The sequence below is a fragment of the Polistes fuscatus genome, unplaced genomic scaffold (assembly GCF_010416935.1).
Source record: "Polistes fuscatus isolate 324 unplaced genomic scaffold, CU_Pfus_HIC Scaffold3, whole genome shotgun sequence".
In the NCBI taxonomy this organism is placed as follows: Eukaryota; Metazoa; Arthropoda; class Insecta; order Hymenoptera; family Vespidae; genus Polistes; species Polistes fuscatus.
In genome coordinates, this window is record NW_025113107.1 from 14,314,457 (window position 1) to 14,595,770 (window position 281,314).

Consider the following 281,314-nt stretch of genomic DNA (forward strand, 5'->3'; position numbering starts at 1 on the left):
TTAACCAATGTCACCGGGATGATAAATTATGCGAATTAATAAAGGTCCTACTGTACATACATCTCGAACGCACGATCAGATAATTAAGACGTCGGATAAATGTGGATCGGTTAATCGAGATCTTACTGCATATACTGGGTAAGATAAAAGTCGCTTTCTTTAAAATAACTCCAAACACAAACTATATATTTATTTTTGCATTTTTATATATTCATTTTCTGCATGTCTTTCGCATAAATTGTTCACTCTTTTGTACAATAATAAAAAAGAAAACATTTGACGAAAATATCGTACTAAAAGTTATACTTAAAATATCAACTAGATAGCTATCTGCTGTTCGTACAGCTGCAGTTGCATATCATTGCATGAAAAAATTGCTAAAATTAATAAATCTTTGGAGAAAGTGACTTTTATCTTATTGTATATCGTTATGTAGATACGAAGTGATATAGAAATCGATTATGTAAATATCATAATTACGATTATACGTTAATTTTTATTTAACAAGGAAATTGACTTGTTAACGAGTTTAAAGAAAAATCGAACTCTATTTCGACTATATAAATATATATAGATTAAAGAAGGAGAAATAGTTATAAATATTTTGTATGAAAGACGTAAACTTTATCTTCTTTTTTTTTTTTCTTTTTTTTTGAGTAGTACACGATCAGAAGATTCTACGAAAGAAATTTAGCAAGAAACATATATATATATATATACGTATTTATTATGTATACAAATTTTTGTTCGAAATCAATGATACTTTTTAATAATAATAATTATTGTAATAAAATAATAATGTTGAACGCTACGAAAAGTTATCTTCATTTGTTTTATAAAATAATCTTTTCTCTCAATAAATCGTGATGAATAAATTTATATTATATTTCGTAATAAAAAGTAAAAACCTATTGATACATTTTTCTTTCGTTTCTTTTAATTTTATAAATCTATGGATCTATCGATAATAAAGATTTCGAGAAAATATGAAACATAAAAAAAAGAATATATATATCTTTCTCAACAATCTAAGAACATTGATAAATGTTACAAATATTATAATAAATGTGTAAAAACAAAGAAAAATCATTGTGGAATAATTGATTTCGTTTTGGGGATAGGAAAACAAAAAGAAAAGAAAAGAAAGGATGAAAAAATGCTTATGGGATATCTGTAGCATTGAAATCCATCAAATTGTTAAATATACGAAATAAATTGTATAATATTTTCATTTAGAAATTTATTTTTCGTTGCGTGAATTATTTCTAATTTAAATTCCCTTTTTATCATATTTTATATTTCTTTATACTGTCTTGTGAGATCTTTCCATTCGTTAAAATATTCCAACGCTGGAAATTTCCCCGAGTCGAATGGCACTTGCACATTCGTGGAATTAAAAAAAAAAGAAGAAATTAGTTATAAAAGATTTGTGTTTTTCTTTAGTTTCCTCTTAATTCCTCTCTCTCTCTCTCTCTCTCTCTCTCTCTTATATTTTTCTACAATAATTCTTCCATCTAACACAGAAAGAAAGAAAAAGTGGTAGAAAGAGATATGGAGGGAGAACGTGTACGTAAACAGAATTATTAATGAGACGAACCTTCGATTGGAGGATTGTATGACAAAACAAAGGAGTATTGGTAGGATTTAGTAGGATCATCATTGTTTTCAATCCCACCTTTACCTGTATATTTCCACTACTTGTATACCGTTAGGTTCATCCTTCGACAAACGTAGATATATAAAGGCGGTTGGTCACTACGATCTCTCATGCTATTATAAACCATTGAATCTTACGAACTGTCGGGTGAGTTACATTTTTCTTGCTCCTAAGATTTATTTCTAATAACAATTTTTATATATATATATATATTTCTGTTTGAGAGATAAAACTAACTGTCACTAAATTTCTTGCTTTTACATTTTGTTCTTATCAAATAAGTGTGTATATTTTGTTCGTTCAATTTGACTTTTTATTAGATATAAGCTTTGAAAAACAAATATTTTCTTCGAATTTATTTTCTTATTTATTATATATATTTATTCAATGTTGTTTGAATATTGATAATATTTGATGAATCAATTGTACAAAATTTCGTTATAAAATTCATTTATAAATCTTGTAACGATATTAGTTAATTTTTGTTCCTTTAGCAAATATGAAGACAACGTTCCTTTGTATTACCGTCTTGGCGGTAATCGTAGTTACGTTGGCAGATGAGCCAAAATATACCACGAAATTTGACAACATCGACGTGCAAGAAATTTTGCACAATGACCGGCTACTCAACAATTATGTCAACTGCTTACTCGATCAAGGTCGCTGCACTGCTGATGCTTCTGAATTGAAAAGTAAGTTAATCGAATTGTTTTTATTTATTCCTATCTATATCATTTATATATATATATACATATATATATACATTTTGTATTATCAATGTATTTTAGAATCCTTACCGGATGCTTTGGAAACCGATTGTTCCAAGTGTTCCCCTAAGCAAAGAGAATTTGCAGAAGAAGCTATGAAATTCTTGTCCCACAACAAGAAAGAAATCTGGGAGAAACTTCTCGCCAAGTATGATCCTGATAAGAAATACAGAAATAAGTTTGTCGATCAAGCAAAGGAAGCTGATATCCAGATTTAAGGACAAATATCGAAGAGAACGATTCTTAACGAAATGCCAATAATACAAGTGTGATGATAATGATGCCAGGATATATGATAGAAACTATACATTTATTCAAATATATATGATTTACTTATATACATATGTAGATATAATTACTTTGTAAATTAACATTGGAAAAGTTTGTTTGTTAATTCTACTCAAATTCGAATTGCGTTGTTGCGTGGATGATATTCAAATTGTAATAATAAATAAATTCTCATTTGTACGTATATATCTTTTTCTGGACATTTTTTTAACGAGGAAATCATTAACTTACAAATGCAAGATCGAGACACGAGAATCTTTAGTTATTTCTTACATCTTATTATACACTATGTGTTTTTCTACTATTTATTACGCGAAACATATAATTATCTAATTAAAAACAGTGTTGCTAAGATAAACAAGTTGTTTGTCGCTTTTGCGAGGATATTATGTGAGTGTACGATGAAAAATGTGTAATTATTATTATTTATATACATATTACATTTAATAATATATATATATATGAAACAAGTAGTTAATTGCAAGTTCGAAATTTCGAAATGTTACGTTCTGAAGATAATTGCAAATCACTGAAATCGATGAAATAAATCAAGCCAGTTACTAAATTCACGTTAGATCTAACAAATCGATTTATTCGTGACGAGTTAATTTAAGTAAATAATTTATTTATATATTCTCTCTCAAATATTTGATTATTATCGTAGAATAATGGCAGGACTAGAAAAAGTGAACAGAATCGGACGAACGATCGAACATTCGCGCGAACATATATCGAAACGTTACTCGAAAACCTGTCCAATTTTTTATCGCATTTGCTATGATCCTCATGGTACTCACACGATATCACGTACTTTGTTAGGATTTTTAATGGGGTTTATTCTAGGTTTCATTTTTTATCGAACCATAATCTTCCAATTACGATTCGATCGTTACACCACTGTCTATCTTGGAAGTATTATTATCGTTATATTATCTATCGGTTGTGCCACTTCTATTCAGGTAATCGTTTAATCGTATGATATAACATTAAAAACAAATGTAATTAAATTGAGAAATAAAATCCAAAAAGAGAAAAAAAATGATTTTAATAGAATAATTAAATAATATTACTCATATTCTCTTACATTTTCTCGAATAATACGTTATAAATTAACTTCGATTTATGCTAATGAACTGAAAGAAATAAATGCGTAAGACTTCATTATCGTATGACACATCTTCTCTGTAAAAAAAAGAAAAAAGAAAACAAGAAAAATATAAAAGAGAAAAAAGTTTGACGTAGATTAGATGTAATCATTTACAGATAAGATGCATTTGCATTCTGACGTTTCCTGCATTTTTCGGGCGAGCAGGGCGTACCCTTTTGAGAGCACTCGTCCTCGGATATATAATCGCAGGACCTATTTTTAATTTGACGTACAATGCGAAAGAAGTGATAAGGAGTTTTGCTTGTACAGCTAAATTGACGCATAATTTGACTAAGACTCGAATCGATCTGATGTTCGAGCCCTTTCATCGAGCCATTTTAGAGATGAGGGGGAACGCCGGTGAGTTAAAGGATGCTTTATCATCGGTGAGAGATCTGATGAGTCCGATAGTCGAAGAGATCGAAGGGGAGGAAGAGATGATGAGGTTGAAAGAAGAGAATGATTACCTCGACGAAATTCAAGGGGATTCCAAGAGGAGCGAGGAGATCGAGGAGAAGCGGGGAAAGGAGATGGGAGATGCTAAATCGGAAGCCGAATTTTACTCGGCTAAATATAAAATGAAAGTTGAGTCTCGTTGCGAGGAACAACTCAGTCGAGGTGCTGGAAGATGTAGGTAAGTTTACGATTTTTCATACCTAATTCTAAGTAATTCATTTAATTATGTTTTTCATCGTTTCATTTGATTTTTTTTTGTTTTTTTAGAGACATGTTTGCTGACGCTTACGACAAGTGTTATTACAAGGTTACCGTTTTTGCTGCCTGGTTATTATGCTGGCCAATGAAGCTAACGTTCGTTTGTAATCTTGTTCAAGCGTTAGGAGGAGCTAACATTTGCGATCCCGATGGAAAAGTTGATACCGGTGTTGGCGACGGTTACGTGGCATTGAAAAGTATAATTTTTAACAACAATAATTATACGCTATAATTATTTTATTATTTTTCTAACGATTTTTCTCCCCGTCAGATACTAGAAAAAAATTCGGCAAAAGTATAAAGGATGCAAAAATTCAATACAAATTAAATATAGCGCCACCGAAATTGGATATTCACGATACCACGAGTGCTGCCAAAGCCATGATCCACGATTTCGATGCGAGAAGGAAATTGTTCGAATCGGTGATGACGTTTGCCAAGAGATGCTTGTCTTTAATATTCCTGAGTATTATTTTGAACGCACAGAAATATCACGACAGATATTTGACCGATATTGAATTCGATAACATTTACGTGACTCGTTATTTTCGAAAGATCGATGCTAGAAGGAAAGCACGAGGCAGTGTTACTTTGTTACCTTTGAAGAAGCTCGAGAGATTGAAATTCGTCGATCCTTACGGTTTAAAGGCTAGCAAAGTTGAGAGCCGACACATCGTAGGAGAAACAGCTAAGCTTTTTTTGGAAATGATTTTGACTACGAGTTTCGTATTGATAGACAGATTATTCTTCGAAGCACTCGATTTGATTCGCCGTCATTCGCGATTGGAATACACTCAAGTAAACAACAATTCGATTTATCTTCAACGAAAAACTACGAATAATAAAATATTCAATGATTTATTATTTATATTCGTTTGACAGGCTGGTCACCACGATCTGAGTTTGAAGATCCAAGGTACTGGTGTAATAGCGTCACTTATCAAACATTTGATTAATGGTTTTAACGTGAAGAAACATACGAAGACTGTCATTTCTAACGAACCGTGTCTACCAAGACCAACCGAATTACCAAATAACGTAGTCCTTCAGATTTACGCTACCTTTCTAGCTATTTTCATTTTAATTTATACGTCCGCTTATACACAAAGAATGCGCTTCTTCGTCTGCTCGTTTTTTTATCAGAAACGACAAAAACGACGAATACTTTATTTATACAACGAAAGTTTACGTCGAAGGCTCGGCTACGTGGCATTTACCAAAGCAAAAATCGAATCATCGGCGAGGACGCGTAATTTGGAATTGGAAATATCCATTTCCATGGCTATGAGGAAAAGATGGCCGAAACTTTTCGGCTGGCTTATATTATTCAAATCGGCTAGGGAAAAATGTTTGATTTGCGGAGAGGTTGAACCACGCAAAGGTTTGAAATTTCGTCGTTGTACAACTCCGGGTTGTCCTTTCGTGTATTGCGAGGAATGTTGGAAGGATATTGGCCAGTTCTGCTATGCCTGTGCCGATGTTTCCGATGTTTCCGATGATACTGATTTGGAAGACCAAACAACGGATGAGTCAGAGTCAACGGAATGAATAAAAATGAGTCGTTATATACTATTCACGATCTTTATAAGTCGTTGAAAATAACCGAGTCGATACGATTTCAAGTTTACGTCGAGACAACCTCGAAGAATCGTCTTGGCATACTACGAGATATCGAAACATTCAAATTAGATTCCATCCATTAGATCCATTAACAAGCCAGCAAAAATATTCCTACGTGTATGCTATTTTATCGTTAACACTCGTTTGAAACTCATTTACAACGTCTATTCCTATTTGGTCTCTTTTTCTTTAGTTTACAATATATACATTATTATTATTATTATTGCATAGTATTAATGGATTTTATATCGTCGAGGAAAAATAATGACGAAAATAGAAGACGTTCTCAGAAAAATATATTATCATTCATTTAATTATTTTTCTAAACGCATATCTCACGTCTCAAGGATTTCCTATTTAATTATAAATGTTATAAAATAATAAAAGAATGGAGTATCTCTAAGAGAACTATCAAAAGTTTCGATCATTTCGTGTTGTATATTTCGAATAATTTATATTATATAATCTCGGAATTTGCCTATCGTCGAGAATATTATTTTCATGGATTTCGTGCGTCTAACGAACCATGCCGAGTACTATAAAAGACATTTTGAATAACGATGAGTTTACAGAAGGTACAAGTTAGTCGAAAGAATTTCATCAGTTATATTATCTTATTCGAAAGAAAGAAACGTTGAGAGAAATGTACGCAATAAATAAATTCATTTTCGTTATCTTTCTAACGTGTATCATCTTCTTCTTACAAATTTCGGCAAGAGAAGATGAAGAGGCGTCGGAGGAAACGAAGAAATACACTACCAAATACGATAACGTCGATATCGATGGTATTATGAAAAACGAGAGACTGTTAAAGGCATACGTGGGTTGCCTACTCGATCGAAATCCTTGCACGCCGGACGCGATGGAATTGAAAAGTAAGCAGAAATATTTAACATCGTGTATTCGGAATTTTGATTTCCTTTTTTTTTCCTTTTATTTTTTTTAATCGAAAATTTGATGCAAAATAAAAAAAAAAAGAAAAATACAGTGACAAATGTTACAACATTAATAACAACGTTATAAATATTCCGAAAATCTAACGTTTAATTTGAATTACGAATTTCGAATATTTAATAATGTCGCCAAACAGAGAGAAGTAGGAAAATGCAACGGAATGAAAAGAAAGAGTGGAATGTCTTCATCGAAAGATCGAAATGCTTTGAGTATCGTCGTAAAAAAAGACGTTTAAGAAAAAATGTAGGACGATAGAACTTCTTTAGGCACGCGTTGGATACAATTTTTATGAAAGCCATTACGGTGGCACGGAGCACACAAAGACGGACGGACAGACGGACGGATCAAGAAACGTTGTTTCTCGATCGCACCATTCTTACTAACATTTTATTCTTTTTTTATCCTCAATAAATTTTATTCCATTCCCTTTTTTATGCTCTTCCATATCCATCTTTCATTTTAATATCTCTATTTTCTTTCTTCCTTTTTTCTTTTTTCTCCAATTGTTTTATATATTGAGCAAGCAAATACGTGCAACGATTGTTTTAATATTCGTTTACGATGCATTATTAATATCTCTCGAGATCGATTACGACGATACGTAATTTATATTAATGACAGAAGATTGGACAAATCGCGACACATTAAACGTAATTTGTTTGAGAAAAATATATTTTTGTGCATTGTAGGAAATTTACCGGATGCATTGGCGACAAATTGTTCGTCCTGCAGCGAAACGCAAAAAATTGCAGCCGATAAGTTGTCGCATTATTTGATCGACGAAAGACCGGAAGCTTGGGGCCTCCTCGAGAAAAAGTACGATCCCGATGGCGAATACAGGAGACGTTACCAGGATAATAAATTTAACAATGTTTATAAACCCGATAATAAGGAAGAAAACCAAAAGGATTTCGACGAATCGAAACCTATATCGGATTCTTAACATTATCACGAATCATTCGATACGTTGAAATCCTTAAATCTTTGATGAACGATTTATTTCTGTAGACACTCGTAGGAACAAATCATTGATTTATTTTTTGACGCGGTTGCAAGAAAAAAAAAAGCACGCGTAATGTAGCTGTTAGATTTTGAAAGTTACAATTTAAAACATATATTTCGATTTATTATTACAAAATATATGTATCATAAGAAAAAAAATAACACGAATTAAACCACCGTATAATTAATTAATCATATCCTTCCTAGTACGTATATGGAATATAAAAATATTCAAGTGACAAAGTAACGCGAACATATTTCCTTTTTTATTCGTATTTATTCTAAAAAAGAAAAAAGAAAAAAGAAAAATAGAAAATAAAATAAAATAAAATAAAAGAAAAGAACTAAAAATAAATAAAATAAAAAAAAAAAAAAATTCGAAGGACGAGAGAAACGATCCTTGATTGGCATACACGATGCTTATTAGACTTTGTTACATCTATACGGAATAAAGACTGGATTTACACGATTGTAAAGAAAATCTATGACAATGAAAATAGCGTTGCGCAAGAAACTTATTCGCTGAGAAGAGAAAACAAGCTCGTGATTCATAATTGAACTCGTATACGACCCGACGTTTGAAACCTAATGATGTTTGCCTCGTCATCGAACAATATATCTATAACTTTAGTATCTACCGTAACACATTTCTTTTTTACCTTCGACCGATTATTTTTCTATTATTCAACCTTCCTAGAAATTCATCGGAAGGCCGTTAGAACGTAATTATAAGATTGTTAGAATATCATTAGGCCTCTGACAAGTTAATTTTTAATCAGAGATAATATGTTCATATCGTATGATAGCAAACGATAAGATCTATCTTATTTCAATACTTTGTGACTAATATATAAATAGAAAAATAGAAAATTAATAGAGAGTTCAAAACGATATCCCCTATTATATCCGAATATGCCCGTAGATTTTACGAGTAGAGATGAAAAGGCTAGGTTTAACCTAGGTGGGTGGTCAGATGTTTGGAACGATCTTTTCGGAGCTTCCTAGAAATCGAAGACCTCTGTTATGTCTTTTATTTTGTCCTTGAAGAGGACAGAAACTCCTTGGTCCTGTTCATTGATTCCAAGTTTGGAACTATTTGAATAGCTTGTGAGGCTCGTAAAAAGATGAAAGGAGTCCTTTCTTCAAATTTTCTCTCCATTGTATCTTGACGGAATGACGAATGGAAAAAATAGTTTACGAAGTTATTTTCGAACGAACACATAAATCGAATTAACGACTAGACAAGTTCTAATAGAGTTGTTCCTCCTAATACTCGAAAATTCGAATTAATCATTTTTCGGAGTTAATATTATTTTTCTATTACATATTTACAATATATTTCTAAGAGAAATGAATATATACAAATGAATTGTTTCAATTGAACGCATAACTTTGTACTTCTGACACGAACGTTGTTCTCGTTATACAATAGTCGAATAAACGAAATCTATTTTCTTTTTAATTATAATACAAATGACCAAACTTGTGTACGATTTTGTCGAATCGATGATTTGTAGAAATATTCGTTAAAATCATTCGTGCGTTCGACGTAAGAATATTAACGCATATTAAAACATTTATATATACACACATACATATATATAAGTATAGGTATAGGTATAGATAGACGCGAATACGGAGAGAAGACACGAATACTCGTTCCTCGTATTATATCCTTTCACAGATAGAGGAAAGGGAAGGGGGCAGGAAAGGAAAGGGGGTGGTTATGAAGGAAACAGACGAAGGAACGAAACGAAGGAACAAGCACGTTGGGTGGTCCTGCCCCGCTGTTTATGGGGCACTGCATCTGCTGGCCCCGTATAAACCTCCCTCGACAACCTGTGTGGTCCCACCTTATGTCCGACTTTACATTCGATTCACTACTTGCTAATGGTAGCTGCATTAGCATTAGACCGTGCCGGACCCGCTCTCCTCCCTCCCCACCCCCTCGCCGATCTTCTTTCTCTCTCTTTCTCTCTTTTCCAGCATGTATTCCACGCTTCCTGCCAAATACTATCTTCTTTCTATCTTCAGATTAGAATTTGTTCCCGTCTTATTGTATTCCTTCTTTCTTTTATTTAATGTCACCTAACGAGTCTATCGATAACAAAATGGTAATCGATGTTAACCCTTTCCAGAGGTTAATATCGGTATGTATTTTCTTTGATATAGATAACAATCTTAAATGTATCATTTACATGCATTGTTGCAAACTTCGATGATAGTTTGAACTCGACTATTATTTTCAAGGCCCAATAAACATGGAATACGATGAAGGAATCAGCTCGAGTAAAGATAAATTAGATTTTTCGTCGATTAAATGGCTGGTCATTTCTTTTCGTCCAAGCGAAAAAAGGTCTCCAGTGCAAAAGATTAATATATAACGAAATTTAATATCTACGAGGAAGTAGAAAGAGATTTTTATAATAGATCAAGCAGATTTTGGAAACCATTTCGTTAAAATCATTTCAGAATCATGCATATTATGTTCAAAGACGTAAACATTGTTTTAGACATTTTTGTTAAAACATAAACGAAAAAAGAGGAAAATTTAAAAATGAAAAAAGGAATCTACTATTACCGAAGATCGGTAAAATAAGAATCTACCGTAACCGACAAACTAGTATACATAAATTATAAATATAGATGTTACTGGAATAGTGGGAAATCAGGCAATGTTAGCAATACCCTGGCATTGTCCTCAATAAAAAGCGTCTTTTGACAATGTAGGAAACAGAAAAATTTTTTCGAACTTTTCCTAAGCATTAAAAATACATTATCGGACAACAGGCACACGCAGAAATACATCCCCTCCCCACAATCAATACAATATATATTAAATAATAAATATAATAAATATATATTAATATACATTAAATAATTACGTAAAAATGCTAAAAATGCTAAAATATGAGCGTTATAATCTTAAATTTTATTGATCAGATAAATTATTCCCTTTATACACATGCTCAACGTTCGGAAGGTCCTGTAAACAACTTTCACCAAAAGAACTTTAACAGAGGATAATGACTCAGTCTAACGACGAATTTCGAGGAGGAGGGATCACAGAATGTATACTCCGAGCTTTTAGACAACAATAGGCGCTTGCATCGATTAATTAACAATTATTTTAATGCACTAATGCACTTTTCTTATATTGCAGCTAAATTTTACCCTCGAAGTCCTCACTGCGCAGGAGCATTAAAATTATTACTTAAAATAGATAAAAATACGAAAATCATAACGTTTTAATCTTAAATTTAATTAAATAGATTTATTATTCTTTTTATACACATGCTCAACGTTCGGAAGGTCTTGTAAACAACTTTCACCAAAAGAACTTTAACAGAGGATAATGACTCAGTCTAACGACGAATTTCGAGGAGGAGGGATCACAGAACGTATACTCCGAGCTTTTAGACAACAATAGACGCTTGCATCGATTAATTAACAATTATTTTAATGCACTAATGCACTTTTCTTATATTGCAGCTAAATTTTACCCTCGAAGTCCTCACTGCGCAGGAGCATTAAAATTATTACTTAAAATAGATAAAAATACGAAAATCATAACGTTTTAATCTTAAAGATTATGTATTAGATATATGACACCCTTTATACACATGCGTAACGTTTGGAAGGTCTTATAAACAACTTTTAATAAAAGTACTTTCATAAAGGACAACGTCTCATTTCAACGGTGAATTTCGAAGGGGACGGTACATAGATCATATATTCCGATCTTTTAGACAACAATAGACTCTTGCAACGATTAATTAACAATTATTATAATGCATTAATGCACTCTCTTTATGTTACAGCAGTATTTTACCCTCGAAGTCATCACCGCGCAGGAGCATTAAAATAATTACACAAAATAGATAAAAATACGAAAATCATAACGTTTTAATCTTAAATTTAATTAAATAGACTTATTATTCTTTTTATACACATGCTCAACGTTCGGAAGGTCTTGTAAACAACTTTCACCAAAAGAACTTTAACAGAGGATAATGACTCAGATCAACGGTGGATTTCGAGGAGAAGGGATCACAGAACATATACTCCGAGCTTTTAGACAACAATAGAAACTTGCATTGATTAATTAACAATTATTTTAATATTTTAATGAATTCTTATTATAATTAAGATTGTTTAAACGCATATATATTTATTTAAATATTACCTAACTTTTGACGTACTTTGAATATTAATTAATTTCTATTTTATGTTATAATAGATGAAAATTTTACCCCTCCCCTCCGAAGTCATCACTACGCAAGAACATTACAACAAATGTACATTTGTTTAAACAATTACATAAAAAATAAAAAAATATTAAAATGAGAGCGTTATAATATTAAATTTTATTGATTAATTTTATTGATTTTCTTTTATACACATGCTCAACGTTCGGAAGGTCTTGTAAACAACTTTCACCAAAAAAACTTTAACAGAGGATAATTACTCAGATCAACGGTGAATTTCGAGGAGGAGGGATGACTGAACATATACTCCGATCTTTTAAACAACAATAGACGCTTGCATCGATTAATTAACAATTATTTAAGATGTATGCTATTATATATAATTGCTTAAACATATACATACATTACTTTAAATGTTACATACTCTTCTATTAACGTATTTTGAATAAAAAATAAATTTAATATGAATTTATTTTTTGATTTTAGATGACTGTTTCTTCAGCTCGGTTTCTTTCTTGGGTTGAAACATAATTATAAAATTCTCCTATTACTTAGATTGTTTTTCAATCATTGTTACATAAAATTTAATATCAAACGTTTATTAAAATTTTATTATTTTTTTAGAAACAATTGAATGGGTAGCGGGTGGATTCCTTCTTCGCAAAGGGCGCCATTTGCTAAGAAAGAATCTACTTCAGGGATGCGACCCTGCCCACGCGAGCCTTGATTCTATCTTTCTCCCAAGGATAGAATCATGTCCTACCCTTAGCTTTTTAAAGTGAAACGCCCTATCCTTTTTTTTTTATTTTTTTTTATTTTACTTTGCTTTTTTTAACTCGCGATTTTGCAAGCATACATGCATTTAGCATAGGAATCGAAAGCGATCGAAGGAATAACGTGCGCGATCGGTTAGACGGTTAGGTCCACGGCTATCTGTTAGACAGGCTTTACTCGCCTGCTGTTAGCTTCTAATCGATCGTGTTGCGTTGATTTCTTTGTTTCGCTTAGATTTCTCGTCGTATATATTATTTCTATCGGGTTTTAATTCGCGTTTTGGTATGCATCGATGCATTTAGCATAGGAACCGAAGCTACACGTACCCAATTGGATGCGTGAAGTGGAAGTTCCTCGTAATATATTTTTTATTATTACCCGTTTTCTTAACTTCGCGATTTGGTGTGCATCGATGCATTTAGCATAGGGACCGAAGCGACACGTGACTGGTCGAGGTACCCGGCTGGTTGCGTGAAGTCTAAGTTCCTCGTCGTATATATTTATTTTATCGCGTTTTCATTCGGGTTTTAATTCGCGTTTTGATATGCATGAATATGCACGTAGCATAGGAATTGAAACTGCATTGTATGGGATGTCTACCAAGGCCATTGGCACCGGTGGCAAACTGTACGTGCAGCGTAAGTTCCTCGTAATTAAGATTAGAATCAGTGGATTAGTCCAACCGGTGGGATACCACTTAAAAAAAAAAACGTAAAAAGTTTCACTTTAAAAAGCCTACTTTTCCTCTTCTTCCCTATCCCTTTGTTTTTCTTGTTGCAGGTTACATAGGAGGAGGACCACACGAGGACCAGCCGAGGACCAACCGAGGACCAGCCGGGGACCAGAAGAGGACTCAGTTTTAATAAAGTATTGTGTAAGATAATTATTTGTATAATTACATGTATAATTAAATGTATAATTTTAATTTGTTTATTATTATTCCCTTAGCATCGCACGCGTGTTATATTTATTTTTAATGTATTTTATTTGTTCATAGGTTCCATGTTATTTCGATTTCATTCATGTTTCACTCTTCGTTTATCATTTTTTTATTTGGTATTCCAATTTTTATCTTCATTCTCGATATTAAATTTAAGAATTTTCCGAATTAAACTTTTAGGGTTGGGCCTAAGAGTGGGTCTCATTAAAAAACGTTCTCGGGGTGATCATTTTCTTTGGTTTCCATTTAATTCGGATGGGGACATCTTCAGGATGCACATCCCGGGTCTTCAGAAGCGGTTACCTCCACGTGGTTAGACCTGGGCAATGGTATTTTACTTTCAATATAATGTTTAACATATTTTATATGTTATACATTCCATTGCAAGTAAAATCTAGCCAAAGACCGCTTACCATAAACATTATAATTGTAATTAGTTTCTTTTAAATCCCGAATTAATATCATATCCTTATTCCTTTCCTTGGTTCCTTTTATTCATTTAATATACAGAAACTAATTACCTTATAATGTTTCTTAATAACTTTTATGTATTCATTTTCTTCTTTTTCTATCTTTTTTACTTTTATTCATCTTTATTATTATATTATTAAATATAACATAATTAAGTTCATTTGTGAAATCAAATGATCGTCGGTATTATAGAAACGTGGAAAAGACAAGGGTTGATTTTATTAAATATCGAATAATATAATACACAAATAATAAAATATATATATATATTTTACATTGAAATTAAGTTAACAATAGATTCATTTAAGATTCTCTTTGATGAAATAATTCTTACGGTCTATCCAATGAAATTAGTCGATCTCGATTCCTCGAGAGTTCCACGAGATTGGTTGTGTTCATCGATGGTAGGGTGAAAAATATTTGTGCGCCCGAGCGTACTACGGGCTCGATCGGTCTCGACCAAGAAAAGGCATCGATTTCGCCATTGATCAATCGATCTGTACCTCTCGGATAAGATGCTGTCGTCGTCCAGGTCCCATCTTGCTCGTCGTCTACCATCAGCTTGGACCACACGCGTCGTGTCGCCCTGTCTCTCTCTCTCTCTGTCTTTTTCTCTCTCACTCTCTCTCACTCACTCACTCACTCTTGCTCGCTTTCTCCTTGTAGTCATCACGATCTATCCCGCATCCCTTCTCTTTGGTTCAACGATCTTCAACGAACGAAACTCAAAAATCCAAATGAGAACATTTCATATATTCTAATATAACTTTTTATTCAAATATCTTTCAATAAATATAGAATAAATTGTATTAATGTAACGATCATTAAAAAATTAATATTTCCATTGAATACATATATATATATATATAATAAATAATACAAAGTTGAAGAAATATAAAATATAAGTACATTTAATCATGGAATCTAAACAAAATGTTATTTCGTCATTTATTTGAAACGAAAAAAAAATGAGAGAAATATTATAGGCGAGAAGTGAGTTATAGGGCCTCTTTCAACGACACAACGCGACTTGACTTTTTTTTATTTTCTCTCTCTCTCTCTCTTTCTTTCTTTCTTGTCGGAAAGTCTGACGCCTGTTGCCGGGCAACATGGCGACGTAAGAAGTTTACGTACACGATAAGTGGACGATACGCGCTTGTATAAAGAGTTTCGCCTTCGTGGAAGGAGGATGGAAAGACAAGAGGGTGATGCGCTTTGTCGAGAGGGCGAACAGAGGGGAATGGATGGGAAGGGGAGGGGAAGGGTGGGGAAGAAAGAGAAGGACTCTCCTCTTCTACCAGCAGCAAAGAGAGAGGCCACCCACGTCGAGGGCGCAAAGGCGATATTTAGCGGAAGGCAAATCTCTCTTGGGCCACCCACGTTGAGACTTCTCCTCTCCCCCTCCTCTGCCCCCCTTCTCCATAGCCTTCTTCCTACAGCCCGAATTCCGAGCTACCTTATTTCAAAGAAAAGAAAAAGATAAAGAGAGAGATTTTACGAACGATTTATCCAATTTGTTTCATATTTTGTCAGAGGATATAATGTTTTTGTTCTTCTTCTTCATATATACAGGATGACTCAATGCATTACGGTTCGCCTGACAAATAAAATAATAAGAGAATGACTCGATATATATATGTAGCGTGACCAGGTAAAAAAGGGGGAGGATTGGAAGTATGAGAAGATAAGCTATTCATTATTATTATTTATTAAGGAATAATAATATTTTTTTAAGGAATAAAAAGAAAAATATTAAAATATAGATATCAGTCCATACTAAATATAACAGAGATATATCGAATTACTTTATGGCACGGTGACAGCACTGAATCCCGCTCGGATCATTTAAGTCAAGCAGCGCTGAGTACGATTAGTACTTGGATGGGTGACCCACTTGAGACAAAAAAAAAGAGGAAGTAGAGAAAAAGAAGACGACTTCATGCCGTAAATTTGAAATCGTTTTGCCGCGCATCGTGTTGTAAATACCGACACAAACTTCGGTGGTGTCGCTCGGAAAAAAATCCCAACTCCCAATCACATTTTCCCAAACGCGCCAAAAGAAGTTATAATCTTCAAAAAGAAAAAACAGAGATAAGATTTTTGTAAGTACTCTCGCAAGGACACACATTTACGGTCATCCTCGTCGCATATCCTCGTTGCATAATATGTTGCGTACGTGTCGTTGGTGTGCGGTGTTAAATAAAATGATATATCGCGTCGAAAGTGTACGGTCGTGTGGTGGTCGGTCGCGCGTTTACGTTACGCGTGGCTCCGTTTAATATCGAGGTTGTGCCTGTGTCGGGGACCACCCACAGCGAAGCCGAGAGACCACCCAACGCGCCGCGCTATTATAAGGGGCCGTCTCCACTTCGCACTTTACCTTAACTCGATACTCTTACCCTTCCTTAACCCCTTCACGCGAGCGCAAGCGTGCGCAATCGTGCGCAATCGTGCGCGAGCGTGCGCGGCCCCGAACACCGTTCGCCATTCACCCATCGTTTCATTCCTTCCGATTAACCTTCCGCGTTATCCTCGATTCACCGATTAACAACGTCCCCCACCTAACTTACTTTTTTATTAACAGCTAATCAATTGCGTTGCCTTTTTCAATCAGATCATTCGTTTAATCGTCTAACTATTGACGGTAAAGTATGATGATAAGCAAATCGATATTGGGGACTTTCGATGTTCGAGGAAATAGCTGAGAAAAGTTAGATGCTCGTTCTCATTGAGAATCTTTCGTCGTGGGGAGTCGCGATCCTGTCGGTGGACAATGGGATGAAAAATAAAGCGCTGGATAGAGGCTCGGGTTAAAGGCTCTCGTTGCGTTGCGTACGACCAACGCACCGTCCTCTTTCTCTCCTTCTCTCTCTCTCTCTATTTTTTTTTGCCTTCCATCCTCGTCCTTCGAGCAGTTTTGCCACACCTCCTCCGCCCCCACCCTTCGGCCTGGTCTTCCCTTTCTTCCTCTCATCCTTCTCGTCCCTAGTTCAGCATCATCGTCTCACGGGGATTCAGCTAAGTCAATTCCACATCGCTAAGGAAAGGCACAGAGGCGTTGGTGACTACTTGGGTGGTCCTCGTCCTACGCAAACAGAGCGAACGACTAGCAGGTAGTGCTGCTAGTGCTTTGGAAATTTACTGACTTTCTTCATCTTTGGACGGACGAAAAGGAGACAATGAAGGGACGAACGAACGGACGGACGGACGGACGATGCTTCCTCGGTTCCTCCGAGCGAAAATTTGAACGGTCAGAAATTTATGAGAACGAAAGATAAAATTGAAATATTGAGGATTTTTCAGGAATAGAGTTGATTCGGTAGGAAGAGGGTAGATAAATAATTACAAGTTTTCCTAATAAGGTGGCGTCGAACTGCAAAGGAACCGGTGATGCTTCCTGGGATACTTCCTCGGATGCTCCCAGGCTATCGCGATTCGTTCTCCACGGATTTACGATCCGGATTCGGGACATTTACCGATGTAAAATCAGCGCCCCTGGACTGGCCGGTACGCGGACTGGCCATATTGCTTTTCATTATGGCCCGCGGTGCCTCTCGAGACCACCGACGTCGTCGCAATTAGTAAGTCCGATCCCTTTTCTCCTCCTCATCCTCTTCTTCCTCATCCTTCTCTTTTCTACCATCCGTTCGCTTTGACTCAGCCCACTATACACCTCGGATCTACCGTACGTAGTAGTAGGCTCTCGTCCATCTCGTCGAGATTGTTTTAGAATTAATGATCTATGAGGGAAATACACGTCCTTTTAACGACAGCCTCTTACCTTCCACTCCGATTCCAAATCGAGTATGCATCTTGATCTATCGCAAAAATCTATTCGCGTGTGTAGATATATCGTAGTACCCAACGCAACTCGTTAACGGGGGGGGAGGGGGGGATTAGAAAGTTTTTATCGAGATAATTGGATTCGCTCCTAAATCTCTCGGATAGTTTAAACGATAATATCTTCGATCCAAAGAAGAATTTATAAAGAAGGAAATAGGAAAAGGTGGATGATAATAATCGGAGGATGCCAATTTCGATTGACGTACGATTCATCGATTCGAATGATCACGGTAGAATAATAACGCGTTCGAAACGAGTTTGACAAAGCAAAAGAGAAATTAGGCTCGATCGTGCGAGTTAGTTCTACGTGGGCGTTTGCGTCAAGATCTATCGAGGAAGGATAGATCGCGATAGATCGTATGGCTTTTACGTACTGGCAACGTTAGTACTTATCTACCATGTGTCGTACGTTTTACGATATATTGCGTTGCCTTGGATTAATACCTCACCGTGGGCGTTACCAACCGAATACGGAGACTCTCCTTCGGGAACAAGGATCCACTAATCACGCGAGCTAACGGATAAATCAAAATGATTCCTAACGTTGCTCCTTCCAAGATTTTCTCTCTCTATCTCTCTCTTTCTTATTGTCAAATTCTTCACAATAATTAGAAACTGATAAAAGTCATCATTTTTATATTATTATTCTTCGAAAAGTACGATTATGTAATTCATTATGATTTTTTAATTTCTTTTCTTTTTCTTTCTAGTAGTAATAGTAGTAGCGGAAGAAGAAGAAGAAAAAATTGCCGAACAAGAGTAAAGGGTCTCTCTTTGCTTTCGATCGTATCTGTGAAATAGAGACAAACGGTCGGATGAGTGAACGGACGGATGGACGGACGGACGGACGGACATGTATGCCGCATTCCGTGTTTATTATTTTGCCGATGGGTGGTCCCGAGAGAAGTCCCGAGAGCTATCCTGGTGGTCGATAGCATCTCTCGCGTCTCTCGTGTGCACGCACCGTTGAACGCAACCCCGATACAAGCAAGCAAGCAAGCAAGCAAGCAAACGAACGAACGAACGAACGAACCAACGAACGTGCCACACCGCGTCATTTTGCGTAAGGAAGTAGTCGACTTCTTCTTCTTCTTATTCTTTATCTCTCTCTCTCTCTCTCATTCTTTCTTTCTTCTCTTGTTCTTTTTTCTTTCCTTTCTCTTCTGCTACAGTCGAAGTCCTGGAAAGAGGGACTAGTCTCGCACGCGTATGTATACGCGCATGTGTTAGAATATATCTACGTATTTTCTTGTTAGACGTGGGCTGGATATTCAGTCGTGTGGGCAGTTTACAAAAAAGACGAAACAACACTCCTGGTATACTTATATTCTTCGTTGAGTCGCCCTCGAGGCTTAAGCATGATCCAACTTTTCTCTACTCCCCAATCCTCATCTGCCTCATCGTCGTGTCGCCAATTTGAAACGTCGTTCGCTTTTAATACTTAGCTTCGAGCGAAAGAAGATACCTCTGGGCTTGTAATGAAACTCGCATTAAAGAGCACGCAAAGGTAGATAATTGTTCGAGTAGCGAGCACTGTAATAACTTATATCCAACCGGGGCTATCTGATATTTTCACCCTCTACAATGTTACATTTCTCTCGCGTTTTTTATATCAGATCAAATCGGTTGATATTGTTTATCACGCGTTTGAGATATCCAAAATGTATATACGTTTGTAAGCATAGTAGCTGGTAGTGTGGGTATTTGTTCGAACAACAAAAAAACAATTATGTGCAAATGAATCAATCGGAATAATTGAATACATTATGAAACTTGTTAGAGATTAGAAAAAATGCATAAGAGTTTAAAGTATGAAAATAAATTTTTGATTTATGCGCCTGAATAGATGCAACACTCCAAGCATAGAAGTTTGCGGAGAAAAAGAGTTAGACGGGCGGATTTTCTCCTAGCGATTTCACCTAGCGATATCTCTTTCTCCTTAGTTCGAGCCACCCCCTACCGCGGTGGCATTACGCTCCCATTACGCTCCCATTACGCTCCCATGTGCCCCCGCAGTCCGCGCTGACTCACCCGCTATCTCCCTCTCGCACTCATTAAGTCGATACCGCGTCGGCAAAGATCAAAAGCCCGTCTTCTCTGGTGGACCGCTTAATACCGGGTGGCGAGTTAAGAGTGTCGTAAAAATTATTAACGGTCGCTCCACACGGTGCCTCGTCGGCGATCCGCCGTGCACCGTGCCGAGAAGAGCCGTCTTGGGCTGGATCAAAGGTAGACCACGCGGTATCAACCAATCTTTTCATCTTCCTGTCTTTTCCTTCCTTTTCCTTCCTTTACTTTTATCTTACCAAATAAGGCGGCAACATTATTCAAAATTATCGCCTAATATTGCCTTTTATCGATGGAATACGACGATACCGACAAGAGGTCTCAATTATCTCTGCGACATGCTTTCATAAATATCCTACAAATAGTCTTTCCATTAATTATAATATCAAGAATTGATCATTTTTCTATAGAATATTAATTCTTCTCCGGAAGAAAGAGATAAAACCGACTGCATTCCATAGCGTTAAACGATATCAATTAATACGTTTGATCGATCGATATCAGACATTTTCACCTTATCGCTTTTCGTAATCGGAGTCCAGTATATGTATATCATTCGCGTTACTCTCGCTTTCCCCTCCTATCATTGGACCCCCCATCTATTACTGAACCGTTGGCGATTCAGTGCTTCGGTTTAAAACGAAATGCCGCGAGCGTGTATCGACGATATGCAAGTTCGGAGTGCAAAATTATCTGCTGTTTGGCGAACCGGTGCTTGGCTCGTTGTCACCGTGGGTGGTCGCATGTTCCTACGTGCGTTAACTCTTTCGATCTGCCAACTCCCCCCTCCTTCTCCGTCTTTCTAAACTCTTTTCGGAATACCTCTATTTTTTCATCTAGTTTATTTTTATCTTTTCTCTTACGATCTCAACGGAGTAGCAGAAATGGAATATCGCCATTTTGAAACCAAAAAATTGCCGCCATTTTTGTCACGCCTTTTACGTATCGCGGAAAATATAACCAATTAACTGCTTACGAAAAGCGTTTGAGGTATACCGCAAAAGCACGCGATCGCTTTACCGCAGGAAACCCCCTTCCCCCCTATTCGTGCAATATTCCAAGAGAAAAAGAAAAATAACGAAAAATATACTATTTAAATCGCAAATTAATTTCCGACGATTTTATCTATTAATATTGTTGAACATCGTATCGTGGAACATCATCGTTAGGAATCATCTCATTTCCGGTAGACGATCTTGATTAAAGGATTTCAGTCAGGTTCTTGTTAAGGTCCGATGAATTAGTGAACTTTCTCTCTCTCCCTCTTTGTTTCTTACATCCTTTTCCTAACCTTTTCTATCTCTATCCAACTCGTTCTAACATGAGCGAGACGCAGCGTGTGTATAAAGCTTTCAGAACGGCGTGGAAGAAACGACGACGAAGAGGGTAGAAAGAACGAGAGAAGAATAGGAAAAGATGCCAGCGTGGGAGAGAGAAAGAAAGAGAGAATACGAATGAGAGGGAGGGAGAAAGACGAAAAGACCATGCCGATTCCCCCGCCCTCGTGCGTGTCGCGTAAGGAGCCGCGTCTCTGTGTGGGTAATGTTATTGCTCGAGGGAAAATGGTAGCGCGTGTGTGGTCCAGCGTCGAGCTCCCCTCGACCGATCGCATGGCGCATCGGCGTATCCTAGCAACGGGGAACGCCACTCGTTACGACCAATCGCGGCCGAGATAGCATACCTTCGACCATCTTCGGCTATACTCGGCTCTGATGTCATTCAGTCGCTCACTCGCGTATCAAGTTATCAATGCGCTTTTCCCAAATATTTCTTTTCTTTAGTTGAAATTGTTAACTGGGGAAGACGATAATATGACTTACGTTATCTGGCGTATACAACTTGGAAATAATCCTAAATTAAAGAATTATGTACTTTGTATAGATTAACTTTTACAGCAGAATTTCGATCGTTGGTAATGACGTTTGAGGCGAATACGTTTAATTAAAAGGATCGCGACATGCGATCGATAATCGGCATGATTATTCATCGACAAGTTGTAAAATATAAACTTGAAACATTCTTTATAATAGGATAAGTAAAAAAAGATTAGGCAAAGGGGAATATCGGTAGTGTTGTAAATAGTATTGGGTATTCGATAGAAGTACGTACGGTCCTGTGTATTCTCACGGCCGATCACGCTCTGGTGCTGGAGTGGGGACGACCCATCGCTATGGCCGGCGCAGGCCAAGAAAGAAATGTGGCAGCGGATTTCGTTTAGTACGGACTTAGACTGCTCTAAGCGGCGGTCGTCCACCTCGGTATCTGGTAATAGTAACGACGAGGACGAGGAGGACGACAACGAGGATCACACGAGGAAAAGGAAGAAAATCAGATCCCGGGGGAAGAATATTACTTTAGCTGGCAGAGAGGAGGTGGAGGCGAGAAGCATCAAAAGAAAGAGAGAAAGACGTGGAGGGATCGACCGAGAGGGGGAAGAAGAAGAAGAAGAAGAAGGAAGACGTGATAACTCGGTGGTAGAGAGAAAAAGATAGAGATAGAGTGTCCGTCGGTGGACCGTGGAACACTCTCGTTCTTGTTCTTTCTTCGCCTGCTGTTGACGATACGAGAGGCGGGCGCGTGCCACTGTTAAGAGAGTAATCTTACGCCTATGTGCGTGAACCGGATGTTCCTTGGCAGAATAAACATAGTTACGAGTTTGTTTGGAGAATTAGCATTCGAAATAAATAAAGATAGTAGTAGGGTGTTGTTGGATAAAGTTAGCGAGAAGCACGTGGTGTTGTTCCGTATATCTCTGTTGCGCGCGCTCCGTGTTTCGCGCGAAAACGAGCTGCGGATAGCTTCACGGTGGTCGCGCGATATTTCAAAACAGTCCTCCTCGCGTGTGCGCGCGCGCCGCACGGCTCGTGTCCGTGTGAATCGAGACGACGAATCCCGACGACGGCGAATCCCGACGGCGGCGAATCCCGAAGGCGGCGGCGAATCCCGACGGCGGCGGCGACGAAACCCAGCGGCTAAGTCCGAAGGAAGGAAAGAGAAGAGACCCCGAGAAGGAACCCGCGAGGGAGGGAGAACAACAGAGGAAGAAGAGAAGGGTTAACGTAAAGAACAACCGGGAGAGGGGGAGTGCACAAGCCCAGGGAGGAAGAAAAGAGAGGTGCACGCTCGTATTTACGCTCGGGCAGCGGTACGAGCAGCTAATCTATATGCGGGAGCAAGCTCTTTCTCTGCGTTCCTCGTGCGACGACGAAGACGGCGACGACGACGAGGACGAGGACGAGGACGACGACGAGGACGACGACGCCGACGCCGACGACGCTGACAACGCCAACGTTTCTACTTTTTTTTCTTCTTCTATTTCTTCGTCCGATTTTCGTCGAACTCGATTTTATTTATCTGGTGTTAACGCGCGTGTGTTGTTTTCCGTTCTCTACAAAGTGCAACCTGTTCTACGTATAGTGCAAAACTAATCAACAAATAAATTATATTCCAAAGGGTTATATACGAGGAAACAGATAAAACAATAAGTGAATATCAATTTAACACAAGGATTTAGTGAAATATATTATACGTTTTCGCGCGGTTACGTTACGTAAATATAAGGTCGTATTGGCGGGAATTTCAATCGATTCGAACAAAACGACGCATTGTCGAGGTGTTCTTTTTTTTTCTTTTTCTTTCTCCAATCAGCACCGAACTTGGTCGAAATCTCGTGTAAAAGGTGAAGGTGTGGGTAGAGTCAAGGTGGTGAGATAGTGGTGATAGATAGTGGTGACAGTGGATATTTAAAAATAGTCGAAGAGTGCGAGAGGTGTTGGAGACGAATGCATGACGGATCATGGTTTCTGCGTTCGGCCCAACAGGGATCCTAGCGGGACGGCCTTCCGTCTCGCAGACGTCGTCGTCCTCTTCCTCGTCGACGACGGCGACTACGACGGCGACGACGACCGCGACTACGACCTTACCGTTAAATGGAAATCCACATCGTTGCGAAAATTACGCTAAGGCCGTCGCCGACAGCAACAAACGACGTCACCAATCCGATCTTTACGTTAGGCCAAGCTGGACCGACGCTGCCATCGCTTTGGATCAACTCGAAAAGGTTTTATTAGAATTTTTATTTCAAAACAAACCTTTCAATTAATTAACTCGCGCGTAAAACTTTTCATTTTCTATTTCTTTCTCTCTCCTCTTCCTCCTCATCTTCTTCTTCTTCTTTATGACGTCTTTTTCCTCGAAATGTCGGAGATCTAGAAATGAAGATCTAGAAAAATAGTAAAAAGTATCTAGATATATAGATAATACGTTAAGAGCACATCACCGCTATAAGAAAAAAAAAAAGATAAGGATATGAATTCGATGCAAATTATATCGGTCGTTTACCGGAACGGCGCCGTTACCTTTCCACGAAGGTAAGCGTTACGATATCTTGGATCGACGATTAAAGCGGGCCGTTTGAAGAACCGAATGCGCCTTTCGAGATCGTTCACCGAGAACGAGCAGCAACAACTAAACTGCAACAGCAACAACAGCAACAGCAGCAACTAAAGCAACTAAAGCAACAGCATAGCCTAACAACTGCGCACCATCATCAATAGCAATAACAACGGTAGGAGCAAGAATAGGAAGGGTGGACGAGTGCTGGAGCGTAGTACGAGAACCGAGTATAGTATTCTTATTTTACAAAGAAATACGAAGAAAAGAAGATAGAAAGCGCAATCCCTGGGTCCGCTAGCGCGTCAAGAAAAGAGAGAAAAAGAGAGAGAGAGAGAGACTCTCGACTAGCTGTAAACTTTCACACACGCTGGTGGTCCAGTGAACAGTCTTTCGTCGACGTTTGCGGCTATTGGACTCTCTAAGAAGAGAACCTAAGAAAGAAAGAGAAAGAGAAGGATGCGGAAGATTGGCTCGAACTGCTCGACTTCCCGTTCGGGATTTAACAACCGATTCGAGTGAACTTGTCCTTCTTTTTCATTTTCTTCTTCTTTTAATATAGAAATTAACCCTTTGCACTCGATACGATTTCGACCAAATTAAGTAGACATTTTACAGGTACTTTTTAAAAACATTTATAAAGGAACAAACGTATAGAAATAATAAAATATCATCGGTTTATTCATTTATATGTCGAAAAAGAAACAAACTTTGATAAATACTACGCTCTGTAATTAGTTTTGCTTGAGTAGACGCTTGAAACCGGCCCGGGCGCCGTATCGGCGCCGCTCGAGTGCAAAGGGTTAATAAGAAATAGAGAATAGGCATCATAATTTCTCATCAATTCTTATCTATTTGTCTAAATCCTTCAAGGAGTTCCTTCTTCCTGGTTTATCTTATTTTTCTCTCTCTCTCTTTCTCTTTTTCGTGGCAAGAAAGATCGACGAAAATGTGTACACGGCGTGCGAAGCGGGAACGAAGCGTATCGCCTTTCGAAGGAGTCGGGGTCTTCTTTTCTCTCTTTCTCCCATCCCACAAACGTCTTTTACGATGCTCGGACCTCCCTGAAGCTGAGGAGGCCTCCACCTCCGCTCGACTTTTCTTGGAATTTTCTTCGAGCAACGAAAACGTCCTATTACCTTCGTCTTCTTCTTCTTCTTCTTCTTCTTCTTCTTCTTCTTTTTCTTATTCTTCTTCTTCCCTTCTGTGTGTGGTTGCTTTATATTTTCCGAACGAATCTATCAAAATTGCGATTGAGACATCCTAACCTCACCTTTCTCTGATCATTTGTTTCCCTTTTTCTTCTCTCTCTCTCTCTCTGTTTTTTTTTTTCTTTTCCTTTCCAGTGAATCGTAAAACGTGGAATTTTGTGCGTCTTATTCTCATTCAAGTGCATCCTCGTAAAAATGATATTTTTTTCATCGAGTCATTTTGAATCTTTCTACATTTCTTTGAACCCTTTTCCCGTGTTTGGAGCTTACGCGCTCGTTGCGTTCCATCAGAAATTGATAAGATCTAGGAGAATCGTTAAGTAGAATGAATCTCGTTTCTACGTTCCCTTCCCTTCCCTTCCCTTCCCTTCCCTACTCTTCCCTTCCCTTCCCTTCCTAGGATTCCAATTAAGAATTTCTTTCTTTCTCGAATGGCGGTCCGACGTCGCGTTCTTTCAGGGAAACCAGTTTCTTTTCGATTCTGAAATATGCATTCGCGACATCTCCGAAAATCATTGCTGCCGTTGATTCATTTCTATTTCGTAATATCGATCAACGACATTGCTTTATTTTATATCAAATTTTTCTAAATAGATCATTTAAATTAAGACATTTATACAAATGCGATCATTTATATTTTTCATCTAATATGAGACCTTGAAAAAATAAAACACAAATTATCGTTCCATTTAGAAATGATCTATAAGACTGGTAATGCAATGTTCCTATTAGTACATTTTGTATCAATAGTAGTATTCATAAGGGATGCTTTGAAAAATTGTAAAGCCCCTTAAACCCGTTCAAAGAACTTTTTAGTATATAAAACGTATATATATATGTTCATACGCGTATAAGGAAAAGAATATGCGAGAATGAGAAACAGAAAGAGAGAAACAGAGAAAGAGAGAGGGGGGGGAGTGGGGGGAAAGGATAAGTCGGTACGTTTTATAGAGGCAGGCATTTAAATACGTTCGATCATTCAGAAAAAGAAGAAGAGTATGAAAAGGAGAAGGAAGAGAAAAGTAAGAAAAATAATAATAATAATAATAAGAAAACGATAAAGATGTAGACTCTCTTAGGATAGAAGATGACTTTTCTCTCTTTTTCATAGTTAATATGTTAGGCCACACACAGATCAACGTTTGATTGCCTTCGAGTTAAGTTATCCGTATTTGAAATGAGCAAAACATTTGCTCCTGTTTTAATCGTTTGCTTGTACGATTGCACAATCTTTACTGGACCAGTAGCCAACAGTATTTTAATGTATCCACATCTCTCTCTCTCTCTCTCTCTCTCGCTTTCTCTCACCTATCCGAGAAAGGAAGAAGAAGAAAGACGATGATGCGTATCCAGAAAAGAAGGAAAAAAAAAAATCAAATTCGAGGTCGTTGCTCCACTTTTTTTTACACCCTTGGAGAGTTTCTCGAAAGAAAGCCGTGCTTCGTATTTCCTCCCCTCTCCCCCTTCTCTCTATCCTTTTATATATATTTCTCTTTGATCTCCTCCTCTCTCTCTCTCTCTCTCTCTCTGTTTCTCTTTAGGTTCGTGACTCGCGTTCATCGCAGATGAGTCAGTCAGTTACGGGCACTGGCCTTCCTTCTCTCCTTCTTTCTCTCTCTTTTTCTCGTACACGCGTGCCGAGCCAAAAACACGTCAGTCTTCGCGTATCTCCTTCTCTCTCCCTCTCTCTCTCTCTTTATCCTTCTATTTTACTTTGTTCTTACCAAACTCGATGATACATTCAAATCTAATTCGCGAGTTTGTCTTATTAATCATTTTTATCAATCTTTCAATAATATTTTATCATTGCATCTGAAGTAACGTGAAATGCACAAATGTAAAAAATAAACAATGCTCGATCAACCTCGTTGAAATCGTGATTAACTCGTAATATCTTATGTGATGATATGGGGAAAGAAGAATTGTTTAAAAAAAAAAAGAACATTTAGTTATATTGACCAAACGAGAAATTTAAAAGTGCGGGGGGGATATTCGAATTTGTTGTTTACGTTCACTCTGCTGTACTGTGCTTCAGGCACTGACCTCGACCCCTTACCGTTCACTCGTATGTTTGCGATGATGTAGCATGATGCATACATACATTTGCGCGTATGCATGATACCGAATCATTCAACACTTTTATTACTTCAATTGAGATAGAATTTCATGCATTTTGTATTCTTTTTTTTTCTCTTCTCGTTGTAATTTTTTTCATGTTTTTCTGCTAAATTTCTGATTTATGCACTTATGGGTGCATTTGTAATTTCATAATTGTGGTGGTTTCATTTCTGGCAGTCGAAAAGCATCGCTTTAAAGCATACGTACACACACACACAGAGACACATATACACACACACACACAATGCCGACCATTCACGCATGTTGCGCCGCGACGCGACGCGCCCTCTTGGTCGAGATTAAAGGGCACCGACACGACGTGTGAGGCTTCAAACACACTAATAATACCTACCAGGAGAAAGAATATCTAAGGGAAGTATGATACCGAAAAGAGATAGAAAAACGTACCTACTTTCATCCCTTTTAACCAAGCTTTTCAAATTGATTTGACATGAAAGGGAGAAAAACGACATTTCCTTCATTTTCATCGAGTCAAAAGAAGATAAAAAAAAGAGAGAAAGATGTCCATCAAAATGGAAAACACTTCTATCATCACTTTTCGACACAAATTCTTTAATAGAAATGACTTTATTCGTTCCGGTACAGGAACCTTCATCCTTCATCATTAGTCTTCAACTTTTTCGGCATTTTTCAAGGAAATGGCATCAGGAGTGTTCAACACACTTTACCAAAATCTCTCTCTCTCTTAGTGTCGGTTGTGTTGTAAAAGCACGGAAACGAAATATAAGTAATCGATGCGTAAACGAAAATTCTTTTGATCCTTGACAAAGGATAGTTGTCGCCCGCCCACTTTCGATGAATAAAAAAAAGTTTTTTTCCGCCTATTAAGAGAAGGAAGGAGGAAAAAGGAAAATGATAAACGAGACCTATTCGCCTTCCATCTATTCTTGGTTTTGTTCATAAGTGCTGAAAGAGAGTGAGAGAGAAAGAGATTTCGATTTAAGGGTAGCAAAGTAGGATCCTTCGCGTTAGTTGAATCCGAGAGAAGGTTTTCCTTTCGAATAGACATCGCCGTGGAATTCTTGGGCCGATTAGAGCGCCAGTCGGATCGAGTTTCTTGCAGACACTTTCGAGCCGTACCTACCGCAAGAAGCTATTCGTTTATCCCAAGGAGTCGCGTGTAGTATGCAACAGCACTCTGGGGTAACACAACAGAACACCAATTGCACGCGCGCACAAACACAGACACAGTCATCTTATTTGACTTTCTTTTTCAAGCATATTCTACGAATAAATAGATATCTTTGGAGATTGTGTTACTGAGAAAACTCAAACGATCTCAAATATTTATTTGTAAATTTTATTTTTAATTCGCGCGCGTGCGAATACCGTGCGACGAAAAGAGAACTCAATAAACTATATAAAGGCAACTAGTTTGCTCTCTCTCTCTCTCTCTCTCTCTCTCTTTTTCTTATTTGTGTTGCGAGTAGGATAAAAGAGAAGGGAAGAGAAGAGAAGAAGAAGTGGTTGAGAGGTGGCGGGAGGAGGAGGAGGCCCTCTTTTTTCCGTAAGTGGTCCCCGCGGGCTTTATGGGGCTTCTCGTGCTGGACAGTATCTACATATTACAACCTCGTGGCGCGGAGACCACCGTCGTTGACATAAGATCCTGTTATGCTGTCTGCTATCTCTCCGCGCAGTTTGTGTCGCGCCATAAAAAACATTAAAGGTACGAATAACATAAATTCGTTAAGTATCCGAGGCTCTTTCTTTCTCTCTTACTTTCATTCGAAATCTCTGGCCGTAACGTTCGTCATCTTTCTTTTATGCCTTGTTATACCTCGTTATGCCTTGTACGACGCAATGTTCGTAAGCTCGTCTCGTAGCACGTGTCCTACCGTATCCTAGAAGAGAGACGAGTTTACCTTTTCTAAATCGTTCAAAGAAAAATTCGAGTAAACGGTTATTATACTCGAACGAATCAATGAACATCGTTTTCTTTATTTAGCAAAAAAAAAAAAAAACAGATGATATCTCTCGAAACCGATGGGTGGGCATTTTCCACTTAAACTAAGAAGCTTGGAGGATAATTTGCATCTCATCTGGATAGGAGAAGGTGAAACAAGGAAGAGGAGGAAATAAAGAAGGATGGAGAGTGATTTTCATCGGCAACAACCCCCCCCATTCTCATCCCCCGAGGCCATGTGGTCGACGGCGGATTGTCCATGCGTCTAGAGTTACTCGGGCCCATGCGCCCGCGGCACCCGAGTTAATTGGCTGGAAAACCTTGCTATCCGATACCCACGCTGCTACCGCCCCGAGATACGTAAACGCGCATAATCCAAATTTTCGTTTACTTATGCGCCATTATATCTTCGCGATTCCAAAAGAAAATCTGACCAACGAGCAAATTCTTCAAACCATCCTTCTTCTTATTATTATTCACCCTACATTTTTTTGTTCCCGATCTCAGGAGCAACGAGAGTGTTTGCTTACCCCATTCCGAGCACGTCTTATTTAAGATTTTCCATTTGAGGAGGATTTGAAGAAAGAGGAAGAAAGTTTCCATCGCGAGCCCTTTTTCTCTATCTATCTATCTCCGTCTCTCAGTATAGGCCCGGTAGAGATAGGTATTGTTGCGGGTGGTCCACGATGCACATTGTCAGACCGGCCACCAGGTACTACAGCGCAACGTTGCCGCTCGCAATGTTGCTTGCGAGCTCCTCTTCTTCCTCTTTTGTCTTTCTCAAACACCCTATATTTCCATCCCTTTTCAGGGTTCATGACCTATGTCGTAATTCCTAAGGATTACTATACTCTCGTATATTCTTCTTCTTTCTCCACCTCTTCCACCTACTCCTCTTCCTCTTCCTCTTCCTCCTTCTCCTCCTCTTCTTCTTCTTCATCTTTTTTCTAATTCTTCTTGATTAGTTTTCAAACTAATTTGACTCGTCGTTGGAAACGACGTCATCATTTTGTACTTGGCTGTCATCGTCAGTTAAAATTGTTCTTTGATATTACGTCGTTAAATCACAAATAAGGGACCTAATTTTGGGATACAATAAATAATACGTCTTTCTTTCGAGGAAGCAGCAAGCAAGCAAGCAAGCAAGCAAGCAACGTTGCTGCCGTTGCACGTACAACAGCCACGTATAATGCGCGGCCCGCCACTTATCATCGTCAAAGCCCACGCGGCCAATTTAAAACGCTCTGGCTGCCGTTCCACCTCACCACCACCCGTCCTCTTCTCTTCTGCCCACCCTTCCTCTCTCCTTTTTCTTGTGCGTGCCTTTTCCCCGAAGACTTCCACCAAAAAATCACGCGAATTCATCGTACTTCATCTTTGGCTACCTTAAACCCATTTTCGAATTTCAAAATTATTATTCGATTTTCATATTTTATTCTATTCGACGTTGTCCTTTTCGTTTGAATCGATGACTCGACGATAATCTAACGGAATTTCGTTTATTTTTCAGGGCAAGGCGGAAGGACAGAGGTCAGTAGTATGGATCAGGGCTCGATTGCAGGACCAGCTGAGTCAGCTCGGCTACTTCCTGCAGAGGCACGCGGGGAAGGTCCTCTTCGTTGCCATACTCGCTTTGGCAACCTTTTGTGTCGCTTTAAAGTCGGTACAAGTACACAGCAAGGTCGAACAACTTTGGGTTCAGGGTAAGTCTCCGCTACAAAACGGTTAAACTACTACTATTCTACAGGGGCTGATTTTATTATCGGCCCGTAAGGATAAATGAAAAACTAAATGGCTTCCTCGAAAGGAAAAAGAGATATAAGAGTATTAGGGGGTGGTGGGGTGACAAAGGGTGACTCGGTGGGGAGGTCGGAAAACAAAAAGAAAAAAAAAATCAAAAAGAAGAGTAAAAGTTATAAGAGAGAGAGAAGACCACCGAGACGAAATGAAATATTCCTTGACTCTGTTTTTGTCTCGCACACCCACCACACGGTACATTAGTTACCCTCTGGGTGGCCCTCTATATTTATCTGTGGCTCGAACGTTAATTTGAACACCCGTTGCTAGCTCATATACCGCGGATAGATGTACAGAGTGTGTTTCATCGTATGAAAAAAAAAAAAAAGAAAAAAAGGAGAAATTTATTTAACGAAATAATCAACGTTGTTGTCTCTCCAATAAGGATTCGCGGTAAGAAATAAAACGAGTTGGAGTACGTAAATAAAAATCTAAGCGAGAGAGAGGTGTCGCGAATGGGGTAGATAAGCGATCACGATTCGAAATACGTGTTGTTCCTCGAGAAGAGAGAGAGTGTCGGCTCGATCAATGAGGAATTCAAATAGTAGGATCATCATCATCGGTACCGGATATCCGGAAGCTGACCACGGGGACGACAACGTGCAAGCTGATGAGTCTCGAGAGCTTCGAGAAGATATGCGGGCGTAGTGTTTTTTTCGTCTCTATGACGATGTTACCTCGTGTTGTTTCCTTCGAAAACTAACTTCGTCTTTTTGTCCCTCTCGAAAGAAAAAAAGGGATAGAGGAAAGTTAGTTACCCTCTGGGGACAAAGCGTAATGATTCTATCGGCCGTGAAAGACTGGATTGAGTGAGGCCTGTGTTCTCTCTAGAAACGCGTTTAAGTTTATGGCAGGAGCAGAACGCGTAAAGCATTCTCCTGAATTCGCAACGCTTTGCCGGCGCAATCACGAAGCGTTCTTACCTCACCGATACACACGCAAACACACACACAAAGCACATCGGAGCCTTTTTCTCTTTTCCCTCAACGCCGATTGTAAATTCGAGTCGCGAAGCTTTACGTCGCTACGTGCGGTCCTACCAACGCCATTTGCAACGAAATAACAAAAAACAAAGGCAAAATTCGACACAGAATATATAAAAATATGTAAGCTTGGGGGAAAAAGCTCTCGTTTTAGTTCTCCGCGGTGTTAGTTTCGTTTCGTTTCGTTCGTCTATTTCGATCTTCTTTCGATTGGCTTTATTTACTCGCACCAGAACGATAAGTTGCTTTAACTGAACGAAGATGTGAATGGCACACACGCGGCATATCGTGTCTCTCCTTTCTCTTTCTTTCCTTCCTTCTCTTTCTTTCTGGTCTATTTTCCTCGGCTCTTCCTGAACGCATCCGCATGCAACAGAAGGCGGCGCTCTGCTTATACTACTCCGTAGGTGGATAAAGAAAGAGAGAAAATATACGCATGCTCCCTTTGCCCTCACCTTCGAAGAACACTCGCCAGTCGGATACAGCATTTTTCACGAATTCTTACCCACACCTTTCTACAATTTACCTACTCTTTCCTCGATCATTTCTAATCGATCTATTTTCATTTTCATCGTAATTTCAATCACCCAAATATCCCCTATAAATTGAAAACCGACAATTTTCAACCATTTCCTATTGCTAATCAATCGTAATTATGCTAATAACGATAGCGAATGATTTATTTTGGAACGGAACATTAGCTTCATTTTTGCATCGTATCAAATGTTGATCTATTATTATACAAAATTTCATTGAAATAGTTAAATTACAATAATTTATGAGAAAGGAGTATTGGAAACGTCTTACCCTTCTTGGAAGGACCTGTATAGGGCCAAGGAGGCCGCAGCTTTGGCGTGATAAGGACAGACAGAGGACGAAGCCACGACCGTGCACGAGGGGCCGGCTGACTGCTTACATCTTCATTAGGCCCCCATGCCTTGGAGTAAGAGAAAGAAGAAGAAAAAGAGGAAGAGAGAGAGAGAGAGAGAGAGAGAGAAAGAAAGAGGTAGGAGCAAGATGAAGGAAAGGAAAGAAAGAGATAGATGTAAGGCCACAACGGGGATATAAGAGAGTCAGAAGAGCGTCGTCCAAAGACCCACCAGGAATCTGTTGTTGTTGCTGTTCCGACGAACGGTCGTCCCGACCGTCGGACGGCCGGACGGACGGGCGGACGGACGGACGGACGGCTGCATAAACAGAGGATCTCATCTTCTCTTTACTCCCTACTGTTGTTGTACTACTCCCACGTACATACACGTGATTTCTTGACCACTACTCGAGCCATATTGAAATGGTGTTTCCCCGTGCACACATATGTGTGTGTGTTTGTACGACCAACGCATTGCTTACTTTAAAAAGGGTCGCCCTATATAACTTAATCGAACCGATCTACCTTATTTAAATTGATTCATTCGCGACGTTTAAACTAGTATAAACAAAGTTAAGCTAGCAAACTCGAATGAAAGATGATATCGCGAATCTTACCGTTAGGAATGGGAGTAGAAATGCGTCATGTCGTGTACCGAGAAATAGGTCTCGTTGAGAAAGGCTAGACGGTAGAATACACGGATGAGAGCCACTTAGATTGGACGGAGCTCGGTTCCGGTGAATGGTCGCGGTGGGTGGCCCGATGTGCTCTCTGTGTGCGCCAAGCCATCCCAACCAGCCAACCAGCGGTGGGCCTGCGTGCCTCAACGACTGAGCCAAGTCTCCGAGTTCTGCCGAGAGAGCTAAGCCTACTTCGGATCCCCCAGTTCCTACCCCAGTTCCTACCCCAGTCCCTACCCCCAGTCCCTACCCCAGTCCCTAGTCCATCTCTTTCTCTCTCGCTCACGCGTATCTTCCACGTGTTCTTGCTCTCCCGAAACTTGGTCGGCCGTTCAGTGAGAGGAACGAGAGCCACCAGAGAGTTGTTAGTCTTATAGCGAGTAGTAGTAGTAGTAGTAGTAGTAGTAGTAGTAGTAGTAGTAGTAGTAGTAGTAGTAGTAGTAGTAGTAGTAGTAGTAGTAGCAGCAGCGAACCGAAACAACCAACAGCCCTTTTCTGGATCCTTCTACGTCCTTCTCTCCGCGTCCCTCTTCTTGCCCTTCCCTCGACGGACATCAACCCCGAAATCGTATTTTCATTCGCGAGTTTTCTCTTTTCCATTGCAGCTTTCTCTAATAGCATTTTTTGAAAGAAAAAGAAGAAGAAGATACGAAGGGTGGGAGTATAAGTTGAAAAAGGAAGATCGACCTGTTGCGCGAAAATCCGTGCCTTCTCTTTCGCGACGTTTAATTGGCAATTAGCGTGAGGTACGCGCGCGCGCGCGCGCGCGCAAGGTAACGCCGCCGGAATACGAGGCACCTGGAAAACGCTCGTCTACGTACTTACACAGGGGTTCTCCTTCTTCCAAAATTTTCTTATTTTTTTTTTCTTTTTTTTTTTTTTTTGAAATCTTCCTCTTTGGTAAAATCTAATACTCGGTATTTGTAATTAATCGATGATTAAATTTGTGCTGTTTTCTCGATAATCGTTAGATCGAAAGAATTTCTGAATGGTCTGCGTCGAGGTTTCGTATTACAGGACATTCGGGGGATAAAGTCTTAAAAATAACCTTCCTGACAAGCAAGAAGACGAGATGCGAAGGGTCACGCGACTTATACGGTCGCTCTCGACGAGTATAGTTGCGTCATATGGGAAATTCTCTATAGGGAGAAGACGCCGTACTCTTCTACGGAACGAGCACGTGGTGTCTTTATAGACATTTTCACACACCATAAAACTGTCCACGCGTACGCGGTATGAAAAATATCATATAAAAATCCGATATCGTGGGTCCCATTTGCAAAAATTGATTTTTCATTAATTCGTAATTTTTTTTTTTATAATTGTTCATCGATAAAAACATAATCCATAATAAGCTACGTTTCGTCGATTAATGGAATACGTTAGAAAAGAACAAAAAAATCCGTAAGCCGAGTAGGAGACTTCAATGCGTTTGTCCAGGACGAGCAATGATTTTTCGCGAGGGTGGAAAACGCGTTTCGGTGTTGTCCAGCACCACCGGATCCGCCTTTCGTCTCGTAATATTACAAAATTAACGTGTAACCGGTAATTGGACAGAAGTATCCCTTTAACGATTCGACCGGTCGTGTCTCAACTTGTCCGTCTTAAGTGGCTTCTCGTTTGAAATTTAAGGAGTTTCGCTCCACCCCGTCACCGTTTGCTACCGTTCGCTTGCTTCTCTGCGAACATTCGGAAAAAAAAAGAAAAAAGAAAATGAAGAAAAGGAAAGAGAGAGGGCAAAGAGACCAACAGGGGTTGGAAGATCTTTGATGAAGATCGAGTCGATCTCTCCGATGCGTGCACCTGCTTTCCTCCTCTTTTTTTCTTCCCTTCTTCCTCCTCCTCCTCCTCCTCCTCCTCCTCCAGCTCTCTTTATTCGATTCTTTCTTCTCACCGAGCACGCGTGTGTGTTCTTTCCTTTCTTTCGACTCTTTTCCTCTTCTTCTATCTCCCCGTGTAAGCCCTTCCTCTGTTGATTCAAGCCTCGCCTCGCGGCCACCATCAAATTATCGTTAAATATCGGTTGTTCATTCTCGGTACGGGAACGCACGAGTTTCTTTTTTCTCTCCGTTCTCCTCCTCCTCCTCCTCCTCCTCCACTTCCTCTTCCAATTTCTACTCCCATATAAAACGTGTCTTCTTCGTAAATTTTTGTCTTCTTTTCGTTTCCTTCTCCTCTCTTCGTTAATTTAATTAGATTCGTAGAGAAAATATTTCGCAAGAGAGAAAATAATCGACTAGTGGAATATACAATGTCGTCATTTTCGTGGAAGGATACTATCAAATGCGAAAAGTATCCCTCGTATTTCCTTTTCGTCGATTACCGGAACGACGAGTTCAGTTGCCCGGTCGGGCGTCTATTGCTTTTGCTCTTTCAACAGCAACATCATCCCCCATTTTGGAATACGAAGACGGGGAAATAATTACAGAGAGCCCCGGAGTCGATAAATCACTGCCCTTTCCTTCCTCCCTCCTTCCCTTCCTCCCTTTTTACTAACTTTTCCTTTATAATAATAATAACGAATATTTTCCAAACTTATACGAGAGGAAAGTAAAGCAAAATTACAAAATTATTATAGATTATCGTGAAAAATAAATAGACACAAAATTGTATACAACAAAATGAAGGGAGAAAGGAATGAAAAAAAGGTAATTGGAATAATTTAATCGAATGGTTGATTGGAAAGGAGGAAGTTGAGAATCACTGAGAAGCGAGCACAACACGGGTGGTCTACGGAGGCTGCGCCGTGGCGGAACGAGCAAATACGCCGTCGGCATTTTTGACGGTGAAATCTGACTAGGTGGGGTCTCAACGTAGTCCGCGTCAGCCGTCATCCTCGTGCCCTTCGTCCATTACTTTCAGTCTTATATGCGTATCTTCCAATTGCCTCTTCCACCTCCTCCTCCTCCTCCTCCTCCTCCTCCTCTTTTCCTACTCTTTCTACCTTATCCAGTCTCTTCTTTTTCTCTTCTCTTTCTCTACTTCTTCTTCTTCTTCTTCTTCTTCTTCTTCCTTTCATCTTTCACTCCATCGATCGGTCTCCTGACCAAAGAAAGAGAGAGAGAGATAGAGGGAGAAAAGCCTTTTCGATGAGCTTTGCTTCTTTATTTTGCAGTAGCCAGACTGGAAACACGATTTCATCCGTACGTATGTACATATTCCGGATGCGGTTCTCCAGCTAACGGAATTTTATTTACTGGAGTAATTCGACTCGCGTCCGTGATTCCGAGGATCTTCCCCCATTGATTTTCTTTTACTCCTCTCGCACGATCAATGACGATTTACGTATGACAAACGTTTCCACGATTTTCTTCTTATTTAATAGTAGTAGTAGTAATCGTTATTGTTGTTGTTGTTGTTGTTGTTGTTGTTAAATAATTAGTATACAGCGAGTTACGTATCTCGATACCAGTTTACATTATTATCAAAGGGATAACTTGAAAGATACTAAAGATCTTCCCCCGATCTTGCAATTATTTCTATCTCCCGGCTACGATCATCGTACGTTACTACTACTACTACTACTACAACTACTACAACTACTACTGCAGCACGATCAAGGGATGCTCGGTCGGTCGATCGAGCTCGCTTGATTGGTGATTAGCTTTTAAAAGCGGCATAGCCTATTTCAATATCTTCGCGATCGTTAACTTCGTATCCTCGTCGTAAAGACGTTATTAAATCTATTTACGATGATTTACGACGAAGGCTCGTAATTCCCAAGGGAGTTACCGACTAATTACAAATCGTCGTTCGCGATCTATCGAGGGTGTGGGTGGTCGGGGGGCTTCTCAACGTCGCACAAACGCATACACGCGTATTTTTACACGCTTAAGTGGCGTGATTTTAGAAATAGATATTTTCGAATGATTTTTTTTCTTTTTTTTTTTTTGGGGTGGGGGTTTCTTCTATTCTTTTTTGAATTTTCAACAACATCGTCGTTTCTACGGCTGCTTCGAGGAAAGCTTTTATTGGTACGCTGCCAACGGGAGGGAGAATTTTTGTCGGTATATATATATATATATATATATATTCGTAAAGTCAAAGGAACGCGCGTTACGACACTGGGACGCGTGTCCCAATGTGTTTCTCTTCGAGGAATCGTCGTCTACTCGGTGCATATGTACATACATAGATCTTTGGCTTTGAAAAGTTCAAGCTTGCACGATGACGTTCTTTCGAAAACTTAAGAAGTACAAAAATTGAACGAATACTTTAGAACAAACGAAAGAAAGAATATGTTTTAACTATATTAAGATATTATAAAACATTAATTGGCACTTATTGTTAAATAGACGTCATTCTGTTGTACACTTTCAGAAGGTGGAAGATTGCAAAAAGAACTACAGTACGCTTCGGAAGCATTAGGCGAGGCCGCACCGTCGACGCATCAGCTCGTTATCCAAACCCCAAGACATCCCGGGGCAAACATCCTACATCCTGCCGCGTTGAAAGAACATTTGGCGATTCTCAAGGCAGCTACTCAGACCACCGTACATCTCTACGACATGTGAGTTTTTCCTTCCAACAATTTTGTTCATCGATCATCGCACGAATTCGCGGTTACGCAATAATAATAATAAAAACGCATTTGATGATCCTTGCCTTCTCGTACATCCAATGACAAAAAGCCACGTGCGTGTCGGATAAGCGAACGAAGTTTGAGAAACCGCAAAACCGTTCAACCACTCGATAGAAGAAGACTCTCTTTCCTTTTACCTTTCTTTTTGAGAGAGAAAGAGAGAGAGAGAGAGGTGAACCATTTTTTCTACCGCTTATCGGCACGTACGTGGCCTTTTAAGAGTATGCAAACTTGTATTCATGAATGCATGTGTTTCGTGTCGCTTGCAGCACGTGGAGACTGAAAGACATGTGTTACGCGCCGAGCATACCCAACTTCGACATGCACTACATCGACCAGGTAATTCAAATGACAACCACGATAAATGTATACGCGTAAGCACGAGCCTTTTCTCTCCCTCTTAAACACAGACACACACATATACATACATACACGTGCACACCCCGAATACACGCATACTTATTCACCTATTCACGCCGAGCCTAAGCCACCTCCTCCTCCTTTTCTCTCCCTCTTCTTCCTAATCCTTCTCTTCACTTTCGATGATCAATATTATTGCATAATCTTTAACAATAGCAGAGATCTTTTTATATTGATCTCACGTTGGATTATTCCTTTAATAGTTTATTTTGGAGGATAATTCTAACTCGATATATCGAACATCTTCAGAGGTATACGAAGAAACAACCTAGTATACTGACCATCCTATTAGAGTTTCCAAGAACCCAACAGGTGGTCCATCCTAATATCTTTGACTACTTGGAAATCTAATACCACGAACGTTCTATTTCTCGGATTTGATCAAAATATTTCTTAGCTAACTACGCAAAGTCACATTTCTTTATTTTTCTTATTGTTATTTCAGAAAAGAGTGAAATATCGAACGATTATTTGCTTTCAGATCTTCGATAGTATTATACCATGCGCGATCATTACACCTTTGGATTGTTTTTGGGAAGGAAGTAAACTTCTAGGCCCCGAACATCCCGTTCACATACCGTAAGATCTATTTGAATTATTCTACTAAAAGAAATCATCGTATTTCCAATTTCTAAACGTTCCGAAATATTCCTCGTTTAATTCGACAGTGGTGCAAAGACGAACAAGCCCGTTCAGTGGACCAATCTCAATCCGTCCGGTATGTTGGACGAGATGAAAAAACTGCAATTCATGTTTCCCTTCAAGACGCTCGAGGACTACATGAAGAGGGCTGGGATAACGAATGCCTACCAGAGCAAACCCTGTCTCGACCCAACGGATCCCGAGTGCCCGGAAACCGCACCCAACAAGAAGTCGCAGCAGGTAAAAACAATTTTACTTATGTGTGGGATTGGAATTGAAGTTTTTATTGGTCTCGCGCGAACAAATAGATTCTATTCGAGAAATTCTCATGAATTTTTCTTAGATAAATGAAATATATAGGGAACAAAAAAAAAGGGGGGTACGTGAAGAAAATGGGGTCGCTTAAGAAACAAAACGTTAGAAACTTAGAAAATCTTCGCAGGAACTCCTCGTATGTACGTGAGATTTGTTGTTAGGAACGTCATGCCGATACGTTTAATATTCAACTACAGTGGCAATCGTTTGCGTGCACGTTCAGCAGAGTGAGAGGGTGAGGAAGAAGGGGGGCCGGCTTCGACTCGCTTTGATATCGTGCGGGTATCTTATGCGGATCCTCTTCATGATGTAGACTACTACAACTGGAGGGAGGATATATATAGAGAGAAAGAGAGATAAAAAAAAAGAAAGGAAATAATGAATATTTAATTGAACGTCCACACAGATATTGGCCCCCCCGTACGGTGCGAACGAAATAGACAATTTTGTTCGTACCTGTACATTATTCACAAAATAAATTGAATATTATAAAATATATATATTTGATTTGATCGTAGGAATGAATTTTATACGGGTTAAATGATATTGGTCGTTTTTTGAAGAATCACGAGGTCTCATATACATACATACATACACACACACACATACATTGTAGATTCGAATAGGCCGCGGCGGCCAGGAAGAGGAGACCGGTGCGCGCCGTGAATGAAATGATTTCCATGCGAAATCAGCGATGAGTATGCGAGTCGTGTGGGTAGCGCCGCTACGAGCATTAAAATAATAAAATCGAGAGATGTGCGTCATTATTGCGCTACCCTGGTGGTCGTACGAGGGACGTTACGTACCCGATCGTTTCGCTATCGTTAAATTACTCGTCGTTGCTCCTCCGTATCCTGCACATGTGTTATGCATGTGCCTTCCCATTGAATTTTGTTTATTTCATTTTTTTTTTCGTTAGAGAAGTAGGTAGTAGTAATGGTCAACGATTACAATTCAATATATTCCTTCAGATTTTTTCTAACATTATTTATATAAAACAAAGTTTGTCGAATGTATTACGCGATTAACGTGTCAGTCATATGAGCTGATTTTTATTTTCATAACACGTCGACGTATCCGTACTTAAGATAATTACATTTAATGGTTAATATGGGAAAGGGGGGGTCCTTGGATAAAAATGTTCTCCGAGGGAGATTTTCTCTCAAGTAATGAAGTATCTTTTGTAAGATTTTCTCGTGACCCATCTCCCCTCGTTGTTTGGTATGCCGACGCCATAATATCCGGTCGAATTTCTCGCTATGCGTTGACGCCCTAGATTTTCCTTGAGATTTTAAATGTAGGACACGTTTCGTTCCAGGAACCAGACATAGGAGTCGAACTTACCGGCGGTTGTTACGGATTCGCTGCGAAATATATGCACTGGCCCGAGGAGTTAGTCGTGGGAGGTGCTAAACACAACAAAACTGGTCACCTAACACGAGCAGCAGCTTTGCAAACGGTCGTTCAACTGATGGGCGAACGAGAACTGTACGATTTTTTGGCTAATACCTACAAGGTACATCATATAGATTGGTCACAGGAAAAGGCTTCTCATGTGCTAGAAACCTGGCAAAGAGAGTTCAGTAATAAAGTGAAGAAACATTTGGAAGAGAACAATACGTCGTCGTACAATTTGTATGCCTTCAGCTCGACGACGATGAACGATATACTTGGAAAGTACAGCGAAGTGTCCGTTTTGAAAATTTCCATTGGTTGCACTATGATGGTGAGTTATATGATTATTTTCATTTCTATCTAAGATTATGGAAAATATATTAAAATTACATTAATACGTGTATTTTGTTACAGGTTTTATACGCAGGTATAGCGTTATTACGTTGGAAAGATCCAGTACGTTCTCAGTCTGGCGTAGGAATAGCTGGCGTGATGTTGGTCGGTGCAACGGTTGCCGCTGGTTTAGGATTTTGTGCCCTACTTGGGATCCCCTTCAATGCAGTCACCACGCAAATAGTCCCGTTTCTAGCGCTGGGTCTCGGCGTTCACGATATGTTCCTATTAACGCACACGTATGCAGAGTTATCGGTGAATGAAGTGCCGAGCGGAGAACAGACCGGGGTCGTTCTCAAGAGAACGGGTCTCTCTGTTCTCTTGACCGGCTTGAGCAACGTCTCGGCCTTCTTTGCTGCGGCCTTGATACCGATCCCCGCGCTCAGAGTATTTTGCCTTCAAGCAGGCATTTTGCTTCTCTTCAATCTTGCTGCCATGTTACTTGTATTTCCCGCGATGGTCAGTTTAGATCTAAGAAGACGTAGATCCGGTCGATCGGATATCTTGTGTTGTTGTTTGCCAGCGAAAAACGACAAAAATAAATATCCCGGGAGGAGAAGTAACGGCATGGCTAAACAAACCGTAGCGAGAGCTATACCGCCGGAGAGGCGAGAAACTTGCACGCAAATTTTGACCTCTCAAAACGCTCAGAACGAGTCTTGGGTAGGCGGTAATATCATGGACATCGACTTCGACAAAAACTGTACCGAGGAGGAATCCTTGACCGGATGCAGTCAGGACGATTGTTTCAGTTTCTCTTTGACGAAATTTGCTACCAAAACTTATGCTCCGTTCGTGACGAGACCAGCGACTAAGGTTTTCGGCATGTTCGTTCTAGCTATCGTATTCGCTGGTAGCATTTGGCAAGCGATGAGGGTCAGCGACGGCTTGGAACTTACCGATTTGGTTCCTCAAAATTCCAACGAGCACGCCTTCCTCGCAGCTCAGGCCAAACACTTTGGATTTTACAACATGTACGCGGTCACTGGCCGAGATTTCGAATATCCGAATAACCAAAAACTCTTATACGAGTATCACGATGCTTTTATGAGAATAAAGAATGTCATTAAGAACGACAATGGAGGTTTACCGGAATTCTGGCTTAGCCTCTTCAGAGATTGGCTGAAGGGATTGCAGAATGCCTTCGACAAGGATTACAAGAATGGTTGTATCACGCAAGAAAGGTGGTACAAAAATGCGAGTGACGAGGCAATTCTTGCCTACAAGTTGCTCGTGCAGACGGGCCACGTAGATAATCCGATTGATAAAACGTTGATCACGCAAGTAAGACTCGTCGATTCCGACGGCATCATTCATCCGCGCGCTTTTTATAATTATTTAAGCGCCTGGGCTTCCAACGATGCTTTAGTTTACGGTGCTTCTCAGGCCAATCTTAGGCCTGAACCAAGACAATGGATCTATACCAACGATCACGAATTAAAAATACCGAAGAGTATGCCTCTGACCTACGCCCAAATGCCATTTTATCTTCACAAACTTACCGACACTCAAGAGATTACGGAATTGATTGGAAGCGTAAGAAAATTGTGCAGAAAATTCGAAGAACGCGGCCTACCTAATTTTCCATCGGGAATACCTTTCTTATTTTGGGAACAATACATGGATTTGAGAAGTTGTTTAGTCATAGCGTTACTTGCTGCGCTTGGGGCCAGTATTATCGTTGTCGGTATACTTCTTTTGAACATATGGGCTGCGCTTTTGGTGGGAACTGCTCTCGCTGGTGTGGTTTTACAATTATTTGGACTTATGGGACTTTGCGAAATTAAACTGAGCGCCGTTCCTGCCGTCCTCCTCGTTGTCAGTGTCGGTATAGCCGTACACTTTACTGTTCATATTTGTTTGGTAAGTACTACAGTATTCCATTTAAATAATATACTGTCATTACACGAATTATTACGTTTCTCATTGCCTTTCTCGTCGTTATAATTTTAGAGTTTTGTTACGAGCGTTGGCAGTAGAGATAGGAGGATACGTTTGGCCTTGGAACACATGTACGCTCCCGTTGTTCATGGAGCCTTCACAACCCTATTGGCAGTAGTCATGTTAGCTTTCTCGGACTTTGAATTCATTGTACGATATTTCTTCCTGGTACTTCTCTCTTTGATCGGAATCGGCCTTGTCAATGGACTCTTCTTTTTTCCAATCTTATTGTCTTTGATCGGTCCTTCGGCCGAGATCGTACCGAACGATCATCCTGATCGCATATCTACGCCGACGCCACCAGCTTCTCCGATCATTAGAAGATCCAAACCACCACCGCCACCCAGAAGAACTCATAAAATCGATAACGCGAGACTCCACGCGGAGCCATCGTTAACGACCATCACCGAGGAACCTAATTCCTGGCACAGTGCGCAAGAATCGTGTATTATCGTCCAACCCGAATTAAAAGTCGAGACGATGTCGACTTGTGGTAATCAGGTATGTTTCTTGGAAATAAATTCACCATTTATTTTAATATATTCATTCGATATTTCGGCTTAATAATATTTTATTAAGTCACAAACTCTCTTTCTCTCTCTCTTTCTCTCTCTCTCTCTCTCAAAATATTTTTCATTGCTTCGCGTACTATTATGAATGTTTTTAAACCCATGAAAAATTGCTTAACACGACTTTACCATTTGACTTAGAATGCTAAATAATCTCTTTCTTTTATTTCTATGGATAGAAATATCAATGCTCCCCCTGATAGCATGCTTAACAAGTGTGTTTTGCTTTTGTTTGACTAACAGAATTGTAGCGGATCAGACACAAGCGGATCTAGTCGAACATCTCCTGTGCCATCGACTTCTCACATCACGACAAAGGTTACTGCCACAGCTAACATAAAGGTGGAAGTTCATACCCCATTAACCAGTAAGTATTTATTCCAATAGTTTTCTTTTTTGTGTTGTGTGTGAGAGAGATAAGAAGAAATAATATCATTATCGAACGAAAGATTTTAATTAGAATTTAAAATTATTGTAGGTGGAATGGATCGTAGCGAAAAATGCCAGCACTCGAGCACCAGCAACCGAAGGAGCTCACGCTGCAGTGCGAACGTTAATACAGGCGAGTCTTCCGGTTCCAATACTGAATCGGATTTTGACCCTAATCCGAACAAACACTAATAACAAACGTCGAGAAGATCAGCAAATGCTGCTAAAATACCATACAAAGCGGGAACATACAGAAGGCTGACTAGAATAGACTTTTTACTATACTTTTTTTTCTTATTTTTTTTTTTTCTTAATAATAATAATTCTTATTATTATTATTATTTCTTTATTTTCTTAAAGCACAGAAAGTATTATAGAAAATGAACAAACGGTGAACTAATTCACTATCCATAATTGCTTGTTGTAATATGCAGTAATCACGTACATTGTATATAGATGTTTTCATGAGTGCATTTATATATGTTTATATGTATAACGCATTTAGAGTACAGCAGACTTTTGTTCTTAATGTACAGCATTTTCTGTTTCTTATAGGAAGACACCTGCTTTATTGAAAAAGGTACATTCATTCTATAGTAACTATTAAGACAAAGAATTTTTTCCTAGAAAATATTTTTAGATTTATTCAACGAATATTATAACGTCGGAATGAATGTGTCTCTTATGTAGAACGATGTACATTAATAAGACTTTTTGAAAATACCTGCTCTCTCTCAACTTTTTAATTTGCCGTAATTTTTCTTATAAAAAGTATCATTGCGTAAGCGCAATGTTCATACGCATGCGAGGACACTAGGAAGTACAATTAATTTTATACAATGAATATAGAATGAATTTATTTATACAAACAAAGATGTTTATACTGCTAATTCTTTATTTTATATCTAGCATGGACTGAAATTTCTTTTTTCTTTCTTTCGATATATATATATTATAATAGTAAAAACTCAAATACAAAGAGTCGATTAATCTTTTACTGCCTTTACAATAGATGCATGCACCATCGTATTTTGTAAAAACAAACATGGTACAATTTTCAGTATTTTAACATCTCGTTAATCTCGTGCTTCGTGCGCAACCATTACAGTTGGAAATATATAATGCATGTTTTTTTAAGCAACTAGTTAAGTGAAAATTGGTAAATAATAACTATGTCATATTATTAAGAGCATAAGCTTTTTTTATATACGATCATGACAGAAATGATTTTTTAATGTTAAACTTTAATCCATCATTTATATTCCCCCACACAAACCTCAAGAAGAAATATAAAATTGAACAATTTTAATATTTATTATATGATGACGTTAATGTGCTGAGTGTATGTGACATGAGCGGTATGGGATATATTGAAAACTATTTATTATTTATTTTATATCGTCTGTCTGTCTGTCTGTCTCTCTTTCTCTTTCTTTCTTAATATCAGAAGTATTTAAAAGGATATACTTTGTACAATGTCTACTTCATATTATTATAAATTGTAAAAATACACATAATTATTTATATCAGTCTCTTTATATATTTTTATATATAAAAATTTAAAACTTAAATTAATTATATATATATATATATATATACAATAAGTATTTTTATTTTATTCATACCTTTTAATGTAAAAAGCTGTAATATATTATAATATAACTAATTCCTATACGTGACATTCTAATTAATTATTCATCGGAGTATGTACAATATGGAATAAATTTCGATACAAAGTTAATTTGTATGCGGAACGACTATAAACGCTATATGCGTAAATATCATACTTTATTTAAGAAGATCAGCCTAATAATCGTGAAAAAATTCATTTTACAAGATTGGAACAAAATAATCAATGTAATTTTATTATGCGTGTTATTACATCATCTCTAACGATTAAATACTTCAAACAAAAATTATATATTACACAATGCAATTATTTTTATGTATTAAACATAAAAAAAGATTATAATTAAGTGTATGTTTTTTAATCATTTTTTGTACATAAAATCGAAAATAACGAAATAACTTAGCGTTTTATTTATTTTTTATTAGCATTTTTCCTAGTATTTTAAGAATACCTCAAGGATAAAGTTTTTCTTTTTTTTATCGTTTACAACTATTTACAACAAACAAAAAATATACACATTTCGCGATAAATAAATATGTATGCATGAGCACGTAATATATCAATGCAAGTATCTTTAAAATAAATTCTCCAAAATATGTTTACTACGCTGACATATACCAAAACGAGAAAAATACATTTTTGAAATATTTAAATAAATTATTTACTTATCTTATTTTTATTCTACGAATTCTCTTCATTTTTTATTTTCTATATATACGCATTTTTGAAATATGTATGTTAAATGTATCCACAAAGAAAATAATAGATTAATGTTATTATTTATTTATTTACTCGTTATCACATATATATATATATATATTTGGATTTAATAGTAATTTTTTTTTTACAATTCAAGCTTTAAACCCTCAGTATGGCAATAGGGAGGATTGGCTTCAACTGGTACATAAAAGGAACCTCTATTTGCGTACTTCTTTGCATTTAAACCAACGCACACACAAGTTTCTTTTGTGCACTGCGAAAAAGGACTTACATCCCTAAAAATTAAAGAAATTTTTTTACATATCTTAACATAAAATGATAATAACATACATGTATATATCGCAATGACAGCTGTTATCAGAAAATAAGTGCCAAAACATAGGAATCTATTTCAAAAAAACAAACTTGACTTTTAAATCTCGGAAGTGACTAAACCTAGCAAAAAAAAAAAACTGACGTCATATTATACTCCCAAATTTTTCATGCATCTTTTGTTTCATAAACATTTCTGCTACTATCATACTTTCGGAGCTATCTTGGTGGCAAAAATTAGTGAATCACCATGTATAACGATCATTTTACTTGCTTTCTATTACAGAATCTATAATAAAACATGCAACATTTGATAGAATACAAAATACTTGCCAATAAGTAGTCCACGGCGTTCCAATTAAACAACATTCACGTTTTACGCATTCAGTAAAGTATTCTACGGCTCTTGCATGAGAACAGGATTCGTCTGCAAAGGTAAAAATTAATCGACTTTTGTATTATTTTGATATATCATTGTTTGAAAATTATTAATAAATATTAAACCTTTGCATCAATAAAATAAAATATATAGGTACGTACCAATACCGCATCCAGGCTGATGTTTTCCATAATTTATATAGAAATCAACGGTACCGAGTAACGTCATTGTTCCTTTTAGTTCCGATGTGTGTAAAATTTGAACATATTCAGCGTCCGTTTCACAAATTCTATCCGAACATTGATTCCATCTGAAGAGAGGTCCAGCTGGATCAAGCCCGATAATTTCACTGTACTTTCCTAAATTTAATTTTTGAACTTGTTTTCCTGCAAAACCAGAAACCTGTGCGCCCAAACTGTGCCCAATTACTCTTATATTTGACATCGGCACTTTATATTTATTTACCAACATCTTGGTAAATCTATCCAATGGAATAAAATATATATATTACATGTTGATAATATTAAAGAATACAATTTTGGAATATGATTATTGTCACTTACTCAGCAACATATTTGCCAACGAGACGTGTATTTTCAACAGCTTTGGGATAAGCAAGGTACTCGATAAACGGAGCTCCACCATCGCAAGCACCCTTCTTCCAATCGAACGAGATTACAAAAAAGTTATCCTGATAATAATTTGTAATTTTTTATTAGTGAAAAACGTTTTGATAATCCCACTTTTTATGTTCATACTTTTTCTACTAAAGCTCTGCTCAAGTTATACAAAATTGTATCGTTTGGAGTTGAAAGGAAACCATGTATAAGAAATGTAACTGGACGCGATATTTGAGCTTCTTTAAATGGATCGTAGCTCGTTAAATTCCGTTCCAAAATATAAACACCGTATGGATATTCCCTAAATTATATGGTTAGTTGATAATTGAATAATGTCTATTAAAATAAGAACAAATAATCGTTTGATTGTTACCTTGTGTATAAGATAAATCCAACCTTATTAATGTTAAAGTTACAATTTGGAATCAAGCTTTTTGATTGTAACGAATTATTTTCTGGTAACGACGAATTACCTACGAAAATGATCTTTCAAAATATTGTACACATGTATATATAAATTTTGAAATGAAATGAAATTAAATTCGTTTGATAAAAATGAAAGATTGTTTACCAGCCGCGTTGCAATAATTTAACACTTGTACGAAACATATTAACAATATCAAGTATTTTAGATTCATCTTTTTCGATTTTGATCACCTGTAAATACGGAAATGCATACGTAAAAAATACGAAAAATCTTGACTTTGGAATACTGGCAAGGGAAATAACTCTATTTCTATTTATATTATTCAAAAGCGCTGTAACTGAAATATTATATTTGAGATAAGAAAAATTTGGTTAATGCATTTGTATAAAATATATAAGTATCGTAATAAATATCAAAATGTTGACAAAAAAAACAAGAAGGAAGTGGATGTTATCTAATGACATAACTTTTTCTATTCGAATATGCAAAAATGTCCTTACGTTTATCGGCAAAAATTTACATTTTTTTTATAAATACACTTCCTAGACGAGTCATTCTTCGTAAATTTAAAATCGTTTTAAATTGTTTATTTTCCGTGCTTATTTACATTAAAAATTTTCTCTTTTTACCTTTATACAAGATGCATTTTATTGATATTATTAATTCAAGCGAAAAAATAAATATACTAAAATGCAACATTTTCTTTTGTTTCTATTTGATTAACTTTAATTAATTTAAATTAGGTCTGCAATAAAATACTTCAGATATTCTAACTGATAAGGAAACTGTTTGTTTTTACACTGTTATGTAAATATTACATTGTTATTGCCAGAATTCATTCGCGTATAAATTTCAAGCAAAAAAAAAAAACATACTTAAAAAAATATAATATAAACTTACAATGTTAATATTATTTCTGTAAGTATTGTATAATATAATGATTATAATTAATCAAGTATTTCATATAATCAAGTGTTCAAATACGTGAGAGCCACTGTATATAATTAATTTATTTATCTGTTAATAAATATGCATTTCGATGTATAACAACTCTTTTTATAATTCAATTTTAAGGCCTTTTTTATAACAATATGGAGGTAAATAGGCAGTTGCTGCATAAAATGAGCCTCTAGCAGGATAATTCTTTGCGTTCAACCCGACGCAAACGCAAGTTTCTTTTGTGCATTTAGAAAGTTGTAAAGGTTTGCTAAAAATTACAAGAATTTTTCATTATAAAATCAATAGAAATAAATCCTTAAATATTAAAGATTATTAAATACCTCCAATAACTAGTCCATGGTGTCCCAATTAAACAACAATCGTGTTTGATGCATTGCGTAAAATATACCACGGCTTTTATATGAGAGCAGATTGGTTCTACAAATGATTATTAAACAAAAATTATTAATAAAAGCGAGCATATATCTTCTATAAATATTTTTATTTAAATTTTGATCAAATACCTTTCAAACATATAGGTTGACCTTCTCCATAATTCACGTAGAAATCAACGGTACCAATCTCTTTGTATGTTCCGTACATGGTCGATGTATGCAATACTTGAACATATTCTGCGTCTGTTTCGCATAATCTATCTGGACACTCATTTGTTCTAAAAGATGGCCCAGCAGGATCAAGACCGACAATTTCGCTATATTTTCCTAAATTTAAATTTTGAACTTCTTTTCCCGCAAAACCTGCGATTTGTGCACCCAAACTGTGCCCGATCAATCGTATATTTGACATCGGCACTTTTTTTTCTTCTACGAGTATCTTAGTAATCCTATAAAAATAAATCAACAACAATAATATATATATTGTGTATTAACATTAATAAAACAATGAAATTTTGCGACACATTTTTCGCTACTCACTCAGATATATATTTTCCAACCATACGGGTGTTTCTGACGGCTTGAGGATAACCAACTAAATTCAAAAAACTAGATAAACCGTTACAAGCACCCTTCTTCCAATCAATCCCGATTACAAGAAAATTATCCTGAAAATAATATATATTGTAATAAATTAATCGAATAAATACACTTTTCTCCTAGTAAATGTTTTATTATTCTTATTCTTTGCAATTATAAAAACTTACTTTTTCTATCAAAGCTTGTGCCATGTCTACGAAGTTATCTTCACTCATGGTTGAAATAAAACCATGTATGAGAAATACAACTTGATGGGATATTTGAGCTTGATTAAATAATTCGTAACTTGTTAAATTCCATTTCGTGAGAATAGTGATATCTTCTTTATCCCTAAAATATACAATTGTTATTTCATTGTTAAATTATATTTTTGTTTAAATTCTCGTTACATTTTCTATAGAAAATATAATCGCTTAGATATGGAATAAAATCAATAAATAATCGTTTGATTATTACCTTGCGTAGACGTAAAGCAAAACATCATTTTCATGAAAAGTGCAATCAGGAGTCATGTTCACCCTTTCCAGCGTAACATTTTTTCCTAATATCGAATAATATAATTGTAAGAAAATAATGAATCTTTATATTTTTCAATTTTTATAAATTATACATTTAATTGTATACACGTTTATCATTTAGTAAAAAAAAATGAAATTTAAATTCGATCACAATTTTTATTTTTCAAAATACAAAATGGTTTACCATCTGCATAGGAATCGTGCAGCATTCCCACAAAACATATGAATAATATCGAATATTTCAAATTCATCCTTTCTGATTATTTTTTTTTTTCACTGTAGAAACAAAATCATACCGATTTTAAAATAGTTCAAACGCAAATAATTTCTCATACTATTTATACTATTGAAATGCAATAAAAAAATAAATATTATTAAAGATAAGACAAATTTCGTTTATATATTTTCCAAAAATATTAAAATAACGTGCAGCGAGAGAGAGAGAGACTAGAAATTATCAAACGAAATAATTTTTTACACTCGGAAATGTCCTAGAGTTTATGCATGTTCAAAAAGAAACAACGTTTATACTTTTATTGATAATAATTTACATTTATCACGTAAATTCAAAGTCGTTCGAAATGTTTTATTAGTTAAACGTGTCCTAAACGAAACATGAGATATATAATAGTATATCAAATGTATAAAAAAAATCTATTTGACTGTTCATTTATTCATTTAATATTCATTAATAGATACATTTTCGTGTACTTTTGTTTATAATTAAAGTTTAATGCCCTCGTTATGGCAATAAGGTGCATTTGCTTCAACCGGTGCATAAAATGCACCTTTAGAAGGATAACTTTTTGCGTTCAATCCAACGCAAACACAGGTGTCTCTTTTGCATTGAGAAATTGGTTTTGGAGTGCTAAAAATAAAGAAGATTTATAGTTATATTATTAAATAAAGCAACAATAATAATGTGTATAGAATAAATATATACTGATCATTTTACATTGTTCCCTAACGGAATCAACATTACTAATTGTAGAAAATTGAATAATGTAAAATACCTCAAATAACTATTCCATGGTGTTCCAATTAAACAACATTCTTGTTTTATGCACTCGGTCAGGTATTTCACGGCTTTCGTATGAGAACAGGATGGGTCTCCTAATGTAAAAATTATTAAAAAATAATAACTAATAATAACTCCGAAATCATATAACAAAACGTTGGATATAATCGATTTTTCATTTTAATAGAAAAATATTACCATTGCAACCAGGTTGATGTTTTCCATAATTCACGTAGAAATCAACTGTACCAACATTATAATATACTCCTAATATGATCGATGTGTGTATAGCTTGAACATATTCTGCGTCTGTTTCGCAAAGTCTGTCCGGACATTTATTTCTATGAAAATACGGTCCAGCAGGATCAAGCCCGATAATTTCCTTATATTTTCCTAATTTTAACTTTTGAACTTCTTTTCCAGCAAAACCTGAAGTATGGGCACCCAAACTATGACCGATCAATCGTATATTTGACATCGGCACTTTATATCTTTCTACGAGTATTTTTGTAAAACTGTAGAATAAATTAGTGTATGATCAAATAAATATATTAAAATAAAAGTATTTGTGAAGCTTATATAAAATTTAGTAATATATGTTTTATGCTACTTACTCAGCTACAAATTTTCCAACGTGACGTGTGTTACCAACGGCTTCGGAATAACCCAAAGCATCCTTCGTTGAAGCAAAACCATTGCAAGCACCCTTCTTCCAGTCGACCGACATTACCAGAAAATTATCCTGAAAATAATATTATAATTCGTTCATCGCGAGAATACTTTTTTCCAACAAAAAATTTCTTTTTTAATCATACTTCGAACCGAATTATGAAATCTTACTTTTTCTATCAAAGCTTTAGCCATTGCAACGAAATTTTCATTATTCCCAGTTGAAAGGAAACCATGTATAAGAAATGCAACTTGATGTGATATTGTAGGCTTTTTAAACAGATCGTAATTCGTTAAAGTTTCTTTCTTAAGCATAATACCATCTCGCATATCCCTAAAGTATACCAGTTTTTATTTCATAACTAGTAATATTTTTTGACAAATTTTACTTACATTTTCTTGAAAAATAATCAACAAAATCGCGTACGCATATAGAATCGAAATTATTACCTTGAATAAACATAAAATACAATATCTTTCTCATTAAAAGTACATTCCGCAAGCATGCCTCTATCCAAGGTACCATTTCTCAGTGTCCTCAAATCTGTCCAAAAATCAAATAAAATTCATTCTAACGGGATCTCTCGATTAATTTGTATAAAATGTAAAGTAATTTACCAGCCGCGTAGCAATTATTTACCACTCCGATAAAACATATGAATAATATCGAATATATTAAATTCATCTTTTCGAATTTTTTTTGTTATTTATACTGTAGAAACAAAATCATACCGATTTTAAAATAGTTCAAATGCAAATAATTTCTCATACTATTTATACTATTGAAATGCAATAAAAAAATATATATTATTAAAGATAAGACCAAAAATTCAGTGTTTTTATATAATTTGTATAAATATTAAAATAACGTGCAGCGAGTATAGATATTATCAAACGAAATAACTTTTTACATTCGGATATGTCCTAGAGTTTATGCATGTTCAAAAAGAAACAACGTTCATACTTTTATTGATAATAATTTACATTTATCACGTAAATTCAAAGTCGTTCGAAATGTTTTATTAGTTAAACGTGTCCTAAGCGAAACATAAGATATATAATAGTATATCAAATGTATAAAAAAAATCTATTTGACTGTTCATTTATTCATTTAATATTCATTAATAGATACATTTTCGTGTACTTTTGTTTATAATTAAATTTTAATGCCCTCGTTATGGCAATAAGGTGCATTTGCTTCAACCGGTACATAAAATGTACCTTTAGCAGGATAACTTTTTGCGTTCAATCCAACGCAAACACAGGTGTCTCTTTTGCAATCCCTAAGAGGTTCCCCTACACTGAAAATAAAAAGGATTTTTTAATAAATCGTTATATAAAACAATAAAAATATTTAAATTCAATCGACATAAAAAAAGAAACTTGATAATATTGAAGAATATTAAATACCTCCAATAACTAGTCCATGGTGTTCCAATTAAACAACATTCTTGTTTTATGCACTCGGTCAGGTATTTCACGGCTTTCGTATGAGAACAGGATGGATCTGTCAATGTAAAAATTATTTCAAAACTATTGCATTATTTTTATCGCAATGTATAAACATTTGTAACAAAAAAAAATGATTACTTCAAATGTTCATTCAATGAACTTATAATTTAATATATACGTACCAAGAGTACAACCTGGTTGATGACTTCCATAATTCATATAAAAGTCAACGGTACCAATCTCCGAATATTTTCCTAATACAGCTGACGTATGAAAAACTTGAACATATTGCGCGTCTGTGTTGCACAATCTGTCTGCACATCCTTTCGTTCTAAAAGATGGCCCAGCAGGATCAAGACCGATAATTTCGCTATATTTTCCTAATTTTAAAATTTGAACTTCTTTTCCAGCAAAACCTGAAGTATGGGCACCCAAACTATGACCGATCAATCGTATATTTGTCATCGGCACTTTATAATTGTCTACGAGTTTCTTGGTAAATCTACGATAATAAATGAGAAAAATTATAATAATAATAATAATATTGAGAAAAGAATATAAATATTAATTAAACCACGAAGTTTAAATATATTTTTCTCGCTTTTTACTTAGCTACATATTTCCCAACAAGACGTGTATTTTGAACGGCTGTGGAATAACCAGCTAATCGGCCGAGATTGCCACGATTACCACAAGCACCCTTTCTCCAATCGGTCGATAATACGAGAAAATCATCCTAAAAGTTATCAATAATTTATTCATCAAGATGTAAATATTGTAATCATTCAATTTTAACATAATGAAGTTTTACTTTCTCTATCAAAGCTTTCGCCATTTCGTGGAAATTTTTATTATTTCCAGATGAGAGGAAACCATGTATAATGAATACAACTGGTTGCTTTATTTCTGATTTTGTAAATACTTCGAAAGTCGTCATGTTCCGTTCCGAAATAATAATACCATCTCGTTTTTGTCTAAAGTATATATAATATTTTTGTCAGAAAGTTTTTTTCTATAGAAATAATCAACAGTATTTCTTACATATTGAGTAAAAGTAATAAATAATCGTTTAATCATTTTACCTTGTATATACGAAGAACACAACATCCTCAGGATTGAAAGAACAATCAGGAATTAGGGTTCTTTCCAACGTGACATTTTTTTCTAACTTCGAATAATCTATGAAAATAATGAATCTTTACGTTTTTTCCAACAAAATTTATTATCTTTTCAATTGTACATTTGTATACATTTATCAAGTAAAAAATTCGTTCAAACGCGATCTAAATTAATTTTAAAAAATGCAAAGCAGTTTACCAGTTGCGTAACAATTATTTAACACTTCCAGAAAACATACAAATAATAACGAATATTTGAAATTCATCTTTTCTAATTTTCATTTATTGTAAAAACTAAAGCAAACTTATTCCGATTGAAGAATATTAACAATACAAATAAATCTAATACTATTTATACTATTCGGGTACATTAAAATAAAAATATTACGATTAAGATAAGTCTCATATTAGGTTTATTCATTTTTATAAAATATAGAAATAGTAAGTATCGAATAGATATCATATAACAATTGAATTTATTATATCTGAAAATGAGTCAGGGTTTGATCATAAAGAAAAAAATAGTATCGATATTTTTATCGGCAATAATTCATGTTTTTCTCGTAAATTCGCTTCCTTGTGAAGTGATTTTTCGTGAATTCAAAATCGTTTGGAATTTTTTATTAGCTGAACGTGTCTAACAATAAACCTGAAATTTTATTTTTACTCTATTACAATGTACAAATATTCTCGATATTATGTATTAAGAAAAATAAATACGCTCGTGTACCACGAATATAGACAAAAATGTATTTTATTTTAATTCAAATAACTGTACTTTTAATTTTTTTTTTATGTTTTTCATCTTCTGGATGCATAGGCGCCATGACTTGAACAGTAGAAGCTTCCTTATCCGAAATAATGAGAAGACAAAAAAAGTGTTCGGACGATGATTTTATAGCAATCACGTTTTTGATATAAAATTTATTCATTTCCGCTTATTTTTCGTTGTCACGCCTTTTACACTGTTATCTCCATATTACATTTTTATGATTAGAATTCGTTCGGTCGAACAGTGAACAATATACATGTAATACTAATAATGCCGATAGAAGAAAACTTATTGCATATATAAAGAAAAAAACATTTTGTGTCTAAATAATAGATCATCCAGATATAATAGTATTAGAATTCCAACGTGGAAAGATCTATCGCGATTTATAAATATATTCGAAATATCAAATGTAAAAACATTATAGCTAATTGAAAGTATTTGCTTTATTATCATTATTTTGTGCATAACTTGACGTTTTCATATCTACTGTCGTTTTATTTTTGGACAATTGAAAAGATATGCATTTGCTTGTAACCTATCATCATTATGTACTCATTAATGTTATCATATTTAAACGAGCAGTATACGCATGTACATTTGAAGATAAATGGACAATCGTACATTTGCATTAAATACGCAATTATATTGGTGCATACTCCCTTCAAAAAAATATTTTTTTGAAAAATGTATTTTGTAAGATATATGAAACAAAAATACATATTTAAATAATTTATGCGACTTCAAATTATAGCATCAACTCTCATAATTTGTTCATCTTTTATTTATAATAATATTTTTTACATATGTAGACAAAACGAAGATACAATAACTAATACAATAATATTATTATTTATGTAAATATATATATATATATACATATACAAATATTTCTATGTATATAATTTAATTACTTATTCGTTATTACATGTATTAACGTTTATAAAAACTTCCTTTTCTAATTAAAGCTTAACACCTTTGTTATAGCAATAGGGAGATTTAGCTCCAACTGGTACATAAAATGAGCCTCCAGCAGGATAATTCTTTGTGTTCAATCCAATACAAACGCAAGTTTTTTCTGTGCACTTTGAAAGAGGAGTCTTTTGGCTAAAAATCAAATTAATTTGTTGCATATATAATAATATAATATTTTCGATATATTTATATTATTTATAAACTAAACGCATGACGACCATTCCACTTTCATTCTATACAAAAATCAATATAAAAAATCACCATAATACTTACTAATAATACTGCCACGGTATACCAATTAAACAACATTTATGTTTTATACATTCGGTAAGGTATTCCACAGATATAGAATGAGAGCAAACCACATCTGTAAATGTAAAGATTATTAAAAAATTATATGTTCCATTTGTTAGTGAAATAACAAAGTGAATAATATAACAGACTTTTGTATTATTTTTGTTGCAATGTGTGAAAATTATTGACAAAAATGAATATTAAAAGCGAACGAATAGTTTCTTTTACATTAGATAATTTTATTTTAAATTCTTATCTTCATTCATTACACCTGTTATCTAATATATACGTACTAAGTTTGCAATGTGGTTGAGAATGTCCGGCATTTATATAGAAATCAATGTTTCCTAAACGCATGTCCGTTCCGATTAAGGTAGTTGTATGTAGAATTTGAACATATTCTGCATCTGTTTTGCAGAGTCTGTCCGAACATTTCTTGTTCGAGAATAAGGGCCCAGCGGGATCAAGCCCAGTAATTCGCTTATACTTTCCTAATTTTGAATTTTGAATTTCTTTCCCTGCAAAACCTGCAATGTGTGCGCCCAAACTGTGTCCAATTATTTGTATGTTTTGTATAGGCACCTCATAATTTTTTACGAGTATCTTGGTAATGCTATAGAAAGAACAAAAATAATATTAACATGTAATATAACGCAATTAATATGTTACATATGTAAGAATACATTATCGGGCAACAAGTACACACAATAAGATTCTTCTTTTCCACAAACTATTGTTGATAACATAATAGGGAAAAATACAAAATAAACAAAACAATTACGAAAAAGAAAGAATTAGTAGGGATAAAGACAACAATGTAATTCTCAATTTACACATATTTCTTTTTCAAGTGTTATATGAAAACAATAGTCGATCCATCTTTGACGCGTTATATATAGGATTCTACTATATTTAAATATTATATTTACTATAATATGTTTTCCGTTACTTACTTAGCAACATATTTGCCAACCTCATGCGTATGTTTAACGGCTTCAATATAACCAGGGTATCTAAGAATAGGTAAGCCGCCATCACAAGCCCCCTGTTTCCAATCGATTGAGATTATAAGTACATCCTCCTTAAAATGATATATATTATAATAAATTCGTCAAAAGTACTTCTTTTTTCGTAATAAATGTTTGAATAATCATACTTTTTTTAACATAGCGTGTGCCAAATTCTCGTAATTAGAATTATTTGGACTTGAAATAAAACCATGTATAAGGATTACAACTGGATGTATTAATTTATCTTTTCTAAATACGCCAGAACTCGTTAGATTCTTGGTCGTAAGATTAATACCATTTTTATCCTTCCTTAAAATGTACAATTATTCTATATATTTTTATTTGATACTCTAATAATAACGCTTAAAGAAAAGAAAAGGATATTGATCTATTATAGAAAATACCGATACGTTTTTAATCTAAATAATCATTAACATCATGCATAAATAATCTGTTAATCATTACCTTGTAAAAACAACAATCGAAAGCATATCAACACCAAAGTAACAATCTGGAATAATTTGCTTCTTTGATATACCATCTTTTGGAATTATTGATGGAAGCAACGAATCTTTTTTCGAATGGGATAAATTGTTTTTATGGGACGACGTATTATCTATGAAAATAATAAATTGATATTTTTAAAGTAATCTATTAACTTTTGAAAAATTTCTTAAATAAAATAAAATTCTAACATGAGATCAAAATGATTTTTAGAATATACAAGACAATTTACCATCTGCACAACAATTATGCAGTATTCCCACAAAACACGCAAATAATATCAAATATTGTAAAATCATCTTTTCTTATTTTTATTTACAGTTAAAAACAAAAACACATATCCCGAATCAAAAAAATTTTGGCAGGAAAAATATGTTTCCTATTACTATTTATACTATTCACAGAGACACTACAACTTAAACATTGCAATTAAGATAAGGACGTATATAGTTTATACATTTGTAAAAAATGTTTAAGTAATGGATATTGAGTACATATTATCTAACGACGAAATTTGAAATATCCAAATTGTGTTAATCATAAGCATTAAGTTTATCAGCAATAATTTGTTTTCCTCAACAAGTCATTACGTTGGAAAATTACTTCCGTGCATGATTACTCCACCATTAATATAAAATCGTTTGAAATTTATTATAAAAACTACGCATCTAAGTTATAAGAATATTACTTACAATTAGATTAACTTAAAATTAAATTTTGTTCGTTTCAAATTTTTAAGTAAATCTTGTACATTATTCTGGAGTAAATATTTCTTCGTTTATTTTTAACATTATCTTGCTAATTTATAAAACATTGTCTAACATATTTAATACATATTTTAACCATAATAATAAATATTCTTAATAAATATATATTAAATCTTATTATAATTAGTTTTTAAAAAAGGTTCATGCAATACTTTATGTAGCCTTTCTGCTTTTAAAAAACTGAACCCAGGACATAAAGCTAAAGTATTAGTCGACGCATTTACTATATCTTTTAATGTGCCAAACGTTGATAAAAGTGTTGTCGCATCTGTTTTGTTAACAGACCTAACTGTGGTAAAAGCATTGGCCAACTGAAAATTGACAGAAGGAAAATAAATAGCATATTTATGTCATACTATTGATAATAAATAAAAAAAAAAATCCAAATAAAAAAAACCATGAAACTATATTTACTTTTTGATAGGGAGCAGTTCCACTGCGGTCCATTATTATATCAGGCGGTTTGTTCTCATAAATTTTATAAGTTTCTATAATTTTTCCTGCATCCTCCACATTCCAAGCTAACATCAGCGTTAAATCAGCGAGGATACACATTCGTGTCAAATGTTTTAAGGCGTGATGTGGATCCGCAACATCTACCTGCATGTTTGACAAATTAATTATCGATATTAATGTAGAAACAAATAAAAAACATAGATCAAAGATATTTTAACCTGAACCAAGAGGACTCGAAGATTGTACGCATTGCCTAATGACTTAAGACGGTCATGAATGTAATCCGGATTCAATTGATGATATCTTATGGATAAAAAAAGAGCGCACGTAGTCCTTCCCATCACATAATCTGGTACAATGTCAGAATATTCCCAAGGTATATTGACTATAAATTTCAACAAAGGATTCCCTTTCTGTAAATATTGACATAATCCGTAATTACTTTTAATTATAAAATCATATAATGAAATTTCCTAGATAACCTTACTTGTTTTGGGCTGACAAGGATAGCATTAGACCGTACATTAATCTTCTTTGTCGATGGTCCTGCATTTTCTGTAAGATAATCAATGAAATGTGTGTATAAAATGAGATATTGTTGATGAAATGAGAAAAAATATTAGATTTACCGGGAAATTCATTAGCTTTTACTTGTTTGGATGGAAAAGTATTTTGGTCATTGGAACCCTCTCTTTTATTGTTCATTATTCAAAAAGATGCATATCGAAGCACATAAAGATCCTAATAGAACTTAATCCGTGTTTATTTCTTCGAATAGGAAAAACAATTTAAAATTGTCAAATTAGAAAAACAATAAGAAGACCGGTATGTTATTTGGGCACAGTAGCGCCACAAAATATAACCCTACGATGAAGCGAATTAAAGGAATATTTGTATCAAAATAGAAGAATGAAGCTAGGATTAGTCGTACGTGTACCCGTAGCCGCGTATGTGCTGTAACATTTGCTATGGGGGACCTTGAACCTTATTCGGCTAATTAAGACAAATATCTCTCTATCAAATTCGTATCGTAATGTTATTTTCCTCGTAAATTATCGAAAATTTCCAACTCTATTAAACATATGGGACCGGAATTTTCAAAACAAATTATTTCATGATTCGTTTGTTTTCAAATCGTCTACTTTATTTATTAATAATATTCTAAATGTAATTGTAGAGCAATCATCGAGCCGTTTTTTTATTTTTATATTTATATTGTTTAATTGTTAATTTATTTATATGCTTGATTTATATTTAAGTAAACAATTGTATATTAATGAATAGATTTCGAATATTAAGTTTATATTATAATTCGATATTTAATTGATGCTTAAAATACGTAAAAACATGTTTCTTGTTTGCGTAACCGTGGGATTAGTCCTGTTAGCTTCCAAGTATCGTAATAACGTGTTTCGAGGCGTCAAAAACATATATTCCGGTATAAAACGTAAAGATAATAAGTCGAACAATAAAATTAAAGAAGAAATAAAAATAGAAGTAAAGCAAGTTATTCTAGCTGACTCTTTAGAAAAATCCGATTACGCTGTTCAACGTATTAATTGGTGAGTACAAACATCCGCAACCTTCAAATAATATAATACATTGTTTTTCTTATCTTTTCTCTCATTTCACTGAATAACCGAGCCTCTGTTTGTTTACACTTTATCGTTCGTTTTCCTTAATCTCATTCAAACCTTTCTTCTTTTTTTTCCTTCAAATATTCATTAATTATATTTCAAATAATGTTATCTCTTCTATATTATATTATTTTTATTCGAATAATATAAATGTAATAAAATGTATACTTTTTCAGCAATTTATCTGGTGGTATACTAGGTTTCGATTGCGAATGGGTAAACGAAGGTCCCGTTTCTTTACTTCAACTTGCAACATATAATGGAGTATGTGCTTTATTTCGTATTGGTAAAATTGGATTCATTCCTCCAAATTTGCAGGTATATTTATATATATATAATTATCTTGACACAATAAAACGAATGATGTTTCAAACGATAACGATATATGGATGTTTTCTTAGAAATTGCTGTCCAGTAACCGTATACTTAAAGTTGGCGTAGCCTCCTTCGAAGATGGACAAAAAATAGAAAAAGATTATGGATGTTCCGTTTTAGGAACTCTCGATTTAAGAACGTTAACAGATCGTCTTCAACTTCCTACTCCTAAAAGTTTAGCAGCGATGTGTGTAGAATACCTTGGAACAAAAATCGAAAAATTAATAGAAGTAAGATGTGGTGATTGGGATGCGGATGCTCTTACTGACGATCAAGTAGTGTATGCTGCTTGTGATGCCATGGCATCGGTTCTTATTTATCATCAGGTACATATATATATATTTAGACAAATTACAATCAAACAATTGTAATGACTTTTTCTTGTTTATCTAATAGGTAATGCAAGAAGCCAAACAAAAATTATCATTTTTCGAAAAATTGGTAATATATTTTTGGAAAATTTGGTCTAGAGATGAAGGTGTGAGATATCATGGTTTACCCACAGGAGTAATCAATGTAAGGTGGGTACATTTTATTTTTCCAAAGCAGAAGCATTAATCCGCAACAGAATAATATGCATTAAACTATTTATTAATTATTATTTGTATATATTTACCGCGATGTTGTATGTTCAAGGTTCAAGGATCAAAAAACATTTGTTAACAATAATTATAACACTACTAATGTAATCAAAGAAGGATCGAATGCAAATGCGCATGAAATTAATAGCATACCCATAAGAAAAAAACCATTATATCATAATTGCTATTTACAAGCACCAGATGGAGATATATTGTGCACATGTGATCGCAAAAAAGCAGAATGGTATATCAAGAAAAATTTAGCTGATATCGTCGAAGAACAACCCTTTACAGTGAGATTAAAATTTGAACCATCGGGACGTGCGTTAGGAGAAGTTGGTCAATATTATACTCAAGTTAAAGTTAATCAATGCGTAGTTTGTGGTGCTTCGGAAAATTTTATTCGAAAAAATGTAGTACCTAGAGAATATCGCAAATATTTTCCATGTAAGTTATCATTCGATACAATGATGCAATAATGTACATCAGCGATGTCAAGCTTTTGTATAGAAACACGGATAATGTGTTTAACTTTATCGATCTATATTCATATATGCTTATTGAATTAGAGTAAATGCACCTCAATATGTTAACAATATATTTATATGCAATGAATTATTTCTAGTGGTAATGAAGGCTCATCAATCTCATGATGTATTATTATTATGTCTACCATGTCACGAGGTCAGTAAAAATCACGATCTGCAGCTCAGAAGAAAGCTTGCAGAAATGTGTAATGCACCTCTGTCAGGCCCGCTCACTCATTCCAGTTGGAAAAAGTTACATTGTGCTATTAAAGCTTTACGCAAGGAAACAATGTTACCGCTACAACGACAACAAGAACTTGCAAGTATTGTTCTAGAATACACAGGACAACAAGAAATAACTCCAAATCTACTCAATTTATTAGACGAAGAATTAGAAAATGCTCTATCTCAACCCAGCAACCAATCGAAACAACCACCGCATGGCTTAAAGGTATACATTATTGTTTTTGCTTTTCGATAAAGAGAGAAGTTAATAAAATAAATATAAATATTACACAATATACGTAATTACAGGTAGTCCAATGGTTCGAAGAAAAGGAAGGCGGTCTTGTAGAATTGGAAAAAATGTGGAGAGAACATTTTCTAACCACCATGAACCCACAGCATTTACCAAATTTGTGGTCAGTACGGCATAATCAAGAACGACTAACCATTCGTCAAAAACAAAATAGAATAGATCCGGAAGATGCAAAAGCGGCAGGATTAATGTATTAAGATTTTATAAACGTACCTGAAAGGACTCGTATAAGAGCGAGTACTTATATCCAAAAGACTATCAAGAAAACAATATATCTCTTGAATATGAATCATTTCATACAAACTTCTAGATATTGTTTAACTCTAATTAGGAATAATTTTACTTTTTTAATACCTGCTATATTTAACGATGGTGTATTTTTATGAAAAACACCATGAATTTTTGAGGTATTTGTATATCTATAATTTATTTATATAGATCTCTATTAAAATAATAAGCCTAAAATATAGGTTTTCATTGAATAATATGTATGTATCGTGCCAAATAGAATAACCTTTTAGAATTTCTTTAGATACGAATATAATTATTTATAAGGTCATGTCTTCTACGTAACAAACAACAAACAACTCGTACTGTTTATCTATTTCAAACAATCACAGAGTTAAAAGTATTTATTAATAGTATTATATATAGCATATTATATACAAATAACTATAATTCGACGAGAGAATTTATATTTATTATTAGGTAAGTATATATGTACTAGAAGGATTTGGAAGCTTCTTGTTTAGTCGAATTATTATTCGAAAGTGGCGGTTGATATTTCATTTCTTCGTCGATACGTTCTTTTGCTCTTACGACTTTGGATTGTAAATAGAATGAGCCGCCTTTAGATCTGTCGTTTACTTCCATTAAATATTTGTAATTTTGTTCGATTAGTTCGGTTTGATCGGGTCGTTCGACATTAAGAATACGTAGGGCCTCGTTCAAAGTCATGCCTGTACGAAGGTTAGACGCTGCATGTCGTGCACCTTTTTCACCTCCGCCAGCTTGTCGTGCAGCCTCCTTACTTGCTGCTAATTCTTGACGTATTGCACGTGCAAAAGCTCTACCGACAACTTGTGATCCACTAATAATAATTTGTATTAAATATTTTGCCATCGTTTCGCCGCATTTAACTAAACATTATACGAACTTAATTCAACGATTCAAACTATTTCCGTTTGAATTTAATGGCGCTACTCGCGTATTGCGAGCACACGTGTTTTTAGTAACTTGGAACTTATTTTTCACTAGAAAAATTTGTAAAAGTAATAACATTCAAATGATTTTCGATATTTCTTTGGAAAGAAATGTCTATTTCATTTGTAATTAATATCTTCTTCTATTAAAACACTCAAATGTATACATGTATATACATTCAATATGTATCACATATTTAAAATGATCGAAGCAGAGGAAACAGTTGAATGTCTTGTTAACATTATTCTATATATACGTATATATGACGAAGTTGAAAGAATACAAATTGTAGAATCAAACAAATAAATTAATCGTAATGTGTAGCCGATTGAATATAAAATAATTTCATCGGAAATCGAAAACGAAAAAATTAATTTTCCCGCTCTAAGATAAATCGATAAAATGTTAAATGTATCGACTTGAGTATCGATAGTAAGCTCGCTTCGATTATCGATAGAGTATCGAAATCTAACGTTATCCTTCACTCTAGATACTTGGTATATTATTTGCGCGTTGAATTTTCAAGTTCCTTAACCTTTCGAATTAATAATGATAATTGTTAAACAATATTAGCCTAATCATTGTTTACAAATAGAGATTCTAAGTACTCAATTTTTTGTCGCACAAATATAATAATAAAATTTAAAAAGTGTGAGTATATTTAAGTGTTCACTTAGCTGATAGCTTCTCTTTTATGTCAACATAATTGACTGCCGACTGGATACGCGTCCTATTTTGAAATCTAATTTGTTCAATACTTTATACGATTAAATAACCATGTAAGATTTTTTATTAAAATCTAATATAATAGTAAACGTATTACCTTATCATAAAATGATCACACATGTCACGTAGTGTGTTTATTATTCCTTATTGTAATAGAATTACAAGTGTGTGATCGAATTTCTGTGTACAAAATTTAATTACCTAAAACTTCTTAGTATAATTGTTTGTTTGATTATTGTATTATAAAAATTAATTCTGCACGTATATAAACAAAATGAACACAATAGTTTATGATGATTTGGTAATAACATCTCTCTCTCTCTCTCTGTGTGTGAGTGTGTTGTGGCAGAGAGAGAAAGAGAGAGAGAGAGAGTATGTATAATCTCTCTTTAGATGTTAAATATTTATTGAAATATTCTTTGTAGGCTATTTGCAAATAAATATTCTTTAAATCAACTAAATCTTTGGATATGCAAAAATGCCTGGTTGCGCAGCAGTTGGCTGCAATAACCGTAGTGAAAAAGGCTATATTATGAAATGTTTTCCTCGTGATCCAGAATTAAGAAAAATTTGGCAAGAGCGTGTAGCTAGAGCCGATTGGGAGCCATCAAATAATTCTTTTCTTTGTCACGTACACTTTGAACCTCATGAATGGTCTGTGGCACAAAGTGGTAGGATTAGATTAAAAAGAAACGCTATACCATCTATCTTTACTGTAACTTCTACTAGAAAATCTCCTAAAAAGCGAAAGAAATTAATTCATACCAAAAACGAGAACGATTGTGAAGATAGTCAAACTATGGAATATTTTGAGATTGATACCGAATGTTCCTCCACTGGGAACCTTGAAGGAAAAGATTCTGATTTCCATGATACCGATGAAATTTCTCAGTCATTGACATTTGAAACTTCTGATAATATATATCAAGTAAGGAAAGTAAGGAATACTTATAATGATAATGTACAAGATAATGTGTCAGATCATGTAGCTACAAATAGCGCTCAAGATGGTATCATTGTAATTTCCGATGAATGCAATACAGAAACAGATCATTTCGTAAAGAAAAACAATACCACTATGCACAAAAATGAAAGTGATAAAATGAGTAGTAATATTAACGGCGATCAAGATCCTGCGTTAAACAATTCTGAAAGTTTATACATTAAAGCAGAAGTTAAATCTGAAAATATAAGTAGCAAATTTGAAGATAACTATGACGATATAGAAGAAAAATTGAAACAAATTTGTGATGGAAGGAGCGCAAACGAGGAAGATTATTCAGGAAATAACAGAACCAATTGTACAGCCAAAACACAAGATGATACAGAAAGAAATGCGGAAGTAAGTTTAAGAACGGATTACAAAGAACCTGTCAAGCATGAAATAGGAGATATTCTTATTGATAACAGGGAAAATGTTGAAATTATTTTTGGTACTGAAAGTGGGGACGAGAAAGTCGATACTTCTCAATCCATTTTATGCATTAGTAATTCATTTACAAAGACTCATGAAATTACTGATCCTGTGTTAAATATGGACGATATTGTTTGCATCAAAGAAGAAAATAAAGTCTTTAATGAAGACATAGAGGAAAATTTTGGTAAAGATGAAGTACATGTTATACCAAATATGAGAGCAGCTATGAAACGTAAAAGAAGAACTAGAGAAGAAATAATGAAATCTATTAAAAAGTCCATTGGTAGTACATCAGAGCAAGATGTAGGTTTTATACACAATAGCGATATTTCAGATAACAATACAGATAAACAAGTTGAATTCGATGTGAAAACTAATAACAAAAGTAATATTAAAAACAACAATAATCATGCAGAAATAGGAAAAACAGAATTTACAATAAAAGTAACTGGTAATCCTGATGATGTATGTGATGTTGTTCAAGAACTAACGGGGCAAGGTAACGCAAAACAGAATTTTCAAAGAATTCATAACTCTTGTGAGAAGCTTAATCATAAATCTGTAGTTACATCTGTTATCAAATTAAAGGATTATCCTATAAATTTATCTAATGTTGCAAAAGAATCATGTAATAATCATGAAGATTTTACAATAAAAAATAAAGATTTCTTTTTACGAAGAAACCCTTTATACCTTAATAATACTGAAACAGTAAATAGAGAACATTTGAAAATAGAAGCGGTTGGCGATATTCAACAAAGGAATATTTTCACTGATTCTATGCCACGTTCTATATTAGAGAAAAAAATGTTAAATTTATACAATAGTTCTCCAACAAATTATAGTAATAATAAAATAGAACAAATATTGGGTAATTTAACTGCTCATGACACATTTTACGAACACGAACAGTTACAACAGAGATCGAAAATGCAAGAAGAAATTATTCAAAAATTAACCAATCAACTAATTGTATTTAAAAAAATGGAAACTAATCTAAGAAAGCAAAATAAATTATTACAAACCAAGTCGAAAGAAGCTGAGATGTTAACAAGTAAATTAAACACAAGAGCAACATCTACGCAGTCATTAGCAAATAATAAAAGAAGTCTAGAATCGAAGCAAAGATTAATCGAAGAATTATCAAGTAGAGTGAACTATTTTGAGGTAATAAATAAGAAATTAATGAAAACTATTTCATTAGAATCTCAACAAAGAAGGAAATTAGAAGGAAACATCAAACAAAAGGAAGATCAAATAAAAGAATTGAATTGGAAGTTAGAGAAAGCTTCGAAATATCTTGAAAGGGCAGAAAAAAATACAAACACTTATAAACGAAAAATGTTAAATATGCAGACGGTTATGAGACGAAAAAAATTATCAGATGAAAAAATGAATTGGTTCAATGAACTGCTAATTGACAATAGTAAAGGAAAATTTTCGGAAAAAATTTTGACAACCGCTGTGGCAATTAGGAATAATTGCGGAAAGGATGGCTATATTAAATTAATCGACTTTGGTTTCCCCTTACCACCCTTAACAGCTCTGAGAAGATTTCTTAGTAATAATTTGACAAAAGAGCAAAGCAATAACGAAACAAATCGAAATATTTTAAATAAAAAAGAACAATTAAAAGATGTCCAATGTTTAAGGAACGAAATGGAAATAGATACTAAAGATTCTGGTATACCAGAATCGGATAATAAAGCAACAGAGTTGTTAAATACTACAGAAACGATAACTGGGACTGTACAAGATATTTTTAATGAAAATAACGATGGTGATGACTTTACTTCTCATGAACTTAAAAAGCATTTTATGGAAGAATTAAGTGCTGTCATGTAGCCACATACATATGCATATATATTTATGTATATATATGTATAATATTCAATCAATCATTTTCTCTTTTTTTTTTATCTCATTGCAGATTTATAGATGTATGGAAAATATAGATTTTAATATTTGAACATTTTTGTTCCTTGTCATTGTACAATAACCATTAAGCATTTGTGAGTATTATTTATTGTAAAATGCGATCATGAGAATAATTTTAGATGTAAATAATGTGTATAAACAGTCTAAAATTTACATGTTATGTCACCTGTATGATAAATATGCATTTTATTAGCGAATCTTAGTTAATTAAATTGATACTCTCAAATATCATCCATTGTATGTTAGTTATATCCCTTGTATGAAACGCGCAAGTAATTATCGTCAACTAGTATGAACTAGTATGAACATTTAATATATTAAAGTAAACTTTCAACCATATATGTGGTTTTTTAATTAAAAATTAAATAAAAACGTTATCTTTTCTTTATGTAGACAAAAGTTATTGTACTCCGAAAATACAAACTATCAAAAAACACAGTGTTTAATGTAATTCTTATGGGATTTGTAATTTCTTTTTAGTACAATAATAATATAGTTACAATGCTGTATCAGATTTACCTCTGTTTTTATTATTATTAATATTATTATTATCGTTGTTAATATTATTATTACTAATTATCTTCTTTTTCTCTTTTGGCTTAGTATCTTTAGAAACACTAGTTTTATCACATTCACACCAAGGTGTACTAGACTTATCACACATCAAGGAAATATTGAGCACGGTCAATGGTGTGCCTGCAATAGTCATTTTAATTCTACTTATTATTTTATACGAAATATTATTTAAACCAGTTTCTCTATCTCGTTTTCTAGTAACTTCCCGCTGATTATAACACTTTACCATATCGCGCTTCCTATGATTTCTATCGTGAATATGCCTGAAATAATGACAGAATATCACTTATTCGTGAGATCTATTAATTTATTTAATACATACCAATATAAGTATGTACCGAATATATATATTTATCATTGTTAATATAATATTAAAACATACTTGAACGTATTATGCGTTCCTGTAGATATATTTTGAGGCCGAGTAATAGTTAAACCAGCTTCTTTCAACCTAACGTAAAATTCATCATCCTCTAGACCCCAACCCCAGTATTTATTTGACATACCATTAACCTGCCTGAAATGCTCTCTACAAAAAATTATAAATTTCTTTTATATTTACATTGTCTATGTCAACACACACAATTATAATATTAATCATTATTAAAATATAATTACCTTTTAATAAGTAATATACCACCAACAAATGTGGAATAATGATACCGAGGATGCAAATCCGGAGATGATATATGATAAGGACCTTTATTGGGATATACGTATAATAATTCATCATTTAATGGCAATAAATCAACATCGTGCATGGCCATATAATGAAAATCTTTACTGGTTTCCAAAAAACCAACATTAATAAGGGAAGCTCGATTAAATCTGTATCTGTCAAACTGTAACATACGAGAAATGATTTAATTTTAAAATGATTCTTTAACAAAGTTTTCATATTTTAATTTTATTTAAACTATATACCTGATTCAATACAAATATATGATATTCTATATCCTGCTTATATAAAAACTCTTGCATATGCGTTGCAAATGTTAATAATTCATCAAAACGATCTCTGAACGGTACAAGAATAGCTAGCTTGTATTCCGACCGTTCGGTCTTTCTATTAAATTTGGCATTTTGTTTGTGGGCATTATATTGCTTCATTGCAACATCATTTTCACATTTGCATTCATCTATTATTTTAATGAAATTTATTCATTTCTCCTTTTCGCATTGAATACGTATTATATGCTAAATATTATCGATAAGTTATATACTTACCAATATTGATCGGAACAATACTTATCAAACAGGACATAACAAAGGTAACGAAGATACAAATAATAATGTATTTGAATTTAAAGTTCCTCCATACAGTTTCCATAATAATTCAGATAATTGTTAACTTCATTTATTAACGAAATATTTATTCCTTAATCCACTACAGTAGGTTGAAAGTACATTGACACATTTTCTCTTCCTTCGATTAATCAATATTTCATTCATTGAATCATAAAATTTCAAATATTTTGTAAAATATGCTCACACTTTTGTTATCCATCGAATTCATTTATCATCAAATCAATTCCATTTTTGGAGTTAAAGTTTAATACGTATTTCTTCATGAAAATAATGTTTGAAAATATATAAGTCTACTTCTCTATTTTACATTTTCCTTTCTGAAGCATTTTGATCGTCTGGCAAGTCAAATTGTTACATAAATTAATTTTGTTGACGTACGTCAACAACGTTGTTTTAACGAGTATTGTTTGTGTTTAATGTGAGTTTCTTGATTTACACCATACGTATAATCATTCTTTGTCCTTTCTGTAATCAATTGATTCATTATTAATGCACAACGACGGACGTTTTAATAAATGAAAATCATTCCCGCCGTTTTGTCGAAACTTTAACAATGACAAAAACACACCGACTTAATGGCCACGGCCATATTGCATGTCACACAGACCCAAATAATCTTACCTAAACAATCTACATATACCTAGATAACCAACCTCACTTTGTATATACAAAATAACAAATTTTACAATTTGAAATAATTCCTTTGATTTTTCATGCATTACATATTTCCTAAGAGGATATCTATTCTAAATAAAAACATTTGACGAAACTTGATCTTATTTTTCGATAATCAATATTTCGTAAAAATCGATCTATTTCCATCGATTTATCTCGATTATTTATGATTGGTTTAATCACACACGCGATATTTATTCTTTTAAAATATAGAATTTTTTTCTCTCATAATTAGTTTAACATCGCAAAATATCAATGTCCAACTGTTTTAATTTTTATCCGCACATGCAATACAGTTAAATATATCGTATGTATACAAACTCTTGACTCTACTTGATTAGATTAGTGGAATATTTCTACTATCACCTATAACAAGTACTTATTTCCAAACATTTTTATGTTTAATTTAACCAAAGTTAATATCTAAACATATACATAACCCTTCTACTAAATTCTTCAAAATTTGTTCTTTTTTTCTATCAAAAAATTATAAATTATCTTCTAATATTTCATTGTTTTACTTCTTTTCATTTTCCGTAGCCTCTGTTCTAAGTGATTTAATCGGCGAATACAATGGATCTTGCAGACACAGAAAGTTCCAGTGATTCGGACGATTTTCAAATGTTGGGTACATTATTTTTGAAAATCTTTTATATTAATAATTTATATTTTTCTACATATATGTGTATAAACATATACTTGGTTTTGGTTATTAATGGCATTTCCAAATTCACAGAAAGATAATGCTTTAGTAATGTATTCTTAACTTTTCTTATTTTATCGTTTTCCTTATTTTGATTGGTGTCATTGAAATGGAAAATAATGATTGGTGTATTTCGTATAAAATAACTTTTAGATCATAAATTTGCTCATGTTTTACAATTTCTTCATCCAGAAAACCATGGAACCGAAGAAGCAACAATACCGTCAGAGAATACTTTTGACTTGGCTCTTCCAATCTTGCACTCCGTAAGTTATTTTTCTTTTTCTTTCTTTCGCTTCAACATTATTATTTGAAACATTATATTATTATTTGTATGTTAATAGTACTTAGGAAATAATCTAAAAGAACTCAGAGGGAGAACATTACTGGATGATGGAATTCACAGGAATTTACCGTTATTAGTGAAGCATTCTATTATTTTATTTCCTGGACAAACATTACCAATGAAATCAGAGAATATAGAAGTTATTAGAATGCTACAAAATTGCATTCAAAAAGATCGCATATTTGGTGTCATATGTTTGAACAATGGCAAGGTGGTACGCGTAGGTACAACGGCTGAAGTATATGAATATTATGATGGAGATTTAATGGTATCAAGTTTTCGATTAAAAGCTAAGGGTAGACAGCGATTTAAAATATTAAGTATTGTCATGAAGGTTTGTTAAATTATATTAAGAATAATATTTAATCGTATAAGAAAAGATTGTATTGAAATATATTAATATGTATGTACGTATATGCATTAGGGCAACGATATGTTTTCCGCAAACGTTAAAATATTACCAGAAGTTATTTTGAATCATCCATTCTCGGATTGTCGTTTAACTTCGTTAAACCCTTTTCGAGTACAACCGACTAATGAAAAAGAATCAAAACAGCAAGATTTTGTAGAGAGAGTAGAGTCTGTTATAACTCCATGGCCGTCATGGGTATACAAACAGTATGATCCTGTGAGATTGTCTTCCAAGATACGCAATCATTTACAATTTCTTCAACAACGTTAGTATTTTTACTTTAGAGCAACAGGTTACAATTATTTGTTAATTTTCTTCTTAAGTCAAATGTTCTAATGCTATATGTATTAATACTTTTGTAGGAGGTAGTAACATACCTAAGGATCCAATTGAATTATCATTTTGGGTCGCGCAGAATGTATTGGTTGATGACGATGAAAGAATTGATTTATTAAATTATGATTGCGCTATTGCAAGGTTACAGAGAGAAATCAAATATCTTATTGAGGTAATATAATTAAATTTGTATATCAAAATGGATGCGTAGAAAATATGCTCATACGAACTATTATACGAAAGAGAAGTTATATTTTTCAGGATAGATCTTTTGTTTGTATACATTGCGATAATTTCATTGCTCATCAATCGAATATGTTTCCAATGAGTAAGGAAGGACTTCAAAGTACATATTGTAATGGCTATGGTGTCATATTTGAAACAATAACTGTCTATCATGCGGAAGGATTATTGCTTAGTATGGATTCATCCTCAACAGTTTATAGTTGGTTTCCAGGGTGAGGAGATTAATATATATATAAACATGATTTTTTTTTTTTCTCTAAAAGATTATGGAATTATTTAAATAATTTATTTATTTCTATAGATATGCCTGGACAACAGCAAGTTGCCGTAACTGTTCTTCTCATGTAGGTTGGAAATTTACAGCGGTAAAAACTAACTTGAAACCTAAAGGCTTTTGGGGTTTGTGTCGTAGGGCACTGAAAAATAAAACAAATAAAAAAGCAGATGATACATTAGATATTGGCACCTTGTCTGATAATAATTAAGAGAATTTTTTATATTTCGTACAAATCGTTGATGCTATAACCGGATTGTTGTCATTGCAGTAAAACTTGTTACTTAGTTGCATTGAAATATCTTCTAATGAAATACAGTAAGAACCATCAAGAATGTATGGTAAAAAATAGAATGCACTTTAACAGAATAATATTAACAAAAAATTGTCTCTGGGCAGAAGTACATATACGCGTCATCCTTAATACAGACTTATGGTAATAGAATGTACATATTGCATGGAGAAAAACTGAAATAGATCATAGCTTTACCATTATCTCCCTGGTTCAGATTAACCGTTATGCGTATATGAAAAGTAATATCTTTATACTTTTCATAATCAATATATAGATTACGAATTATTATACTCTTTTCACATTGCTATTTTACAAATAGATACAAGATTGTATAATACCATGTTATTTCCTAAATATACAAAATTCTGTGCATATAAAATAATGGATAGCGATATAATACCATATATAAAATAAGATATTTTGTTATGCATATTAATAAATAATAATAACATATTAATAAATTTAAATTTAATGTCATATATAGTATTACGTATAGTTTTTCATTTATAAATGAAATACACTTTACATGTAAAAAATGTAATATTTATATTTTCACTACATTTAATGTGGATGAATTTTGTGCTAAGCTTATTGTGTAACTTATTTTGAGTATGTATAATACATATAGTACTTTATATACAAGTTAAAAATGACTATATATAGATAGTCATAGTAGTAGTATGTGTATATATATATATATATATATATATTATGCATAAATAAAAAATAATAAGAAAATCAATGAGCACAATACATGATATGGATTATTAAAGGAGCAGAAGGATATAGAAAATTGAATATCATGTTTGTAATCATTTTTTGCGCATATCGTATATTTCTTGATTACCTTAAATCAGTTAAATTTATAATAATCATATGTTCATTATTTCAATCATTCTCTTGTATATGTATCGTGTTGTTATTCACGTTAAGGCAGCAGATATTTAAAATAATCTGCCGTTAAAGTAAATCGTTCAACATAGCAATTTGTATTGTATTACTATCGGTCAGATACTCCAGATATCGAGTTTGTATTTATACACCTGTGATCTGAGATATGGCCCTTTTATATTAATTTTTGTTGACAGTCGCACAGTAGTTTTCTATATATTCCGTATGCGTTAATTTTGCTCTCATTCTTCAAGATAATGTTATTACTGCATTTTTTCTTTTATATGACTTTGTATATGCGATTATAAATGAAATTTACATTGATTATAAATCCAGTACCATTTGTAATTAAGCTGATAGACCTGACGTTTAATTAAATATTAAGTTAATGCCTTTCTATTATTCAATCAGTAAGTAATAAATTACTATTGGCTCATATCAATGCTTATATGTCTCCATTATTTAATTAAAGATCTAAGCAGTAGTAAAAATAAATCGTACGAGATTTTATTAATATTTCAAATCTGTTCAACTTTCATTTTAATAAGCTTCAGTTAATAAGAACCAAAGTTTCTCCAAAAATAATTTCATGATTTTATAATAAGATTCAATTAAAATGTAATGATGTTGGTGAAAATTGTAAAAAATATACTTTAAAAAAAAAATTAGAATGAATTAGTTTAATTATTAAATTACTTATGGTTTGTGTTTCATAAGTGTATTTAAGATTTGACATATGATAATAGAGAATTAATATTAAAAATTTAATATGTATTAAATTTGTTACTAATATCAGAAAAAATAAATAATATTCATATCAAGAGTTTTTCATATTATTCAACAAAATGATGAATTCAACTATTTTTTTGTTTCCCATAGGAAATGCTCATACAGCAAGATCGCAGCAACTATACAATTAGCTGAAGGCAAATATAAACACATTTTAAAGAAAACATACGTTACAGACTGTCCATATAATTTCTTTTCTGGCTTTCATTTCATCGGATACGAATATTTCACCATGTCATTTGTAGACTTGGTGTGTTCATAATCTTTATAAATCTGTAATATAAATATATATGTTCATATGAGATTTCTTAAACAGATATTTCACGAAAAAGAATTTAACCTACTCTCAATCTCTGATGTCGTAGAGATTAGTTTGGTGTGCGGCTGTGCAGCTGTGTTCGCTTGTTGATTACTTATTTGCCCTGTAGTTGCAGGCGCACCAAAACCCGGCGGTGGTTGCATTGCCCAATGCTGAGCTGGTGCATTCTGTTCCTATTACATAAAATTAATCGTAAGAATTAGCGAAATGCTCATTAAATACTACACATCGCAATATATAGAATTGACAATAATTCATTTCATATATGTATTTTATTTATAGCTGGGTAACCTGTTGCGCATTGTGAGATACTGTGTGAGAAGGATGTACATGTGGAAATTGCCATGTGCTAGTAGTTTGGAATGAAAGAGGCCTAGATGAACTAACGATAGCTGGATCAATTGAAGTCCAATCTGCGATAGGCCCAAAGTTGTTCCATCCCCCTTTTTGATGCAATGCTTGATGATGAAATTGCTGTTGTTGTTGTTGGCTACTTATCTCACACCAATCTTTTAACGTGTAAATAGTATCGCCTGCGCATTTACCGATACCTACTCCAATAACAATAGGAATATTTCAATAAAATGTATGAAAGGATTAAATATTTTGATAAATTAGAGATAAATTTACCTTGCGTATTGAGTAGAGGATTTCCATTTGGAAGATACGCACTTTGTTGCGATGGTTGTGTTCCTGCAAATAACATACCAGATGAATCATTTATGAATAAAATTTGATTTAAATTTTCAGATAAATATGTGTACACAATAAAAGCCAATTTTGAATGAAATTTCACCGATAAAACAATATTTATCGTGTTTCAATATTTAATTCAATGTTCCATGTATTTCACAAAAGAGAAGAAGTTTAACATAGTTCAAATTGATTAATTGCTCGTGATCTTGGAAGTGCTTATTTTGAAAATGTTCAATCTGACAATGAGATTATATACTAATATTCTACAACTAAACAATTGAATAATTAATTCCTTGCTATATATACATTTTTAATTTCTTTTTCCTTGTTTCTTTTTGTAGCTACGCTTACCATTAAACTTACAAAATGTATTATTTATTTTATGAAGACATTATGTATTCATAGGTATGTAAATTCACGCACTGTGGGCTATGATTCCAGATGTTGGAAAAATTGGAGAAACACTAACCCGTGAGGGCATTGTTTGTAGGGGCAGGCCGCGGTATACCAAGACCAAAAGAGTTCATGTGATTTGGGGTTGCACCAGGAAAACCTGGCGGAGGGAGGCGACTGCGTTGTGCCAGACTAGCAGCTGTTACGGAATTCTGAGCAGGACTCTGTGTACCGCTTTGAAGAAGATTCTGCGGAAGACGAGACAGGAGGGAATGCGATTGTTGAAGAACTTGCAAATTTTGCAAGTGTTGCGCTTGTTGCTGCAGATGTGCTATATGTGCAACCTGAAATGATAATTACCCATTTCTATCAACTTAAAATATATTCTATGCAAATATATACAAGGTGTAAAAGAATAACTGGGAAATATTATATTTGCTATAACTCTTTATATGAACTTTTTTGTTTTGTTGATGTGTTAAAGCCATCATATGTTCCACTTATTCCGTTACACCCTTGTGTGTACTTTTGTTACCTGTGGAAAGTGCTGCTGACCAATATTCGCAAGACTTTGTTGGTGTTGTACCCTACTTTGCTCTTCTCGTTCCCTTTGTTGCTGCTGCTGCTGCTGCTGTTGCTGTTGTTGTTGTTGTTGTTGTTGAAATATTCTTTGTTGTTGTAACTGCATTTCGTTTTCCATTAATTCCGCAAGAGCCTTTTGCGTTTCGTGAAAGGGATCGAAACCTAAATCATCGTCAGCTTTTACATCAGATCCAGATTCATGATGATTTTGAACTTCTTTTAAAGTTGCATGTCCGTTTTGCTTGATATATTCACAATTTTCTTGATTCTGTTGTGCCTTTGAAATATTCAATGTATAGTTAGTTACCTGCTTAGTATACCTGATGAAATATTAAAAATATTATACAATCAACTAATTCACTAACTTGCATAGCAAGCCTTTGTTGTAATGAATTTTGCTGAAAGTCTGCCATAAACTTAGATGCAGGTGAATTAACAAGCAAATTTGTTTGAAAGTTGATCGCAGATTCAGAAATCGCACTATACTGCGAATTACTGTATGCTTCTTCCTCTACAAAATCTTCAGAGTTGAAAGTTACTCGCGGTGAATTAGAAGGACTAAGTTTTCGTACAGTATGATTTAACCGCGTTGACTCAGGATGAAAACCGAATGCTGCTTGCCAATCTTCGCTCGAGTGAACTAAGGGTAAAGAATCGGGAATGGAAGCCAAGCCTGTACTCGTCCAATCCAAATTTGTATTTCCTACATGAACAACAAGAAAAAATATATTACATTTTAAGTTAAATCATAGAAAGGAAATAAATAAATAATGACAAGTTTAATTCTAGATAATCATGTATGACACCTGTATTGAAAGAGTTCAATGTACGTGCCTGCTAAGGAATTGGATGTGACAGAGGCGGCTGTAGATATTTTTTGGAAGGTATTTGTACTGAAGAAACTATTATTGTCCGCCTGAAAGATTGACCGATGATTAAGTTGCATTTGAGACCCATTATGCAGCCCAGGTGGTGGCTGTTGATTGGCACCTTGCGATGAATTTGTGCTAGCAGGTGATGAACCTAGACACGATACGCACATAGCGCTACACTACGAGACGCGATCAAGATGTCATTTATTTACTGATTATCAGAATGCCAGAATAAACAGCCTCTAATAACCTTTTAGTCATCGAAATTAAAATATACATACACGTACCCAGAAATTAGTATAGAATCTCTTAGAATAATACCTACCACTCTGCCATTAATTTTTCGTAACGAGTGCTAAAATATGCACATGTATGTCATACAATTTGTATTATTTGTTTCATTTATCCAAATGGAGAAGGGACAGAGATAAACATTCTTCTGGGCAAGTGTTGCAGAATTTAATGTTTCTTATGAAATTTTGTAAAAAGGATTAAGTTAAGTGTATACAAAAATACAACAAACAGCTACTTCTTGTTTTCAAGAATTCTCTTTATTTTGGCATATATCAATATCTATATTAGTTCAAGATTCACAATCTGAATTCTTTGCAACTCATTATAAATATTTCGTCTATTCTCGCATGATTACTTATATGCATTGTATTGTGTTTTCGTATAACATTGTATTAACTTTTGATAATTACATGATGAGAAAAGCTATGTATCATAATACTTATAGAGATGTCCAATTTTAAGGACTATAAAATTATTATTTTTTCTTTTTTATTAATTCTTTTTGTTTTTATACGCAAAGGTTTATAAATATTATAACGGATGAGAAAATATATGAGAGATAATCTACAAACATGCAATTTTTAAAACATTTATAACAAAACTATTAGCACTGTCTTCATTTTAAAGATATTTTATATAAATTTCCTATGACTGTCATTAATGGCAAAGCATCATATCTTATTATTGTAATTTTTGGGGGATGACTTTAATGTTACACATCGTATAACTCTATTACTATTTAAAATAATATATTTTTAAAATCAAAGATTAAAGCCTGACTGTAATTATATATCTTAGATTTACCTGTGCACACGTACATTCACTTTCATCAATTCAGTGTAAAAGTAGATGGTCGATACATAAAGAAATGACGACGAGTATAAGGAACTCACCTAAAATTGCAGCACCATTGTTCTCCTCACTCGATTCCACTAATTGTTCCACTTGATGATTTACATTAGACTCTTCTGAACTTGAAATTGTACTAGCTGGTGTGCTACCTTCTCGTTGTTGATCCGTTTCACTATCCGAATGTCGTCGCTCCCCATTTTGAACTATACCATTTATTTTAAGTTCATTAGATGGTTGTTGTGCCGGTTTAGAAATTTTGTTAGATTGCTGTTGCTGATGTTGTTGCTGCTGTTGTTGTTGCTGCTGCTGTTGTTGTTGTTGTTCAATCTTACACTTATTGCCTAACTTTTGCAATACATCACTATTCGTTTCGGCTGAAAAATTTCTTATATCCTTCTGACCATTCACTTGTGGTTGCACATTATTTTGTACACTAATCGAGCTTGATTCAGAACGTGACGTTGTTCGAGTACTATGTTTCTCTTTATTTTGACAATTTTTATGTTTATTTCGCGCTGCTTGTGCCTTACTTTCACTATTACTTTTGCCTCTGCGTAGACCCATGCCATTTTCCCCTTTATTATTGTTATTTTGTTGATGCATAGAACCTCCGGATGATATATGTGTTTGTTGGGTGGTAAGACTGCTACCATTAATTATGCTATGTTGCTGTGAAGTTGTTTGGGTAGGTGGTGATGATTCTTTACAAGTCATTTGTGTGTCTGTAAAGTGTAAATAGATATGTGAATGTAAATTGCAATTTTAAATAATAAATATATTCTCTATAAACGTTTTTTAAATGTTAATATTATAAATTATTGTTATAATATTATAGAAAATTCTTACTATGGTTTGAGGGGGGGGGGGGGGTGGAGGGGGGGGGGGGGGGGGGGGAGGGGGGGGGGGGGGGGGGGGAGGGGGGGGGGGGGGGGGGGGGGGGGGCGGGGGGGGGGGTGGGGGGGGGGGGGGGGGGGGGAGGGGAGGGGGGGGGGGGGGGGGGGGGGGGGGGGGGGGGGAGGGGGGGGGGGGGGGGAGGGGGGGGGGCGGGTGGCCCAGGGCTGTAAACGAAGGGCCAGGCTTCCTTGGCTGTGGAAGTTGTGTAGTGTCCATTGTCACGACGTAGGTGCGCTACTTGTAACAGGTGGCGATGGTGTTGGTTTTCTGTATAATTAAAACGTTAAAATTTAATTTTACATATATATCGTATAAATCTGTTTATCATGAAGATAATGAATTTTTATGTTGTTACCGCTGCAATGCCGATGCATGAGCATGTAAAGATTGAACGAGTTTGCGCTCATATTCCTGAGGTTTTCCTTGATGCATTTCCTCTTTTGTAAAAGAAGCCTCCTGGTCCCCGAGATAGTGTAAAGACATACAGTCCTGGTTAGGACACACCTGATTACGCATAAAGGGTGAACAGTAGTTTGTTGGACCCAATGACGTCTTTATTGTCCGTCCGTCCACAACGATAGTATTCACAGCCTCTATAGCACGCAGAGCATCTTCCTAACGCTATTGTTAGATTAATTAAAGATTCAGTTTTAATAAGTTCTTAATATACAATATATTGGGTATTATAAATAATACGAGGATGTAGAACAAACATAACATTGATAGGTGACATAGGCCGAAGCACTAGGGCCCTGAGACCCGGCGTAAGAAGTGCTCTGATTGTTCACAACTTTATGGATCTTACCATACTTCCCAAAATACTCGTGCCTCTTTAATACCTACAGTAAATATATATTGCTATTATTTTTTATTACGTCCATATTAATTAGATGTAATTATCCATTTTTTACAATAAAATAACTTACATCCGCGTCCGCCAATCGCATTGGTAATCCTACTACGAATACTAAATTTTTTTGAACTACTCTCACATTTGCTAGATGTTTACGATTTTCAGTAACCCTTTGTTTACGCTGCTGATCTTTCAATCTCTTTTCTGCTTTTAACCTAGAAAAGAATTTTAATAGTCTCATGTACGCAGTTATGATAATAGAACACAGAATACCTTGCAATTTCTTCCTTAGTAAGAGGCTTAAAATCAGCGGGGTTTTCGGAGTAGGCCTTCCGGCACGCAGGACATAAGCCATTTTCATCCGTTCGTATTCTATGCCAACAAAACCTGCATATTTGGTAGCCACATGTACACGGAAAGAAGTTTAAATCGTCAACCTCCAATGGTTCCATGCACAACGGACACTCTACAGCGTCCTCTCCGCTCTGATTCAATACTGACATAATTTTTGCTATAACCACGTTCGTCCAAAAGACAACAATTAACAACGTATTTCTTCTGACGTCGAACCTATACAAAGAATGATATTATTAACTAATAGTATGATATTCAATTAAAAAATATTATCCACATATTTATAATAAAAGCGATATATAAACTTATGCCTATTCTCTATGTAATTTAGTGTTAATTAAATGAAAGATATTTCATCGTACTAAATGAGATGTTGAAATATGGTTTGAATTAAAAATGCACCTTCTGTATCTCTCTTCGAATAATGCACATACACAAAGAGTTTCCACAATAGAGATATTAACTAAGCTTCCTACTTTCCTTTATGTTCTACTATCCTTGCACAATCTGAAAAAAAATGATGACACGTCAGATTAACCTCGTAGAAAATTGACGAAGACGGATAAGGTCGCGAAAAGGCGAGTGCCATGGAAAGTGTTGGCGTATTTCGAGAAAAAGAAGCTTCCCTTTACTACGTCACCCGTATGGAACTATTTGAATAGCGAAATAACGAACGTTTAAACGATTTATCATTTGATTCCGGTTTTCGTATAATTTGTGTTAAATGGAATAAAAATAAAACGCACTGCATAGTGCAAGTCCGACTGGGTAGATTTAGAAAAATAACTTAGGTAGATGTTAAAATCGAAAAGATATATCCTTTCGATTTTGCGATGGTGTAAGATAAAATGTAAAAGAGGTGTCGTTCCTGAAGCGCCAGAAACAAAAAATCGAAAAGGTTCGTCTCCGTTTGACAGGAGTTGTCACAGACGAGCGTTGAAGAGAACAAAGGACGCTCAACAGATTATGGGAGAGGCTAGAACGAAGTACTTTGACGTAAATCCTATCGTCGACGAGCTCGATATCGACGATCGAGATGATCGTTTTAGTGACGTAGTAGTAGTTGAACTAGTCTAAAAGATGTGTAAAAAGACTTTCCTTCCTTCCTTCTTTCTTGCTTGCCTGCCTGCCTGTCTTCCTTCCTTTCTTTCTCTATCATCTCGATATTTCTATCTTTTTCTTTCTTTCTTTTTTTTTTAACGTAATAGTTTGGGAGATACAAACCGTAGGAGAGGGCGACAATCGAACGAAACAGCTGTTGGTGGCGTTGAGAAGAAACGACGAAACGTCATTAGCGTGCGAGTGAGAGGTACTACGCCATCATAGTTACGGATTTGCCTGAAAATCCGTCTAAATCTCTAGTGGTGGGGCATGACACGTTAATTTCGCGAAACCTTCTTTACAAGAATTCTCGCATACGCAAGGACGCGACGTTCTCTAATGTTTCGCGACGTAGACTTTCAGGGGAAAAAAGGACAAGTCCAAAGAAAAGAGAGACCAAACGAACAGAAGAAAGGGGGCGCTGAGGGACGTCGAGGAAGCACCACCAGAGTGGGAGCTGGGAAATAGGAGGGGGAAATGGACGTAGAAATAGAGAAAAAAAGGACATTCGCTGCTATAGCTTGCTATCCCTTTCTAACTTATAATCGTAACATGGTCCCTCACCCTCTTTCTCTCCCCCCTGTGTCTCCTCTCTCTCTCTCTCTCTCTCTCGATGTAATGAGTGGGAGAGAGAAAGAGACTTTTATGTCGATTAACTCTCTCTCTCTCTCTCTCTTTCTCTATATGTAATGAGTGGGAAGAGAGAAAGAGACTTTTATGTCGATTAAACAGCTTTCCTTGGCACGTTTAACTTAGAAAAAATGTACAAGGATAGGGCTGATATTCGATGTGGGCACCAATTCAAACGATTAGCAAATAATGTCCGATTCGATAAAGAAAATATTTGTACGAAAGTAAAGATAGGAAAGAGATTGATGCTCCTCTTTTTCTTTCCATCTCTTCCTCTTTTTCTTCGAATAGAGAAAAATAATAATTGCATAGGTCACAAAATAGGAATCGTTCGATATTCTAGGATAACCACGAAGGAATAATCGATTTAACCTTAATCTTATTCTTGGAGAGATAATCACTTATTTTTCAACAGAGCTCGCGCGTCGACGATTATATCGCGTCTTTCCACATAGCACTCGCCGATTCTCAATTAATCGCATATACATTCACTCATTCGTAACAATATTTCGCTTTTTCCTTGCTTCTTGTTTACTTACGTTTTTCAACTATAACACTAAGAAATCTTTCTTTTCTCTACTGGAAAATTTGGTTCTAAGCTTCCCGAAATTTGGTCAAACGCGCACCACGATCGCGCAGGAACGGACATTACATGCTACGACTACTAGAGGGATCCCGACCCAAGTGGACGAACCAACAAGGTGGAAGAGGGAGGGCTAGGGAGGAGGAAGGGTTATCAGAGCGCATGTCGAAGAGACGCAGATTTACTCTTTATAAATACGTAAAAGGCGTCTTTTTTAGTATTGGTCAATATCGACGCGCCCTTCCATTTGATTATTGACGTTCGCGCAAGTAACATCAATCTTATTTTATTATGTATTTCCTTTAATTCTTTACATTTGTTGCGCGATTATCTCTTATAATAATATATACGATACGTTATATCCTTGTGTTACTTTTTATATTTACCGCTTTGTCAAAAAAGTCATTTTTAGTTACTAGAGTTAACACATGTCTACCAACTGCATTAACAAGTATCCCTGCATTCCAATCGAAAATAAATACTCTTTCATGCGTGAAAGAATGTCTTGTAGCATATTTAAAAACATCGTTTGACAGAATCGTTATATCAGTATCTTACTAATTATAATTAGATCAAAATTACATAGCAATAAATTGTTGAAAACAATTTATGTATATAAAGCATATAAATGTTCGGGTAATCATTTTATTATTGTTCTCTTCCTTTTACTCGATCCAACCATTTTTGATTCTTTTTTGGGTTTATTCGGAGTAGCAACACCTAACAACGGATGTCGCGTTCTCAATTTTTCAGGGAACGGAACGCCTACGTTATCTAACAATATGGGTTTACCTTTTGGTATAATCGATAGTTTTCTTCTAATTGTAATAGAGCCTGCTGGTTTTATATTAACTATAAAATATTTAACGATTAGTGTATAATATATTTAATTGTGTTATTTTCTTACTACTTAAAATAAAGTAAATACCTGCTTTATACGGCGAGTTTGTTTTACTGGTACTAAATACACAAGTAACGTCATGCTGCATGTTTTGTTTAATAGCGCAGTATTTTTTTTGCTCTACTCTAAGTTTGGATTTATCTCCCAATGTCAAGGTCTGCCCGATCAATTTGTTGGTATCTACCTGGAGAAATATTCTAATATAAATGACTTACTGCCAAAAATAAAAATGTAACACATGAAATATATCTTACCGTTTTAGGTATATTCAAGATCCAAATATCTTCGCTGTCAGATATATCATCCAAAGTAAAACTAGAATTAGTTTCCATAGTTAAATTTTCTTCTTTTATCAAATCTTCAAGCTAAAATATGACAATTTATTGATATGAAACTATTTTTTTATTAGATTCTACATATTTATAAAGGTTGTAATGTAATACTTATATACATTTTGTGGTCTCGATGATGATGTGACTGTTAATGCATTTAGACTTGCTTTAGGAACTGCTTCATTTTTGTCAATATTCCTGTTGGAAGTCTCTTCGCTCTGTTCCTCTAAATTTGTTTCTTCACTATTTGTAACTTCTGATTTCTTCAAAATACCTTTTCTATGTACACCATTAATAGAAGTGCTTTTTCTGGCCGAACTACTTTTTGTATTTATTTTAATAAATTTATTGTTTTTATTTAATTGCAGCTGATCATCATTTCCTTTGCTTTCAAATAAAGCCATGGATTTATTCAATTGTGTATTTAATGTTGTAAGAGGATCTTCGTTCTCCCAATCAAACATTTCAACCATTGTAATGATTTAATTGATCTTTCAACTGATTTAACTGATCTTTCAATAATTACATCGAATAAATAATTGTACAGAATTTATGATTCAATCAAACGTTGGAATACTTACAATATTCGATGGTTATATTCCAGAGTAGAGAATAAAATGTTTATAATTTTTACATTTCGAATATATACACAAATTTAGGTTAAGTTCCATGATATGTACAGATTAAAAATTGTTAATCAATATTCTCTATTTGATATATCGATGTTACAATCGATATAATTAGTATGTTAAAATAAATCGATTCAAAATATTTTCTCTAGAGATATTAAATTTTTATCAGATAGATTTCTATTGGTTTTTACCAAATGCAACACAACGACGCAAATTATTTTCTTTCGAATCGGTGATTGAAGTAAACAAACCGCAATATAGATGGCACTCTTGTAAAATTTACTAAAATATATAGATAAGAATTGTAATTATACATAATGAATATATATATAATCTGATAAAGCGCAGAGAAGCGCATTCAAAGTATATACTAAACAAAAGCAAATAAAGTAATTTCACGAGAAACAATTAAAATCATTTTGAATAAATCGAAGTAGGACAGAAAACGTTGATAAGAAACTAATCACCAGTATAATGTCCAATTTTGTTTGCAAACCATTTAATTTTTCAAGATCAGAATTATGGTTTGAATGGATATGTAATTTGGAGCAGTTAATGAAATATTATAATGTGGAATCAGAAGAAGTAAAAATAAATCTCCTTTTTTATAAAATGGGTCCTATAGCGAAAGAACTAATGATGGAATTGAAACCAAATTTTGAAAAAGAAATGTCTTATGAAGAAATAAAAACTGAGTTTACTAAATATTTTAATATTAAGACTCCACACGTCATAGTCGAACGACAAAAATTCAACAGTAGAGTAAAACAACCTAATGAAACAATAGATGCTTTTACAACTGATCTACTTAAATTGGTGGGTAAATGTGAATATGGACTATTGGAAAATTATGTTTTACGAGAACGTATTTTACATAGTGTTGGATACTGTACAACATCAGCATTGATAGATGCTATGAACGATTTTGCTATAGACGAGATTATATCCAAAGAGAAAAAGATTAAGACGTAAGGAAAAGACAGTATTTCTATTTAAAGTAGCTTAACTGGAAATAAAATCAAATTAAAACGAAAGTTAATTAGAAATAACATTGTACAATCGTGGACAAAATGTCAGTAATTAATAAGTTTTTAAAATCATCATTTCCATAGATAGCTACTTCATCGTAGTGTATATAAGAACTGACAGAAATAAAGATGTCAAAATAATTTGTCGACAAAGTAAGACGCACAGACCTGTGGTAAAACAAGTCTAATATATAGTTTAATGATACGATTTGTTCAGTCCGATTAAATTGATGAACAAATTACGTGTCAAGTTAAATAATTCGAAGAAAAGCTTCTGCTTTCGTTGAAATTAAATTCTTATTATTTTTTCATTACAAAATTTGTTTGGATTTAATTTTTAAAAATCTTTTGTTATTTGTATTTTTGTTTAAATCGAAGAGACTTGTTAAATTATTATAAATTATAAAAAATGTTATTTTATATAATTATGTTTAACTATTATATATATATAGTAATTATGAAAAGAACATTGGCTTAATTAAGTTATATATTTACAATTATTTAAATGAATATGTTCATTTATGTTTATATTATATCATGTATCATTTATACTTATAATATAACGAAATATTATATCTAATATACAGTACAAAAGTAGAGTACAATTAAGTAATGCATTTTTAGGAAACCATGCTAATGCAATTTTCAACACCTGTAAATTCTACTGCACAGACAATACAAGTATGAAATGTATTTCTATTAAACATGCAGTCTATTTATATTAAATGCGTTAATCGTTATCTAGGTCCTATTTAGCTCGTATTAAATAATTCATTTGTTTTGCTATCAAATATATTATTATGGAAAATGTAATAGCATATTTGATTTAATAGTAAACACGCGGACACACGCTTATAGCAATGACTGAACTAGTGAAAGAGCTCACGTAACATTCCTCTGGAATTACATACATATAGTTATTCCTATATTTTTCTCATCAATTCCAGCTTATCAATTTTCAGTTTATCTACTAGAACGAAAACATTTTTCATAATGATAGAAATTACAATAAATATTACTTTCTATTGCAATTTCTTTATTTTTTTCTTTTTCGTTTTCTTTCTCTTTTGTTGCAACGAACTGAATCAAATAATTTTTTTCCTAATAGATTTTCTATGAATATTAATTAAATGAATTATAGAGATATAAAATATCAATTTGAAAATAAAAAATAAAAAATTTTACCAATACTGCAATTTATATTATCTGGCTGAAATATCAGTTAAATATAAACCACGTTTATATCACAATAAGCAAAAAGTTATAAAAATTAGCATTTCTTTTATTGTTACCGAATGGTTTGAGACATATGTAATGGTGTAAGCATTAATTCAAAAGTGGCATCTTTCAAATTTGCCCCACGTAAATTGGCTTCTTGCAAATCTGAGCCTGATAAGTCGCAACGCTAAAATGTACATTTAATTATAATAATAATAATAATAAATCAACTAAACAATAGTAAGTATTTTACCTCTAAATTTGCTCCAGCCAATACAGCCGATCTTAGATCACAATTTCGTAAAATAGCATTCTTTAACGTGGCCACTCTCAGATTAACTGCTGGCATATTACTTCCTTCAAAATCCGCATCTCGAAAATCTGCCCCCTCCATATTTGCAGGTAAACCATTAGGATCTTCAAAATTACACGAACGTAAATTTGCAGAAGCCAAGTTGGCACATGGCATTCTTACGCATGAAAGCAGTGCACCTTTAAGATTGGCACGTGATAAATTAGCTCGTTCAAAACAACATCCAGTTAAGTTAGCGCCTGCTAGATTACAAGAATCCATAACAGCATACTGAAAGAAATAATTATATAATAAGCACGAAATACGACTTCTCCATTAGAAATTAACTATTGTGGTAAACAAACCTTAAAATTAATATTCCTAAGATCCAACTTGGAAAGATCAGCACCTGAGAAATTAACACCCTGAAATCTCAATTCAGAAGCTGGCGATGTAGACATGATCGCTTTCACAACGTGTTTGCGGTTTAAAGTTATGAGACCGTCTCCTGGAGAATTTTTTTCATTGGCCATTTTTGTAAGAACACTTATAGCATTTTCCATTCCATAATAATGAGCCTCTGCTAACACACCTAAAATGAAAAGTATAGCAAATAGAAAATATATATATATATATGTGCTCGTCCGCGCGTATGTGTGTTCTGTATTTGATTGATTAATAAAAAAACATACCATCTACGTTAACATTAGAGTTTAATATTATAAGATTATGCCTTAAGAAATTCAATAATGGTTCAAAATACACAGGACTTCTATCAATTAAGAAGGCACCCGTGTGATCTTTCAAACTTGGCTTTAATGTATCATCAGACTTTTGCGTTCTTGTAAACATTCTATAAAGTCAACATTATATTTACAATCACATACTATTTTATATTTGCATTATGCAATGCAAGTAGGATCATACAATTGAAATATATGAAATTATTCAAACCTGGCTAGCATACTCATCGGTTCATTTCTTGTTAATGTACTTCTCGTAGTAGTAAAATATTTTCCACCAACATTCAATGTAATCCATTCTGAATCTTCATTCATTTGATCATCGTTGGCAACTTTATTTTTATAAATGAAATCTTCTCCGCTTGAAACATATAATATATCGTCATCTCTATAAAAATAAATTCAATGTAAATAATAAAAAAAATTAACAATTAAGAAAAGCAACAACTTTTTAATGTTTCAAACTATAACTTAATAATTTTACCTGATCAATTTAATATCATCAATTTCTCCACCTTGCGGAGTAAAGATTCTTTTAGCACTGATTTCAAATTTTGTACTAGCAGCGGACAATAATTCTTCTAAAGAATGCGTAATCATAAATACCTAAAACAAGTAAGACATCGGAAGTAAATCCAAAATTCGTTGCTCTCATTTAACTATAATACACGTTTACATAATGATTTTCATATATTTCTGCATTAACAACAAATTATTAACATTTAAACTTATAATTTGGATTCGTTTATCAGCAAATTAAAATATAGTATTTTGCGGAGATTTTGTTAAAAAAAAACAAATCATAGTTTTAAACGAAAGCATTTGTTGTAAGAACGTATATTAATATTTAAATGAAATTTAAAGAGAAATATAACCTTGCCGTTGACATCGGTACCGTTCACAAAAAGTATCACTCTCTTCATAGTTTGGCAATGAGGAACTTTCGTGGATTGAATAAAACACCGGTAATCGCCGGTGACGTTTTATCGACTAAATTATATTTACATAATCTACGGATATATTAACATGTTTTTATCTACGAAAGCACGAAGTAAGGGACAACAAATTCGCGTAATACTTGTTTGACAACCTATCAACACGAATATACACGTAATAAGAGCAATTTTTTCGAGGATAAGTTCAATACAAAAGTTTTCAAATTACTGTACATAGGATGTTCAAGATTGACTCACCGTTCAGGATTACGTCATCGTTTGCTCAATCGAATAATTTTAATTATTTTCAAAAATAATAGTAAATATTTGGATCATCGTGCCATACAAAAGTTATCTTATGTTCTATATTCATAAACAGTTACATGTTTACGGATCTTTTTTAAGTTTTTTATAATTTTTAACAATATGGAATAAAAAAAAAGTAATTTAGAAAATTGTTATGTGGTTTCATTAATTGATATAAATAAATAAAAATAAAAAATAAAAATAATTGTATACAAATAACAGTAGCAATTGATGAGAATCTATAAATGTTTTCTATGTAGAACTCTTATTATTTATTCTACGAAAGTTAGAATATGCAATATCTTTGTTCCTGTCTCATCATACATGACAATAAATTTGAGAAATACCTTTCAGGCTGTTGACCACATTAAGCTCCAACACGAAGATCTTTTATTTCTTCCTGTATATCTCTCTTTTTTTGTTACTTTTCAAAAGATACATAAATGCTATTTTAATATTATATAAAAATGTTTCTTAATTATTATATAGTAAAAAATAAAAAAAAGACTTAGGATCTGTATATACATTTAATGTATCATGATAAATTAATAAATATTTTTAAATATATATATATATATATATGTGTGTGTGTGTTTGTATGTAATAAAGTATATTGTTTCTGTAGAAACTTAATTCCAGCTGGCTGTATAATTTCAACGCTTAAATTTCAATAATATATTAATTTTACTTAATATAAATTTCTAATATGACGTGTAAGACTGGTTGTATCGCGTTTAGTATATATCATAATCCTAATAAATAGATTAGAAACGTTGTTAAGTGTAAATAAATTACTTTTGTGAAATAAATTATATACTAAACTATAATTATATATACATTTTACATAATGGGAAGCATATCAAGATTTTAAAAAAGAAGTAGATTAATATTTTGTAATTCATATATACATATATGTTTATATATATTTATATGTGTATGAAGTATTATTTTTATTTTCCGACGGTTAAGAACCTCTTGCAAGGAGGAAAAATATTGTTTACTTACTGTTAATTGCAAGTGTATTAATTTAATTTTAAATATCAAGGCCTCGTGCATACTGCAGCAGTGATTAAAGTTTAGAACGATATGCTAAATAAATTAGCAAAATTGTCCACGTTTGTATTATTCCTTAGCCTAAATGAATTAATGAAATCGCGTCGCTGCTCCAGTATGTATGCCATGTATAAACTAATTAAAAAACAAAAAGGGAAAAAAAATAAGATAAATTGTAAATATGTAAATTCCATTTTAATGGGAATTCAAATACGTATTATGTGTGTGTGTTCTTATGAATATCTAGATATATCAATATTATTCGATTATTTTTAAATTTGTATATATGTACATGTTAAATGAAATTTATATGAAACATGTAGCATACATGCTAGTAATACAGTAATGAAGACTTGACAAAAAATTGGATCTTCGAAAGTCTGACCTTTACGAACAATGGAAACATTTTATAATTACATGCAGATAATTAATGTAAGAAATAAGGGACATTTATATTATTTCATTTACTAAGGTTAAAATAGTGTAGATATATTTAACATATCTTGTGACACTCTTAGCTTTAAAAATTGCTTCTATGTGAATGCCAAGTTGGATGTACAATTTATTGACATTAGTCAGCAAAAGAGTTTTTCATAGTTTGAAGCATTAAAATGAGGAATAAATTGTTTTGTTTTTTTTTTTTTTTGATTTAATACATTTAGTGAATTAGTTGCAATTAATATCATGCTTTTACAAAATGGATTTATTTTTCTTGCACATTTACTTCTATGTAAGTAAAATAATATAAGTATAATAATATATGTAGAATTTTTAGCATTTTTTGCATGTACATTATGTAGATTGATTTTTAATGGATATCTATTTTGCAAAAAGATTCTTCACTTTTTCATTTTGTACAGAATTCCCATTCAGACGAAGATAGAAACTGTACAATTCAAAGGACCAAACGAATGTTTGGCACAGAGCATTTTTTTTTCGATGAATCAATATTATGTACATCCATATGCTCATAATAACAAAAGATTAATTTGTCTTTAACTGTGTCTTTACCATATCTTATATTAAAACTGTCCAACTGGCAGGATTACACAGAGATAAGAGAATTTTGCTATAAAAAAAACATAGTTTATAAATGTGTGTGTTTATAAATGTTAAAATTTCAGTTTTTCTTATTTTTTGATTTTTTTTTTTATCTCTTTGCACTATAATCATTTTTGTAATTTCTCTTCTCAGGCAACTCTGACTTCATTTTCTTCTATTTTAATATCTTAGGCAGAAACAATTGTTACAGTTATTTAATCCTTTGCACTCCTCAATCACCTCCGACATAACAATATTTAATTAACAAAATGCAATGTTTCAAATTCCTTGTTTAATTAAATATGACATAGATATTATGAAGAGTATATAACAAAACAAAAAACACATGTATTTTTATCTATCAAATAATCGAACAAATTAAAGAATTATTCTTTTTTTGTTTCATCAGTGCCACGTCAGAAGTGATTCAAGAGTTTTAGGGAAAATTAGTATTGTCACACGCCAGCAATGTGAGTGCAAAGGGTTATATTTCTTTCTAATAATTTCACTTACAAATTAAATTATAAAAGAAATCTGTGAGCAGTAAAATTCACTTATTATATTTATTAGAAGCAAAGTCTGTAATTTATATACTACCATCAAATGTAGTAAACATGTAGTACAGTAGCTCATGTTACTCCGATGATGTATGTCAGTATTGGCAGCTTGACAGACATATATTTGCTTATCACTTATCTTCAGTTAGACAGCTCAATTGTTATTCGGCATATAGGCATAAAAATTTGTTTTTTTTTTCCTTTGGATATATTTAGAAGATCAAAATCACATTCGCGCGCATGAATTTCGTAATCTCCAGTATTTGAGATTGTATCACGAAGTGCACCAATCTGGTGTATAATTTTGTTATAGACGAAATGTTATAACTCGTTGATATTTAAGCTATGGATTATTGGATTAGATATTTTACAAAGCGTATCCACTAATCGATGAATGGACGATCGTTTACGCTATAAATGAATAATATTACTGACTAACACATCAATTTGCTTAATTTTATATTAAATACATTTACAAGTTCACAATAACCTGTGGTTAATAAGAAACGTAATGAGAATGCTATTTTTATTATAGCTCTTTGCAGTGCTAAATCTCTGCAGGAATGTATGCATCATTTTATATTACACTAGGATGATTAGATTTGAAAATGCCAAGTTCTGCTCATAAATGCAAAATATAGATCATTGCTGTAAAATCTTTGAATTTGGAATGGTTCTTTGTTTGCACACACATTAGTAAATGCATCTTATTTGTAAGATTTTGTAATTATTTCTAGCAGAAATGCCTTAGCACAGCAAAGAATTTTGATATTGAATTTGTTTGAGAAATACCTTTCTACTTACACCCCCAGTGTAATGGAAACGTCATTAGAAATAGCAGCACTATGAAAAGCAGCGAATTAGAAAGTTATAACAAAGAATGTATTAAAGCTGGTTATCTTGCACAATATAAAAAAGAATGCAAGTTTTCAGACCAGCATTTGTCTGTATAATTTTCTTGGCAAATTTGACTATTTGTGTAAAAGGGTCTCTTAAATAAAGCTATATATATTTAAATTCGGAGTACTGGACGCATTAAAATGCATTCGATTATTTATATCTAAGAGTAACGAGAAAGAGTACAGGATACTAGTGTAATTACGTTGCATGTCTCTAAAGTATGTATAACTTATATTTCTCATGATTCTTTTGTTATGGAACACTTTATTGCACAATAGCTGCAATTTATCATTACTAGATTAAACATCCAACTTTATATCTTTTGTACCTTTTTTAATTTTATTAAATGAATTCAATGACACTCTTTTGATGCACCGACTTCCACATGAAACATAAATAATTACATATATATACGATCACTCAAATATGTGCGTGCCTCTATGCGGACTCGAATGCAGAAAACTCGCCTGGACTTGACTGGATACCGAGACGAACGTTATTTTTGACAGTATTCGATGCGATACAAGCGAGAAAGAGCTAAGGGTCCGAGTAGATCCAGACATCCTCCTCAATGGGGTTACACGAACCGACTCTATGTCAAGAATTAAGGTCAGTTGTTGCCAATAAATCCCAATATTACATTTCGATTGTAGCTTATTGTTAAAAAAAAAAACAAAACAAAACAAATAAAATAAAATTAAGAAATAATGTTATCTGTTTGTGTAATCGTGTAATGATTTAATCGAATACCTAAAGTATGACTCTAAAAATTAATCAAATTCCCAGCTATTTGTTCAATATAAAGATTCATATATACAGTTCTTATGTGTTTACATAGTATCCACTCACTCTTCCTTCGATTCTACTCTTAGGTTATTTCTAGAATTAAGCAGCTGCTAGCTTAAATTACTAGAAGTAGATATGTGCAGCTGACGTTTGCCACACCTTTGGGGGTGTGATTGGTCCTAGCTGCTGGTAGAAGCAATAGGGCTGACGGGACTTAAAGGGGTACGTGCTGAATCCCTGAGACAACCGGTCAATGTTATGATTAATTTGCGACTTCCTGCATTATCACGATGTTCACAAAACCAAATACCTTGCCATGTACCAAGAGCTAACTTTCCATTCGTAATTGCAATATTTATAAGCATCATTTCTATATCATCTCTTACATCAGGATCCCAGCTTTCATTTAATGCTAAACTAGCTGATGTATGAAGAACTAGTATAAAAAGTGAACATGATTGTTTTAAAAATTTTGTTATATATACATGAAAAAAATAGATTAAAAAACCAAATAACAGTTAGATATAATTAAAGAAATAAATTTTGTTCATATACTTCCTAAAACTTCTTTTCCTGAAAATATCATATATACATACTGTATATGTGCATGACTTAGCAATAGATAAGATATTTAAAATAACCTAATAACTATTTATTGATTTTTTAATATTATCTCAAAAAATAAAAAGCAAAGCTGTAACACACAGCATAGAGAACATCTTTTATACTTTAATATATATTTGAATAAAATTGATTGTGGTATATGTCATGTGTTAAGTATTTACAGTTAACAATATTTACGAATTTGTATATATATACACATATATATATACACACAAATAGATTATAGTTGACACACAATTATAGTTCATATACATATATATCTATAATGTAATATACGTTGTCTATGCATATGTATATGTAGACACATAGAGATTATAGAATAGTAGAAACGTCGTTAGGAGAAAGAAAATGACTTACTCTGTATATGACAAAGACCAACAGAGAACTGATATAGTTCTGGAATTTGTTTTAAAATTTCTTCGGTAACAAGATGTATGCCACGATGCTGTGGTCTTAGCTTAATATTAGTTTGATACCAGGCCGAACCAATTTGAATACCTCTATTTGATGAGGCCATGATATGGTAATTTAGATGGAAGGATCGCACGTTTAAATGGAACAGTGAAAAACTTAATCTAGGATGTTGTGTAAACTGCAGTCAGTCTGTTCGAAGCCGAAAGTCACGATTGTACAGTCAACTCCATTTGAGAAACACTACATACGTCTCGCATCGAAAATTGTTTGATTATCCACAAATGCGGAAGAACCACATCCCACGAAACGTATAAACGTTTTTGATTGTCTAACTTTAGATCTGTTTAACACGTTTCTTCGCAAAAAAACGTGATATATAACGATTGCCTTGACGAATATTTAAAGATATATCCGTGTTGCGTTCACAGACTTGTATCACAGTTTAGCAGTCGGTCGACTCTATGTCTATATCCTCTGATAGTCGTGCCGCCGGAAACCGCCATTATTGACGCGTACAACCCCGACTCGGTTACCTTTAGATATACCACTTGGATATGTTCAGATAAACTGACTTATCGGTCACCAGTATTATATATCGTTCATAGAATATTCTTCGCGGAATTATCCTTCATAGAAATATCCCTAAAGATATATAATATGCAGTCTTTGACTGGACCAATTCATGCCGGATATACAATTGGATTTGACAGGCGCGATGATAATATGACTTCATTCTCAATTTATCTGTTTTTTTTTAAATATTTTTTTAGATTTTTATTATTCTTGCCAAATGAATGCACTTTAATAGACTTTATAAAATTAATCACATATAAGAAAGTTCTTTTGTTTTAGGGTGGTTATACAATTAATATGCAAATTTAATTACATATACGCTTATTATTTATGTTACACATTATTGCATTAACATGTTATAAAGATATAAAATTAGACGTATAGAAACACGTTTATTAATATATTGTATCTCTTATACATTTGATGTGGTATATTAATATTGATTTAGATGAGTATCACAATATCCTAGAAAGTATATTTTTTCGCTGAAATTTACGTAATAACATTTGCATTCGCGGTCGAGATTCAAATTTGGATCACTAAATCCGCAAGCTACAATCGCGTCATCTACATCTATCTCTTTTCAACTCTTTTAAAGTCTTGTTGTAGACTGTTTTATAAATTATAGTTGCAATTTTTACAAATTAAATAGCTTATACTTTTCATCGGATCATTAAGAACAATTATACAAAATTGCATCTGGATGAGACAAAAATCGGCGAAATTTTAAGAAAATTACAAACACAAAATAAACCTTTTATATTAACAATAATAATTGTTATTATTAAATGAGAGATGCACAATACGTAACATAAAATAATAATATATCGGTTAAAATAAATATTATGGCACGATTATATCTACTCGTAAAAAAAATACAAAAGAAATTTAGGTAGAAGCATAAATCATGAAATACTTACCAATAATATATAGCAAATTGAGATAATTGCATAATTGTAAAATATCATCTAATTGTATAATGTTATATTAAAAAATTACGTATATTTTTTAATTATTCATAATTCGTCTCGATTTTTCAAAATATTGCTTCCTTGATTGTCAAAAACGATCTTTGAATTTTCTGTGTCACTTATATATCCCAGATCACCCGTATAATGAGTAGGATGTATCAAAAGAGGATTTGTAGATAGCACTCTCAAATTACGTACTGGATAATGCTTTTTCCAATCCTCTCTTATATTGAAAATAAAAACATAAAAACATGAGGTAGAAAATGATCTTTTTTCTATTTTAAATAAACATTCGGCTTACCTTGGATGAGCATTTGATAGAATAGGAATATATTCATCAACAGGTATTATATTTTGAAGTGGTTTAGCCTCAACAAGTTTTCTGGCACCAGTAGCTGATAAAATATAACCGAGAGTCCAGTAGCTATATGCTGCATTAACCAAATACTTAGAACCTTCTACCCACGATTCATCTTTTTCTATTAATCTTTTTCTTCCTATGTATCTATAAAGTACCAGTAATATCATAGCAATCATTTTCTAAGAGTTACAAAATAAACATTTTCTACAAGTATAAAGAATTCTTACATTAAATCCCATTGGATCTTTAATGTACTCAATTCGGATAGAAGAAAATGCAGTTTCTGTCGAAAGAATGGCTCAAAACTAATGTCATCTTCCAGAATCATAACCCGTTGGTATTTATTATTTAATACCTGATTATTTGATTATTATCAGTAATAAAAGTCTCTTCATTTTATTAGCCTACTATAAAATCCCGTTACGTTACCTGATTCCAGATATAATAATGACTTAAAAAGCAACCAATTTCTCCAGTTGTCATAGGTCTACGAAGAATTAAAAATACATGTATGTAGAATATTTTCTGTTTGAACGTATTTATGATGTTTTACTTTTTAAAAATACCTTTTATGGTAAGGATCTTCATATTCTGCCATTAATTTCACATTCAATTTGTTCAGATCTTCTTCGCTTAACTCGCTATAATATCAGGATATAGGTATTCGGAAATATTCAAATAAATAAAATATTTTATCTCACACATAAAAAGTACACTGTAATAAATGAAATTTACCTGCCATCCACTGCATTAAAAGTTTCTACTTTCGCGCCGAGTTCTTCAAAAAGACGATACATTCTAGTACGCCTCTCTGATCTTCTTAAAAGATTAATCATATAAATATTGTCCAACCCTAGAGTATCCTTTTTTGGAAAAGATATGAATCTTTTCATACTATTCGATATTGATAAATGATCTTCTGCTAAAATCATTTTAATAAAAAAAGAAATTTAACAAATATAAAGATAATAAACATAATATAAAAAACATCAATTCTGACATACACAACATTTGTAATTTAATATTTGTTAGCCTTTGAAGATCTTCTTTAATTGTTTCATCTTCTCTCAATGGTACCATGATGTATCCATATAATTGATCGTTACAGATATACAATGGGACACCTGCATATTTATGTAATTCTTACATTATTTGCATATGTGTAATAGAAATGCGAGCTCAATGATTTACCTGATTTATTAGCACCAACAGCAAAAGTTATAACATCGTCTAAAGGACCATCATATTTTGGTAAATTTGTAAAATTATAAGACAATAAATCTGATTGTACCATATTTAAATTAATAAGAACAGCACTATGAACCATGGGAACATTAAAACATCCTACATCTTCGCGATATAAAATCAGCTGGTACTTTTCTGTTCGAAGATAATAATAGTCATCGGTCATACCAGCCCAGAAGTTACTGTATAACCCATCTGATTTTAACAAAGGAGCAACCACAACTTGCTCTTTTAATATTAAATTTGTTAGAGTATTTGGATCCGTTAAAAAAGTATCAGCATCGATCATCTACAAATTTTTAAATTATTATGTTAAATTTGATTATCAATTATGAACAATCAAAATTACCCAAATAAAATCAGCCCATATCCTTCTGGCATAATCCAATGCTTCTTGACGTAAATTAATGACATGTGTGAATCGAAGAGGTGACCAATTTGTACTACTTGTTTCATCTTCAAATCCATTAGAATTGTCATCTATAAACGTATCGATAGTATGATAGTTTTCTGATTCTTCTGCTAACCATGCTCTCAATATCTCACTTGTATTATCAATATTATTATCGCTACGGATCCTATAAAGGATAAAAGAAATATATTAGAAGCACATAAGTGGTATACTTGATTCAATTGTTTTGGAAAATTTCGATTAATTTCTTTAATCATTTTAAACACAAACTTCATATCTTTTCTAAAAATCATAACTTGACTATAGTACGTCTCTGACATAAACACAATTATACATCGAAAAGTAAGGTTAAAATGGTTATATCTTTGAAAAGAGAAGTTATTTTTATCTTACCATAATTTTATTCGATTTTTAGGATAATTTTGTTGTTCTAACAAACTTAGAAAATATGGCAATGTATGAGCTTTATTTCTAATTAAAATTGCTATCAGTATTGTCGGCTTTTTCACACGTTCGGTACATTGAATGAACCATGTGTAATCAGATATCAACAAAAAACAAATGAAACATCGAAATATTGTTTTATTGAACATAATTATCAATGTAATTTTTGATAAATCACATGGAATAACACATTTACAAATTGTTGATTATAATAGCGGATGAATTAATAAATATTAGTAGCGAACGTGTTAAAAGACTACTTTTATTCTCTTTCCTCCTCTTTGACTCTCTCTCCTCCTACGCCCCTTTAGCTTACCAGCTATGATCAGATAAAATTGAATATTTCGGAATAGTCTTCTAACATCTTGTTTTTGCTCTTGTTCAGTTCTGCTCATATCAATAACAAATTATACCATTATTTGCATCAAATAAAACATTCGAATAAAATATTATCTTATATTTTTTTAATACAAATTTTCTTTCTTTACAAAGTGTTGACATATTTCTTGTATTTTCTTAAAGAAAAATCCTATAAATATATAAAATATTCACTGTACAAATCCATTAATTTTTTCCTGATTCTGTGATTTCAATTGTATTCTATGATTCTAATTCTTCATTGGAATTACATTTCGTAGAACTTTTTGTTTCAGATTTGGATTTTTTCTTAGTTGCATAACTTAAACTAGTTTTATCAAAATCCAATGGCATGATACCCAAATCACCGGTGTATCTATTTTTGGCTATCTATAGTATCAAATGAAACAAAAAAAAAACAGAGAAGGATTTATGCTTTCTGAAATTTTCTTGTGAATCAAATTAAAATTTATATATATTCTTACTTGTAAATATTTTTTTCCTCTTATACTAATAAGCCTCTTGTCTTGTATAATGAGAACATTATCAGCTTCTTGACTTGCTTTAGCACTTCCAAAAATAGATGAAGTTGTTAGTTCTTCGTCGTAACGTTCTTTCCTTGGATGAATTACAAGTGTAACGTGGCAATTGTATTTTGTAGCAAAGTTTCTAAATGCAGAAATTATTTTGTCTTGTCTCCAAAACCTACGTACAAATAATGGAAGAGTTGAAATCATAGTTTTAATTTTATCAATATTAATGAATTACCTATCTATGTGTTTGGCTTCGTCAGAAATTCCCATCATAAACTGTACATTGTCAATGATCACATGAGATATGTCATGTACATACGTTGCATGTTCCACTGCCTAAACACGTAACAAGTAAGTACTTCGTTCAATTATTATCTACATAAGAGTTTGAATCATTCATTTTTATAATAAACTTACATCCATAACAACTTTAATACTTTGTTGACCATGAAAAATCATAAAATATATAGGTAACTTTTCAAAAGCATCAGCATACTTATCAAAATCGGCTAGATTATTATCAAGAGAAACACCTGCCATTTGTTGTAACATTGTTTTTGCTAATCGTGCGTTTCGAATTTCAAAACTACCCCATAATGTGTTAACTCCTTGCATCGCCAGATCTAATGAATATTCACTGATAAATGTAGTTTTACCTGATCCTAAAAATACATTTTTTATTTAATATAACAAAGAAATATATATATATATTTATAATTTATATGTATCGCTATATAATCATTTTACCAGTTGGACCAGTTAATATTGTAAATTCTCCTCTTCTATGGCCCTTCAAAATACGATTTAGAGCTGGATATCGATTCCATTTGACACCTTGTACTTTATCAATATTTTGTAAATCGCTAAAAACATCATGCCTCAAAGAACGAAAGGTAGTAATACTTTGATGCCATATAGGCTGAGCTTTCTGTATAATATTTTTAATATCATATCCTAAATCAACAGCAATTTTTGGTCTAGGTTGTAGATCTGTTGATCTTACAAAGTAACATCTTTCTTCATTCAGTTTTTTGGCGAAATGTCGTGCTGTATCCCAACTTGTATCTTCATTTCCAAACCATAAAGTTAATTTTTTAAAATTTTCTAGACTTGGCAATACCTGTTGGGGTAAGTATTGTAAATTGTATGGCAAACATACGATGAGATTTGTTAATTTTTGAGACATTAGTGCTAACAAATCTATAATGGTAGGTACAACAACTGCAGTATTATCGTTTCTTGCATTTTTTTGCTTGTAAATTATAAGACCACTGACATCTGAAGTTGGAACAGTTACTTCGGTTTTAGTATTCAAGCATAGTTGTTTAAAACCGACAAGGTATTGACCAAAAGCATACAGTGGAAAATAAAGTACATTTTTATTTTTGTTGTACAAACAGTTTAATGTGGATATATCTTCCCGAGATATAATCTGTAAATTAGATTAAAAAAAAATATGTATATATAAAAATAAATTTAATAAATCTTTATTACAATATTATTGATTATTAGATTATACTTTTAAGGAAAGTGTATCAAAGATTTGTTCGTATTCATTGATGGGTAATTGAGAAATCTTTAAACAATCTTTCTTTATAATTTTCCATTCATTTGTATAATTTGGATCCACCAGTAAACTGTTTTTCAGTTTCTCTAATTCCTTAATTGTTTTATTAGTCATCTTCAACGATAAAATTTTTTCTAATATACTCCAGGATCCAATGCACCTGCATTTATCGCATATAAAGAATCCTGTAATATATAATGTAATATTTGTCTTAGAAATAACAGTCATTGATACATATATAGTGTACCATTGTATATTCCACAATTATAAATAATAAATTAGAAAATTCAAATATATGTTTACCTGTTGTCTTATTTATATATACCTTTGGGCCTTTTGTACATTTATTCATTTCACATATAGGACAATCCACACAAATACAAGCATGACCTTCCATAAATGCAATATTATTTTGTCTTAATATTCTTTTTATTCCAATTAAGGAAACATTAGATACGTGATCATTTTGATTTATGTGATAGGAGCGATTCATAAAATATAATTTTATAAATTTCTTCTTCGAAAAATATCGTGATAAAAGTTTAAAAAACATTCTTATTAAGAATCTTCTTCCTCGAAGACATTAAGAATAAATAAATATACTATATAACTAATTCATTTTCTTTTTGCATCAAGTTTCTATATAAAAAACAAATGAAAGACAATATGTCCTTTCACAATTACTCTTCATAATCATTATTATAATAATAAAGACGTTAACACTTATTATAATCTGCAAACATTATGATCGTACATATCATTAAATTATAACCTCACCTGATGCAGCAATTCACCGCATGAAATAAACAGAATGGTGTATATGTGGTTGCATGTATGTGTTTATAAGTAAAAATATATATGTAGATGAGTGTACATAATATATAGAGTTTAAAGATGGTGGTGCACGATCGAATGAATATCTTTCTCTAAAGAATAGAAACTAATTTTTTCTCTGAATTTTTAAGATTATATGTATAGGTTAGGTTAAAGACATTAATACAATATGTTAATATTTATTAGATACGATTTACTACTCTATAAAAATCTTATATAATTAAAATAATTAATTAAGAAAAATACGATATAGGATGCGTGAAAAATTCCTAGGCCATTTTAAAAATCAATTATGACATTTATAAATCTAGAAACTTTTAATTCTTATACATACAGTAATCCACGAATGACACTAGGAAATCTAGAGACACTTAGGGAATTGCATAGGTAATTTAGTCGAATTGGCGTTAATCTAACATAGAAAACAAAGGCGCCAGCGCAGAAGAGGGTAAAACATTTTGGAGCCGTTAAAGTTATTTAGATGAGTTTGGCATTCGTAGAATTACATGTTTTTGGTTTCTGTATCGCCGGAGTAGGAAGGCAACCTCGGAGCTGCCACGGGCTACCGATGGGTTCTTTGCCGTGTTTATACGTCTATTCTGTTTTTATTTTACCGCTTCCTTTTCAAATATTACCTTTACCTAATATCATTATTTTCGCACTTTCATATCGGTAAATCGTCCTTACAACAAACAACATGTATACTACGATCAGTTGATAGAAAAACATAATAGAGTTTTAACAACGCTACATCGTCAAGACGTTTGACTCCGCTGAGGAAGGGCAAAGAAGAAAAGTGTCCCAAGTATGAATATTCTTTATGAAGTATTTTCCACGTCTTTAGACACAGCTAGTTAAGTTGACTTGGGAAAAAAAATATAAAAGAGACGGGGTGTGGCTAATCAAGCCACGAGGTGTTCTAGGCTAGCTTTCAAATTACACGCTACAATAGAAAAGATAATCAAGGTTATGACTTTTTTATCGCTGTGTTAATTAATAATATGTGTTTATTGTCGAAGAATATAATGATTCTATTAGTGATCCCAACTTTGTGCATCGACTCCGTTTCGTTTGTGTTAGATTCGTTTCCTTTTTCTTTCGTTACAACTTGTCTCGAACATCGATCCTATTATGCATTACCCGAAGAACAATCTAATGTCATTTTTTTCTCAATTGTAAATTCGATTGTACAATGTAAGATATTTGTCAATTTTCTATCAAAAGTTTAGTTGAATATATTTATTTTGATTGATGAAGTATCATTCGTTAACTGCTGCTACCAGTGTTTGTTAAAGAACTGGTAAAAAAAAAAAAAAAAATTCAAGTTCTTTGTTTAATGCAATAAAATAACTATGATTACGTATTTATATGCATATATTATTTTTCTTTATAAATCAAATAATCTTAGATATATTAGTTCTTTTTATGAAAAAGTTCATTTATATAATGAAATGTATGATATTTCCCATAGTAGTATATATATTTTCCATGACTTGATCTACAGCTTATTTATATATGCATTATATATACACATTTATAAGATGCACTACCCAACTTTATCTGTTTTTATTACTTTTAATATTTCTAAATAAAATATTATCTTTCGTTTACTTATAAATGATGATTATTTTGGAGATCAATTTAAAAACCTATAACATCAAATACTTCAAAGTTAGAAAATATCATATAGACAAAGTATTCTACTATACATTGGCCATAAAACTATGCAATTTTAAAAGAAAATATTGGTTTAAAATTTGCCTTACTGTTATTATAATATTTCAGCTAGTACATATATTTTTTCTTGCATATAGTTTGTAAAATAAGAGATTTTACAATATAATCATTTGATATCGTACATTACATTTTAAAAGGTCTCGTTTTGATTTTTCAGATCGTTAAAAGAAAGAAAATACAGTAATGTCTGTTCCTTCTACATCATCAAAAAAGCTTAGCGAAGGAAAACCAGGAGGTACAAGTCCAAGTCCTGTCGAAGGTATCGAAGTAGTTCCTGGACCTAGTTCCTTAGATCCTATGCATTGCACCTTTCCACAAGATGGAGAATCAGAAGAATATGGGGACGAAGAAGATGACGAAGATGAAAGTAGCGAAGAGGAGAGCGAGGTAAGCTTATTTTATTCTTTAGTTTACACATTTAGTATATATTTGTATTTCATATATTTCTTAATCTAATATCTTAAGACCATAATTGATAAATTAACGATAAAACAGATTAGCGATTCTGGCTTATTTTATGATGCTGAGTGTGAAGAAGAAATCGAAGGTAGCAGCTGTTCATCGCCAGCGTTACAAGCTCAGCCATGCTTGCCACAGAGAGCCCACAGCCCGATATTACACACATGCGTTCCATTGGATATTGTACAACCTCATAGAAAACGAAAAAGTGAAACTGAATCTAGCTTACCGTGCAAGAAACCTAATCCGGATGATAAATCTCACATGATGTATGTGCTATCTTAAAAACTTATGCATTATATTTAATACTAATGAGTATTATTATTTTAAACAGGAATATAAAAAAACTAGATGATAAGGCTAAACACGTTAGGTCCATTATTCCAACGAAAGATAATCCACCGCCCGAAATGAATAGTTGGCTTTTACAATTTCAAGTGTGTTTACAGATACCTCTCAACTTATTTTATTACAAATATTTGATATATATATGCCTATCATATTTTACGTCTTATACGTTATTACATTTTTAGAGGTGGTCAAATGCAGAAAGAATGCTAGCTATAGATGAATTAATAGAAAGATGCGAACCAACGCAAGTCCGTCATATGATGCAAGTTATAGAACCACAATTTCAAAGGGATTTCATATCTTTACTGCCAAAAGAATTAGCCTTATCAGTATTGGCTTTCTTAGAACCAAGAGATTTATTACGCGCAGCGCAGACATGTAGGAATTGGAGATTTTTAGCAGACGATAATTTACTTTGGAAAGAGAAATGCATAGCTGCTGGTATAGATGATTTAAAAGATTTTCCTCCGTGGAAACGTAAAAATGGAAGAAATCCTGGAAATTCTTCGTCGCCGTGGAAACAAGCTTACATGCGACAACACAATATAAAAATGAATTGGAGAACAAAGCCTATCCGTACTCCAAAAGTTCTTAAAGGTCACGATGATCACGTTATTACATGCCTTCAGTTTTCTGGCAATCGAATAGTTAGTGGTTCTGATGATAATACTCTTAAAGTTTGGTCAGCTGTTACGGGTAAGGTAAATATCCCAAGTATATAAAAATTTAAATATAATAATTTAAAGCTAATAAATCTCTAATTAGCTTACAATATGAATATCTTTATTTGTAGTGTTTACGAACATTGGTTGGACATACTGGAGGTGTCTGGTCTTCTCAAATGTCAGGAACTATAGTGATTAGCGGTAGTACAGATCGTACCTTAAAAGTATGGAATGCAGAGACTGGTCAGTGTATTCATACTTTGTATGGGCATACATCGACGGTGAGATGTATGCATTTATATGGAAACAAAGTGGTTAGTGGTAGTAGAGATGCCACATTAAGAGTGTGGCAAATAGACACTGGTGAATGTCTCCACGTACTTGTGGGCCATTTGGCAGCTGTTAGGTGTGTGCAATATGATGGAAAATTAGTTGTAAGTGGGGCTTATGATTATATGGTCAAAGTATGGAATCCCGAACGCGAGGAGTGCCTTCATACATTGCAAGGACATACCAATCGTGTCTATTCCCTCCAGGTAAATAATACTACTCTTATCAAATTTTCTTGTTCAATACTTTTTCAATTGTATAATTATTAATATATATGTCTTGTTTTCTTATTAGTTCGATGGTGTGCATGTTGTTAGCGGATCACTGGATACGAGTATAAGAGTATGGGAAGTGGAAACTGGTGCTTGTAGACATACTCTTATGGGTCATCAGTCTCTTACTTCAGGTATGGAATTGCGTAATAATATTTTGGTGTCTGGAAATGCAGACTCTACGGTCAAGGTGTGGGACATTGTTAGCGGGCACTGCCTTCAAACACTTTCTGGTCCAAATAAACATCAGTCGGCGGTTACTTGTCTTCAGTTTAATAGTCATTTTGTGATTACTTCCTCCGATGATGGTACTGTTAAGCTATGGGATGTCAAAACTGGTTCGTAAATTATTCTACTAATTATTATCATGTTATATAATAAGTTAATCATATCATAATGACATTTTTTGTGTGTATTTATTAGGTGATTTTATAAGAAATCTAGTTGCTTTGGAAAGTGGTGGAAGTGGTGGAGTTGTATGGAGAATACGTGCAAGTGACACAAAATTGGTGTGTGCAGTTGGTAGTCGCAATGGTACGGAGGAAACTAAACTTCTTGTTCTTGATTTTGATGTAGAGATAAAATAGCACTTTCTCACAGACTGGATTCCTGCTCCTTTGTACGACTTCTGTACATACTTTTATTAGGTAGCATAACCAATTTACTGTACAATGTTTCATGTATTACATGGTGTGATTGTGATAAGACTGTACGGTGGAAATTTGAAGAAGTTGGTTCAAGTCAATTTTGGACATTATGCGCAATCTTTAATTAGATGAGTTGTCTAATATTGACAGGATTAAGTACATAACTTGCGAGGTGTATCAATTGCAGTGTACAAATATGAGATTTAAAAGACTCAATAGCCTCCAGGAGATGAGAGCTTTACAAGTGTAATACTGAATTATTGCTGTTATTGAATTTATCAGAACTATTGCAAATATAAAAGAGGCATGATCATTCTTTTATATTGAAATTTTTATTGCAAGTTTATGTGGGCTGTTAACAAAATTCGTACTGAGAAAGCCAAGGAAATCTAATTTGTTACAATATAAAAAAGGTTTTATCGATACTTTGAAAGGGTTATTTAAAAAATTCTAAATTGGATAAGTTATTATTAATTGCCCACGTAAGTTATAATTTAACGTAGTTATTTTCTTTTTTATTTTATTGAAGAAATTATATCTAATTAAATCTTATCTTAATCTAAATGCAAAGATCAAGAAATCATGCCGCATTATTTAGGTATCCATCTGTATCTAGAAAGGTAATTTTTGTTTTAAGAAGGAAAATACGTTGTTGTGAGACTGACAAAGATACGCATATGGGAGGACACAAAGATTTAGATTTTATAACTATCACTTGGATATAATGATGTATGGTGTAATGAATATTAGTAAATCGTTAGGTAAATAGTTTCAAATTTGTTTAATTCCAACGTCTTAAGAACACGTCGAAATATGAAAGAAAGAAGAATCATTTTAATTTACTTGGAAATGCAAAAATCTGATCAAATAAATTGGACGTGTATAAAAATGACTAAGGGGACAAAATTTGATCTTAATTGCAATTTTGGAGTTGCATCGTGGTGAATATGACTTAAATTTGTTTTTATATATTTACGTTAAATAGGAATATATGTATATTGTGATATATAAATATTTTCATTAGGTGTAATCCCATATGTGTGGCGATTAAAATCTCCATCATTAATTATATTCAAAAATTAAAATGACTTTTTTATATAAGTATAAAAATATCTACAAATGAGCGGATCATTAGAATTATTCGAAAAGAATTTATTTATTCTATGTAAACAATCGTAACGTAAATCGTGGCGTAAATGATTATATAAATGATTGGAAGTAAATGTAATGAAAAGGCTCGCATCGAAAGTTATATAATAGCAGTATCTTTTCAATAATTCATTAAAGTATTTCTTTTTTTTTCTACCAAGGGGCAATAATAAGAGCTGCATATTATTTCCTGCATATAGGATGTATAAGTCATTTTCATAAAATCGCTTGTGTAATCACGATCTTTAGAGACATTTATTAATTCTATCAATGTAGACAATAACGGATCATTGAAAACTAGGTTTGAAAAAATGCTCAATATATTCATTTGTCGGAATACATATATCGGAAGATATATTTCGCATGAGAACGCATCTTTTATTATTGAACCCTGGTTATTCTAAGGATCGTGTTTTATTTGTATATTGCTTAATAGTTTATATTATAAGGATGTGTTATCTGTTGTATCATTTTTTACAAGAAATAGAAAATGTTGCTCCATTTTAGAAAAGTCGTATTTTTATTTACTATATTCTCTGTCATATCAAATTTGTCTAACAGCAAACTAGAATCTGTACACTTAGTTTCCTATATAAATAGATAATATTTTTTTAACGTTGGAAATGTAGCAACAACTAACAAATTAAATGGACAAAACTATATACTATATGTGTATATACGTATGTAAATTTGAACACAGTATATTTCAATTTTCTGCGATGCGCAGTTAGATTTATTTTTATAATAACAATAGGAGTAAAAGCGTGTGAAAATTCAAACAAACTTTTAGTCACTTTTGAAGATACTATAAAGTTTGAAAATTTATTCAAAACCAACAAGATATATGCTATAGAATAAAAGATGGAATTTAAACTTGTATAATTTACAGATCAAAGTTTGTTTTCCATTGATTTCTTGACAATTGCATTACCGCTTTAATACTCCAGCAACAACTGTACCCTATAACGTTACATATTAAGTACAGAATATTTGTCTTTCTGAAAACTGTTTAATATATCATGTTTTAACAATGATAATAAAAGTACATTCTTCACAAGTCACATAAATTGAACAATTTTGTTCTTCGAGCATATTTTTGTCTACTTTGTAATAATTTCCACATCTGCATGGAAAACTTAATACGTTATCATCATTTATTGCTTGTAATTCATGTAATTGTACAGTCGCATGAACAACAATGTTATTAGATTCTAATTCCGCTTGCTTACATTCACTGTCATACTTTTTCCTTAACTCGGGATCTTTTAAGATAGACCAAGCTTCGGCAAGACGTTGAAATTTTTCAATATTTTCTTCTCCGGTGTTTTTATCCGGATGAAGTTCACGTGCACGATGATAATATGCATGTTTAATATCATCATATGACGATTCGACGGAACAACCAAGTGTAGTATAATAATTATACATATCCATTACTTCTTTTTTAGTCCGGTTATTCGCGTTTCACGCTACCTAATAATTTGTTTACTATGTAAATTGAGTTTATGAAATTTTTTATAGATTATATGGTAACCTCATTTTACTAGTTATCCTATCCGACACGAGGTCGTGACACGACTACTTACGAAAAGAGCCGAGTAATGCACGAGCGTACGAAGAATTGCATATTTTCATGTGTTCGAATGACACGACCGTTCGCCATCTAGCAGCGGTTAACGTAATTACTTATGCTCCTACATACTATATTGTTTCGCAAAAGCTAATTAAATTATAAGGATTTCAAAAAGAACATAAGGAAATGCAGAATTTTTGTCTCTTTATTAATAAATTATTATTTTAAATAAAGGCTAGATAATAGTAGCAGTATTATCTATATATATTCTAAGAGAAATTATTAATTATGTACGATATATATGTATATTTATCCGTCTTTTATTCGTCATATTTATATATAGCAATTGAATCACCTTATCATATACATATATTCAAAAATATATATTAATTTCATTTGCTTATTCGATTTTAATATTATTTGCGTTACTTTTAAAGCTTAATTACATCGACATGCATTAAATTTTTTATATGTTTCGTTTTGCATGATAATTTATAATGAGAACTTGAATATATCATAATTAAAATTTTCTATCTACTATATCGGTATATAAATTTGCACAAATTGTATTATCCCGAGTTGATTATCTCCATCCGAGAGATTTTCGCTTTAACATAATAACATCACTAGATTTTTTGATATGTAATAACTAGTTAATATGTAGAAGCGATCCTTCCAGGATAATAATAACTTGATTTACTGATTTAATATTAAAATTTGTGTGAAAAACAAGATTACAAAATTAATAATATTAAATCAACAAAAAATTGTACCATTAATGCGTTTGAGAATAAACAATAATGGATAAAACAAAAGAAATGCATCGATCAGCAAGACTGAAAGCCGAAACAGGCCAGTGGTTTTCTTTGGTAGCTGAATTTTGGTTACACAATTTTTCCACACAATACGAGCAACATTCGTATCATTAGAATGAATCGATTTTTTTGACGATATCGTAATAACGTAAAGAAGGTTTTCTTTTATGTTTCTAATACACCTGCGTATCTCCACGAAGCTATGTAATTTTTAAATATGACGTATAGCTATCGAATGCAACTCGTTGAATTGTATCCCCTTGCTGTTGTTGACAATTAAAATTAATTATTACGATCGACAACGAGAAAGAGTATTCATCTCTGTAATACTTTCTTGAAATTTCACTTGGTAACGTTAGCACGGCAAGGGTTACTCAAAGCGTAAATAAGATATGAATATAAACGTAGTTAAGTCAAGAAAAAAAGGAAAGAGGAAGAAAAGTTTAAAGTAATTCAATGTAAAGCGTAACGAGAAGGTGAGATCTCGGTGCATCGTACAAACGTTATCTTCAATTAACATCTATCTTTGGATTACGAGAACATTTTCCCAAGGAAGATTTCGTCATTCGTGGAGCCTCACCCTCGGCCGTGTGCTCGCACACGCTTTGTCATCGTTTACAACTCGAAACGAGGCGAGGTTCTTACCTGCGAGAAAGAAAGAGAGAGAACAAAAGTAGAACGCGAATCGTCTCGAGCGTATCGAAAGACAAACACAATTGTGAGAAACGTCTTTAAACGAGAAAGTGAGAAAGAGTCAACTTCTTCCCAACGTTTCCTTTTCAAATTGTAAATAAAACATTTCCACGCCTTGTACTCGTAAATCGACTCGACAACGATTGCATATACATTCTCATTAAAAAATAAAAAGGCCATAAGTAAAATAAATTTAATCATCGCAGAGATTTATCGAATGATTATAATTATCGCTTAAGTTATTTATTGGAACGTCAATTAAATTCAATCGTGATTTATCGAATGGTGTCAAAGTTCAAGGCTATTTGTGATTTTAGAGATCGGAACAACTATCGTGTATTATAAATTCGTTAACACATATTCTTAAAAAACTAGACGAATATGAAGCCGAGGGTGTTGTTTTGCTTGGGTCAAAGTAACAAAGTAATCCGGGCTTGCTACGCAAGTTTCTTCTTCTTCTCTACTTCTCGCATACAATGAATGCGTAAGAAGAATGTTCTTGGCTACTGACAATGAGTTCTACTCGTGATTTATTCTTTTTTTCTCGCTCTCTCTCTCTCTCTCTATATATATATATATATTACTTTCTTTCTTTTTTCTCTCGTAAGACCAGCGCGTAACGTCGTTGATTCTTTCTAATCTCGAATCTCTAGTCAAAGTTTATGCGTTTTATGAAACGAGGTCGTGAGTTCGTGTCGCCATTGGTGTCTCGCGTTTAAGTACTTTTGCTTGATGTTTTTTATTTCGATAATAGCTAATAATTAAATTGAGAAATATTTGACTGTTTTTTCTATTGATATCATTTTTAAATATTTAAGAATATCGAGGTAGTTTCGTAGAGATTTCAGGCTTGCACCTGCTCGTTATTATTATGTATTTTTTTGTCATCTCCTTTTCTTTGAATAATTATATAACGAAAGTAGAAAAATGCGTTGCGGTTCTTGTGCTACGTCTTGAGACAACAAGGAAATGCACATTTCTCGTGAGATCGTAAACTTAATGAGCATATCGCAATGTTACGTAGTCGACAAGGATTATATTTATATTGGAATGTCAACGTTCACGTCGTCATCGTTTAAAAGATTCCTATCGACTTGATTTAAAAGAGATTTGATGACGTAGCTTGTAGGTTTAGGGAATACAATCAACCGATATAATATTAAGACGAAATCGTATATTCGCACAATTCGAATCAGGTAGATTTTCTTCTTTATCCGTAGTTTGGTTCCATTTGACGTGCGATCGTAACTCACATAGCTATATACGCAGCATGTATACGTCTTTTATAGGTCGAAATATTTGTAAGCCCCAATCCTCGATTATTTGTTGAATCGAGTTGGAACTCGTAGATGAACAAATGGATGGATGGATGAATGGACGGAGGAATGAAAAATTAATTGAAAATATGCAGAAGGAAAAGAGGCAATAATATCGTAGGAAGAATGAGGGAAAGTCCAGCCGCACCAGCTGTGATATCCGGTAACTGCGGTGCCGAACCATCTTCGAAATATTGGTAACTCTTGGATAAGGCTCGCGTCTTAATGATACGATAATTTGGAACATTGATGTCTACGACATTGTTGATAAAGTTTTGAAAGGAATTGGTAACGCAGTAAAAGTTACCGTCCTCGTCAAAAGCGAACGTATCGGGCCATTGCATATGAGTGTGATCCCTTGATATGATTCTTTGACCGGTGGTGAAAGAGTTCGTCTGTTTGGTGTCCCAAATACCAACGGCGTCATCGGCGAGAAGGCCGAAATAAAGTACACCGGTGGCGGACATGGCCATGCCATCGGTCTGCGAGGTTTTGCGACCGAGTTCTTTGACGTATCGATTGACGTCCTTCGTATTATTCTTCAAAACGGAAGTTGGCAAGGAATAAAGGTGAAAGGAAGAGATGGGAGAATAGTAGACCTGTCTGTCCTTGCTGCTCGCTGGCGAGAGAGCAATTCCGTCGACGTGAATCGGTAATATAACGTGAATTTTAGAAACCATAAAGCCTACAGCCTCACTCTTTGCACTCATCGATTCGTGCCTGATCTTCCAAGACGTGTTGTTCTTCAATGAGTAGACGATAATACCGGGATCGCTATTTCCGTTGTCGGTTATATAAGCCATACCGCCATCCTCGTGGTCCAAGACGATATCGTTCAGATAGGCTGTCGCGCGGGGAGCAACATCTTCCGGGAATTCGTAACTACGAAGTATTTTTCCCTTGTCTTCGAGGTCTAGGATGATCAAGCGAGGCTTGCACTCGGATTTGCTGTCCAAGGTCAAGGAGGAGGGCCTTCCAGTGTCAAGTACCCACATTCGACCCTTTGGATCTATTTCCATGCCACGAACCGATTGAAAGGCGCTACAATCGCCGACCTTTTGCATAGCCCAATTAGGAAACGCCTCCAATTTTGGCGCCGTATTTCTCTCGATTGGGATCGCCGACGTGACGCCTAATGTAACCGGTACTCCATTCTTCCACCTTGGTACCGTTAAATACATTTTATTTTTCCACATCTTTATACCGGATATCAAATTATTAGCCGGTACGTAACCACCCTTTCGAAGGGCGACTTGGCGCATCTCTTCCGTCGGCCAGATCACGTCTATCGTGTTCCATTGAAAGATCACTTGGAAAGGCTCGTAACATCGCGCTACCCTTGTAACCGTTGCCACCACCGTCAGAATTAGTAAGGACAAAGTCAGGCCCTTCATTTTGCTTAATTTGTTCAATTCGTTAACTGGTCTTTCCCGCGCGCACGTAGGAGCGCGCGCGTTCTCCCTAGATGTCTATTTCCGTATCGCTGCCAAGAGCTACGCTCCTATAGTATCACCCAATTTCTGCTAATCTTTATCTCTATTTATAATCTAATTCCGTATAATAATAATAATATTAATTTCGTACGGCACCAAACGAAATGAAATTGAAAGAAACCGGAACGCTGTATTTGAAAGAAGAGAAACGTTGGAACGTTGCACGCCCGCTTACGTTCGGAATTTAACTGACGAGAGAAACCAAGAAGAGTCCGAGCCGAGGCTTCGTTATTCTCTTTCTTTATCTATCCTAGTTATACACACACCGATGCACCACCCCCGAAGAGACGCGCGCGAACGATCAAACGCCGTCGTGAGAAGAGACCAAACCTATGTAGGCCAGTCAGCGAGAGCCAAACTTCGATTTTTGAGTAACGTGCTGATTTTTTGATCTAAGGGTATATCGACGACGCTGAATCGAATGGTGCTAATTTTATTGCAATTGGATGTAAGGTTTTTGAGGAAAAGGGTAAAAAAAGATAAAAAATGGCTCTATCTTAGAATCTAGGCATTTAATTGAAAAAAGTTTTAAACAAAAGTATTAGAGAATTAAAAAATACATAAAAAATACTCTACGGTTTTTCTTCGTATCTGCAATAATAAGCGAGAAATATTGGAAAATAGATGGTAAAAGGTAATTTGTAAGAGTGGGGATAGTCCCGCCTCTTCGTCGGCGACACACGGACGCTCGCACGTACACTAGCCCGCTCGCGTTTAAAAACCGACGGAGAGGCGGGACTTGCGCCCCACTCTACAATTGTCTTTTTTCCAATATTTCTAGCTTATTATTGCAGATACGAAGATAAACCAAACAATTTTTATGTATTTTTTAATTCTCTACGACTTTTGTTTGAAATTTTTTTCGATTATGCCTATTTTTTCGAAATGCCTATATTCCAAGATAAAGCCATTTTTTAACCTTTTTTAACCTTTGACTCAAAAACCTTACATCCAATTGCAATAAAATTAGCACCATTCGATTCAGCGTCGTTGATTTACCCTTAGACTAAGTTTGCCCCCTTGTTACTAAAAAATCGAAAATTGGCCCTTGTTAACGGGCCTATTAAGCTATGGAATGTCAAAACTGGTTCGTAAATTATTCTACTAATTATTATCATGTTATATAATAAGTTAATCATATCATAATGACATTTTTTGTGTGTATTTATTAGGTGATTTTATAAGAAATCTAGTTGCTTTAGAAAGTGGTGGAAGTAGTGGAGTTGCATGGATAATACGTGCAAGTGACACAAAATTAGTGTGTGCAGTTGGTAGTCGCAATGGTACGGAGGAAACTAAACTTCTTGTTCTTGATTTTGATGTAGAGATAAAATAGCACTTTCTCACAGATTGGATTCCTGCTCCTTTGTACGACTTCTGTACATATTTTTATTAGGTAGCATAACCAATTTACTGTACAATGTTTCATGTATTACATGGTGTGATTGTGATAAGACTGTACGGTGGAAATTTGAAGAAGTTGGTTCAAGTCAATTTTGGACATTATGCGCAATCTTTAATTAGATGAGTTGTCTAACATTGACACAGGATTAAGTATATAATTTGCGAGGTGTATCAATTGCAGTGTACAAATAGACCAAGCTTCGGCAAGACGTTGAAATTTTTCAATATTTTCTTCTCCGGTGTTTTTATCCAGATGATGTTCACGTGCACGATGATAATATGCATGCATAATATCATCTTACGACGATTCGACGGAACAACCAAGTGTAGTATAATAATTATACATATCCAAAACTTCTTTTTTATTCCGGTTATTCGCGTTTCACGCAATCTAATAATTTGTTTACTATGTAAATTGAGTTTATGAAATTTTTATATTGGATTAGGATTATTTTTATATTGGATCATTATAAGGATTTCAAAAAAAACATAAGGAAATGCAGAATTTTTGTCTCTTTATTGATAATTTATTATTTTAAATAAAGGCTAGATAATAGTAGCAGTATTATCTATATATATTCTAAGAGAAATTATTAATTATGTACGATATATATGTATATTTATCCGTCTTTTATTCGTCATATTTATATATAGCAATTGAATCACCTTATCATATACATATATTCAAAAATATATATTAATTCCATTTGCTTATTCGATTTTAATATTATTTGCGTTACTTTTAAAGCTTAATTACATCGACATGCATTAAATTTTTTATATGTTTCGTTTTGCATGATAATTTATAATATGAACTTGAATATATCATAATTGAAATTTTTTATCTACTATATCGGTATATAAATTTGCACAAATTGTATTATCCCGAGTTGATTATCACCATCCGAGAGATTTTCGTTTTAATATAATAACGTCACTAGATTTTTTGAAATTAATTGGAAATATGCAGAAGGAAAAGAGGCAATAATATTTTAGGAAGAATGAGGAAAAGTCCAGTTGCACCAGCTGTGGTATTCGGTAGATGCGGTGCCACATTCGCTGTGACATTCGTTAGCTGCGGTACCGCATTAGCTGTGATATTCGGTAGCTGTGGTACCGCATCAGCTGTGATATTCGGTAGCTGTGGTACCGCATCAGCTGTGATATTCGGTTGCTGCGGTACCGCATCAGATGTGATATTCGGTAGCTGCGGTACCTCATCAGCTGTGATATTCGGTAGCTGCGGTACCGAACCATCTTCGAAATATTGGTAACTATTGGATGAGACTGACGTCTGAAAGACACGATAATTGGGAACATTGACGTCTACGAGATTGTTGATAAAGTTTTGAAAGGAATTGGTAACGCAGTAAAAGTTACCGTCCTCGTCAAAAGCGAACGTATCGGGCCATTGCATATGAGTGTGATCCCTTGATATGTTTTTTTGACCGGTGGTGATAGAGTTCGACTGTTTGGTGTCCCAAGTAGCAACGGCGTCATCGTTGAGAAGGCCGAAATAAAGTACACCAGTGGCGGACATGACCATGCCATCGGTCTGCGAGCTTTTGCGACCGAGTTCTTTGACGTATCGATTGACGTCCTTCGTATTATTCTTCAAAACGGAAGTTGGCAAGGAATAAAGGTGAAAGGAAGAGATGGGAGAATAGTAGACCTGTCTGTCCTTGCTGCTCGCTGGCGAGAGAGCGATTCCGTCGACGTGAATCGGTAATATAACGTGAATTTTAGAAACCATAAAGCCTACAGCCTCACTCTTTGCACTCATCGATTCGTGCCTGATCTTCCAAGACGTGTTGTTCTTCAATGAGTAGACGATAATACCGGGATCGCTATTTCCGTTGTCGGTTATATAAGCCATACCGCCATCTTCGTGATCCAAGACGATATCGTTCAGATAGGCCGTCGCGCGGGGAGCAACATCTTCCGGGAATTCGTAACTACGAAGTATTTTTCCCTTGTCTTCGAGGTCTAGGATGATCAAGCGAGGCTTGCACTCGGATTTGCTGTTCAAGGTCAAGGAGGAGGGCCTTCCAGTGTCAAGTACCCACATACGACCCTTTGGATCTATTTCCATGCCACGAACCGATTGAAAGGCGCTACAATCGCCGACCTTTTGCATAGCCCAATTAGGAAACGCCTCCAATTTTGGCGCCGTATTTCTCTCGATTGGGATCGCCGACGTGACGCCTAATGTAACCGGTACTCCATTCTTCCACCTTGGTACCGTTAAATACATTTTTTTTTTCCACAACTTTATACCGGATATCAAATTGTTAGCCGGTACGTAACCACCCTTTCGAAGGGCGACTTGGCGCATCTCTTCCGTCGGCCAGATCACGTCTATCGTGTTCCATTGAAAGATCATTTGGAAAGGCTCGTGACATCGCGCTACCCTTGTAACCGTTGCCACCACCGTCAGAATTAGTAAGGACAAAGTCAGACCCTTCATTTTGCTTAATTTGTTCAATTCGTTAACTGGTCTTTCCCGCGCGTACGTAGGAGCGCGCGCGTTCTGCCTAGATGTCTATTTCCGTATCGTGCCAAGAGCTACGCTCCTATAGTATCACCCAATTTCTGCTAATCTTTTTCTTTATTTATAATCTAATTCCGTATAATATAATATATAATTTCGTACGGCACCCCAAACGAAATGAAATTGAAAGAAACCGGAACGCTGTATTTGAAAGAAGAGAAACGTTGGAACGTTGCTCGCGCGCTTACGTTCGGAATTTAAAGAGCTAGCTCCTATAGTATCACCCAATTTCTGCTAATCTTTTTCTTTATTTATAATCTAATTCCGTATAATAATAATAATATTAATTTCGTACGGCACCCCAAACGAAATGAAATGAAGAAACCGGAACGCTGTATTTGAAAGAAGAGAAAAATTAAACGTTGGAACGTTGCTCGCGCGCTTACGTTCGGAATTTAATTGACACGAGGAAAACCAAAAAGGGTCCGAGCTGAGGTTTCGTTATTCTCTTTCTTTATTTCTCCTAGATATACACACCGGATGCACCTCACCCCGGAGAGACGTGCGCGAACGATCAAACGCCGTCGTGATAAGAGACCAAACCTATGTGTCAGCCACTGCATTTATGTACAGCTACGTACATCTACTATCTACGTCCGTTTAACCTTTCCAAACCTAACGCTCAACCATCCATCGCATTCGTTCTCTTAACTGTGTTTCTTACTTCTTATGTGGGATCTAATTTAATGGCTATGACATAGGTACATTTGAAGTATATCTAGAAGAATATAGATGATCGCGGGCCATATAATCACGAAAGTATTCGCGTATGACGTAAGATGGAATACGCCACGACCTCGAGAGTTCCTTTAAAAGAGTCGTATAAACGTAGCTATAAAAGAGAGAAAAAGAAAGAGAGAGAGAGAGAGAGAGAGAGAGATTATTTCTTTTTTTTCAACATTGTCTGTGAATTATACTTTTATTATTCCACCTGCGTATACGACCCTATTTTTGAAGTTATTCTTTTTATTTTTTTCGTATGGAAAGAAAAAGAATAAATATCCGAGCAGACAATTTTTATATGGAAGCAGACTGATAGTAGAGGAAATGAACCGATAAAACGACCATTTTTAATCTCAAGTTACTAAAACTGACGATAACTTCCGTTTGTAGTTAGGCAAACTATATGCGCGAGTTCGCGAAAAGACGACATGGATATTTTTGAAAGTTGCATCAATTCGGTGGATTAGAAGTTTGAATATAACTCCGGTACGTATGGCGCTTTTCTGTGCGCAGGAACTCGCATATGCTTCTATTACATAATGAACTTTCAAGAGTGCAACTTGCCTCGCTTAGTTGTTCGTAGATAGTATCGGCAAATGAGTATATCCGTTATCGTTATTTTTTACTTTTTTTTTTTTTTCTTTCAATTCTTTATGGGATCCTTTAGATATTTTAATCAGTTTCGCAAGATGAAAAATTGGCATATCCGAAATCGTGCGTTCATACGAAAACAATCGAACTGACGTAACACTATTCGATATTTATGTATACATTTTCAAACGATACAATGAGATGTACGCGGGAAAATTTCGAAAGTAGAGAGACAATAAGAAAGTAGAAATTAACGTATTCACCGAGGTCAAAGATGATGTTTGACATCCTCATCGATTCTTTGTATGCAATTACTCACGTTCTTACCGTAATTCTTTTCTTCGTAATTGTATTATTAACAATGAGTCAGGAAAAATAGTATTTATTTCCATATTATTTCTACGTAAATTTGATGATATTTTATGCGGTATAAGCGAAGGAAAATTTTACAATTCTTTAATATTATGTAGTATGAGAAAAAAAATGACGTGAAAATGTTCCTTTCGTTTCGCGCATGCGATATGATCGTTTTATGAAATCTTGAAGTAAGCGATCTTCTCTTTAATAAGATTACATCATACTGGAAAGGAGAATTACCTTTTTCGTTTCACAGATTTATTCTACGCGATAAGATTTCTGTATTAGTCTTTTTTTTTTTTTTTTTTTTTTATTAGCCACGTACCATGGATGTGATTTCCTTGACATAGTATTCTCTATACCGTCATACTGTTCAATGGTAGATCGTAAACGAGTTTTTTTATTAATGCTTTGAAGCATTTTATGGTTGACGTTTTTTGTCTCGTGCCTATGTATTTAATACTTTTGTAATTTTAAATCAAAAAAAAAGGGAGCGTTAGAAATTTCGTATAATATAATACTTTGTCGATTTATCGATTTTTTTCTCTGTAGGACAATCGCGTTACGAAGACTTTGAAATTGAATCGATTTGCATGCCTTCCATTACTGTTAGAAACTTATTTATTACTTGCCACATGCTCGTGAATCAACCTTTATGCAAATGACTATTATGACTGTTTTCGTCAACAAGTTTCATTCTACGTTAATATCGAGTTATCGGCAATATTTGTCAGCTAAATATTTATTAGTCACTAATTCTGCTCATTTTTATTACACTTACTTGCAATCGAATAAAAGGAAAAAATTCGAATTTTTGCGACTATTTCAAATGATTCCGTGTTTTTGTCGCTTTGATAACGTTAGCGGTTAGAAGCAAGTTGCGAATTAGGGACACAGTCCTTGTATACTCTCTAATTAACTAATCAGAACGAGAGAATGAGCGGGGAAGGGTGTCAACTAACTACGACCCAGCATTCTTTCACGTTTATCAAAGGATTTGAACCGCTAAAAACGGTACGATAGATTGCTTATGCTACGTGTCGTACAAATAACTGCGATATATTCGCGGTATAAATACCAATGAGGACCACTTATTAGCATGTTCTGTTAATTTCCTTCGATATTTTGCACAACCTTTCCTCTTTTTCTATGCATGTACAAATACACGTCAACGTCTTTGTAGAATTTCAAGCCTACTCGTTTCAAGGTTTTATACATATAGGTGTTATATAGTACAATCTCGATAATTCTAATTAATTAATCTAACTAATGAATTTCGTTTTCAATCAAATTTCAGCTCTACTTTCTCTTTACTTTCATTTTCTCGCATATAATTCATCGATCAAATGTGAATGAAGAATGGTGACACCAATATTTGTTGTAGAAATATTTCAAAGTTTAATCAAGGGATTATTATTAAGGTATAAATGTTTAAAGAGTTGTTCTTTTAAGATCGATTCGTTCGGTCAAAGAACCTTTTATAAATGACTTTTTATTTTGTCCTTGTGTTTATCTTATTCCAATTGTTTCAAATATGAGTCACTTGAATTTCCAGTGTACATATTATGATTATTTAAAAATGAAACGATCTTTATTAAATATCGTATTTTCCTCATTTACTCGTATAACGTTGAATTAAAATTAAGCGAGCGTCGTTGTTGCTTAACGACAAATACGATTAGCATAATATATTACAGGTGTTTACAATGGAAGAGATAAAAGAATGTGTATGTTATTTAAAAACAGTAGAAATGAATATATGTTCCATTTTCATAATGAAATATTTGAAAATACACTATTAAAAATATATTATATTTTAAATTCTATGACCTACTATAGAAAGATTTCGTATCATTTATTGATCGTATTTATATCAAAATTGTATTTCTAGAAACACAGTAAAAGAGTGGTATTAGAGCGAATGCCATTACGTGCGTCATATTTATCTGTAGCGTGAAACGTAAGCACGTGAATTACGAACGCATGTGACAGGCAACTTCGATGTCACGACTTCGACAAGAAACGCTCAGTGATCCGTTTATTGAGGTATTCTCGCTTGGATAGACGATTAGTCATTTCTCTTTTGATTTCTTCTCTTTCTCCCTCTTCCTCTCTACTTGCTTTTTACCTCTCTTTCAATACTTCAAATTATACTTCAAATTGTACTTCAATTGTGTTTGCTCCCACTCTATTTTCTCTCTCTAGAATATTTTTCTACATCTATTATTTCCTCCGTAAATATATAATACTTGGTTGTAAATAAAAACTTTAGTACAATTTCATGGCAATCAAAACGTATCGATAAATGGGACCTGTCATGGGAAAAGATGAGTCTTTAATTTAACGAGCACAAATATATATATATACTCGGCGTTTAGTTAAATGCCGCACCCTCGCATCCGTTTCCCAATGACCCACAAAAAGCTACAAACATCGATCTTCAAACTAGAAATGTTGGACAGAAAGAAGCAGGTTGGTCGATTAGCTCACTCAAAATAAAAGGAAATGAATGACAAACGAATAGATAAGAGTTTTGTACAAAAGAAAGAGTCAGAGAAATGCGATAACGGATGATCAAAATTGGATGAATATGGATTCGTGATTCCATCGATCCGTTTCTCTAATGTGTGCACTCTGAATAAGTTCTGTGCACTTTGACGCAAGCATCGAAATGCTTTCATTGAACGAAATAAATATTTCAATAACGATTCATATGGCAATAATGTTACCAAAATTGATCAAATTCTTATCAGGAACATTTAGAAAATGTGATATTTCTGTGTTCTTCTGGTACTTTTATGCATATATGTTGTGTGGGCCATTTGGGAAATCAAAATACAAAATATAATACTTATCGTAACAGAAGATTATTACATTTAGACCGATATTCATAAAGATTACCATAGAAAATCTGTATCTTTTGTTCTTTATCATAGCGGAAGATAAGCAGGTTTAGAACGAACGATCTTTTTATGTGTACTTAACTTTAATGTTCAAGCTCAATCGTTGAAAGCTTTCACTAACAGTCCATTCGAAAACTCATCCACGTAACATTTTTATCCCTGAGAGACATTTTAAAGACGCTAATGGACGTAGTTATGTACGTAAATACTAACGTATGTGTGAATAACAAAAATAAACGCTTGAAGTTACATAATTTTCTAGGAAATCACGCGTCTCGTGTTCTGTCATTGTTAACTTTTTCGATTACGTTTCTTTTAATCCAATTTACTTCTATGTATATGTTACCGAAAGCATATAAAAAGAATGTTATTAATCACTTAAATTAGTTGCTTTGTAAGATAACTAGGCAAGATATGAATTCACGAGAAGCGAATAGTTAAAGTATAAGATTGAAATTTGGTTTGTCTTTAACCAGTGAACTGTGGAATTCAGTTTCAAAAGATCCCTAGAATTAAAATACACGTCGTGCGTTACACACAACTGAAGCGATACTGATTCAACAGGCTGGTCGTAACCCATTCTACGTCTAATGTTCGTCCCTAGTTGGAGAGATCAAAGACAGGATTTTGTGTATCTTTCGAATCGACCGGTTTGAGTATCCATTAAATTAAATCTACAAAAGACTTATTTTTCCTTAATAAAAGATTTACCAAAGGAAAGAAAACATATATCCGTATATATGGTCATTATTTGAAAAATAGTCGGAAATTGCAAATATTTCAAACGACTTGAAATTATTTATCTTTCAGTTCTTTACAATTGAACAGAAGAGTACAAAATTCGTTTGCATTATCCCTATAGGTTGATGAACATCATAACCCTACGAAACATCGTGTAAAAGACACGAAGAGAATTCGTGCCTTTAATCGTTTAGAAAAGAGAGGTGGGGCCTTTGTAACCAACGATTTTCATAAAAGGTAATAGGGGTTGCAAAATAATGAAGGGTAATCTTACCGGTGGTAGTTATGGTAACCATCGATCTAGAAAATTTCATCTGACTGGCACCAAGCTGGCTAGAATAAGTTACCTACATTGGCCTTGAGCCATTGAAAAACCTTCGAGTCTGGTATGCGTCTCGTTCTTTTCTTACGACTAACATAATCACCATTCTAAAAAATTCCTTTCCCTTCATCCCGTCCCATCCAAGATACTCCTTACCCATAACTTTCTTTTTGTTTTTCTTTTTCAACTAATTTATTGTCTTTGAAAATTCGCAAATAAAATGAAAGCGAATTTGGATCATGGTCAATTTCATAGGAATCTATTTTTATATGAGCAAATGAATGAAAAAAACGACTCGATGCGTAGTCCGAAACTATGTCTTGTTATTGCGTGGATGCGTGGAACGACAGACGATGCGAGCCGGTGGAACCTTGATGCCAAGGTAAGCTTAGACGACTAAGGAATTATCTTGATTCTTAAATGTAATTGGTATGGCAAGCGTTTCCTCGATTAAATGTCCTTTCGACTTTGATGAGTGAGGCATGCGAACGACATGCACCGAGTATTCTCGTTGTGTAACACGTGTATGAAAAAGCGAGAAAATAATATTTTTCTATACTCTCTCTTTCTTTCTCTCTCTCTCTCTCTCTTACTTTATTTCCGCGAAAGATTATAATGCTACTACGTCTTTAGACAAATTATAAATATTTCCGTCGCAGATAATTTACATTATTTACTTCATAATACATAGGTATATTGTTTTGCTCTATTCGTTTTGTTTTTATACATTAAAAATGACTAATAGATAAAAGCGCATATAAAAGATATTTAAATTGTATAATTATTTTCGCATTTTTACGTTATTTTCTTTGCAAGCATATAAGATAATATATAATAGTTATAATAATTAAGTTTCGTCACAGAATTATTACACGTAATAAAGTGTGTCGTGCAAAGTTTCGTGCTAAATGTTGAGAAACGACGAAATCATTTCTGGCGACGAGAAAAAACTTGAGACAAGAAATTAAAAAAATAAGAAAAAGATGAACCAAATACACGAACAAATACAGACATTATTTATAATCGAACCGTTGTTGATATCGATTTAACAATCTTTCTTTCTCTTTCTTTCTCTCCTTCGAACAGAAGAAAAGTAAAAAAGAAAATATTTGATGCTTGAATCGAGACGACACAAACTATGTGTATTTTATTTTACGTAACTCATAATGCCAGAATGATTAAGGGGTGTGCAGGCGCGTGTGCATCATCCATGTCGCATTTAAAGAGGCGTTAAGCCGATACAAGAAGTACATGCTCCGAATGACTCACTTTATTAATTAGACCGCTACGCGGTTTCTCATGTTAAATACACGATCTATTGACATAATAATCTCGTTGGATCTATACGTTGCTAGTAGTTTTCTATCGATAGTATTACCTGTTTATTATTGTCATTCTAACGAAAATAAGAGTTGACGTAATCTAATTGAGATTAAATATACTTTGATCGATCTATAATCGTTTTTTCATTAACGTAAAATGCTTCTTAGAATTAGTTAGAAATTGCTAATATTTTACCTTAGGAAAATTTCTTTATCCGATTCTTTTCGTATATTAATTTGAAGTATGTAAAATAATATGAAACAAAACGATGTCTCTCTCTCTCTCTCTCTCTAACTTTTTTTTTCTTTCTTTCTTTCAGACACGAATGTAATGTGTAAATACATAAACGATCATTGACACGTCTAACATAAATTCTTTGAAACTAAAATATTCGCCGTTTCTATCCTTCTTATATACGAACAATGTCTCGTTGAGTTACATAATATATTTTAACGATATATTATGAAATGATAACACCATGGATTCCACCCACGCTTTCGCGTGCGCTATCCAATAACTTTCTGCAAAATACAAAATTACCAAGGACGTCGTATTATTAGATTTTATAAAACATACGCATTTCAGAATAGATTAATATCCTTGATGTATTACGTGCAAATTGCATCCTACTCATTATTTATTCTATTATATGAATAGCAATGAACAAGTTTTCCTCTTCGTGACAGTCACCGATATTACCATTTTGTATTAGATGCACATCACCAAACGCATTTCTTTCTAATCAATCCTTCACAGATATATTTACTCTCATGTCTGATAATCTTATATCTGATATATTTTTCGAAATTTACGTTAAAATATAATATATACATTAAATACTTTATTATCTTTATTATAATGTGTATCTTGTATACTTTATATTTTATATAAAGACAGGTAACTGTGAAAGGGATATTTAATGGGCTACGATGGTGCGAACAGAAGATAGAATAACATGTACCTAATACCCGTTATATATTTCACAGATGTTTATTGAAACAAATCGGATAACTAGAAATCTATCTTTGAGATCGCGGCTGATAAAAATATTGTAGCGCAAAATAGTTGGCATAGAACTTCAAGAACTGAAAAAAATGAATAATTGCTAGCCATTTGCTAATTCGAAATCCATAATTGCTAACTCTTTTAATTAATTATTTAATTAGTTATTATTGATAATTGAAAATGTGAAAATATTTTTTTTATTTCTTAGTTTTCTTAGTCTTTATTTCGTAGTTGGCCACTGCAGAAAAAAATGAATAAGTGCGCTAAATTGCTAACAAAATGTTTATTTAAAATCCATAACTTCTAATTTTATTAATTAATTATTTAATTAGTTATTAATAATTACAAATGTGGAAACGTCATGGGAAGAAAATATATTATATGCATGCGAAACGACAAATTCAAGGTGCAAGTGCACTGTATACCAACTTTACTTTTATTTTTTTCAAAGTGCGCTTGCACCTTGAATTTGTGGTTACGCATGCGTATAACATATTATTAATAACTTTTTAATGCTAGACAGAAGTACATAGAAGCTCACAAGTCCACTTTTCGCGTAACCACATTCATCTTAGTTACTAACCTGACCATCAATGGGCGATAGTAGAAACTTAATGCGTTGATGGTAGAATACTATAAAAGAATGCAATGTTCTTTGATAGTATATGATAGTATAATTATATTATAATATAGAATTTTATATAATTATATTTAATTTTTAATATATAAACATGTGTGTGCCTTCAGAAATGCATTTATATATATTTTAAAATGAAGCAATTTAAGACACTCAAATAAAAAAGAATCCAGAAGGTTTGGTGATAAATCCAACGATGATCACCTGTAACAAGAAGAAAACTATATTAATCATACAATCAAGTGATACAATAGCCTGACATATAAGTGGTCCAATTCGCAGATGCACTTTTCAATTGAATCCTTTATTTACTTTTTATCAAATCTCTAATTACCGTTGCAATAAAATTAAATTTAAACGCGTGATTTTACATTTATATAAAATAAATAAAAATAAAGAAATAGGAAAAATAAGAATACTAAGTTACTAAAAAAAGTAATATCTATTAATTATTATGAAATACTTTTAAACTGCATTATATAGAAAAGAAAAATTGCAAATTTAATAAAATACGATCAAAGTGAAAAATTTAAAAGGTGAAACAAGAAAAGAGAAATTACTGTAATATTTACCGAACGTTATTTAAGCTTCAAAATTTAATAATACAAAAATTTTAATATTTCTGACTGTAACTAAACACATATGCATCTTTTGGACGATATGGCACACAGATTTGATGTGCCAAGGAGATGGAATGGTCCATCATCTCCAATTACAACTACAAATTAATGACGAGCAAGAATGTAATATAATAAAATATAAAATATGACTAGAGAGGTATTCTCGAAAAGTTCTAACTTGCTGTTGAACCTTTGAAAATAACTCAATAGTCTATGTAGTTGCCCTCTTCAGCCACAATTAAGTGGGGGCCTCTTCGGCCTTAGCCTCTTCTTTCTTCATCCCTGAAAACTGCATTGGACATTTTCAAAGTGCAAGAAAGATAAGATATCTCATATCTTTTTTTGCAAATTAACTTTTATTTCGTTATGATTCTAATATGGAATTATGAAAAAATTAATTTATATTTAATGTTAATTATATTCAAGCTCGTATAACCATGGATGAACTTAGAGTTCATTGCATAATATTACACGAGCACAATTAATCAAACGTCCAAGCAGATAATTTCCCTCGATGACCTAATAACACGTCGCACTTTTAATATCAAATAACAAAATTCAATTGAAATTTAATAATGCAACAAATGTAATGCAGTTTCTTGCAATATTTTCATTTCATTCATTTGTTATATTGAACTATATCAAATATTTTTCATTACAAGAGAAAATCGCTATTGTGCGAAGTGCTAATCTCATAATACTTAAAACTAAGTATCAAATTCATAAAGGCTTTGCCAATTTGATTCGACTCTATCTCGTTCGAGATAGAATCGAAAAAGAAATGAATCTTCCAAGCGGTTGCAAATACCTCTATAAATTATGATACATACTCAAGATTACAGAAGAGTCACAAAATAAATTTACAAAACAAGCATAATAGAATGAGATGATAAAATTTTGCAACAATTCTGTATAAACCAGGAGGCGGAATTTCCACTCCGGAGTGAAAGTAAGCCTAATGCCTTTCCTGGGTCCTACCTACTTAAAATTAAAGTTTTCACATTCGCTCAAAGAAGTATGCTACCTGTCTGTCAATTACCCGTATTTAAAAAGAGCAAATACACATACGTACCCACCCACTCACTCCACGATTCTCTCACATACCACCAGGGTGCAAAAGCCTAAACTAGAGAGCATGCCCCGGGGCACCTCCGACACCCTAGTTCAAACGCGTGTTTTCTAAACTTATGGGAGTACGTACCAATGCTGTAATCGACTGCCAAGGCTAATGATTATTGCAATGATGACTAAAGCAAAAATACTGGTACATACTAGTATATATCAGCATACTAATATAATACAAGTATTGTCAAATTTCCACAAATAAATGCGGTAACTCTACTATTCAAAACGATTTTATATATTACCAAAAAGAAATGAGAAAAATTTAATATAAATAGAAAAATACAACAATGTATATTTTCATATCACACCTAACTCTAGGTGTGCTATACTAAGTAGTATTCTAAGTGATAAATAATGCATTAATTAAAAAGTATCGCGAAACGATGTACAAAACACTCTACCTAATACGCACACACAGGTGTAAAGTACATCGTGCAATCACTAGCACAATGACAGCCGCCAATAGGGGAAAAACTTAAAACTAAACCTATACTAACCGTTTCTCACCTATACGAGTAGCACCTGGGCACAGGCATAGATGAGAACGCAGAAAGTATAGGGGGGAGAAACGGGAGATTAGTATATTAGAAGCTGAAAATCCTGATCTAAAAAATATGATTAAAAACACATATATACATAAGATATAAATACATTTTTATAGAAATTTATCTAAGCGGCTAAGGACTCTACAATTTATTTGATAAATATTAACTTTTAATATCTTTTAATATCTTTTAATATCTTTTAATATATTTTAATATATTTAAAAACCTCGGACGACTCCTTTCATTAAGTTGGCTGTTCTAATAAAAGAACTGGGCTTTGAGCCACCACTTAACTGCTAGAATCTATCCGTCGCGAATGAGTTTGTTTTCTTGCTCATTTATTTGTAATATCCAAGTATCGATATATCAAAATTAATCGCGATTAGATAAACTAAGTACGAAGCAATGCATGTAAGACATTTATTACATGCTTTTCTCAACGAAAACGAGTAAATTAATGTTCGGTTTCACCACTACTAACCACGAACAAAACACGTAATAAAAAAGAAAGTGCATTAATTAATTGCATTGTTAATTAAATGAATTTAATCGATGAGACAAGAAAACCTATCCTGAACTAATAAAACATATAATACAATACAATATAATATACAATTTTCATGAGTAACTCCTAGAAAGGAATTACTCATGTGCTCGTCACTAATTTATTGGAATAATTACAACCAGTAACTCGTGCCGATTAGGACCTTTCATCCTCGACATGATTGAGCACCGGAGGGACTTTAAATTTTAACTCACGGCATAAGAAGTTCTGCGATGGCTCCAAAACACTCCTACATCACAGCAAGTATTGTAGTCTGCTGATCGAAGATCCATCGAAGATCCATCGAAGATCCATCGAAGATCCATCGAAGATCCATTAAAGATCCATCGAAGAATTCATTCCACATCCTTGATAAGGTAGAAAGTCCGTCGTCATATCTGTAAAATAAAATAGAACAAAACGATATGTTATCTGCAATATAATCTAAAATCATATAAAATAAAATCGAATAAAATGTAAATAAAAATAGATACTTACAATGCATTCCAATGGGATGAAATTCAATTGCACCATGGCGATGCACCTCGCGTGAATCTAAAAACGCGGTATAAACGAAAATAAGAAACTATAGATGAGTTTCTTATCGCGAAACCGAAATTTTATTATACGGCGAACAACACTGATTCTAATTCGCGTATGATTTTAATTTATTATGCGCCCGATCACTGATTCTACAACTGCTTCCAAAGACTGCTTTGCACACAGTCAATGCAAGTAAAAAAATCTTCATTGATGCACTGATTCTAATACGCGAACAGTCTGTGCGACTGTTTAAAGATAAAAATACAACTTTACTCGAACAAACTCTAATGCAATTACTGCATTGGTCGCAGTTAATTTAATATATAAATTTCAAAAATAGTTCGCGAACGCGACGGAATTGAAATGAAAACGAACGAACGTGCTTCTAATCCGTGATTTTAATTATATTTAACGATACAACACTCCCGCATATTGCTTCGCGCACGATAGCAATGCACGAACACTTGCAACACTTCACAAACACAATTCACAAACACTTCCAACACTGATATATTCCCATGATGATCTGAAAAGAAATAAAAACAAAATTATAAATATCATTGTCGTAAGTAAAAAAATTATTATAATTATTGAGAAAGTGTTTAAAATAAAAATTGACTTACGTTTATTCTTCATTGATGAATGCACGATGGGTATCCTACCCTTAAGATGACGATGTGAATAAACTTTTAAACAAAAACAAGAAACTTGCGAGTTTCTTAACCGAGCAAACAAACTTTAACATGCGACGATCAACACTGACTTTACTTTCCGACTTTTTTATTTTATTTTAACGATGCAACACACGAGTACCTCATTGCCTACGCGCTCGATTGCAATGACGTTCTGAAACAGAAAAAGAAAAAAGAACAATTAATATCATCGTTATAATAAAAAACCATTAAAGTTATCATAGAAGTGTTTGATAGAAAAATATACTTACTTTTAGTCTTCATTGATGACTGCAGGATGGGTATCCTACCCCTAGGATGACGATGAATAAAATAAAATTAAATAAAACTCTGAAAAGCTGAAACATACTAAAGATTATATTATAAAACAATATTCCCTGTAAATCATTCCTGAAGGCATGGCACACTTTAAAAAATATTTTACCATAAACAATCAATATAAATTCAAGCAATATTAATTGCCTTAATCTCTCTACTTGTATGAAATTACATACAAAGGATGTAATATCAGTAAAAATAGTTAATAAAAATCGATAACGTTATATATATAATAGTTTAATACGTCACGTTCGTTAGATCTTAATACTTTGAAGGACCGAACAGGAGTGAGCACGTTACTCTTTGTCCTTGCGTCTGTCGTTCGACCGTTTTCGATTGTTTTCGATTGTTATCGTTATGTTTCGATTGTCTTTCTTCTCTTTTCACCTCGAGAAATTCCTAGAATATACATAAACATTCGTTATTGCCCGTAGATAGAATATTTTGTTTTCTTATTTTCTCTCTCTCTCTCTCTCACTTTCGTTCTCACTCTTTGTATACATTTCTGTATGGTTTAAAAAAAAGAATAACGCTTACCTCGATGAATATGAGGATAAAAAAGAATAAACACAATTATTAAACAGAGTATATGTATTCCTGCTGGACTCTTCTAATGTTTGGAAATCTAAACAAAGTAAAAAAAAATAAAATTACATTAGTACAATAAAAAGAAAATCAAATACGTGAGTGTATGTGTACGAGCGGTTAACCTATACTTATGTATATATGCCTGTACGTGTGTGTATGTGATAAAAACCAAATTTAACACGAAATACGATCTTTGAATGCATAATTATGAAAAATAATTAATTAGAGCATCATTAGAGATGGTACTAATTATCGATACCATAAAAAAAGCTGGAAATTGGAAAAAACTATTGTTAAGAAACATTGGTGAAATTGGCGGGACGCCGACATACACCGATGATTATATTTTCACAGATGTCTTTCGAACTTTTTAATATTTCGTTTTGAAAACACTCACGTATAAAAATCTTGCTTGTAGCTATCGTTTGATATATAATAGAAAGGTGTAAAATACTTTTCAATTACCTGAGATTAACGGGACGACTTAGTATACGTGCGATCTCCAGCACCGACGCCGCGAAAAGAAAGAAGAATAATCAGCAATGAGCCCTGATTGGCTGATAATTATTTTGATTGATTTGCTGATTGGGTGATAATTATTTCAGAAGTGATGTGACCAATTAGAAATTCCTAATAACCCATAGAAATGATTTCACGCATAAAAAGCTTGCCCCGTCACACGTATTTGCTGTAGCTCGGCTTTCTTTATGACCACGCTAGTCAAGCTTGATATGATAATTTATTTATTAAATAAATCAAAAATTTATTCTATTTTTCTATTTAAGGTACACGTATTTTGTTAATATTTAAAAAATAACGATTAAATAAAGACAATATATACCAAAAACTTTGTCACACCGCACAGAAAAACACAATCGTATAGAAAAGAAACCTCATTATAGATATTTTTAAAACAATTGACATAAAGCACTGTAACCATCCTTAAAGAATTAAATTAACAAGAATCTTTCCATATCGATACAGAGTGTGGGAATTTATACTTTCATAGTTGGCATGAGAGATGTCAATTGTTTTCTTTCAATTTATTTTAATTCTTTAAGGATGGCTATAGTGCTTTATGTCATTTGTTTTAAAGATTTTTATAACGATGTTTCATTTCTATACAATTATGTTTTCCTCTGGCATGCGATGTCAATTGTTTTAAAAATATCTACAACGTGGTTTATATTCTATATGATTGTGTTTTTCTGTGCAATATGACAAAGTTTTTAGTGTATATTGTCTTTATTTTGTACATTATTTTTTAAATATTAACAAGGAACGTGTTATACGTATAATAAACACTTATATATTTAATTTTCTTTATATTATACCAATGCTATGTTATTTTATACTTTTTTTAGGTTTCCAAACATTGGTAGAATACAGCATGAATTCACATACTCATTGTCAGTCTAATTGTGTTTACTTTTCTATCTGAATAATCTGTTTACTTTTTTAAATTGATATCAGTTATGGTAAGTTTATCTCTTTTCTTTTATAACATAAAGAAGAGTAATATAAAAAGTACGAGAAGGGGAAAGAGAAAGAAAGAGTGACATCTTGTACAAATATCATACATATAAATACATAGACTCGTTCAGTTTGCTTGATACTTTAGTAATACAATTTTCTGATTTTCAGGTTTGCAAGAATTTCAAGATTTGGAAAAGCACAGCATTTATTAGACTTTCTTATTGTCTTAAGTATCAAGTAAATACATAAAAAAAGAACTTACAAGATTGTAAAATGAAAATGGGCAATTTTTTTTATAGTTTTTAAACGAACAAACACCTCAGCTTTCTTCAATCATAATGGTAAACTTTAATAATTCACATTTTCACTTAGTATATTGTTTATTAAGTGTTTTAATATATTGGTTGTATAATTGTTTAGAGAAATGTACTTTCTTTTTTCATTTCCATATACGTATAAATTACGTATACATTAACAATTATTTTAATGCACTAATGCACTTTTCTTATATTGCAGCTAAATTTTACCCTCGAAGTCCTCACTGCGCAGGAGCATTAAAATAATTACTTAAAATAGATAAAAATACGAAAATCATAACGTTTTAATCTTAAAGATTATGTATTAGATGTATGACACCCTTTATACACATGCGTAACGTTTGGAAGATCTTATAAACAACTTTTAATAAAAGTACTTTCATAGAGGACAACGTCTCATTTTAACGGTGGATTTCGAAGGGAACGGTACATAGATCATATATTTCGATCTTTTACACAACAATAGACTCTTGCAACGATTAATTAACAACTATTATAATGCATTAATGCACTCTCTTTATGTTACAGCAGTATTTTACCCTCGAAGTCATCACTGCGCAGAAGCATTAAAATTATTACTTAAAATAGATAAAAATACGAAAATCATAACGTTTTAATCTTAAATTTAATTAAATAGATTTATTATTCTTTTTATACACATGCTCAACGTTCGGAAGGTCTTGTAAACAACTTTCACCAAAAGAACTTTAACAGAGGATAATGACTCAGATCAACGGTGGATTTCGAGGAGAAGGGATCACAGAACATATACTCCGAGCTTTTAGACAACAATAGACGCTTGCATCGATTAATTAACAATTATTTTAATATTTTAATGAATTCTTATTATAATTAAGATTGTTTAAACGCATATATATTTATTTAAATATTACCTAACTTTTAACGTACTTTAAATATTAATTAATTTCTATTTTATGTTATAATAGATGAAAATTTTACCCCTCCCCTCCGAAGTCATCACTGCGCAAGAACATTACAACAAATGTACATTTGTTTAAACAATTACATAAAAATTGAAATAATGTTAAAATCAGAACTTTATATAATTTTTATTTCTATTTATTACAATTAATTTTCTCGTTACATACATAAGAAAAAGCCATGTATATAACATTCATTAAAAATAAACTTTTTTATATGACAATGTTTCAGTCTTACAGTAGATTTCAAAGAGGAAGGTTCATTAAAAGGTACATCTTTATTTTTTGATTACAATATACATTTCTATCTCTCGTTTAATTAACAATTATTTAAGATGTATTGAATAAAGTATTATTCTCTACTAATACTTATATATATATAATTGCTTAAACATATACATACATTATTTTAAACATTACATACTCTCCTATTAACGTATTTTAAATATAGAAAATAATTTTTATATGAATTTATTTTTATGATTTTAGATGACTGTGTCTTCAGCTTGGTTGCGTTCTTGGATTGTAACATAATTATAAAATTCTCCAATTACTTAGATTATTTTTCAATCATTGTTATATAAAATTTAATATCAAACGTTTATTAAAATTTTATTATTTTTTTAGAAACAATTCAATGGGTAGCGGGTGGATTTCTTCTTCGCAAAGGGCGCCATTTGTTAAGAAGGAATTTACTTCAGGGATGCGACCCTGCCCACGCGAGCCTTGATTCTATCTTTCTCCCAAGGATAGAATCATGTCCTTCCCTCAGCTTTTTAAAGTGAAACGCCCTATCCTTTTTTTTTTTTTTTTTATTTTACTTTGCTTTTTTTAACTCGCGATTTTGCAAGCATAGATGTGCACGTAGCATAGGAACTGAAACTGCATTAGAAGGGATGTCTACCACCGCTATTAGTAAGACGGGCCCAGGGATTCAGTTCCTCAAGCTTGCAGTAAATATAGTGTTGGTGGGCAAACTGTACGTGCAGCGTAAGTTCCTCGTAATATAGATTAGAGTCAGTGGATTAGTCCAACCGGTGGGATACCACTTAAAAAAAAAACGTAAAAAGTTTCACTTTAAAAAGCCTACTTTTCAACTTCTTCCCTATCCCTTTGTTTTTTTTGTTGCAGGTTACATAGGAGGAGGACCACACCAGGACAGCACGAGGACCATACCAGGACAGCACGAGGACTTAGTAATAATTAAGTATAGAGTAAGATAATATAATTTGTATAATATAAATGTATGACTAAATGTATAATTTTAATTTATTTATTCTTCTTATCTTAGCTTCGCACGCGTGTAATATTTATTTTTAATGTATTTTATTCGTTCACAGGTTCCATGTTAGTTCGATTTTATTCATGTTTCACTCCGTCTTTATCACTTTGTTTTTTGGTATTCCACTTTTCTCTTCATTCTTGATAATAATTGCAAGGATTTTCTGAATATAACTCTTAGGGTGGGGCCTAAGAGTGGGGCTCATTAAAAAACCTTCTCGAGACTTTCATCTTCTATGGTTTCAATTTAATTCGGATGGGGACATCTTCAGGATGCACATCCCGGGTCTTCAGAAGCGGTTACCTCCTCGTGGTTAGACCTGGGCAATGGTATTTTACTTTCAGTATAATGTTTAACATATTTTATATGTTATGCATTCCATTGCAAGTAAAATCCAGCTAAAGACCGCTTACCACTAACATTATAATGATAATTAGTTTCTTTCATTTTCCTAATTAATATCATATTACAATTCATTACATTGTTTTCCCTTTAATACTACCTTCATATTATATCCCACATTAAAATACTCGATTTATTTTCTAGGAACACTAATCTTGTGCATTCTTTCAGACGTTTTTGACGTGCAGTGCGGTCGGTAAAGCACGTCTCGGTCGCGTTCGCGTTCGCGTTCGCGATAAAAAACTTTTATAGTTTTTTATTTTCGTTACCGTCCACCCATCGTCATCCTAAGGGTAGGAGACCCATCGGGCATTCATCACTGAAGATTAAAAGTAAGTATAATTTTTCTATGAAACATTTTCTATGATAAATTTTCAATAGTTTTCGATTACGACGAAGATATTAATCGTTCTTTTTCATTTTCTGTTTCAGAACATCATTGCAATCGAGCGCGTAGGCAATGAGGTACTCGAGTGTTTGCATCGTTAAACAAAAATCGGAAATTTTTCGGGTAAAGAAACTCCGAAAGTTTCTTTTATTCGGTTTATACGTGTGCCATCGTCATCCTAAGGGTAGGAGACCCATCGGGCATTCATCACTGAAGATAAAAGGTAAATTAATTTTTATATTAAATATTTCTTTAATAATTACTTATAATTTTTAAACGATAACAATGATACTAATCGTTTTGTTTTTTCTTTTTCTTTTTCCAGAAGGCTAAGTGTTTGTGTTAGTGTTTGAACTGCGTGCAATGCAGGTGTAAAAATTAGAATCAGTGTCGTGATCGCGATAAGAAACACGTAAGTTTCTGATTTTCGTTGGGACCGTCTACGGCATCGTCATCCTAAGGGTAGGAGACCCATCGGGCATTCATCAATCAAGATAGAAGGTAAATTAATTTTTCTATTAAACATTTCCTTAATAATTACTTATAATTTTTAAACTATAACAATGATTCTAATCGTTTTGTTCTTTTTTCTGTTTTCAGAGAGGTAAGCGAGTGTTAGTGTTTGATTTTTGAACTGCGCGCAATGCAGTTGCAAAAAATTAGAGTCAGTGTTTGTGCGAATAATTAAAAAATACAATTTTTATCGCGAAGTAGAGTCAGTGTTTGTGCGAATAATTAAAATAAATTTTTTATCGCGAAGTAGAGTCAGTGTTTGTTCGAATAATTAAAATACAATTTTTATCGCGAAGTAGAGTCAGTGCATTCGGTCATCGTCACCCTAAGGGTAGGAGACCCATCGTGCATTCATCAATGAAGATTAGAAGTAAGTATATATTTCTATGAAAAATTTTCTATGATAAATTTTTAATAGTTTTTGATTACGACGATGATATTAATCGTTCTTTTTCATTTTCTGTTTCAGGACATCATTGCAATTCGTGCGCGAAGCAATGTAACGGGAGTGTTTGATCGTTTATAATTATAATTTAAAATCACGGATTAGAAGCACGTTCGCTCGTTAATAATAAATTCGGTCGCGTTTCGCGTTCGTGTTCGCGTTCGCGTTCGCGTTATTTTTGAGATTTATATATTCAATTAACTGCGAGCAATGCAGTTAATTGCATTAGAGTTTGTTCGTATAAAATTATAGTTTTTTAATTTTAAAACAGTCGTACAGACTGTTCGCGAAGTAGAGTCAGTGAAGTGCATCAGTGAAGTGACCGCGTATCGGGAGTGAAATTTTTGTGTTTGCATTGACTGCGTGCAATGCAGTCTTTGAATTAGATTGTAGAATCAGTGTTTGTACGAATAATTAAAGTAACATTTTAATCGCGAAGTAGAGTCAGTGACCGGGCGTAAATTAAATTCAAATCGTATCGCGTATGTAGATTCAGTGTTGTTCGCCGTATAAGAAAAATTTCGGTTTCGCGATAAGAAACTCTTTTATAGTTTCTTATATTCGTTTACCGCGATATTAGAGTCACGGGAGTGCGAGGAAAAGTGCATCGAGGAATTCTCCCATGGGTCTGATGGACGAGGGATGCAGCTGGACCATTTGCTACGAAGTAGGAGTGTTTTGGAGCCACCGCAGAACTTCTAATGCTAATTGTTCATATTGCATACATGCGTCATTTTATTTTAAAATGCCATATATATGTAATATAACATTTAGCAGGTCGTGAGTTAAAATTTAAAGTCCCTCCGGTGCTCAATCATGCCGAGGATGAAAGGTCCCAATCGGCACGAGTTACTGGTTGTAATTATTCCAAAAAATTATTGACGAGCACATGAGTGATTTTAAAAAAGGATTAGTCCTTTTTTGAAATTGCTCATGAAACTGTATATTTTATTGTATGTTATATTATTAGATCAGGATAGGTCTTCTTGTCTCATCGGTTAAATTCATTTAATTAACAGTGCAATTAATTAATGCACTTTTCTTTTTTATTACGTGTTTCGTTCGCGTTTAGTAGTGGTGAAATCGAGTATTAATTTACTCGATTTCGTCCAATAAAGCATGTAATAAATGTCTTACATGCATTGCTTCGTACTTAGTTTATTTAATCGCGATTTTATTTTTCGATATAATCAAAAAATGAGCAAGAAGACAAACCCATTCGCGACGGATAGACTCTGGCTGTTATATGGTGGCTCAAAGCCCAGTTCTTTCATTAGAACAGCCATTTAACGAAAGAGTCGTCCGAGATTTTTATTATTTTTTTTAAATTCTTAAAATCTTTTTAAAAGTCATTATAAATGACTTGTAGAGTCATAGCCCGCTTAGATTAATGAGAGAACATTTTTATATATTAATCAAATCTTAGATTAGGATTTTCAGCAATTAATTACTAATCCCCGTTTCTCCCCCCTATACTTTCTGCGTTCTCATTTATGCGTGTGCCCAGGTGTTACACGTATGGGTGAGAAACGGTTAGTATGGGTTTAGTTTTAAGTTTTTCTCCCCCCATTTGGCGTCTGTCATTGTGCTAGTGATTGCACGGTGTACATTGCACATGTGTGTGCGGTTAGGAATGTGCATTGTACATCGTTTCGCGATACGTAATACCGCGCTTATTATTTTTTAAAGTTATTGAATAAAAATAACTTGTAGAGTCACGCGTACGATACGAAATTTTTTTTTTAACAATCGTTTTGCATAGTAGAGTTACCGCATTTATTTGTGGAAACTATGATATACTCGTATATAACTAGTATGCAATATATACTAGTTTATACTTGTATTTTTGCATTAGTCATTTATGCAATAATCACTAGCCTTGACAGACGATTACAGCAATTGGTACGTACTCCCATAAATTTAGAAAACGCGTTTGAACTAGGGTGTCGGAGGTGCCCCGGGGCATGCTCTCTAGTTTAGGCTTTTGCACCCTGGTGGTATGTGTGAGAACCGTGGAGTGTGTGGGTGGGTATGCATGTGTATTTTTTTGAGCGAATGTGAAACTTTAATTATAAGTAGGTAGGACCCCGGAATGGCACGTGGCATACTTGCACTTTTCAGTGCGAGTCCCCACCTCCGGGTTTTATACGGAATTGTCACAAAATTATATCTTTTTATTCTATCTTGCTTGACTTGTAAATCTTTTTTGTGACAATTCTGTAATATGCATTATGTATCATGATTCAAAGGGATTTGCAACCATTTAAGAAATTCATTTCTATTTCGATTCTATCTCGAACGAGATAGAGTCGAAATCAAATCCGCAAAACCTTTGATGAATTGATACTTAGTTTTAAGTATTATAACTAGCACTTCGCACTATCGCGATTTAATCTTTGAAATGTTTCATATAATTTAATATAAAGAATAAATTAAATAAAAATATTGCAAAGAAATGCATTGCATTTTTAGTATTATTTTTATTTCAATTCGATTATATTACTCGATAGTAAAAGTGCGAAGTGTTATTAGGTCATCGATTAGCATAATTAACTGCTCGGACATTCGATTAAATGTGCTCGTGTAATATGTGCACAGTCGATGAACTTTTAAGTTCGTTGATTGTCCACGAGCTAGGATAGCTAACGGGAAACGCGAATGCATTTTGTAATAATTAATAAATAGAGTCACCCCCTAACGAACATCGGAATTATTTGCATAAGATGTATGATGAAAGAAAATAAATGGAATTATTTCATATATATTGTAATGTGAAATGTATTTCATTTATATTAGTGTATAAGCAGTTGAGAGTAATTGGGTGAAAATGTCTTGAAGTCGTTTCTAAATTGTACGACCATAATTTGGCATATTATAACGGTTTGGTATTAGAATAGAATCGATACTTTACATAGTTAATAATATTCCTTTCGGCGATGAGATATCTCTCGACCAAAAGGTAATAATTATTTTCATGTAAAAAGCTCAGGATGTTTTACTAATCACATTTTTCTTTTCAGGGTTGTGTTAGGGTCGGTTAGGTTTTTTTTTTTATATAGAATCAGGGACGATTCTAATTCTATATCATTAATCGTTGTAATATGCCAAATTATGCGAATACTTTTTGGAACGATTGACGTTTTTGGTCAAAGATTCTTTTCATGCTCGCACGTAGGGAATGTCCGACAGTAGGCTTGAAGAAAGAAGAGGCTAAAAGCCGAAGAGGCCCCCACTTAATTGTGGCTCAAGAGGGCAACTACAGACTTAATGAGTTATTTTCAAGTTCGACAGCATGGTTGAATCTTTTGAAAATAGCTCGTTGGTCATTTGATATTTTTATTGTTTTATTTTTTTGTTTTGCTCGTCAATAATTTATAATGGTTATTAAGAATGGTAATAATTAAAATAGTTTTCTTTTTGTTACAGGTGACCATCGTTGGATTTGCCATACCACCCACCAAAGACCAAACATAATTTTTCCTTAAAATAAATCGAGTATTAAGAAAATTTGATTTTATAAATGATATTTCATTTAAAAGATAGAAAATACTTTAAAATCATGATAGAGTACAATACCATTCCCGAATTCCCGCTCCAATATCATATCATTTTCTAATTTCCTATTACACACAATTTCCCCACTTTTCATTCTTCATTTCATTCGTAGAAACTAATTATCTTATAATGTTTTTTAATGTCTCTTTTATTGTTTTAGGTATTAAGATTTAATCAATTATTATATTATGTATTGAATTAATTTGTATTTTATTTTGTTTCAGGATATGATTAATTCCAATCTATTTGTAAGTATTGGATTTTGATCTAGAAAAGGAATATGCTTCCGATGCATTCATTGGTTCTTCGCAAATCTAAACTAATCTTTCTGTTTTCTGTTTCAGGTTCGTTTCCAGTATTTTTTTCAATGGGTAGCGGGTAGATTCTTTCTTTCCGAAGAAAGGTCTACTTCAGGGATGCGACCCTGCCCACGCGAGCCTTGATTCTATCTTACTCCCAAGGATAGAATCATGTCCTTACCTAAAATTCCACCCACACCAAACGATCCTTTTTTTAATATTTTATTGGCAGGATTTCTTCTTCTTCCATACGTCTTTGTTTTTTTTGTTGCAGGACATAGGAGGAGGACCAGCCAAAGACCAGCCGACGACCAACCGAGGACCACAAGAGGACTTAGTAATAATAAAGTATAATGTAAAGTTATTATTTGTATAATAAAATGTAAAATTAATGTATAATTTAATGTATAATTTTAATCTATTTATATTCTTCTCCCCGTAGCATCGCAAGCGTGTGATAATTATTTTTAGTGTATTTTTTTTGTTCGTAGGTTTCATGGAACGACCCATAATTGCATACTTTTTCTATTTTTTACTTTATTTTATTTAGATTTAAAATTATTATTTATGAAATACACAGAAAATGTTATTTTTATATGCATTCATCGAAATTATATTGAAGTGTGTTAGTTTTTAATTAAAATCATCGATGTTTCTTAAATTCTTTTCAGATGCATTCCTAGTTTTATGTTAATGTGAGAAAAATCATTGTTAATGCACTTCTGTCTTTTTACAGATACCATGGATCAGTACAAATTTTTATAGATACCATGGATCATTCATTGCATATATGCAAATCTAAAATAATCTTTACTTTTTCTTTTCCAGGTTCGTTTTCAGGCCCACTTTTCTTCTTCTTCCCTAATCCTTTGTTTTCTTTTGTTGCAGGTTCAATAGGAGGAGGACCAGAGGAGAACCAGACTAGAACTTAGTTATAATAAAATATTAATGTGTAATTTAATGTTTAATTTTATTTGTTAATTCTTCTCCCCTTAGCATCGCACTCGTTTGATAATTATTTTTAATGTATATTCAATATATTTTTAATGTATTTTATTAGTATATAGGTACTAAGTTATTTCGATTTTATTGATGTTTAACACCCCATTTATCATTTTGTTATATGGTATTAAAACTTTTCTCTTAATTCTCGATAATAATTGCAAGGATTTCCCTTCTCGGAACTTTCATTTTCGATGGTTTCGACTTATGTCGTCGGATGGGGACATCTTCAGGATGCACATCCCGGGTCTTCAGAAGCGGTTACCTCCTCGTGGTTAGACCTGGGCAATGGTATTTTACTTTCAATATAATGTTTAACATATTTTATATGTTATACATTCCATTGCAAGTAAAATCTAGCCAAAGACCGCTTACTTTAAACATTATAATAGTAATTAGTTTCTTTTAACTTCCCAATTAATACCATATTCTTTTACCCCTTTCCTTAGTTCCTTCTATCCATTTAATATACAGAAACTAATTACTTTATAATGTTTCTTTAATAATTCTTATATTTTTTCAGGTATTCCTTACCTTTAATTTCCCCCACCAACCATCATATCTTCCCTATTTCTTTCACTTTCTTTCTTTTCCTTTATATCAAGTATGCTCACATGAATTAGCATGCATTCACGTGAGTTTACTTAACTTTTGAGGTGGAACAACTTTTAGATTTGTTTTTTTATTCGCGATTTGATATGCATAAAATATGCATTTAGCATGGGGACCGAAGCGACACTTAGTCGATTCGGTCGCTATCCGTTAGTCAGGCCTCACCGGTCCTGCCGTTGGCACTATGGTCGGTCGTCTAGTGAAGCCTAGGTCCCTCGTAATATATAATATTAAGATGCGTTGTTTTTTTATTCGCGATTTGATATGCATAAAGTATGCATTTAGCATAGGGACCAAAGCGACACGCGTTGGCGATTCGGTCACTATCCGTTAGTCAGGCCTCAACCGTCTGCTGTTAGAGTAATGGTCGATCGTTGCGTGAAGCCTAGGTTTCTCGTAAAAAAAATTAGAGTCAGTGGATTAGTCCGATCGGGGGGAAACCACTTAAAACAAAAATCGTGAAAAGTTCCACCTTAAAAGTTCTACTTTTCCCTATTCTTTTCCTATTCCTTTTAATATTTTCTTTGCAGGATGAACTATGATGCCAAATTCCGTCCAAGAGAAGAACGAAACGAACCTTAGGAGGACTAAGTTATGGTAAATGGTAGTAGAATATAATTATTTCTATAAGTAAATGAACTTTTTTAATTCGTTTATTGTTTTAGATAACCATTCCGTCCAAGAGGAAGGGGAACAGGTTTAGAAGATGACCAGAAGTGGACTAAGTTATGGTAAATGGTAGTAAAAAATAATTATTTCTATAAGTACATGAATATTTTTAATCAGTTTATTGTTTCATATAACCATTCCGTCCAAGAGGAGAGGAAAGTGGATTAGAAGATGATCAGAAGAGGACAGAGTAATGGTAAACGGTAATATAAAATAATTATTTCTCAATATAAATGAAGTATTTTAATCCATTTATTGTTTTTCTTGTAGCATTGCACATGTATAATAGTTATTTTTAATGTATTTTCTTTATTTTACAGATGCCATGGATCAACCAAAAATTATATACATTTATTTTTATTATACTATATTTTAGGTAGATTGACAATTATGTATAAAATATTCATTAATTATAATCTCCGTATGTGCATATATTGAAATTATATTAAAGTGTATTGATTTTTAATAAAATCATTGATGTTACTTGAATTTTATTCAGATGCACTCCTCGTTTTCATCTTCTTATTCAGTTTTCAAACTTTTCTCTTCATTTTCGATAATTATTGTAAGGATTTTCTGAATATAACTCTTAGGATGGGGCCTAAGATGGGGCTCATTAAAAAACGTTCTCGGGGCTTTCATTTTCTATGGTTTCATTTTACTTCGGATGGGGACATCTTCAGGATGCACATCCCGGGTCTTCAGAAGTGGTTACCTCCTCGTGGTTAGACCTGGGCAATGGTATTTTACTTTCAGTATAATGTTTAACATATTTTATATGTTATGCATTCCATTGCAAGTAAAATCTAGCCAAAGACCGCTTACCATAAACATTATAATTGTAATCAGTTTCTTTTAAATCCCTAATTAATACCATATTCTTGTACTCCTTTCCTTGTTTCCTTTTATCCATTTATTATACAGAAACTAATTACTTTATAATGTTTTTTAATAACTTTTATACATTTACAGGTAGTCCTTTCTTAGAATTTCCCCCACCATCCATCACACACCTTCCCTACCACTTTCACTTTCTTTCTTTTCCTTTATTTATGTAGGAGACAGGTTTTTCTAACAACAATATGAAATGAGTCTTTTTTTTTAATCTAGTAAGTCTTTTTCTCTGTACCTGTTCAAACTTCAGTCGTGCGTCGGAACTGACCCACACACTTTTTAAATTATCAGCCGTATATAAAGAAAATTCGTATATTTTACGTAAAAATTCCTCAATAATTAAACTATAATTTTTCTTAAAAAAATATTGTACATATATATATATATATACTTAAACATTAACATTTCACTTAAATATGAAAGACTATGAAGACGATTATTTAATTCAAACAGTGAGCAAGTAAGCTTCTCGAGTGAGCCACTATAGTGGCATATCGACCTGGAAAAAATAATCGCAAAAGCCACTTTAGTGGCAGGCCGGCTAAGCACCATATCGGTAATAGTAGTGCTCTACCTTTATCTTATCTACAGTCGGTAATTGTAGTTTATCGTTTTACAACACCTACTGTCGGTAATAGTAGATTTCTAATTTATTTTACTGTACGTCGGTAATAATTTATATTAAGGTTACCGACGGTCATTAGTATTAAAGGAGAAGTTACCATTAACAACGGTCGATATTTTTAAAATAGGACCCTTCTATAACCGACGGTTAGTAGTTAATATTTTGTCCACACCTGTCGCTATAATCTTTCATGCTTCGAGTGATAGTTAAAGAATAACTTGATGACATTTAATATCTCTTTCAGGAAAAAGAAATTATTTGACAGATACTTTACAAAAGGTAAAACATAAACTACAAGTTTTTTGTTTGGTATTGTTATTTCATCGTTTAATACGTGAATGAAGAGACATAAATCAAACGTGTGTTACATTAACTTTGACTATTAATTTAATTTATAATATAACAATTTTCTTTTTAAATTTGCATCAATTACATTTTGTAGTACACACAACATGAATTTACGTGAGCCAAAAAAAAAGAAAGGATCAAAAGCAGTGTATAAATCTTCCATACCAATTACATTGGATAAAGGAGAATGGATTGTTTATACCGCTCATCTTACAGATTCCGGATCTTGCATTAATAATCCGGATGAAATTGCAACAGTTCATTCCATGGTTTGTCACTATCTTCAAAATATATTTTATTTTTAAACCCATAAAAAATATATAAAATGATAAAAAAAAAGGGTTCAATATTTTAAGGGCTTAAAACACTCGCCAAGACGAATAAAACATGATTGAAACTTTTAATTTGAATTTAGGGATTTTATGGTAAAGGGTCTTTATCACGAGGTTATCCAACATTTGGAAGAGCTCGATATAATGCACCACCTATAATCAGAAATAGGCAATGGGTTCGTCGACAAGCATGGTTACAAGAAATTGAATTACTTGGTAGCACTGCCAATACATCAAATCAATTTGTTGATGTAGAGGAAAAAAAAGGTATCATTTTTATGCTAATTTTCTAATTAAAAGACTGTATAAAAGAAAAACAAAACGATAACTATCTTGTATTATTATACTCAATATTAATTCTTTTAATTTCAATGATAGAGCCATCCAATAATGAAAAGAAATCAGAAGAATCAGATATCATGGATATTGATGTAAATGTATCTAACATTACGACAAATGAAGACAATAACAAGCAAATATTCAATGATAATGAATTCTGTGAAATAGTTCCTTCCTCTTCCGAAGAAGATATATGCATAATTGTTAATAAAGAGTCTGAAAAGAACATTGACAAAACAGTTATTAAAGAAAGCGATGAAACAATTTCAAAAGATGAATCTATTGATTTGGATAATTCAGATAATTGTGATTCGGTAACAACAAATACACTTAACGAAAGTGACAAATCTGATGTACAAAAACAGTTATTAGTTCTACCAGACAGCGACTCGGAGACAGAAAATTATCTGGAAAATGTCAAACCAAGAATTGAAATGGAAAGTTTTCCAGTTATGGAATCCTTACATATGTCTTTCGAAGAAACATTTTTCCTAATGTTCGCTTTAGATTGTCTACAACTTATACATTTTGATGGTTCTTTAATGGATATTCATAGTGCTTGGTTGTATTTTTGCGAAGAAGATAAAAATTTTATACAAAATTATGTTGTATACCACTATTTTCGAAGCAAGGGTTGGGTTGTTAAATCAGGCCTTAAATATGGAGGAGATTTTTGTCAGTATTTATCTATCTCATGTAATTTAGGCAAAAATCTTGATATACATCATTTTATATAGATATAAATTATTTTTAAATTTTTATCATTTTAGTATTGTACAAACAAGGGCCATCGTTTTATCATGCCTCTTATATAGTTATAATAGATGTTGTGGATGCAGATTCATTAACTAAAATTCCTAGTAAATCTTCACGAAAGACGAGCTGGAGTAATTTAATTGGATTAGATCGTTTATCTGAATGCGCTGCCAAGGTAATATACATAAATTATAAGTAATAAAGTTTGTATGCCTCTATTATTAATCTCTCAATTAAGAAATACTGATTTTATTCTTAGGAAATATTATTTGCCCAAGTTTTGTGGCCTTCATCGATCTCTTTGAATTCTGGTCCATCGAATCCACATATGTTATCTGAATTCACAGTAAGAGAATTATTGTGGAGGCGATGGAACCCAAAACATAATCAAGATGTAATGATTGTAGAAGAAGAAGAGGACGAAGATTCGTGTTAAGACTAGTTTATATATCATCTACTATGAAATTCTCTATCTCATTTATTTCTTACAAATTAAATTTTGTATTTCATTAAAACATCATAAATAGAATCTTTGAATGAATTAAAAATTCATTAATTAACTTTATTTAGCATTAAAATAAAATAATAAGTTTATAACTAATTAGAAATATATATATTTTTTAAAGTTGTATTTCAATACGATTACAAATAATTTAATACTATCTATTTACAATCCTAAAGGATCAAACTAAAAAGATATTATTTCCTTAAATTATATTACTTCGATTGTTCTTTTTCCATGTTTCGTAATTTTTTAGATACATTTGTTCTTCTATATTCGCTTCTTTCCTGGAGGTATATTTGTTTACATTCCTCTTGAAAATCTTTGTCCTGAAACCACCGTTCTAAGCAATGCTTTAATTTATTATTTTCATTTCTACATTTGAATACCATTGATAAATTGTTTTCTTGGCAACATTTGTTGAATTCTGTGAAAAAAAGGAAGAAATATTTATATTACAGTTAAAACAATTAAACAATTAATTAAATTCAAGATTTACCTTCAACTTCTAAGATACACTTTTCTTCTTTTGCCCTATCTCGTATTATTTGCGGTATAAGTACATTTACTTCAACCTTTCTTAAACTTTTATCATTAGGATCACCTGTAAAAAAAATTTGAATCACTACAAGATAATAATCATAATTTCTTCCTTACAATTTATTACTTAAATTATAATTCAAAGTTAACCTATTAAAAATAATTATTACATATGATAAATAAAAATAAACCTCATATTTGAATAGTAAAATATATATTAAAAGAAAAGAAAATATCTGACAATTTTTATCATTAAAATTACCTAATCCATGAGGACCTAATGAATATTTAGGTGGAAGGACTCCTTGTGATGTATTTGTTTCCATTGCTTTAAAAAGTAGTTACTTCTAATTCCGCCATTGTAAGCATTGAGTACGCCGCGCTGGTGAGTGTGCATATTTGAGAATTGTCAGTTTATTGGAGATGGTTCTATTATCATTTGTTACGTGCAATTAAACATATTAAAAATTACATATTCATTATTTATTAACGTGGATTTGAAATTATTTGGTATGTAAAATGTTTAAAATTTAATCTTATAATGAAAAAATCTATAATAAAACAAAGATATTAGTTAACCTCTATTATGCTATATCAATCTATGTAATTTAAAATATTTCTCAGATACTTTATTACAAATGTTTATTAATTAATTAAAATCTTTTAGATAAAGAAAAATGGATCGACTTCTAAGACTCGGTGGTGGTTTACCAGCCCCATTAAATCAAGGACCTCCCCCATCAGATGCACCTGTAGTTGATACTGCAGAACAAGTATGTCGCTTGTATTTCATTCTCATTCGTTTATTCATTTATTATTTCATAAATAATAATATATTTCAAGGTGTACATCTCATCGCTTGCACTTTTAAAAATGTTAAAACATGGTCGAGCTGGAGTACCGATGGAAGTAATGGGTTTGATGTTAGGTGAATTTGTAGACGATTACACTGTGCGTGTAATTGATGTTTTTGCTATGCCACAAACTGGAACGGTAATAATTGATGAATATATATTTTTTTAAATTAATATCTTCACAGGTATGTATTATAGATGTATTCCTGTAATGTTTAGGGAGTTAGCGTAGAAGCTGTCGATCCAGTCTTTCAAGCCAAAATGTTGGATATGCTTAAACAGACTGGTCGGCCAGAAATGGTAGTAGGTTGGTACCATTCTCATCCAGGATTTGGTTGTTGGTTATCTGGAGTAGATATCAACACACAACAATCATTCGAAGCACTCAGTGAAAGAGCTGTAGCAGTTGTCATTGATCCTATCCAATCGGTGAAAGGAAAAGTTGTCATTGATGCATTTAGATTAATCAATCCTAATATGATGGCAAGTATTTCCCAAAATTAACAAAATTCTGATTTTATATAAATTGTATATAATGTTTAAAATATTTTTTCAGGTTCTAGGACAAGAACCTCGTCAAACTACATCTAATTTAGGTCATCTACAGAAACCATCTGTCCAAGCCTTGATACATGGCTTAAATCGTCATTATTATAGCATTAGTATCAACTATCGTAAAAATGAATTAGAACAAAAAATGTTATTAAATTTACATAAGAAAACTTGGATGGATGGTCTCACTCTTGCCGAATATTCAGAACATAGTAGACTCAATGAAAATATTGTTTCTGAAATGCTTGAACTTGCTAAAAACTATAATAAGGTATGTTCGATCGTATTTTTGAATAAATTGTTATACCTATATGTATAAAAAATAAAATACTACCGTAATGTATTATTTTTAAATTTGTAGGCATTAGAGGACGAAGAAAAAATGACACCTGAACAATTAGCTATTAAAAATGTCGGTAAACAAGATCCAAAACGTCATCTAGAGGAAAAAGTTGATACACTTATGGCTACGAACATTGTACAATGTTTGGGAGCTATGCTTGATACAGTTGTATTCAAATAATTATTTCTTAAAGTACATATTGATATATAATCTTTAAAATAAATTTTTGTAAACAGAGATCCAAGTATATTTTGTATTTTTATGATATATAATGTTATCATTGTGTAAAGATATTTTTACATTTCATTTACGTTCTCTTTTTTTCTTATAATATTGTTTTTATAAACTCATTTACATAAGTATTAGGTTTAAAAACATAATACAATACTCTCTTAGAAGTACAAATACGTCAGAACCAGAGACATACAAATTTTTCATCGAAAAGTTCAAGAGCAATGATTCTTATGTTATTACTAAATAATTGTCTCTACTTGAGTGTACTTACATTAGTTCTGTAGTATTTTCAGATATAATTAAAATGATAATATACGTACAAATTCTACAATTGTAGACAAAACAAAGATAGTGTTCATAATTATGTAAATGAAAGGAACAACTGATTTAATATCTATTTTGCACATCTCTGGTTTAACAATAAAATTATGATAGAATGAAATTAAATGTCTATTAGATAAAATCATTTATGCAATTTACTATGTAATAATTAGGTCAATTATAAAAATTGGAAAAATATGATACGATACCTATACATTTCGTAGTAACTATATTTTATATGTATATATACAGGAAACAATCTCAGTAAAATATTAATTTTATATAACCCTTAATTAAAGGATTATTATAGCTCTATGTTTTCAAATGCATCAAATATAGAAAATCTGATTTTGTATATATCACCGGACATTACACGTTGTACAAGATTATTCATTACGTGAAAAAATGTTTTTTATATTAAATTTCATATTAATATTTGTAAGTATAATTACTTCGTGTTATTTTTAAATTTACGTCATTATAAAGCGAATATCAAATTGTTCTAATCAGATTTTAAACGATGAGATCTTTAAAATAAAATTCAAAAAGAATTCAAATAGAAGATTTTTCCTAATGACATATTTCGATATTATTTGCGAGATGTCAGCTTACATTATTAGAAAAGATTTTCTAAAATTTTCAAAATAAGTAAATTAAACTAGCTTGAAAGGTTGGATTCTTTTTCCTTAGATTTCTTCTTTTTCTTTTTTTTCTTTTCTTCTTTTATAGATACATCCTAAAGGAGCAAAATAATTAATATAAGTTTGATTTATTAATTAATAATTATATTAATCTATAAACTATCTATATAAACTATTTCAACGATGAATTTATTCTTACCATCATATTTTCGTCTTCTATCTCTCTAGATATTATTGCAGATTCATCATCTTGTGGATCTTGTTTTTTCTTATCTTTTTTCTTCTTTTTTTCTTTCTTTTCTTTCTTTTTCTCTTTTGTTAATGACAGATTTTGTTCCTCGCTTTCCTTTTTGATTGTATCTTCTTCCATAAGAGTTTCTGTATGAGTTTCTGCATGAGTTTCTGGATGAGTTTCTGTACAAGTTCTCGTTGGAATTTCTGTAGAAGTTTTTGTAACAACTGTTTCATCATATTTCCTTTTTTTACCAGCAACTGATCCATTATTTTCAAACTGCAAAATTATTTCCCATTTAGTATTTACTGCACAATCGTCATTAGAATGCGCAATACATTAAAAGTTTAAAAAATTACTTTAAATTCAGCTGTTGTGGTCGTAGAATAATCAGAATAATTCTTTAACCAATCAGATGGCGTATTCTCGTTAGGTTTACCGTGTTTATCCAAGGTACCTTGAATAATCATTTGTTTTTTAACAGATGCCTTAGGTCCCAAACCCCATTTCCTTGGATATGTGTCTCTCTCCATGATAACACGTTTAATTTTAGCTGCTACTCCATGATCGCAAGCGGTAATTGTTGAACTCGTCATTAATGCTATAGCTATGAGTAACCAAATAAAATATCTATTGAAGTTTATATTGCAACGAATTCTGTACGACATTAGCTATACTACTTAGAAATAAAAAATTTACCAAGTGCTATAGCTTCGCCTTTTGTTGTTACAAGTACTATTTCTTGACCTACTTGAATATCAACATCGTACATCAAAATGCCTGGTATCATTAATTTAGCTCCATAACAAATTGCATTTACCTATAAATGTATTTTACATTATAACATTATGGTATTCGAAATTACTACTCTTATCTTTTTGTTTTTAAAAATACTAGATACATACTGTACTATCTTTGACAATTATTCTTTTATGATTTACTAGAAGAGATTCCAGTGGCTTAATAATTCTTCTCAAATAAGATTCATCCCCATGATTATCATATAACCATTGAGCATCAAGAATATCGTGCATAGTAACCATATTATCCTCTTCAGATTGAATACCAGAACGACATCTTCGTAAATCTTGCATCTGACAACCAGTACCCAAGAAAAGTCCAAGATGTACACATATAGTTCTAATATATGTACCAGCTTCACATTTGATAAAAAAAACTCCCATATTACGTTCTTCGTCATAATCTAAAAACTTGCTATCAAAGACAGTTCTAACACGCAATTGTCGTTTGACTGCAGATATAAGAGGAGGTCTTTGGAACAATGCACCACGTAATTTTTCTAATGCTTGATGTACCTACAACAATATGTATATATTGTTATTAATAATATATTTGTAAGAGTTACTAATGCATATATATGAATTTGTATAAATAAATAAATTTACTTTTGCAGTACTTTCAGGTGCTGAATGAAGTTTAAATACTCCCACATACTCTTTTCCTGCAGATTGTTGAGACTTTGCCAGTCTCGTTGCTCTGTCAATACAAACTATCAAGCATCCTGATACTTTAGGATCCAAAGTACCCGAATGACCAGTCTTTTCTACTTTCAAAATTCTTTTAATCCAAGCTACGACCTCATGTGAAGATGGATTGCAAGGCTTATCAAGATTAATAACACCCGCTTTGATATATTCAGGTAATGAACGATTAAGTGGAGTAGAACCACAAGTTAAAGGAGTAAAATGTTTTGTCCGAATTAACATTTTGTCAAAATTCTAAAATAATAAAATGTTATTTACATACTATCAAAGTAAGTATATCTAATAATAATAAAAAACAAAATTATCATAAGTAATAAAAATATTTATCAGCAAGCGGAATGCACAAACCTTAAATAAAAGTGGCCAATTTTCGCAATTTAATTTTACTTTTTCATCGGATGGTTTAAGTTCGCAATCCATAGCGATTTGCATCTCTCCAAGAGATTTCTTCTTATCCTTTTTCTTACTTTTTTCTGAAATACCAATATCGATAACTTCTTACCCAATCTTAATCTATGTTTTTTACAATTTAATATTTCATATATTAATGTTACAATGAATGATAGATAATCAAAATATATAAAAAATAGTAATGATTTAACGACATATATATTGGTCTTTAAGAAAACAAATCTATAAAATAAACTAACTGAACGACCGGTTAAACACGTGTTTATAGAAACATGGTTATAAAAGGCGCGAGAAACCGTATTATTTGTTGAACTAAATAATTTGTAAAAAATGACACGAGTAATGTAAATAATTAACAGAGTTGGATTGAATATGATTAGAAAAATAATTTAATTAAAATAATTACCGTTTTCTGCCATTTTTTAGAAATAATAAAATAAATCCAACCAGGCTAAGACACGTGATAAAATAATGGACATCAATGCACATGCAGGCAGGCGTTTTGGAAGGTAGGCTTCTATATCGATATCACAAAATCGATATATTTGTATCGATAAATATATCGATCGATACATTTCGATTTACAATAATTAAATGTCACAATAATAAAAAATGAAAGTATTATTTGAAAATATTTAGGAAATTTATACAATTGTTAACTGAAAAATATATTCTTTTGTTAAATAATTCATAAACAATACATCCAACTTTTGTATTTTATTTGAATTTGTTTAATTCAAAATTTAGCTAATGATTTTTTTTATTTCTTATTTTTAGTACAGAGCGCGCCACAGTCCATGTTGTTCATTTACGCGGTAAACTGTGGAGAGTTAAAGTAAGGGTCGAAATAAATAAAATATTACAGATGCCGATTATCAATGCATCATGTTCGTACCAAACTTAGAAAAAGAATTTTACAGTGCAATACAAAGAGATGTAAGTTTAATTGCTACGTTAATGTATATATTAAAAATAATAAATTAGATTTTTCTTTTAGGTTAAATTATAATAGTGTATCGTTTGTTTTATATTTTCGAATGTATGAATAAAAAATTTATGCATGCATTTATTAAAAGAAAGTATAATATTAATAATATCTAAATATATGAAAAAGCATAAAATTTTATTTAATTTCATTGATATTATGTAATATTAAGATTGAAATAATTGAATACAATGAAATTAAAATGATAACGTATTAAAATAAATCACTTATCTATTTTTCTTTTAATATAGAGATGTTTATTATTAGTAAACTTTGATGTAGATGCAATTTGTGCCTGCAGAATTTTGCAACAATTATTTAAAAATGATAACATATTATATACGCTTGTACCTGTACAAGGTATACAAGATATGGTTCAGGCAATAGAAGAAAATTGTGAAGAGGTAAAGATAATGTATTTTTATTTAATTCATTCGTTTCTATCAAACAAATTAATGCTATTTTTTATTTAGGTAAAAAATATTATTATGATAAATTGCGGTGGTACGATAGACTTAGTTGAACTTTTACAACCTCCAGAATCTGTAATATTTTTTATAATTGACAGTCATAGACCATATGATTTGTGTAACATATATTCAGAATATCAAATACGTATTCTTGGAAAGCCAGATTCTGAAGAAGACATTCCAGATTATAATGATGTGTTCAGGGATGATTCAGTAAGTATTGTTATTTATTTTTATCTCAAATATTTTGGATGTAATAACATAGTTTTATTCATTATTTCTAGTCAGAAGATGAAAATAATTCAAACGAGAACTCCGATAATAGTGATAGTGAATCCAGAAAGACGAAAAGACGTAGATTAAATGAAGAAGATCTTTCAAAGAGACAAGAAAAAAGATTGTGGACTGAAAACAGAGCAACTATTCTTTTTAATTATTCACAATATAGTTATTATGGAAAATCTGTATGTATTAGACTGAAAAAATATATAATATATATATATATGTATATTTATAAATATAATATATATTTTTACAATATCAATTTCTAGAGTGCAGTAATTATTTTTGAAATGGCTTGGCACATGTCTAAAGATAATTTGGACATGCTATGGTGGGCTATAATTGGTTCAACTGAACAAGCCATTCTAAGTAAAGTAGAATCACAAACAAGTATAATTGAAGAAGGTACACTTCAAGCACACGTTTCAAGATTAACTCATAAACAGGGTATAACTAACAATAAGCCATGCGAACAGAGTGTAGTTAGAATAACTTACGATAAAGAGTATCCTTTTGTATATATTATTTTAAATATAACAGAATATATAAAATATGCAGTAAGTATTTTTCTTATGAAATCCATAGTCTTCGACTTGTACTTTATCGTCACTGGACCGTCGAAGCAAGTCTTAGACATTCTATGCCAACTGCAGTATCGCTGCGGCTTTGGTCTATTAGAGGAGAACAACGTCTGAAAGAACTTTTAGCAGAAATGGGATTACCATTAGCGCAATCAAGACAACGTTTCACCGCTATGGATCTCACTCTTAGACATGAATTTAGGCAAATGGTAGAAAAATTAGCTGGAAAATACAATGTTGATAGAATTGTTGGTACTAGTTTTACATTACAATATGGTTATCGGTTTAAATACTGTGCATCTGATATAGTTTATGCGATGCTAGCATTAATAGAATCTACGGTGAGTAATTTTCTTTTTTTTTAGATTAAATCGAAAATTTAATTATTTATTTATATTTATATTCTTTATAGACAAAGGAAAGATTACCACAGCGTTGTTTCTTAGATGCATTGGATTGTTTGTCACGTACTAAAAAGGAACTTTTAGAAAATGGTATAGAGAAAGCAAAACTCATGCTTAGCAACATTTTTAAGACTGCACAAATCATATTAGAAATGAAGCAAATTATAAATACTGGTTCATTTCTTTATATTGTTGTTCCGGATGGTACTTTAGATAGTCGTTTATTTGCTCATCCTCATCCATTGACCATGCTAGCTCAATTCATTTTAAAAGCGTATGTACATTCAACTAAAAGTAAGCGTGCACGTGAATGGCCCATGGTTGCGACAGCTTTGTTCAGTCCTGAAGAAGGTACATGTCTGATAGTTGGCATTCCACCAATATGTGAAGATCAACCACGGAGGTACTAAATATGTTTTACTATTATCAATTGAAATAGAAATATAATGTGTTTTTTTTTTAGTCTATTTGGGAAGGCGTTCGAACAAGCAGCTAAAAATACAGGTTCATATATAGATGCGGATTACTTTGATACAACAGGTAAGATTTGTTTGATTAACATGCATGCATTATTGTTCTGTAATGTTTTATAAGATTTTTTTCTTACAGTAGTAAGACTGAAGGTCGAAGAGAGACCAAAATTTTTTGATGCTCTAGCAGCACTTCTTACTTAATCATAAGATTAAATTAATTGTCAATGTGTTATAAATCATGTGAATTTTACAAAATATGACTATAAGAGATGCATTTAATATGTATAATTTATCTTCTTTATGTAACACTACACATAATATTATTTTAACATTAAGAACGCAAATGATTAGGTATTGTAATATATATATATATATGTACATTTGTATAGTATATCATAAATAAGGCACTAGTATTTAGTGTGATTGGTATGAATGCAAATGAAGTGTATTTGTTGATCGAAAGTTTTTATTGACTTAACATACAAAAAACGTGAAATATCATTGAGGTTGAATTTATATTTAGTGCGTTTATATATTATTTTTAATATTATTGTAAAAGTAAAAATTAAAAAGAAAGAAAAAAATACATGAAACAAATAGCACAATATATCACAATAGATATTTATATTTATGAAAAAACAAATGGTAGGACAAGAGGAGTAATTAAAACACGTCTGTATCTAACATCAATTTATTATTAACAAAAAACAATAGATAATAAAAGCTTGAACATATAAAATAATGTTTATGTCTTCTTCTCATAAGTATAAAAACTAAATAATTATAGGATGTTTTTGAAAGTCTACAAATGTTGCCTAATTGGCGTTTATTAAGTAATACATATAGTTATATATTAACGTATCCATTGTGCGTGTGTGCACTTAAAAATACAATTCGCTTGTTGTTTTATTTTGGGGCTATGATACAATACATAGTCTTTTGGTTATTTCTATATATAATTATAAGTGTGTGATTACAAACACAATTTTCACGCAAGGTCTTCTTTTCTTATGAAACGAGCTACTGCTACAGTATCACAGAGATGGATATAAACAGTGAAAAAGGGAAGAGGGCGATTTTCATCGTGGTTATATAATAATTGAACGTTCGTAGACTCGAGTGCTCGTTCATATATAAAACATACATAAAAACAAATTTAATCAATTTAAAAATTTAACATACATATAAAAAGAAATTCAATTATAACGAAATAAAAGAAAAGAAAAAAAAAAGATATATTTCTACAACATATTGCGACTTTAATCATTGAAATATTATAATTATTATCATATAGCTGGCACAAGTAAATACTAAGAACATATAACAAGACATATATGTAATATATCATATTATTAATATATATGTCTTCTTAAATAGGCATGCATATTCTCGTTAGAATTTTTACACATAATATGAGGTGTTAGAAAAATGATACAGGTGTAAGTGTTGAGTGATATTATGTACGAATACGAATATTCGTTGTTATTCTTTTCTATCTCATAAATGGTCGCGTGTAATTTTGATAAGAGAAAATATTTTTCTTTAACGTTCAAGTATACAAATTGAAATTCTTTACATTTTTAGGCACAAATAGGTAGAAGAGTCTATTAAATGCGAATATTCAACGACTTATCGTTTGATAAAGTTTGTATGTATATATGTTTATTTTCGCACGTGAAGTTTTAATGGAAATTGATGATGCGATGATAAACGAGTGACTAGAACTTGTGCCAGCTTCGAATTCAGACTCGATATTTTATTTAAGCTACGAGCTTGCTTATTGCTTGATTGATTTGGTAACCACATCGTTAATTAGACACTTTGACACCATTCACATTTTTTGGAATCAGTTTGAAGATCGGTTTTGTTCAGGCTGTGACATTATCATTTTTGGGAGTCTTGTGTATCGCCACTATCTCATTTTTAGGTAGTTTGTCATTACGAAATCCATCGACGAATTGTTGTACAGAATCCACTGTAATTTCAGCACCGTCTTCCATTACCACATAAACTCCTCGTGGTATATCAATAGCTGTTAGAAGAGGTACCGCATCGTCCAAACCAACAAATTCACGAAGAATATCCGACGTTTCGCACTGTAAAAATAAATTAAATAAGAAAAATTAGGAAATAATATTAATAATAATATAAATCGCGTAACATTTGTGAATTTTGCCATACTTACATCTAAGGCTATATAAAATTGTAATATGCCATCAGGATCGTCATAATTGGGATCATAATCTGGACGATCTCTTCTGTAAGCCTCAGCGGCAGGTAACAATACACTTTCTGCGAATTGTATTTCACAATCATCTCCCTCTGCAAATAAATATATAATGTAATATTATTTTATTTATATATACACATATATTACATAGACAAGGTGTATTCGGATCGGACTATAACTTTGTTTCTTTTTGCAGGCAGACGCAAAAAATGTTGCATTATTTAATCAAGTTAATCTATCATTCAAATAATGCGGATTTTTGCAGAAGTGCAACTGCAGTAAATTTTTATGGATACACAAAGATAACACTGTATTTGGTTTAAACTTATCATTATTTAATATTTATTTTCATGTTTACTTACCAACAAAGAGTATGATCGCCGGTGCATCATGCAACGAGGTCGCATATTTTTCTGTTAAAATATTAACCAATCGACTGGTCCATGGAAAATTCTAAAATGCAAAATTAAGTAGAAATAAAATTAATAAAACTATGGGTATGTGAAAGTACTATATTAAAAAAAAAAAAAGAGACAAGAAAATCAAAATTAATTAAATGTTTACCAATCCTTCAGGATCCTCCAATAACTCGGCTCTACCATCGAGTGTAATAATATTATCCCGTGGATCAAGAATTACCAAAGTAGGTATTGCTTGAACATCTAAAGCTCGAGCCAATTTTCGACGTCTTTCTTCCTGACTAAATGGTATCCTAAGCCAGGGCATTGTTTCTGTGTAAGTATTGTAGGATTCCTCGCTTCTGCAATGTGGTAATAAGATGTAAGAAGTCATTTTAAATCCAAGTAGCAATTCATTATTACAGGATAACAGAGACAATAAATAAAAAGAAATGATTTTACCTATCGGAGCTCACGAAAATAACTTCAAAATCGTGTCCTCTTTCTCGGATTCGTTGGTAAGTATCCACGAGTTGTGGTGTAAATGCTTTACAAGGAGGACACTAAAATGTGGAGATAAAAAGCTAATGTATTATATACTTAAATATGCATCATTTATATTTCAGAGGCACTTCAATTTAAATTTCTATGAGAGAAGAGAAAAATTAAACGAAATAAATATAAATTAAATTTGAATGACTTATATTTCTTTTACTTATAAATATTGCAATAATTTTGTCTTTTTTTCATGTTACTGACCCAATGAGCACTGAAGTAAACACCCTTGAAACAATGTCGAAGTTCCTCATGTAACATTGGCTCGTTGCTGTCGCGAGCTCCACAAGGCAGCAAAGGTCCATCTTCTAGGGCAGCTTTTGGATGTGGTGGTTTCCAAGGGAATTCGGCGCCAGTAGGATCGGCAATGGTTCGTTCTACACCACCCCTTGTCACGACCGAACCATTCGAACCCTCGAGTAAAATCAACGTGGGCACTCCTGCCTTTATCCGATACCTTCTTGTAAGCCTAGTCTAGAAAAAACATTGCTGATCATTCATCTCGTACGAGTCTCTTTCTTCTTTCGTTATCACTCAATAGGTTTGGTTTTTTATTTTTATTTTTATTTTGTGTCTATAATCATTATCGATCATCGAGAATAAAACGATTAATGAAAAATATGTTCGTTTTATAAAACAGCTTACTCAGAAGCGTTAAGTTTTTTAAACTCAATTCCATTAATTGCAATGCATTTTACTGTTATTTTGTAGAAGTAAAGCAGTTTAATGAGAGTGAGTTGCTAAAGCTTCAAAATTGGAGGAAAACAATGACCGTACAGATACCTTAACGGAAGTTTCGAAGATTATACGAGGATGGATGGATGGATGAATGGATACATATCCGATGAAATGCGAGAAGAAAAATTCATAGTTGCGTTCCATGAGTTGCCCTAATTTTCTCTTTCCCGTTTTTCTCTTCATCTGTCTTTTTTTTACTTTTTATCTCTCTGCTGGTTGGATAAAAAGTAGAAAGAATTGCAGAAGAGGTAGAAATACGTTGAGATTTATCGACTGTGCGAGGCTTATCGCGAACGAGCAGCGAACAATGCACAAATCATACGAGAAAAAGAAAAAAAGGAAAAGAAAGAGATTGAAAGAGATAAAGGAAATGTTCGACTTGGTTTCCTACCTTGGTGGTAGTCTTAAAAAAAACGTTACAACCCCGAAGGTAGTAGATAGTGTAAAGGATAAGAAGGAGTGTAAAAAAAGGGAGCGGTGGTGTCTGCCGACAATGAGTACTGTCTCTCCTGTCAGGTCGCGTGATTACAGCCAAGGATGAGAAGAAGAAGGAAAAGGGCTCTTCTACGATACTAGCGACGGATAAAATGCCAAAGGGTCTACACGTTCTTCGAGTAGACAACAACACAGTGTAGTACTAACAACAGCAGTAATAGTAACAGAACAGCAGCACCAGAAATAGTCACGGCAAAAGTAGTAACAGCAATAGTAGTAACATCAGCAGTAGTAACAGCAGCAGTTATAGAAGCCAGAAGAGAACTTCGTAGACACGATTCAATCTGCAATATTAACAACTTGAAGTTCACGCAAATCGATCGAAAGTCTCGTTACATCTCGGAAGAGACATTTAATATTAATTAGCAGAGGCTCTCTCTACAACTTGACGCGAACTTTCGAATAAAACTTTATTGAAATACATCTAAATTTGTTTAACCGAAGAATTAGAGTCTTGATTTTCAATAGAAAGTAACAAGTAAAATACTATACTTTGAAAATGTAATCTCTAATCAAAGTATTTTTCTTCAAAGTACAATATTCGTAATTTAACCATGCAAAATATTAGTTGCTTCAACGTTGCTTATCTATATGATAAAAATATTGAATATAATAGAAAGAAAAAGAGAGAGAATCATGAAAGAATATCATCAGAGTCTCAGGGACCACTCTTACAACTATCGTCCTCTGGGATCTCTTCTTCCCTTTACGCTCTTTCGCGTACTTGGAAGGATATGCGAAATTTCCTAGGGCGATATGGGTGCAAGGAGAAGAAGGGTGTTAGAGAGAAAGAGAAAGAGAGATAGAGAACCGATATAAGGCGGCAAGAGGGTGAACTCGAGGCACCAAACGTGCGACGGCGTACGTTATCGCGACCCTCTCTTTCTCTTTCTCTCCAACACACTTACACCGCGAAGGCATTACTTTTCTCTCCCCGCGTATATTTCCATAGCTGCTGCTACTGCTACTGCTACTGCTGGTGGTGATAGTGGAGGTGGAGGAGGTGGAGGAGGTGGTGGTGGTGGTGGTGGTGGTGGTGGTGGTGCTACTGCTGTTGCTCTACTCCGTTTGTCCGTACCGGAGTATATACGTGTACAAGTTGGTTTGCCGCCTCCGTCTCGGCCGGTCGATAACGTGTACGTCCTCCCTTGCTGTTGCTGCCGCGAGCTCGACGGTGCTATCGTTATTTCCCCCGACAGTGTGGATGTCCCCTACCACCTTCTCTCCTCACTCACCCACCCCTTCTCTTCTTCTCACCCTTTCTACCCCTACAATTTTCTCTCTCTCTCTCTCTCACTCATTCTTTCTTTCACTCCAACACTCTCACACGCCAAATAACTTCTTTCTTTTTCTCTCTCTCTCTCCCTCTATTTTTTGCTCGTGCCATTTGCCACATCGCGAGATCAGCAGAACGGGATAGAAAGAGATAGAGAGAAGCAGAGTTATAAGGGTGGGAAACGGATCACTGTTGACTCGTTCACGCTCGTTCAAACGTCTCTCCTCCATGTAGATATACATGGGATCGCGGTCGACCAACGGCGACGACGACGACGACGACGGCATCGACGTCGGCGTCTCCGATGGACGACGTAGACAGGAAAAGATTCAAGCGAACGACTGAACGATGCTCCTCCTTTGATCGAGCTCTTCTTCTTTCTTCTTCTACTATTTCTACTTCTACTCTTCTTAGTTTTCTTCTTTTTCATTCTACACCATTTTTCCTCGACGGACATTCGACGTAATTCCAGCCACAATAGACTCTTCTTCTTTTTATTTTTTTCTTCCTTTTTTTCTTTGTCTGTCTTACTCATCCTTTGCTTTCTATTTCGATCGATAGCGATTATGAAAGTCGCGTTTATATTAGAGATGAGAGAACGGAATAAAGGGATCGACGTGAAAAGGTATTCTCGATAAGAAAGACAGAAAGAGAGCGTATTTTCCACGGTAATGTTTAGTATAATATTTGTGTAGAGAGTCGATACTTTAACAGACACACGGTTATGTGGCTGCTACCCTCCAAATAACCCTTTGTTCTGTATTTTCCTTTTCTAATAATATGTAAAATATCTCTTAATGAAATTCTATTTATCTTTTTCACGGCGTATCGTATTGTTAATACCATCAAAACTATTTTGTATATTAGATTTTATCTAATTAATGTTTAAAATAAAACGAAACCTAAAAACCGAAAGAACGCTAAGTAAGAAACGTAAAATAAGGGATTAACTTTGATAAGACTTTTCCTGAGTATATATAAATAACATTATTGATATATATATATGTATTCGTATGTATAGTACGCGTCGGGCCCGAAAACGGTGCTCTTCTCCTTTAGAAGTTCTTGCGCTTGGTGGCTTAGGGGGTCTCGCTTTGCGATCTAGCGATCTCGCGCGTACTCCACTTTTCCTTTGGCCACCAAAGCCGAGTAGGTCGCGTGTAATCTAGACGGAAACGTCGGTCTGAAAGAACGGGGATGAGGGAGGGATGATGGTGGCGAAAGGGGTTGCTGCAAAGAGTGAGCGAGCGAATGAACGAGTAAGTGAGAAACAGAGAAAACGAAAGAGAGAAAGAGAGAAGGAAAATGCATCGCTGGTAAAAACACAGAACCTCTGTGTGTGGGCACTACCTCAAAGTCTATCTAAATCCAAACGGTCCTTTATCTTTTCTTTTTCTTTTTTCCTTCTTCTTTTCTTTTCTTTTTTTCCCCTTAAAGCTTCAGTCGTTTACGTGGTAAAGAACCTGCACATACCGCCATTTCTCTCTCTCTCTCTCTCTTTCTCTTTCTAACTCTTCCTCTCACTCTCTCTATTTCTCTACATCTCGATTTCTTTCTTTATCTCGGCAGGCGAATGAGAAAGCTATTTGCGGAAGATATGGGTCGGCTACCCCGAATGGGAAAGACTGCCGTTGGCTGTTGCTGACTGCTGTTGCTGCTGCTACTGCTACTGCTACTGCTACTATTGCTATTGCTATACTGCTGATATATTCCTACTGGTGCTGGGCTGACTCTTTTTCTCAAACGTTGATGCAAAGCAAACGTATGTATTATATACATATCTGTATATATTCCGCGTGTATATATACATGCATATACATATTCAACCAGAACGTTTTAGTTCCAGGGTCCAAGAAGATGAACGCGAGCAACAACGCGTGGGCTTATTACGCCGTTGAAGAAGCGACCGTCGTGCTAGGTGGCCCTACGACATTGCAAGCTAGTTTGATAGGGAGACTGGATAAGCAGAGAAGGAAACGAGGGAGAAAGCTAATCGACGAGGACATTCATATGAGATAAATTAAACTCTATCTCGCCTTACGTGTTTCGTTCACTTTTACTCTCTCAAATTTCATTATGTTTTACGTTAAAAAAACTTTACGACAATGATAATGAATCTAATTAGATTTTAATTCTTTAATTCTTTTTAATATTCGAAAAATAATTCTTTTTAATTTCTTCAAATAAAATATATCGATTAACCATTGAATTAATTAAACGATATAAAATTTGATCGGAAAAGAAAAAATCGTTGCTTGTTCTCAGCGAATTTTTAAATTGCAATATCGCAAATCTTGATTAAGAAGAATTGAACGTATAAATAAATTTAGGGTGTAATTTAGAGAAAAGATTCGTGAGATTATTCATGAAGATTCTCTCTCTCTCTCTCTTTCTCTCGAATCCTTCATATTTCGAATCGGTTTTTTTTCGTTTTCTAGATAAAAAAGAGTGCATAAAGAGGAACGTTCATTTCTATAATGAGAAAGGAAAAAAGGAGACGACGCGGTCTTTCTCGTCATTTTTCTTTCTTGTTCTTTCTCTTTCTCTTTCTTCAATCGTCGAATCGCATCGCTTCGGTGGATATCACCGGACGACGAGGAGACAACGACGACAAGGACGACAACGAGGATGACGACGACAACAACGAGGAGGAAATATATCAGTGTCGGCTTTATTTCTCGGTCTAATAATTTGAAATGGAGGAAAAAGTAGCGGAGTGGAGAGGAGACTACTTGACATTAATTGCGCGCGAACCATTACCGTTAACTTTCTTCGCGTTTCCGATCGAAGAAGCCTCAGCATACATATGCATCGAGGTGAGCCAATAGCCAACCTCGAGTGCTCCTGCTTCGTCAAACGATTTTTCCCAAAGGAAAAATTGTCTCGGACGATGAAGACGAAGAAAAGAAAAGAAAAGAAAAGAAAAGAAAAGAAAAGAAGTAAAGAGAAGGAAAGAAAGGAAATTAAAAAGGGAAAGGATAAATCGTTTTCCTTGTTTCTTCTCGTAGGAGGGGATATGTTTTTATTTAAAAATACGGAAATATAATGTAAGTACAAAGATTCTGCCACTTCATTCGTGAATCTCGTCAAGAGAAAGAGAAAGAGAGAGAGAGAAAAAGGTCAGCCTTTTTAGCAACCCTTCGACGATGATTTCGCGTGTACCGTTCGTTTGGGGAGACTTTAATAAAATCGCTCCGAAAATAGTGTAGTACCCTGTAGGCAGTTTCAACGGCGTGCGTGCGTGCATACGTGCGTGCGTGCGTGCGAGCAAGGAAAATAAAAGAAATACAAGAATAAGGACTACTCTCGTGTGTACACCTTGGCGTGTCACACACGAATGTATTGTCGCGTGTGATCGTTACATTTTTTTCGTTGGACACACACATACTTTTAAAGTAGTTTCTAGAAATATGATGGAAAGTCCAGGAAATAATTCGGAAAGATTTTGACGCTAATGTAAGAAAAAAAAATAAATGTTTTAAATAAGGTGCATAATAATTTATATCGTATTTGGATGATCCTCTTGTATTCTTCTCTACTTTTGAGATACTATGTATAAGATTTTAAAGAAGTATACAAGGGAAAAGTAAACATATTTGCATTAAACGAAAAACTGAACTCACTTTCCTCTCGTAATCCCGATTAGGTACTGCCAACCAGGGTAAATCCGCGACGTGATTACGAAAGCTCTCCTCGAAGTCAAGAACGTCAGCCACATTACTCCAAAGCACCACGTGTACGACCTCGAACCTTTTTCTCCTTTCCCTTCCCTTGTTCGTGTTCTCGGTCGACGCGCCGCTGGCAAGAGAAATTGCATCCGTTCCCGCGTGCACCGCGTTGACATTCGCGTAAAGTTCAACCAGCTGACGCGTGAAATCGTCGCAGGTTGCACCGGGATTGATGAAACTGAAGTACACACCGATAACATCGCACGCGGTACTGCCGTCCTCGTCAATTAAAGAACCGCTCGCGTCACATGGCTTCGTGTCCTGGGAATTAATCTGATTGCAACGAGTCAATTGCTTACCGAATAATCTATGTTGCCAACATATTGGCCGGCCGTTATTAATCGACTTTTTTGTTAGCTCCAACGACGCCAAAGACGATTCGCTCGACATAAGCTGATCGCCAACGCACGCGGCCGCCATACCGCGCGCCTCTTATAATCCACCAACTATTCATTCACTCGGCGACTATGCGCCGACCAAATTGTCGAAATTTTCTCAAAAACAACCAATAATAAAATATACTACCATTATTTGTACAGCGCCAAAAACAATCAAATTTTAAAATAAATCCAACCCCTCGTACAAATGCGGAACGCTGCGGAACCCCGACTGATTCACGTTTCGTTGACTCGCGTTGGGCTCGGCGCGCTCTCCGATCGAACCCGAGTTCATCCGAACAGCCGCCAAATTTACCGCCCAATGCTCTTCGTATCAACTCGGTGATATCCGGCGAGTATAGTACACATTTTCCCCCTACGTGACGCTCTTAACCGGCGTCTCGAAAAGATAATACTGATGGCTGATTTGCATTATTCTTATGTATTACGTATACATTTTCGTATCGTGCGATAATCGTATAAATTAGTTTATCCTTGTCATTTATCACACTTTTATTTACCCACCTATGTAAGAGTTAACTTTTCAGCCATTAAATGCAGATAAGAGGACAAACTAACTCTTTTAAAAAAATATCAAGTTACTACTCGGAAATTCTAGTTATATAAGACAAATTTCATAGCTCGTTAAAAGAAGTTAGGATAGGCGAAACGATTTATACATATACGTATTATACATATATGATATGTGTGTTGTATATACACTATACAACACTTTTTAATATTGTATTTACATATATATGTACATATACATATACATATATATATATATATTTTATTTATAGTAAAATATATTAAGTTTTTCATATTCAATTAATAAATTAAATATATGAGGCTTATATTAAAGGTAAAATTGATAGTTAAATTAAAGTTAAAGTTATGCAATTGAATTGTTGATAAGGAGTTTTTGCTTTAGCGAGGGGTAATATGTGATACGTTCTCGCATAACTAACATAAGTCCAATCGTATGTTTGTAGCTAAGCTATAACGTCAAGTGATCAATGGAACATCGCACATCGCGCTCGCGCCGTTGCACATTTCTTTGCTCCGAGTATAGAATTCCAAAGCAGCAATTCCTTCGAATGTTTATTACAATTGCGTTAACGTAAAATCAGTTTGCTGTAAGTGAATAATAATAATTAGAATAAATCAAGAAAAATGACGGTATTCGCTTCCTTTTAGTCCATTATTCTCTTTTAAAATATCGATTTTGTGATATAATTAATTTGTGTAATGGACCTACCTGTCATATAGACACACAATCATTTTTTTTTTTTAACAAGAAAAGAGGTAAGCTATGATAATTTACGTAATAAATATCAAAATTGTTATTTTTTTAATGTAACTTTGTTGTATTAAACGAATTCATTTAGATAGCAAATATTTAATCAATATTTTCGTCAGCAGTTTTACATTGCATTCCAATTTTCATTGATCAACTTTTTGTCCTATTAATTATTTCATTTTTTTACAACGTCATGACCTTAATATATTCAATATCGAGTTTAAAATACATTTTTGTATCCCTCTAAACATTCTTTTTGTCTATACTAATATTTTATTTTATATTTTTAATATAATTTTATTTCTAAATATGTAGTTATTATATTATATTAAATAAAAAATCAATCGTCTTTAGTTTAATATTTATTGTTTTGTTAGTTTAAGCATTTAATGTTCAGTAGAACTTAATACGTGTAATATATATATGTACAAATTTGTTAATTATTAATTGTAATTTGCATTATAGATTAATCATGAGTTCGCAACCGATAGTAGTACCTGGTGGGGATCACCGAGTACAATCAGATGCTCATTCTGTACCTGCCGGAGGATGTTCTTCTGATACATTTAAAACTATGACTCCGCCTAATGTTAGTCGGTCACTGAGCAACCGTAAGTATTAAATCTTGATATTAGTAAAATGAATTTCAAGGTAGACGATAATTAATAAAACACATTATTCTATAAAATATCTTAACAATCAATAGATATATTTAAGATGATGCTCTTAAGTTTTTAAGATCATTTTAACAATAATATTGTATTAAAACTTTGAATACAATATAATTTTGAATATATCTGTTCCATATGTAATATTTCTGTATATTCAAAAAGTACAAAAACCGGTTGCACGTTATGTGTGTAATATTTCTTATCTATGATGTTCTTTTTTATATCTCAATGACATTTGATCCCTTTCTAAGTAATAACATACATTTAAATTATGCATGTTCATGCCAAGAAATCCTAGGTATCATTGGTTTTTTCTTCATAAGCTAGATTATGCAATGTTTTTTTTTTATTAGTCATAACAAATATCTAGGCTCTTCATCATTGGAATAATCCTAATCTATTTAGTTTATCTAATATATATATATATATTTTAGAACATTTTTATTTTATTAATATAAATTAATAAATCATTTTCTCCTTCTTCTCTACTTCTTATTTTTTTTTCTATTATGTTTAAAAACTATATATCTTTCTTAGATTTTGGTTTAATGTTCTACTACATTCAAAATGTTTATAAATTATTTATTTTCTGGTCATACTATCAATGTTAAGATTATTGACTAAACGTAGTAGTATAGTAGTAGTAGCAGTAGTAGTAGTAGTAGTAGTAGTAGTGAGTAGTAATATTAGTAGCTAAACTTCAATTGTAAGATACCCTTGACATTACAAATATAGTAATGTCTAATGTAAGTTTTTTCTTTAATACAAATTACATATCTACCATAGGTAATCTGAACATTAGAAAGAATTGAAATCAATAAACAGTTGTTTCCAACAAACTACATTTACATTATTGTTAAAACATTATTGTTAGATATCACAGTATCACTATATCATATTATTTTAAATATTATTCCATCCATCTAAATTATTCATATCTAATAATTTAGAACTAAATGTGTTAATGTTATTGTATTTTTGATGATCCAAGAAACACACTATATACTACTTTATATTATATATAATTGTTGTAATAGATACTAGTTGCTAAAATATTTATTATTGTAATTTAAGTTTTATGTAACTATATCATGTTAAAAAAAAGAAAAAGATAGAAATTTAAAGCAAGGTATTTTATTTCACTATAAATGTTACAAGCGTAGTTCCTGTTTTTACGAATTAATTTGTTCGGAGATTCCACTTTCTTTAAGTGAAATTTCATGAAGTAAGAACTACACGTATATTGTTATTATTTGTATGTGTATATAATTGGTATACAATACATTGATTGTAATCCTATTATTATATAAAATGATATAATTATAAAAAAAATATTGTTATATATTTCTATGGACTTCTATTTTTTATTTTGCATTCTTTTGACTACTTCATCCTCTTTATACGAGAATGGCAATTATCTTTTGAAAATCTTGAAATAGAAATGTTCTCTGGTTGAAAATGCTCTTGGCTTTTAAAATGATTTGCATGGTATTTAATGCATGTGCATTTTGATATTTAATAGCTTGTCAAAATGTATAATAATTATTAATGTTAGATTTAAAATGTATTATACAAATAACTATATTTTATTATTATTGCTTATGGATGAGATAAATAATGTAATTAGCGTTAGTTTTGTATTCTTAGAGTACTAACCATAATAATATTTATGTAGTTACAATAGATTTCGAAGTAAAACTATATCATTTTAATCAAATCAATTGTAAAGTTTTGTAAAAATTTACATTTGTTTTATAACTTATTACGTATGACATAAAAACTTAGTATTTGTAAAATGGTATAAAATTACTAATGAATATTGATTGATAAATGAAAGAACCTAAATATATAGAACCAGTGGATCAACAACTTCGTCCAAGCAGTGTCCATGTACAACCAATGCCTTTAACAAAACTTCCATCAACTGAATCACTTACAACAAGTGTAACTATTACAACTGGCCCAGTTCCTGTATCTCCAGGTATAATTAAAAAGATATTTTGCAGATATTATAATGTCATACTTATTAATAATTCAGCATTTATAAGATGCTTTTTTATCTCTTGTTTAATATCACCAATTAGGTTTTTTTATTCCAATTAATTAGGTACCTTAGTTAACATATTGCTTATATAAAAACACGCATGTGTCTTATGTAACATTTTAATTGATCATATATACACATATATAGATATTTATTTATATTAGATTATTAAGTACGAAACGTCAGATTATTCTGATTACTTTCAGTTCGCAATCGGACATTTTATGCTTAATGACCTAATACTTATGTATGAAAAATGCATTGCAATACTTAAAGAAATATTTATTTTCACCTTTTTCTCTTATGCTCGATTAAAAATGCTCAGTTAAAAATATCAAGCATGTATGAAAAATGCTAAATTTGTTAATGCTTAATCCAAACACTTTTCTCTTCTATTTATTTAGGTAATTAATAAGTAATTAAAATAGATTATTAAAAGACAACTTTAAGTTTTATAATAAATTCTTATTTTATGGAAATAATATTACTTTAAGTATATGGGATATACAACATTGTTGTTTTGTTTCTCCTTTTTATTAAATTAAAATGTTACATTCAAAAATATCTTTAAATAATATGTAATATTAAGTGTGTACAATTTTTAGAATTATATAAAAGATATATAAAATTATGTAAATCACATTAAGAGAAAATTCCTTTTATAGAAAATCAGTAAAATAATTATTAAAGTTAATAAATTTATACAATAATTTGCGTGATAAATTGAGAATATAACTCAAATGATGAATAATGTAAAATTCAATCATCTTATTAAAATATTAATGTTTTTTTACTGTCATGTATTAATATGTCTTCTATTGTACTTTAATGTTACAAGATGTAAAAAAAAGTTTGCACTATAAATGTTATTTATATATTATATATTACGTTAAGTTAGGTAACAAAAATAAATGTAATCAATATACTAAAGATCATCAAATGTAATCAATTTAATGTAAAAAGTGTGTTTATAAGTTACATCATCACAACTATCATACTATATTTATTAATTAAAACTTGTTACACACTTTGTGCGTATAAAGATTACAAATTTATATATATGCGTTTGCGCGTACACGTATGCGATACACATTTGTATCAATAAAAAGTGTAAGTTTTTATATAATATGAAAATATTATTCACCTATTTTAAATTTGTGTAATAAACAAGAATCATGTTAACAGATTAATGAAAATTATTGATACACGTCTCATCTAAGTAAACTTTTTAAAAATTATTATTAATATTAACACTTAGAAAACAGAATCATTAAATTATGTTGTGTCAATCATTAGATCATTTTTGTTTTAATTAAATAAATGTTATTGAAATTTATATCAGAAATAAATCATGATATATGATGTATAATCTGTTTTAGGCTTATCTATAATGGGAGAAAGCAGTCAAAAAACAGACAATACGTCGGATAAGGTACGCATTTATTTACATATTTGAGATATTTATTACAATAGCGAATAACCAAATATGTTAATTTTGATTTATGCATTTCACTTTTAGTCTATGGATTCCTGTAAGTTGACACGAAAGGAATCTTACAAAGCACAGAGAAAAAATTATCGAATAGAAAAGAAACGTGTTGCTAATGAACTTCTTAGTTCGTTCAAAGATCCAACCGTTATTGTAATGAGCGATTGGCTTAAAGTTAGAGGAACATTGAAGAGCTGGACTAAGCTGTGGTGTATTCTCAAACCCGGCTTATTATTATTATATAAAAGCCCAAAGATAAAGGTAAATGTTATTAATTTTTTCATTTGTACTATATTTTTACTTTATACTATAAGTGTTGAAATGTAAATTTAAAATATTTCTAACTCACATAATGTGTGTGTCATCGAAATATAAATATTACAGAGTAATCATTGGGTTGGAACTGTTTTGCTAAATACGTGTCAAGTAATAGAGAGACCTAGTAAAAAGGATGGATTCTGTTTTAAACTTTTCCATCCTTTAGAGCAATCTATTTGGGCTCCTCGAGGACCAGAGAATGAAGCAATCGGTAAATAAGTATAATATTATTTTTTAAATAAATTTTCATTCCAGTTCTAATAATGTAATTATTTTTTTTATAGGAGCTGTGGTTCAACCTTTACCAACTTCTTATTTAATCTTCAGAGCACCCTCTCAAGCTGCCGGTAAATGCTGGTTAGATGCACTTGAACTTTCTTTAAGATGCTCTTCGTTAATTGTACGTTCAACTAGTGCATTGCCACGTTCTTTACAACATGATGCAACAACTACTCACGAAACTCAATGGAGTGAAGCAGATTATGAAAAACATTTTGATGAGCATGGTGAGTTTTATTGATTAATTTTATGCATGCTTGCGTATTTATTGTGATTATAGAAAATGGATTATTTTTAATAATATACATATTTACGTAAAAAAAAAAAATGTATATTTTGAATATTGTGTATAATAATAACAAGTATTTTCTGGGAAGTTAGATAAAAGGCTTTAGATAGTTGCTATAAGTAGTCATTTATTCTCATATAAATTATTTTCACAGAATATTTTATTTGGCGTTTCTTTTTTTTCTTTCTTTTTTTTTTGAATTATTATAAATTCAACAAAATATAAATGCAGAAATGTTAAGAGATATAAAGTATGTAACACATAAATCATAATATTATTATATTATGAATTAAATTTAATCTCTCATAATCATAATATATATATATATACACTTATTTTTCTGTTTATAATCAAATTTGTAACTAAAGGATAATCGTTACAAGTATAATTTAAAAATAACATGCTTTTTTAATGATCAAAATTCCATTTTACTAATACATTTAAAATTATTATCTTTTCCTACTCTTCTTCATTACCCTACAACAAATTGGAAACACTTGCTTCATAATCCAGTAGTATGTTTAAGCCAATATGCACCTAAAACACCCACGACACCTCAAAGGCGCTTATTGTCATGTCCACAGCCAATCTCACCTGCTATAGCGTGTCATCCTAAAAGTGTTTGTCCTTCACCAACTCCAATGTTTCAACAACTTTACCATGCAGTTGCATACTGGGAAAAACAGTTTCGCGATAAATCTCCTACACCTACTACAGATCCAGAGATTATTGTGTCTTCAGTTTCTATCGATGAACCAGATGGTGGGGGTACTCATCCTAGCATGTCTGGTTTCTCATCTTCTGCTTCTGCACCTGATCCATCAATTTCCTCTGCTCGTCGCATGACTGTTCCTTCTGTACATGTCCTAGAATACAAGACCCATGAGGTAGTAACGCTAGAACCTGTATACACCTCACATACAGACCTGGATGATATCAGCCAGCCAGAAAATGGAGTCGCAGCCGATGCCGAAATCAGTGCTTCAGATAGCGAATCTGAGGGTTCTGCAAAAGAAGAACCATTGGATACAATTAAAGAAACTCCATATGCATCTAATGAAAATGAAGTTCTTGGCTCAGTATGTGTTTAAATATTTATTTTTCATATATGTATATATATGTGTGTATATAATTGATTTATTTTATTTATTGTATATCGTAGCATTTTGTTATTATTATTAGAAAGAATTTTAGTAGAAATAAAAAGCATTCATTTTTATTTTTCATTAAATTATCTCATAGGCTGGAGAAGTAGTAACAGTATTGCAGGAAGAACAAAAATCTTTAATATGGTTTTTAATGAAACAAGCACGACCTGGAATGGATCTATCTAAAGTAGTATTACCTACTTTTATATTAGAACCTCGATCATTCTTAGAGAAATTAGCTGATTCTTATTATCATGCTGATCTTCTATCGGAGTAAGCAAGAGTTCAACAAGATGATTAAATATTATCATTCATTATATCTATTACATAATGTGCATTTATTTTTATAGAGCTGTACTAGAAGATGACGCATTCACGCGTATGAAGGCAGTTGTAAAATGGTATTTATCTGGTTTTTATAAAAAACCTCAAGGCTTGAAGAAACCGTACAATCCACTTTTAGGTGAAACATTTCGTTGTTATTGGCAACATCCTAATGGTTCAAGAACATTCTACTTAGCAGAACAAGTAATAAGCATTACTTTTTGTAATTTTTGTTCATTATCCATTAATGCAGTCTATTACTGTTTTAAGCGGAGCAGTTTATTGTGGTTTTTAAAATGACATATATTAGCAATATATATGTATATTTATGCAATTAATTAAGATCTTTCAATATAATTTTATAGTTGTCTCATCATCCACCTATATCAGGATTTTATGTAACAAATCGCCAAGATGGGTTTACGATCAGTGCTACGATTATTGCTAAATCTAAATTTTATGGTAAATATATTTTGAATAAAAAAATAAATAAAAAAACAAAAATTATAATTATTAACACATTTTTTGATATTTCAGGTAACTCAACATCAGCAATATTAGATGGTGTTGCAATATTAACAATGTTACCCAGAGGTGAAGATTATACGATGACAATTCCTTATGCACATTGTAAAGGTATTCTTGTGGGAACATTATCTATGGAACTTGGTGGAAAAATAGATATTGAGTGCGAGAAAACTCGTTACCATACTGAATTAGAATTTAAGCTTAAGGTAAATTTATAACTTTATACATTGAATCTTTCTATTATTATTTGTAAAAGATATTATTAAATCTTTTTTACTTTGATATTATTTGTTCTAATTAAATATTGCTATGATACAATTATTGTTAATATTTTTATAAACATAGAATAAATTTGTTCTTATTGTATCATTAGCCATTTCTTGGAGGATCAGAACAGATGAATCAAGTAGTAGGAAGAATACGTTTAGGGAAAGAAACTCTTGCTACTATTTCAGGATATTGGGATGGACAAATAATGATTACTGATAAGCGAACTGGAGTAAGTTAGAAGCTGATTATTATTATTATTAAACTAAATATAATAAAAATGTTGTATTAATACTAACAATTATCTGATATCATCTTACAGCAAGAAAGTGTATTTTTTAATCCAACTACAGAGGTACGTAAAAAAAGATTAAAAAAATATACTGTGCCTCTGGAATATCAAGGTCCATGGGAAAGTGAAAAATTATGGCTTGCTGTTACACATGCTATTAATCGAGACGATCAATATGCTGCTACCGAAGCAAAAACGCAACTAGAAGAAGCTCAAAGAGAACGAGCTAAAGAACGCAAAAATAATGGTCAAGAATGGGTTCCTAAATATTTTGTACAGGTAGGTAATCGCGCATGGTCATTTTTATACATTCGTAAATAAAAATTATAATAATTAATAAGCCATTATAAAGTATGTGTTGAAAAATAATATATATATATATTTTTTGTTAATAGGATATTATAACAGGTAATTGGGTGTATAGACACGCAGATGCTCGACCATGGGATCCTAGAAATGATGTAGTACAATATGAACATGATTATATTATACGCACAAAAACAAGACATAAGACACCAATTATGCGTACTGGTAGTATTGTTTCTACAGATCCTATAACACAGGTAAAGATATATTAAATATAATTAATAGTATACAGAGATAAAGATATATATTGTTAACTACAATTTATAGTATGTATGCTATTATTAATATTTTTCCATTACCTTTTTCGCTTATCATATGGCATTGCAAGTTCCCAATTTATCAATTTTTATGATATGGTAATTTCTTTAGAATAATAAGCCTAATCAAACCTTATATTGTGCACTTCGAAGTAGTATATTTTTAAAATACTTATAGATAATTTTAATATAATTTAGAGAGAGAGTTAGTGTTTATAATAATTGAATTAATCTTCCATTGGCTTTTCTCAATGGATTTATTACAAGTATCATTAATATAAATATATGCAATTAATAAAAGTAAATCAATAAAAAAATATTCATTTTGTTTTTATAGATGCCATTACTTCAAGCTGAGTCTCGTTCATCACTATCTGTGTTAAAGTCTTCAAAACGACAATTGTCTAATAATTTACCTCTTACAGAAACTGCACACGACTCGGGTAGTTCATCTGCCGAGTTACATTCAGATTCTAGTCAATCAATAGGTAAAAGAAGACGTGCTACGACAAGGTAAAATATTGATTACTTTAACGGCATTTAAAATTTTATTATATACTTTTATAAAAAATAATTCGAATTTACAGATTACTAGATATCACTAAAGACATAGAAAATCAAATATCAGAATATAGTGAAAAATTGAATCGCATTCAACATCTAATTGAACAACTTGCTGTAAGGCAAAGAGCACAAATAGAACAGCAACATCATATAAATGTCTTTAAAAGCTTTTTAGATACTATACTCGTTATCGTAGTTGTCTTCCTTGTGCAATATTTCATGAAAATATGGAATACAGGACCTAGTACAAGTTGAAATAATTTATTATAGTGTCCTATACTTTACGTAACTATTTACACATAGTAAAATAGAAAAATCAGCTTTTTATTTTTCATAATAAAAAAATATATATAAATATGTATACATTTTTTTGTTCATAACAAAAAATATATATATATTTATCTTTCATAAATAAAAAAAAAATATATATATATATATATATATATATATATATATATATATATATATATATATATTATTATTATTATTATTATTCGTTATAATACAGCAACAGTAATATTTTATAACGTTAACCACACACACATATACGAAACTGTGAATTACATAGAAAAATGTGTGCGATATTTATGTGAAATTATTTTCATAGGGTATCAAAGGTGTATAGTTAATGCCTAAACTATTGAATTACCAATCAATATGAGCTTAATTTCTTGTATATAATGGCTAAATTGCAATATTATATAAGATACTATACATATTCGAATTATTATAATTGTAATTGCAACTACTCTATGGTAAACTGCAAATATAATAACGAAATTATTACAGTAAAGTTTAAATAATCTTGTAGATTACATACTTGATGTCGATATATTATATAAAGTTATAAAAATTATAAAAATTAATTGTAAATTGTACCATTGTTTTGACTCATTGATCTTCATTGAAGTATCTTAATATTATATATCCATCCTTTAAGTTGGAGAACTTTGTATCAATGAATTAAACAGTGTTTTAAGAGTAATTGCATGTTTAAACTTGTATAAATATTAACATAAAGCTTTATTCGTTTAATTTAATAAAATTCATTACAATTGGTACGCAAGATATTTACGAAATAAATTTCAGTATAATATTTTTTATAAACAAAATTTATATATCTCTGCACGCGCTTTTACGAGAATCACATTTTTGTAAAGTATCCATAGAGCTTTATTACATTTTATTTGTGACTGATATAATGACGAATTGATGAATTTTATTTAATTTATAGTACAGTGCCTAATAAGTCTTTGGTGTTCATGATTTAATATGAAAAAAGATGTAAAAATATAATTAACACGATCCCTGACAATGAAAGGTTTTAATAATGATATTCCAGAAAAAAAAGAAGTATTGTTATAAACATTTAAAAGTTGGTCCTAATATTATCACCGCCTGGTATCAACGTTAACATAATATTTCCGTATATATGATACTTGGAATATACGATAAGCATATTTATATTTTACAAATACTATTTTTGATCATATTCCAAAATTCGATTACATTTAATAACCCAAATATAAGAATATAATGTTTAAAAAGAATGTTATTTATTGAAAGAAATATCTTTTCTATGATATAGTTTCTACATATAATAAAACGTTCCTTATATATATATATATATTTATGACTTGGATCACTGATTATCCAAAATTATAATGATTGAAGTAATGTTTTTATTATTATAAATGAAATGATTTACATACAATATTTATCTCTAAGTTAATGTTGCATTATATTTTTGCACAAACGTATCTACACCATGCATTCTGTATTAAGAAAATATCAACTGTTTTTAAAACTTACGTTAATATATTTCACCATGTATTTCATTTCATTTAAATTTAACTAAAGAATATATATATATAGTCGAACAATATTGGCAACATTTTTAAAATATCTTTATTTATCTATAGATTCTTTAAATAAAGGGAATACTTCTTTCTTTCTTCTCTATTAAATTCTAATAGTTCAATTACACGAATGAAAGAAAAAGGGATTTGTGCAATAGATTTTTAATTAAAAAAAAGTTTATCTCTACCCCATTCCTATGAAATACGCTTTTTATACATAGTTAATTTATCATTTAACTATGATAAAATAACTATATTTTGATTTTTTACTACTACAGAGATACAAACAAAATAATATTGTGTATGTACCTGAAATATTTATTTACATTTTTATTTTCAGCTTCAGCTTCAATCATGATAAATACCATAATATAATTTAAAATTATTTACCATTATTGGATCATGTATACGAAAGCGTGGGGTGAATGAAGGATGAATGTGTGAAATGGATGATGGATGAATGAAGATGAGGTTTGAAGAGATATGTGGTGAGACGGTGGCAAATATGGGTAGTATAAGAGTTATGAGGGATTACGGCAATTTTGTTAGTGTAGTATGACACAGAATATTTGTATTTTTAATTTTATATTTTATATTATGTTATTTTGCTTTGTTACCTACTATACTATTCTATTTTTGTTTTTACTTTTATCTGTATTTGATTTATATTATTTCTTTGATTATATTATTAATATTTCTTACTTTTACTGTATGGAAGCTTTGTAAAGCATGAAAAAAGAAATGAAGCCTTTATAAACCCTAGAGGGTGTATACATACATACATATATACTGAACTATTTATGTTTTGTATACATTGATAATAGTACTATAAATATTATAACTATAAATATTCTAAGTAGTATTTAATATACATACAAGAATTATCGTTTTTAATGTTGTATTTCCTCAACTTTGTCTTTTGCATCTATGTAAGAAAAATTATTATTGTACATGATCACTTTATTATGCAAATAAACAAATTCATTTAAGATTTATAAATCTTATAAATATAAATGATGTATGCCTCGAATAGTACATTATTCTAAGTATTTCTTCTTTAAAATCAAAAACAATGGAAATTATTCCAGGTAATAAAGTTTACATCCTGTATATATATGTCAGTATCCCTTGGATTGTCAAATTCATAGGTTGTTAATAAAAAAAATTTGTAACATCATTTAATTAAAAAAAAAACATTATAATAATGCATAAAACACAAGGTTGAATTTAATTGCGTGTGAACAAATATGCAGATTGTAAATCATATGTATGTAAAAGATAACATTATTTTTGTTTCCAGATTATTCTAAAATAAATCAAGGATCAATACCGATAACTCCGCAAATGATACGAAATGCTGTAGAAGTCTTACAAATGAAAAAGCTTTTTGTTAACACTGAATTAATAATAGATTATTTGATAAGGCATTATCCGGTTGATAACACAACAATTACAATAGAAATTATTCCAAAGTTAAAGCATGCCGTACGTATTGGATTAATAGCAAAATGTGGACATGATCAATTTTGTATTCCGACATTACTACAAGATGCTAATACATTTGAAACGACATTCACTTCACTTTAGAATTTTTATTACATTATATAAGAATATTTTTCTTTTATTTCTTTCTAGAGATATATTTTATTTTACTATTAATGAAAAAAAAGTACACGTGTACTTGACAAATTTAAAAATTTATTTTTCTTATGAATACAATTTTATTGTACATTTTCGACTTACAATTAATTTTTCATATAGAATTATCAAATCTTATATATCCCTATATTTAAAAATATAATCATAATATAATTAACAATTATCATTATTTTGTTTTGTAGTAACATTTGCGTGAAAATTAAAAAGTAACTTAGCTTGAGCTAAAATTGCATTAAATAGACGATCAAAACTTGGAGAATTCTGAAGTTTTAGTTTAATATAATCTTCAACGTTTTTACGTTTATTAAAACTAACATATAAATTATATATCAAAGTACCATTAAACATGTTAGAGAGTTTTGGAATTTCATATGGATGACCCAATAACGCATTCAAATCGATACTATGTTTCAAACAATTTTGAAATTGTGTGAATATATGAACAATCTTCGGTTTATATAGTTTTGTATTTTTTTGAACTTTCGGGTCGATGTCATTATAAGATATAAAAAATGGCGCTAACATTAAACAATCAGTTTCCGTAATTTCATTTATTAATTCTGTAATACTCTTTTCTTCAAGTAACTGCGGAGAAAGATCTATTTCTCTAATTTGATTTATTAAGTCTGTAACTTTCATTTCTTCATTTACCATTGACAAATCATTAATTTCTTGTTGTTTTGATTGAGTGATTCTTTCCAATACTTGTAACTGATTACTGAATTTTGATCTAAATGATGTAATTGATTTATAAAAACCAATTTTTAGATGAATAATATGTTGTAACATTGCAAAGAGTAACGCATATATATGAATATTAGATGATAATGATAAGTTATCTATCCAATATTTTATTACAGTAATATACAATCTCCAATTTTGAGGAAATTTATTCACAAGATCATATTGTTTTATATTTTAAGTATTATCATAAATGTATTTTCTTATATTTAATGGGACTTCTCTAAGATCGGAAAGAGATGGAGTTTTATCAATACCAATATTATCAAGGTATTCTAATGAATATTGAATTATCTTATTATTTGGTAGTCCTCTAGTTAAAATGTATGAGTCTTTTTTTGGTTTTTCAAATCCTGTTATAAGTAATGTATATATAACATCAATAATCTTTTTGCTCATAAATATACTTGATGGTTGATTATAATCTTCAACTTGTGCATGATACAAATACTTTTTGTGCGCTAATAAAGTTACAAAATAACTTGGGAAAAAACCTTTAGAATATTCTGCGATAAACCAATGGGGTAACCGATTAATAATATCCTCCTGTACAATTTTAAACGAAAAACCTTTCGCATTTTCGTATTTTTTTAATAGGAGATGTATCGCACTAATTATATTATCTCTAGGAATCGTATCAAATTCTGTTCTTGCAGAGGTAATATTATTAATAGTTTCTTTGGAAAAACCCAATTGAAGCAGTATATCTTCTGGTATATTGAGATATTCATTTATGATCATCTCCATTATTTTAAGTATTCGTATTCTACTATCCAAATGTACAAAATCTATTATTTCAGATATAACAGTGTCTATTTCTTGTTGAGCCAACCATTGAAATATAGCCTGTATGCGATACTGATTTGAATTATTGCAACGTAATTTTTTCTTTATTACTTGTCTTCGTATAACTTTGCACAAAACATCGAATTCCCGTGACTCTATGTAATCATTTCCAATCAACATAGCAGCTAAGGGTAACTTCCAATCAACCAATCCCTTAAACATATTAAATAAAGACTCTATTTTATAAATTGAACATACTGTTGACCATTCTGTATCTTTTCGTGTCTGTTTCAATGTACAGAACGGTATGTACATTGATCCATAAATAAAAAAATCAGAATCAAGACTAAGTACAGGGCATTGTAAAAGTTTAGCAACACCAGCTATGGCATTGTCAGCTTCAAATAAACATTGTACATATCTTATGTTCATTTCATTCAGAATTTCCTTAAAAACGTGAAACAATAAAGTAGGACAGAAAGTACGTATTTTAAAATTATCAAATATAAAGTAAGGAAAATGAATAAGTGCCGATTTATATCTATCATATAAACGAGACATTGCAGTCTTTGTTTTTCTAGATTCAAAACTACCATCCATCAGAACTAATGGTGTTACTTTACATTTCATTAGATTTACAAAGAAATTTTTAACACAATTAGCGTAATCATCATAATCACCTCCAAATGCTTCATTAAATTTCGTATATTTCCAAAATATTTGATACGCAAGATTAGTGCCATCGATAACCAAGAACGTATCACGTAATTCATAATCTTGAAGAAAATATTCTGCATGATCTTGAATATAACTTGTCAAGCCTGGTAGACCCATTTTTAATAATTAATCAAACACTTTATAATTTATAAAGTTATCTCAACTTCTAATTTCGTGTTTTTTTCTCGTTTAAAATTATTAATTTCAGCTTCAAATCGTAAGATACTTATTATCCTCGTTTATTATAACTTCGTTATAGAACGAAAAAGAAAATTGCCACACATTATTTACAAAGTATTTACATGTAAATCGTTCTTTATGATATCACATTAGATCAAATGGAATATATCATATATCCCTTTGTCAATAATTGGAATGTAATCCACAGGTGTATTTAAAGGCTCGCTGAAAAATATATAATAATTACTTGATTAAAAATATTTTATTATAATTATGTATAAAAATATAAAGAAGAAATAGAAGAAAAAAAGCAGCAAAATTATATAATAATATAATTATATATATATATAATTCTAAATAAAGCTAATGCAGTTTGACTAGTAACTAAATTGTTCTAAAGTCTCATAATTCATTTTAACATAGCATACATATTTTATTACTCGTGTATTTTGTAGACTCTTTTTGATTAGAATTAGCGCGTTCTCTTTCATCCCAAATAGTTAGGCCATCGCATGCACATATTTTCTTTGTATTTTGAAATAAACCAGATGAACGAGCGATAATTCCACAAGCCAATCTACAATAAGAAAACAAGAAATGATCGCTCTTTATTCTCAATGTTTTAAGAGTTCATTGAGTGTGTATTATATTTTGAATGGTTGTTTTTTGTATGGCGACCTTAACCGTTTCAGGGAGAAATTTCACATGCATTCTCAGATACCAGTTCATTTTGGATGGAAAAATAATATTTATAAATATATTAATAAATGAACTCCTTTTTTACATTGCACACAAATTAGATGAGATCTTTTTCTCTTAACACATATGATTAATAAATATTTTTAACAGATGAAAAAAGAAAATAATAATTCCAGTTAATTGAAAGAATATGATAACATAAAAAAATGAAAATAAGATATAAAATACTTGCAATATTATATTTTTTACCTCTTTCCACTATTTCCGTCTATTATCGATTGTTGATTATTGCCTTTTCCTAAATCATCTGGTTTGTCAGTGATAACAAGTGATCTTCCAATAATATCTGGCACTCGAAGAAATTTATTGATTCTTCTAAATAAAGCTCTTCCATCATTGTCTGCCTCTATGTTTCCAAGGTCACCAATGTGCTATTATAAAGAAGAAAACATCACTATATTTAAAATTAATTTAAAATAAAATAAAATCTGTAAAGTAGAGATCATTTTTTCTGTATATCTCATTGTAATTTTACCTTTTTAGATATGTCGTCTTCAGGTCCACCATGTATGCTATTATGAGGGTTGAAATGTTCTCCCACGCTATTAAGGAATAAAATTGACAAAATATTACAAATAAATATATATATATATGTATATATATATAGTTACATAATTATAAAATATAAATTTCTCAAGTGTATAAGTATATAGCTATCACTATATTTGAAAACTGTGAAATACTTTTAAAGTATTTTGTAATACCTTTCACATCCATTAGAAATATCGCCGCATTCATGTATATGTATACCGTGTTGTCCAGGTTCAAGTCCATCAACTGTTCCATCTATTATACAACCTTCTGGAGTTTGTACAAATCTTATTACACCTTTTATATCATTGCTTATGCTATATCCAGAGTTACCTCCTAACATTGAAACTGCGCTATAACTGTTTTCTATAAAAATATTTATTAATCATATATCTGATTTGAATTGCAGTATTATTATAATTGTTATTACTTTATAGAAAGAAGAGAATTAGTTTGCATAATTTCTTTTTATACGCCCTGATTACAATTGTATATATTTTCTACATTTATATTATTGTTTTTAACCCATTGGGTGCATACATGCGTTTGGTAAACACATATATGCAACGTTTAGTTTACCTCCATATCCTTTGAGAACAGCTTTCTTTCCAGATTTCTCTATTTTTTCTTGTATCAAGGTAAACGGATGATTAGTTTCAACAACAACTGTTCCACGTTCCAAAGAAATATCTAAATTTTGAATATCATTCAAATCTGATAAACTCTCTCGTACAGCATTAACGCATTTTTGACAAGTCATGTCAACGGCAAACTCAATCTGTTATACAAAAATTCAATTTAAATAAATACATTTTTAATATTTGATCAAAATAATTTGACTAACCTTTGACAAAGACATTTTCTAATATATTATAATTAACTTCGTTTAATGACAATTCCTTTTCTTTTGAAATAATTTCACAAAAATTTATTTTCTTATTCGTTTTTGTATTCTTTGAGCGTTGGTTTCGTCCAATGGCATAATCAATATCATTCGCTGAAATTTCTTCTGATATACTCTGTCGATAACATAGGAAAACTTATCAATAACTATTACATTTATTCGAATTTAATAATTTTAATATCAATCTACTTAAATGCATTTAATTATTTAAAATATAGATTTTTAATTATATTTTCCCATTTCTATCTCTTTATTTATTTTATTTAATTAACGTTTGAAAAGAACGATTTCATTTGTTTTTAAAATAAGTTTTGTGCCAACCAATCAATTACAGTATCTACAAATATACGTGACATTGCAAAATATTATTGCAGATATTTATAATACAATTGATAATTTTTTTTAAAGGAAGCTGTGATAATAACTCAAATTTGAATTTAATCTTTTGTTTCTTTTAATTTTTGTATAATTTGATAAGAATTAAAGAAAATAGGAAGAAAAAAAGGAAGAAAAATGGAAATGAGTGATGGTAACAAATGATGATTATTTGTATTCACATGTCATATAAGAATTTATTATCATAGAATAATTAATATAATAAAGTACATAAAAGATATTTTACATTTAATATTTATTATTATTATTATTATTATTATTATTATTATTATTATTATTATTATTATTATTATTATTATTAATTAAATCAATATTCAACATTTGGTTTTATTATTTAATACCGTGTACTTTTTTAATCTCTTTGTAGACTGCCATTTTTTGAACTAAAAAACAAAGAAAAAATAAAAAGAATTAGATCAATGTATATAAAAATTTATTTTATTTATCTTAAATTAATTTATTTTAATTTATTATTAACTATAAAAGAGAATTCTTATTTTATGAACTTACTGTACGGATCAAATTTAATAACTTCTATTTTATCAGCTAGTCTTTCTCTAATCATATGCCTTGTATGCCCGCTTATTACACTTTCTACTAAAACTAAGAGTTGTCTAAAATAGATAAAAAAACAAACAAATAAATTAGTTAAAAGTAAATAATATTAATTGCATTTTTTAGTCAAATAACTTATTTACACACAAATAATGTGTATTTTAATATTAAATACTATTTATATTTTATTATTAGTATATTAATAAAAAAAAATACTTACTTGCTCTTTCCTTTCTTAAACAATACATTTGTTAAAAACATTATTATCTATTAAATAACCTGAATATGTTTTATACCATGAATATTTGGTTATAACGTGACTCATTCGTAAAAATAGAAACATTAATGCCATCTGTGTTTGGTGGCGAGAACTGAATTGGTATTTACCATCCTCAAAAATAGATGTTTCATTTATTACGTTATAATTTATTGTAAATATAAATATTAGTAATTAAAGATATTAAGATGTTAAAATTATTTACAAATAAAAAAAAGGGGAAAATTCATTTAAAGGATTAAATATATATATATATATATCTATATATATTTATAAATGTAAATATTTGTGAATACACATAGAAGACATTTAGTTGAACATTTCAAATCTACGTTAGATCTTGCCTGTGGATTGCGCGGTCAAATCAAAGCAATATGGCGGATTGGCACAATAACTTGTATTTCAGAGAGTATTATTTTGATTCGAATGAAAAGATTGTGAATAGTGCATACAAAGTTATTGTTAACACCGATAATTATAAGAAAATAGTATCTCATTCGCGTATATAACAATAGCGTGTATTTTCTATTACATATTAAAGTGTTTATTTGTTAAATATATCGTATCTTTCGGTGTATGTGCTCCAAAATTTATTTCATTAATGGACACGAAGATGACCTTAATTACTAGGATATATTAGCATTGTGGTGCATTTATTTTAATTTTTCATCATTATTTTTTTATGTTCAAACATGTCGTCAACACAAAATAAAATGCGAGGTACGTTTTTTTAATTATCCAAAGTAACCTTTCTTCGTTCTCTTCATAAGAAAATTTATTTCGTTATTAATTTACAGTTATTCTATGTACGATATCTAAGATTTGAATATCTTGCAAATAAAATATTTTTTTCTAGTAATTAATTTATCAGAAAAATGTATTAATTTATATGATACGTATGTATGATAGTTTTGTCCATTTATGAATATTGTTATTAATATTATTATATATATTACAGGTCCTGGAAGACCACCTAAGTCCAAAAATTCTTGTACGTGGTGTGGAGAGACCAAACAACCATTAAAATATGTTCTTCCCACTCAACATGGGAAAAAAGAATTCTGTTCAGAAACTTGTCTATCAGAATTTCGTAAAGCTTATGTACGCGGTGCTTGCGTACAATGTGATAATGTTATCAGAGGTACATCAGTCAAATTAGAACAGAAAGATGGTCCTACTAAAGATTTCTGTTCATCTTTTTGCCTTAATAGACATCAAAAGAAGGAAGCTCAAGTTGAAATGAAAAAAAGTTAGTAACTTAAAGTATTTGGTTTTTTATTTTTTACTAATAGAATAATATTGAAAAAATTATATTAAAGATATACTTAGATGTACTATAGAGAGAATGTATTTAATCATTTATCATATGAGATTATATAACTTATCTTATTATTTTAGGTAATAAGGATCAATCATCGCCTGCACCTTCTCCCCTTCCATCTAACTTATCAAATAATAACAGTGTAGCATCCGCGACGCAAGTTTACAATCATGCAAATAATCATACCAATGCATCCCATCCGCCATCTACTTCGACCGGTCCATTTCAATATGAAACATATCAAACTTTTGATTGGGACCTTTATTTGAAAGAAACTAATAGTTCTGCGGCACCTATCGAATGCTTTAAACAGGTATGCAGTATTATTAAAAGACAAACAAATATATAAATTTAGATTTAATTCTGTCCACAAATAATATATATTATTTAAAATATTTCATAGCACGAAGTACCGCCAACGAATGAATTTAAAATGGGTATGAAATTAGAGGCCTTAGATCCTCGTAATTTAACATCGACTTGTATTGCAACGGTAGTTGGTGTCCTTGGTCCTCGATTAAGACTACGGCTTGATGGATCTGATAACAAAAATGACTTTTGGCGTTTAGTTGATAGTAACGAAATTCATCCAATTGGACACTGTGAAAAATCAGGTGGTATGCTTCAACCCCCTCTGGGCTTCCGTATGAATGCTTCCAGTTGGCCAATGTTTTTATTAAAAACATTAAATGGAGCTGAAATGGCACCTGCTAAAGTATTTAAACGTGAACCAAAGACACCTCGTTCTAATATGTTTGAAGTTGGACATAAATTGGAAGCTATAGATAAAAAAAATCCACAACTAATATGTACTGCTACTGTTGGTGCTGTGAAAGATGATATGATTCATATAACCTTTGATGGTTGGCGTGGAGCCTTTGATTATTGGTGTCGCTTTGATTCTAGAGATATCTTTCCTGCAGGATGGTGTTTTAAAAGTGGACATCCACTACAACCACCGAGACAAAAATGTAAGTTACTTATTTTTATTTATTCTATACAATAATTGATTTATAAAGGAAAAACAATTAATTATTTCCTATTTTCTGTATTTATAATAATTACATAAGCATTTATTTTGTACAGCAACAGGTCCTAACAGATTTAAATCAAGAACAAGTAATGTTTTGCCAGTAATGGCAGTGTCTGGTGGTGGTGCTAACGGAGAACCAGCAGTTGCACTGGTAAGTCCAGCTGGTTCAAGTCCACCTCCACAACCAGCTACAGAACCAGACACTAGTACAGCTAATACTAAACCGGATCCTCTTGGCAATGGTATTTATACAATTTTTCCAAATAAACAATTAATAGAACAATATACAAATAACATATTTTATAATGTTACAGTTACTATTTATGTAAATCACAATTGTACGTGTGGTCCTTATTTCGACCCTCGTAAGGTAAAAGCCATGCCAGCACAATTTGGTACAGGTCCTATATTAAGCGTCACAAGAGATATTTTCCAAGCATTTCTCATGGCAGCGATGAGTCCAAGACAAATGTTAAGTTTGTTGAAACGTGGCGAAGGAGAAAATATCAATTTAATTCTAGAAAGTAAACCTACTTCTGTTAGGTTACCTATATTTATGGAAGATGAGGATTTTTATGTTTATATCAGGCGACAACTCGAAGATCTTTGTGCGTGCGAGCACATGTTATCCAGAAGAAAAGAACCCTGTATTAAATGCCCGAATACCCAACAGCAGCCACAATCTACTAATTATGAAGAAACGACTAATAACAACAATGACGAAAAACGAAGATGGTCGTCTGTAAATCAAGACAATCTTTCATCGTCTACGCAACAAGCCCAACAATCTGTGCAAAGTATAAATAACACAACTCTTACATGTCCTATACCAGCAAAACAATTACGCAAATCGCTTCCAGGTAAGCATATTTTAGCATAACAAAGTTATGATTATTAATTAACATTTAATCAAAATTAAATGTGGTTACCAAATTTTTGAATATTTTTAGAATTGGAAGCTGCAACATCAACTACTCAATCAGAAAATGCAGCGAATCGTACGCTCTCTACAGAACCGGCTGAATGGACCATTGAAGATGTTATACATTATATTGCCCTAACAGATCCTGCATTGGGGCAGTATGCGGATTTGTTTAGGAAACATGTAATTTTTATTATTTGTTTTGTCTCTTTCTTTAAAACTTAAAAAAGAGCAGTAACAATGATTTATTAAAATTATTTTCAGGAAATTGATGGAAAGGCTTTACTTCTTCTGAATTCTGATATGATGATGAAATACATGGGGCTAAAACTTGGACCTGCACTTAAGATCTGTAATTTGGTAAATCGTATTAGAGGTAGAAGACACATAATGCTATGACTCTCTCGGATATAAAACTATATATACATTGAGGCAAATTGTATTTGAAGTGGTTGGTCAAACTTGTTTTCATTAATGAAAACATAATAATGTGAATATATGAATGAATGTAATATTATTATGTCAATATATTATCTTTTATTTAGGATTTGATTAGGTATTTAGGATTGATTTAAGTAGAAGACAATTTCATAATTTAGTTTGGTAAAGTAAGTATTTGTATCCATGAGAAAAGCACACACATTTGCATTAATTGATTATAATGCAGACATTTTTATTAATTCATTTTAATATCTCATTTCAATGAGAAAGAATCAATTGATACGAGAAACTAACCATGTAGATAAATAATATATATAGACAAAATGCTTTCTCAGTTAATTATAGAATTTTTTGATTACTTTTTTAAAGTCAAAAGTATGTAAAAACAAAGTAATGTATATCAATCAGTGATTATGTATAATATCAATTTTCAATTACGAATCTTTTATAACAAAAATTGTTAGTCTTTAATGCAATATTAATCCACGATGTATTCTTCGTCAGTTTACAAAAAAAGGTTATTTAAATGAAAAATATGATATATTTTACTGAATTTGTTTATTTATATTTTCGTTATTCAGATAAACTTAAATTCATTTTTATTTTATTATTATAGAAGAGATGTGTTTCCTCAGATTTTTGTTGCTATATTAATTTGCTTATGATCGTATATAATTTATATGACTAAAGATATATAACATTAAAAAATGTAAAAGCTTTACAATATACGGGGTGTTCAAAAAATCATTCAATATTTATACAGCACACGTTTTACTAAGTAAAAAAAGTCTTATGTTTATATTTTGAAACTTTTTACTAAGACTTTCTCACTCAGTATAATGTCTTCTATGTGCTGAATAAATATTAAATGATTTTTAAAACAGCCTGTATATATTATAAAAATATGTATATTTTCAAGTATTCATATAATAACATTATATAAATAGTAAATTAGTCATTTATTAAATTTAAATTTACATTCATTCATAGGTGATACCTTTGTATTGAATATATTATTATTATATATAATATGATTAATAGTTTCCAAAGTGATATTCAATATTTGTTTGAATCAATTAATATAATAATTGCTCAAATTGTATGATACAATTATATATATATATCATATATATATAAATTTTGCAGTACACATACCATAAATACACTCAATGAAAAGCAAACATACATTCTTGTCCATGTATGTCATTATTGATTCATATTAATTGAAAAAAAGAAATTTAATATAATAATATATGTTATATACGTTGACGAATAATTAGAAACTTGACCAGGTGTATAAGTTTAGGTTAGTAGATTATTATTAATATTTTCTTTTAAAACTAAGTTTTGTTTATGTTTCTTAAAAAGATCATACTATTATATTTATAATCATTAAACAAATAAATTACTAACAGTGTGACTGTACAAAATATCTATAAGTATAATAATTGTGATCAATATTATATAAGATATAGATAAGTCTAATCGTTAAGTCATTATTCTATAAAGTATATTTTATTACTTTTCATTATTTTTTTTTTTTATTTTTTTTTTATCTTTTTATGTTACATGCAGTTGTTATATAAATATAAATATATTTAATCGTAGCCTTTGTAATATCAAAATTACTTATAAATATCAGAGTAATAATTAATTTAAGATTGAACGAAAATATTTTCTATTAAATTTATTATACGTAACATTTCGTATGATAGTAAATAATTAAAAAACAAATTAATTTCAATTCATTATAATCTTATTTTTTATAAAAAAAGTTGTGGACTTTGTTTTCATCAATCATTGTCTTTTCTTCCTCCTCAAAGAATAGTATTCAGTGTACCATAAATAGTATGCATAATATTGTATTCTATGCGTTACTCCTGACATTATTGCTTTATTTATTTAACGAAGTAAATAACTATATAAATTATTAAATTAAATTTATGTATGTACTTAGAAAAAGCTTGTGTGCTTATTATGTTATGTGCAACGCACACAAATAACACATATATCAATTACAAATGTGTGCCATGAAATAATTCATAAAAATAATTTCATTCGATTAAAAATTTCAGGAGAGTCATTTTCTCTTAGCATTTATTATAAAGAAAAATAATATTTTATATCATTCTAATATTTATAAATTTTGGTCGTCCTATTTAATTAATTAAGATACTTATAAATATATACATATATACATATATATATAAATATATTCTTTATATAATCGTAGGACTAGTATGCTACATTAACTTGGCATATTCAAATTTTGATTGCAGATTAATACATAATATAGTTATCACCAAATAATAATATAAATAAAGTAATAAATATACATCACGAATGAGGATACATTTTTAATACCATATAAGACATGAAATACAAATGAAACAAATATTTTTATTTAAGATTTCAATAGAAAATAATCGAACATTTTTATTATTACATACATTAAATATTTTCAAAATATAAACGTTAAAACTATTCATGTAAATAAAACATATATATATTTATATATGTATTAATAATAATCATATGCTTAATAATCTTCATCGGAATCATCAGATTCGTGGCCTTTAATAGTTTTAGGTTTTGTTACGTGAGACAAATATGGTTTCCTAGCATTGTTAGAATATATTATATCATCACTACAATTAATAGCTCCAGATTGACCAATTCTAACTTCTAATGTTTCGGTAGAAAAATCATCGCAATTACCCAATTGAGTAAAACCGACAATATAATCTTTAGTTTTTCCATTTACTATAAGCGCTATTGTAGGAATGATTTTTATTCGTAAACGTTCTGAAAAGTATATGGATAGTTTATTATTGATATCCATTATAAAATAACAAAGATATTAATATTTTTAAATAGGTTATAAGTTACCGGTGAGAAATGGACAGCGTTCGACATTTAATTTACAAAATTTAGCTTCCAAATGCCTCTTTGCTAAAATTTTGAAATGATGGTCTACAATTTTAGATCTTGGCGAATCATCTTTGTAAAATAAGCATACAATATTTTGAGATTTTTTGGATATCTCAAAGAATTCCTTTTCATCTGGTATTTCTGAATATTCTCCATGGCCCTAAAATATATAAATATATATATGAAATCAAAATGTTATCAATGTAATGGGATTCTTGTCGATGTTATAAATACCAAAGTAAGCCATTCTTGTTTTTGTTTTTGTAACTTTTTAAGTTCTTGCAAACGATTTTCTCTTAATTTCTCAATATCATTAATATCCAAATTATCCAATCTTTCTAATTCTGCATCCAATTGTTTCTCAACATTATTAGTAACTTCAATTACTTTTTGTTGTATGATAGTCTCCATGTTTTTCTTTTTTTTTTGTATGTAAAATTAAATGTTAAAATTATAACTGCAATAAACACCACAGAAAATCTGTTAATAATAATGATTTTGATGAATTGTCAAATGTTTATTTATAGAAACAAAGGAAATATATATATACATCAAAGAATATACTACATTTAAAGTAAGCCAGTTTCGAGAAACGTTGAAATAAGTATAGTTGCTTATACCTTATATAGACATATTTCAAATAGACGCTGTAATACTTAACGCAAAGGATAATGTGACGTAAAGACAAGTATTCATATGATGTCATCGACTAAATTTTGTTCTTTTTGTTTTAAGTACAATTTGATCGATAACTATTGTATATATAAATCAATGCATTTAATCAATCACAATATCAAGTAAAACAAGGATATTAATAAGATGATTTATTTAAAATAAATATATATAAATATAATTAGATATAAATGAATACTATATTTTTTATAAACTTCGAATCGTTGAAATATCGATTGAACCATCTTCGATTATCATTGGTCAATTTTTAATCACTAAGAATATCATTGGTCAGTTTAAAATCCCTAAGAATACTATTGATTGATATGGATTATTTGTAAAGAATACCATTAGTTAGTTCGAAATCCCTAAGAATACTATTGGTCCTTACGGATTAATCGCAAGGAATAGAGAAAAAAAATTCGCTAGTTCGATGGCGCGAATTTCGAAGTGAACAGATTTATTCACGTATGCTTGGGGTAAGTTGAATTTCTAAGGTTGCCAACTTGTTAAATGGCAACAAAAATGGCGATCTGAATGCGAACAGTTAATAATTCATCTTCTGTAGCGCACGTTGTAATAAGCGGGTCTCCCCCTGAATATTGATATTAAAGTGAGTAAAAGGTCGCTGACGGTGTGTGCGTGAGTGTTAGTGTGCCGTTGATCTAGTGCGTCGAGTGCGTGACTTTTCGTCCGTCGTGCGTGCGTGCGTGCGTGCGTGCGTGCCTGGGTGCTTGGTGCGTGCATCCGTGCGTCCGTGCATCTTTCTGTCTATCTGTCTGTCTGTCCCTGTGTGTTTAGTGCATAAAGTGTGTAATTTCGATCGAAAAAATATGTTAGAGACTTTTTGAAGTATGAGCGAAGGAGCGGATTCGAGTACGCGTATTTGCGAGAATTCGCTTACGACCTTGAACACTGAGGACAAACCTAATGTTCCTCTATCAACGGAAAGTACGGGGACGACAACGAGGACGACGAAGGAGACGACGACGTCGACGACGTCGACCACGACCACAACAATTACTACAAGAACGGCGACGACGACAACATCATCATACACTCCTAGAAGGCCACGATTTGGTACTGGCAATGTTCCGCTCTCCCCATACATATGGATTGATGGTAGACAAATAAGAAGCGCTTTGGCGTATACGAAGAAATGGCCTCCTCGACGAGTGAGTTTCCCAACAAATGACGTGAATTTGGTTACGGGGTATTTGGAGCCGCCTAATCCTTGGAGACACGGTGAGAACAATCATTTATTCTCTCTTCTTATTTTTATTCATATTTTTTTTAATATATATATATTTTTTTTTTCATTTTTTTCAATCATTCTTCAACATGATATTTGATCTTAAATGAAGAGGCATGTAAGTATAAGATTTTTTTATTTTTTTTTTTTTTTTAAATCTGTCTCATCATTATTACATTCTAACAGTGTCCTCTTGATGATTTCTCAGTAAGTATCAGTCTAACTTTTTCATGTAGAAAATTCATCGAAGACTACATTTACTTATCACTTATCTGCCTCGTTAACATAGTTGAAAATAACAGATAATTATTTGGTATAATACTACTACTGATAATATTAATGTCCTTATTGTAATACAATTGATCTCTTATTATCTCTCTTATAATCATAATTTTTTTTTCTTCTTTAACTTAATTATCCAGGATCATTACAATCCGTTGTAGTAATATCAAAATTAAATCGTCGATCAATTTATTATTACATTGTTATTATTAGGAACTCTATACACACTTAACGTAATGGTTTCTTCTTTCTTATCCATCTGTTAATCCATTATTGTTACGACATAGGTTGTAAAAAAGTTAAAATATGACTACGAACAATAATAACCTGAATAATAAATAATCCGAATAAATAAATAATATACAATATATAATGTTTACTAATTGTAATATTAGAAAACATACAAATTAATTTTATATATTAAAAAAATGAAGTAATTAAGATCGGATTAATCTAGCGATTGTATCTTGTAAAATTCATTAATTAAAAACTATGTATTTTTTCTTATAACAAAAAAAACATTGTGCAAGTTACTCCATGTGTTGTACTAATATACTTTAAAAAAATGAATTGAAAAATGAATTTAATAAACATTGTTTTATTAAATATTTATCGTTGATTGTTGAATTGAAGTTTTACTTATAATTCAAGATTATATTTTTATACCATTGATGTGAACTCGAAGGTTTGAAATTTTCTAGAAAAGATCAAATTTTCTACATTACATAATAATAAAAAGGTACTTTTTATTATTATTATTATTAATAATAATTATGTATATTTATTAAATCTTATTTTTATATATATTATATATTATATATTATATATTATATATATATATATATATATAGTATTTAATTACCTCTACGCTTTATTCTTTGTCACTAAGCTATCAGACTTTTTTATAGACTGTGCCAATAGGGATGTTTAGGATTTCACATCAGAACCATGTACTAATTATAGTTTGATGCAGAGTTAAAGTATGTCTATTATACTTATCTAAGGTACATTTCAATTTTGATCTCAATATATATATATATAGTATTTAATTACCTCTACGCTTTATTCTTTGTCACTAAGCTATCAGACTTTTTTATAGACTGTGCCAATAGAAGGATGTTTAGGATTTCACAATCAGAACCATGTACTAATTATAAGTTTGATGCAGAGTTAAAGTATGTCTATTATACTTATCTAAGGTACATTTCAATTTTGATCTCAAATGAGTTGAAGTAATATAAATTTGTCATATATTTGCAGCATCATATATGCAATGTATATATTTTAGATTTTTTTTTGTAGTATTTAAGATCATATTTATTATTGACATATTTAATTTCAATGACATAACATTGGTACAAGAATAACAAATTGTTCTTAAATATATCAATATATAGGTTTATATATTTAATTATACATTTTGGATATGTAAAGTATTATCGTTAAAAATGGTAAGTTGATTATACGATAGAGTTTGTATAATTGAATTGGAAATGCGATAAGTTTTGTATTTATACATACAATTACATATTCTATTTTTTTTACACGTGTTCCTTTTAATGTGTCTAACAATAAAAAATTGTTTCTGTTTTTTCAAGTGAAATACCTTTGTTCTTATATTTAATCCTTTTTTTTAGTTTCAATATAATATCAATACTTGTTCACAGCTGAAAATGTGAATCGTGAGGACTTGATCAAAGCATATAAGGAATCCTGCCAACGGCACAACACTGAGCCATTGGAAAAAGTTTTAGCTCAATTAGAGGTATAGCTAGTTTGTAGTGTCAACCATTGATAATCTGTTACATTATCAACAACGAAGAAACATATATGAATTATAAAATTTTTTAAACTAGAGTTGGGATTTGTCAGAAGAACGTAATAATGAATTTAAATTAAATGGAATTAATTTGGATGTAAATAATTCAGAAACATTAGAAGAAATTCTTAAAAGAATTCAATTTAAAAAAATTGACTTGGAAGCTACATTTTTAAACGATGAGGTATTAACAAATTTGAATTTTCTCCTTTTCTTTCTCTTTTTACCCAATATTGTCCAGACACCTATTGCATATTATTAATTAAAAATTTTCGTTACAGAGTTCTGTAATATTATTTGATATGCTAGAATATTATGAATCTGCAAAGCACTTGAATATTTCATCTAATTCGGATATCGGAGCTCGTGGTTGGCAAGCATGTTCACACATGATCAAAAAGGTAGATACGATTATATATATCGGTTATTGCAAAATGGAGATATTTCAACACTTTATTTTTGTAGTTTCTTAATTGCATATACTATATATAGTTTTGTTATTATAAATTTAGTAATAGATAAATAGTAAATAATAATTTTCAATATATTGTGGCAAAAGTTGTATGAGATGAATTTTTTTTTCTTTGTTTCTTCATATATTATTATTATTATTATTATTCCATGTATAATTAATAAAATCATTTTTTGTGTGTCTAGACCCAATGTTTAGAACAGCTTGAAGCTAAGGATGTAACGCTTAGTGAACAGTACATGACTATTTTGAGCCGCGCATTACGATTAGTCTACCATCTACACGTCCTTAAATTAGAAAATTGTGGACTTTCAGGAAGACCTATCGCCACACTAGGTATTTATTATATTGCAATTTATTATTTTCGTCATTTTACAAACAATAACTATTAAAAGGTAATTTGGTTCTAATCCTAACTAAATTATAACACTATTATATATTATTATTATACCTTATTAATTACTACACAAGATATATATTATTTTTGTGTTTCTATATGGTCCACATATTACTCCAATGCATTGTACAACAAATTTATAATAATCCTCTCTACGTTATATTTATTTTAATATTATTTTCTATTAATTCAATAATAAAAACAAACAATGTTTTTGCTTGTAAAAACTTCTTTCTGCAATGTGGCTCTTGGTGTATCGATGTTGAATGCACTATTATTTTTCTAAGTGCAACTGTATAGAAAATTAATCTGTTTTTAATATTTTTGTACTAATGTAATTACTAATTAATTATATATCTTTTGTTCTAACATTGTTCGATACTATTGCTTTTTCTCGTACTTAAAAAGTGTTTTCTTTCATAGTGAACATTTGATCATTCATATGTAATAGAAAATGATAATAAAGATTAAGTTTTTATAATTAATAATATTAACACAACACTTAATATTAATTGAAATTATAATATTTGTTGTCATAACAGTTACAGCTCTGAAAATGAATACAGGGATAAGAGAACTTTACTTAGCTGACAATGGACTTGATTTTTACGATGCTATACAGCTTGGATCTTTATTAAGGCTCAATAATCACTTACAATTACTTGATATTAGGTAGATAAAATTAAAAAATTAATTACAATATTATAAAATAGATTATTTAAATAGTAAAAGAATATATACAACACGTCTGCTTTCTTTTTTTTTAGTAATAATAATATTCAAGATGATGGTGTGCATGATCTATTAGAAGGACTTATTAATCAAGTTCAAGAAGATAAAGAGGGCAAAGGATTGAGTATACTCATATTATGGAATAATCGCCTTACGAAAAAATCATCTCCGTATTTCTCTCGTATTATTGTAAGTTATTAAATTTATTTAATTATTTTTTACATGGTGGTTTGTAAAAAGAAATATATTTTTATTTTTTACACAGTCATTGTCAAGAACATTGGAAACTTTAAATATTGGACAGAACATGTTAACCAGTGAAATGTTAATCACTGTAAAGGATTCGCTTAAACAAAATCGTATTCTTTTACAATTAGGAATGCAATCCACAGATCTGACATGTAATGGAATAATCGCTTTATCTGATGTCATTGAAAATAATCAAGTTTTACAGGTATGTGATGTCTAATTAATTAAAAATAATATTTGATAATTTCTCTCTTCGATAATATGTTTTAATGTTTGTATGCTTTCACAGAGGATAGATTTGCGTGATAATAGTATACAGATGACAGGAATGAAAGCTCTTAGCACAGCAATGCAGAAGAACAAGAGTGTCGTACAATTGGATTTAGATGACAAGCCTCGAATAAAAATAGTATGTAGTTTAAATAAATTTAAATTACATACTATTTTGGGACATAAATATTCGTTTGGTTTTTCCAAATAATTTGTAGGACGGAACATTACATCAGTATATGGATGTTTTGGAGGAAGTTAGAAGTTATTGTGCACGAAATAAAGAAAATCAACAGCTGAATGAGAATACTGGGGATTCAGAAAGTCCAAGACATCATAGCAGATTCTTTAACGCGAGTTCCCGTAAGATCTCGCTTACTTGTCAGACACTGCCATGTTCTCCATCACCCATGACTTCAGTAACCACCGAGGACACAGGGCGATCGACGCTTGAACCAAAACGTACTAGTGGGGGTCGCCTCCGTTCCCCGGCTCCTAGTCCTATCCCCTCACCTGTCGCAAGCCCGATACCAAGTCCTTCTAGAAGTCGATTTGTGGTGTCTCGAGTTTCAGAAGCATCGTTACGTTCCACAGATTCCTCAACATCATCATCTCCTGTAACTCCAACATCGCTAGGACCAATGTCCACGTGTTTCTTTCCTTCCACAAGTGGAACATCTAGGTTTCGTGTGTCACTCGTTGAATCATCATCATCATCATCATCAAGTTGTACATCTACACCTAAGTCTGTTTTCGCATCATCTAAATCGAATGTTACCATTGGGTTCAACTTTAAAATCGATTCAGTAGAGTCTGCGGATTCGGACGATTCAGACAATATATTTAAATCAGAGACAGAAACAAATAAAGAGACCATTAATAAACACGATGCACAAGAAATTGCAATAAATAGTGAAATTAGCACGATTTCAATTAATAATAATAAACATGATAGTATACAACCATTGAATATATCTGATAATATAAATGAACAGAGTACAAATGAATGTTTCACTGCTAGTAACAATTCTAGCGAAGTTAATACTCAAGATAACATAAATCTTTATACTGTTGAACATAAGGAAGATTCTAAAGACAATCAAAGTGATTCTCTAAAAGAAGAAACGATAATAGATACTTCGGAATTAATATTTAAGAAAACTGATTATTATAAAAGTGAAATTGTACAAGATGCACAGATCGATTTGAAAGATAATATTGACGAAACAAGCGTTAATAACGAAAAAGTTGATCTTATCGATTTAAATAACGAAGAGCCAAATAAGCAGCAATCGGTAGAAGATATTTTATCTGCAAAATCACAAGTTCCATTATTAGAAAATAAAACTGCTCCTCCGATTCAGAAGCACACTTCTGGTTTGGAAAAGCTTCCTAGTTTGTTTCAAAGTAAAGGTAATTTTTTTTCAGAATCATCGAATATCAGTCAAACAGATTTTCGAAATTTATTGCAAGGTAGTGTAAATAGCGTATTATCATTTGGCGATAAATTTCATCAGTATTTTAAAGATGGTAAAGCTATTTGTAAAAGTAATGCTTCTGGAACATTTGCAGATATTATATCTTTACCGACTAAAAGTAAACCGTTAAAGTCATTAAATGTAACGCAATTACCAAGTATACAAACTTTAACAAATATGTTTGCTTCATTTAAAACTGAGGCTACTAATACGAATGCCTCAGAACAACAGTCATCCAAAAAGTGCTCAAATCAAATAACGAAGCACCCTGATCAGGGATATAATGAAGAAAAAGTAAAAGAGAAAAATTTAAAAGAAAAACCATTACATAATACTAGTGTAGAATCATCCAGTTACGATAGTAAAAACTTCTTAAGTAGCGATAAAGAAGATGAAGCTAGTGTATCTAGTTTAAATATTCAAACGTTACCTGATAATGTCCAATTAAAAGATGAAGGGCATGCTAGCAGAGATTTAATAGCAGAAGAAAATAATAGTGTTACCTTAAATGTGGTAGTAAAAGCTTGCTCTAAAACTGTACATAATGCTTCATCGATAAATGTTCCAGAGAGCAAGATGACTGTATGTATACCTAAGTTAAAGGATATACCTGAATACTCTGTTTTAGAAGTAAGTGAAAATGTTCTTGAGAAAGAAACCATAGAATATGAACCGGTGAGGAACATAGATTCTGTAAAGATAGAAAAAGTATGTGATAGAAGTTTGACTGACAGTATTAATTTGACTAGTGATGAAATCTCTTCATCTTGTAACGTGACATGTGATATAAAAGTCATAGATAATGTAAATATTGTAAGTATGCTCGATGAATCAGTAAATTTGCAGACTACTTATGAAAAAGATGTTGCAGAGTCTTTGCTTCTTAATACTTGTTGTAAGAATGACAAAGTAGCATCAAATGTGCATGTGGATGATTATAATAACCATGGTGTAAATGATATTTCCATGATAAATCATAATCTATTAGAAATTAATGTAGAAAAAAAGAAAAATTTTACTAACGAAGTTACCAAAACATGTAGTGTTAATGTTAATGAAGAAAATGAAAAGTGGATCGATTTGAACGATTCATTGAGTCAGGATATAGGAGCAAATACTTGCCATGTGGATATAGATCCACATTCAAAGAGTACAACTGTAAATAGTAAAATAAAATCATGTATATCTGAATTAAGTCTTACTTCTAAAGATAATGTTGAGGATTTTAATAATGTTAATGCACAAATACATCCAACTGCTAGTATCTGCACGGAGGAGGAGGATACTGTAGTTGATTTATGGAAAGAGGATAAGTTGAACGATCTTATTACAGAGGAGACATTGTTATCCAAGCCAAATAATGTTGATGCATGTCCGATCGTATCTAAAGATGTTAAAGTTAACGATTATATAGAAAATAATATAAATAAGCCTTCTGGTAAGGAATCAGACTTTACTATACTTCCAACTGTAATATTGTCACAGACTAAAGATAATGTTTCTGCCTCTGTTAAAAAAACTCTTCAAGATTTTGAAAAATCAGACTCTGAAGATCTTATATTTTGTATTACCGATATATCTAACTATGGAAACTCTGTTAAAGACGAAGGAACACTTTCACCTAGTATAGTTTCTGATGTATGGCAACAGAATGATAACGCGCCAGAAATAGAAACTTCATTTTTCGATCTACCTCAGACATCTCATTCGTCAACAACTTTAATTATTGAAAAACCCGAAAATATTCATAGGAATAGCCAAGATTCAGGAATCGAGGAATCCAATTTGTTGTCAACTTCAGAAGATAACATTCCAGAGGTCGTTCAGCCGCAACACAAAGAAAGTTTCCAGGAAAGCGTTGATTCCGGAATAGAAACTGAATGTTCATTAGTATGCGTTAAAGTTAATCCTAGCACAGATGATACTACTAAAACCGAAATCACAAAGAACAAATCATCCAACAATGTAGATGACAACGCTGAATGCCCCCCTTGTAAGCGCATTAATGATCTCACAGATTTTCAATCTGATATTATTGAACAAATACAACCAAGAAATAATGACACTGTAAGTGAAGTAGATTATTCGTATCTTGATATGGTCAAATGCGCAGTGGTCACGTCTACGTGCTCGATAGGTGGAATAGAAATCACGAATAATACGGCGGTTGGAACTAATTCTGAAGAAGATGATAGGATAGTTGCTGAACCGCCTGTAGTTTTTCATGTTACAAGGTAAGTCATATATATACGGCGGAATAATCATATTTTCAAATTCAAGATTAAATAAGATACGAGTTGTTCGAATGATATTTGTCTAAGCGCATATCTTAATTTAAAATAATTCTATAATCAGGTCACAGTTTTAAGGGGTAAAATCACTTTTCAATGCATTCTCATTGTTTGTATGAATTATTGTTTAACTTGTGGATACTAACGTTAATGCATTGCCAGAATGAAATTTAAAAAAGAAAAATAAAAAGAAATGCCAATTCTGCAAGTTTTGATTTCATTGATAACAAATTTTATTGTCTGCAGCTTTTGACATTATTGACATTATAGTTTAATGATTTTTCATAAATCTTTAAGTATGCATAAACCATACACGGCAATGTTATTGTTTGCATTCATGAAGGCTGGAAAAAATAAAAATAAAATAAAACAAAAAGATTCGATATATCTAATGCATACTGTATGTAGAACGCTCTGCAATGTATACGAAAAATTTAACTATTCGGTGCATAACATGCCTTCATCATATCTATTTTATTTACAAATTCAACGATTGATTAGGCCCGCAATTCATCATATTATACACAAGTGTCATATTTTAATTTCTGCAAAATGTGTGTCGTCGATGGGACCAATTAATTGCTGCATATTCTAAATATATTTTGATGGAACGTATTGTGGAATATCGATAATTCTTTTAAAATAGTGCCTCAATAAATATATACATACTGTGCCAGAAGAAAATTGGATTGGCTGGCGTTCCATCATTTTCTACGTTCGTTTTAAAAGACTACTATATACTCGCTTCTTAATTTCTTATTTCTAATTAATCCTTTATTCTATGTCACGCTTTTACCGTACAGTAATGTCTTTGCCTGACTAATCGAGACCGCATATATATTATTTTTTCTTTTTTCTTCTGATTCACAAAGGGTAATATGGCCCTCATTTTCATCATTCATATCATTTTTTAGACATATCCTTTATTAATGAAAATCAAGCTAAACTCAATTCCATTTATTAAGCTAATAAAACAATCATATTGCTGGTACAATAAAGTAAAAATATAATTTTATTATGTATCTTCACATGATAGTCACAAAACGATCGAGTCTGTTTACTCCTTAAAACTGCATTAGAATGAATTTTATTTTCAATAATTAAAAGTTAACTAAGTTTAATATTTTAATTTATTTTTCTTAAAATCTGTGTATTGCCGACGATTAGAATTAAATTAAGTTTTAATAAAATCAAGTGAATTTTAATAATATTCTTAATTATAATTATTTACTTTACTGTACCAGATATTTAAAAAAAAAAAAGAAATAAAAAATAAAAATAGGTAGTTCGGCTTGTTAGAAAAGAAAATTCAAATTAATTAGATAAAAATAAAAAGAACCGCGAGTAGTATTATGTATAAATTATCTTGTGATTGATTTACGGTATTATTTCGTCAAAAATGAATATTAATTAATTATCATTCGTAGCCCGAAGTAATACTGACCTCACGGACGACGAAGGTAACGAGGACGAGGAAGAAGATGATGAAGAGGACGAGGACGAGGACGAGGACGACGAAGACGACGATGTAAAAAAACAACTCGAGGAAACGAAGAAACATCTCGAGCCAAAGTATCGTCGTTATGCCAACTGGCGAATTTAAGAAGAAAGAAAAAAAGAATTAAATAAATATCTATTTAAAATGCGCCCTTGCGAACCAAAATAATAATAAATGGTTGAAGGATTATGAAAAATTAAAAAAGGAAGTGCGGGTCACAACATTACCGAAGGGATATTCATCTAAGAGGTCTTAGGGTAATGGAGAGATTGTAAATTTAGGTTGAATAGAAAAGAAAAGAATGGGAAGAGCAGATTGTATGTTTTCTTGCTCGATAATGTTAACGCAACACTTATTTTTACTAATCTTTTAGTTGGAAGGTTTATAAGAAAGGAAAGAAGAAAAAAAAAAAAGATAAATGAAGTAAAGAAAGATTTAATAACAAAAAAAAAAAATAATAAAAAAAAAAAAAAAAAAACGAACAAAGAGATGATGCAGTGCATGCTTAGAGTTCGTATTCCCGCTTGCGTATTTTTAAAACGTGGAGCAACAAATGATTAATATACAATAATGGACGATCGTATCTAGTCTTAACGACAAGTCGTTCATTCTAAATCGCAATTTAAACTTAAATATGTCCGATCGCTGCGTCAGATCAAATCGTATTTGAAACATTACTTTACAATCTTTACGCGATATATTATACGATAGAAAGAAAAAAAAAAAAAAAAAAAAAAGAAAGAAAAAATGAAAGACTCTATGTGTGCGTGTACGAATGGACGAATGCGAGTATGTGTAGATGTATGTTTGCATATATATATATATACATATATATGCAAATACATATACATATATATGCCATGAACCGGTGAAAATGTATTGGCAGGTCGAAAAAACATAGGAAAATAATTCGAGTCAAATTTTTTTTATAAGGGGGAACGAAGGTTTACGAAGGATATTGTTGAAAAGGAAAAAAAAGAAAAAGAAATATGAAAGAAACTTATTACTATATTATTATTACTATTATTATTAATATTATTATTACTATTATTATTATTAATATTATTATTATTATTATTATTATTATTATTATTATTAATATTATTATTATTATGTGCTTAACTCTCTTTGAATTTTTATTTATTGTCTTTAAAAAAAAGATCTTAACTTTGACATAATACGTTTTATTGTATATAAGTAAAAATCTAATATATATATATATAAACGCTCTTGTATTTTTTGGATAAATGTATGTAGATCATCGAGAGATATAAAAACTTTGCTCTATTGTACGATTGTACGATTAGAGCTATAGTTTAATCAAAACATATTAAACTTTCTTACTTTTTAATATTAATACTGCATTCTATGCCATAATGGAATTTGATTTTATTACAAGAACAACATTATAAATCTATACAAATATTTTACAATATGACTACATAAACGATACCATATAAATATTGATATTTAAAAAAAATCTTTCGCAAGGGGGGAGAGTTTTATTAAGGTTTTGTTTTTTATACGAGAACATGTATTTAATAATTTTCTTTTTCTTCAGCCTCTTTTTCTTTGCTGGTGATATTGAAAATAATTGACATTGCATAAAATTACTATGAATATTTACATTTGCTTGTAAATTAGATACCCTTATATTATCCATTGTTATGTATTCATCGAAATAGTGGATGTGTATAGATGTACACTATAAAATATATATGAATTATGCAAATGTGAATTATTGTTCAGCAGATAATTGGGGTTGTACAAATGAAAAAAAGATGAGTTAACGACGGATTGATTCGTTGGCATCTATATTTGTAATATTTAAGTTCTATATCTTGTTATGATGTCTGTGATGAATCTCGCACCACGCAGATACAAAAATTAGTGGAAACAATAGTATGATGATGATGATGATGATGATCTGTCCCTTTTTGATCACAATTTATTATTCAAAATACACATGTGTATATATATTTTTGAAAGAAAAAATTTCGTGGATTGTCTATTGTCCGTTCGCAAATGTTCCAAATTACGCTTTAAAACAAATACGTTTCAAAGAAACGATTGGGAACAATATTGTTAATCATTGGTTTCTGTATTTACTTTAATCGTATATGTGTGTGCGTGAAGGCGTGCGTGTGCGTGTAGGATAAGTTTATATTTAACACCATGTATGTACTAAGAGAAAGAGAGAGAAAAAGAGAGAGAGAGAGAGAGAAAGATATGTGGTAAGAAAAAAAAAAATAAATAAAATAGATTAACAAAATATAAAAAAGATTTGGAAATGTTAGAATGAAAATCGTGCCGCACGATGTAATAAATGATATAACAGAATTATATATGACATAATGTGTGTAAAAGCGAGCGAAAAAGCGAGAGAAAGAGAAAGAGAGAGAAAATTGAGTTTGAGAATTTTATTGAATTCAAAGATGCAAGATAATAAAGGCGACTTAATGGCACAGGCTCGATTTATTTTTTACTTTTTATAATCAAACTCTATCTGTATATTGTTGAAATGTATGAATATTGAAATAATTTTAACACGAAAAAGAAAATAAAATAAAAATATAATACAACATAATACATTGTATGCGGGACTATTTTTGAGTTAACTGCATTCGAATAGGATTTCAAAGAATTCTTTGTATATTTTGTTTATATATAATATTTTAAGTTATAAGATAATAATATTTGATATTGTTATGATACCACTACAAATATTTATCTTGAATATTAGCCAAGTATTTAAAAATGTGTCTTACAAAAAATATGTGAAAAACGTATTAGCGTGTATTCCGCATACAACGTATTAATAGAATTTGATAAATAAACGAAGATATGAAAGAAAGAAAGAAAGAGAGAGAGAGAGAAAGAAATAAACATAGAAAGTAATTTGAAAAATCATAAGACAGAAATAGGTCGAAGGATTTCAAAGATGATTTGGTTTTGTAAAAGTGATCGATAATAGGTGGTAGTAGGTTGAGGAGCGTGTAAAGGGCCGATATCCGTGCCACTTGGGATCCCCTGTTTCCTCCGTTTCCTACTCTACACATTTACACAGTGTTAGCAGCAGCAGTTTTGCTTCGTCGTCGTTGTTCGTAGGGAAAACACGCAGTCGCAAAGTGAACGCGCAGCACATCGTGTTCGTGATCAACCAGCAGACAACTCAGGAGTTCGATTTTGACGTTCGTACAATCGACTACTATGCCGTACTTCTTTTATATACAATATTTTTTTTCTTTCTTTTCTCTCGTCTTTCGGTCAAATGCATTAGTTGGTTAATTGATTAGTCTCTCGGCGAAATACAGTTATTTATTTAGTGCATCCCTCGTGTTATTCACCCCTTTAACGCATACGCGTTCGCACGTTGTTGTTTAACGTTTTTTTTTTTACACTGGATCATCCAGTGTACTTTGAGAAATATATATATATATATAGATATCAAGAGTTCGTGTTATAATAATTATTTAATTTTAATTTTTGTTCGTGCTGCTTGTATATAACTTGCTCGTGTATCTACATTTGCGTGTATCTAATTCCGTTCTACGTAACAACGAAAAAGATTACGTTAATTATTTCCTATGTGGTGACCTAGAATCAACAGGATCTTGTTATCGCTCTACTGAAAAAGAAGAAAATCATAAGTCCGAGAGAATGGTGGAGAAAAAGAGATCGTTTAAATCAAGGATTACGAGAATAACGATGATGCGAAGTTTTCAAATGCGTCTTATTAGAAGATCGATCATATCGTTTTATCGAACTACGGTTAACGTCGAGTAAAAAGGAAAAATAAAAATAGAAGAAGAGAAGAAAAGTTGAGCCTACTTTTCTTTATCCGAGAAAAACCTTTAGACGACCGCAATGCGCGCGCGGTGAAACTACGAGAACACTACTCTGGTGTTTTACATCACGAATCGTTAGTATCGATAATAACAAAATCCTTAGAAATAAAATTAACGTAAATATTTTTCATTATTTTATTATTATTCTTGTTACTATGAAATTAGATTTTATTAAATCAAATATTTGGAAATAATCTGATCGGTATTTGTTAAAATTGTTATTATTTTTATGAAATTAATTTTTATTAAAATTTGTTAAAATCGGTATCGGTATATTTAAAAGTTTTCAATGTAATAGATTGTGAAATGGTGTTATAATCTTAACGCGTATAATATGGTAACTATGAGCTCCGAAAAGTCGGCCTCCCGCCGAAAACCAATTGAAAATAATGATACGAGAGAATCTTCGGATCAAACTGGAGAAAGGGAAGATAATAATCGTACCGAGGAGAATGTTGAAAAACAGAATACACCCACGCATCGTGTCACTGCCTGTTGCGCTGAAGATACACCAAATTATCTCGTCTATAAAAAGGTATCGCATACGCAATATCTTTTTTGTCTCATTTTAACCAATCGATTTTTTTTCAAGAATCTAAATTCGTTTAAAGTTCACGTTAAAAGAATTGAAATTTTGTTTTTTTCTCGTGTATCATTTTAGATGGAATCTTTGGTGGAAAAAATGTTAAACGAAGCTACAGGTGTTCCTGTAAAAACAGTTAAAAGTTTCATGACGAAAACTCCATCCGTTTTTACAGGTAAATTCGAACTCTAACGTATTGAAAAAAAGATTCACAGATTTAGTTAGCCATGGTTTTGACTTTGACGATAATTTTTAGGTTCCGATTTGATATCTTGGATGATGAAAACTATGGATATCGATGATCAAGGTTTATAAATTTATATATATTGCAGTATATAATATAAATATATATGCAAATCATAGAAAAATGATTTGTTAATTGTTATCTCATCATTTTTAAATATAGAATCTCTTCACGTGGCACATCTCATGGCATCTCATGGTTATTTTTTCCCCATTGACGATCATTGTCTTACCGTTAAAAATGATAACACGTTCTATAGATTTCAAACGCCTTATTTTTGGCCATCTAATTCTTGGGAACCAGAAAATACTGATTACGGTAAAAGAAATATATTATTTATATATTCGTTTATTGTTTTATTTAAATTTGATTAAAAAAGAGTAAATTAAATAATATTCCACATATTTTTCTCTTTTTCCCTTCTCTCTCTCTCTCTCTTTCTTTCTCAATCCGTAGCCGTTTATTTATGCAAAAGAACGATGCAGAATAAGACTCGTCTTGAATTAGCTGATTACGAAGCCGAGAATTTAGCTAGGTTGCAGAAAATATTTTCTCGAAAGTGGGAGTTCATTTTTATGCAAGCTGAAGCACAAAGTAAAGTCGATAAAAAGAGGGATAAATTGGAAAGGAAAGTGTTGGATAGTCAGGAAAGGGCATTCTGGGATGTACATCGGCCGATGGTAAATAATTGAAAGAACAAGCAAATATTTTGCAGATTTAATATGTTTTCAGGAATAAACAATAAGAAATGAAAATAATTTGTAAAGAATATTTATTAATATTATTTTATAAATCAATTAACAATCATAACGATACTGTGATTACAGCCTGGTTGTGTAAATACAACAGAACTCGATATCAAGAAAGAATGCCGCAGTCAAAAACCAACCTTCAGATCGAACAGACATTTGAAAATTGGGATCGCTGGTGAAAGGGTTTCTCCTCATTCGGAATCCTATTTAGCAGCTTCGATAGAATCTGTGCAGAAGGAGATTGACATGTTGAAAGATAGATTGGACAGGAGAAACATCAAAGTATCCAAAGTTGCGGAAGCGTAAGTTCGATATACGTGTCACACACACACCGATTGATTGATTTCCTTGACTACGAGTTCGATTTACAATTTTTCTAATATTATTAATTTATCAACAATACGTGGAAATTTCAGTCTTATCGGATATTTCGAACAGTATGCCGAGTATGATCCATTTTTTACTCAACCTGAATTTACTAATCCGTGGGTATCGGATAGTTCGGAAATGTGGGAACAAGAAAAAATAGCGTAAATATTTTGGATATAATTATTTTATAAATAATTATTAAATATAATAACACAAATTTTTAAGAGCTTATTTTTTTCTTTTTTTTTGTTTTTTAAATAGGAAAGAAGTGTCTACGAGAAGAGTTAAAAGATGGGCGTTTGGTCTTCAGGAATTGTTACAGGATCCGATTGGTAGAGAACAATTTATACGATTTTTGGAAAAAGAGTTCAGCAGTGAAAATCTCAAGTAAGAATTTAAATATACAAATCTCTCGTGTTCGTCGTTCATTTAGAATATTTTTCAATGTTACACGTCACATGTTTTATGTTTTATGCACGTGAGAATGTGCGTTTGCGTGCGGGCGTGTATGTTTTATTGTGTTTCGTTACGAAAACGAATGCGTATCAAGCAGACGAGATTTTTCTGCTCTGTGCAGATTTTGGGAAACCGTACAGGAATTGAAAACTTTCCCGCAGAAAGATGTTAACGTTAAGGCTGGAGACATTTGGAACGAATTTTTGGGCCCAGATGCAAGCTGTCCAATTAACGTCGATTCTAGGTCCTTCGAAATAACAAAAAGAAATCTTGAGAAACCTGATCGTTGGTGCTTCGACATAGCTGCGGTATTATTTTTACAATTTATTTCTACATAATATTGGATTGGCCGAAAAGTTAATTCAATAAATAAATAAAAATCAATTTTTTTTTTTTAATTACATTTAAAAATTAATTTAATAAAAGAAAAAAAGATACTAAATATATTTAATTATTTTTATTTTAGATTTTAATAATAAATAAAAATATTTCATTGAAATATACGTTTGTAAATTATAGCCCGAAACTTTTCGGACGATCTAATATTTTTTATTATACGAAAATTATATTTAATTATTAGAAAAAAAAAGAATGATAGAGAAAAAAAATCGAATATTTTTTCCTCTTAGGCACACGTTTATCATTTAATGAAAAGCGATAGTTATTCGAGATATCTTCGTTCCGAGATGTACAAAGACTTCCTCAACGGTTCGAAGAAAAAGGTGAGGAAAAAACCCGGACAGACAAATTCATTTTTCTACAATTAATTCTAATCGAATGTGTATACTTCTTAAATCAATTGATTACAGACATCGGTAAAGGGTATTCGATCAATCGTATCTTTCACGGGTCGCAGAGACACGACAGCTTCGTAATCAATCATGATCTTAGAAAAATATCGTATGGAAAATTTTGAAAAGAAAAAAAAAAAAAGAAAAAGAAAAAGAAAACGCAGAAGCAAATCATTTCTAATCGTTGATATCACGTAAGTTAACACTTAAGATCTTCTTTAATGCAATTGATAAGAATCTTCGAATTTATGCGCGCAAATATAAGCGACGATATGTTCCTCGATAAATGTTCAATAACAAATCGGAATGTATTGGTAAAAAATAAATCAACTTGACGATATTAAACGAGCATAATTATTTAAATTACGTATACACGTACACGTATGTATTTCTACGTATGTATATACGTTTGTAATATAATTATGCTTTATTATAAAAAAGACTTAAAAACACAGAGAGAGAAACATAATTATATGTTTAAAAGTATTCGTCCTACTGCTATTTTCGTATTACTGTATTTATTAATTGGATTAATATATATATATATATATTATAGAAAGAAAGTTTCCACAATATACAAACCAAAATGTGTATCTATAGATAATCTAGATGATACAACAAATTTGTAATTAGGATTTATTTGTAAGCTTGTAGAAGGCAATGAGATTATACCATAAGAAAATACTGCTAGAAATAGCGTAATAATGTAAATCATAAATATTAGTAGAACAAATATATCAAATGTACAGTAGTAGTATTATATGCTTCTTAGAATGATATTATTACATTAAACTTCTTTATCGTAATGATTCTGTGTAATTCAGCAACAAATTTTTCAATTTATCATTTCAAACAAACAAAAAGAACAAAAAGAACATTTTCATTTACGTTTTCCTCTCTCCATTTAATAATAAATCCCCGTTCAACGACAAATCTGATTTGAAGTGACGATCAGAAATGAAATCGGAAGGTTCGAATGCTTCGCAGTAGTAAGTACTGAAAATGATCAGACTGAGATTTGAGTAGTCACGAGTCAGAAACAGGTGGTAATGGTCAGACGTGCGCCAAATATGGTATTCTACTTACAGTAGTTATACTTTTCATTGACAATACTGTTCAAAATGTCAACTAACGTTCTATAATTACTATCATAATATATATGATACGTTGAGGTTTTTTGCGTCATGTAAGTGGGCTTAAAAATGAAAACAGTTAGTGTTTGAGGTAGACAGCATATTTCAAATTCATGAACGTGTACCAACATTCTATTTTTTTTTATCCTCCTCTCTTTCTTCCTTTTTTTTTTTTTGCTTTCTTCGACACATACTTTTTGTTTATTTTATTACAAAAGACAAAATTATAATCTATTTCTATTAATTGAGATGGCAATTGCGTTTCTAATAATAATAATAATTAAAGCAAGATAGATAAGCGCTTCGGGAATAAAGAAATAATTAATGAATTACTAAATTACTCGAACGCATAATCTCTCTCTTTCTCTCTTTCTCTCTCTCTCTCTCTCTCTTTCATATTTCGTCACACACCGCTATATATAAACACACAATGTTTTCTCGGATACTCTTTTAACCAGATAAGCGAATAATCCATCTGCGAAAAACTATTTATGACAACACGCCCCTTTGTAGCTTCAGCACTCACAGTGTCAACGAGTCCACGAACGTTACTACACCTCTTCTTTTTTTATTTTTTAAACGCACCTTTCTCTCCCACGCGTTTTCACTCATCGATGATTTTTCTTTCTTTCTTCTTTTTTTTTTTCTTTTTTACAGTAATAAGAAATATTTTTAGGTGGCTCGCGCGTGCATTTTGTACATTCGCACAGGCGTGACTAGATATCGTACGAATACCCAGAAAATTCGGAGCATCGGTGTGAATCGTTAATGTAAAAAAAAAAAAAAAAATATAAAAGTCTCGTCGAACGTTAAACAAAATTTATTTTTTCTTTTTTTTCGTCTCTAAATATTTTCTTCTCTTTTTTCATTTTAACAATACGTTGTTGTGCAACCGATTTCTTCATTTAATTTAACGTCTTATCAGCTTGATTTAATTAAAATGATCTATGAAAATTTGTGCCACCTATTCTATAACTAACAAAACAATCATTTCTAATGAAACATTCGTTTAGGTTGTTTGATCAAATGAACCAAAAAAAATATATATATATATACGTGACTAATTAATTAGAGTAAAGATACTATGAATATACTATACTACTAATCTCAAAATACAGAGCGAGAGATCGAGCTCGACGCATCTTTCGTAAAGATTAAAAAGATTAAAAAAATAAATAAAAAAAAAATAAAAAAAATCTCTCACACATAATTACGAACGACAGACAATAATACATCGACGATCCGCCTGATAAAATTCTTGTATATTTGGAAACGCATACACACTAACATTGGTCTTAGAAGAATTATATTGTTTTGATGTGTTTTCCGTGTTGGCAGTTCACTACTTGAAATGATCAATGAATGACTATCATAACGATAATTTAAAAATGAAATCGCACGTTGCGCGATCGAAATCGTTTTCTTTTTCGTATCAATAATTAACGAAAATAAAAACGATATTTCTTCGGGTGAATTCTAATTCGCTAAATACTGATTACAAGCATAGACATCTCTAACAAATGTCGAGAGTGACATGCTCAAGAGACATTAGTGAGTTATTTATATAAGTAAATTGTAATATTAATTATACGCTTACGTAGTCCCTGCATTTGTCGTTGTTTTTGTTGTTGTTTTTTAATTGTATTTTTTTTTTTTTAATTACCATTCGTAGTTTTATTTTAACTACGAACATATATTGTATACTTTCCTTGGAATGAAGTAATCACCAAAATTTCACGAACGAGTAAAGAAAACATGAAATCATGAGTAAACTTATCATTCGTGAGGTGTCTATCAGTTCGAATAATAATAAAACACTTCCTATTATATAATCGTTATACCTTTTCGAGTTTCTTTTTACTGTTCCTTTTTATCAAAGGAACTAAAGCCCATAGAGCTGTGCCCAGTATAAGTATTATACCGAATGCCAAAAAAATTGGTTTGTAAGATCCAACGTGTTCGTAGACGACACCGCAAATAGGTGGTCCGATTAGTTGTAGGACACCGTTAACGAACAGCGAGATTCCATATGAGGAACTGAGTTTCTCGGTACCAAGCATGTCAGCCAGGATAACGGTCGTGATGCCAATGTACATGCCGGAAGAGAGGCCAAATAGTGCACAGAAGAAGGAAAGCATCCCATAACTGTCGGCCATTGGTAGCAACGCCAGTGCAATCCCACTGGTACCAAGACCACCAACGAAATAATAATATTTCGGTACGAAGTCTATGTCCGACAAAGAAGCACCACTGATTCTACCGATCAGATCGAGAGCCGAAACAACGGACAACAAAAGGGCCGATGAATTTTGATCGAATCCTTGAGAGTTAGCGTAAGACGGCAAATGTATCATAAAGTTTGTGTTGCTGATCGCCGACGTTGAGTTTGAAATTAAAATGACCAGGTATATGGGATCCCTTAACATGCTGAAATCGAATGACAAATAAACTTTTTCTTTACTCTTTTCCTTAACCGACGATATCTCCAATTTGGATGACTTAAACGTCGACATTTCTACTTGCACGGGTTTATCCACTTTCACGGACTCGTTGTCTTCCTGGAAATGCATCTTTATCGATAATCCTAATACGTTAGAACCGTTATCCGACATTGTATTGATTTGACGGGAATTGAACGGTTCGTTCGCGATGAGTTGTTTTTTATCAACGACCTTTCCATCATTCCTACTCGTAGTCTCCTTAACGTACTCCTCCTCCTCTTCTTTTTCCTTTTCTTCGGATTTTTGTTGAACATTCTTTTGCACCTTGTCGTCTTCCTCGTTGCCAATATCCATTATTTGATCCTTGACGATCCATTGATCCTGTTTCTCTTCTTCCTCATCCGATTTGGTCAATTTTTCAGATCCTTCTTCCTTACTCGACATAGTCGAGGTTGAATAATTCAACAATTCTGTTAAATTTTGCACCTGTTTAGTCGTATTATCTAACTTCTCGGATTTCTCGTCTTGAACAATGTAATCCAATTTTGCCGTTTCGATCGGTTCGTCCAAACTTAAAGCTTCGTTATCGATTCCTTCTTCAATGGGAACTGCAATCATGTGTTGTTCAACTGGATGATAAAGTAATGCACAGACGAGTGTGTTCAATGTTAGAGCACCCATGATAAGCACCGCGCCTCTGGAATATAACGAAAAATAATTATTCGTTAAGGTTACATTTCTTTTTATAATCAATAAAAATGAAAAATAATATAAAATATATAAATATATAAATATATAAAAAATATAAAATAAAAGTGCGCACGCACATACTTTTTTGCACAACATTTGCCTCGAATATAGAACATGAAACGTGGCTTCATTCGCTTATTTAATGACATCACTTATACCACTTAAGATGTCTTAGAAATAATAAATGCTAAACGACTAACTGGCAATTATATTCGCATTTATGTGAACGGTAAGCTAGCAAGCAACTGGGCAATTACATCGGATGCTATTTCTGATCATCTTCTAAGAGTGCATCGTTCGACTTTCTAACTCTAATCCTCTTTCCCTTTTTATCCTTTCACAACTTACCTATATCCAAAACAGTCAAGAAGATATTGAAGAAGCGGAGGTAATACTATAGTCCCGATTGCACTCCCGGAAATGCAAAGGCCGTTTGCGAAACCACGTAGTCTCTGGAAGTACGCAGTGACGATATAAATCGTTGGTGGAAATGATAAACCAGCACCGATTCCGACCATTAGACCATAACTAGAAAAACACCAGAATAAATCATAATAATATATTATTTCGTATATAACACGTACGGAAAGGTGTGTTCTACATTCTAAAAATATACTAATTATCATTGTTTTTATTTTACTCACCTGACGTAGAGGTAAGAAACTGAATTAGCAAAATAACTGAGCATCATTCCAGTAGCAGCAAAGGTGCCACCGATTAATGTCACGGTTTTGTAAGAATACTTGCTTGATAGAATACTCGACAAGGGACCTATCGACAAATTTTATTAGATAACAAATAAACACATTAACACACACACACACACAAGCATATTGTATAAATTCTATTCCAAAGGTGTGTTCATTTCATTGAGATAATTTGAATCAATGCAAATATATCCGATGTTGCGGTTAGCATATAACCATGATATAATATTACATATAATAATAACAAAATCAATCTTCTTACCCAAAGAATTGTAGAGAAAATAGCAGAGAGCCGGCATCCACGATGCTGCCGTTGGCGATGCTTTGAAAACGTGAAGGAATTCGACGAAGAGAACGCCGAAGGATTTGACGGTTCCGGGGATGAGGAAATTTACGATAAGGGCTGAGGTTAATACAACCCAACCCCACCCCCCGTCCGGTGGTATCATCTTCGTTTTCCCGCTAACATTCTTTGTTATTTTAGTTGTTGCCATTGTTGATGATGTTGATGCTACTCTATTACTCTTGTTGTTTTTAATTATTGTTGTTGATGAGCAACGGGAAATCGTTCGATCACTTCGTTAATCAATCGGCCAACTAGAAGGGTGTAAAATATTGCGTATAAAAAATCTCTTATTTAATGTTATTATAAAAGTGAACAGTGTCCTATAAAAATTCTAATTTCAAAGCTACGAGTTTTGTGCTCATTGTTTTATCGTTATTATAAAACTATTAAGATGAATATATTGTTAAGGAATAGGAAAAGCAAAAAGTAAAAGTTATCTCTATTAATCGTAAATGTGTGTCTAAATAATTTCTTTAGAATATTTTAAAATAAATATACGTGTGATTTAAAATATACTTTTTTCATCTATTTTCAATGAAAAGGATTATTTTTTGTGCTCGTTTGTCACTTACTTTTACAAAATTCCTCGAAAGTTATGTTTAATAAAATAAGTTTAATTTTTATACTTCAAATATTACGTTGTTACAGATTGATGTAAAAGAAAATGTGAGATGGGGGACAAAAAATCAGAGATCAAATGTTACGTTAAACGTGAAATATTATATTGAAAACTTTGTGTGTCGCTGGTCGATGTTACGCATGCAAAATCCTGCTTAGAATAGTTTGAATTTATATGTGTGTATTTATGTATGAGAAGATATACAGAAGATTAGAAGGAAAAAAAAAAAGGAGAGAGGGAGAAAAAGAAAGAAAGATTATTATCGATATTAACACGATGGATTACCTAACTGCGTCCTCGACACATCTGAACCGTTCGATTGAAGATTGAACGATCAAGAAAAGCCACATTAACACATTGATCATTGTTACATCTAGCAGGATTTTCCTTATTAAAAGAAAAAAAAACCGAAAAAATCATTTTCTTTTCCCTGGATAATTGTAATTTGTTTGTTTGTTTCTTCCCCCCCCCCACGTTGTTACCTCGTAAAATTAGATGATCGATCGAAAAAGTTAATCTCTTTAAGAATGATATCCTAGTGATCGTAAGATCTAACTATATTACGTCATACGTTCCTATTGAATAGATTGTTAAAGAAAATCAAGATATCGCACGTGCACCGTTGCACTGTCATGAAAATGTTTTTCCAATAGATTGAAGAAAGAACGATAATAATAATAATAATAAGAATTTTATTATTTTCAAGACAAGATAGTTGTTTGTAATGATAATAATTAAATGATATTTTATTATTAATTATATAATAATAATAATAATAATAATAATATATTAGAAATTGATTATATCATAAATTTATGCAACACGATTTTTAAATATTAAAAAAATAAAAAAGACTATTCGAAAATGAAAAGTAAATTATTAGATTAAAAATAATATGAGAATGAATGTAGAAAAAAAGAAAAAGAGTGCATCACTTTGAAAACAATTTACATGCAAAATTCTAATAATAATAAAATCGTATGATAAAGAATAATAAATGATTAGATATTTTCTCTCGAATGTTGATCGAGAAAAAATATCTGAAATTTTTGTCTCCTCGCATGGGAAATCAGATTCGCGCGTTTGTACGTATAGAATAAATGTAATTTTCATTAGAAGACGCGTTCATTGAAACCGTAACCTCAACGTGCTCCGTTTACTATGGACGATGATTACCAAAGGAAAAACGAAAGAAGAAAATCGCTATTTGTGTATCTACGTGCGATGAAAGTTCAAGAGGAATTGAACGCTTAGAAGATACACGTGACCCGTAAAATATTGACTCGCGATATATAAAGCTAGAAGCGTGAATCAAATACAAAAAAGATTCACGGGAAGGTATTAGGGATAGCTATGGAGATACCTGTCTACGTGAAATAGCAAAGGGATATACCATGTCGCGAATTAATGAACTATTCTTCGTATTCTTGCATTTATTTGTTTATAATAAATAAATTTGCTTTTTTTTTTCCTTTTTTTTCTTTTTAATTTCTAATACATTCATTTTTATTCGTCTCCCCACCAGCCTTGTTTTATTTTTACTCTCTTTTATATATTTTTTTTTATTATTTATTTTATATTGTTTATATTATTTTATTTTTTTCTTTTTCTTTTGTATACCTTTTTTCCTTTGTTTTACATCTCGATTATTTCTTTTTTCCTCCCTATAATTTCGAATAATTGAACTTTTCTTCGTATTCTCTTATATGTGTGTGTGTGTGCATTGCTTTTAATTTATTATAGATAAATCTCGTTCTGTTTCCTATTATTTCGAATAGTATTATTGATATAATGGTATCTAATCATCCAATACACATTTAACATCTCATTCGAATTTTCATGAGTTGTGAATGGTTTTATAAAAATTTTATTCTTCTTCTTCTTTTCTTTTTGTTTTTTTTTGTTGTTTTTTATTTTTCTCCCAACATTCCAGATGTGTTATTACGTTTGAAATGAAATCGACATGTGACATTGGTGAACAAAAAGTCAAGGAAAAAAAAAATAGAAGAAGAAGAAGAAGAAGAAGAAACATACGTAAACATTATGCAACACATATCTCATATTTTCCCGAACGAAATTGTATCGTTACGAATCGTGTTGCCATTAATATAATATTATATACATATATATATACTTAGAATGAATAAGATTTAAATCGGTTAGAAGTAATGCTATTTCACGTTTGTTAATATTTCCCATTAAAAACCTATACATTCTCTCTTTTTTTCTCTTTACCATAATTTAACCATAATTTATTTAATAAAATTATCTTCCGTAGAAACAAAAAGAAAAAAAGTATCAGATTGAAATGTTTTTATTCTTTATCCTTATGTGTTTTTTTGCAAAGGAAAATACAAATAATTAAAATGAAAATCATAGTCGATTTTGTTTGTTTTTTTAGATAAAAAATCTTAAAATTTCCCATTTTTCATCGATTGTTTATCTCAAACGTAAATTTTAATATTTATTTTATTACTTAAAATATTTATTACTTTAATATATTTAAAATATATATATATATATATTTACGTGTTACGATTGGATAAATTAATTTTGGTAACCAACAGTTTCTCGTTTCTGACGCGTACATGTCAGGTAAATGGTTAAAGAAGAAACTAAAAAATACAAATAGTTTGGGCTCGCATATTACAAACGTTTGCTTTCTACGATTAGATCTCTCTTCGCGATATAGTAGTAGATCTCTCTTGATCGTAGTAAACTCGAGAAAAATAGAAAGAAATAAACAGAGAGAGCAAGAGAGAGAGAGAGAGAGAGAGAGAGAGAGGGATATACGAGTAATAGTTAGAGTGAGAGTAAGTCGATGAAAAAGAAGAAAAAGTAGCTAGTAAGTCTTACGAAACTTTCGATCGTGGTGCGTTTAACTCGACAACAGAACCAAATGCTTATTTACAATTGATATAAAATACCCTGTAGAATGAAACGAAAAAAAAAAACAAAACAAAAAATACACAAATAAATTATTAACAATTTAATTAATCACTTGTTCGATTGTTTTCATTTCAATTTTTTCTGTACGAACCGTAAGGGATATAAAACGAACAAAAATGATCAGTGGAAGGATCGGTCTCTTTGAAAAAAGAAGAATAATATAAAAAAAAATAAAAAATATGTATACGAACGATCGTCTCTATTGAAATAAAAATGAAAAAAAGATAAGAAAAATATTTGATTTACGTAATGGCTTACTATACACGGTCACGGAAGATTTAAAAGTTAAGGTCGATATAAATCAAAGGAATGAGAAGAAGAGGAAGGAAGGAAGAAGAGATAGTTACAAGAAGAAAAAGAAAAAGAAGAAGAAGAACAAGTGGAAGGGAAGAAAAAACAAACTAAATAATAATAATTCTTGATCGTATTTCGTTCGTTGGTTCGTTGGTACGACGAATTCGTATGTTATTTTAAAAATTGCATAAAAGAAAATTGGTTGGACAAACGAATGATTAATTATCCAATAGCAATTGACGCAGGATGATGGGGAAGACCCGATGATTGGTCAAACAAAAATATACTTTTAAGTGAGCTAACAAATCATGTAAACTTAACAGAAAAGGGAGAAAAGTAACACACACACACACACGCACACACACACACACATTTCTTACCGGTTTTAATGGGTTATCTATGTGTTTCTTATATGCGTTATTTTATTTCCAAGTTACTTTACTTCATATACATTCACTCTATTGGCATCTTATACAAATAAGAGGAATAGCCAGAAAAATTCAGCTTGCGTTAGAGCAAAGAAGCAAGCAAAGAATCAAGCAAGCAAGCAAGCAAGTCAGTAGAATATACCAAATTGTGTGCAGACACACGTTTAGTCTCTAACGGTCCGTTCGTTTCTACTTTCAAGCTCGTAAGAGTTAGAAGAATATTATCCGACGAAGTTGCGTATCTTCGAGCAAACGTATTTTCCGTACCTCAATTGACTTGTTTTCATCATTTCCATCACGTATGCGCGCGAGTGAATGTAGATATATACAGGGTGTCCAATTTTCATTCAATAATAATAATAATAATAATTACGAACTATCTCACGGTGTTATTTATTAATGTTTATTTATATTATATTATATTGTATTTTATTTTATTATATGGTATGGTATTGATTAAATAAATAAATGAATAAGAAACTATAGCACGTGATGATCGTGGATTAAAAAAAAAAAAAGAAGAAGAAGAAGAAACTCGCGAGTAGAATCTAGAAAATCTTGGGAGGACGAGCAAGGAACTTAAATATCCTAGCCGTTGGTCACCATTTATGGTTATTCTTGGTAAAAACACGTTCCCGCTAATTACTGTGCATTTTCTCGGATTTATATTTATAAACCGCATTAGTATTTTTCCTTTTTACCGTTTCTACCATAAGGTAAAACCTTAAAGTTGTCGCGAAACCCTTTAAGTACCATTCCCATTCGCAAAAGAATGAAACTGGTTCTCTCTCGAGAAGAGAGAGAGAGAGAGAGAGAGAAGATTTTCTTTGGGATATACCACCATACCAACCACCATAGCGATCTTTATTGGGGTTTATATCGTTCCAACTCCGGGGGAATCCCGGAGTTTAAGAAAAGAAGATAAGATTTTTTTTCTTTCTACAAATAGATTAACTTTTTCAATTTGGAAAATCTTGTTTCGGGGTCAATGAACCCTTTTAGAAGAGGAGGACTCGTTCGGCAACTACTTTTTCCCTTCTTTTCACTCGAAGTGAAAAGAAATCTTTGCCTTTGTAAGGATAAATCCGTTAACGCGTTAACTGCTACGAGGGTAACCAATACCTCGACTCTTATAAAATCTTTTATCTATCATTCACAAAAATTACGATTACAAAAACGTTATTCTAATTATAACGTTAATTATAATATCATTTGAAATAATTATCTTTGAAACATGCATCGTTTTTATAAAAACAAAAAGAAACCTACGGAATGTTAATAATTTAATCATTCTTCTCTTTTTTTTTTTTTTTTCTTAAAAAAGATCGTTTCAACGTGCAAAAAACAAATTTACGTACGTGCTAAGTGACACGCGTTTAACTCGATTCACCTGTACGCGAACTGACGTATTTAGAATCTTTTCGATGATAATAATTTAATCGTAAACGTGCGAATGACGAGTAAACGAAATAATCGTGCTCGACTTTTCTTTTTTTTTTTTTTTTTTGATAATTTGTCTTTTCTTTTTAAAAGGGGAACCGTCACTCGTTTAAAAAGCAACGGGACTCGTTGTTTACGCGTTAAACTTTGCTAGAGAACACCATTATATTCGTAAAAGAGATTACTTACGTTTATCACCTTTTTCAAAATTAATATCAAATCTTTCAACGAGTTTATTTAAGCCTGTAAATATATACGGTTATTTCATTTTACGAATCTTTTACAGTTTTACAGTTACGCCGGAGGGCAGACACTTCTTCTATCGCGTTCGTCCGTTATTGAATAATTCCTCGAGGACGGCCTTTGCACTTCTCAACCCAATTTCTAAGAAAACGATGGCTTTACCAATGGAATCCCATTAAAAAAAAAAAGGATAAAGACAAATTTGTTGATTTATTAACGATCGAAGACATTTTCGTAAATTGATAAATCGTCGATTATCGAATTAAAAAAAGGGAAAGAAACAAACAAACAAACAAAGTGTAACTCATCGATCTACAAATTTTTCTAAATCAATAAACTCGATAACTAATTTGTGTGAACTTTGGGTACAACAAATATTTGACGACTTTTACTCGATAACATTTATTTTTATCTAAGTTCGTTAAATTTTCTTTCGTTGAACGAATAATCATCGATTATATCGAATAAGAAAAGAAAACAAGCGTGATTAAGTCGATCTATAAATTTCTAAATCAATGAACTCGATAAAGAATTTGTGAAAATATCGTCAAACGAATATTTCACTTTTACTCGATAAAACGATTTATTAAAAATATACGAATTAACATTCTTTACAAACTTATCGTCAGCTAAAAAAGAAAAAAGAAAAAAATAAAATAGAAAGAAATAAAAAGTGCAGTTAAAATCATTTCTATATAATATCACGTATAAATCGAATCTATCTAAAACAAGCGATAGAAAAATAAAAATAAAAAGAAAAACAATTGGTTTGACAAAGTGATAATGACAAAGTGATAATAAAAAGAAACTAAACGTTATAATAATAATAATAATATGATAATGTACTATGAACGGTTCGTTCCATTTTAATCTAACGTACAATAATTATTATGTACAATTACACAAACAGACGAATGAATTAATTACGGTGCGAATCATACATAAAGATACATCGAACGAATCGAATCGACGAGCTCTTTATCGCATTCTATACAATATAGATCGTAAAGTGTTATTAATCGTTCTTGTATGAACGATTACATGTATGAGATATAAAATGTGTATATACGTACGGGAATAAGGAACATGTTTAGATGTATAGCAAGTGTTCTCTGGAGCGTGCATAGATGAAACAAATACAACGTTAATTTGCAAATGACTTAGCTAGTCGATCGTTCGATAGAAAATGAAAGTTTTCCCTTGACAGGACTTCGTGCCGGGCGGCACCGTGGCCGCGGACGTCTATAATTACACGGTAAACACGTCGCCAACGCTATGCTACGAATAACTAATATATTCAAAAGAAGAAGAAGAAGAAGAAGAAGAAGAAGAAGAAGAAATGCGTGTCGATCGGTAAAAGAAAGAAGAAGAAGAAGAAGAAGAAGAAGAAGCTAGGATACATGTATATAACGTTAACATATTAATCTTATCTAGAGGATAGATGATGTCGCAGGTAATTTGTGTTACCTTTAATAGAAAACACGGTACACATTAGATAGTTACGAAATGAGCTTGAGAGATCACTTTCGCGTATTGAAAAGCCGGAAGATTGTTCGCAACTCCCGCCAATTCGATTTCAATCGCTAAAACATACATTATTTCATATATTTTCGAATAAAATTGCTAATTTTTATGAAAATTCAAACAGCGAATCGATCGAATGATAGAATAAAATTGAGATGGAAAAAAGTACTTTGTTTGATGGGAGTAAAAAAAAAATATTGGAATTTTAAAAAAAAAATTGGTGGTCCCAAGATCGACGGGTGGGTTATGTCATAGAAAAATCAATTATATAAGAGAAAGAGAAGAAAGATAGAGAGAATGAGGAACGTGCACTGACCTGGGGCGCTCGAGTTCGACAGGGCAGTCGCGGACTGTCTGTTCGTTCAGTTGGACGGGGGGAAGATTCTTCATCGGGCGTTCACTATCATCGTGAGTCTTCGACTGGACTGCGTACCCGGCCCGGAGGAGAGAACCCGTTCCAACTCTCCCGGCGGCTCCCTCTTCTTTTTCCTTCAATCCTCGGCCCTGTCTGAGAACGGCCGAAGGTTGCCCTCGGCCGCATTACCTCGGCCAACAGCAGCGTCGCATAGCCAGCGTCCAGGCATTACGCTGCTGCTGACTCCAGAACGACGAAGAAAGAGAACAAGGGACAACAACAACAACAAAAAAACCGAATAAGATGAGAAGGGGAAGAGAATAGAAGGAAGATGAAGATGAAGATGAAGAGGAAGAAATAAAAAGAAAGAAAAGTAAAATGTTCCTCTTCTTCATTTACGGAGAAACACCATCATCCTCCTCCTCCTTGTCCGGTCTTCTTACTTGAAGTTGCTCGCGTGCACGATCGTTCTCGTTGACTGGCGCCTACGATCGACTAAAGAGCTTCTGGAATCCCGCGAACAGCAGGAGAACGTAGACAAACGCGACGAGAATGAAGAGGGATTGCTAGGTGGCTAGCTAGCTGCCTGGTTGTCTTAACTATTCAGATTTCCTAAGAGAACGTTTAGGAAACACCAAAAGTTAGCAGCAAGAAGAAACTAAGGGTGCTACGAGATCATTCCTCCGAGTCCCTTATTTTTTGCGCGACCATTGAACTCCCATATGCTCGTCTTCTTTTTCTTTTTCTTCTTCTTCTTCTTCTTCTTCTTGTATGTGCTTTTTTTCGTTTCTTTTTTCATATTTATTGTGGCAAGTTTTTAAGCAAAAAATAACCACCTTTACGGGGTGAAGGTAGGAGGTATACATTATCCTAGTGAACAAAAATAGCAGGAGGATCATCTCCCCCTTTTCCTTTCTTACTCATCTCATTTTTCTTTACCATCTTCAATCTTGGACCCCCCTTTGCGGTCCTTGTTTTTGATATACTTCTCTTCTTTTTATTTCGACCCGTTCGTTCGTCCGTTCATTCTCCTCTTCGTCCTCTTCTTCTACTTCTTCTTCTTCTTCCTCCTCCTCCTCCTCCTCCTCCTTCTTCCTCCTTCTCCTTTTCCCCTCCTCTCTCTTACTCTTCTTCTTTTTATTCTACATACATCCATCGCCCGGTGGTCATCTCAGTCGGTTACTTTTTATTTTTCACCGAGTGAGGCTATTTTTATCCCCGTATCTTCTTTCTCTTCTTCGTCCTTTTATTCCTCTTCCTCGTGCATCTTCTCCCTCCTCCTCTTGGAGAAGTAAAAAGCAGCATGACCTTGATCGTTGCGGAGTGTATATCCCATCTAAACACAATAAACGTAGTACACACATACTACGTACACATACGCGAAGCAAATCAAATAATAAATATGAAAAAAAACATTAACGATAAAAGATAAATAAAAACGTGCGCGCCCACCTTTATCTGTCGTTTATTATTTAAACGAAAAAAAATTATCGTTTCAATTTTTCTCCCGTTCGTATATTTCTATCTTACCCGTTATCATGGTTACTAAATACTAGCAAGATTGGTGTCCACGAGTAAAATAACGTTTATACAATTTTTCTTCCCTTATATTTTCTCTCGAGTTCAGATAATCGGATATTCCTCCTTCATAAATTTGCACTCGGAGGAACGTCGTTCTCCTGTTCGTTCGCAACAAGCAGGTCTTCCACCCTTTAACATCTTCGAGACACGGCGCCTACCGTCCTCTTCCTTTTTTTCCCAACCCCTTCCCCTCCCAGCTACCCCCTCGACTCGTACCTACCTACCTACCTACCTACCTACCTCCCTCCCTAATCTTTTTTCCTCTTTTGCATTTTTCTCGCCTCCTACTTCTTTTTCTTTTTATTTGTCTTCCTTCCTTCCTTCCTTCCTTCCTTCCTTTCTTCCTTCCCACCCTAATCCAACTCCTCTCGTAATAATCATGATTACGAGGATTTTATCGTTTCCCGGTTTTCGTTTGGCTATTTACAACACATAACGATCTGTGTCTATTCAACAAAAGGAATAATAACAACATATGTGCGTATACCCCACACCACTCTAATGTTCATAGTCGTTGAGAATTGCAGTAGTAAAAGAAGAACTGGTTTTCTTGGCTCGGAATATCTTTGCAAACAAAGGATTAGTTGCTTGGGCCTTGGCGAAGGCCGCATCGCGTAACGATAATATATCCGGGGGGCAGGGGGAGGGGGCGGGGTGGCGGTGGGTGGAGGAGAGGGGGCGCGTAGAGGAGGTAATCGAGTAAACTATAGAAACATGGTTTTTACCGAGAATCCAGTAAAAAGTGTAAAAAAGAAAGGAACATATGTAAATACGTACATTTACACACTTGTTGTACGTAGTCCATTTCTAAATATATGCATAAAATTGCGTATATAATTTTATAAATATACGTATTTTAAGGTGAGAGAAAGAGAAAGAAAAGGAAGGGGAGAAGAAGTATGAAAATAAAAAAAAAATGATCGTCGGCCTCTTTACCGGCCTTCTCTCTACGACTACTTTCGAGATAATGTAAAAAAGAAGATAAAAAAATGATAGAGAGGAATCGATGATGATATTTATACTTATAGCTATGCGTTGGATGTAGTAACGTAGCTGGAAGTAATTGAACGGATTCAATATTAGCCTGGTCTGGTCAAGAATAGCCACGGTGGGAATCCCGTCTGACCACCTTGCTGCTCTTCTTCGATCGTTCCTCGGCTAAATTAGGGTGAATGTTCCGTAGCATCAGGTAGAGTAATCATTACTGGATTTTCCCATGGACCGATCCCGATAATCGATATCAAGCAGGACGACTTTTAAACGTTATGTCATTTTATGATAATAATCTATATATATATGTCGCGTTATCATTTTGTTAACATACTTTGGATTTTTTTTTTTTTCAATAAAATTGTGTAATTTGTTAATAATTCTGTTACGCTGAGAATGATAATAATTTTGTTTAAAGTATAAGAAGACAAATATTCGGACATGTTTGCCATTTAATCGTTATCGGTAGATTTATGTTTTTTCTTTTTTGCAAAGAAATAAATTATTAAGAGTCAAACGTGACTATAAGGAAATATGATTAAGTATCATATGTTTAAATACATCAAGAAATAATTCTTTTATATCTTTTGTTGTTCGTATCTCGCGGTGAGATTTCAAAATCTGTAAAAACTCGCGCGCTTTTTTTGAGCGGGAATTAATGTACTCTTTAATTGATTTATAATAGTTTTTTTTTCTTTTTTTTTTAATTGTTACGGTGTTAATTAACAAAGTGTATGTTCTTATCTATTGGCACAAGATAGAAAGAAATAATACAAATAAGATGTTCACTTAATTATCGAAATTATCTTATCGATAATCATTTTCTTATTAAGGTTAGTGTCGATTAATTATATATACATATATTTTAATAAAATAAATCTATTACAAATATAAAATGTAATCATAATCGTTAATTATTATATAAAAATCATCGTGTGAAAAATTAAAAAATAAATAAATTCTATTGACTTCTTGATTACAAATTGACGCATACAGAGAATGTTTAAAACAAAATGGTAGGAAAAAGAATGGCGGGAAAGTGAATCATTTTGAATCGTATTATACACACGACAAAGATAAACGTGTGACAATAATGTTTATCATGAATTACAGAGCACATTTCACGTGATATCGACAGGCAATTGTTTAAGTACAAAATATACTTTTTTTGGAAAATACTTGACGAACGATTACATGTTTCTTCTTTGCTTTCACTGTCTCTAAATATTTGTAAGAGATTATATCAAATACATTATATTGTTATAAAAAATACCATGTGTGTTACATAGGTCGTATTAATATCTATTTCGTTACACAGAGACTGAGAGATAAATAATTGGTAGTTAGAAAAATTAATTGTGCGTTACATTTGTTATTGGCCCCATAATTATATATTACTGGTTTCAATTCTCTATTATTCATTATTTTCTTATCCTAATGACAAAACGAGTATAGATCAACAAATAAATAATTCTCCATAAACATCGAGATATATTATTAATAATAATAATAATAATAATAAACCTCGCGGGGAGGGCGGGTAATAATACCCCCTCAATAATCCCTGCTTGTCATAAGAGGCGACTAAAAATGAAGCCACTAATAGGACATATCGTTAATTTTTTTCTTTTTCTTTTCTTATATTACTTTTCAAGTAAAAATATAAATGAAATATAAAATATTATATTTCTTTTTTCTTAAAATATTACAAATCAACTTTAAATCAACAGATTTTATTTAACTCTAATTAATATTCAACTGATTCGTATACTCAATTGATTCTTGTTTTGTGTTTAATAATTGTAAAACATCTTCGAAAGATTTGACAGATTGCAGCATTTCTTGTATTTGCACATAAACTTAAAATTATATAGGATCGCCTATTGTTATTGCTAAGTTAATTTCATTAGTAAATAACAAACCAAAAAAATCCTACGCAAATATAAATTGTTAAAATATCTGGTAATAAACCTTGTGCAATTTACGCGAAAGAATTATCTTTAAATCTAATTTAAAAATAAAAATTATACTCTTGATCTACAAGAGAATACTCGGTTAAAAAATACTACTTAAACGTTAGATTATTGTACTATTTTTGTGAGAAGAGGTACAAATGAAATGTATGTAAATTGTTTCTTTTTTTGTCTTGTTTTGTTTTGTTTTATCCTTACGCAAGAATACTCTCGCGTACTTGAGATTTTTTACGACTATTCATTCTTTGCATCTATTATCGGTGTAAAATTTGTCACAAAAATTCGGTTAATATACACACGTAGTTAATACCCTACGATATAAATTCTGATATAAATTATAAGTAAAATTTATCAAAGCAATTACGGTTATTGTTATAAATTTGTTTATAACATAGCATTCGTGTTACTTTGTTACTTTTCTTAAAAACAGATTTATATATTGTTTCGATGATATCGAAACAAATACATGGTCAAAAAACTATATTCGAACTTTTGATTATTTCTTATAAGAAATCTTATATTATAATACAATATAGACCGTTTAAAATAAAATAATTTAAATTTTTAACTTTATCTATCGATCATATCCAACAATATTTTTTCGTTTAATAACTAATGAGATTTTCACATATTAAAATGTATTCTTATACTTTTCTTTTCCTTTCGTCTTCTTTTCTTTTTTCGTTTTCATGTAATATAATCGTCAATATCAAAATAATCGCAATATCCTTCATTGCATTACTTACTAATCGATGTTTCGATAATTTTTCTCATAAAATTTTACCGATTGTATTCGGCGTTGAAAAAATGTTGCAAAACTGCTAAGAAAAATTTATAGCATGCAACATTTCTTCTTATTTTTCTTATAATTTGGTTTAAGCGGTGGTCTTTCAGACAATTGAAATTTACGAACAATTCTAACTAATTCGTGAAAGGCTTGATCCACGTTCATTCTTAACTTAGCACTACACTCAATGTAGGGAATTTTCAATTGACGTGCCATATTTTGTGCTTCCTCAACGGATATCTGTAATACGAAAATTATATACATGAAAGAAATTAATTTACTAAACCTCAGCATTGGTAGTCATTCATTCATCAATTTGTATAGTATATCTTACAATTCTTTGGTGATCCAAGTCAGCTTTATTGCCAACCATAAGCATAGGAAACTCGTCACGATCTTTCACTCGGAGAATTTGTTTGTGAAATTTTAAAATTTCATCAAAAGATGAATGATCCGTGACTGCGAATACAAGCAAGAAACCTTCTCCGCTTCTCATGTACTGTTCACGCATTGCACTAAATTCTTCTTGTCCCGCAGTATCCAATACTAAAAATTAAAATTTAAAATAATATTAAAGAATGATAAACTAAAATATTATTATAAATATTAAATACAAATATTAACTGAAACGTACTGTCAAGTTTTGCAGGAACATCATCGATGACGCATTGTTTGGTATAAGAATCCTCAATCGTTGGATCATAGTCGGTTACAAAATAACTCTAGGAAAAAATTAATTTTTAATAAAATGCACCACATTAAAAGTGTTTGTTATTAAATGTAGTTAGATTATATTATAATCTAAGTTAAACATATAATAAAAGGGGGAAAAGAAAATAGTTTACAATATTGATAGTGTTATCAATTGGTGAGATAAAGTTAGCGTGACCATATATGACAATAGTGTGTGCTTGTATGACATAATCATTAAATGAAATAACGTTCGTATCATTTGATATCGTCTATCAAAATAACGTATAACGAACTTTGACGTCATCAAGTTCTAAATAAGTTTCGTCCGTAGAAAATAGAGAAAAAGTCAAACCTAAATAACCGAAGATGAGATCATAGTTAAAAAATGTATCGTTAATTCATTTCCTTTCGGACAATTTATGAATGGTGTAACCTGGAGAACGATGCTGATTGGTACTTGAGCACGTAATTCATACATTTGATTATTGTAGTAACATAAGAGCTAGTGACCATAAAAAGTACTTACTTGAATGAATTGGATTGTAATAGCTGATTTTCCAACACCACCACCACCCACAACTACGAGTTTGTAGGTCTGTGCGTAACTTTGTTTATCACTAGGTTTCGACATTCTTTTTATTTATTTTTAACGACAGTTTTAATTTATCACATGTATGACAATGAAATGTCACTGATGCGAATCTTAGATACGAGCAAGTAAGAGACCACAAGAGTTAAGTGAGAAAGGGAGAGGATGAGAATGAAAATGAGAGAGAGAGAGAGAGAGAGAGAAAATTGACAAAGAACAACTGAGAGGGGATGTGTATAAAATTGAGTGAGAAAGATAGAATAGTAAAGAAAGAGATAGAAATAAAAACAAGGCACGTAAAACTAAATATTTTTTTTTCTTTTTTGTTCAAAGGCACCCCACAAAAGCGTCATTTGACTACTGTGAATCAAACACTACGTTTACTCTACAATTTTTCTTCCTGAGATTCTTTAAAGCAACTCGTTAAGATTGTCTCTGGAGCTCAACCACTTTTTCTGGATGAGTATATGAATGTATATATATATATATATGTGTGTGTGTGGTATGTGCGTACGAGTTATTTGTGTTGTGTGTCGTGTGCGTGCGTTGTGAGGTTAACACAACGCACAGTAGGAGTATAACGTCCTACGCACAAGGGATTATGCTATTTTGGTTGATTGCGCAGTCGCGATTACGTTAACATTGAAATGAACATTATTTCTCGTTATTTCTTAATTATTTTTTATAATAACAAATATTCTTACATCGATGAGAAATTATGCAGTACTTGTTATTATACTGTTTACTTTTTAGATTATATAATAAATTAGATTGAGTAACTCAAAAAAATCTATGCGAAACCTCATGTATAAATATTTCGCCATTGTTGTTTACTTCGTTTCCATTTTTGAAAGAATAATCTTATAGCTTTTACGAAAAGAAAAGACAAAAACTGTTTATCTTCTTTCTTAACATTATTATTCTTTTGACGAAAGAAATCAATTTTATATTATCCAATCACGGACCCACGTGAAATATTCGAGTGAATCAGAAAGCAGTCCGTTCGCAGAACGATTGGCCAATCAGATGGTTTCTTTAGAAATGTCAAAATCTATCGTCGTTGATTCATTTTTGTATAGATACATCATTTAAATTATTAAATGTCTTTCAATTTAGATATATTAACTATTAACAGAATTTTTAAAATGATTGATATTCATTAATTCGTGTTTTATAATGACTTTATAATTAGTAATCTTTAATATAGAAAACGATTGTTCTAATGTTATTTTACAACTTTTGAAACTACAGATATCGATTTTTTCGAGAAATGAAAAATATCGATATATACGATATACGCAGTAAATTGCCGCGAATTTCAAATTTAAAAAGATCGAAACTTGCTACGAGCGTCTATACGAATGCATAAAAATAGTAAAAGAAAACAATCATTTCTTCTATATAGTCTTTCACATTTGCCAAGTAAAATTGACCTACAATAATTGCTCTCATAATGTTATGGTTAACAGTATTTTTTTATACGGTTAAATGCACTTTTTGTGTTCGAAATAACGCGCGTTAAAAGTAAAAAGTAAAAAGCCAAAAACTATCGAAAATAGCAAAATGGATCAATATTAGGGGAGAGCAAACATATTTGAATATTTATTATTAGCAATATAGTTTTGTGTTGCATTATGTACATATGTTATATTGATATTGGCATTTTTGTACATCGCAGAGCTGCTTTTTGTCAGAAAGCAAGATTCGTGATATTTTTGTTGTTCTAAAAAGGCAGGGACGAAAAACCAATATTATCTTCGATTGATTCCGAAAGAGAAAAAGAAAAATATTTTACATGTATACTTAACTATATTATACATATACTTACTATAAATATACACATAGAGACGTATATCACATATGCTGGTTAACATGTATCGATATTTTAGATGTTAGTTGTTGAAGGAAAATCAAATGATTTTTTGAAACATGTATATCAGTGTGTATATGTTTTTGATTACATTGTTAAACCGCATAAGTAATATCGTATTCTCATCGTAATGGCCATATAATGTTTTCTCTGAACAATTATATAATAAGCATTTATATAACAAGCACAATGACATCGCAGGGAGAGAACATTGAAAACATATTATATTAAAACGCATACGGGAAACTTAATTTGCAATTTTGTACAATGCACAAACTCGTACTTTTCACAATTATAACGTAATCAACATATCTTGCTATTTGTTCTTTTTTTCTTTTATTCTTTCATAATTTCGAAACAATATTTAATAGCTTTCTTTCCCAAAATAACGACACATAATCGAAAAACGCATTTAAGAAATTAGAAGAAACTGCTTACTTCTTATTTAGTTTTTTGGTTCCTTGTTTCCATTCCATTCGCATAAATTATAATAAACGCAACAGAGTACGTGTGAATAATAAAGAATTTGAATAAATGTCGGAGGGGTTGTTCGTTGCTGGGAGGATCCTGTAATTGTAATTTATTTTATTATAGAACGTTTTCGACAGCACGATCGGTTATTTTTTTATTTTTATTCTTTTTCCTTTATTTTTCATAACCGATTGTCATTCCGTGCTTTCATTTAACGACGATCATCATTCGAACGATCATTGATTAAATAAGTTTCGATATTTCTTTTATTTTTTTTCATCTCTATTTCTTAAATCATCCATCATCTTCATACTTTTACGTCATACGATATTCCATCGTTTATCTATAACGTGTGGTCTCACTTTTTCACATCATACTTTTTTTTTCACGGTTTAATGTGAATTAGTGTGATTAAATGCAGAGGCACAAAAGGCACGGGATTCATGTTTTAAGGATGTATGTAGTATCCTGCTTTAGTCGTACCAAAGCTTACCAAAAATCTGTTAGTTACATCCGTAAACGTTCTTAATTTCTTCTTCTTCTTCTTCTTCAATATCTCTTTCTTTCATAATTTTATTTTTTTCTTTCTCTCTTTCTCTCTCTCTCTCTCTCTCTCATTATTTTTTTTTTCTAAGGAAATATTATATGCACATACAAGCACTTCGAATGGAAAATAATTGTATATATGTAAATATTTATGTATGTATATCTCCATTTACCACACAACACGCGCAACGTACACGCGCAACAAGTTTTGGCGCGAAAGCGCTCGCCATTTTGAAATGTTTTCGAAAAATAAACGAAAATTAGATTTAGATCAGAACTTAAAAATAATTAAGCGAGTTAGGACGAGTTGCTTCAAGTTATTTTTTCGATACTTTCAAAATAATAATGCCAGACACATACACTCGCAATGTTGCTGTTCTTATTGTGGGCTTTTTGAATGTTTCCTTTTTCTTTTCTTCCTTTCTTTTAGTTTGTTTTCTAGAATTTATATATACATGCATTATTTTACTGTAAAACGATTGCAAAGAGTTTCTCTTTTTGTCTACTGCCGGGAGAATGAATGAACCATCTCATCTCTGTAAAACTGATATATAACAATTTGTATATTATGATTTATAGTATAGGGGCACCTGTCAGTCTTGTAAATATTCACGTAAAAACAAGTTCGAAGTTGTTGGTTGTATGTTCTAATTGGATTGTATGATCATTATTATTATTTTTTATTTTCTGTCTCTATTTCTTCTTTTTAATCCCCTCATTAGAACATTAGAAAATTGTTTTGGTACACGAGTGATATTCGCAGTATGAATTAGAGATTAAAAATCCTTAATTTTTTTTGTTTAAATTATGTAAGAATATATATTTTTACGAACAGAACAACTTTTATACAATCACAAACGAAGAAAAATTCGAGACTAAGAAATAATAAATCTATATTGAAATTAATTAAATGTAACAACGAATATTTAAATCGAGTTATATTATATATATATATCGTTTGATAATGTTTAAATAGAATTATTTTGTATTATTATATTTATCATTTTGTTACAGAAAACTACAACCTGTATGACATGTTCTCGTTTTGTCTCTATAATTTTTCTTTTTAATTAATTAATGAAATAGGAAATAATAAATATACTTCGATATCAATATTCATTCTCATAGTCAGTCAAAACTTTGACATGTGGTTTTTTTTCTTTTTTTTCCTTTTTTTTTTTTTTACAATATGCATCATCATAATTATCATCTGCATGTTGTTTGTTGTACTAATATAATATTGAAAATTACTTCTTTATATTTTTTCCTTTAATTTAATTAAAAATTATTTTTTATTTTTTTTATCATCATCATAGGAATTGTTGAATGGAAACTTTTTCTTTTTTAAAACGAAATTACACAGTTAAAGGTGAAGTGTGATTGTCATAAATTATAAACGTATTAAAAGTGAGAGATTTGTGAAAAACTTCTAATTCACAAATATTTTCAATGCACATAATAATAATAATGCAATAAGGTAAAGTTTTTTCATTCTATTTTTTCAAAATAACTAGAAAGTATGATATCTCACTTTGAATATTATTACACGCATTTTCTTTTTTTTCTTTTTTTTTTTTTGATATATTTCTGGTGCTGATCTACACAACTATAACGAATATTTACATTTTTCAAAACAGAAGAGTCATATCTTTTTTTCCCTGATTTTATATATTAGCAATTCTTGCAAAAATTAACGTGCTCATTCTCGATCGAAATTTTTTCTTTGTATATTATTGCACCTATAAATTAATATTAGAAAGAAAATGTCCAAACTCTTGTTGATAAACTTAATTTTATATTGATTATACGCAATCCTGTATGTACCTACGTACGTATGATTGAATGTATGTATGTATGTATGTATTTATGTATGTATATATGTGAGTATGTATATATATATTTATATATACACACATATGTATATATATAAATATATATATATATTTATTTGGGTTTATTTGTTGTGTTTGTTTCTTTCTTTTTGATAGTTAATATTCTTTCTGTTCTGTATATGCAACACATATGGAAAAAAGTTCAGTTAGAAAAATTTACAAAGTACTTCAATTCATATGATTATTATAAGTATGTGCAACATAATACTATATTAGACAAATATTTTTTCACTTTTTTATTATGTTTTTTTTTTTTTTAATTTTAATTAAGGCCCCAGTTTATTTAGCTCGGCTATATCCTTTCCACGTATAAAGTGAAGACAAAATTATTTTGCTTATTATATCCAACTATTCCTCTCCCGCTAAACTATAACATATAGAGAAACATATTTCTTTTTTTAAACGAAGATAAATTAATTTTAAATACATAAAGTACATTCATTTTGTTTCCTTTTCTTGTCACTGTTACTTCGGACCATTGATTCTAAATTATTATTTGTCCTTACTATAAATTCAGTATACCTTAGCGAAGTTAAGAGAGAACATCATATTTTTATTGGTTTTATTTTTCTTTTTAATCCTAGAAATTTTGTTTACTTTCAAGTCATTTTTAAGTTTATTTTGTTTGATTTTTTTTTTTGGATTCTTTATTCTTGCAATTAATTCCAGGTTTTATTTCTTTTGTCTCAATCATGCGATTTTTCAAACGATCGTTTAATCAAAATTATTCACAAAATACTGTTTATCATGGATATAATACTCAAAATAATATTTCTTCTTATAGATAAGCCAAGGTATACTATTCAACTAGTATGCCTCACTTTTATTATTGAAATAAAATTATTATTATAATTTATATAAAAGCGATCAACTTTGTATTGTCTGACACAAACTTAAATTCAAATTTTTTTAAAAAGAATTATTATAATATCTACTGGAAACAAAAGAAAAGTATTGAAATTACCCCCCTCCCCTTGGCTCATTTGAAACATAAATATTAAAATTCCTTAGAATCAATATGTATATTCCATAACTAGTAACTTATATCACGTTAATTAAGGCAATATTACGAAAGACATTTACAAGCATACTTGAAATTAAATGTTTCCATTTACAGCAATTTGACAATGCCCCCGTTTTGTTTGTGGCTCTCATTTTATATTTTTTATCAATTTTTTTTTCGTAGCTGTACCGTAGCAGTAATATAATGATAATGCTAATGATAACAATAGTAATAGTAGTAGTAATTGTAGTTACAGTAATAGTAGTAATATTAATAGTTGTAATAGTAATAGTAATATTAATAGTGATGGTAATAATAATAATAAAGACAAAAAGTAATAATATAATAATAATAAAATAATAATAATAATAATCAAAATAATGATCATGATATTGACAATGACAACAGTAATGATAATTACAACAATGATGATGATACTAGTCGTGAAATAAATTTAATAACAATAATGGTGATAGTGTGAAATTTTTGGAAATACTAAATATGATAATGACAATAACGAGGGCAATAGTCAGTAGTTACATTGTTTTAGTGAAATTGTTAGATAAAATTTTGATAAGAGTATGATGATAAGAATAACAATGACAATGAAGAGATGGCAGTAACAGCAGCATTAATAGAAATAAACGGCAATTGTAGATTACAATAAAAATTGTTTTAATAAATTGATAGTAGATCGATCAATCAATTGAAATTTTTAGCAGGGTTCTTCTCACAAATTGCAGATTAATAATAGAATAGAATAATAAAATTACTAATCAATAATAACATAAGGCAATATGTGGAGGATTTGGCCATCATAACTGGGCCTAGCCAACATCTGGTGCCATTCTCGAAATTCCACACCAGATTGGTTTTGCTCACTGTTTAATATATTTGAATCTGACACTTCTCTATCTGTATCTGACATTTTATTGTTACTAGTGAGAGATGATAATTTTGGTTGGAAGTTTCCATTCAGTCCTTCTATTTGCTGATTATGTAATCTGTCAAGGTCCTCTTCAGATACTTCTCGAGGTGGATACACTGTACTATTTTGATCTTCATCGGGTTCATTTTCACAATCACTCCAGTTTATCGAACTTAGATCTAATGGTGGTAACTTAGCCAATATCTCCTCGACCGATAAATCTTTATGTGATCGTGGTTGTTGGTTTTGCGTACTTGAATTTTCATCGTACACTGCACTTGTTTCTTGACACTTGGATGATAATTCACGACAGTTTTCTGTAGATTGTAACCGACTTTGTAAAGGAGTTTCAGAAACTGTACTTTTATGAGATGTATTGTTAGGAGTGCTACGCAGGAACTTGGATACTTGTTCATTATTACTCCTCAAAACATCTTCCATACTTGGTGGTTCTACACTTTGACTAGGTAGAGCATTTGAATTAATGCTAGAATTTGAGCCGCGCGCTTGTAAATCAGCCAGCAATTCTTGCGTCGTTTTTAACTTAGGATTTCTCGAAATACTGGCTAGTTTTTCCTTAACACGGTCTTCTACGTATGGCTGCTTCTTTACAGACTTACTGCCTTTTTTCCTTCCACGTTTTTTCGGGCCTGAATCGTCAGGATCAGTGGGAGATTCCACAAAATGATGGGAAATTCGTTCTTTCAATGCGGGGCTAGGCACTTGCGAATTTAAATTACCACTTATGTTTTCGCCGTTCAAACGCTGTCTTTTGACTAATGGTTCACATTCTGCAATCGAGTTTGATTCGCGATCTTGATAATTACGTTGATCCTTACAACCATCTTTTCGAAGTCGTTTATTGGAACTGTGAGTCCGTGGCACTGCTTCCATCAAATGGTTTTGACTCGAAGAGCCATGAGTGTGAGGTACATCCGAAGTTATCCGGTGGTTGCTAGTAAGTGTAATTGACTGCTTGTTTGAAGATGTATTAGGAGACCGTGAATGATCATTATGCATGGATAGAACTGGGCTGATGACCTAGAAAAATTCATTTATGTCATGGCAAAAATAATAGACGAAATCGAAAGCAAGACAAATAATCTTATAAATAAATTCAATTCCTCTTTATATAAGGGATATATAACAACGGGTAATAAAAGTTAAAAACTCACTTTTAAAGGAGTGGCATCCCTTAAGAGAGGACTTTGCGGCTTTAAGGATCTTACAGCAGGACTTTGTGGTTTGAAACATCTTAAGGCTGGACTATGAGGCTTAGCTCCATTTAGGGCAGGTGGTGCTGTATCGGCAGGTGTTGGTTGTGGCGTAGAATGAGGCGACGGTAAAACCATATCCCTCCACCGGCGTACCAAGTCTTTAGCACGCTTGGCCAAGACATCATTACTGGTCTTTCTTCGCAGCTCATTAATGTATTTACCAAGCCTTGTAACCTGTAACATTTAAAATTAATTAATATTTTGCAAATAAATTCTATTTATCTTTTTCTACGCATTAGATTACATTACACATAAATTAAAAATATATTTATACCTCCAGTACTTCTTTGGTGATCGGCGTCTTTTCCAGGGCCGTAATGACTTCAACAACAGCTCCCATGTCAACGACCTACAAAATATATTAACAGTTTATAAAAATTGCAATTAAAGAATCTTCTAAGCATAAATATATAATTGTAAGTAATAGTTTTATTTTTTATCGAAATGTAGAGTGAAAAGTTATTGTAAATACTAAAATACATTCATATTTAATATTAAAAATAGTTAATTTAGGTTGTTACAACTATTGACAAATTTACATCACCTTTTCTGCAACCAATTAATGATTGCAAATTGAATGTATATATATATATATATAACACTCTTAAAATTATTATATTAATAATATAATTTTCTGAAATATCAATAAAAATTTATAATAAATAAATAGTTTGAAGGCAGCTTATGATACTAGGATCCACGACTAGATGTAATAAAAGTGTGAGATCTAACAAACAGAGAACATCTGTCGTTATCTGTCGAGATAAATCAACAAATATATCAAATGGAAGGGTTCGACACGTGTATGTAGGAATATGTTTATTAGATCGATCAGGTAAGGCATGCAAGAACATAAACGAAACGTAATCAGATCGAATCATTACGAGTTAAGGTATCAATATGTCAACGTTAAACGACAAAAGAAACCAATTGCATGAAACAAATAATTGTTTTTTTTTGTAAATACATAACATATGAACGTAATTCTAATTTCGAAGCGAGCCTAATTATCGTTGTTTAGTTTTCGTCTAACAGAATAGACACAATGCAAGAAAAAAAAGAAAAAGCAACTGAGAGAAAGAAAGAGAGACAGAAAGAGAGAGAGAGAGAGAGAAATAGATAGATAGAGAAAGAAAGAGAGAGAGAGAGAGAGAATTATACATGTATATATATTTTATATATGCATATATGTATGTATATATATATATAGATTATAGATATATATATGTATATTAGAATCATGTGCAATTGTGCAGGAACATCGTACGTCGGACGTAGGATATTCGTTAACCGTGTCGACGATGTAATAGCGATTAAAGGCAAATATGTATTAGGATGAGGATAAAGTAGGGAAGTTAGTTCAGACAGAAATGGGGAACTATAGGTGAAACGAACATCGTACGTATCTCTTGGAGATGTGTTTTTATAGTACAGGGTACTACGGGATACTACATAGGTAGAATTAAAAATTGTATGCGTAGATGATTTAGCATGAAAGAGGGAGAGAGAGAGAGACAGAGAGAGAGAGAAAGAGAGAAAGAGAGAGAAAGAGACAGAGAGAGGTTAAGCCTCCAGGTTGTCGAGAACGCGTTCACGGATGGATATGCAAGGGAACACACACACAATCTTGGGATAGTAAGGGGGTAAGGGTATATGTTTCGTGGAACGATATCCACACATAGGCAATACAAGCAAGATAGACCACTAACACGCGTAACCGTTCATACACTACACTCTCGACGGCTCTCGCGCACGCCACTGGTACAGGCACACGGCGCACGGGGGATCGAGAGTGGCCCGATAGCCGTTTGCGCGAGCGGACGGACGGCGCTTCGCGGATTCACTTACATTGTATTCCTTGTCAAGAGATTTTAACAATCTTTCGGTGAGTTCCGTGCAATATCTCTGCATCGGTGGGGCACACTTTGGGCCCTCGCGGGTTAGTTTAGGTTAGCGGAAAATCTGCTCCACGCGTACGAGTGTCGCGAATACGAGAGCACAAGGGGTCTTGCAATGGCGACTACTGAACTGTGTTCTGTTCGCATGCCCTCCCTGCCTCCCAAGTGTGCCCTAGTCGAGGCCCCAGCATCGTCCCTAGCCCCACGCCGCCTCATATCGCCGGAGGAGCGCTACTAGTTCCTTCACGCGGTTGGACAAGCTCTCCTTACGGACCGCCCCTCGCCTCTCTCACCCATCCCTACCTATGGTGCCCCCAAACGACTAGGCCGATCGTAGCGCCCTCTTTCCTCTTTCTCTTTCTCTTTCATCTACTCTATCTATCTTTCTTTATCGTTCTCTCTCTCTCTCTCTCTCGTTCTTTCTCTCTCTCTCTCTCTTTCTTCTCTCCTCTCCCCTCTTCTTTCTTCAACTTTCATGCATGCACACAACGATGTACATCGTTGCCGTTATTCCTCGTCGCAGCTTTCTCATCTACATTGTAGACAACTCCAACAACCCATCTCAGTTTTCTACCCGCTTTTCGCCGTTAATCCGTACGGGTTCCGTTTATCTCATATTCATATTTCATACTTCACGTACTTCAAACATATTTTCGAGAGAGGTGTCTAATCATTAGGCAACTTTCAATCGTCTTCCTCCATTATTCTCGATGCTACCTGATTTTATGTGATGTAATAATTCCATCGATCTTCGAAGTTATAATCCTGTCTTTCGACCATAGTTCCGTCACGGTATATTAGCTTTTTGTGTTATTTCGAAAATTTGTGCAACAATGACGCTTGTCGAATTCCGTGAACAAAACAAAAAATGTGTTTTTTCTTAAGACACGTCATTCATTCTTTCGCATTTCCTCAAATATTTCTGTCCTTTCGAAAGCTGTTCGTGTACAGTCAACGGTACTTCGTGGATTCTACGGTCCTCGAATATCTAGATTTTACATTTTCCTCTTTGTATTTTATTTCCTCGTATGTTGTTGAATAATAAAACAGTGTCATTCAATAAAGGAAAAAAAGGAAAATTTCCTATAGACATATATATATATCTCTCAAAAATATATCACATCATATTGTTCGTTGTCACAAAAGATACATATGATCGATTTTTTATTTTCTATTAAGATTTTACTAATTACTCTTCGTGCAATTGGGCGTGTAACGCACGATTAAATATGCAATTGCATTTGTGCTCTAATACAACAGGCAAGAAGAAACATGTCTATCATAAATCGATAGGAAAATTCTATGAACATTCTTATAAAATAATATATACAATATCTTTATTATTATTATTATTATTTAATTTTGTATATTTATTTATTTATTTCAAATAAAGTATAGCATATGATTCGTTAGATTTAACTCAAAATATGTCTGCTTATTTGAAGAAACGATTAACTCGTTATTAATTTGTTTAATCAAAACTTCATTTATATTCTGATTATAATTTTTCGTCTCGGAAGAAGCTTTTGGTTTTTTTTGCTTCTTTCGAACGGATTAATATCAGACTACGCTACTCTTATACGCAGCTTTTGATGTTTCCAATATACATATATATAACATAGTAATGATACGCAACATTTTTATTGCATTGTTGTGAGAATGTGATTGGTTAAACGTTCAGCGCTGTGATTGGCTGAAGATTGAAATGCATTTGATATGTGAAATTAACAGGTTATAAAATCAGATTGGGTATATTGTATCAACCAATCGTTGAGCAAGATTGATGTACTTATAAAAAATAAAATGTATTAGAAATTTGTGAGAAATCACAAAGTAAATATTATTGATTAATAATAAAATTGTATTAAACTATAGCCGTATTGTTTTATTAATTTTGTATAAGCATTCTCGCTTGTAATTAGTCCATAATCCTATTGGCTTAATTTGGACAAACCTACTTTTCTTATTAAACAAAATAACTACTGTGTGTTATTCTATATTTAAAAATTACTAATTGATAACAAATGAAATGTACAAATATTTTTAAAATATTTATTAATGTAAAATGTTATGTCTCACAACTAATGAGATAATAAGTTTAATTATTAAAGTATAATCTAGAGTTGTATTGTAATTTTTGGTTACAGAATTATTCAGTCTGTCAGGTTAAATTTTTGGAGTGGAAAGCTAACTAGATGGACTTTAACCTGCTTTAACCTTAATAAATATTAAGTATTTTATTGCATTATCATTCCGTTTTATGCTGATTAACGAAGCCAGTCGACTCGAAAGTTGTACGTTTTATTATTTTAAATCTTTTTTATACAAGAACACTGATAAGGATGACAGATCTACGTTTTGATAATCGTGTAGTTGTGGTGACAGGAGGAGGTGCAGGTAATTCAAATTTAAAATTAATTGTAATTATATAATCATAATTTTTCAAATGATTATTTATATGAATTTTATCGTTGCTATACTATATATATAATTTTATATAACTATAAAAATTCTATTTTTATTATAACAGGTTTAGGTCGTGCCTATGCATTGTTATTTGCTTCTAGAGGTGCCAGCGTTGTAGTAAATGATTTGGGAGGTGGACGACATGGTGATGGTAAAAGTAGTCAAGCTGCAGATAATGTTGTCGCTGAAATTAAACGAAGTGGTATGGTTTCTTCCTTTGCTATTCAATGATTATTATTTTTTATATTCTATATAGTTTATATAATAAAGTAAATTAAATGAATAGAGATAAATACAATATTTATGATAACAAATGTCATATATAAATATTTATGATATCTTATTTTTATGTAAATCATGCAAGAAATGTCTTTACTATTGAAGTGTATGTATACGTTCTTTTAGAATTCTACCAATATATATGTATTTACAAATTTTGTTTCTTTTTTTTAGGGGGAAGAGCTGTGGCAGATTATAATTCAGTCGTGGATGGAGCTAAGATCATTAAAACTGCAATTGATACGTTTGGACGTGTTGATGTACTTATTAACAATGCTGGTATTTTGAGAGATAAGTCTTTTGCTAAAATGACAGAAGACGATTGGGGTTAGTATACAATTATTTAATAATTGTAAATTTGTAAACATATGAAGATATTTTATTTTGATGTAATTTGTGCAGATTTGATACAAAATGTACACGTTAAGGGTGCATTTAAAACAACTCAAGCCGCATGGCCATACTTCTGTAAACAAAATTATGGTAAAGTCATTTTTACCACAAGTAATAGCGGATTATGCGGAAATTTTGGTCAATCTAATTACAGTACAGCAAAAATGGGTTTGGTTGGTTTGACAAAAACTTTGGCTATTGAGGGTGCTAAAAAAAATATAAGTGTTAATGTAATTGTGCCGACTGCGGCATCCAGACTTACTGAAGATATTCTTCCTCCTGGTAAAGAGTTTATTATATTTATCACATTGCATTTAATCTTTATTTGTAGAACAAAAAATAGACTTTTTTTCGTTATTTTTAGATCTATTCCAACAGTTAAAACCAGAATTAATAGCTCCAATAGTTTTTTGGTTGTGTCATGAGAAATGTAATGAAACTGGATCCATTATCGAATCAGCTATAGGTTGGGTAAGAAAATGTAAGTGTTAAAAATTAACCTAAAGTATAATAATAATAATCTAAGAATGAAATAGTTTCCATTTATACGTTATTCATCAACGTTCTTCAGGTGATATCGTTCGTTCGCCGGGAAGTGTTGTGAGAAAAAATTTACATGATTTGGTTACACCTGAAAATGTACAAGAAAATTGGTCGAATGTCGTTGATATGACTTCTGCTAAATGTGCGAATAATATGGAGGTAAGATATTTAAAATAATTCATAAAATTATTATTATTATTTAATAGCCATTTTTGTCCAAAGGTTAAAAAATTAATGCAAACGATAACACGTAGCTAAAATTAGATGTGTAATATTTAGAAAGAAAAAATGAATACTTTGAATCCTCAATTGTATTAATTTTTTTCCTTCTTGTCCGTCACAGAACAGTTACACAGTTAAAGTTTTCTTAACCCTCCCTTTCCTTTTCTTCTTACAAACCCATAATAAAAGCCCTTTTCTTTTCTTTTTAAAATACCTGAATAACCTTTTTCAACTCTCAAGTCTTTGTTTACTATTTTCTTAAAATCCTCTCAATAGCTTAGACTTTCCAAATTCTTTCTTTTTAGAAAATATAGTCTATAGCTTTCCTCTTTGTATTCCTTATTCTCGCTTCTTTCGATATTCCTGCATTTCATCCTTGTCCTCATTTCCAAATAATTAATGTATACAAACTGTTAATATTATATCATCAATTCTTATCTTTTTTTAAATAATATGTAGGAAATAGTAGGAGATTTTATGAACGTCATCGACGAATTAAAAGCTGGCGTTTCTACAAAAAAAACTGTAAGAAAGAAATTGTATATTATTTATGAATATTATTCATCGTTAGTTATTTGATTAAAAAATTAATCATTTTGATCATTTTTCTATCAGGGTGATGCTATATACAATAGTTATAATAGTCAAGATGCTATCCTGTACGCACTTGGAGGTATGTTTATGTGACAATTGCATGTACTTTGCATAAAAAATATTATGCGAATTGTTAACACGTAAATGTATTTATAAAAATGGTAATTTTAATTATAGTCGGAGCAACAGTTCAAGATCCATCCGATTTACATTATTTGTATGAAAATCATGAGAATTTTTCACTCTTTCCAACTTACTACGTTATTTACGGTGCCGCCGGATGTATAAATAGTTCAATTTTAAATGACGCCGTACCCCATATACAGCTAAATCCAACGAATGTATGACAACATAAATCATTCTTTTATATGAATTATTTTTAATTTACTTTTATTTTCAGGCATTACATGGGGAACAATATTTAGAAGTTTTCAAAAAATTACCTACAGAAGCAAAAGTAAAGACAGTCTATAAAGTTGTAGATGTTATCGATAAAGGAAAAGCAGCGGTTATCGTAATTCAACGTATGCTTATAGTTGTATTTAAACACGAATATAGATCATATTTAAATTTGAATAATAAATTATTCAATAGTAGCATTTAATGTAAAATAAATCTTTTTTTACAGATGACACCTTTAATGCTGTTAATAATGAACAATTATCCACGGGACAGATATCAATTTTTATGATAGGTGCTGGTGGTTTTCAAGGCAAACGTACATCTCAGCATATTATCCCAACTATTGACCCACCCAATCGCAAACCAGATGCATTTGTTAATCAGAAAACTTCTGTAGATCAAGTATACTGATTTTATACATTTTATATTTTTCGGACAATTAATTATTGCTTCAGTATGTTTAATAATTAAATAATAAATGCATTTCTTAGGCAGCGTTATATAGATTGAATGGGGATGCAAATCCTCTGCATATTGATCCAAATGTTGCTGTAATGGCTGGATATAAAAAACCGATTTTACACGGATTGTGTTCTCTTGGATTTTCTGCAAGACATGTTTTAAATACTTATGCAAATGGTGATCCAAGCTTATTTAAAGCGATCAAAGTTAGTTTTAAATCGTCTACTTTTTAATTTTTAATTAAATAATTCTTATTTTCATTAAGACATATCGTTTTAATAAAATTTATTTTTTGTTTAGGTAAGATTTTCTAAACCAGTATTTCCAGGAGAAACGTTGCGTACGGATATGTGGCAACAGGGCAACCGAATACATTTCCAAACGTCTGTTTTAGAAACTAATACTACAGTTATCACAGGTAAACTCGGAAAATTTTCAATGAAATTCCTACAGAAAGTTTGTCTTTAATACAAAATATTAAAGATTCGATCGAACATATTTACAATTCTAAAGAATTTTATTGCCGCTTTCACTTGGGTTATTGTCCTTTACAAAATCTCCGAATTCTTTGGAAACATCCAGCTATCTTATATTGTGTTTTTCACTTTTAAAGTAATTTGCCATCTGTTGATTTTATAAAAAAAAGTTCAACCTTGATCATTCTTACAATTTTTTGATAGACCTCCACAACTGAAAAATTCAAAAAAAATAGTGTCTGTCAACGTAGTTCTCCTTATAAAGTAATTTGCTCAAAAGAATTGTTCTCAAGGATATCCTTCTTTTTGCAGGTTCTTACATTGATTTATTTGATGTTAAAATAAAACTACAGTCTCCAACAAATTTAACTCCATCGTCAATTTCTAATAACAATGATTTACAAAGTAATGCAGTTTTTGATGCAATGAGGGACTACGTCAAAGCTAATCCTGAACAAGTGAAGAAAATTAATGCAATCTTTCTTTACAATATTACTGTAAAAGGCAGCCAGAAAGCCCAGTGGAGTACGTCAAAGATAATATAAATTGATAATAATAAATATAACATACATAAATTTATTATATTATTTGTATATGGTATTATATGATGAATTGATAGAATTCTTTTTTAATAGCTTTAGATTTAAAGAAAGGTGATGTTTATAAAGGAAAACCTACATCAGGAAAAATTGATACCACTTTAACTGTAGAAGATAGTGATATGGTGGCCATAGTAAGTTTATTTTTCTTGTTTTATTATATGAAAATGTGTTCGATAATAATAATAATAATAATAATAATTATTCTTCACAGGCGACTGGAAAAATGAATCCGCAAGTAGCATTTATGCAAGGAAAACTAAAAATTGCCGGTAATGTTATGTTGACTACAAAACTTAAAACGCTTATGGAAACGAACAAAGCTAAATTATAATCTTTATTTGTAATTGAGCTTATGAATAATTATAATTTCAATTATTTTGGGATTCGTAATAGACATGACTGATGTAGCTACCGATGTAGTACGTCAAGGCTTAGTTTGTTTTCTTTTCTTTAATTTTTTTTTTTTATTTAATTTTGTTGCATATTAGATGGCGGCAAGGATTACAATTTTTCTCATTGCAAGTAATTTTAATTATTTATACAAATTTCAAATCTAGTTATTAAACATCGGTATGAAAAAAGGGGATATTTAAATATTGATATGAAATATAAAAAAAGTTTAAAAAAAATTGTTAGAAATCTCAATAAGTTTTGTACGTACAACACACGTTTGTACATCACAATTTGTGCTACATATTTAGAAAGTATAAGAAACTTTCTAGCGGTCATGCTTTAAAAGGGTAATCATTTTTTATATCGAGTTGTTAACACATTATTTATAGTTTATATAATGTTTATAAAATCTGGGGGAAATGAAAGGGTAAAATTAAGTTTTTATTAAAAAGCTTATTTTAAATGGGAAAATTAATGCATTCAAATGTATTTTTTTAATATGTTTATAAAAATAAAAAAAATATGTATTAGAAAATTATTCATGCTGTATATCATTTTACATGTAAAAAATCTATGAACTAAATGAATGAAGATAGAGAGTTAATTAGTATACAAATATTTAAAGAAAATGATAGAGTAGATCTAATAAATATGATTTATAAATCTAAAGCGTATAAGTATTATTTATATTAGTTGGTAGTTTTTATTATTGAGAATGTTTATTCTTTTTCCATAGCTTCGACATCAGTAGTCTTTTCTTTAAGTCTTTGTTTTATTAATTTTACAAAATCTACAGATTCGTTTACTTTGGACGTTCTTTCTACATTTTTAGGGAAAAGTCTTGTATTTCTCCTATGCTTTCTGTTATATTTAATATTACTTTTTACATTTACAGATTTAGACTCAGTACTATCTTGCAACCTATCTTCAACATTTCCATTTAACAATTTGTTATTTATAGGTGCCGATTTAAGATTTTCTTCCAAAGAGCGGACATATGTTTCTGATAGCTCTTTTTTTTCATTCTTCTCATCGTTATCCTGTTCCTGCTCAAATTTTTTAACAATAAATTCAGTACTGCATACAATCGCAATATTTTCATCTGAAGTATCCAAAAAAATCGTATCTTTGTTAGCTATTCTGCCGCCGTGTATAAAAGCTGATATATTTTTACGTCTCCACATTTTAGAGGTGCTCGGTATAGATTGTTTGCATTTTCCTTCGAAGACAAATTCGTTTAAATCGACCTCCTTAATTTCCCCCTTTAAAAATTGTAAATATTTCTTTAACGCTGTGTAAAAATGTAATTTGTCTGTCATTCGAGGAAAATTAGCACAACGAGCGCTGCTGGAAGGTACAACCCAAACAGCGGTATTTTCTATTAGTTCTGGTTGTAATCCGAAATGAAAGGACGATTTACTAGTTTTATTGGCATAAACTTCATAAATACATTTTCCATTAAAAATAGCAATCTTTGGTTTAAATAACTTTATTTTCTCTTCGACAATCTTAGCGCCTTCTTTGATTTCTGTTCTCTTTAAATCCGCAGAAGATCTGGTCGGTCTAGTAACTATATTTGTTAATCCTATTCCGTATTGTAATAACTTATGATCTTCATCGAAACTCATGAATTTTGGCGTTAAGCCTGATTCGTATAGAAGTTTATAAAAATGATTACCGGGACCTGCATAATATTTACCACGGTGCGCTGCCATCAAACTTGGATTTATACCAACGAAAACCATGTCAAGATTTTCTTTGAGGTAATCGGGTAGAGTATATTTTTGAACTTCTTCCACGGTGAGTCCATCGAATCTATTGACATTTGTTTTGGATTTTTCAGTCGCATTCGATGTCGTTCTTTTTTTTAATTTATTGAACGCAAGGGATGACATGATTCTCCAAAAAATCATCACTTAAATATTATAACATGCATATATACGTAAATTTCTTTTTTGGCATAACAAGAATTTTGACTTCAATTCAATATTTATTTAATAATGTCAGATAAAAAAATGGCATGTTTTTCTGAAGTAAGATAATCTTATTTTTAATTATACAATAACATAATAATAAATTATTATTACACAATAATAAACTCTTCGCGTAAAGAGAAAATAAATCAACTGTTTTCAATCCATGTTACAAACAATCCTTCAAGGATCATCCCTGCATTGAACGCCCTCTACAATCGCGCATGCGCAGGTTGCGCCATTTTTAAATTACTTTCGCGGGAGTGATCAGTCGTGAACGAGTTTCGTAGTGATTGCAATTAATAATATTTAATTGAGTTATTTAATTTATCGATAAAATTCTTCATTATTTATAATGTCGATGAAATAAAATAAAATGAAGGTACGTATATGGAAGATTAATTAAATTACATTGAAAAATTATTTCATCTATATATTAAACTAATCTCAATATTTTTCATTTTAATTTTTATAACCTTATTTTTTATTGTTAACTAAATGTTATTTTTTTATTTTTTTATTTCTTTATTTCTTTATTTGTTTGTTCGATTGATTATAAGATATTCGCATTCATTAATATTCTCGATTGGATGTTTCAGTGTGAATGAGGTTCATCAAGAATACGTGATATATCATGGCATAGCAGATAATTAGATAGTATGTTTGCATGATGCATTTATACTAATCTATCTGGTAGAGAGTCAGTGATCGTATCCGGATTGTGTTAGTTTTCCGGTCTGGTGAGTAGCTTCGACATCTGCATGTGTATAATTCATATCCACCTTTATGGATTCATATTTGTAAAGAGAGAGAAAAATAGAGAGAGAGAGGAAAAATAAAAACAATAAGCAATGTTCTTGTATTATTTATATATCTGACCACTCAAATTATTCATTATAACTAAAAATTCAAGATTCAGATCCTCGGATTGGAATTTGATTATTTGGGTACTCACTGTAAAATCTTTTATCCTAGTATAAGATTTATTCATTTTGACAAATTATAATGATACATATTTTGTTTAAATGGAAAAGTAATATTTTTATGGAGAATTAATAGATATTTGAAAAGATAGTCATTATTAATTACAAATTAATAGAGTATTTGAATATCTGAATCTAAATCAAGCATGTACTCATGTATTTGACTATGAATGAATCATTTTGATCCATTTTTTAACAAGGATAATTTAAACTCTAGTTGATGCATCTATTCTCTTTGTTAATAAAACAAGTTTCTGGATAGTCAATTAGGATACTCGAAATTGGACATTCAAAAATCCTGATAATAGTAAAAACTTTATTAACTAACTGGGTATTATTTTATATTTTTTCTTTTGTTTTGTGTAACAATCCCAATTTGAACACCCAACAATCAGAACAATCCTAAGAACTTTATTAGTTTCCTATTCTATCCTTTCTCTATTGTTTTGTAATACTTTATTATTCTATTTAATATACTACTTATTAATTCTTCTCATCAATATCAATTTTACTATTACACATCAGTAGAAAAAGTATCAGAATATATGCATTATTTTGACCAAAACCAGACGAATCGTTACAGTTGGACTCTTCTGGTTTTTCTCTCTTTTTTTCTCTCTTTCTCAATCTAACATACGTACATATATATACTCATATGTATATATAACTCATACATACATATATATGCATGTATGTATGTACATATATTGAACGAGCACGTTCCACTCTTCGTGTCACTCGAAGAGAATAAGCGAGACACGTAAAAGCTCTGTGCTTTCTCACCGAACGGAGATACTATTTGTAAACTAGGATTAAATTCCAGCCGAGTTAAGAGGGAAAAGTAGGTGGAGAGAATCGAGTGGATACACGCGAACGTAACTCACGTCGTTCGACTTTTCTCTTTCTTCTTTTTTTTTTTTTTTAGTTTTATTTCTTAGCCCTTTTTTTATTTTTTTTTTTTTTTTTTTATTCGCACCACTGACCGCACGGTTAAGCGGTTTAATTCCACTTCCGGATTCGTCGAGATCATATACGAACGAACGAACGAACGTTTGCACAACTTTTCCATGACTTATTTCCGAGAGATTTTGTGGAGTTAAATTTGGTATTTTGCGTATTATATCGCCGTTGTTATATATGGGAAATTTTATATATATTTTTTTTTTAATTATAGATTTAACCAATTTTTAATAATGTACGTATAAGTAGTTTGTCAGGATTTTAAATTTTGAACAAATTTTTTCAATGACTACGATTCGTTCGCGCGAAAATTATTATTCATTTAAATTTATGATATTATAAATTCGCGTAAGGATACTTTTTTTTTTTTTTTCATAAAAATGGCGTGTAGAAGAATCGATTTATCGGAGTTTTCATATTTACGGTCAAATGATCGGTTTCACGCGGAATCATTTGAAAATAAATAATATCGAAGTGTATGAGTTTTCATTTTGTGACAGGTAAAATGTCTCGGAAGATATTTTTCGTAAAAAGAATATGTCTTCTTCTTCTTCTTCTACTACTTCTTTTTCCTCTTCAATTTTTTTTCTTGTTCCTTTGTTTTTTTTTTATTTCCTTTCTTTACTGCAGGATAGAGCGATGTAGCTGCTATTCTTGAGAGAATTTCCCTTTTTTTTTTCTTTTCTTTTTTTTTTTTTACATTATATCCATGCTTCGAGTTTTCGAATATTCGTCGTAGAAATTTCAAGATCTTGTCACGTTGTACTTTCTAAAGAATGAAATATTAAAACCTCGAATTATGAAACGTTTTCGTTATAAGAGAGAGAGAGAGAGAGAGAGAAGCAAGCATTCAATAAAAAAATAATAATAGACGTGAATTGAAAATGAGGATTGATATTATTCTTATAATACTTACGAACATACTTTATTTTCGATTAGCATTAAAAATTGAAGAAGAATAGCGTAAGAAAAGGAAAACGTGTGTGGTTGAACTTAAAAAGAATTTTCATTCAATTTCTACGTTGAATCGCGAATGATCCGTAAAACGAATTCAAACTATCTACATTCATATTGAATCCAATCGCAAATTAAGCTGATTGAGTTCGATCGTTTCAAAATTAGAGCAAAAGGTTGAACTGTATTAAGTTATATAGAAAAATTTCAATGAATATAATTAATTTTTAACGAGGTAAATAATATATTCTCTCGCGTTTTTTTTCACTTTTATTATATTTTTTGTGTCCTCTTTTGAAGAGTAAAATAAAAAAAAGGATGAAAGTAAGTTGAAGACAAAAATGATTTGAGGGAAAAGCGGATTTAGAAAATGAACTGCGAAGGAGGGGAGAAAAAAAAAAGTAGAAATTGAAAGATACTCGATTTGATCGGTTCATTATTTCGAAGAAATGGCATTTAATTCGATTGACACGCCTCCTTCATCTTCAAATACTCAACAAAAAAAGAAGAAGAGAGAGAGAAAGAGGGAGAGAAAGAAAGTGGCCCTTGGGATTATTTTCGAGCGTGCAACCGCATTTAGTATTACGGTTCGCTTAATTTTCTCATTGGTGGAAACATAGTTCGGATAGAAGGTGTTCTCTAGTCGTGTTACTAATTACCGGAAGTCGATCGAACTAATTATCGAAAGCGAATCGAAACTTTAGACTCTCTGTCTGTTATCAGTCCTATATCGAATGCTATCGCATAGTAGAACTTTACAAATTTCGATGAGTTGTTTATTAAAGTTATTTAATTGATATCCTCTGTTTCTTCTTATTAAAAATAGTATTACATTTTCACGAATCAAATGAGAAGATTGAGATGGTTGTTATGAATTATTGAAAACAAGGTATAGCACATTTGCTTATCTCGGTTTTATTTTATAATATAAAATTAGAAGTGTGTCCACTTTTCTAATTTGTTTTTCGAATTATTTCTGGAAAAAAAATATAGGTAAAATTAGAAATGAAATGAATATATGAATGAATGTATGAATATGATTTTCTAATATAAGATTAGAAACGTACACTTTCCTAATTTGTTTTTTTTAATTATTATTTCTGGAAAAAAAATATGGATAAAATTAGAAATTGCACGAATATCCATCGCGATTTCGATATAACACGCGTATTTTTAATAAACCCATTCTCCGGGATGCAATTATTTTTGGAAAGTTATTCAGATTAAATGGTTACATCTGCAGAAACGAAATTACCTTAGTCACTCGACGGAAGCGACAACCGTTTCGTTGGTTTTATCGTTCGGAATTGTCGTAGGAGCGTTGCGTCAGCGTGTCACATCCATCACTATCGCGAAACACCCTGTGAACCAGGTTCAACCACCTACTCGTCCTTTACCACCCTGTATATTCTCTCTCTCTCTCTCTTACTCTCTCACTCTCGTTCCTTTACTCTCTCCCACTGTATTTATCTATTCCTCTCTACCTATCCATTCGTTGATCCACCCTTACCCCATTTATCTGTCCATCTATCCATTTCAAATTCTCTCGATTTTACCTAACATTCTGTACTATTTGTAAGCGGTTAGAAATTTACTAGATTTTTTTTTGTTCAACTTCTTTCTTCCTGTTTTTCTTTTTTTTTTCTTTTTGGATAGATCGCGAGATTTCTTTCCTTTTTTTTTATTTCCTTCTCGTAGTTCGACAAAACCATAAGCAATAGTTACGATTTAGTTTTCGTAATGTAAGCGGTTAGAAATTTACTATATTTTTTTTGGTTCAACTTCTTTCTTCCTGTTTTTCTTTTTTTTTTCTTTTTTTGGATAGATCGCGAGATTTCTTTCCTTTTTTTTTAATTTCCTTCTCGTAATTCGACAAAACCATAAGCAATAGTTACGATTTAGATTTCGTAAGATCTTTTCAAACTTTTTTTTATCCTTTCAACTTCGCGTTTCCATTCATTATTCAAAATTATGATCCTAGAGTTATAGCCAATGCACTTAGCTTTGTTAGGAATGCGAATGAGGGTTTGCGTATTGTGTTGCGTCGCGACATGGCATCTCTTTCACGGCGAGACATTGCGTCTCGCGAATCGAATACCATTCGCGTTGTTATGAGAGTAAGAAGAAGAAGAAGAAGTAGAAGGGGAAGTGGTTTACGCATTCAGAATTTTATTTTAATTGGACGAGACGAAGGAAAAGAAAAAAAATTGCTTGCTCGATTATTTATCATCAGACGAGATAGATATCCAGTAATATTTATTTCATCAATATTATTCTATTCTTTTATAATTGAGTAAACTTTGTCCTGGTGTTTTTTTTTTTTTGTTCTTTTTCAACAAACAAACAAACAAGCCTCAAAAACTCGTGCAAATATCGCATATAATATCGAACAAATATACGAGTATATATTCAAATTCGAATGTCCCGAATTGATTATTGACCACCGAAACGGAAAATCTTTGAACGTATCATTGTTATCCTCCCTTTTAACTGTCAACAAATAACGAATTAATATTATTTGAAATCTGGTTAAATACCTAGCCCCATTTACGTGGTCGAGCTGTATCCATTGAATTTGGTTTGCAAAAGCACCACGATTCTTTTGGATATTTACTCGGTTCTTTTGGACCTCGCTCTAACCGCATGCTAAAACATTTCTATGCAATTCGTTTTCGTAATTACTTCGGTAACGAAGTTCTAAATATTATCCGATAGCCGGGGGTAAGCACGGTATGCATTATTCGATTCGAGACGAGGCATATCGAGAGCGTCGAAAAGCGGCCAATCAGCGAACTCCCTCTCACCATTTTGCTAAAACCATTGTTTGTTGACTTCCATTCGAAAAAGGAGTGTTTGCTTACGACCAAATGCTGTCTGTATTTTCTGCTAGCACGAGAGCTGACTGGTTGGTTGGTTGGTTGCTTGGCTAGCTAGCCAGCTAGCTGGTAAGCTTGCAAGCTTTGTGTTCAATCGATTTCTACGAGTGTCGTTATTATTCTCTCGTTTTGATCAAAGCCGCAGAAATTAATTTTACTTTCGTACCAACACAATTCTTCATTATCACGCGAGTTAACTCCCAGTCTCTCAAACCAACCAACCAAACAACCAACTTAACGTCGGCACAATACCGAAAAATATCCTCTTCTAGTGTAAACGCCAACCGATTCACCGACCTGTAATAATGAGTTTCTAACCGGCTAATGAATAACTCGTGGAAATTAAACAGTTCGCAAATCGAGTTCCCAAACCCTCGACAATGTTTACCCCCACCCCCCCCGCTCCCCTTTTCGTCGAGTAATGCGACCACGTTTGGATCCTTGCGATTGCATCCTATTATTATTTTTTTCTTCTCATTAATCTATCTACTGGGTATCCCCTAAAACACTCTTTATACCAAATTACAAAAATTACAAAATTATTCGTTTATTTATTAATACTTGGAATTACATTATCGTAGGTCCTGCACACTTTATTGTTTTTTACAAAAAACTTAACTGCACGTTTGTATATTTCGAGAAATGAAAAATAAAATATACATTATTTATTCGTCTTGTTTATATTTTATCAATAAAGCAACTCTTTCGGTACACCCTTTTCTTTGTTGTAACTTTAAAAATATTTTTCACGATCTATTCTCTCATTTTACATTATCTCACTTGCGTTCATTCATTTTCCGCATGAAAAATCTCGAATATCATCTATCGGATCCTTAATATAAAAATTTCTTTATTTTTTTATCTTTTTCCATGGCAATTTTTTCTTAATAATCTTCGTAAATTGTGGGCAGAGGGGGGGGGGAGGGAGGGGTGGTAAGGATAGGCGTCGTGTATAGTTGTTGGAAGTTATTGAGCTGACGTAAGGGTAGGTAGATGTCTCTAGGAAATTACACGTCACTTCGTCAATGAGCCTGTAGCCTCGAATCACGTTCCAACCCTTCTACAGTTCCTACAGGGTAGGAGAAGAAGGAAAAAGGAGGTGGGATGGGGGATGGGGGGGTGGTTGGGGGTGGTTAACGGAGGTTGGTCCGAGCTCTCTATCACGCGCCTTTTGAGACGGCTATAGGAAAGTAACGAGTCGTGTGTACGGTGAGGAGGCGGGAGGGGGAGGGGAGGGGGAGGGTGGGGGTGGCTAACGTCGGAAGTAACGCGAACTGACGAGAAAATTAGCCAGTGAAAATCAGAACGAACGAACGAACGAACGAACGAACGAACGAAGCAAGCCGGTTGGGTCTGTTGGTTGGTTGGTTTTACTTCGATGCTTTCGTCGATGCTCTCGACAAATTTTAATTAGAAATGCTTTTGACGAGGTAATTATCGTTGATGTAACGATCCGCTTGGTCAAGGTAATTAACCAAATATAGCACTTTATATACTTCCAAACCGAATCGTAATTATACACAGATGATAGTGTTCCATCGGATATTGGTGATCGTGGGTGGAGGAAATAAAAACATTTAATTAATCTATTTTATATTATTTTGCTCTCTTTGTTGTTTGTGTGTTTGTGATTTTTGTTTTTTTATTTTCTTTTTTTTTTTTGTTCGACTATCATTTTTCGTATAATATGTGTTCGAATTGAACGAGAAAATAATTCTAGAAAAGGAAAAGGAATGGGTGAAATATAAGGAAAATGTTTAGCGATTATGTTGATTAACTTGATTCGGTCTTAATCCATTGATGTAGGGGGCAATCGAGACCCTAACATTGTAGTATAATCTGTATCGGATTTAATTTACATTAGGATGTTGTACGCTCGCAACGAGCTTAGGATTGAGAGAACAAGATGGTCCATTTGCAATGGGATATTGGGATCGTACTGCAGTCTGTCTTCCTAAACGATACGGAATTACATTCACTCTGTGCTTACCGAAAGCCAAAAAGTATTTTCATTATCTAATTACTACGACGAATATTTTTTTTTTATCATTATACTTCTTTAGTTGATCGATTAATTCGATTTATCTTTTTATTTTTCGATAAATTGTGTCTCATGAATCTACGTTGTTTATTTTTTTTTCTTTTTTATTTGTTTATATCAAATGGACTCTAGCTGAGCAAAGTTTAGGTAAACAAAAAAGAAAAGAAATATAAATGATAAGACCTCGTTTAATTCTAAACGTAGCAATGAAGAGTTTTAGATTTGAGCTTTATTTGTTTCAAATAGATCGATATGTTACTCTTGCGGTACATACGACAATCCGTCTATCAATCTGTCGAACTAAATCGTGACACGATAAAGGCGAGGGTACGTCTAATCTAGTGTGATTAAATTCCACGTAAACACGTCTCAATTCAGTTCCTATTGTCGATGAACTTGGAAATAAATATAAGGGATGTACATAGCTTGCATTTAAGATTTATAATATAATTTATTATAAGATATATATTCCTTATATTTAGCAGCGTATATTTAGTTCATTTAATATTAATAATATATTAATAATTTATAATGAATTTATAATTAAGGGTATATCAAGAGTATACAATTTAAGGAATTTATATATAATGAATAATAATATAATAATTATAAAAAAATAATATAATAATAATAAAATAATAATAAATAATAATAAATATTCAGAGGTATATTATAAGTTATAATGTTAAGGATATATTTATATTTAAGGGTATATAATATAAAGGGTAGAAATAATTATATAATATAATAAATATAATATAATATAATATAAATAAATATAATATAATATAAATATAATATAATATAATATATAAATAAATAGATACAATTATATATATATATATATATACCTCTTAAATTTGTATAGGTAATTAATATATCAATGATAAGTACATTTACCTAGCCCTTAAAACTTTGAAATATAAGATATAAATATTAGCTTTATTAATGAATTATTAAAGATATTAGATAAAATCTTTGAAAGGTTCTTGGAATGAGCTTTTTAGCATTAGTATCCCTTTCCAAGTGATTAACGACGTGGCAGTAGCGGCTGGCTACAGTTTATTGGAAACAGACCATCGATGATGTATGCGGCATGTTCTACGAACGGAGGAAGCCTTGTTTGCTTCGAGCATAATAGGAAGGGTAATAAGGTAACGTCATTACCACATCATACATAGCCATGTAGTTATAACGATGCACCTGGATCATTAGCCGTCACAATTTATTTATAGCTTGTTCGAATTGTCAGTGGGAATCGTTAAGCGTGTTATCCGTATAGTACCAATGGTTTATGATTATTCGAGTTTGCATCACGTCCAGTTTAGAATACCATGATTAGAGAATATCATCCAAGGATTTTAACCAACCTCGAGATTGAACGTTACATCAATCACTGATAAATATTATTTTTAATCGTTTTATTATTTTTGTATATTCATTTAAAGTAATATTAATAATTACAAGTATCGGTATTTTGTAGAAGAATAATAGAAAATATTTGTTGTTGTTTTTTTTTTTTCATATTCGTAATATAATAATTCAATATGTAATTTAGGTTTCTTTTGTCGAGCCACGAATGAGAATGGTTCATCGAGTAGATCTTATTCTTCATTTTCGCATTAATATTAACGTTGATTCTCGTTACAACCTCGCACCAGGAGATCCTTTCATAATTAGTGCTGATTTCGTTATTGAAACTTCGCTTGTTAGCGAAACAAAAGTTAGGAGTTTATGAAATGCTTTATCAGAAAGGATTTAATTAACAAATGTAAAATTTATTCAATTCGTAGAAATAATATTTTCTTTTTTTTTTTTTATAGATCTCTGAGTATGTCGTAGGTTGTTATTGGGTCTATATTCAGTCTATATTACTATATATTAACATTTAAATATTTTTCAAAATGGTATTCAGATTTATTTTCTAACCCATTCAATTTATTATATATATAATATATAAAAAAATAAAAATAAAATACGTGGAATATGAAGACATAATTATATATATATATATATCCCTTATATTTAATAATAATAAAATAATAATATAATAATAATAAAATATATAAAATAATAATAAACAATAATAATAATAAATATATATAAATAATATATATATATAAAATAAATAAAAAAATAAATATATATATTTTACAATTATAGATTTCTTGATAGGAATATTTAACGCTAAGGATATTTAAATATCAAAGATGTTTAATGGACCATTATTATTTGAAGGAATCGCGTTGGAGTAGACTACATTACGTAGTCACCAATACGCTTGAAAAGCACCCTTTCACACGTCTCTCTTCTCAACGATACGAACGATGGCCTGAAGCAAGTGCGTTTGACAGTTTAAGATTATTTACACATGCCTCGCGGCCTTTCCTCCTTCTATCTGCCTCTCTCAAGGGTCGAAACGAGATTCTGGAAAGATGTGTGTAATGTAAAGCTTGAATTTCGTGTGCTATCGTATTACATATTCTCTCTCTCTCTCTCTCTATCTCTCTCTCAGTATATTCAAGTTAGTATACTTGAACATATATATTTATATATATACCTTCACACGTGTAGTTCAAACAACAAACTTATTTACATGTACCGTGAAAAAACGTAAGAACAAATTTTGTTGTATCTTAAATAATTTATCGATCATCCAAATAGTTCAGTTAAAAAGGGTTACTTATTACAGTTATTATTCAGTTAAAAGGGCTACTTATTTACATGTACCGTGAAAAAATGTAAGAAACAAATTTTGTTGTATTTTAAATAATTTATCGATCATCCAAATAGTTCAGTTAAAAAGGGTTACTTATTACAGTTATTATTCAGTTAAAAGGGCTACTTATTTACATGTACCGTGAAAAAATGTAAGAAACAAATTTTGTTGTATTTTAAATAATTTATCGATCATCCAAATAGTTCAGTTAAAAAGGGTTACTTATTACGGTTATTATTCAGTTAAAAGGGCTACTTATTTACATGAACCGTGAAAAAATGTAAGAAACAAATTTTGTTGTATTTTAAATAATTTATCGATCATCCAAATAGTTCCGTTAAAAAGGGTTACTTATTACAGTTATTATTCAGTTAAAAGGGCTACTTATTTACATGTACCGTGAAAAAACGTAAGAACAAATTTTGTTGTATTTTAAATAATTTATCGATCATCCAAATAATTCAGTTAAAAAGGGTTACTTATTACAGTTATTATTCAGTTAAAAAGGCTACTTATTTACATGTACCGTGAAAAAATGTAAGAAACAAATTTTGTTGTATTTTAAATAATTTATCGATCATCCAAATAGTTCAGTTAAAAAGGGTTACTTATTACGGTTATTATTCAGTTAAAAGGGCTACTTATTTACATGTACCGTGAAAAAATGTAAGAAACAATTGTGTTGTATTTTAAATAATTTATCGATCATCCAAATAGTTCAGTTAAAAAGGGTTACTTATTACAGTTATTATTCAGTTAAAAGGGCTACTTATTTACATGTACCGTGAAAAAATGTAAGAAACAAATTTTGTTGTATTTTAAATAATTTATCGATCATCCAAATAGTTCAGTTAAAAAGGGTTACTTATTACAGTTATTATTCAGTTAAAAGGGCTACTTATTTACATGTACCGTGAAAAAATGTAAGAAACAAATTTTGTTGTATTTTAAATAATTTATCGATCATCCAAATAGTTCAGTTAAAAAACAGCGTTGTATGAATTTATTCATATATTCAATTTTTTTTGTTTGGGGTGGAGGTGGAAGAGTGGGGGAAAGGATACCTTTTTATGTTTTTAATGAATTACGTGATTTTAGGTTTTGTTATAAGAAGATGTTTAATTTGGGCGTCGAAATGTAATAAAATTGACTTAGCCATTGACAAATGGTTCGATCTAGACACCGTCACATTTCTAATCTTCTCGAGCTTCAAACTTAATCCTCGTCTGGGCCTTACCATCATCCTAACTCATCTTGTAAGAGAATCTATCTTCCGTCTGGTATAGTCAACTCTGAACACTTCTTTAGAATCAGATTAGGAAGAGTAGCACATCTTCGAAAAACTTTGTAGGATTAGTCGATGCGATAAAGGATTTTTATTCTAACTCGTTGACACGAAATTCATCATTTTCTGTTTTTTTCCCCGTTGAAGGTTTATCGAATATTATTTAAAAAAAAGAAGTGATTATAATTACTCAACGTTCGATAAATTAATTTTTTTATATTAAATGTATATTTATATTAATTATAATTAAAATAAAAAATATTTTATATTAAATTATAGATATAATATATTTTTTTAATTTTTTATTAATATATTATATTAATATAAAATATATATATATATATATTAATAAAATATATTTTATATTAAATTAATTTATCTATAAATGTTTTTTCATCTTTTAATATAAAATATTGTTTTTTTTCTTTTTTATATGTTAATAGAGGAATATACGATTAATTAATTTTGTCGGTGAAAATGATAAGTAATTTTGGCTGACGTGATACATTAACGTGAATTGTAAATTCAACGGAACGTTACAATAATTGTAAGAGAATAACCATACGATGAATTAACCAAATTTTACTCCTAGATCAGAGAGGTAGAACCTTTTTAGTCTTCGTACTAAATTTGAATTTTCAAGCAGATTATTTGCTAAAGGGTTCGGCCGGTTGTTAAGCTAAACGAATATTACAACGTTCGCTGTAGTTTGCAATTTTTTTTCTTTTACTTTTTGACAAAGTATAGTAGAAAATTGTATTTAATTTACTATCGTTAGAATATTTTCTCGATAACCGCGCGTGTCAGTTACCGGTTGTCGAATGAAAATCGGATATTCCTATTTTGAGAACGTACGGTTATTCGCTTTCTATGCATATGCAATCAGCAGTTGGTTGGGTTTAGCTTTCTAAGCAACACGACACGAAGGCCGCTCACACGCCAGGTGATTATATCATAGACCAAGATTACCAAATGCTTGCTGCTATTCATTTTCAATGTGTTTCTTTTCTACTAGTAGCTAAATTCAAATGAATCAATCACGTTCTTCGAAAAATAAATTATTTATATAGGAACAATTAAAAGCTTAAGAAATAAACAAATCAATCAATTGTTATTCCTGTATAATATTTTGTTACTTTGTATTAATAATAATAAAAATAAAAATTAATCTATGACGTAATTGTTGATAATTCAATAAATCAATGATTACTTTTAAATGAGTTTTATAAAGTTTTTAAAATAAATTACAAAATTATTTGTCTACCCTATATATATGTGTGTGTGTATCGTTGTTTTGTATCGAAATAATAAAAGGGGTGGTATTTATCTTTTGGAGCGAGTAAAATTTTTCTACGCTCGGTCTAACTTCCGGTAAAAGTTAAAGGATGACTCCGGGTAAATTTCGATGAAAAGAAAGACGTGGAAAAGTTTAGTGGCTCTATGCTATGTTATGCTTCTTAGATCAACTTCTCTTTTCTTACTCCTTCACCAACGATGCTTTTGTCTTTCTTCTTTCGGAAATAACTTCCTCGTACTTCTTTCTCGAGCCTTCGCTAGAAGAAGAAGAACAAGAACAAGAAGAAGAAGAAGAAGAAAAAGAGAAATCTAAAAGCGAACGGACACTCACCACCCCGAGGGATTTACTTTATTTGTGTAACTTCGTTTAATTTCTCGTCAGATCATTATGATCCTTCTCTATACTACACTAAACATTTCTTTGTCTTTATATTATATAATATAATAATACTTATTCTTATACGTAATGTGTACCTTCTTAGGAATTCATTTATTATTGTTCATTTAATTACTTATAAATTTTATTATCTTATCTTTCTATCTCTAAAATATATATTTATTTATAATATTAATATATTATATATTATATTATATATTATTATATTATTAATAATATTTTAAATATATATTTATATATATATTATATGTATATATTATATGTATATATATATATATTTTGTAATATAAATAAATATAATAAAATATATAAAATATATAAATAAAAAATAAATATAATAAAATATATAAATATATATATTTTGTAAATAAAAATAATGAAATTTATTATATGCTTGCATATAAATATTTGACCTTAAATATCAACTATCTTTGATCTTAAATATCAACTACACCTGCGTGCAAATATATATATATTGTAAATAAAAGTAATGAAATTTATTATATGCTTAAATATAAATATTCGACTCAAATAATATTCATCTAAGAATAAAAAAACACTTTTATACGCACCGTCGCTATTTTTTCTATAAACTTTTATCGTCAATTTTGAAAACCTATATCATCCATCAGTTTCTTCATCCCAGTAAACAATGTCCCATCTGTGTAAGTCGGCCGTTAATACACTTATCCAATCAATCCACGATTGTATGTCGCTTCGGAAGTTGTTGGATCCTCGAGTTAAGCTCAAGGATGCCACGAACTTGCCTCCCTCTCTCTCTCTCTCTCTCTCTCTCTCTCTCTTTCTCTCATTTTCTCTTTCTCTATTTCTCTCGTCTTCCTGTATCCGAAGTAAACTCGCACGAGAAACTTCCCTTTTATCGATAACTCGCGATAGAGAGCTCGATCTTGTCTTTCCCATCGATAAAGTTAGACCAACGTCGTGGGTTCAACCTTCTCCTTTTTTTACCCCCCTCCCCTCTCCCATCCCCCTTCTCTTCTTCTTTTTCTTCTTCTTCGTATTCCATCTTCTTTTTTCCTTTTCTTTTCTTTGCCGAGATACTTTGAAAACGATCCTCCCTCGGGGATGGGGTGGGAGGGGGGTAGGAGGAGGAGGGAATAGATTTTAGATGATGCTCGAAAATTAGATGGTAAATCTATTCCGTGAAATTCGATGATTGACTGACATACTGTGGGATATCGATAGTCAAATAATCCAAGTACTTCCGATCGTTCATTTCTAAAGCCACGTTTCAACTGTCGAGACCGTTGGTGCTAACGAATTTTCCGCCAGTTACTGCATACGTAATGTGTAAACATACGTAGATGGACGGGGTAGAAACGACGAAAGCGAAGTTCTCACACGCCAAACTGGCTCATCCCTTCGTCACTCTCTCTCTCTCTCTCTCATACAACCCTCACACAACCCTCACACATATTCGCATACGAATCTACCTAAACCTACACTATTGTATATTCACACACACATATATATAGTATATATATACATGTATATATTCAGTGCCTGCAATTATGCCTGAGCGAACTAATTAATCCGTGGCATGATTGCAAGTAAATCGAATCCTGGCAGCACACCACGTTGCACGAGCTACTTCGAGTGTGTGAGTGAGAGAGAGATAGACATAGAGATAGAGAGAAGGGTTGTGAAGGGCTGAAAAGGGTGGATTCTGCAGTCGGTTCAGTACGCTCGTTGAGTTAAATATGCAAATCGAGTTGCACTTATGTCTCATGCCGCGGAAGCTCGAGAAGCGTTTGCCACAAGGGCTGCAAACAAGGCTCGTCTATCCTTTCCACTCTTCTCTTTCTTCTTCTTCTTCTTCTTCTTCTTCTTCTTCCTCTTCATTTTCGTCCTTCCTTCTCTCCCTCTTATTTGTTTTCTTCTCCCTCTTCCTTCCTTCCTTTCTTCTTTTTTTCTTTTTTTAGGTTTAGAATTGTCGCCTGTCGATGGCACCAACACTCTACTTGGAATTAAAGTGCCCTAGGGTTGTTCAATGTTTGTTCAATTAAATCCCGTTGGAGTATACGGGAATCGAGCCAATTTCTACGACTCCTTTTAAGAAAATCTTTGTTCTGTAACTTGGACCCTTTTTTTTTTTTTCCCCCCACTTGCCTATTCGTAAATCTTCTATCGCGAACAGCTAATTAAATAGATTCATTTAACTAACTGGATCGAATTTGATTTTTGTTTTATGTTTCAGAATTCTTCTTCTTCTTCTTTTTCTTTTTTTTTTATTTTTTTTTTTGGAATAAATGACGTCCTTGAGAAATAGTTTTAATATTGAATCCGAATTGTTTCCTTTACGCGTTTCATACCTTTGTTCATTAAACAAACTTTCGGTTGGATTTTTATATATACAATTATTATATTACCTAATATAACGTATAATAATAATAATGAAAGTAACTGTACGATGAATTCCCTTTATACGAGTTCAGTTGTATAATAATATATGTGTATGTATATATATATATGGTTCGTAGAAATTTGATCAAGTTACGAGGAAAATGTTACTGTATCTGAGTCAAATTATTCATCCAACCCCATCACTCGGTTTTAGTTTTTAAATGAAAATTTCTCTCTTTGAATTTTATGTTATAATACGAGAAACATATATAATATGTTTTATGACTTTTTCATTTTTTTACTAAAATGTTTAATTTTTGCATACGTGCGTACGTGCGTGCAACGTAATGTAAGATTTTTTATTTCAATATTTTATTAAAAAAGAACCAAAAAAAATAAGAATATTCACACATGTGATCGTTCGATTATTGGTTAACAAATGACATCTCTCATTACTATTCTTCTTCCTTTTTTTTCTTAATTTTCCTATTTCGAAAGTATTACCATAAGTTTTAGTAAAAAGAGAGGGGGTGGGAGAGAGGATTGTCGTCCACTTTCACTTCGAATTACACGTCTGTTTACATAATTGTTACGTGTCCTGGTAATTCGATGGAAAATAAATAGGCTCGAGTGTTGAATTTGATTGGAAGCTTTCATACACGTATGTACTATGCGATGATGACTCGTTTAATTTATCCGTATGTACTTAAATTCAATATCAATATCATTTTTTATTTAATGAAAAAAAATGTTAGTCATATTTTTTATTCATTTTATAACACAAATATACAGAAACCAAGAACGAGTGAGTGAGTGAGCGAGAGTGAGCAAATGAGATAGTTACACACAAAAAATGAGATATGCCATAAATAATTGTAGATACCGTAGGAAAGCAAGCCAGCTAGTGGATGCCATTATTTATGATATTAGATTACGCTGTATCACTGCCGTCGTAATTAATTGCTACGTTTCGTCGTAACTTTGAACTTCCTGTTAACTACGAAATGCTAATGAACAGATTCGGTTGGGGTACGGTAACTTAGAAAGGCCGTCTCTAACCGTCCCGTTCGTTCATTTCTTCGTTCCTATATTCCAACGTTTCTACGTTCGTTCGTTGGTTGGTTGGTTCGTTCGTTGGTTCGTTCGTTCGTTGGTTCGTTTGTTTCAAACCCTTGTACAAGCCACCCTCGTTCGAAATTACTTGCGTACCTCTTTGTAAATATATACCTAATCCCATGATAAATCTGCAAACAACTAGCACGGCCTCATTATATTCCGTATTTACGTAAATACACATGTAATCCTATGACAAATTCGTAAATGGGATACCGAGACATCTTCCCCTTGTCACCCCTCCCTCCCTCTTCTCCTTCCCTCCTCCCCCTTCTCAACCAACCCTCTCGTTCTCTGCTACTTGTTACGTCCGATTAATGTAACTCGTAGCACGATTCTGGTAAACACGGGTAGAGACAAGAAAAAACAACAACGGCCTCGGAAAATAGTGGGGATTCTCGATTAACGTTTCTCCCCTTTTATCAATGACGACTACGACCAATCCCTTCCTCGAATTTATATTTAAAATGTGTACGATCAGTCGATACGTTCTTTATTTTATTTTTCAAAGGAAAACAAAAATAAAAAGCAAACAAATAGAAAAAAGAACGATTTGCTATTCGTTCGTTCGTTCGTTTTCTCGTGGGCAAAATTTTTTAGATAAATATTTTTCAATAAACGTTGTTATTTGCTCTTTAAAAGTACTGCGTTTCTTTAAAAAAAAAAATTTTTCGATTTATTTGTCACTCTTAATAAAAATTGTATAAGTGAACTGTTAATTTTATTAACGCACGTAATCTTTATTTCCCTCTTTCTCATACGCTTTTCATATTTCGTAAAAATACTACACTTCTATAAAAGAAAAGGAAGAAACAAAATAAATATAAATACAAAAAGAACTAGAGATACTGATGATTAATTTGTTTCGTTAAAAAACAATTTTTTACAATTTTACAGGGGAACGTTAAACGCTGTTCATACTTCGTAAAAATACTACACTTCTATAAAAAAGGAAGAAACAAAATAAATATAAATACAAGAAGAACTAGATACTGATGATTAATTTGTCCGGTTAAAAAACAATTTTACAATTTTACAATTTTACAGGGGAACGTTAAACGCTGTTCATACTTCGTAAAAATACTACACTTCTATAAAAAAAAGGAAGAAACAAATAAATATAAATACAAGAAGAACCAGAGATATTGATGATTAATTTGTCTCGTTAAAAAACAATTTTTTACAATTTTACAGGGGAACGTTAAACGCTGTTCATACTTCGTAAAAATACTACACTTCTATAAAAAAGGAAGAAACAAAATAAATATAAATACAAAAAGAACTAGAGATACTGATGATTAATTTGTCTCATTAAAAAACAATTTTTTACAATTTTACAGTTTTACAATTTTACAGGGGAACGTTAAACGCTGTTCATACTTCGTAAAAATACTACACTTCTATAAAAAAAAGGAAGAAACAAAATAAATATAAATACAAGAAGAACTAGATACTGATGATTAATTTGTCCGGTTAAAAAACAATTTTACAATTTTACAATTTTACAGGGGAACGTTAAACGCTGTTCATACTTCGTAAAAATACTACACTTCTATAAAAAAAAAGGAAGAAACAAAATAAATATAAATACAAGAAGAACCAGAGATATTGATGATTAATTTGTCTCGTTAAAAAACAATTTTACAATTTTACAGTTTTACAATTTTACAGGGGAACGTTAAACGCTGTTCATACTTCGTAAAAATACTACACTTCTATAAAAAAAAGGAAGAAACAAAATAAATATAAATACAAAAAGAACTAGATACTGATGATTAATTTGTCTCATTAAAAAACAATTTTTTACAATTTTACAGGGGAACGTTAAACGCTGTTCATACTTCGTAAAAATACTACACTTCTATAAAAAAAAAGGAAGAAACAAAATAAATATAAATACAAGAAGAACCAGAGATATTGATGATTAATTTGTCTCGTTAAAAAACAATTGTACAATTTTACAGTTTTACAATTTTACAGGGGAACGTTAAACGCTGTTCATACTTCGTAAAAATACTACACTTCTATATATATAAAAAAAGGAAGAAACAAATATAATAAATACAAAAAGAACAAGATACTGATGATTAATTTGTCTCGTTAAAAAACAATTTTACAATTTTACAGGGGAACGTTAAACGCTGTTCATACTTCGTAAAAATACTACACTTCTATAAAAAAAAACAGGAAGAAACAAAATAAATATAAATACAAAAAGAACTAGATACTGATGATTAATTTGTTTCATTAAAAAACAATATTTTACAATTTTACAATTTTACAATTTTACAGGGGAACGTTAAACGCTGTTCATACTTCGTAAAAATACTACACTTCTATAAAAAAAAGGAAGAAACAAAATAAATATAAATACAAGAAGAACCAGAGATACTGATGATTAATTTGTTTCGTTAAAAAACAATTTTACAATTTTACAGGGGAACGTTAAATCGATAAATTATATTTTTATCGCGATTCCCAAAGCACGTGGTACATCTCTTACTTTCCTTTTAATACTATTTTCTTGCTTTATGTGTGTAAAAGATCGATTCATCGATACTTGAGAAAAGGTACTACAATTCCTTAGCTCGTAGTCAAGTGAGGACAGTCCAGAGAGGAAAGGAGGGTTTCGTTGAGTGGTTTGCTCTCTTTTTCCTCGAGATCTTACTGCCCTTCTTTTACCTTCAACCCCCCACCCCTTCCCCTCATCCCCTCCCCTCCCCCTTCTTCTCTTTTTCTTTCTTTTTTTTTTTTTTTCTTTTCCTCTCCTTTTTCCTCCTGTCGAGTAGCAGAAAAGAGTTTTTATAACTTTTGGATCTTTCTTACTTCTTCCTACCTTTCTTCCATTTCACTCTCGCACTACCCTTTTTTTCTATTCGAGGTTAGCTAATTTCGCTCATTCTCCGTCATCAGTGACCGACCCTTCTCTTCTCGTAGACTTCTTTTAGGCTTTTTTTCTTTTTTCTTTTTTTTCTTTTTTTTTTTAGGGTTTCTCTCTTCCCGCGGCCTGCTTTCCTTTCTAACTTCCTTCTATTTCAAGCACCACTTTTCTTTCCCTCTTTACTTTTCATTCCCTTTATGCACGCGTTCAACACTTTCTTTTTTTTTTTTCTCTATCCTTTTTTTTTTTTTTCTTTTCTTATTATTTTCTTTCTTATTTCTATATAATTTGGTATATATATCAATTTAAAAGTTAAATCATTATAAAATAGATTTCTCTTTGTATGAGAATTATGAATCTTTGCATTATAAAAAAATATTTATATTTTATATTTTTTTTTCTTGCATTTTATAATTTTTTTTATAACGCAATTTTATTTATTGCATTATTAAAAAAATATTTATATTATAGTTTCATTCGAATGATATTTGAATGTAATTTTTCTTTAATAAAAAAAAGTATCCTAAGAAGTGGCTATCTTTTTATTTCTTTTTATTTTTATTTTTTTGCATTTTATAATTTTTTTTTATAACGCAATTTTATTTATTGCATTATAAAAATAAATATTTATATTATAGTTTCATTCGAATGATATTTGAATGTAATTTTTCTTTAATAAAAAAAAAGCATCCTAAGAAGTGGCTATCTTTTTATTTCTTTTATTTTTTTTTTTTTTTTTTTTAATCAGAAAAGCATCGCTTCTATAATTTACTATATATATATATATATATATATATATATATATGTATATATATAATAATTTATTTCTTGGAAGAGATCGTATTTACTTTGTCTAATCTATTCGTCCTATATTTACTTAAATTCGAATACATCGTGCAAACGAATAGACTTTAATTACTCTTTTAATTAAGAAACGCCGACTACTACTACTACTAACAGTCCTACGATCTATTTATTTTTTTTTTTTTCTTTCTTTCTTTCTTACTTCACTTAACCTTTTATCCATTTATACCTTTTAAACTGTTAAAAAGAATTTTCCGACTAAATATGTGTTAGAACGTTTTCATTTAAAATAGATCCTCGTTCGATTAATCGATTTTATTCGCGACATTTATTCAAGGATTAAATTATTTTTCACGAATCATCAATACTATTGAAGGAAAACGATTCGCTGCTTTGCTTCCTGTTACAAAACGATGGAGAAAAGAAAAGAAAAAGAATAAAAAAAAAAAGATGTTAGAAGAAATAGCAATCAAAAGCAAGCAAAGAAGGGAAAAAGTTATCGACGCGATCTTCTCGTAAAGCCGCTCGAAAAATTCTTTTTCAACTTTTCGCACGTTCACATTTTTCTACCTCAGACCCTACTACTAGTACCAGCCCTTTGCCACCCCCCCCCTCATTCCATCCCCACCACCCTCCTCTTACCATTCTCTCTTTTATTTTTTATTTTTCTCGATCGTGAAATTTTCTTCTGCTTGCTCGAACGTCTGATTGGACTCGCTGTTCCGTACGCAATTACATCTCCCAGTTCCCATTTTATTTTCTTCTTTTCTACCCCCGTACCTTTTTAGCCTATTCTCGCGGACGTATGAACTCTTATCGGCATTTTACGCGTCACGAACTTTATCGATTTTATACTTTATTTTCGTGTCATTCGTGACGGATGTCAAATCGTCTTTATATAGAACATACACTTTATGCATATGTGTATATAAACATATTATAAATAAATGTATGTATATTTTTTTATGTATGAAGTATATTATAATGCATTCGCGTCTTTGTTTTTATTCATTTGGCAAAATTACGACAATTAAAAATACGAAAGATAAACGTTCCTAATGTCAGTTCAAAAAGAAAAATCTAAAATAATTGAAACGTGTTGTGTCTTCTTGAAATCACACAAATTAAATTTATTTAACGTAATTTCATATTGCAATTGAAAACAAAATTAGATTCACGCAAAAATATAAAAAAAAGAAAAAGAAAAATCTCGAATTGTCGTTTAATAAAATAAATTTCAACTAAAATGAAATATAATTTAGATTAAAAAATATCGTATATCTCCACATCGCGATAGAAGAGAGAACACTTTCAATTATATTATTTATTAAAAATATCTATGCGTGTGAAGAAAAAAAAAAAAAAGAAAATAATTTTAAATAATTATTTATTTTTCACTCGCGAGCAATTTACTCGAAAAATAACTTTTTTTCTCGAATAAATATCATCGCGTTTGATAATTCGTTTACTTTTGTACAGTCAAGTAAAAAACTAAACGATATCATTTAAAGCCGTGTAATCGTATGATTTTCCGTAAGAAAAATCTCGAATTGTCGTTTAATAAAATAAATTTCAACTAAAATTAAATATAATTTTGATTAAAAAATATCGTATATATCTGCGCATCGCGATAGAAGAGAGAACACTTTCAATTATATTATTTATTAAAAATATCTATGCGTGCGAAGAAAAAAAAAAAAAAGAAAATAATTTTAAATAATTATTTATTTTTCACTCGCGAGCAATTTACTTGAAAAATAACTTTTCTTCTCGAATAAATATCATCGCGTTTGATAATTCGTTTACTTTTGTACAGTCAAGCAAAAAAGTAAACGATATCATTTAAGCCGTGTAATCGTATGATTTTCCGTAAGAAAAATCTCGAATTGTCGTTTAATAAAATAAATTTCAACTAAAATGAAATATAATTTTGATTAAAAAATATCGTATATATCTGCGCATCGCGATAGAAGAGAGAACACTTTCAATTATATTATTTATTAAAAATATCTATGCGTGTGAAGAAGTAAAACAAAAAAAAAGAAAATAATTTTAAATAATTATTTATTTTTCACTCGCGAGCAATTTACTTGAAAAATAACTTTTTTTCTCGAATAAATATCATCGCGTTTGATAATTCGTTTACTTTTGTACAGTCAAGCAAAAAAGTAAACGATATCATTTAAGCCGTGTAATCGTATGATTTTCCGTAAGAAAAATCTCGAATTGTCGTTTAATAAAATAAATTTCAACTAAAATGAAATATAATTTAGATTAAAAAATATCGTATATATCTGCGCATCGCGATAGAAGAGAGAACACTTTCAATTATATTATTTATTAAAAATATCTATGTGCGAAGAAAAAAAAGAAAAAGAAAATAATTTTAAATAATTATTTATTTTTCACTCGCGTGCAATTTACTTGAAAAATAACTTTTCTTCTCGAATAAATATCATCGCGTTTGATAATTCGTTTACTTTTGTACAGTCAAGCAAAAAAGTAAACGATATCATTTAAGCCGTGTAATCGTATGATTTTCCGTAAGAAAAATCTCGAATTGTCGTTTAATAAAATAAATTTCAACTAAAATGAATATAATTTAGATTAAAAAATATCGTATATCTGCGCATCGCGATAGAAGAGAGAACACTTTCAATTATATTATTTATTAAAAATATCTATGCGTGTGAAGAAAGAAAAAAAGAAAATAATTTTAAATAATTATTTATTTTTCACTCGCGAGCAATTTACTCGAAAAATAACTTTTTTTCTCGAATAAATATCATCGCGTTTGATAATTCGTTTACTTTTGTACAGTCAAGCAAAAAAGTAAACGATATCATTTAAGCCGTGTAATCGTATGATTTTCCGTATCAAGATGAAAAGTCCTTGATAGTAGAAACGAGAGTACCACTACTACTACTACTACGAAAACGACGACGAGAAGGGTAAATTTACGTTTATACTAACGCTAACTAGGGGAAAACGGACATAAATAGTCTCTCTCGATGCAGTTTATCGCCCGTTTCCTTTCTCGTAATAACGTTAAGCATCCTCCTAAGGTAGAAGAAAGAGAGGCGTAGGGTGATTCGATGCAAAACTTTGATTCTCTCTCTCTCTCTCTCTCTCTCTCATTTTGAAACTTAAGAATAAAATTACCTAAGCTCTCCTAGGAAAATTAACTTTCACGGAGGGTTTTCTCATAGACAACGTGTCTCTCCTTCTTATTCTTATTCTTATTTTTATTATTCTATCCTTTTCTATTGTTCACATAACTTTTAGAATGATCTCACTCACTCTTATTTTGTTATTTTACATTGAAAACACGATCCATCGTTTTTCTTTTCGATTTTATCACGAATCAGTGAAACACCTTTCTATATACATGGGTGATGAAATTCTACTAAGTCCTTGTTGTGTCGGTGGTCTTGAAGATGGGATCCTCTTGATTGAATGAAACTTTCAACGTCGAGTGTCTAACTCTGAAGAGTGAGAGTGCAATAGTACGAGATAAAAAGGGATAACTATAGAAACTGTTCTTCGTGAGATAGAAAGAGACAGAGAGTGTGTGTGTGTGGGTGTGTGTGAGAATCAAATAGAAGTGTAAGTACTTGTCTATCGGTGTAAGGAATCTTGAGGAATACATAAGGAGACGTGCGTTGAAAATGTTTCTAGAGAAAGAGAGAGATAGATATATATATATAACTATAGTATGGGAAGAAGAAAAGTGAGAGCGTATACTAGATGGAGTACATTCAAAACTTACCAACAGTATGAACTTTCGAGTTCACGCAAAACTTCTCTAGGTATATCCAACCTAAAGGGGTGTGGGATTAAGTGATCGTGGAAACCTGAATCGAGTGATTCCACCTTTCGTACTTCGACCGATCGCTTCTTCGGAATCTAAACGATCCTTCAAACTCTTGTTATACTATTGGAACAAGCTTCAAACATAAGTGGACAGTTGTAAACCTTTACCTTACCTTTACGTAAAATATGAAATCCGTTAATTCGTGAAATGATCGATTAAACTATGAAATAAATATATTGACCAGTTAAAGTATGAAATTAAACAGAATTACATAGTTTAATTGGATAATAAAAGAAGTCATGAGAGAGGTGAACAGTTAAAGTATGAAATTGAAATTTGATTTGTAGATTAAATCCGATAGAATAACACAATTAATAAAATTGTAGTTTTCAAAGTATTAAGAAAAAATAATAATGGATAATTACGAGCATTCTTTGTAGAAAGAATAATTCGTGAAATGATCTATTAAACTATGAAATAAATATATTGACCAGTTAAAATATGAAATTAGACAGAATTACATACTTTAATTGGATAATAAAAGAAGTCATGAGAGAGGTGAACAGTTAAAGTATGAAATTGAAATTTGATTTGTAGATTAAATCCGATAGAATAACACAATTAATAAAATTGTAGTTTTCAAAGTATTAAGAAAAAATAATAATGGATAACTACGAGCATTCTTTGTAGAAAGAATAATTCGTGAAATGATCGATTAAACTATGAAATAAATATATTGACCAATTAAAGTATGAAATTAAACAGAATTACATACTTTAATTGGATAATAAAAGAAGTCATGAGAGAGGTGAACAGTTAAAGTATGAAATTGAAATTTGATTTGTAGATTAAATCCGATAGAATAACACAATTAATAGAATTGTAGATTTCAAAGTATTAAGAAAAAATAATAATGGATAACTACGAGCATTCTTTGTAGAAAGAATAATTCGTGAAATGATTGATTAAACTATGAAATAAATATATTGACCAGTTAAAATATGAAATTAAACAGAATTACATACTTTAATTGGATAATAAAAGAAGTCATGAGAGAGGTGAACAGTTAAAGTATGAAATTGAAATTTGATCTGTAGATTAAATCCGATAGAATAACACAATTAATAGAATTGTAGTTTTCAAAGTATTAAGAAAAAATAATAATGGATAATTACGAGCATTCTTTGTAGAAAGAATAATTCGTGAAATGATCGATTAAACTATGAAATAAATATATTGACCAGTTAAAGTATGAAATTAGACAGAATTACATACTTTAATTGGATAATAAAAGAAGTCATGAGAGAGGTGAACAGTTAAAGTATGAAATTGAAATTTGATTTGTAGATTAAATCCGATAGAATAACATAATTAATAGAATTTAGTTTTCAAAGTATTAAGAAAAGATAATAATGGATAACTACGAGCATTCTTTGTAGAAAGAATAATTCGTGAAATGATCGATTAAACTATGAAATAAATATATTGACCAGTTAAAGTATGAAATTAAACAGAATTACATAGTTTAATTGGATAATAAAAGAAGTCATGAGAGAGGTGAACAGTTAAAGTATGAAATTGAAATTTGATTTGTAGATTAAATCCGATAGAATAACACAATTAATAAAATTGTAGTTTTCAAAGTATTAAGAAAAAATAATAATGGATAATTACGAGCATTCTTTGTAGAAAGAATAATTCGTGAAATGATCGATTAAACTATGAAATAAATATATTGACCAGTTAAAGTATGAAATTGAAATTTGATTTGTAGATTAAATCCGATAGAATAACACAATTAATAAAATTGTAGTTTTCAAAGTATTAAGAAAAATTAATAATGGATAACTACGAGTATTCTTTGTAGAAAAAAATACAGAATTTCAAGACGAATCAAATTTCAATCTTATATATGAATTTATATATTATAATATTACTTAATTATATAATATAAAACAATTAGTTACACTTATAAAATAAAATTCTTTCATTTATACGTTTTCCTTAAAATTTCTAGTTATTTCATGAATAAACTGAATACAATACAATAGAAAATATTTCTTAAAAAGTATGGAATCGTTAACTAAATCGTATAAATGGAATTGTAATTTTTTTTTTTAATAGATCATTCCTTTCTATCCATTTGCCATGATTTCTATTAATACCATTCTACAATGTCTGCTGCTGCGTTTATATCCTTTCAATGGCGTTTACTATCGTCAACGTACAATGAAATTCTTTATTCGTTCGAATATAACGAGGGAAAACGGTCGCAAATCGAGTGAGTAACTATTCTAAGAAACGAAAATGACGTGGCTGACGCAGTCAACGAAAAGCTCATATTAGCGACGTTGTATTTTCATCACCTTCTTCCCCCCCTCTCTCCCTCTCACCCCCCACCCCCTTTCCCTCTTCTCTGTCTGTTATAATCCTACTTCGAGGATCAAAGCGAGTTTACGGTGCTCGTAAAAGTGAGATTTACGTTCGTTGTAAAATCGTACTTACGAGAAAGAAAAAGATAAAAAGAGAAAACGAGTGTAAGAGTGAGAGAGTGAGAGAGATAGGTAGATGGATACATAAGTGAAAAAGACGAAGCACATCGAGATATTTCATAAGGTAGTCGTAGTTACGGTTTCTCGTCCTTCCAACTACGATCTTATTCCCTTTAGAGAATAGGATACTTACTTTTAAAGCAAAACGGCTCGACGAAAACCGTAGTTACGAATTAGAAATTCTCTCAGGTACGGCAAGATCTTCTTCAACGAAGATTGTAACCACACAATCCTGGTTTATCCAATTTACTTCCACCACCTGTTCTTACCACGTGTTATGAAATACGATGGGTGCTTTATACGCCGAATAAATACAATGAATCTTCTATCTGTTTAGAAAAATCATCGTTGCGAGAATTAAAATGTTACGCATTGTTAAATAAACGATTAAGACAAAAGTGAATTTCAAACGAAAATTACGTTGACGTGAGAAAAGATTTTTCTATGACGTTTCTTTGAAAATATAATCAATCGTAATATTAATATTTTGACAATAAAATAAATGAATTGTATTCGATTGTATTACTTTGCGTTGACTCGTACTACTTGTCTGACTCGTATCAGCTTTTTCTACTCGCGTTGACTCTTACTACTTATACATCTGTAAACTATTTATATCCATTAATTTATCCGACATTTATTATTAGTTAAAAACAACAAAATTAAAGGAACAGTGTGTAAAAGAACTCGGTGTTAATGGTAATAAAAAATACGTTAAAATTGTATTCATTATTTCTCTTACGTGTATGTGTCCATGTCTATATACATATATATTATATAATATATCGAGGTTTTTATATTCTCGCGGAAATGAAGTCATAAAGGAACGCATAAAAGATATTTTTTTTGTTGTTGTATTTTTCATTGCACAAGTCGAACAACGAGGTGTTAATTTTCGAACGTTTCGCGCCGCGCAATGCGTCGACAGAAGAGAAAGAGAAAGAGAGAGAGAGGATAAGGATTGTTGTGGGTGGGGGTGAGGGTGGGGGTGGGGGTTGGTTTGGAAGGGTAGTGGTCTCATAAAGCGTCGCGTCGAGTTCGCTGCTCCGTCAGTATGCGTCGCGACGTCCAATGAGAACGCAACGTTTCTTATCGCATCCCAGAGACTGTTGACACGTGTTTTTACTATTTATCTCTCATTTTAAATGTGATTTTAATCATTTTTTTTTTTGATCTCCCTTCGTTCGTTAGTTATCGTTGAGTGAATCAAACGAACGTTTTCGAATCTAAGAATAAATTCATTTCGATAGATTTGTCGGGTTACTAGTGAGTAAAACGTGATATTTGTAAGAAAAACTGTGCACGTTTAACGTGTTCTCAAAGTAATGTGCGACGAATTATTGGGACTTAAGACGAAAAATATTGATGTACGGAAAGACCGGTATGTCGTTCCTTTTGAAAAGTATATAATATTTCTATGCGTTGACAAAATTCTTTTTAATTGTATTACTTTACGTGTTGATTTGTATTACTTGTCTGACTCGTTGTCTGACTATCTTTTACTACTTACGTTGTCTCTTACTACTTACGCGTTGACACTACTTAGATTGTCTCGTACTACTTAAATTACTTTATACTACTTAAATAGACCGTTTACGTTGACCCTAACTACTCGTATTAGTGATTTATCTTAATTAAATTATCGAATATTACAAATCACAAATGTTACTTACTTTTAGATTATAGCTCGTTCATTCATTTCTCTTAAGGGGGGAAAGAAAAAAAGAAAGAGAAGAACACTTTTAGTGTCGTAAAAGACGGCACTTTATGAGAGAACCATAAGTGTAATTTAAAGTTTAGCTGTCGCGAGTCCGGAAGAAAGAGAATCGTAGAACGAGTAGAACGAACAGGTAGGGAAACGCGAAAGTCCAAGAGTCGGGTGGTAACGGTAATGGCACTAGATATAATTCACGGTAATTTCCTGGTATAAGAACACTGGCGACGATGTAATCCTCCAACTACACGGATAGGGCGGCCTTCAAAGACAAAACTTAATTCATTTCTGCTGGCGAGGGTTTTAATGCGAGTACAGCTGCAGTTGGAAAGTTCGCATACGAAAAGTCTCCTCTTCCCGTCGTTACTCTCTTTCTCCCTTTCGAAAATTTTCATTGAATTATTCATGAAAACGGGCAATTACAATTTTCTCAGGCTACCGTACCACCAGGGTTTTCTAGAATAAAGTCAAAGTCAAAGTGAAAGGAATTTTTTTGCTTATACATATATATCGGCGTACATCCCGACAGTCTAGAAAAAAAAAAGGAAAAGAAAATCAAACAAATTTCAAATATCGGAACGAACGAAGTAGTCAAATATCATCGCTCGTTGTCTCGCGGTATCATTTTAATATCGGATCGATGGATTAATTTATCGATAAAATTTGCACGAAATAAATCGAACATAATTATCATAGAAAAATTAAGGAGAATGCGACCGACGATCGTATTTTTATTAAAATCCTCGAAACGTTCGAATAATCGGGAACAATTTGTTGAATGTTCGCAGTAAGATCGTTATAATGAACACGAGTCTGAAGATTGGAGCCTCGGGAGCGTTATGGAATCGTTAGACGACTCGTTGACAAGTGAAGAAAGGATTTCAACAATGTCTTGCGAGAAGGCATCACGAAGGCTGAGATATTTGATCGCAAAGGCCAAAAGATTGGGTCTAACGACGGAAGAAGTCGCTGAATTGCCAGCGATAAAAAGACTCGTACCAGCTCGTATTATGTCAACAACGAGGACGACCCTTTTTATAATCGTCCTGATCCTCGGAGGAAGCCTCGTACTCGCTTTCCTTTGTGCCCCTTGCATCGCCAGAAGCAGAACTTGAGAGAGGAACAAAGAAATAATATTACTAAGCAACGTCATTACTTATATTTTTCTTTCTTTCTTAGGTGAACAAACAATTTTTCTGCCTGTGTCTGTATGTATGTATGTATGTGTGTAAATGTGAAACCGTGTATATCTGAGCGTGTAATTTGATTCCTCCGCATCTATACGTTTATATTATATGTTTATTTTATCCTATATTATTTTTATTATTTCGGTAATAATAATAATAATAATAATTATTATTATTATTATCACGTTGAATGTTCACGATATTCCAACGTTAACTTATTCATTTATTGTCGTTATTATTTCGTTGATATTCGGTACATAAATGCATGGTAATATTTTATGGACGGCTCCATTGATGCTGCAAATTTGAGAAATTTGATTATACCGGGAGAACGAGAGAGACAGAGAGAGAGAGAGAAAGAGTAAAAAGAAGAAGAAGAGAGCTCGGATTTGAATTAGATTGTCGAATTATTTCTACGACAAATGTGCATCATTTTTCATGATTTTTATCGTGAATAGAGAAAGAGAGAGAAAGAGAGAGAGGATAATGAGGGGCGACAGTTGCTTGTTAATTCATTTTGCATTCGTTTACGCGACATCACGTGCGAGCACACGTGTGGGTAAAAACAGTTCATTTATTAGTCCCAGAACCACTTCACTTTTGAAATAACTCGAAATCATTGGGAAAAACAAATACAAAAATTCGAAATCATTCGAATGATTTCTGTAAATATAAATTTTAGAAAATTGCATTTATTTCGATTAGATTCAACACGTTGGGCACATTTAATTTTATTTAATCTATAAATAATGAATAATAATGAATTATTATAATTTTCTATCTTGCAATCACACTCTCTGTCTCTTTTTTTTCGTATTTCGAACCCCCAAAACTTTTGATCATACCGATTAAGTGTAAATTTGAGTTTGCGTTTTTCGCTTGTTTTTTTTTCTTTTTTAAATTATCGTTATAATCGTTATC

General features: G+C 31.8%; 42 protein-coding genes, 4 long non-coding RNA genes and 1 pseudogene across 72 annotated transcripts in view; 18 read left to right on the top strand and 29 right to left on the bottom strand.

Annotated features, from left to right (window-relative positions):
* The first annotated feature begins 1,693 nt into the window (after positions 1–1,693).
* LOC122519421 (protein sneaky-like) lies at positions 1,694–8,202 on the top strand. The gene is made up of 9 exons (XM_043638830.1): positions 1,694–1,804; positions 2,152–2,349; positions 2,446–2,639; positions 3,976–4,493; positions 4,583–4,770; positions 4,845–5,371; positions 5,456–5,489; positions 6,916–7,068; positions 7,837–8,202. Exons 2-9 carry the CDS (start codon positions 2,157–2,159, stop codon positions 8,088–8,090), a joined length of 2,061 nt encoding a protein of 686 aa, XP_043494765.1. The 5' UTR covers positions 1,694–1,804; positions 2,152–2,156; the 3' UTR covers positions 8,091–8,202.
* Positions 8,203–24,146: 15,944 nt separating this feature from the next.
* On the top strand, positions 24,147–45,834 carry LOC122519769 (protein patched). Of its 4 annotated transcripts, none has more exons than XM_043639448.1 (11): positions 24,147–24,512; positions 31,608–31,800; positions 38,746–38,935; positions 39,277–39,346; positions 39,909–40,006; positions 40,096–40,309; positions 41,703–42,110; positions 42,194–44,035; positions 44,126–44,614; positions 44,926–45,049; positions 45,158–45,834. In XM_043639448.1, the coding sequence occupies exons 1-11, from the start codon at positions 24,249–24,251 to the stop codon at positions 45,301–45,303; spliced, it is 4,038 nt and encodes a 1,345-aa protein (XP_043495383.1). In that variant the 5' UTR covers positions 24,147–24,248; the 3' UTR covers positions 45,304–45,834. The 4 variants fall into 4 exon arrangements, with proteins under 4 accessions (XP_043495383.1, XP_043495384.1, XP_043495387.1 ...); XM_043639449.1 differs by having other exon boundaries at positions 45,161–45,834; XM_043639452.1 differs by lacking the exon at positions 39,277–39,346 and having other exon boundaries at positions 24,425–24,512.
* A 1,751-nt stretch (positions 45,835–47,585) lies between these two features.
* LOC122519424 (phospholipase A1-like) lies at positions 47,586–49,754 on the bottom strand. The gene is made up of 7 exons (XM_043638834.1): positions 49,737–49,754; positions 49,344–49,429; positions 48,911–49,073; positions 48,716–48,843; positions 48,314–48,633; positions 48,122–48,200; positions 47,586–47,736 (listed from the first exon to the last, which is right to left on the bottom strand). Exons 1-7 carry the CDS (start codon positions 49,752–49,754, stop codon positions 47,586–47,588), a joined length of 945 nt encoding a protein of 314 aa, XP_043494769.1.
* A 501-nt stretch (positions 49,755–50,255) lies between these two features.
* On the bottom strand, positions 50,256–51,902 carry LOC122519425 (annotated as a pseudogene).
* A 472-nt stretch (positions 51,903–52,374) lies between these two features.
* LOC122519733 (phospholipase A1) lies at positions 52,375–54,023 on the bottom strand. The gene is made up of 7 exons (XM_043639400.1): positions 53,957–54,023; positions 53,789–53,882; positions 53,510–53,672; positions 53,284–53,411; positions 52,868–53,184; positions 52,665–52,761; positions 52,375–52,519 (listed from the first exon to the last, which is right to left on the bottom strand). The coding sequence occupies exons 1-7, from the start codon at positions 54,021–54,023 to the stop codon at positions 52,375–52,377; spliced, it is 1,011 nt and encodes a 336-aa protein (XP_043495335.1).
* A 471-nt stretch (positions 54,024–54,494) lies between these two features.
* LOC122519742 (phospholipase A1-like) lies at positions 54,495–56,174 on the bottom strand. The gene is made up of 7 exons (XM_043639409.1): positions 56,108–56,174; positions 55,873–55,969; positions 55,602–55,764; positions 55,399–55,526; positions 54,973–55,292; positions 54,749–54,845; positions 54,495–54,639 (listed from the first exon to the last, which is right to left on the bottom strand). Exons 1-7 carry the CDS (start codon positions 56,172–56,174, stop codon positions 54,495–54,497), a joined length of 1,017 nt encoding a protein of 338 aa, XP_043495344.1.
* Positions 56,175–57,598: 1,424 nt separating this feature from the next.
* On the bottom strand, positions 57,599–60,295 carry LOC122519166 (phospholipase A1-like). The gene is made up of 7 exons (XM_043638465.1): positions 59,696–60,295; positions 59,425–59,575; positions 59,106–59,268; positions 58,903–59,030; positions 58,243–58,562; positions 57,929–58,022; positions 57,599–57,787 (listed from the first exon to the last, which is right to left on the bottom strand). The coding sequence occupies exons 1-7, from the start codon at positions 59,760–59,762 to the stop codon at positions 57,643–57,645; spliced, it is 1,068 nt and encodes a 355-aa protein (XP_043494400.1). The 5' UTR covers positions 59,763–60,295; the 3' UTR covers positions 57,599–57,642.
* Positions 60,295–61,549, bottom strand: LOC122519168 (DNA excision repair protein ERCC-1). The gene is made up of 5 exons (XM_043638468.1): positions 61,316–61,549; positions 61,174–61,241; positions 60,905–61,099; positions 60,645–60,830; positions 60,295–60,541 (listed from the first exon to the last, which is right to left on the bottom strand). The coding sequence occupies exons 1-5, from the start codon at positions 61,389–61,391 to the stop codon at positions 60,338–60,340; spliced, it is 729 nt and encodes a 242-aa protein (XP_043494403.1). The 5' UTR covers positions 61,392–61,549; the 3' UTR covers positions 60,295–60,337.
* Positions 61,550–61,937: 388 nt separating this feature from the next.
* LOC122519164 (exonuclease 3'-5' domain-containing protein 2) lies at positions 61,938–64,875 on the top strand. Its single transcript, XM_043638462.1, has 7 exons — positions 61,938–62,248; positions 62,500–62,641; positions 62,725–63,024; positions 63,095–63,219; positions 63,335–63,726; positions 63,905–64,257; positions 64,341–64,875. Exons 1-7 carry the CDS (start codon positions 62,013–62,015, stop codon positions 64,539–64,541), a joined length of 1,749 nt encoding a protein of 582 aa, XP_043494397.1. The 5' UTR covers positions 61,938–62,012; the 3' UTR covers positions 64,542–64,875.
* LOC122519169 (mitochondrial import inner membrane translocase subunit Tim16-like) lies at positions 64,868–65,588 on the bottom strand. Its single transcript, XM_043638470.1, has one exon. It carries the CDS (start codon positions 65,464–65,466, stop codon positions 65,068–65,070), a length of 399 nt encoding a protein of 132 aa, XP_043494405.1. The 5' UTR covers positions 65,467–65,588; the 3' UTR covers positions 64,868–65,067.
* A 368-nt stretch (positions 65,589–65,956) lies between these two features.
* LOC122519163 (SPX and EXS domain-containing protein 4-like) lies at positions 65,957–69,967 on the top strand. 2 transcript variants are annotated; one of them, XM_043638459.1, is made up of 2 exons: positions 65,957–66,326; positions 66,699–69,967. In XM_043638459.1, the coding sequence occupies exon 2, from the start codon at positions 66,752–66,754 to the stop codon at positions 69,533–69,535; it is 2,784 nt and encodes a 927-aa protein (XP_043494394.1). In that variant the 5' UTR covers positions 65,957–66,326; positions 66,699–66,751; the 3' UTR covers positions 69,536–69,967. The 2 variants fall into 2 exon arrangements, with proteins under 2 accessions (XP_043494394.1, XP_043494395.1); XM_043638460.1 differs by having other exon boundaries at positions 65,957–66,198.
* A 102-nt stretch (positions 69,968–70,069) lies between these two features.
* LOC122519167 (beta-1,4-galactosyltransferase 7) lies at positions 70,070–72,231 on the bottom strand. 2 transcript variants are annotated; one of them, XM_043638466.1, is made up of 6 exons: positions 72,134–72,231; positions 71,432–71,977; positions 71,129–71,343; positions 70,823–71,046; positions 70,587–70,733; positions 70,070–70,467 (listed from the first exon to the last, which is right to left on the bottom strand). In XM_043638466.1, the coding sequence occupies exons 2-6, from the start codon at positions 71,532–71,534 to the stop codon at positions 70,125–70,127; spliced, it is 1,032 nt and encodes a 343-aa protein (XP_043494401.1). In that variant the 5' UTR covers positions 71,535–71,977; positions 72,134–72,231; the 3' UTR covers positions 70,070–70,124. The 2 variants fall into 2 exon arrangements, with proteins under 2 accessions (XP_043494401.1, XP_043494402.1); XM_043638467.1 differs by having other exon boundaries at positions 72,081–72,153.
* A 156-nt stretch (positions 72,232–72,387) lies between these two features.
* Positions 72,388–75,178, top strand: LOC122519165 (protein cereblon). 2 transcript variants are annotated; one of them, XM_043638463.1, is made up of 8 exons: positions 72,388–72,494; positions 72,728–72,815; positions 73,083–73,156; positions 73,235–73,570; positions 73,661–73,913; positions 74,011–74,156; positions 74,246–74,442; positions 74,532–75,178. In XM_043638463.1, the coding sequence occupies exons 2-8, from the start codon at positions 72,761–72,763 to the stop codon at positions 74,713–74,715; spliced, it is 1,245 nt and encodes a 414-aa protein (XP_043494398.1). In that variant the 5' UTR covers positions 72,388–72,494; positions 72,728–72,760; the 3' UTR covers positions 74,716–75,178. The 2 variants fall into 2 exon arrangements, with proteins under 2 accessions (XP_043494398.1, XP_043494399.1); XM_043638464.1 differs by having other exon boundaries at positions 72,467–72,562.
* A 1,327-nt stretch (positions 75,179–76,505) lies between these two features.
* Positions 76,506–85,023, bottom strand: LOC122519076 (dual specificity protein kinase splA-like). Its single transcript, XM_043638241.1, is given in 17 exon segments — positions 76,506–76,752; positions 76,824–76,971; positions 77,090–77,349; positions 77,429–77,491; positions 77,964–78,231; positions 78,423–78,746; positions 78,835–79,172; positions 79,304–79,492; positions 80,529–81,209; positions 81,547–81,610; positions 81,612–81,648; positions 81,737–81,996; positions 82,095–82,220; positions 82,308–82,449; positions 82,508–82,804; positions 82,991–83,095; positions 84,859–85,023. Coding segments are annotated over 15 exon segments (3,138 nt in total). The 5' UTR covers positions 82,738–82,804; positions 82,991–83,095; positions 84,859–85,023; the 3' UTR covers positions 76,506–76,744.
* Positions 85,024–85,172: 149 nt separating this feature from the next.
* Positions 85,173–86,820, bottom strand: LOC122519074. Of its 2 annotated transcripts, none has more exons than XM_043638238.1 (5): positions 86,717–86,820; positions 86,255–86,642; positions 86,058–86,168; positions 85,831–85,987; positions 85,173–85,754 (listed from the first exon to the last, which is right to left on the bottom strand). In XM_043638238.1, the coding sequence occupies exons 2-5, from the start codon at positions 86,606–86,608 to the stop codon at positions 85,543–85,545; spliced, it is 834 nt and encodes a 277-aa protein (XP_043494173.1). In that variant the 5' UTR covers positions 86,609–86,642; positions 86,717–86,820; the 3' UTR covers positions 85,173–85,542. The 2 variants fall into 2 exon arrangements, with proteins under 2 accessions (XP_043494173.1, XP_043494171.1); XM_043638236.1 differs by having other exon boundaries at positions 86,255–86,647; positions 86,717–86,818.
* A 277-nt stretch (positions 86,821–87,097) lies between these two features.
* On the top strand, positions 87,098–87,936 carry LOC122519075. Of its 2 annotated transcripts, XM_043638240.1 has the most exons (2): positions 87,098–87,583; positions 87,646–87,936. In XM_043638240.1, exons 1-2 carry the CDS (start codon positions 87,242–87,244, stop codon positions 87,730–87,732), a joined length of 429 nt encoding a protein of 142 aa, XP_043494175.1. In that variant the 5' UTR covers positions 87,098–87,241; the 3' UTR covers positions 87,733–87,936. The 2 variants fall into 2 exon arrangements, with proteins under 2 accessions (XP_043494175.1, XP_043494174.1); XM_043638239.1 differs by having other exon boundaries at positions 87,110–87,936.
* Positions 87,937–89,059: 1,123 nt separating this feature from the next.
* Positions 89,060–91,391, bottom strand: LOC122519077 (BTB/POZ domain-containing protein KCTD9). Of its 3 annotated transcripts, none has more exons than XM_043638244.1 (7): positions 91,242–91,391; positions 90,533–90,654; positions 90,260–90,436; positions 89,998–90,158; positions 89,671–89,897; positions 89,267–89,596; positions 89,060–89,200 (listed from the first exon to the last, which is right to left on the bottom strand). In XM_043638244.1, the coding sequence occupies exons 2-7, from the start codon at positions 90,646–90,648 to the stop codon at positions 89,084–89,086; spliced, it is 1,128 nt and encodes a 375-aa protein (XP_043494179.1). In that variant the 5' UTR covers positions 90,649–90,654; positions 91,242–91,391; the 3' UTR covers positions 89,060–89,083. The 3 variants fall into 3 exon arrangements, with proteins under 3 accessions (XP_043494179.1, XP_043494178.1, XP_043494177.1); XM_043638243.1 differs by having other exon boundaries at positions 90,260–90,409; positions 90,924–91,391; XM_043638242.1 differs by having other exon boundaries at positions 90,924–91,390.
* A 1,127-nt stretch (positions 91,392–92,518) lies between these two features.
* On the bottom strand, positions 92,519–98,031 carry LOC122519131 (UPF0047 protein YjbQ). Its single transcript, XM_043638401.1, has 2 exons — positions 96,608–98,031; positions 92,519–96,062 (listed from the first exon to the last, which is right to left on the bottom strand). The coding sequence occupies exons 1-2, from the start codon at positions 96,765–96,767 to the stop codon at positions 95,806–95,808; spliced, it is 417 nt and encodes a 138-aa protein (XP_043494336.1). The 5' UTR covers positions 96,768–98,031; the 3' UTR covers positions 92,519–95,805.
* A 23-nt stretch (positions 98,032–98,054) lies between these two features.
* Positions 98,055–100,819, bottom strand: LOC122519428 (glycosyltransferase 25 family member). The gene is made up of 10 exons (XM_043638841.1): positions 100,620–100,819; positions 100,164–100,392; positions 99,761–100,103; positions 99,574–99,693; positions 99,305–99,491; positions 99,136–99,210; positions 98,999–99,056; positions 98,797–98,924; positions 98,510–98,713; positions 98,055–98,431 (listed from the first exon to the last, which is right to left on the bottom strand). The coding sequence occupies exons 1-10, from the start codon at positions 100,817–100,819 to the stop codon at positions 98,254–98,256; spliced, it is 1,722 nt and encodes a 573-aa protein (XP_043494776.1). The 3' UTR covers positions 98,055–98,253.
* Positions 100,789–104,113, bottom strand: LOC122519132 (twinkle protein, mitochondrial). The gene is made up of 8 exons (XM_043638403.1): positions 103,905–104,113; positions 103,431–103,766; positions 103,080–103,312; positions 102,308–102,992; positions 101,978–102,222; positions 101,796–101,896; positions 101,513–101,732; positions 100,789–101,417 (listed from the first exon to the last, which is right to left on the bottom strand). Exons 2-8 carry the CDS (start codon positions 103,678–103,680, stop codon positions 101,271–101,273), a joined length of 1,881 nt encoding a protein of 626 aa, XP_043494338.1. The 5' UTR covers positions 103,681–103,766; positions 103,905–104,113; the 3' UTR covers positions 100,789–101,270.
* A 154-nt stretch (positions 104,114–104,267) lies between these two features.
* LOC122519133 (F-box/WD repeat-containing protein 7) lies at positions 104,268–108,374 on the top strand. 3 transcript variants are annotated; one of them, XM_043638406.1, is made up of 8 exons: positions 104,268–104,927; positions 105,856–106,085; positions 106,227–106,426; positions 106,492–106,594; positions 106,691–107,209; positions 107,302–107,709; positions 107,798–108,113; positions 108,199–108,374. In XM_043638406.1, the coding sequence occupies exons 2-8, from the start codon at positions 105,882–105,884 to the stop codon at positions 108,360–108,362; spliced, it is 1,914 nt and encodes a 637-aa protein (XP_043494341.1). In that variant the 5' UTR covers positions 104,268–104,927; positions 105,856–105,881; the 3' UTR covers positions 108,363–108,374. The 3 variants fall into 3 exon arrangements, with proteins under 3 accessions (XP_043494341.1, XP_043494339.1, XP_043494340.1); XM_043638404.1 differs by having other exon boundaries at positions 104,270–104,927; positions 106,194–106,426; XM_043638405.1 differs by having other exon boundaries at positions 104,270–104,766; positions 106,194–106,426.
* Positions 108,375–110,454: 2,080 nt separating this feature from the next.
* On the bottom strand, positions 110,455–111,005 carry LOC122519434 (dnaJ homolog subfamily C member 24-like). The gene is made up of 2 exons (XM_043638850.1): positions 110,618–111,005; positions 110,455–110,531 (listed from the first exon to the last, which is right to left on the bottom strand). The coding sequence occupies exons 1-2, from the start codon at positions 111,003–111,005 to the stop codon at positions 110,455–110,457; spliced, it is 465 nt and encodes a 154-aa protein (XP_043494785.1).
* Positions 111,006–112,879: 1,874 nt separating this feature from the next.
* Positions 112,880–115,667, bottom strand: LOC122519694 (protein yellow-like). Its single transcript, XM_043639333.1, has one exon. It carries the CDS (start codon positions 115,360–115,362, stop codon positions 114,046–114,048), a length of 1,317 nt encoding a protein of 438 aa, XP_043495268.1. The 5' UTR covers positions 115,363–115,667; the 3' UTR covers positions 112,880–114,045.
* A 1,899-nt stretch (positions 115,668–117,566) lies between these two features.
* Positions 117,567–119,359, bottom strand: LOC122519476 (major royal jelly protein 1-like). The gene has a single exon (XM_043638940.1). The coding sequence runs from the start codon at positions 119,330–119,332 to the stop codon at positions 117,818–117,820; it is 1,515 nt and encodes a 504-aa protein (XP_043494875.1). The 5' UTR covers positions 119,333–119,359; the 3' UTR covers positions 117,567–117,817.
* Positions 119,360–146,582: 27,223 nt separating this feature from the next.
* Positions 146,583–148,730, top strand: LOC122520090 (tRNA-splicing endonuclease subunit Sen2). 2 transcript variants are annotated; one of them, XM_043640034.1, is made up of 6 exons: positions 146,583–146,692; positions 146,856–147,030; positions 147,177–147,360; positions 147,472–148,107; positions 148,203–148,363; positions 148,448–148,730. In XM_043640034.1, exons 2-6 carry the CDS (start codon positions 146,866–146,868, stop codon positions 148,622–148,624), a joined length of 1,323 nt encoding a protein of 440 aa, XP_043495969.1. In that variant the 5' UTR covers positions 146,583–146,692; positions 146,856–146,865; the 3' UTR covers positions 148,625–148,730. The 2 variants fall into 2 exon arrangements, with proteins under 2 accessions (XP_043495969.1, XP_043495970.1); XM_043640035.1 differs by having other exon boundaries at positions 146,682–146,772.
* A 72-nt stretch (positions 148,731–148,802) lies between these two features.
* On the bottom strand, positions 148,803–149,559 carry LOC122520092 (COX assembly mitochondrial protein homolog). Its single transcript, XM_043640037.1, has 3 exons — positions 149,493–149,559; positions 149,190–149,294; positions 148,803–149,117 (listed from the first exon to the last, which is right to left on the bottom strand). The coding sequence occupies exons 1-3, from the start codon at positions 149,554–149,556 to the stop codon at positions 148,906–148,908; spliced, it is 381 nt and encodes a 126-aa protein (XP_043495972.1). The 5' UTR covers positions 149,557–149,559; the 3' UTR covers positions 148,803–148,905.
* Positions 149,560–149,620: 61 nt separating this feature from the next.
* LOC122520091 (26S proteasome non-ATPase regulatory subunit 14) lies at positions 149,621–151,218 on the top strand. The gene is made up of 6 exons (XM_043640036.1): positions 149,621–149,740; positions 149,898–150,003; positions 150,074–150,223; positions 150,304–150,567; positions 150,641–150,907; positions 150,998–151,218. The coding sequence occupies exons 2-6, from the start codon at positions 149,908–149,910 to the stop codon at positions 151,157–151,159; spliced, it is 939 nt and encodes a 312-aa protein (XP_043495971.1). The 5' UTR covers positions 149,621–149,740; positions 149,898–149,907; the 3' UTR covers positions 151,160–151,218.
* A 784-nt stretch (positions 151,219–152,002) lies between these two features.
* LOC122520093 (H/ACA ribonucleoprotein complex subunit 4) lies at positions 152,003–154,840 on the bottom strand. The gene is made up of 8 exons (XM_043640038.1): positions 154,730–154,840; positions 154,261–154,385; positions 153,814–154,146; positions 153,313–153,723; positions 153,107–153,227; positions 152,767–153,014; positions 152,375–152,686; positions 152,003–152,270 (listed from the first exon to the last, which is right to left on the bottom strand). Exons 1-8 carry the CDS (start codon positions 154,740–154,742, stop codon positions 152,193–152,195), a joined length of 1,641 nt encoding a protein of 546 aa, XP_043495973.1. The 5' UTR covers positions 154,743–154,840; the 3' UTR covers positions 152,003–152,192.
* Positions 154,841–155,121: 281 nt separating this feature from the next.
* Positions 155,122–158,257, top strand: LOC122520094 (cell division control protein 45 homolog). 2 transcript variants are annotated; one of them, XM_043640041.1, is made up of 9 exons: positions 155,122–155,259; positions 155,591–155,712; positions 155,782–155,991; positions 156,063–156,242; positions 156,330–156,565; positions 156,646–156,982; positions 157,054–157,448; positions 157,509–157,585; positions 157,655–158,257. In XM_043640041.1, exons 1-9 carry the CDS (start codon positions 155,202–155,204, stop codon positions 157,717–157,719), a joined length of 1,680 nt encoding a protein of 559 aa, XP_043495976.1. In that variant the 5' UTR covers positions 155,122–155,201; the 3' UTR covers positions 157,720–158,257. The 2 variants fall into 2 exon arrangements, with proteins under 2 accessions (XP_043495976.1, XP_043495975.1); XM_043640040.1 differs by having other exon boundaries at positions 155,129–155,259; positions 155,560–155,712.
* A 1,015-nt stretch (positions 158,258–159,272) lies between these two features.
* LOC122520096 (nucleoredoxin-like) lies at positions 159,273–167,655 on the bottom strand. Its single transcript, XM_043640049.1, has 7 exons — positions 166,834–167,655; positions 160,906–161,175; positions 160,609–160,709; positions 160,313–160,508; positions 160,111–160,201; positions 159,704–159,840; positions 159,273–159,614 (listed from the first exon to the last, which is right to left on the bottom strand). The coding sequence occupies exons 1-7, from the start codon at positions 167,356–167,358 to the stop codon at positions 159,387–159,389; spliced, it is 1,548 nt and encodes a 515-aa protein (XP_043495984.1). The 5' UTR covers positions 167,359–167,655; the 3' UTR covers positions 159,273–159,386.
* LOC122520097 lies at positions 162,978–165,250 on the top strand. The gene is made up of 4 exons (XR_006304439.1): positions 162,978–163,070; positions 164,232–164,469; positions 164,780–164,972; positions 165,051–165,250. It is a non-coding gene; the product is annotated as an uncharacterized LOC122520097 (long non-coding RNA).
* A 643-nt stretch (positions 167,656–168,298) lies between the features above and the next one.
* On the top strand, positions 168,299–177,770 carry LOC122520095 (oxysterol-binding protein-related protein 8). 6 transcript variants are annotated; one of them, XM_043640042.1, is made up of 17 exons: positions 168,300–168,623; positions 169,084–169,229; positions 171,127–171,270; positions 172,713–172,765; positions 172,853–173,083; positions 173,207–173,351; positions 173,425–173,646; positions 174,579–174,787; positions 174,951–175,129; positions 175,207–175,384; positions 175,546–175,642; positions 175,718–175,914; positions 176,082–176,207; positions 176,298–176,546; positions 176,663–176,830; positions 177,228–177,403; positions 177,478–177,770. In XM_043640042.1, exons 2-17 carry the CDS (start codon positions 169,091–169,093, stop codon positions 177,707–177,709), a joined length of 2,745 nt encoding a protein of 914 aa, XP_043495977.1. In that variant the 5' UTR covers positions 168,300–168,623; positions 169,084–169,090; the 3' UTR covers positions 177,710–177,770. The 6 variants fall into 6 exon arrangements, with proteins under 6 accessions (XP_043495981.1, XP_043495977.1, XP_043495978.1 ...); XM_043640043.1 differs by having other exon boundaries at positions 171,142–171,270; XM_043640044.1 differs by having other exon boundaries at positions 168,301–168,623; positions 174,633–174,787.
* A 3,241-nt stretch (positions 177,771–181,011) lies between these two features.
* On the bottom strand, positions 181,012–183,333 carry LOC122520098 (protein asteroid). Its single transcript, XM_043640050.1, is given in 1 exon segment — positions 181,012–183,333. A coding segment is annotated over 1 exon segment (2,208 nt). The 3' UTR covers positions 181,012–181,125.
* Positions 183,334–183,439: 106 nt separating this feature from the next.
* On the bottom strand, positions 183,440–185,571 carry LOC122520100 (copper chaperone for superoxide dismutase-like). Of its 2 annotated transcripts, none has more exons than XM_043640053.1 (7): positions 185,531–185,571; positions 185,266–185,464; positions 184,860–185,052; positions 184,631–184,697; positions 184,345–184,526; positions 183,837–183,973; positions 183,440–183,621 (listed from the first exon to the last, which is right to left on the bottom strand). In XM_043640053.1, exons 1-7 carry the CDS (start codon positions 185,543–185,545, stop codon positions 183,611–183,613), a joined length of 804 nt encoding a protein of 267 aa, XP_043495988.1. In that variant the 5' UTR covers positions 185,546–185,571; the 3' UTR covers positions 183,440–183,610. The 2 variants fall into 2 exon arrangements, with proteins under 2 accessions (XP_043495988.1, XP_043495987.1); XM_043640052.1 differs by having other exon boundaries at positions 183,825–183,973.
* A 735-nt stretch (positions 185,572–186,306) lies between these two features.
* Positions 186,307–186,892, bottom strand: LOC122520101 (39S ribosomal protein L33, mitochondrial). The gene is made up of 3 exons (XM_043640054.1): positions 186,762–186,892; positions 186,497–186,600; positions 186,307–186,369 (listed from the first exon to the last, which is right to left on the bottom strand). Exons 1-3 carry the CDS (start codon positions 186,800–186,802, stop codon positions 186,317–186,319), a joined length of 198 nt encoding a protein of 65 aa, XP_043495989.1. The 5' UTR covers positions 186,803–186,892; the 3' UTR covers positions 186,307–186,316.
* Positions 186,893–187,163: 271 nt separating this feature from the next.
* On the top strand, positions 187,164–191,088 carry LOC122520099 (polycomb protein Scm). The gene is made up of 8 exons (XM_043640051.1): positions 187,164–187,538; positions 187,777–188,067; positions 188,217–188,452; positions 188,543–189,110; positions 189,226–189,414; positions 189,487–190,032; positions 190,123–190,277; positions 190,359–191,088. The coding sequence occupies exons 1-8, from the start codon at positions 187,511–187,513 to the stop codon at positions 190,491–190,493; spliced, it is 2,148 nt and encodes a 715-aa protein (XP_043495986.1). The 5' UTR covers positions 187,164–187,510; the 3' UTR covers positions 190,494–191,088.
* A 1,915-nt stretch (positions 191,089–193,003) lies between these two features.
* Positions 193,004–194,309, bottom strand: LOC122519196 (thioredoxin domain-containing protein 9). Of its 5 annotated transcripts, none has more exons than XM_043638516.1 (4): positions 194,087–194,309; positions 193,701–193,946; positions 193,425–193,626; positions 193,004–193,340 (listed from the first exon to the last, which is right to left on the bottom strand). In XM_043638516.1, the coding sequence occupies exons 2-4, from the start codon at positions 193,875–193,877 to the stop codon at positions 193,075–193,077; spliced, it is 645 nt and encodes a 214-aa protein (XP_043494451.1). In that variant the 5' UTR covers positions 193,878–193,946; positions 194,087–194,309; the 3' UTR covers positions 193,004–193,074. The 5 variants fall into 5 exon arrangements, with proteins under 5 accessions (XP_043494451.1, XP_043494454.1, XP_043494450.1 ...); XM_043638519.1 differs by having other exon boundaries at positions 193,701–193,923; positions 194,034–194,309; XM_043638515.1 differs by having other exon boundaries at positions 194,034–194,309.
* Positions 194,310–194,484: 175 nt separating this feature from the next.
* LOC122519278 (serine-rich adhesin for platelets) lies at positions 194,485–204,854 on the top strand. Its single transcript, XM_043638635.1, has 11 exons — positions 194,485–195,383; positions 197,340–197,437; positions 197,529–197,675; positions 197,773–197,892; positions 198,149–198,299; positions 198,903–199,032; positions 199,128–199,281; positions 199,358–199,546; positions 199,631–199,750; positions 199,830–203,323; positions 204,808–204,854. The coding sequence occupies exons 1-11, from the start codon at positions 194,993–194,995 to the stop codon at positions 204,815–204,817; spliced, it is 5,004 nt and encodes a 1,667-aa protein (XP_043494570.1). The 5' UTR covers positions 194,485–194,992; the 3' UTR covers positions 204,818–204,854.
* A 3,108-nt stretch (positions 204,855–207,962) lies between these two features.
* LOC122520008 (regulator of G-protein signaling 7) lies at positions 207,963–212,261 on the top strand. Of its 3 annotated transcripts, XM_043639882.1 has the most exons (13): positions 207,963–208,069; positions 208,480–208,800; positions 209,025–209,261; positions 209,388–209,484; positions 209,566–209,616; positions 209,716–209,871; positions 210,010–210,233; positions 210,381–210,607; positions 210,722–210,835; positions 210,936–211,061; positions 211,252–211,438; positions 211,760–211,852; positions 211,940–212,261. In XM_043639882.1, the coding sequence occupies exons 3-13, from the start codon at positions 209,061–209,063 to the stop codon at positions 212,003–212,005; spliced, it is 1,542 nt and encodes a 513-aa protein (XP_043495817.1). In that variant the 5' UTR covers positions 207,963–208,069; positions 208,480–208,800; positions 209,025–209,060; the 3' UTR covers positions 212,006–212,261. The 3 variants fall into 3 exon arrangements, with proteins under 3 accessions (XP_043495817.1, XP_043495816.1, XP_043495818.1); XM_043639881.1 differs by lacking the exon at positions 207,963–208,069 and having other exon boundaries at positions 208,076–208,800; XM_043639883.1 differs by lacking the exons at positions 207,963–208,069; positions 211,760–211,852; positions 211,940–212,261 and having other exon boundaries at positions 208,076–208,800; positions 211,292–211,394.
* Positions 212,262–214,698: 2,437 nt separating this feature from the next.
* Positions 214,699–225,220, bottom strand: LOC122520010 (monocarboxylate transporter 9-like). Its single transcript, XM_043639884.1, has 5 exons — positions 225,112–225,220; positions 217,215–217,549; positions 216,890–217,016; positions 216,594–216,773; positions 214,699–216,192 (listed from the first exon to the last, which is right to left on the bottom strand). The coding sequence occupies exons 2-5, from the start codon at positions 217,444–217,446 to the stop codon at positions 214,890–214,892; spliced, it is 1,842 nt and encodes a 613-aa protein (XP_043495819.1). The 5' UTR covers positions 217,447–217,549; positions 225,112–225,220; the 3' UTR covers positions 214,699–214,889.
* A 1,048-nt stretch (positions 225,221–226,268) lies between these two features.
* Positions 226,269–226,901, bottom strand: LOC122520016. Its single transcript, XR_006304423.1, has 2 exons — positions 226,681–226,901; positions 226,269–226,486 (listed from the first exon to the last, which is right to left on the bottom strand). It is a non-coding gene; the product is annotated as an uncharacterized LOC122520016 (long non-coding RNA).
* Positions 226,902–230,338: 3,437 nt separating this feature from the next.
* Positions 230,339–231,805, bottom strand: LOC122520014 (ras-like protein 2). Its single transcript, XM_043639889.1, has 4 exons — positions 231,701–231,805; positions 231,116–231,203; positions 230,816–231,027; positions 230,339–230,721 (listed from the first exon to the last, which is right to left on the bottom strand). Exons 1-4 carry the CDS (start codon positions 231,803–231,805, stop codon positions 230,527–230,529), a joined length of 600 nt encoding a protein of 199 aa, XP_043495824.1. The 3' UTR covers positions 230,339–230,526.
* Positions 231,683–239,977, top strand: LOC122520015. Its single transcript, XR_006304422.1, has 3 exons — positions 231,683–232,009; positions 232,097–232,236; positions 239,657–239,977. It is a non-coding gene; the product is annotated as an uncharacterized LOC122520015 (long non-coding RNA).
* On the bottom strand, positions 238,202–242,427 carry LOC122520012 (mediator of RNA polymerase II transcription subunit 26). The gene is made up of 4 exons (XM_043639887.1): positions 241,599–242,427; positions 240,025–240,099; positions 239,649–239,924; positions 238,202–239,514 (listed from the first exon to the last, which is right to left on the bottom strand). The coding sequence occupies exons 1-4, from the start codon at positions 241,659–241,661 to the stop codon at positions 238,318–238,320; spliced, it is 1,611 nt and encodes a 536-aa protein (XP_043495822.1). The 5' UTR covers positions 241,662–242,427; the 3' UTR covers positions 238,202–238,317.
* On the top strand, positions 241,536–249,018 carry LOC122520011 (peroxisomal multifunctional enzyme type 2-like). The gene is made up of 17 exons (XM_043639886.1): positions 241,536–241,635; positions 243,796–244,045; positions 244,179–244,316; positions 244,568–244,720; positions 244,796–245,068; positions 245,151–245,267; positions 245,358–245,488; positions 246,011–246,076; positions 246,167–246,224; positions 246,323–246,486; positions 246,546–246,669; positions 246,774–246,949; positions 247,039–247,215; positions 247,310–247,427; positions 247,798–248,010; positions 248,121–248,218; positions 248,299–249,018. The coding sequence occupies exons 2-17, from the start codon at positions 243,991–243,993 to the stop codon at positions 248,416–248,418; spliced, it is 2,181 nt and encodes a 726-aa protein (XP_043495821.1). The 5' UTR covers positions 241,536–241,635; positions 243,796–243,990; the 3' UTR covers positions 248,419–249,018.
* Positions 249,019–249,158: 140 nt separating this feature from the next.
* On the bottom strand, positions 249,159–250,649 carry LOC122520013 (G/T mismatch-specific thymine DNA glycosylase-like). The gene has a single exon (XM_043639888.1). The coding sequence runs from the start codon at positions 250,391–250,393 to the stop codon at positions 249,200–249,202; it is 1,194 nt and encodes a 397-aa protein (XP_043495823.1). The 5' UTR covers positions 250,394–250,649; the 3' UTR covers positions 249,159–249,199.
* A 29,587-nt stretch (positions 250,650–280,236) lies between these two features.
* The window catches only part of LOC122519766, a 4,064-nt gene continuing 2,986 nt past the window's right edge, over positions 280,237–281,314 (top strand). Inside the window, exon 1 of the long non-coding RNA XR_006304361.1 lies at positions 280,237–280,385. This is a non-coding gene — a long non-coding RNA (uncharacterized LOC122519766). The remainder of the gene's footprint in view (positions 280,386–281,314) is intronic.

Excerpts from the sequence above, each read along its gene's own strand:
- LOC122520093 (XM_043640038.1), bottom strand. Across the intron at positions 153,724-153,813 it reads CACCTGAAAGTACTGCAAAA|GTACATCAAGCATTAGAAAA; the intron begins GTAAATTTATTT and ends ATATTGTTGTAG. Across the intron at positions 152,687-152,766 it reads CCACAACAGCTGAATTTAAA|TTTGAAAATAATGGATCAGT; the intron begins GTAATTTTTTAA and ends ATAATTTTGCAG.
- LOC122520094 (XM_043640040.1), top strand. The coding sequence starts at position 155,209 with ATGTTCGTACCAAACTTAGAAAAAGAATTTTACAGTGCAATACAAAGA. Across the intron at positions 155,713-155,781 it reads TAGAAGAAAATTGTGAAGAG|GTAAAAAATATTATTATGAT; the intron begins GTAAAGATAATG and ends TTTTTTATTTAG. Across the intron at positions 156,983-157,053 it reads TAGCATTAATAGAATCTACG|ACAAAGGAAAGATTACCACA; the intron begins GTGAGTAATTTT and ends TATTCTTTATAG.
- LOC122520100 (XM_043640052.1), bottom strand. Across the intron at positions 184,698-184,859 it reads ATTTCTAATGGATGTGAAAG|CGTGGGAGAACATTTCAACC; the intron begins GTATTACAAAAT and ends ATTCCTTAATAG. Across the intron at positions 184,527-184,630 it reads AAGACGACATATCTAAAAAG|CACATTGGTGACCTTGGAAA; the intron begins GTAAAATTACAA and ends TCTTTATAATAG.
- LOC122520101 (XM_043640054.1), bottom strand. The coding sequence starts at position 186,802 with ATGTTTTTAACAAATGTATTGTTTAAGAAAGGAAAGAGCAA. Across the intron at positions 186,601-186,761 it reads TTTAAGAAAGGAAAGAGCAA|ACAACTCTTAGTTTTAGTAG; the intron begins GTAAGTATTTTT and ends TATCTATTTTAG. Across the intron at positions 186,370-186,496 it reads TATTAAATTTGATCCGTACA|TTCAAAAAATGGCAGTCTAC; the intron begins GTAAGTTCATAA and ends TTTGTTTTTTAG.
- LOC122519169 (XM_043638470.1), bottom strand. The coding sequence starts at position 65,466 with ATGGCAAAATATTTAATACAAATTATTATTAGTGGATCACAAGTTGTC.
- LOC122519278 (XM_043638635.1), top strand. The coding sequence starts at position 194,993 with ATGAGCGAAGGAGCGGATTCGAGTACGCGTATTTGCGAGAATTCGCTT. Across the intron at positions 195,384-197,339 it reads GCCTAATCCTTGGAGACACG|CTGAAAATGTGAATCGTGAG; the intron begins GTGAGAACAATC and ends ACTTGTTCACAG. Across the intron at positions 197,676-197,772 it reads CTACATTTTTAAACGATGAG|AGTTCTGTAATATTATTTGA; the intron begins GTATTAACAAAT and ends TTTTCGTTACAG.
- LOC122519476 (XM_043638940.1), bottom strand. The coding sequence starts at position 119,332 with ATGAAGGGTCTGACTTTGTCCTTACTAATTCTGACGGTGGTGGCAACG.
- LOC122520014 (XM_043639889.1), bottom strand. The coding sequence starts at position 231,805 with ATGTCGAAACCTAGTGATAAACAAAGTTACGCACAGACCTACAAACTC. Across the intron at positions 231,028-231,115 it reads TGTTCCTGCAAAACTTGACA|TATTGGATACTGCGGGACAA; the intron begins GTACGTTTCAGT and ends TTTAATTTTTAG. Across the intron at positions 230,722-230,815 it reads ACTTGGATCACCAAAGAATT|ATATCCGTTGAGGAAGCACA; the intron begins GTAAGATATACT and ends TTCGTATTACAG.
- LOC122519074 (XM_043638238.1), bottom strand. The coding sequence starts at position 86,608 with ATGGTTGAAATGTTTGATTGGGAGAACGAAGATCCTCTTACAACATTA. Across the intron at positions 85,988-86,057 it reads TCTTGAATATACCTAAAACG|GTAGATACCAACAAATTGAT; the intron begins GTAAGATATATT and ends ATATTTCTCCAG. Across the intron at positions 85,755-85,830 it reads AAACTCGCCGTATAAAGCAG|TTAATATAAAACCAGCAGGC; the intron begins GTATTTACTTTA and ends AATATTTTATAG.
- LOC122519196 (XM_043638516.1), bottom strand. The coding sequence starts at position 193,877 with ATGGAGACTATCATACAACAAAAAGTAATTGAAGTTACTAATAATGTT. Across the intron at positions 193,627-193,700 it reads AACAAGAATGGCTTACTTTG|GGCCATGGAGAATATTCAGA; the intron begins GTATTTATAACA and ends TATATATTTTAG. Across the intron at positions 193,341-193,424 it reads ACGCTGTCCATTTCTCACCG|AACGTTTACGAATAAAAATC; the intron begins GTAACTTATAAC and ends TATACTTTTCAG.
- LOC122519167 (XM_043638466.1), bottom strand. The coding sequence starts at position 71,534 with ATGGAAACTGTATGGAGGAACTTTAAATTCAAATACATTATTATTTGT. Across the intron at positions 71,344-71,431 it reads TATTGTTCCGATCAATATTG|ATGAATGCAAATGTGAAAAT; the intron begins GTAAGTATATAA and ends TTAAAATAATAG. Across the intron at positions 71,047-71,128 it reads ATATATTTGTATTGAATCAG|TTTGACAGATACAGATTTAA; the intron begins GTATATAGTTTA and ends CGTATGTTACAG.
- LOC122519694 (XM_043639333.1), bottom strand. The coding sequence starts at position 115,362 with ATGAAGGGCCTGACTTTGTCCTTACTAATTCTGACGGTGGTGGCAACG.
- LOC122519434 (XM_043638850.1), bottom strand. The coding sequence starts at position 111,005 with ATGGATATGTATAATTATTATACTACACTTGGTTGTTCCGTCGAATCG. Across the intron at positions 110,532-110,617 it reads TTATGTGACTTGTGAAGAAT|GGTACAGTTGTTGCTGGAGT; the intron begins GTACTTTTATTA and ends GTAACGTTATAG.
- LOC122520090 (XM_043640034.1), top strand. The coding sequence starts at position 146,866 with ATGAATTTACGTGAGCCAAAAAAAAAGAAAGGATCAAAAGCAGTGTAT. Across the intron at positions 147,031-147,176 it reads TTGCAACAGTTCATTCCATG|GGATTTTATGGTAAAGGGTC; the intron begins GTTTGTCACTAT and ends ATTTGAATTTAG. Across the intron at positions 147,361-147,471 it reads TGATGTAGAGGAAAAAAAAG|AGCCATCCAATAATGAAAAG; the intron begins GTATCATTTTTA and ends TTTCAATGATAG.
- LOC122519132 (XM_043638403.1), bottom strand. The coding sequence starts at position 103,680 with ATGTTTTTTAAACTTTTATCACGATATTTTTCGAAGAAGAAATTTATA. Across the intron at positions 102,223-102,307 it reads AATATTAACTGGTCCAACTG|GATCAGGTAAAACTACATTT; the intron begins GTAAAATGATTA and ends ATGTATTTTTAG. Across the intron at positions 101,897-101,977 it reads GTATTAAAGTTGTTATGGAT|GCAGTGGAACATGCAACGTA; the intron begins GTAAGTTTATTA and ends TTACGTGTTTAG.
- LOC122520008 (XM_043639882.1), top strand. The coding sequence starts at position 209,061 with ATGGTAACTATGAGCTCCGAAAAGTCGGCCTCCCGCCGAAAACCAATT. Across the intron at positions 209,872-210,009 it reads ACCAGAAAATACTGATTACG|CCGTTTATTTATGCAAAAGA; the intron begins GTAAAAGAAATA and ends CTCAATCCGTAG. Across the intron at positions 210,234-210,380 it reads GGGATGTACATCGGCCGATG|CCTGGTTGTGTAAATACAAC; the intron begins GTAAATAATTGA and ends CTGTGATTACAG.
- LOC122520099 (XM_043640051.1), top strand. The coding sequence starts at position 187,511 with ATGTCGTCAACACAAAATAAAATGCGAG. Across the intron at positions 187,539-187,776 it reads AACACAAAATAAAATGCGAG|GTCCTGGAAGACCACCTAAG; the intron begins GTACGTTTTTTT and ends TATATATTACAG. Across the intron at positions 190,278-190,358 it reads CGGATTTGTTTAGGAAACAT|GAAATTGATGGAAAGGCTTT; the intron begins GTAATTTTTATT and ends AATTATTTTCAG.
- LOC122519424 (XM_043638834.1), bottom strand. Across the intron at positions 48,844-48,910 it reads GCAGAGCTTTAGTAGAAAAA|GATAACTTTTTTGTAATCTC; the intron begins GTATGAACATAA and ends AATTATTATCAG. Across the intron at positions 47,737-48,121 it reads TGTTGTTTAATTGGAACGCC|GGATGTAAGTCCTTTTTCGC; the intron begins GTGGACTACTTA and ends TTTAATTTTTAG.
- LOC122519421 (XM_043638830.1), top strand. The coding sequence starts at position 2,157 with ATGAAGACAACGTTCCTTTGTATTACCGTCTTGGCGGTAATCGTAGTT. Across the intron at positions 5,372-5,455 it reads CGCGATTGGAATACACTCAA|GCTGGTCACCACGATCTGAG; the intron begins GTAAACAACAAT and ends TTCGTTTGACAG. Across the intron at positions 5,490-6,915 it reads TCTGAGTTTGAAGATCCAAG|ATGAAGAGGCGTCGGAGGAA; the intron begins GTACTGGTGTAA and ends CGGCAAGAGAAG.
- LOC122520095 (XM_043640042.1), top strand. The coding sequence starts at position 169,091 with ATGAGTTCGCAACCGATAGTAGTACCTGGTGGGGATCACCGAGTACAA. Across the intron at positions 171,271-172,712 it reads CCCAGTTCCTGTATCTCCAG|GCTTATCTATAATGGGAGAA; the intron begins GTATAATTAAAA and ends AATCTGTTTTAG. Across the intron at positions 175,385-175,545 it reads CATTCTACTTAGCAGAACAA|TTGTCTCATCATCCACCTAT; the intron begins GTAATAAGCATT and ends ATAATTTTATAG.
- LOC122519166 (XM_043638465.1), bottom strand. The coding sequence starts at position 59,762 with ATGATTTTACAATATTTGATATTATTTGCGTGTTTTGTGGGAATACTG. Across the intron at positions 58,563-58,902 it reads GTTGGCAAATATGTTGCTAA|CATTACCAAGATACTCGTAA; the intron begins GTAAGTAACGGA and ends TTCTTTCTATAG. Across the intron at positions 57,788-57,928 it reads ATACCGTGGCAGTATTATTA|CCAAAAGACTCCTCTTTCAA; the intron begins GTAAGTATTATG and ends TTTGATTTTTAG.
- LOC122519075 (XM_043638239.1), top strand. The coding sequence starts at position 87,242 with ATGTCCAATTTTGTTTGCAAACCATTTAATTTTTCAAGATCAGAATTA.
- LOC122519133 (XM_043638404.1), top strand. The coding sequence starts at position 105,882 with ATGTCTGTTCCTTCTACATCATCAAAAAAGCTTAGCGAAGGAAAACCA. Across the intron at positions 106,086-106,193 it reads GTAGCGAAGAGGAGAGCGAG|ATTAGCGATTCTGGCTTATT; the intron begins GTAAGCTTATTT and ends ACGATAAAACAG. Across the intron at positions 106,595-106,690 it reads GTTGGCTTTTACAATTTCAA|AGGTGGTCAAATGCAGAAAG; the intron begins GTGTGTTTACAG and ends TTACATTTTTAG.
- LOC122520010 (XM_043639884.1), bottom strand. The coding sequence starts at position 217,446 with ATGGCAACAACTAAAATAACAAAGAATGTTAGCGGGAAAACGAAGATG. Across the intron at positions 217,017-217,214 it reads TTTTCTCTACAATTCTTTGG|GTCCCTTGTCGAGTATTCTA; the intron begins GTAAGAAGATTG and ends ATTTGTCGATAG. Across the intron at positions 216,193-216,593 it reads CTTGACTGTTTTGGATATAG|AGGCGCGGTGCTTATCATGG; the intron begins GTAAGTTGTGAA and ends GTTATATTCCAG.
- LOC122520012 (XM_043639887.1), bottom strand. The coding sequence starts at position 241,661 with ATGCAGAGATATTGCACGGAACTCACCGAAAGATTGTTAAAATCTCTT. Across the intron at positions 239,925-240,024 it reads TCACCAAAGAAGTACTGGAG|GTTACAAGGCTTGGTAAATA; the intron begins GTATAAATATAT and ends TAAATGTTACAG. Across the intron at positions 239,515-239,648 it reads GGGATGCCACTCCTTTAAAA|GTCATCAGCCCAGTTCTATC; the intron begins GTGAGTTTTTAA and ends GAATTTTTCTAG.
- LOC122519077 (XM_043638242.1), bottom strand. The coding sequence starts at position 90,971 with ATGAAGAGAGTGATACTTTTTGTGAACGGTACCGATGTCAACGGCAAG. Across the intron at positions 90,437-90,532 it reads GATGATATTAAATTGATCAG|AGATGACGATATATTATATG; the intron begins GTAAAATTATTA and ends TTATTTTTATAG. Across the intron at positions 90,159-90,259 it reads CCGATGAGTATGCTAGCCAG|AATGTTTACAAGAACGCAAA; the intron begins GTTTGAATAATT and ends TTGACTTTATAG.
- LOC122520013 (XM_043639888.1), bottom strand. The coding sequence starts at position 250,393 with ATGATTTTTTGGAGAATCATGTCATCCCTTGCGTTCAATAAATTAAAA.
- LOC122519733 (XM_043639400.1), bottom strand. The coding sequence starts at position 54,023 with ATGAATTTAATATATTCGATATTATTCATATGTTTTATCGGAGTGGTA. Across the intron at positions 53,883-53,956 it reads AAATAATTGCTACGCGGCTG|ATTTGAGGACACTGAGAAAT; the intron begins GTAAATTACTTT and ends ATTTTTGGACAG. Across the intron at positions 52,762-52,867 it reads ACATCAACCTGGTTGCAATG|ACCCATCCTGTTCTCATACG; the intron begins GTAATATTTTTC and ends TTACATTAGGAG.
- LOC122520092 (XM_043640037.1), bottom strand. The coding sequence starts at position 149,556 with ATGGAAACAAATACATCACAAGGAGTCCTTCCACCTAAATATTCATTA. Across the intron at positions 149,295-149,492 it reads ATTAGGTCCTCATGGATTAG|GTGATCCTAATGATAAAAGT; the intron begins GTAATTTTAATG and ends TTTTTTTTACAG. Across the intron at positions 149,118-149,189 it reads GTGTATCTTAGAAGTTGAAG|AATTCAACAAATGTTGCCAA; the intron begins GTAAATCTTGAA and ends TTTTTTTCACAG.
- LOC122519131 (XM_043638401.1), bottom strand. The coding sequence starts at position 96,767 with ATGGCCTCATCAAATAGAGGTATTCAAATTGGTTCGGCCTGGTATCAA. Across the intron at positions 96,063-96,607 it reads TGGTCTTTGTCATATACAGA|TTCTTCATACATCAGCTAGT; the intron begins GTAAGTCATTTT and ends TTTTTATACTAG.
- LOC122519164 (XM_043638462.1), top strand. The coding sequence starts at position 62,013 with ATGCTTAAAATACGTAAAAACATGTTTCTTGTTTGCGTAACCGTGGGA. Across the intron at positions 63,025-63,094 it reads CGGTTCTTATTTATCATCAG|GTAATGCAAGAAGCCAAACA; the intron begins GTACATATATAT and ends TTTATCTAATAG. Across the intron at positions 63,727-63,904 it reads ATATCGCAAATATTTTCCAT|TGGTAATGAAGGCTCATCAA; the intron begins GTAAGTTATCAT and ends AATTATTTCTAG.
- LOC122519769 (XM_043639448.1), top strand. The coding sequence starts at position 24,249 with ATGGTTTCTGCGTTCGGCCCAACAGGGATCCTAGCGGGACGGCCTTCC. Across the intron at positions 38,936-39,276 it reads ACCGTACATCTCTACGACAT|CACGTGGAGACTGAAAGACA; the intron begins GTGAGTTTTTCC and ends TGTCGCTTGCAG. Across the intron at positions 44,615-44,925 it reads TGTCGACTTGTGGTAATCAG|AATTGTAGCGGATCAGACAC; the intron begins GTATGTTTCTTG and ends TTTGACTAACAG.
- LOC122519428 (XM_043638841.1), bottom strand. The coding sequence starts at position 100,819 with ATGTTCAATAAAACAATATTTCGATGTTTCATTTGTTTTTTGTTGATA. Across the intron at positions 99,694-99,760 it reads TGTTGGTGCTAATAAATCAG|GTGTCCCATTGTATATCTGT; the intron begins GTAAATCATTGA and ends ATAAATATGCAG. Across the intron at positions 98,432-98,509 it reads CTATCAAATGCTCATCCAAG|AGAGGATTGGAAAAAGCATT; the intron begins GTAAGCCGAATG and ends TTTCAATATAAG.
- LOC122520011 (XM_043639886.1), top strand. The coding sequence starts at position 243,991 with ATGACAGATCTACGTTTTGATAATCGTGTAGTTGTGGTGACAGGAGGA. Across the intron at positions 245,268-245,357 it reads TATAGGTTGGGTAAGAAAAT|GTGATATCGTTCGTTCGCCG; the intron begins GTAAGTGTTAAA and ends AACGTTCTTCAG. Across the intron at positions 246,950-247,038 it reads AGAAAACTTCTGTAGATCAA|GCAGCGTTATATAGATTGAA; the intron begins GTATACTGATTT and ends TGCATTTCTTAG.
- LOC122519163 (XM_043638459.1), top strand. The coding sequence starts at position 66,752 with ATGCCTGGTTGCGCAGCAGTTGGCTGCAATAACCGTAGTGAAAAAGGC.
- LOC122519168 (XM_043638468.1), bottom strand. The coding sequence starts at position 61,391 with ATGAACAATAAAAGAGAGGGTTCCAATGACCAAAATACTTTTCCATCC. Across the intron at positions 60,831-60,904 it reads TTCGAGTCCTCTTGGTTCAG|GTAGATGTTGCGGATCCACA; the intron begins GTTAAAATATCT and ends TCAAACATGCAG. Across the intron at positions 60,542-60,644 it reads GAACTGCTCCCTATCAAAAA|TTGGCCAATGCTTTTACCAC; the intron begins GTAAATATAGTT and ends GTCAATTTTCAG.
- LOC122519165 (XM_043638463.1), top strand. The coding sequence starts at position 72,761 with ATGGATCTTGCAGACACAGAAAGTTCCAGTGATTCGGACGATTTTCAA. Across the intron at positions 72,816-73,082 it reads GGACGATTTTCAAATGTTGG|AAAACCATGGAACCGAAGAA; the intron begins GTACATTATTTT and ends TTCTTCATCCAG. Across the intron at positions 74,157-74,245 it reads AAATCAAATATCTTATTGAG|GATAGATCTTTTGTTTGTAT; the intron begins GTAATATAATTA and ends TATATTTTTCAG.
- LOC122519742 (XM_043639409.1), bottom strand. The coding sequence starts at position 56,174 with ATGAATTTCAAATATTCGTTATTATTTGTATGTTTTCTGGAAGTGTTA. Across the intron at positions 55,970-56,107 it reads AAATAATTGTTACGCAACTG|ATTATTCGAAGTTAGAAAAA; the intron begins GTAAACTGCTTT and ends TTATTTTCATAG. Across the intron at positions 55,527-55,601 it reads CGAAAGCTTTGATAGAGAAA|GATGATTTTCTCGTATTATC; the intron begins GTAAAACTTCAT and ends GATAACTTTTAG.
- LOC122520091 (XM_043640036.1), top strand. The coding sequence starts at position 149,908 with ATGGATCGACTTCTAAGACTCGGTGGTGGTTTACCAGCCCCATTAAAT. Across the intron at positions 150,224-150,303 it reads CTATGCCACAAACTGGAACG|GGAGTTAGCGTAGAAGCTGT; the intron begins GTAATAATTGAT and ends TGTAATGTTTAG. Across the intron at positions 150,908-150,997 it reads TTGCTAAAAACTATAATAAG|GCATTAGAGGACGAAGAAAA; the intron begins GTATGTTCGATC and ends TTAAATTTGTAG.
- LOC122520096 (XM_043640049.1), bottom strand. The coding sequence starts at position 167,358 with ATGGCGGCCGCGTGCGTTGGCGATCAGCTTATGTCGAGCGAATCGTCT. Across the intron at positions 160,202-160,312 it reads TGGAGGATCCTGAAGGATTG|AATTTTCCATGGACCAGTCG; the intron begins GTAAACATTTAA and ends TTTGCATTTTAG. Across the intron at positions 159,615-159,703 it reads AATTTTATATAGCCTTAGAT|TGCGAAACGTCGGATATTCT; the intron begins GTAAGTATGGCA and ends TTATTTTTACAG.